General features: G+C 41.0%; 1 protein-coding gene across 9 annotated transcripts; it reads left to right on the plus strand.

The window, feature by feature from the left end:
- Positions 1-31,484: 31,484 nt before the first annotated feature.
- On the plus strand, positions 31,485-212,760 carry LOC126456778 (zinc finger protein OZF-like). 9 transcript variants are annotated; one of them, XM_050092557.1, is made up of 10 exons: positions 31,485-31,636; positions 71,400-71,624; positions 72,464-72,612; positions 74,806-74,888; positions 84,330-84,392; positions 104,122-104,175; positions 108,278-108,516; positions 113,203-113,325; positions 121,690-121,743; positions 150,825-155,966. In XM_050092557.1, the coding sequence occupies exons 7-10, from the start codon at positions 108,465-108,467 to the stop codon at positions 151,949-151,951; spliced, it is 1,356 nt and encodes a 451-aa protein (XP_049948514.1). In that variant the 5' UTR covers positions 31,485-31,636; positions 71,400-71,624; positions 72,464-72,612; positions 74,806-74,888; positions 84,330-84,392; positions 104,122-104,175; positions 108,278-108,464; the 3' UTR covers positions 151,952-155,966. The 9 variants fall into 9 exon arrangements, with proteins under 9 accessions (XP_049948514.1, XP_049948513.1, XP_049948511.1 ...); XM_050092554.1 differs by lacking the exon at positions 108,278-108,516 and having other exon boundaries at positions 31,487-31,636; XM_050092549.1 differs by lacking the exons at positions 72,464-72,612; positions 108,278-108,516; positions 150,825-155,966 and adding an exon at positions 209,541-212,760 and having other exon boundaries at positions 31,487-31,636.
- The last annotated feature ends 75,598 nt before the right edge of the window (positions 212,761-288,358 follow it).

The following is a 288,358-nucleotide window of genomic DNA, read 5'->3' on the forward strand; positions in this document are numbered from 1 at the left end:
TTATAATTTAACAGCTAGTGGTTCAAAGCATTTAAATATTGGTATAGAAGCCTCAGTGGGCGCTGAGTGGCGTGTTGTTTTAGAGACTGAAAATGCATTGAGAAATATTAAAGTGCAGTCTACAGAGCTGGAGTGGGATGAACTATGTCGTGCAGAACATTACATCAATGAACAAATGACCCCTGAGTATGCTCCATTTCCGTACATTTACTGTTCAGGTCTGACAGTTCCTATAACATCACTGTATGATGGCACAACACTCATGGTGAGATCAGGAGATCGAAGCATTTATCTGCAACACTCCACCGTTACAAACTTGTTTGGTCTATGGACAGCACTATACCTTGTACTAGAAAGACTGAACCATGGGCTGCCTTGTGTTCAAACTGTGTATAAAGACATCGTGAACTATATCCGTATGTATAGTGTGCATGCAAATGATATAGAACAGCACATCAATATATTGTTAAAAGAAGACGCTAAAGAAACTCCCTATCAGTTTGAGAGAAATACATGTGGAATTTACTGCATACAGGAACAGTTATTTGGGAAACACTATAAAAAATGAATCAGTTGTTTTTGTTGCTGTTGTTGATATAATGCAGCCTGTGTATCATTGCTGAAAAGTAAATATTTCTGTTTCGGTCGTTCAAAATGGTTCACATGGCTCTGAGCACTATGGGACTTAACATCTGAGGTCATCAGTCCCCTAGAACTTAGAACTACTTAAACCTAACTAACCTAAGGACATCACACACATCCACGCCCGAGGCAGGAGCCGAACCTGCGCCGTAGCGGTCGCGCGGTTCCAGACTGAAGCGCCTAGAACCGCTCGGCCACAACGGCTAGCATTTCGGTCGTCATATGGGTACTGATGTATTTTACCTAAGCCAAATATATTCCAGAATCCCGAAACAGTTGATTAGGGATAATGCAAACCTCATTATAGTCTTCAGACAAGACATCTGAATTTAAAATACATTTACCAAGAACATGTAGGAACTGACATGTCGTTCAATGATTTTGTAAAGATACGTGCCAATTTCTGGAATCATCCGCAGTGTGGGTTTCTCGTTATTGATAAAACAAGAAAACTGAATGATCATAGGTACAGGCGAAACTTCCAAGAGTTTCAGTATATGTAGTCCAGTAAGAGAAGTGAATACATCAGTATACGATGCACCATGAAGAAATTCGCGCGCATGTCTAGGCTTCAACCCGAGAGAATGGGTGTATATAGATAGAACATTCGCCTATACATGGATGCAAAAATTCAGGCGATCGTGCATAAAGTTTGAGGTATGCGCAGAGATCTAGAGATGTACACTACTGGCCATTAAAAGTGCTACACCAAGAAGAAATGCAAATGATAAACGAGTATTCACTGGACAAATATATTACACTGTAACTGACATGTGATTACATTTTCACGCAATTTGGGTGCATAGATCCTGAGAAATCAGTACCCAGAACAACCACCTCTGGCCGTAATAACGGCCTGGATACACATGGGCATTGAGTCAAACAGAGCTTGGATGGCGTGTACAGGTACAGCTGCCCATGCAGCTTCAACACGATATCACAGTTCATCAAGAGTAGTGACTGGCGTAGTGTAACGAGCCAGTTGCTCGGCCACGATTTACCAGACGTTTTCAATTGGTGAGAGGCCTGGGTAATGTGCTGGCCAGGGCAGCAGTCGAACATTTTCTGTATCCAGAAAGACCTGTACAGGACCTGCAACATGCGGTCGTGCGTTATCCTGCTGAAATTTAAGGTTTGACAGGGATCGAATGAAGAGTAGAGCCACGGGTCGTAATACATCTGAAATGTAACGTCCACTATTCAAAGTACCGTCAATGCGAACAAGAGGTGACCGAGACGTGCAACCAATGGCACCCTATACCATCACGCCGGGTGATACGCCAGTATGGCGATGACGAATACACGCTTCCAAAGTGCGTTCACCGCGATGTCGCCAAACACAGATGCGACCATCATGATGCTGTACACAGAACCTGGATGCATCCGAAAAAATGACGTTCTGCCATTAGTGCACCCAGGTTCGTCGTTAAGTACACCATTGCAGTCGCTCTTGTCTGTGATGCAACGTCAAGGGTAACCGCAGCAATGGTCCCCGAGCTGATAGTCCATGCTGCTGCAAACGTCGTCGAACTGTTCGTCCAGATGGTTTTTGTCTTGCAAACGTATCCATCTGTTGACTCAGTGATCGAGAAGTGGCTGCACGATCCGTTACAGCCATACGGATAAGATGGCTCTCATCTCGACTGCTAGTGATACGAGGCCGTTGGGATCCAGCACGGCGTTCCGTATTACCCTCCTGAACCCACCGATTCCATATTCTGCTAACAGTCATTGGATCTCGACCAACGCGAGCAGCAATGTCGCGATACGATAAACCGCAATCGCGATAGGCTACAATCCGACCTTTATCAAAGTCGGAAACGTGGTGGTACGCATTTCTCCTCCTTACACGGGGCATCACAACAACGTTACACCAGGCAACGCCGGCCAACTGCTGTTTGTGTATGAGAAATCAGTTGGAAACTTTCCTCATGCCAGCACGTTGTAGGTGTCGCCACCGGCGCCAACCTTATGTGAATGCTCTGAAAAGCTAATCATTTGCATATCACGGCTTCTTCTTCCTGTCGGTTAAATTTCGCGTCTGTAGCACGTCATCTTCATGGTGTAGCAATTTTAATGGCCAGTAGTGTAATTCAGCCCGCATATCAATATTGCTTCGGCAGAACTTGTAGCCTCTGGTTCAACGTCCGGAATTTGCCCATCTTCGGTATTTAATTCCGAATCGTGTACATTCTGCTCGTTCTCAACTGTAGTATTCTTTCCTATTTTCCCCATATCCATGAGTTATAGAGACCAAAACCGTAAACGCAAAGAATGCACTTTCCTACAAACACAAATACTATATGCGAAAATCACTTTTAGATGTAATAATTAATAACAAACCTACACAATCTAACCAAGCGTAACCACTACGCGAATCAAATGGGTCTAAGCACTATGGGACCTAACATCTGAGGTCATCAGTCCCCTAGACTTAGAACTACTTAAACCTAACTAACCCAAGGACATCACACACATCCATACTCGAGGCAGGATTCTAACCTGCGGTCGTAGCAGCAGTGCGGTTCCGGACTGAAGCGCCAAAAAACGCTCGGTCACATCAGACGGGCATTGCCCGAATCCACTAATAAATGCCGCGCCTTGTGGCGCGTAACTTTCATACATGAATACCCAGTGGCGGATTTACATATAGACCCACTAGGCACGGGCCTAGGGGCGGCATCTTAAAGAGGGGCGCCATTCTTTGCACTATACTCATTTAAACCTTTTACGTTTTAAAATAACTACGCTTCCTAACGACAAATTTTTTTAATATTGTTAAACAACTTGCTAGTTTAAATAAGCCTTAAGAAGGAAATTCGACTATACAAGCTTGGAAATATACACTCCTGGAAATTGAAATAAGAACACCGTGAATTCATTGTCCCAGGAAGGGGAAACTTTATTGACACATTCCTGGGGTCAGATACATCACATGATCACACTGACAGAACCACAGGCACATAGACACAGGCAACAGAGCATGCACAATGTCGGCACTAGTACAGTGTATATCCACCTTTCACAGCAATGCAGGCTGCTATTCTCCCATGGAGACGATCGTAGATATGCTGGATGTAGTCCTGTGGAACGGCTTGCCATGCCATTTCCACCTGGCGCCTCAGTTGGACCAGCGTTCGTGCTGGACGTGCAGACCGCGTGAGACGACGCTTCATCCAGTCCCAAACATGCTCAATGGGGGACAGATCCGGAGATCTTGCTGGCCAGGGTAGTTGACTTACACCTTCTAGAGCACGTTGGGTGGCACTGGATACATGCGGACGTGCATTGTCCTGTTGGAACAGCAAGTTCCCTTGCCGGTCTAGGAATGGTAGAACGATGGGTTCGATGACGGTTTGGATGTACCGTGCACTATTCAGTGTCCCCTCGACGATCACCAGTGGTGTACGGCCAGTGTAGGAGATCGCTCCCCACACCATGATGCCGGGTGTTGGCCCTGTGTGCCTCGGTCGTATGCAGTCCTCATTGTGGCGCTCACCTGCACGGCGCCAAACACGCATACGACCATCATTGGCACCAAGGCAGAAGCGACTCTCATCGCTGAAGACGACACGTCTCCATTCGTCCCTCCATTCACGCCTGTCGCGACACCACTGGAGGCGGGCTGCACGATGTTGGGGCGTGAGCGGAAGACGGCCTAACGGTGTGCGGGACCGTAGCCCAGCTTCATGGAGACGGTTGCGAATGGTCCTCGCCGATACTCCAGGAGCAACAGTGTCCCTAATTTGCTGGGAAGAGGCGGTGCGGTCCCCTACGGCACTGCGTAGGATCCTACGGTCTTGGCGTGCATCCGTGCGTCGCTGCGGTCCGGTCCCAGGTCGACGGGCACGTGCACCTTCCGCCGACCACTGGCGACAACATCGATGTACTGTGGAGACCTCACGCCCCACGTGTTGAGCAATTCGGCGGTACGTCCACCCGGCCTCCCGCATGCCCACTATACGCCCTCGCTCAAAGTCCGTCAACTGCACATACGGTTCACGTCCACGCTGTCGCGGCATGCTACCAGTGTTAAAGACTGCGCTGGAGCTTCGTATGTCACGGCAAACTGGCTGACATTGACGGCGGCGGAGCACAAATGCTGCGCAGCTAGCGCCATTCGACGGCCAACACCGCGGTTCCTGGTGTGTCCGCTGTGCCGTGCGTGTGATCATTGCTTGTACAGCCCTCTCGCAGTATCCGGAGCAAGTATGGTGGGTCTGACACACCGGTGTCAATGTGTTCTTTTTTCCATTTCCAGGAGTGTATATAGTTTACTTGGTGAGTGAATGGACATTTAACATTGGGTTTCTGTCTGGTATCATCTTCATTATTGTTCAAAATATTTCCAAGTTAGCTGTCAGGACGACAATCTACAATACATTGTTTGAAACGTTGTTATTTCGAGAACGTCGGCTTCTACTTAATCCTACCATATATTCCCTGCGAAAATGCCGGGACCCCTGAAAAGCTGTGATAAACTAATCAGTAGTTTCATAAATACTGTAACATGTGCGGGCTTCAGTATGTAAAATCCGACTCTACTTAAATGTCTTGCAGAAATTATGGGGGAAGTATCAAGCCAACCCTCCATTACTGTAATTAATGTGAAAGCTCTGTGGTCTTCAATATCTGAGCTTAGATTTAATGACACCCATTTAACAAAACATGTTGATAGGCCTACTGGGAATATTTTACATTTTTAAACACATGTTTATACGAAAAGAACATTAGCAGAATATCTAACAATGTGTGAAATACACAATAGTTTAAAAACTTTGTGTTTTACTTAGTTACTTTTTTTTTACTTAGTTACTTTTTTGGCGAAAAAAGAAGAAGAAACCAACTTTCTTTTGTCTCATTTATTGTGCTGCAGTCTGCACGATAAAAGGTCCCATTCTGTGCAATCGAATGGTACGTGGCATTGCAAATTTTATATTAAACTTCTTAAGTACGGTTTTTCTTCGAGGAAAGGTTATTTTTATTTTATGTTGGAACAAAAGGTGTCTTTCCGTGTAGACATAACAGCAGTGTTCACACAAATGACAACACACTACCTCAACTGCCACCAAAACTACTTAAACTTTGTTATCTGTCTTCTCTACCCACAGAAACCGCTAAAATGTTATAAGAATAAGTGGGATAAGAGTCGATCCAGCACACCTCACAGCAAAAAATTTCAAAAATTATTTGCTTTTTAAATTAGAAAGACAGTGTCAAGAATATTCAGATCCTTCGACCATAGATATTGGTAGACTGGTCATGACGTATATTTAGTGGCACCAACATCTCTACTGCTATACCACGTGACTATTGGCAAAACAATGGTGGTATCCTGTTGTGCTTATGGTTGTACCGAGCGTTTTGTGAAGGGAAGTAACATTAAATTTCACGTGTAAGTATTATTAGTTTAATTTAGCGGCATTTCTTGAATACTGATAAGCTATTGTGTGTATCATATCCTTACCCAGAACGCCACAGTTACGTAAATTGGCGGTTTGAAGTGCTGTGTGTGTTTCCAGGCGCACATTGCAATCGTATATATTTCTTGAAATGGTAAGCTACAAAGCTGCTTTTTCTCTTTCGTATAGGTTTCCAAAGGATGAAGGGCGCAGGCAGATGTGGATACAGGCAGTGAAACGAAAAGATTTCAAGCCTACTGCGCACACACGCATCTGTTCGAAGCACTTTGAAGAATATATATATATATATATATATATATATATATATATATATATATATTGTGTGTGTGTGTGTGTGTGTGTGTGTGTGTGTGTGTGTGTGAGAGAGAGAGAGAGAGAGAGAGAGAGATTTATTACCAATAACCCTTCCCACTCCAAAAGCAATGGCAATCTGCATTGCTACTACATAAGAAGAAGGATGATTTTTACTATCCTGGATTAAATCTGACTTTGGTACAAAAAGGGGTGAATTATGCTGGTATTATTTTAAAGAACAATTTGCAAAAACATGTTAGGGGTTTGATTTCTCATCAGGGTTTAGTTTTATTTTGTACTTCCCAGTTACAAAACATACGAATATCAGAAACAGATACTGAATACCATTTGCAAAAAGGTAGTTGTATGGCCTATGTTAGTTTCCAGATAATAAGCTGTAATGTTTGGGATAAATAATATGCTGCTACAAAAATCTTTGGTCATTTACCAAAAAGCATTAAAAGCCTGACAGATAGCCAACCAGCATTTAAAATCAAACTAAAATAATCTATGAATGACAGCTCCTACTCAGTAGACGATTTTTTAGGTATAAATAAGTGATTGGAAGAATTATCATGTAATGATACGTCTACCTTTCATTAAACTGACACATCATTGCGAAGTATCGTATTCATGATCTGTGGAACAAGTATTCATGTAAGTAGGTACTGATTTTGTAGATATCTTATTTGATACATCTACGAAACAAACTGTTTAAACCAAAAAAGAGCTTTCAAATGAAACTGCTTTACGTTTTGTGGGTGAACGACACAATTGAGTTCGTTACATTCGATGTGAACACGTGTGTTTACGTTACAGGTTTCGTTGTTTATGCCGATTTATGAAGTCTATAACACTTTCTACAACCACGGCACTAAAACACACACACGCAATATTTACATTTTATGCAGTGCATAACGCGTATTGTTAGTAGAGAATGCATCTCATAATTGGTAACACTGAAATATTCGCGGCGAATATATTGCCGAACATCGAAAGTGTTTCAACAGTTCACAAAGTTCATTGTGAAGTAATGGCTGTAAAACTAAATTTGTACAGTGGTTACGCAATAATTTATCACTTCTAGCTGTGCTTACATAAGCTACATTTAATGTGGTGAAGTTAGCAGGAAATCCACTGAGAAATACTGGAAGTGAAATCAGGAATCAGAATGCTGCCTTGAACTCCCGCCAACGTTCTGCCAACAGTCACGTGATTCTATGTTGCAGCCACGGCAGATGTATAGCCGCTGCACTGCTTGCCCAGTCTATCAGTATCTATGGTCGAAGTTCAGATCCTATTTTTCGACCCAGCTAACGGCGACGAGGGAAACAAAAGTTAAAAAAGGCACTGTCCCGTTTTCTTAACGAGACGAATTCCAGTCGGCAGGTGTGCTTCTACTATTCACTGACAACAGAGAAAAAGGCGACAATGAAATTAAATTATTCTGCATTGTCGTTCTTTCATAGCAGAGTTACGTCGACTAACCCGAATTGGACAGTACATCGCTCCGTGTTTAATGGAAAAACCTTTGTGTTCGTGTGCCGTGTTTAAAGTAAGAAGCTTTGTGCTCATGTGTGGTGTGGTACGATAGGAACTGGATACAGTCTTTCTTTCTTTCCTTTTACAATTTTTTTTTGTTTTGTTTTGACTGTTGGTTGACAATTTTGTAAGTGCCTCAACATGAATAATAGTAAAAAAAGCAAATGTGCAAAATTAAGTGAGGCAGCATTTCGGAAATTATCGAAGGAAAGGCGAGAAAGAGAAACCAATGCAGAAAAACTCCAAGCGTCATATGACAGATTTAGAGCCTTCCTTCCCTATTGAATGGCCGGCCGGAGTGGCCGAGCGGTTCTAGGCGCTACAGTCTGGAGCCGCGCGACCGCTACGGTCGCAGGTTCGATCCTGCCTCGGGCATGGATGTGTGTGATGTCCTTAGGTTAGTCAGGTTTAAGTAGTTCTAAGTTCTAGGGGACTAATGACCTCAGAAGTTAAGTCCAATAGTGCTCAGAGCCATTTTTGAACCTATTGAATGTGTACATTTTGAGGAAATATTGAAATCTTCTGAGATTAGTGATATACCAGTCGAAATGAGTAAATTTTTACGAAAAGAGCGGTTACAGTCCGTGTTTCCGAATGCTGACGTAACTCTTAAAATATTTCTATGAATGGCACTTACAAATTGCTTAGCAGAATTGTCTATGTCTGGGGAGTTTGGTGACCAGTGGAAGTGTTTAAAGTCAGAAGAGTGTTCCTGGAGTCACTATGTAACAATTCTGGCCGTGTGGGACGTCGTATTGTCCTGCTGGAATTTCCCAAGTCCGTCAGAACGCACAATGGACATTAATGGATGCAGGTGATCAGACATGGTGCTTACGTACATGTCACCTGTCAGAGTTGTAAAGGCCTACCTCCACTAGAAAATGGCGCCAAATTCAAATTCCAACACGATAATGTCTCGAAAACTGTACTTCTATTTATTATTATCATTTATTATTTATTCAAGATGTCCGATTTCCTCGGCGAGAAAGTCATTTTCCTTACATCCACAACAAAAATCTATCACAAGTTCAAATCCCAACACCATAATTGATCACACGTACAAGCTTTTTCCGTTACTTATCTTTCTTCACTGGTAGCCTATCATAATCGTGTCAAATAATAAACTGCACTTACAGTAACGTAAGTCACGTCCTTTGATTTTGCAGGGGGAAAGGGACTGAAGACTTTATTTCAAGCAGTACGGTCATCACTTGTTCTCCAACACAGTCAGCACACACATCTTTGATATCGCAGTGCAGTCACCACGATGTTCCCACTCCAGCTAAATTAGTTCAAATCCTCGCCACCCCCTGGCCAGCGCACGGAGACACTGCTGACGCCTGTCACGTGAGGCAGCCGGCCACTCGCTCTGGGGGCGAGCCCAGCGATGGCTCCCACGTCGTAAACATGTTTTCGCTGGACACACTGGAACTTGCTGAGTTTGACGTCACAGTGGCCCCTTGTCCCACGTGTATTCGTCGCCTCCGCACGTTTCCCGCCAAAATTGTTTGCCTCAGAGCTGAATCACACAATGGTCGGTCGTTCCCTGCCACACTTTTGGCGCCAAAGTTGTTTTCCTGGGCACGTTCAAACCTGTCGATGCCGATCGCTCACCGTCCACCAAGTGTCCTTGTGGGACCAAGAACGCAGTGCTACACTTTTGGCGGCAAAGTTTGTTCGACAGTGGAATCTGCCATGACTATATAACGCGCTGCGCCGCCGCCCCGCTTACGTCACACACCCTCCATACATGCGACGAACATAGTCTTCTGTAAATACCTAAGTACTTAATTCCATTTCGACTTTAATCATATTAAATAATTCAATTTACAATTTCATATATGTATGCAAAGGTGTTCAACTACCTAATTTCAACTACTTTTCGAGGACCAGACAGCCACCTCTTCGTAGGAACCAGCGCCGAGTTTGAATTCTGGCAGTAAAGAAAGGGCATTTGTACCAACCTCCTAGGAACCAGCGCCAAGTTTGAAATCTGTCAGTAAACAAAGCTCACTTACGCTCCCGCCACCAACCTAAGAAAATTGTTGCAAACAAAGCTCATCACCACTAAACTAAGCCAACAGCACTCGACCTCTTCCTACATGTTTCGCAAGTAGACAGTGCTTTAAACCACATACCAAACACGTAGCCGCATACGACTAGAACGCTGGCTATATCACGTGACTATAGCATCCAAATAGAATACTGGGGGAAAAAAATCTATCTTCAGCAACTTGTACTTCTCTAGAATAAATGAGTCAACGTTTGAATCGTACCTAGTTGCAGCTCTGTTTCAGTCGATCATCCCGTACACCCTCTGTTATCATTTAACACAGATGTAAGTTTAGACGAGAATGATTCTCTATCCTCCTGAAAAGCATCAAATACAGTATTCAACTCGCGTGCATCACTGCTACCTCAGTGGACATACACTATAATACGAACTCAACGAGAAGAAATTGATTGCCTTCCTTATTCCGCTCGCTTCGATGTCATCATTTTCCTGCATTCCTCTTGTTGCCGCATACTTGACTCCATGTACAAATTGCCCCCTGCGAACCAGAAGATAAGCAAATACATTCTCATTTTCACCGCATTTCGGTGTATATTAGGTTTGTTTATATCTATGCGCTAATCAGTTTTCGCATTTCTTTCGATTTTACGTCAGATCCGTCCATGCGAGCGTGACATAAGTTGTCGTTTTGTGTTCTAAAATTGCCTCTAAATGTAACCAAGGTGCATCCAGTCACCTCCACATTCGGAGAACGCTTGCTGTGTTTTCTGTATCTCTATGTATATGTACACCTTGCGGAGAAGAGGGGATGAGAATGGTAAATTGATTGATGGGCATGGTTTGTGGGGTGATATACGAGTGTCAAGATAGGGTTGAGGACGTTTGCGTATGTTGATTGTGGGACGGGTGTGAGGTTAGGTGCGGTGGGAGGTGAAAATTAGATCCTTTTTTTTTTTTTTTTTTTTTTTTTTTTTTTTTTTTTTTTTTTTTTTTTTTTTAATGTTGTAAAGTAGGGATAATATTGAGAAGGTTTTAGATGACTGGTTACACGACGTGGCGAGAGCAGGGATGTGTAGTTATGTTTAGTTAAAGGGCCGTGTAATGTCGTGTGAGGAGGAATGCGCAGTGTGCTACAGGGCCGTAGGAGGTAAAGACATGTGCTGCTATGATGTATCTAGCGTGTGGAGGCTGCGCTTTGATAATTATGCTACGTTGAAATAAAGTTGACTTTCACCCGCGTTCGGTGGTAGTGGCTGGGGGTTGTGATGGATTGCGGTCCTGGACGGACGTATGTGTGTGCTTTGACCGCTGACGAGCGCGTTGACCGCGCTAACTCACGCTTGCGGAAGCCGAGCAGGGGCTGTGCGAGGTCTGAAGAATGGGTGACTTCACGATCCCGTGTGCAGGGTGCGGAGTGCGGAGGTACCTGCGCACGTCTGCTGAGTTATTTTTCGAGAGGATCTGCAGGCTCCGCAATGCGTTATTAGGATAGATTACGAGTACTGAGCGTAGCTACACATATGCGTGAGGTGAGGTATTATTTAGTAGCAGTTTGCTGTAGAGTGTACTGAAATTATGATTGGGTGCGTGTCTGTGGGCTGTGCAACATGGCACAGGGCACATCTGGGTGGGTGTTTTGTGATAGCGTGATAGATATACTGTATGGTTAAATAAGTTGTTCGAAAAAATAAATAGAGTGTTGTCAATCGTCACACTGCAGCGGCGTTATTCGTGTGTGTCGACGAGCTACGCACTATTCTGACAATAGACTTGAACGCAGGTCCAGACCTGAGACGCCTGTGGTAAACATGAGAAGAACAATGCAGCTTTCACGTGTGTCAGATGAGAGTGCCCTTTCTGGTCGGCTGGCTCGAGCGAGCGCTGGGAAGCTGAACTCGAGTGAAGGCTCTGAAACGCCCTCCTCCGCCGACCGCACGCGCGCGCCCTGGGCCTGTCTGGGAGCGTAAGCTAAGGCGCATGGGCGGTATCAATTTCTCCGGTGTCAGGCGCGAATGCGACTGTGCTGAGGTCATGTTTGGGGGAGGCCGAGCAGGGACTTTTTGGTCGGTTTAGCAGCTGTGGGTGTTTGGGCGCGTCTGTTGGACTATTTTTTTTTGCGAGCGTGTCTGTGTACTGTGCTGTGCTTTATTTGGAGAGTTTAAGAGTACAGAACTCGTCTGCTGATATTGTGTACTACATTATTTAAGAGCTGTTTGCTATTGTGTGGTGAAATTAGGAACTGTTTACATGTTTGTGGCCTGTGTCAGATGACTACAGTCGGATCAGTGGGGGTGTTTTGTGACAAATATACTCCACAGCTAAATAAAAGGGCTTGAAATAAATAGAGTGCAGTCCTTCCTTACTTCCCCGAGCAGCACAGCGCAGTTTGAGCTGTTTTTTTTGCCGGGTGCGATGGTCTCGCGGTTCTAGGCGCTCAGTTCGGAGCCGCGCGACTGCTACGGTCGCAGGTTTGAATCCTGCCTCGGGCACGGATGTGTGTGATGTCCTTAGGTTAGTTAGGTTTAATTAGTTCTAAGTTCTAGGGGACTGATGACCACAGATGTTAAGTCCCATAGTGCTCAGAGCCATTTGAACCATTTTGAGCTGTTTTTGCGCAATAACGGCAATCTAGTCAGATGGTGAGTGAGTCGACAAATAACTGGACAAATTTATCTGTAGAGGAGTTACAGGTCTGTATTGGAATGAATATCTTGATGGGTGTGGTTGTGTTGCCAAGTGTAGTGCGCTACTGGAGTTCAGAACATGCCTTAGGTCAGCCTTACATATCGAAACCTATAAGAAGCAAAAGTTTCAAAAAAATATATTGCAATAAATAAAGTACACTCGTTCCTCCTTCCATCAGCCTATGCACTGAAATTACTGCAGAAAATTAGCAGTTGTTTGGCTATTTGGACGTAAATGTTTTGCATTATTTACGAGTGGTTCGCATGTCTGTAGGCTGTGCTATGAGTTATTTTTAACTGTTTACAATTAGCAAGCGTGTGTCTAGAGCATTATAAATTAATTATGTAGACGTGTTTTGCAGGTCTGAATAGTGTGGAACATGTCGGTGTGATACATACACTCCATTCCTAAATAAAGTAAATTGGTTCCTCCATCCATGGGCCTAGTGCGGGGTGAGTCCTTTTAGCCAAAACGTGTAGGAAGAGGTTGAATGCTGGTGGCTTAGTTTAGTGGTGATGAGCTTCGTTTGCAACAATTTTCTTAGGTTGGTGGCGGGAGTGCAAGTGAGCTTTGTTTACTGACAGATTTCAAACTTGGCGCTGGTTCCTAGGAGGTTGATACAAATGCCCTTTCTTTACTGCCAGAATTCAAACTCGGCGCTGGTTCCTACGAAGAGGTGGCTGTCTGGTCCTCGAAAAGTAGTTGAAATTAGGTAGTTGAACACCTTTGCATACATATATGAAATTGTAAATTGAATTATTTAATATGATTAAAGTCGAAATGGAACTAAGTACTTAGGTATTTACAGAAGACTATGTCCGTCGCGTTTTCGAAAATATAGGAAAACATTGGACATTGTCATAGTTTATGAAACATTATGAAAAAACTTCCCGTACAAGGTAGCGATTTTCAATTGGAATGTCTTCCAGTCCTCCTCTGTATATGAATTACATAATGCAGAAGCAGAAACAGCGTCATACGGAAGTTTGGGTCTGGCCATGAGTTGTTCATGGATAACCAGAGAGGATAAGGCGACTGCTTCCATAAAGCAGGGTATGCAGGTTAGAGTTCCTGTTCAGCACAAATTTCATTGTCCTCATTCCCTTATATGGCTGATGGTTGCTCATAATCGCTACTGTTAAGTCATTTCATGTATTTCATAACGGCTGTAGTTGCTGCAGTGCTTATTCCTTCAGACAAGCATGCTTATCTGAAGGCATGTTAAGAATATTTATCTAGAGAAAGCTGAAAAAATATAAATATATCAGTCTTTACACAGTGAACACATTCATGGCATGGAACTAACTAACTGTAGTTCAGTAAAAATATACTATTTATTACTGAGATCCCTGATGATACAGTAAATACTGTCCATAAAAATGTACAGTACACCCCTTACATTTACATTGTAATCAAATTATACTCAACATTGCTCAAAATTTTACAAATTTGTCCCTTCTCAAGGATTTAGTGAAAATGTCTGCTACATTGCTTTCGGAATCTACTTTACAAATGTCTATAATTCTGTTCATATATAGCATTCATTTACTAAATGGCAGTGTATTTCAATATACTTATAATTTTTAGTAAGGTTACCATATCAAGCAATACTGACTGCCTGTGATTTGTCTTCATATACTTTAATAGGCTAGTCAGACTTTGTATAAAAAATATTCCGAATATCTAAAATTAGCTTAATCTCAGTAACAGTTTCTGACAATGCTATAATCAGTAAAAGGAGAAGATTTAGTAACACTTCCTTGTTTATTAGGTTTCCAAAGTATTAAATTTTCAGATAATCCAGTTACATAGCCTAACATGGACTTATGGTCTACAAATCACTCACCCAATCTGCAACTACAAAACAACCTAAGAATCCAATATTTGCAGCCATTTATATGTTAACTTCTTTGGCTTTGTTTCTGAGCTAATGTACAGGTGAGTACCTATCAAGTTCCTGCACTTAATATCATGACTTTCACTGTGAGCTACTTCCAGCTTCAAATTTGCTTCCATTGGAGTACTGTAGAACTTTGAATGCTCAATCTGATATTTCTTAGGTACAGATTCAACATAATTTTCCTAATGCAAAGTCATTATTTTCTTTGCATAATTATAATTAATATTTAGTACAATACAATACTTTATTTCATCTAAGTCTTTCACCAGAAATTTCTTGGATAACAAATTTTTGGTTTCTTGTATTTTTTTCATTACTTTTACAACAAATTTCTAAAACATAAACAAACACAGTAGTATATATCACGTAGTTTTTAGTCATCAATATTGTAGTCATTCGAGAATTTATGTGTAAATTCTAGAACCACTCCCCCTTCTACCGTCTCAAACACACGATATTCTAAATATGAGTGTGGGATGGTAAAATCCTACCTACTGCACGCCACATGTTTCTGTGTGCAGGTTTAAATCAGTCCCAAGAAGAATGTAGATGCGGTGGTCAAACGGCACCGATAAGTACCTGTCGGAAAATCCATAGAGGTTTTAGTGCATGTGTAAGGGAGAACCATGGAGTTTTTATGCCGCTCTGTGCTTATTGTGTCATTGTCTACTGTTATGTGAAACAAGAACAGTTGAAAAAGTAGTATTATAGACTGCTGACTCAGCCTTGGTAGAGGAAAGACGTATTTTGTGATTCGACCATATGAGATACTTACAGAAAGTTACATATGTATGTTGAAAGTGTGAATCATATTGCGTATGAAAGCCAAAAACATCGCTAACTTACAAAAGGGAAATTTTGTATGTCTACTTCCACACTTTAAGTCGTTGAAACGTTAGAAGGGGGCGACCTGTATGAAAGGACCGAAAAAACAGGAATTTTCAGTCAAAAACGAGAAAAGAAGCTGTTGTGTGTTGGCATAGCAACGAAACATAATATTACAAAGGATTTACTCCGAGACACTGGCACATGTTCAAGTATCCAATGGAGCAAAATTTGAATGAAAAACGGTGAAGACATGAAAAATTCACAACATTAAAAACAGCAAAGAAGATTTCGACGATTTGTCTAAGAAGAAATACGCATAGAACGCTTCAAACAACAAGGTCCAGTGTGGGGAGTGTACAGCTCTCACACACATCGTGGAGACGCAGACACGGAAACCAACCTACACCCGACGCCGCTGGCACCAGATGCTGTTCACCGGTGCTGACCTACCTCCACATCCGCTCACCTACGCTACGAGAATTCCACACAGGGTAGGCGTGAAACAAAACTTCATTATTTTAGTACGAAGTGATACGGGATACTGTTGAGTGAAGTTTTATTGTGCAGTCATCATATTTAAAGTTAGTTTTAAATGCTTACTAGGGCTAAAGCATATAAAAGTATGGATAATATACAACAAGTTGGGGACACTCAAGAACTGGCTATGCCCATGAAATTTAGCAAAGAATTGCCTGACTAGGCTGAGTTGGTAAATTTAATCGAAGCTCACAGTGCCACTCTAAGTCAATTAAATACCCAGAGTGAAGCTTTAAATGCTCAAAGCGAGACTCTAAGTAAAGAACTAGGTTTGGTTAATTCTCAATTAAATGTTCAGAGGGAAACTCTAAATATTCAAACGACAAATTTGGGTTTGATAAGTGCCAAGGTCGAATCTCATGGCGACGAATTTAGTAACCTGCGCGAAGACGTGGGCGCTTTGAAGACTGAGTTTGACGCTATAAGTACTAAAGCAGAGATTTTAAAAGTAGATCTAAAATGTGTAACACCCCACCTGTTGCTTGTCTGGATTTTGCGTGTGTTCGCCCCTGGCAAACAAGTTACAGAGAAATTGGGAGTGGAAATGTACACAAGAATGGATAACGCTAGATTTAAATGGCGCCCTGTCACCCCTAATTAATCTTCTGTGGTAGAGTTAACGATAAATCACACCTATTTATAATTTCAAACATGAACCATAACGCACACAGTTTGGGAGTTCGATGATATCAGACAATTACACAGAAATAAAATAAACAAAGGGGTCAATTCAGGATCAAATTACTGAAAGGAAAAACTCTACTGAATCACAATAAATGTCTTATCAACTTCAGACCAATTCTGAATAACAGAAAAATAAATGAACAATTTACAAATTACTCTCCTTGCTGGGATTGGCAGTGAACTGTGTCAAAATCGATAGAAAACGCTATCTCTTATAAATTGGCTGACCGACTGACATCGACACAAAACGTAAAATAAGAAGAATCACTACACCCCAAAGTATCGTGAAACCTCAGTGGAAACAGCAATTGCAAGTGATCCAGCTATTTAACGCTACTCCTAACGCAGGCCGAAGCGGGAGCGATCTTACCATTAATACTGCTGCTGTGGGTTCGATCTCTGGCGGGCGACGGCTCGGCCGTGGAGTCCGGGTGCGGCGCCTCGGAAATTACACTCCTACAGTACTTGGACAACAGACTGCAGTCCATAAACTACTCAAATTGCGACAATCTTCCTTCAGCAAAAAGCTGACACGACTCACGTCCTCTCAGAACGAAAGTCCAAGATGGAAGACCTGTACAGGGTGTCGAGCAAGATCGCTCTTAGCCTCTGTTTTCCCCACCAAACCTTAACTGAGCCAATAACATCCCTAGAAACGCTCAGAATAGCCATTTTCCCAGTGCCGACCAACGTACGGCCTGGGAATCGAACTATTTTCCACAATTCTTCCCTTTCTACCAAATTTCACGAGTAAACTCCGCCCAAACTACCTGGGAAGATCCACAGCTGTGGGCAACAACAAATTTTCCGGAATTGTTTTTTCTAAAGATCCACTTCAAATTTCCCAGCAAAATTTCCCATCGGAGCAAACACAGACTCCTGCTTTTGTAAACACTAGAGGCTACACATCTGGAGACCTGCATGCTTGAGGGGATAGCGACCGTCACTGAGATGTGGCTGAGCAGATTACAGGGCTTCCCAGCCCGTTCATTTCATAGCGTCCAGCTGCAGCCTCCAGACCTGCAGCCTCCGGCCGCTGGCCGAGCTCTGTCCCCCGTGCCCCGCATACAATGCATTTACGCAAAATCAGATAGTTACAAAATCGCGTAATTCTTCGTGTATTACATAGCCAGTGTGCCGATGCGTTTCCACGAACATTTCATAAACCATAATCGAGAGTATTACTCAAACAAACAACAACTTATTATCTACAAAGCGACTGCGCCGCTGTCAGTCGTTTTTATTGACCTAAAGTGCTCGCAAAGTGATTATAGTCACGTTAAATGGACTCATGTAAGGGGCAAGACCGTTGCCACCAATCAAATGAGTTGACAAATTCTTTAACCATTCATATAAACCATATGTTTACTGACCTTAGTCAGAAACAGAATGAGACTTTTAAAAAGTTATCAAACAGGCTAGAACTTAACATTGAGAACAAATGTAATAATGTAGAAACCGAACTTTTTGAAAAGTTAGAATATTTTTAAAACGTGTACAATATTAAGTATAATGATGTAAGACATGGGTTGTATACTTTGCAAAAGAGTCTAGATAAAAAGAATGAGTTAATACGTCATTCAGTCACAAATTACAAGTGTCAGTACACGAGTAGATAATGTAGAACGGAATTTCAAAGACAAAATAACCAACTCTGATATTATAAATGTAATTAGTTTGGAGGAACAATTTGGGGAAATTATAGATCGAAAAGTTGCCCAGAGAATAACATTTGGGACTGTATCGCCTGATCCTTCTTCTGAACTTAATGATACCAGGAAGGATATCTTCGACTAACGTTGTATTAACTAGTGAAGCTGTGACTGATTTACAATGGGGAGCTAATTCATGGTTATGTAGACAATTCCCTGAGTTTAAGTTGGACGGAGATGTACATCTGATACATTTCTTAAAAAGGGTTAACCAAGCATTACCAAAAAATTGGGAAGATTCTAAGGAGATCGAATTTGCTGTGGGGTACTTTCAAGGGAAGCATCAGAATGGGGTACAGAAATATTGAGAATTTTTCCTCTTGGGAAGACTTTCATAAAAATAAAGAAAATTACTGGTTCGCCAGTGCACAAGAAAAGTTAATATCAGATTCATGGGACCCAGGCGGATTCATCTATCCCCCAGGGACATTAACATTCTGAGTTAATGGGTGGAGTGAGGACCATCAGATCCTGAGTTGTTTTTGGTGATTCTTCCAAAATAGCTTTCTTGCACTGAATTCCTTTAAAATCTTAAACTATTCTGTTATCTATCCTCCAGGGACGTTAACGTTCTGAGTTAACGGATGGAGTGACGTCCATCGGATCCCGAGTTGTTTTCGGTGTTTCTTCCAAAATAGTTTTTATGCACCAAATTCCTTTAAAATCTTAAACTATCCTATAATCTTATTGCTTAAAAAAAGAGTGAATATGACCATTAAATAGAGACCAACTTAAGAGAATCACAGAAAAAAGTGATATCTAGTCGAAATAAACTGATGTAGTGTATTTGTAGAGAATGTAGTATGATGTGACTAATCGAACAATTGTTACACCGAAGTATATAGCTTTTCTATTTAGTATAGAGTATTTTATACCTTTTATGAGATATGATGTAGATAGAAGGGTTTGTATAAATTCTGAAAGGGGTGGGTATTGTAGCTAGAAGCTTGATTTACAAGAACAGATAAATTATGACTAACACAAAACACACATCATCACGCCTTTCAAAAAACTATCATAAACAAGTGTGCCTGATTCTTCTTCATTTGCCGTTTCTATAGGGTTGCTAGGATTTCCTTTGGGGACCTCAAAGGGTGAAGGTGGGACAAGTCCATTCTATAGGAGACGATTTAACACCAAACCTCCTCTGGTGTCTCACTCAAGTACCTGAGAGGTAGGGATCCAGGGGAAGGGGGGTGGGAAGGGTTTCCTGTCTTTGGAGCTATCTTCTTCCCCTTCTTCAATCCTGGCAACCACATATGTTTTTTCCTTTCTTACTTCTCATCTTGAGGACCTGTCTATCTTTTCCCTCTTTCTATATTCATAAACTTCTATCACTGAAGTCCTTCCTTATTTCCATGGTTACTAATAACCTACATCTTATCTTCAGATAAGAGGGCCGAAGAATCAGACTACACCAACACACATCCACATATACACAAATATACACTTCTGCGCAAACATGAAATTATATAAGACAAAGTCTGTCATGATGTGAGAACCGTCAGGTGTTGTAGAGGGAAAAGGTGTATACATAGGGACTTATGTGCACATATATAGGGAGTTATGACGGTCCTACATCAAATATACATAAGAAGATGTGCCCATACATAACTAACAACTATAAAATAGTAATGAGTAATGGATAAATAAGAAAAAGGCGTGAGCAACGTCAGTTCAATAAAAACTCTGATGAACTGAAGGATAGGGGGACGTAAGTAGTATATATAGACATAATATCTATTGAAAGTACAGAAGTTGATAAGTAGAGGAGGACTCTAGGGAGTGAATGATATATTAAAGAATTAATGCGAAGTTTAAAATAGATTTATAGCTTTACCAGAAGATACATAATTATGGTATACATAGAAATGTATATTAAGGTAATGAACCATGAGGCCTACTCAGAAAGGATAAGAGGGGCGTACTCAGCATTCACTAAGTATAAAGGGCAGACATAACTACTTGGAGATAGGACTATCTGTGGCCTAAAAAAAGGAGATCTTTTGTAAGGGGCGTAGCTACCAGAATGGAGGAAGTGCTCTCATAAGGACAACCCACAAGCAAGGAATAGGTGCTGATCCTAGGAGAAGGGGACAGTACCGTAACAAAAGTCACAAAATTTATAGGAATTATTCTGGAAAGTGTAAATTCTATAAACGAATAGCATTATTATGTTTCGTGGAAGTAAATGAGTGTAAAAAGAACAATTTCATTTCGCCCGGAGTTCCTCCAAGCTACAACTAATGAAAATAGTACATACTAGGAAAGAGGTAAAACTAAAATATGTAAATAGAAAATATGTTACTCATGTGTCATAAACACCTGAAGTTTTCGATTGTAAAAGGAAAAAAAGAGTGTCCTCACAATTCCTAAATATTAGTAAAGCTGACTAGAACCACTAGTAAATGCTCATGTCTTAATAACAAAGTGAAATAAGGAAAGAATAGAGAAACAATAAGTGAAAGATTGTTCCAGAGAAAACAGAGAATTGTTATGGAAAGGAGAGATATGTATATAACCAAATGTAAAAAATATATACTGTTAAGAAATGAAAAGTTACTATGAGTGATATTACTTGCATAATTATTATCCATAAAATATCGTGTGTTCGATCTGAGGGGGGGGGGGGGATATGTAGTGATTCAAGAATTTCTGTGTAAATTCTAGAACGACTCAGTCTTCTACAGTCTCGAACACACGATATTCTAAATAAGAGTGTGAGATGATAAAATTGCACCTACTGCACATCACATGTTTGTGTGTGCAGGTTTAAAATCAATCATGGGAAGAATGTAGATGCGGCAGTCGAACGGCACTGACAAGTACCTGTTGGGCAATCCATAAAGGTTTTAGTGCATGTGTAAGTAAGAACCATGGAGTTTTTATGCCACTCTGTGCTTATTGTGTCATTGTCTATTGTTATGTGTATCAAGAACAGTTGAAAAAGTACTCTTATAGACTCTTGACTCAGCGTTGGTAGAGGCAAGATGTATTTTGTGATTTATTTTAAGGAAGTCATGGTAGTCAAGCCAACTTTCTTTTAACTGTAACTCATTTTGTTTCTAATGTTCGACAATATGAGGTACTTACAGAAAGTTGCATACGTATGTTGAAAGTGTGAATTACATTGTGCATTAAAGTCAAAAACATCGTTAACTGACGAAAAGGCAAGTTCGTATGTCTACTCATTTTATAAATAGGAAGAGGCTTAAAAGTTCCTGTATCTAGCGCTATTCGACGGAGAAGAAGTCAAGAGATTTTCCAGCAGCCAATTATCCCATAAAGAAGAGGGGCTGCAAAAATTCCAAGTAAATCACCTCATAAAGAAGTTGAATGTGATTTGGGGAAATAGATCAGTATGATCCACACCCACACTCACACTTTAAGTCGTCAGAACATTAGAATACATATAAGCAATAATCATTAAAATGTCGGCCTTTTAAAAACACATCCCAACAATCATACCATTCTCTAGAACTTTCTCTCAAGCCATATAATGCCTTAAATAACTAACAAACTCTATCTGTTCCATCCTTGTATCCAGGAGGTTGCTTCACATAAGTTTCTGAGAAAATTTTACCATTAAGCAATGCATCCTGTATTTCCATTTGTTCTACAATTAAATCCTGTTGATAATGGAATGACAACAGAACCTTCAATGTTTGCATCATTTCAACTGGCGAATAAATGTCATCCACAAATTTGTTCAAAGCGCCCTACAACTAACCTTTCTTTATAAGTGTGGTCGGATTTTCTTGTAAAAACAAACTTTATATTAAGAATATTTAGAGTCACTGGTTTGGTTACTAGTGTCCTAATTTTATTGCTATTATAATTTCGATTTCCTTATCCTTTGCTGTCCCAAATTTTGGACTCCTTACTGTTCATTGCCTTCTCAAAATTTTCTGGACTAGCAGCACTGCAGAAGTTTGCACAACTGAAGTTACTCGTGACAATAATCATTAAATCTATCAGGTGTTCTACATTCTATAGTTCCCCTTCTCAACTCTTGTTTCTGTTTTTATTTATGACTGCTTGGACATTGTTAAATACACATTTCTTCCATTTTCTCATTTACTGATTCAGTTTCTATGCTTTTGCACTCAGAATCACTAAAATGTTCACACTCTGAATTAGACTCCTGATGTCATCTTCCACAGTGTCAACATGTGTGGCAAGATAAGTTTGTTGTTAATCAACATTCTGTACCCAACTTCACTGTACTCTATTAAAATTTCCAAGTTTGCTTTAGAGTCCCACTTTGACTTTCTCAGCTGTTCTGGCACATGTATAAAAACCATACTTCCACACAATTTTAAATGTCGATTGTTAGGTTTCTTCTCAAACGATGTCTCATAAGGGGTTTTCCCTTCAATACTTTGAGATAAAGTTTTGTTTTTAAGGTATGCAGCAGCACAAGCTACTTCAGGCCAAAGTCTCCTACCTACTCTCGCTACAGATATCAGGTACCTCAACATATATGTAACTGACCTGTTCTGTCTTTCAGCTGTACCATGTAATTCATGTATGTAGGGAGGACATGCTTTTAAAATGTTGCCTTTCTGTCTTATAAATTCATACACATGTGAATTTAAATATTCTCTCCAATTGTCACATCTCAGTTTCTTAATACTTTTAATGAGCTACAGCTTCAGTTTCATTAACATATTCCCCAAAATTATCATAAACTTGATTTTTAGGTTTGACAGTGTAAACTCTAGCTGCTTTACTATCATCTTCAATAAAAGTAGGAAAATATCCATCCTCAGTCAAACCATGAGTTGAGTGAGGGCCATTCAAGTCAATATGAATAATCCCTAATGTTTCTTTTCTTTGCTGCTATTGTTTTAAGAATGTAAAATGTACATTTTGTTTTCAATACAGACTTAACACTTCATAAATTCTGATTCCAAATTTGTTGGGAAACCGTCTGTTAATTGATGATTACACAACGTATTCCAATCGACAAAATTTACATTTCCAAGTGTACAATGCTATATCTCCTTCAGCGGCATGTTATCCTTACAACTGATACTAATTACATTAATCTCTTTCTCCTAAATTTGACGTGTTATTGTATGCAGCCTACCTTCTTCTAAAGCAATCAGAAGTAAGTTACTGCCTTACCAAAAAGCTTTGAGATATTGCCTACAGAAATAGTTTTATGTTTTTCTGTTACTTTAGCACAGCTGATCAAATTTCTGATCGTACCTTTGTCGTAGAACACATTTTTCATTTCGATTGGAATGGTGTCATCATAAACTGTAAAATAACTAGTTATAGTTCCTACTTTTTTAGTTTGCAAAACTTTAGAATCCGCAGTTTTTACATTCACGGGCTCTTTTGAGGTTACGTACTCAGAAAAATAATTTTCATTATTAACAACATGGTCTGAGCAACCACTGTACAATAACCAGCCAGTCTGAACGTGTTACCTAAGTCAACATTATTACACACCAATGTAGGTTGTAGCAGCATTACAAAACTGATCATACCAGTTCTGTTCTGTTGACATGCTTGGGATCCTGGGTGATGACTGCCTCTTGAACCACAATGTTTGCTCCAACCATATGACCAGATATTGTTGTCCTCACTGCACTGATCGCTTTGTCCATGTCGCCAACTGCTGCACCTGCCTCCTCAATGATGTCTGCCATATGTCCACAAGTATCTGCTTGTTCCTGATCATGCGGCAGACCTTCTTGAAATGGCCTAGTTTTGCCACCTCTGTAACACAACTGCTCCTGGTAGCACAAACCGGTTTTCTTTTCAGTGTGACATGAATTGGATTTTACACTTTCACTTCTATCCTTGTCTTTTAAACCCATCATCTGAACTTTACTTTTAACATATTCAACGGTCTTATCTTCTTCTTTCAAAACATCGATCAGGTCACTGATATAGCTCAAAGATTCTGGGAAGGTTCTCAACATGTAGTTTGGCTTCTCCTTTTCCATCACTTTCACACCTGCTAATTTTAATTCATTCACAGTTTTTTTCAAAAGTACTGAATAATGTTTTCCCTTAGTTTGTCCAACTTGTTTCTGTACACAATTTGTAGTGCTGTTGATCTTTGGAGTACAATTCGTCGATTTTTTTCGTTATTTCAAATGCAGTTTCCTTATCACCCACGAATTCTAGTTGCTTGTTCAAGATGGCAAGAGTCAATCGAGGAGCAACACCTCGGAAGATGTCCAGCACTGTTCTGTGCAAAACGTTAGGAACAGAAGAGTGTAATGGACCACGACGTTAAACCCCAAAAGATCTACCAGCAGCAATTCATACGGTTGTGAAAGGCTTCATTGTTCGAGATTGCACTATATATGCAGTTCGATGCACTCAGATTTTCTTCATTCCAAGTATCTGCCTTGTCCATGCTCGTATAGCATTTCTTCATTTTCAGTTACATTTCCATTCGCCATTTTCTGTTCCCATAGTCTTCTTCCTCAAACACTGGTATCTTAATGTCAGCCACATGCAATTTCACAAAGCACATTTTAAAAATCGTCTCTTTAGTTCGCAATCCATCACTTCTTTTCTCAGTTTACAGCTGCAGACTTCTATCATTTTAAGGATATTTATTTAGAAAAAAGCAAGTACAAATACATACATCTGTCTTTACACAGTAAACACATTCAAGGCTTGGAACTAACCAACTAACTGTTGAGCAGTGAAAATATAATACCCATCGTTGAGATCCCTGTCTACAAAGTCAATATTATCGATATCAATGTACCACATTCCGACATTCTTAACAACATAGGCATTACATAATCGTATTTATCAACCAGTACTGGGCAGCGACTTTCAGTTAAAATGTCCTGCCCTGTACAGGAATTATATAACATGTGTCTGAGTACAGGTTGTGACGCAGGAATGAGAATATGTGGGAATTTGGGTGTGGCAGTGAGCTGTGCATTGATAGCCAAAGCGGTTAAGGTGAGCACTTGCCTAAAGTTAGAAATCCAAGTAAGAGCCCTGGTCCACTGAATACATTTCGTGTTTGCATGTCCGAAGGAACAAAGGAACATTGCATCATTCTCCTTAACAACACAGGCAGTGCAATATCGTATTTATCTGTCGATACCAGGCAGTTACTTTCAATTAAAATGTCATTCCCTGTACAGGAATTACATCACCCTGTCTACATGGAACTCCCAAAACCGGATTTCGTAAACCGATATCCTAATACCACTTCTGGGTGGTAATCACTACGTTTACATACAACACATCTACCAGAAGACAAAAGCGGAATTTCGGAAACCGGTTTTTAGTGTTGCATTTACACGTGAAGGCCTGAAGTGGAATTGCTTGTCCAGTAAAATATGGCACCTGGAAAACAGCTGTTTCAGTTTGTGATTTAGTCAGCACAATTGCTATTTATCTTCAATTAGACGAGGTGTAAAAAGCTTCATTCTACTATTTCTACTTATCCTTCACTCTACAAAAAGCCACTCTGTCCATATTACCCGAAAATTTGTAAAAACAAGAAGAAATCTGACAGCCCAAAATCACGTTCCAAAACTGGTTGTGTTTTCATGGGGGCGAAAATCGATTTCGGAAATGGAGAACCGACAACTAGAAGCGAATTTCCAGAATTAATTGTGAAGTGTTTACATAACCACCCAGGAGCAGTATTGGCGGTTTACGGAATCCGGCTTTGGGAGCCCCATGTAAACGGGATACATGTAAACACTTCAAAATTTATTCTGGAAATCCACTTCTAGTTGCCGGTTTTCCAATTCCGAAATCGATTTTCGCTCCACGTAAAAGCAAATGGTTTTGAAACGTGCTTGAACTGTCAGGTTTCCTCTTGTTTTTACAAATTTTCAGCTAATGTGGGTGGAGTCGCTTTTTGTGCAATGAAGGATAAACAGAAATATTAGCCTGAAGCTGTTTGCACCTCATCTGATTTGAGAGAAATAGCGATTGTGCTGACTAAATCATAAAAGGTATCTGCTGTTTCCCATGCGCCACACTTAACTGGGGTAGCAAATCCACTTCAGACCTTAACATCTAAACAACACAGCGAAAAACGGTTACTGTAATTCGGTTTTCGTATTCCAGAAGACTTGTGACATGTAAAGGTAGTGAATGTGTGAACGAGTACAGGTTGTGATGCAGGAACGACGATGTATAGAAGTCCGGGTCTGGCCGTGAGTCGTACATGGATAACCAAAGCGGTTAAAGCAACGACTTGCGTAAAGCGGGAATAACGGGTTTGAGTCTCGGTCCAGCTGAAATTTTCATTGTCGGCATTCCCTTATATAGCTGCTCATAATCACAACTGTGAATATATTTCATAAGATTTCAAATGGCAATTAAGTTTGTAAGAAGTAGAACATGGAGCAAAAATACAACATGTAGAACAACATCCAGGAAACATGTAAGTAGAACTTTAAACCATTACTACGTTACAGAAAAGCAACCTGCCAGAACATATATTTACAATGTCCTAAATGTAAACATGTTAGTACAAAAAAAAGTACAGTACACATACCAAGCTATTGAAGAGGCCTGGCAAAAAATACAGGCGAAACACTTATGGCACAAAAACTGTATTCCATTCAGTTTTAGTTAGACAGTCCAAAAATAAAAATTATCAACACACCATAATGTTATATGCAACTAAAACGCCAGGGCTATAAAAGTTGAATGACAGTCTCTTCTCCACATGCATTAACAAATGACACTTGGATTTCACAAAAAAACGTGATGACTTTGATCCATTGTGAGTGCACTCCACTTTGATTACATGACGTGGCAGTGGTGAAAACTATTTCGTCATGATGGCAAAAATCATCAGTGCATTCTAGCCATAGAGGTTAAACTAAGGAGAGAGGGCATTATCTGTGCTGAGTATAAGCATTGACTCAAGCCGCAGGGAGGTGGCAGACTGCCATGTTTTTGTGCCCAAAACAAGACTTTCTTAAAACTATGTGTGAATCTTGCCTTTTCTGCTTAAAGCTCTCAAATCGGCAGTTGTATCAGAGAGTATGTACTTAGATACAACATACTTTCATGGACGAATACTCATAACCACAGTAAAAACATAACCTGTTGATGTGAAGTTTCATTTGTTAAGCATACCTACATTGTGGCAAAACAGCCAATGCTTTTAATTTAACTCTCATTATTATCTATATTGTTCACAAAAGAAGAGTCTTTAGATCATTTTACTAGATGTATCCACCAAAATGAACGATTCTCAGATTGTCTTTGCTTGAATGAAAGTTTCACTTAGATCGAAGCATGGTACAAAAATAGTTTCAGGTTAGCCACATTTAAGCATACTCACTAAAACGAAAATTGTACACTTAATGTCAGGCAAAGCCTTTCCTTCTCTCACATAATATTGCCTTCACGAAACTTGTTTACAAAGTTATTTACGACAAGGAACTGATCTATGGGTTGTTTTTGAACCTTTCCAAACTGTTTGATCTTATAAATCATAATCTACAGCTGTTAAAACTGTATAATTATGGTGTCTGTGGTATTTCCTATGAGTGATTCAAGTCATATTTAACTGATAGGAAACAAAGAGTACAGATTTCTCAGGATGGAAATGCATACCATTCTGAATATAAAAGCTTAATTATGGCGTGCCCCAGCGCTCGGTATAGGGACCATTGTTATTCTTGATTTTTATTAATGACCTGCCTTAACAGTTTTCAACAGTTTATACCATTCTGGAAACATCCCCCAGGCTGTGGCTAAGCCATGTCTCCGCAATATTCTTTCTTTCAGGAGTTCTGCAAGGTTCGCAGGAGAGTTTCTGATTCAATAGTAGAGCACATGTCAACATAGCCAAAGTATTTATGGCCATCAAGTACAACATTCTGCCTTATTGCAATGTCATCCATTATCGGACTACAAAAAACAGGGTAGTTTGAGCTAGTTGAGGCAGTTTTCACTCTCAAAAGTTCAAATGTCTCACTTGTGAAACCAGGTGCCCCATCCACATTATGATACCACTTGCTTACTGTTCGAGGAAGTGGCACACAAGTACCAAATGTGGCCCTGATGTAATCATAAGCCCTCAGTGAATAAAAGTTAAGTGTTAAAGCAAAAGACATAAAAGCTGCATCATATTTTCTAGGAATAAAGGAACCTGTAGTCTTTGCAAACTACTTTCACTTATTCCTGATACACTTTCCAGCAGTGAAACACTTTCTTCATCCATATAGTTCTTCTTTTGCAGTGCCTTTATTACAATTTTTAAATTAGTATTTTGCTTCTTGAGGCAGCAGTTCTTTTGCTGAAGAAGCTTTATCTTCTTATGGTACTGCTTCTTTTCTCCACACACTATTTTCAATTTTCTCTTTACATGAGCAGTAGGGTCATCATGTGGTATGTGTATGTATTCATGGGATCATCTTCTGGCAACACTAGAAAACAAACAGATTCATGAAATTTCAAAGGTATCAGGAAATTTTACAAAATTTTTAGTTCCATAAATTATCATTTCTGGAATATTGGTGTCCAATATCTATTCTGTGCTTGATGGATTGGTTGTTTGTTTTCTGGGATTAAAAGGGATGAATCCTTGTGGTCATCAGTCCCTTTGCTTCATAGATCCATAAGTATTCTGCATACACCCCTGCTACCACCCAATCACCTTTATTGCCACTACAATAACATAAACTAAAAACTGTATCTCATATACCTCTCCTCCTTTATCATAAATCTTACATATGAGGAGCAGTTAAGGTGTAAGGCAGGCTAAAGAGGCTCTGTCGTATAAATTTATTCACCCAAAGAGATCCACAGGAGAAAAAAGTTGGAAACCACTGCACAAGATGTTTTATGTTCACTGTAAAACATAGGCTCTTGATAACCTGTTGACTGTTCATTCACCTCTTCGTAACGTTTTGCAGACAGGATATCTCCTGCAATGGTTTCTGCAAAACATGTTTCTGGTTTGGAACATGTAACATTTGCTCAAGTATACAGCATGTATTCAGCAGGCTATACTCGAGTCCTATGGCCTAAAACTGTCGTAATTTTGGCATACAATACAACTGTGCTATTTATAAGACTACCAGTAGGCATCAATGTGACACCAAAAATTGTTCACTGTCTGGTTGGAAGACTAGCAATTCATATAGGGTCTGGTTGGCAGTTGTATAATTATTACGAACCGCTACTTGTAACTACTACAACACTACATTAACACATACACTTGTTTTATATAGGCTTAAATCTCAAACTATACACCCTAATGGTCTAATAGAGATAACAGGGTGTGGTAGAAATTTGCTTTACCAGGCAATTTCTGAAGGCATTAGCGCATATCGTTGTGTATCATACGAAATTAAGTATTAAATGAAGTAAAACTTATAATTTCATCGGATTTATGTTGCTGTATATGAGGCTTGGCTGCACTGTAGTCCGATCCACGAACGATGGCGGTTGGCGCATATTCGCGTACACGCGTGCTTTCCGCTTGAAGAAAGCATATATCCTGCAAATTACGTCTCTCGCTTGCTTATACAGAATTTAACACTTACCACCACAATCAGCGATGACAACTCGCAACAAACGGAATCAAAATTCACTAAACAAGTCTCTACAATCACGTTTAATGCTCGCATTAGCTACAGCATTCACAGCAGAGCGCTCAGAACATGCAGAACTCTCATTGGCTGTCGGAGAATACGTTACGTAGTTGCGCAGATCCAGTCTATACTCGGCCACCATCATTCGTGACTCCAACTATAGTTATCTCATCACAACGGGAATAAGAAAACAGCAATAGAAATATGTTTGCTCAGCTTCACGGAGTCTACACACATTAGAAGATACCAATCTATACTCAGCAGAAATCAGTTTTAAAATAGACATCTAGTTAATTTCACGATCATGCAAACAGTTTACAAGCAATCACTGCATGCATAGGTTTTACAAGCAACAGAGAAACTTTCTAACACAAAAATTGGCATAGTGCACAGAAAAGTCATAGACTATGTTATAAATTTCAAATAAATGATCGCTTCTTGGTAACACAATTCACTCAATGGATAGTATCAAATGCAAACAATGAAATAAAATTACACATGGCACGCCAGTACCATATGGAACCACACTGTCAGCAAATTGTGTCATACAAATACGTATAATGCAATTAAGAATTACAATCGTGTTTGAAACATGTAGTGCAAGTTATACTCTGCAGGTTCTAAGGAAACGATGAGAAAATGCATTGCATGGCGCCGCGTTTGAGGCAAAGATTTGATAGTGCAACAAGCCACTTCTTTTAACGCTATTTATGTATTTAAATAGCCCCGTTAGTGGTTTCTAACCGACAGTTTCATCGTCAGACGGCTTGTTCGCGTTGAGATATATTTTACATTAACTTTTGTTTTCTCAAATGATGTAATTTCCTTGGGGTAAATCATTGTGCGGTACAACTACAGTTAGATAGACGGCACGACCATCCCAAGGAAATTTTATGATTTGGGAGAACCAAAAGTGGAAGCTAATGTAAAATTACGGCGCTATTTAAATAAATAAATAGTATTGTAAAATGTGACTGGTTACCGTTATATTTTCTGTGTTTTGACTGTGCCGTGAGCTCAGAATGTCAGTTTTCGACAAAATAGCATATTCTACTATATTTTGTTGGTGCCCAGTCTTTTCATCGCAGTACCTTGACCCACAAACTTTTCTTTGCAGTGTCCTTTGAGAAGAAACAGTGCACTGTAAACATAAAAGTTTGAGGGTAATTAGTGAAATCACTGAAGTACACAGTCCTTTTTAAACTGGAATTATTTCTTTAGCTACTGTGGAAGGTGACCGGTGACTTTCCGTTTCTGTTTGTGCATCCGTAGGCGATACAGGTAACCATTTTTACGTTATTATTTATTTCGATAAACAACACGCCAATGGGCACTCACTACCCACAATGTTTTGGCCTCAAACAACGAGTTAAAAAAATTTTAACTCGTTGGCATCAAAGAAATGGTTAAGTCGCTGGTTTCACTTTCCCGACATGTGGGCATCTCTATAGGTCCAAATCTCCTTGCCGGGAGCAGTCTGTAGTGATATCTATCGATTCGTGCCAAGGAGGTTAGAATTTTATAACCTCATGATTCGTGCTACGCCGAAGCTACCATTGACCATTCATATGACGTCATGAATGTTAACCATTCACCGACCCCCATGCCCCGAAAGGCAATTGTTCTGCTCTCCCCACCCTTCTGGTCTAAAGTAAACGCAACTGTGCTTACCTTCTCCGCCCCCACCCATTCGACGCCACGCGCCTCCAAATACGTGTTGTGTTGATAGCAAATATCCACTTATCAGTTTGCCTTTTCCCTGTAACAGCTGTAATACTCCGAGAACAAATAGCTGGTGATGGTTGTACGCATGTGTATGTTTAATTCTTGTGGATAGTGAATTTTTTTATCTGTAGTAAAAGTGTAAGTGTATTCTATTACGTAAATATTTGTGTTGAAATGAGTGATGAAGCAGTTCTTGGTCCATCGCAGGCTCGAGGGAAAAGGTTGTTTATTTGGTAACTACTCGGTACAAAATACATCTTTGGCTGGGGACGAGACGCTGTTTTCGCTCTGCCGTATAGTTAAGTTATGAATCAGGGTTTAACAGTTAACTTCGTCTATATTACACAATAATGCCTGCTCCATTTCATTTTTCCAGTCGTTATTATTCATTAAAGTTGAAAAATTCGTAAGAAGAGAAACCGCGCACTCAGGTTAATAGTTTTGTTGTACACGATGTGTTTGCGTATTTGTTTAGCCTACTTTAAAACGTTAAATATCGTGATATTTCCATAGAGGAATGAATACATGTTCGATTTGTACGTTTGTATACGATAAAGGCCGTTTATGTGCGACGCCCCATCCGCACATCACATCGTCTTAGAGATTATTCAGTCCGTCATTCTTTGCCCATGGATTCTAGCTAATAATCGTCAGCTGAGAGTATAAGGTGCGTCATGCAATTATATTTGTACAGTGAAGAAAACGGGAATACATTTTACTGGCACATATGTGGTTATAACATTTCTTTCTACAATATTACAGCTAAAATTTAATGTGAAATTTAGTACTCATTCGACCGTATAGAAATTTCTCTGTAAGGTATAATTTTAAGCGATTTTTAAATGAGTTTAATTTCCTTTCTTCCCTAACAAAATTGGTTGAGGTAGCATGTTTGAAAACCCATTGGGAGCACCCATTGTTATTTTGAAATTTTCCTAACACTAATAATCCATTTCCTTTTGTTGCGTTTTGTGGAGGTGTTTTATCATTTACTCTACTACCATATCTCTCTCTCTCTCTCTCTCTCTCTCTCTCTCTCTCTCTCTCTCTCTCTCTCTCACACACACACACACACACACACACACACACATACGTGGAGAGAGAGAGAGAGAGAGGACATACAATGTCAAAAGCTTGTCTTTTAGTTTGTCTGGATGGTATTTTTGCTATAGGTATACACCTACTCTTTTATGGATACCTGTCTTTAGCACTTCCCCATATATAATTGAGCATGTCAGATGTGGGAACAAAGGTGCATATTATATTGTCCTGAGAACTTTTATCTTCCGCCCCTTTTGCTGTTTGTGGCATGAGGAAACTCTGGATGCTTGTCATTTTACATATATCTTTGTGCTCTCTCTCTCCTCCCGGTCAGATGTTATCTTCAATAGTTCCTAAAAATTATGTGCTGCTTACTTCTTTAAATGCCTCTCTATTTAATTTAATATTTTCATTGTACATTTCACTCTAGTTTGGAACACTAGTTCATTTGTTTTAGATTGATTTTATAAAAAGATTGTTTTGACTAGATATTTGTTTGCAGCTTCAGTATTCAGGAGTGCATCCCTTACAGGCTCTTCCTTTGTGTCAGCTGCACATATAATTAGTATAGTGTAATGGGCATACATTGTAAGTTTCTGTTTTATACAGAGTGGTTCAGGTGGAATGTCACATAATTTTTGAGGTGATTCTAAGTATAAAAATAAACTGAAAAAGTCGTATGAGCATGTGTACAATTTTTGATCATTTCGGAACTGGATCGGGTTGAAGGCTACACATAGCGATGAATGGATATGATGACAAGTGCAAACATTACTTACCTAAATGCTGTGTAGGCACTGTGATGGTCAGAATAATTGTGGGACAGATGACTGATCCATCCTGCAAGAGCTGTGGGGATTCTCCAACAGATGGCAGGACTGTGATGTCACACTGAACCAACAGCCGCAAGTGTATCCAATTTGCAATCAGTGGTTTGATCAGTGAGCAGTCATTAGACCATGTGCTTGTCACACTTTAGTGTTGTTTAATTGGGCAAGTGCATTGTGTCTGCGAATACCAACATGCCACATACAGGTACATGGAAGTGCCCGTACGGTTATGAAAGAATACCAGAGATGTTTCCCTGATCGACAAACCCCTATGCCATGGTATTTCCCAGGGTTTTTCAAACATAATATGAATCCAGAACACTACCCCATGGACACGTAATATCAGAATGTGAAGCCATCCAGTCAGATGGGGAAAGAGAAGACATTATTGCAATGGTGCAATTGCGTCCCACCACCAGTACACGGTGCATTAGCCATCAGCTCGATATTCCACAGGTGCGAGTGTGGCATGTTACTTTCTCAGGGCTTCTATCCGTTCCATTTGCAGGCTGTGCATCATCTGTATCCAAGTGGCCCGGTTAGCAGACAAAATTGTTTGTGAATGGTTGACTGTGCACAGAAACGTCATGGCATAGTCCAGATCAATTCAGGCACGCTGGGGACAAGTCTTACCTTCATAGTCTCAGATGTTATTGAATTTAGAGTATGTTAAAATGAAGGATTAAGTAAGGAACATGTATTTTTTTGTTTTCTTAAAACAAAAAAAATCTGCCCGACAAGATACAGCCCTCCAAAAATAACTCTGCGCATACCATTTTGAAGATGCAAATTTTAGAAAAAATTTTAAAACAGTTATAGATATTTTATTGGTTTTTTTCTTCTTTTATTTGAAAGATAATTGCTTTATTATTACAAAGAAATCCTCCATTTGTACTTATCTGTTAAAGTTGTTTTACTGTAGTGTTCTTAATTTTTTATAATTTATGGTAAAAACAATTTTTTTTTCAAAAATACCAATCCATAAAATTTTGATTTTCTTTCTGCTGATTAGTACCATTTAGTTCTACATTCCCTGAAAAGGAGAGCTTCCACTTTTAGAGTGAACTGGTTTTATAAACTCTTGAAATTTTTGCCATACATAAAACTTGTTTTATTACGACATTATCACATAACAGGCTCATAGAAATCAAAACCTAGCCTTATTTAACATAACTTTAGTTTTGAAAGATGAATAAGATACTCATTTTTCAAGCATTTTAATGTTGTTGTGGTCTTCAGTCCAGAGACTGGTTTGATACAGCTCTCCATGCTACCCTATCCTGTGCAAGCTTCTTCATCTTCCAGTACCTACTGCAACCTACTTCCTTCTGACTCTGCTTAGTGTATTCATCTCTTGGTCTCCCTCTATGATTTTTACCCTCCACACCGCCCTCCAATATTAAATTGGTGATCCCTTGGTGCCTCAGAACATGTCCTACCAACTGATCCCTTCTTCTAGTCAAGTTGTGCCACAAACTCCTCTTCTCTCCAATTCTATTCAGTACCTCCTCCGTTATGTGATCTGCCCATCTAATCTTCAGCATTCTTCTGTAGCACCACATTTCGAAAGCTTCTGTTCTCTTCTTGTCCAAACTATTTATCATCCATGTTTCACTTCCATACTGGCTACAATCCATACAAATACTTTCAGAAACCACTTCTGTCACTTAAATCTATATTCGATGTTAACAAATTTCTCCTCTTCAGAAACGCTTTCCTTGCCATTGCCAGTCTACATTTTATATCCTCTCTACTTCGATCAGTTATTTTGCTCCTCAAATAGCCAAACTCCTTTACTACTTTAAGTGTCTCATTTCCTAATCTAATTCCCTCAGCATTGCCCAACTTAGTTTGACTAGATTCCATTATCCTTGTTTTGCTTTTGTTGATGGTCATCATATATCCTCCTTTCAAGACACTGTCCATTCCGTTCAGCTGCTCTTCCAGGTCCTTTGCTGTCTCTGACAGAATAACAATGTCATCGGTGACCCTCAAAGTTTTTATTTCTTCTCCATGGATTTTAATACCTACTCTGAATTTTTCTTTTGTTTCTTTTACTGCATGCTCAATATACAGTTTGAATAACATTGGGGAGAGGCTACAACATTGTCTCACTCCCTTCTGAACCACTGCCTCCCTTTCATGCCCCTCGACTCATAACTGCCATCTGGTTTCTGTACAAATTGTAAATAGCCTTTTGCTCCCTGTATTTTACCCCTGCCACCTTCATAATTTGAAAGAGAGTATTCCAGTCAACATTGTCAAAAGCTTTCTCTAAGTCTACAAATGCTAGAAATGTAGGTTTGCCTTTCCTTAATCTTTCTTCTACGACAAGTCGTAGGGTCAGCATTGCCTCACGTGTTCCAATATTTATACGGAATCCAGACTGATCTTCACCGAGGTCGGCTTCTACCGGTTTTTCCATTCTACTGTAAAGAATTTGCGTTAGTATTTTGCAGCCGTGACTTATTAAACTGATAGTTCGGTAATTTTCACATCTGTCAACACCTGTTATCTTTGGGATTGGAATTATTATATTCTTCATGCAGTCTGAGGGTATTTCGCCTGTCTCATATATCTTGCTCACCAGATGCATTTTAAATGGCTCCAAAATGTATGTGACAGCTCCAAAGACTTAAAGATTTCAATTTATACGACTTCTGTGCACTCTGTTGTGTACTGAAGTTAGCCAGCTGATGAACTAAAAATGTGTTCCAGTGCTTCATTTTCTTCCTTTGATATAGAGTAATGCCTTCCTGTTGAACCGATTTTCAGAAAAATCACAGTGAAGCACTAAACACGGTTCTTCAGCCTGTACACACCCTTTCACTTCTGCAATGTATTGTTGTTGCAATTTCTTCAGGTGCTGCTGTGTTACTGCTTTCACTGACCATTTACCAAGTTCATCAATGAAACTGTCAAAGGCAACAGTTTTCTTACATTAGTTTATTTTCCTCCCAAGTCGCCTATGTAATTTCTACAGAGTTACATGCTACGTCTTTCAGGCCAAGTGTCTGTAAAGACAGTCCTCCCTCTCCAGGGCAGTTACCACATTCTTGAAACAAACAAGTCTCTCGCTTTATGTCACAGACTACTAATGACTTCACACGCCCAACCAAGGTGTCGTATGTCACATGCTCCAGTATGTTCTTCAAAATTCGCACAGCACACACATTAACAGACATATCTAGGTGAGTTTGTAATTACCCACTTAGGTCGTAGTGCATAAAATTTTGATCTTCCAATATGTGAAGTTGTATAGTTGCTTATATAAATTGCAAAAGTTTCTTTAATACGGCAAGTCATGTACACTGAAGTTAGCCAGCTGATGAACTAAAAATGTGTTCCAGTGCTTCATTTCCTTCCTTTGATATAGAGTAATGCCTTCCTGTTGAACCAGTTTCAGAAAAATCTCAGTGAAGCACTAAACACAGTTCTTCAGCCTGTACACACCATTTCACTTCTGCAAGTCATGTACACCTTCCCTTTCACAACTTTTAGACTTTCAGCTGTTACAGTTGTAGTGTCTCGTTTGTTGGCGCTCTGGTGAGAACAGTCCCATTTATCTTTCAGATAAAATGACTGCATTATGTGAACTTGAGCTGCTTGTACAGGATGACCATAATAGGGATCTGGTCTTCCAAAGACTCCTTTTACAGACCTCACATTCCTTATTTTGTCTACCATATACATTGATACTGATGGAACATGGTTCAAAATTGTTTTCTTTAAAATGTCTCTGGAATAATACTTAAAACCTGTGCACCTTTTTCAGATACTACCATTGTTCTGCACAGCTGTGACTCCTGCAATGGCGGAGCGTGCGAACACACTCGTTCGAGATGATCGACGGATCACCATCAAACAACTCAGTGCTCAACTTGACATCTCTGTTGGTAGTGCTGTCAAAACATTTAGAATACAAAAAGTCATCACTGGAAACACCTTCAATTTGAAACAGAGTTTTCAAATGGAACATTTATTCCCAATCTGAACAAAGTCTGTTTTTTTGTTTGTCTTATATATCATTATTTTATGGATATGCAAACAGTCAGCACACTTCACTCTCCTGTGGGCCCATTTAGGAAACATTTCAAACAGTCCTTTTCATAAGACACACTGCAACTGTGTCAACTGGCAAACTCCTAGCGAAAACACAGAACTCACTGGATGGTTTCAGATTTCTCAGAAGCCTCTTCGGTAAACAAATTAGCACAGAACAACTACAATACAGACACCTGCAACGAACAATCATGACAAAGAAACTGACAAGAAACTACGAGGGCAGTTCAATAAATAATGCAACACATTTTTTTTCTCGGCCAATTTTGGTTGAAAAAACCGGAAATTCCTTGTGGAATATTTTCAAACATTCCCGCTTCGTCTCGTATAGTTTCATTGACTTCCGACAGATGGCAGCGCTGTACGGAGCTGTTAAAATGGCGTCTGCAACGGATGTGCGTTGCAAACAACGGGCAGTGATCGAGTTTCTTTTGGCGGAAAACCAGGGCATCTCAGATATTCATAGGCGCTTGCAGAATGTCTACGGTGATCTGGCAGTGGACAAAAGCACGGTGAGTCGTTAGGCAAAGCGTGTGTCATCATCGCCGCAAGGTCAAGCGAGACTGTCTGATCTCCCGCGTGCGGACCGGCCGTGCACAGCTGTGACTCCTGCAATGGCGGAGCGTGCGAACACACTCGTTCGAGATGATCGACGGATCACCATCAAACAACTCAGTGCTCAACTTGACATCTCTGTTGGTAGTGCTGTCACAATTGTTCACCAGTTGGGATATTCAAAGGTTTGTTCCCGCTGGGTCCCTCGTTGTCTAACCGAACACCATAAAGAGCAAAGGAGAACCATCTGTGCGGAATTGCTTGCTCGTCATGTGGCTGAGGGTTACAATTTCTTGTCAAAGATTGTTACAGGCGATGAAACATGGGTTCATCACTTCGAACCTGAAACAAAACGGCAATCAATGGAGTGGCGCCACACCCACTCCCCTACTAAGAAAAAGTTTAAAGCCATACCCTCAGCCAGTAAAGTCATGGTTACAGTCTTCTGGTACGCTGAAGGGGTTATTCTGTTCGATGTCCTTCCCCATGGTCAAACGATCAACTCTGAAGTGTATTGTGCTACTCTTCAGAAATTGAAGAAACAACTTCAGCGTGTTCGTAGGCACAAAAATCTGAACGAACTTCTCCTTCTTCATGACAACGCAAGACCTCACACAAGTCTTCGCACCCGAGAGGAGCTCACAAAACTTCAGTGCCCCCCAGGGGATCCACAACTCTTTTGTGGATACGTGCGTAGCGAGCACGGGGCCCCGAGCTAATGTGGCCTTCCTTCCTTTCCGGGCTGCATACCTTCCCTTTCCGCATTCTTCCCCATCCCCTGTCTTCGCCCCCCCCCCCCCCCCCCCGCCCCCCCCTCCTCACCTCTGGCTCTTTCCTTCACTTTCTCCCCCTCTGGGAGTATGGTTTGCGCCTACGTCCGGAGACGGACGCTTGTAAATGTACCGCATTCTTCTTCTTCCTTGCTTGTATGTCTTCTTCCTTCCTTTGTCCTTCTCTTTTCCTTACCTCTTCTCTTTACCCTTTTCTCCGCTGCGGCGTTTGAGACCCCCCCTCTTCTTTCCTTTCCCTTTCTCTTTCTTCCTCCCTGTGCGTGTCTGAAGGCCGACCCACGCACTTCCATGCGTAGCCGGTGACGGGGTAACGCGTAATTCCCCGCCCCGGGTAGACAGGTAGGACACGTACGTACCCCCTGGTAACGGCCAGGCCCAGGGAGGGGTGATTACCCGAGCTGATACCTTCCGAAAGTGCCGATTGGTCCCTCCGTCCGTTTGTCGGGAGGTGTGACCTGAGGTGTGAACAATCACCTAAGGCGGGAGTGCCCTCAGAGAGGGCCCCCACAAGGGAGGAGCGCGCCATCGGAGACGCCGGTAATCATGGGGGATTCTTCCGCAATGGTTTCCCCACCTTCCACTTTGTCTGCTCACAAACGTAAGTTCACTGAGTCTCAGCCACAGTCAGTTCTTCCATCATTGCCACAGTTCCTTGTTGTTTCTCGGTCTGACGAAGGTCACGACTTCTCCACGGTCAACCCTTTCATTATTCAGAAAGGTGTTGACGCAATTGCAGGTCCTGTAAAGTCTTGTTCCAGATTACGGAATGGCACCCTGTTGTTAGAAACAGTCAGTGCCCTCCAGGCACAAAAATTGCTGCGTACCTCACTACTACACACCTTCCCTGTCCGGGTGGAACCGCACCGTACTTTAAATTCCTCGTGTGGAGTCGTTTATACACGCTCCCTCGATGGCTTGTCTGACGAAGAAATTCAGCACTACCTGTCTGACCAGGGCGTAACGGCTGTTCGTAGGGCTATGAAGAGGGTTGACACAAACATCATTCCAACCCGCACTGTCTTCTTGACATTTGACAGAGTTCAACTCCCATCAAAGATCAAGGCAGGCTATGAGATAATTTCCGTTCGCCCTTACGTCCCAAACCCTACGCGTTGCTATCGGTGTCAGCGGTTCAATCAAACCAGCCAGTCCTGTTCCAATCCGGCCAAATGTGTTACGTGTGGCAGGGATGCCCATGAGGGTGCTTGTCCACCTCCATCCCCTCGCTGCATCAATTGTATGGGTGACCACGCTGCTTCCTCTCGAGATTGTCCCATTTTCAAGGACGAAAAGCTCATCCAGGAGATCAGAGTAAAGGAAAAGGTGTCGACCTTTGCTGCTCGAAAATTATTCGCCAGTCGACAGCCCACCGTGCCTCAGAAAGGAAAATACAGCACTGTCCTTGCTTCTCCTCGGCCAACAAAGGAGGCGGCCACGCAGACTTGCGACCTCACTTTTAGTGCCACGGTCGTCAGATCGGCCAGTGCAAAGATCGCCCGTTCAACCTCCCCGCTTTCGCCTGCCCAGTCTATGGCTCACCCTTCGTCGGGTTCTGCTAAATCTCGAGCCCACAAGTCAGACATGAAGTCTTCGAAAATAGAGCATACTCGTGAAGAGTTTTTACGTACCGCAACTTCACAACCATCGGTTCCTCCTTCATCTAAACATCATACTTCCAAGAAGGCTACAAAGAAACCCAGTTCCTCTCCTTCTCCGCCAAGGCGTGTCCCATCTACAGCACCACCTGGCGGAAATCGCCCTCGGCCGTCCTCTGTGTCGCCGAGGCGCACTGCTGGTGGCCGGTCAACCGGCCGATCGCTGGTGGCAGGAGCTGCTCCTGACCAACCTATGGATCAGGATCTTCTGCCTTCGGCTGAATGCCATTCCATGCTGTCGGTCGCAAGCTCTGAGCAGTCGTTGAGTTGACAGCGACCTTGGTCACAGTCCTCAATTTTCTGTTCACCCTATGTCCATTATCCACTGGAATATCCGCGGCATTCGAGCCAATCATGATGAATTGTCGATCCTCTTACGATCCTACTCGCCGGTCATCTTCTGTCTTCAGGAAACAAAGCTGCGTCCCCATGACCGCTTTGTTCTCCCTCATTTTCAGTCCGTCCGATATGACCTCCCCTCTGTTGAAGGCACCCCAGCACATGGAGGACTCATGATTCTTCTCCATGAAACTCTCCATTATCACCCAATCCCCTTAAACAGTTCCTTCCAAGCTGTCGCCGTCCGTCTTTCTCTTTCTGGATACACGTTCTCTCTTTGTACTGTATACATTCCATCGTCCACACCAATGGCACGAGCTGATCTCCTTCATCTTCTTGGTCAGCTTCCACCCCCCTATTTGCTGGTTGGGGACTTCAATGCCCACCACCCGCTTTGGGGATCTCCACATCCTTGTCCACGTGGCTCCCTATTGCTAGACGTCTTCCACCAAGCGGATCTAGTTTGCCTCAACACTGGGGCCCCCACATTTTTGTCTGCCTCCACGACACATTTATCTCATTTGGACCTTGCGGTCGGTACTGTTCCGCTAGCTCAGCGCTTCGAATGGTTCGCCCTTGATGATACACACTCGAGTGACCACTTTCCATGTGTCCTTAGACTGCAGCCTCAACTGCCATATATGCGCCCGCGACGCTGGAAGTTTGCCCAAGCCGATTGGACACTTTTTTCGTCTCTAGCGACATTCGATGACCGTCGCTTTCCCAGCGTCGACGATGTCACACATATTACCACTGTTATTCTTACAGCTGCGGAACATTCAATACCACGCACCTCCGAATTGCCCCGGCGCCCCCCAGTTCCTTGGTGGAATGAGGCATGCCGTGACACAATACGTGAGCGGCGACGTGCTCTTCGCATTTTCCGTCACCATCCTACTTTGGCCAACTGTATCCGCTATAAGCAGCTCCGTGCGCGATGCCGTCGCGTCATCCGCGATAGCAAGAAGGCAAGCTGGAAATTCTTTATTAGCTCATTTAACACCTTCACTCCCTCCTCGGAAGTTTGGAGTCGGCTTCGACGGTTCTCAGGCGCGCCTAGTTTCTCCCCGGTCTCTGGGCTCACTGTCGCGCATGATACCTTAGTGGACCCCGTCGCAATTTCTAACTCATTGGGTCAGCACTTTGCTGAGATTTCGAGCTCTTCCAATTACCCGCCAGCATTTCTCCCGAAGAAACGTGCAGCGGAAGTGCGACATCTTGCTTTCTCCTCTCAAAATCACGAAAACTACAATACTGTTTTCTCCATGCGGGAACTCCAACATGCCCTCTCTTCTTCTCGCTCCTCCGCCCCAGGACCGGATGGTATCCATGTCCAAATGTTGCTGCATTTATCCACCCATAGTCTGCGTTTCCTCCTTCGCCTTTATAATCGAATTTGGACCGACAGTACTTTTCCCAGACAATGGCGGGAAGCTATCGTCGTTCCCGTTCCGAAACCTGGAAAGGACAAACATCTCCCCTCTAGCTATCGCCCCATTTCTCTCACGAGTAGTGTCTGTAAGGTTTTAGAGCGTATGGTGAATTACCGTTTAGCCTGGTGGCTGGAATCCCGCAGTCTTTTAACACCTGCCCAATGCGGATTCCGAAAGCATCGTTCTGCAGTTGACCATCTTGTTGCTCTCTCCACTTATATCATGAACAATTTTCTCCGGAAATGCCAAACGGTAGCAATATTTTTTGATCTGGAGAGAGCATACGATACCTGTTGGAGGACAGGCATCCTCCGCACACTGTTCTCTTGGGGCTTTCGAGGCCGGCTGCCACTTTTTCTTCGCGAATTTATGGCAGAGCGCACATTTAGGGTGCGGGTGAACACTACTCTCTCCCGTACTTTCTCCCAAGAAAACGGGGTACCCCAGGGCTCCGTGCTAAGTGTTGTACTTTTTGCCATCGCCATAAATCGAATTATGGATTGTCTCCTTCCTGATGTCTCGGGCTCCCTCTTTGTGGACGATTTTGCGATCTACTACAGCTCTCAACGGACAAGCCTTATTGAACGACGTCTTCAAGGATGTCTCGATCGCCTCCACTCGTGGAGCATCGAAACCGGCTTCCGTTTCTCACCCAGTAAGACCGTTTGTGTTAATTTTTGGCGACGTAAGGAGTTTCTTTCGCCCTCCTTACATCTAGGTCCTGTCAACCTTCCGTTTTCCGACGTCGCTAAATTCTTGGGTCTTATGTTTGACAGAAAACTGTGCTGGTCCTCCCACGTTTCCTATCTTTCGGCTCGCTGTCTGCGTTCCCTTAACACCCTCCGTGTCCTGAATGGTACCTCCTGGGGGGCGGACCGAGTGGTCCTTCTCCGCCTCTATCGCGCCTTAGTGCGCTCGAAATTGGATTATGGAAGCATAGTCTACTCCTCTGCTCGGCCGTCTATTCTTCGGTGTCTCGACTCTATCCACCACCGTGGATTACGTTTAGTGTCTGGAGCTTTTTACACCAGCCCTGTGGAAAGCCTTTATGCTGAGACTGCTGAACCTCCGCTGTCCAATCGGCGGGCAGTCCTTCTGAGTCGTTATGCTAGCCATCTGTCTTCCATGCCTGCTAATCCAGCCCATGACCTTTTTTTCGACGCCTCCTTTGATGTAGGGTATGCAGGCCGCTCCTCCTCCCTACTACCCCCGGGAGTCCGCTTCCGTCAACTGCTCCATTCTCTTTCCTTCCGCTTTCCTAAAACCTTCTTGACAACTTGGGGTACAGCACCGCCTTGGCTCCGTCCCCGGATCTGCTTGCTCCGTGACCTATGTCAATTTCCCAAGGATGGTACCCCTACACTTGTTTACCGTCGGGCATTTGCTGATCTATGTGCACAAATGACTGACGCCACATTTATTTACACCGACGGCTCGAAAACATCGTTAGGTGTAGGGAGTGCCTATATTGTTGGCGACACCCCAAATCACTTTCGGCTTCCCGACCAGTGTTCGGTTTATACTGCGGAGCTTTACGCTGTTCTCCAGGCTGTCCACTACGTCCGCCGCCATCAGCGGATACAGTACGTAATCTGCTCAGATTCTCTCAGCTCTCTCCTCAGTCTCCAAGCTCTTTACCCTGTGCACCCTCTGGTCCACCGGATTCAGGACTGTCTGCGCTTGCTCCACCTGGGGGGCGTCTCGGTGGCGTTCCTCTGGCTCCCGGGACACGCTGCTATCTGTGGGAATGAGGCGGCCGATATAGCGGCCAAGGCTGCAGTCTCTCTTCCTCGGCCAGCTATTCAGTCGCTTCCCATTACCGATCTACGGAGCGGTTTATGTCGCCAAGTTGCTCATTTATGGCATGCGCATTGGTCAACACTTCCCCATAATAAATTGCGGGAAGTGAAAGCCCTTCCTTGCGCATGGACCTCTTCCTCCCGAACGCGTCGTCGGGAGGAGGTAATTTTAGCTAGACTCCGGATAGGGCACTGTCTTTTTAGCCATCGACATCTTTTAAGCGGCGATCCTCCCCCACTCTGTCCCCACTGCTCTCAGCTGTGGACGGTCAGACACCTTTTAATTGAATGCCCCTATTTTAATCAGTTACGCTCCCGTCTACAGCTATCGCCTGATCTATCGTCGATTTTAGCAGATGACACGCGCTCAGCCGACCGCGTTCTCCAGTTTATTAGTGACAGTGAAATGACTTCAGTTATTTGAAGCTTTTTTTGGGGACAACCAACCCCTTTCTGTAGTGGATTTTTAAGCATTCCTTCTGCTTTTAGTTTCTCAAATTTTATGACTTTGTTCCCATTGCAGCTGGTTTTAAATTTCGGTTTTTTCCTGTTTCCTAAGTCACGGGCTGGGCGCTAATGACCATAGAAGTTTTGCGCCCTAAAACCACAAACAGAAAAAAAAAAAAAACAACTTTAGTGGACTGTTCTTCCTCATGCACCCTACAGCCCCGATCTCGCACCGTCGGATTTCCATATGTTTGGCCCAATGAAGGACGCAATCCGTGGGAGGCACTACGCGGATGATGAAGAAGTTATTGATGCAGTACGACGTTGGCTCCGACATCGACCAGTGGAATGGTATCGTGCAGGCATACAGGCCCTCATTTCAAGGTGGCGTAAGGCCGTAACATTGAATGGAGATTACGTTGAAAAATAGTGTTGTGTAGCTAAAAGATTGGGGAATAACCTGGTGTATTTCAATGCTGAATAAAACAACCCCTGTTTCAGAAAAAAAATGTGTTGCATTACTTATTGAACTGCCCTCGTACATCAAACTGTAAGAAATATCTGCAACAATGAAAGTGAAAAGAAATAACTGCAACAAAGAAAGTAATAAGAAATAACTGCAACAAAGACAATAGAAGTAAACATTGTAACAAAGAAATTAATAAGAAACAACTTCAGTAAAGACATACATTAGCTTTGAAAGTTAAAAACAAAAAAAAAAAAAAACAAAAAAAAAAAAAAAAAAATGATGATATTTTAAAATAAAACCTGTCGGACTTAGAAGTGAAAGCTCTCCATTACAGAGAATATAGTGCCACATGGTACTAATCAACAGAAAAAGAAGTAACTTTTCTGGATTGGGATTTTTGAAAAAAAAAATTTTTTTCTCTAAATTATAAAAAAAATTCAAATGGTGACAGTAATAGAACTTTGACAGATAAGTCCAAACGGAGGATACCATTGTAACCATAAAACAATTCTCTTTCAGATAAAAAAGCTCTAACAAAATATTTAGAACTGTTACACAGATACAGCATTTTAAAATTTTTTCCAAAAAGCGAACCTTCAAAATGGTGTTCACAGTGTCATCTTTGGAGGCCTGCATCTCGGGGCAGGAATTTTTTTGGAGAAAACAAAAAAAAAATGTGTTTCTTGCTTACTCCTGAATTTTAACATATGCTAAATTCAATATTATCAGAGACTATGAAGGTAACTCCCCCCCCCTGCCTCTGAAGCGATACGGATTATGCCTCTGTTGTGACTCGCCGATCTTTCAAAGTGCTGCAGCGCAGTTAAGTTACGCGCGTCCTTTACATGCGGCGCTGTCTGCCAGCCATGCAGCAGCAGCACCACCTAAGCGGCCAGCCAGCGACTGCTAGACTTGGACTCAGTTATGATTTGACTGTTAAAGTGTGCACATGTCTTACTCTGTTTACTTGATCTATGACTTTCATCTATTACGTCTTCCTAGAAATATATTTGTTCAACTTGAAGTTATTACAGTTGGCGATGAGGTAGTGATTTTTCTTTTCCATCGTTGACCCACATGTTTCCATGGCTACTTTAAAGCAACTATTGCAAGGTCTCATAAAACAGCTAACGCTTCTCACAAATTTGATTCGTGATTTCGTCGTGGCATCAAATGCGGGGCATCTCTCATCGTTGTCTCTACCTACTTTTCCTCCTTACGACGAGACGGCGGAATACTGGTCTGATTACGAAAAATGTCTTCGATAGCACTTCTTGGAATTTCATGTCGCGGACGAACAAACATGTAAGTCTCTGTTCCTTTCAAAGATTTCACCTCAAATGTATCGGTTGTTGTCGCAATTGGCTCCTTTGAAAGATCCTGCGTCTTTGTCCTTTGCTGAAATGTGCTCCCATCTGTCCATCTGTTTTCAAAAGCAAACGCCTCTCGTGTTGCCTTTTATCGTTGTCAAAAACAACCGAATCAATCCTATCGCACTTGGGCTGCTGAACTTCATGGCCTCAGTAGAAAGTGTCAATTTGTTACTGAAGTTCACAAAGAATCCTATGCATATTCCGTGGTATGGGATGCTATTATCCGATCGGCGCCCGATAAAGAAGTTAGGCAACGTGCCCTTCAGTTGGCAAATCCGACTCTAGATGAAGTCCTATCCATCGCTCAGTCTTTTGAAATTTCTCGCGACGCTGGAGCGCAAATAGAGGCATGGGGCGACGTCGGTGAAATACAACCTCTGTGCGATGTTGACAAAGCGTGTGGCATGTCCCCGCCGGCCGACGTGGCTGCAGTACGCTCCCAAGTGCAGCCTCGGCCTAACCATAAACAAACCTCTAAGAAACTGCAGCAAAACCCACGGCAACTTCCTTCATGTCCGCGGTGTTTTACGAAACATTCACGTGAAGATTGTTCACAATGTTGGGCCGTGTGTCACAAATGCAAAAAAAAAGGGTCATGTGTCATCCGTTTGCAAATCCGACCGCATACATGATGTTCATGAACATGACGCTGATTCTGATTCTGTGTTGTCTGTCAATTGTACTTCTTCCCTTTCAGGGAAGTTATTCCTCAGTGTCCAAATACTTGGTCGAGATGTTCACATGCAGGTGGATACTGGTTCTGCTACCACTATCATCAGTTCTCAGGCGTATCTTCAGTTGGGTCCTCCAATCCTGTCACCTGTCACTAGGCAATTATGGACTTAAAATAAACAGAAGATTTCTCTCTTGGGACAATTTGATGCTGAGGTATCTTACAAATCTGTCGTTCACACTGTTCCCTTATTTGTGGTCGACCATAGTAATGTGGAGAATCTTTTTGGTTTCGATGCCTTTCACGTTTTTGGGTTCTCCGTAGATGACTCTGTCAATATCATCTCTTATGCTATTCCTTATGCTCAATTGGATTCCTTGTCGCCAACATTTTCATCCCTCTTTTCTCCTGGGTTAGGCCGTGCAAACAACTTTGAAGCTCATATCATGCTCAAACCCACTGCTCGGCCTAAGTTTTTTCGGGCTCGGCCCATTCCTGTGGCCCTTCGTGATCAGGTCAAACAGGAGCTGGATCGTCTCACTGCTTCAGGGGTCTGCTTCCTGTCACTTCCAGTGTGGTCCTCTCCTGTCGTTGCTAAGCCAAATGGTGATATTCGTCTCTGTGGCGATTTCAAAGTCACTATTAATGCTCAATGCCTTATCGACACTTACCCTATGCATCGACCTGAAGAATCGTTCACTAAACTTGGTGGAGGCCAGTAATTTTCTAAACTTGACCTGTCAGAAGCTTATCATCAACTTCCTCTCGACGCTGCTTCCTGGCAGTTTCTGGTCCTTAACACGCCTTTCGGCCTCTATCAATACCAACAATTGCCATTCGGGGTTGCCAGCACCCCTGCTCTCTCTGCGATTCTTGGAACAATTATTGTCCCTGGGTGTATAAATTATCAGGTCGACATTGTTGTCACTGGCTCCACCACTGACGAACATCTTTAAAATCTCCGCACACTTTTTCATGTCTTACAGACTGCTGGTCTTAAGTGTAATCTTAAGAAATCAAAATTTTTTCAGGCATCTATCACGTACTTTGGGTTTCAACTCTCTCGGGATGGTATTTGTCCGCTTCAGCAAACTGTCGCTGCAATCGATGCCCTTTCTTGCCCTACATCTGTTAAGGCACTGCAGGCCTTCTTGGGGAAAATAGCATACTGTCACAAGTTTTTACCATCTGCTGCTTCGGTGGCTCAGCCGTTGCATCGCCTGTTGCATAAAAACGTGCCTTTTCACTGGTCCGCTTCATGCGATGCAGCTTTCCAGAAATTGAAGACTATGAAACTTCCTGGCAGATTAAAACTGTGTGCCGAACCGAGACTCGAACTTGGGACCTTTGCCTTTCGCGGGCAAGTGCTCTACCAACTGAGCTACCCAAGCACGACTCACGCCCCGTCCTCACAGCTTTACTTCCGCCAGTACCTCGCCTCCTACATTCCAAACTTTACAAAAGCTCTCCTGCGAATCTTGCGGAGACATGGCTTAGCAACAGCCTGGGGGATGTTTCCAGAATGAGATTTTCACTCTGCTGCAGAGTGTGCGCTGATATGAAACTTCCTGGCAGATTAAAACTGTGTGCCAGACCGAGACTCGAACTCGGGACCTTTGCCTTTCGCGGGCAAGTGCTCTACCAACTGAGCACCCAAGCACGACTCACGCCCCATCGTCAGAGCTTTACTTCCGCCAGTACCTCGCCTCCTAGCTTCCAAACTTTCTGGAAATATCCCCCAGGCTGTGGCTAAGCCATGTCTCCGCAATATCTTTTCTTTCAGGAATGCTAGTTCTGCGAGGTTCGCAGGAGAGCTTCTGTGAAATTTGGAACGTAGGAGGCGAGGTACTGGCGGAAGTAAAGCTGTGAGGACTGGGCGTGAGTTGTGCTTGGGTAGCTCAGTTGGTAGAGCACTTGCTCACGAAAGGCGAAGGTCCCGAGTTCGAGTCAGGTCCGACACAGAGTTTTAATCTGCCAGGAAGTTTCATATCAGCGCACACTCTGCTGCAGAGTGAAAATCTCATTGAAGACTGTGCTGAAACAGGCCCTGTGCCTGGCTACTTATCGACCTGGCCAACATCTTGTTCTTGCCACAGTCGCCTCTCAATATGGGGTTGGTGCAGTCCTTGCGCACCATTTTTCTGACGGTTCTGAACAACCCATTGCTTATGCCTCCAAAATGCTCACGGATGCCCAACAAAAGTATTCTCAAATTGAAAAAGAAGCTTTGGCCATTATTTATGCTCTTCATAAGTTTCGTGTTTTTCTCTATGGATCTAAATTTCATCTTGTTATGGATCACAAACCACTTGTTTCCTTGTTTCATCCATCAACGTCACTTCCCGACAAGGCTGCACACCGCCTCCAGCGTTGGGCTCTTTACTTGTCTTGTTTCAATTATGAGATTCATTTCTGGCCGACGGCTCAACATGCAAATGCTGATGCACTGTCTCGCCTTCCCATGGGTCCTGATCTGGCATTCGATTGGGACGAACTTTTGTGTTTCCACCTGGATGTTGCCGGGCAGCGGGTTGTGGACAAGTTCCCCATCGCCGGGGACCGGCTGGCGGCTGCTACAGGTTCTGACCCTACCCTCTCCCGGGTTTTACGCTGTATTCAGAAGGGTTGGCCAGATCATCTGTCCGCTAAGACTTCTGACCCATTGCGGAACTACTACGCTTTGCATTACCGCCTCACGGCTAGGGATGGTGTTATCCTCCTTTCCACCGACAATGCTTCGTCGCATGTTGTGGTACCTGCGTTTTTGCGTGCTTCGGTCTTGCGCGTCCTTCACCAAGGGCTCTGGGCTGTGTCTCGAACAAAATACCTGGTGCGCCGTCATGTGTACTGGCCCGGCATCGACTCTGAAATCGCACACATGGTCGCTGCCTGCAGCCCTTGTGTGTCACAGGCCGCCGCTCCGAAGTCATCTTTGTCACCGTGGCCTTCGCCTGAGAAGCCCTGGGAGCGTATTCATGCTGACTTCACGGGACCTTTTTTAGGTACTTATTGGCTTCTCGTTATTGACGCCTACTCTAACTTTCCTTTCATTGTCCGTTGCACGTCGCCTACCACCGTGGCAACCACCAATGCTCTATCTCGCACTTTCTCTTTGGAAGGTCTTCCCTCTACTCTTGTTACTGATAATGGTCCGCAATTTGCCTCTTCCAATTTTGCGGATTTCTTTGCCCGTCACGGTGTCATGCATGTCATGGCCCCTCCATTCCATCCACAGTAAAACGTTGAGGCTGAACATTTAAGGCTCAGATGAGGAAACTCCTGACTTCTTCTGCTGATGATGCGCTTCTCCAATTTCTGGCTTTTTACCGTTTCACCTCCATGGGTGACCACATCCCGGCTGAGCTCTTACATGGCTGACATCCCCGCATGCTACTTCATCTTTTGCGGCCTTCCACCTCACGGCCACGGGTGCCTTCGCTTGGCCGGTTCACCACTGATGACCTTGTATGGGTATGGGGATATGGCAGGGGCCAAAATGGAATCCTGACCGCATCTTACGACACCGTGGCCAACGCCTGTATGAAATCCAGACAGACACGGGTGTTGCAGTGTGTCATTCGGACCAGCTTCGACCTTGTGTGCCGGCAACGCCTGTTCTGGATGTTACTACACCACCTTCAGCTCTACCTGATGCTTGGGATACTGGAATCTCTTGTTACTCACAACGCAGTCCTCTCACCATCATATCAGTGCCAGCACAAGAACTGACGCCACCAGGAGAAGTGCCCATGCAGGAATCAGATGACCATCATCTGTCGGAGCAAGTCTACTCGCCTCCTTCTCCTATGGATGCGGACACATCGCCCATGTCTCCTGTTATAACAGCTGGACTTGCCGCAATGGGCAGATTGGTGCACGGAGCCCCAGCAGATTCAGCCCCCACGTCTTCTGCTATCTCGACCCGTTATCATCGGGGACACTTCCGTCCGTACGGGAAGCCTCCTCCTCGAGACTTTACGGCCAGTCAAACAACACCTATGGACATTAGCAATCTACAGGCCACCTCCATCGAGACCTGTGCAGAAAATTCAAAAGGGGGGAAAAGTGTTGTGACTCGCTGATCTTTCAAAGTGCCACCGCGCAGTTACTCGCGTCCTCTACATGCGGCACTGTCTGCCAGCCGTGCCGTAGCAGCGCCACCTAAGCGGCCAGCCAGTGGCTGCTAGACTTGGACTCAGTTATGATTTAACTGTTAAAGTGTACACACGTCTTACTCTGTTTACTTGATCTGTGACTTTCATGTATTGTGTCGTCCTTGAAATATATTTGTTCAACTTGAAGTTATTGCAGCCTCATGCAGTATGCTTAATTTACAAATGATGGTACATTTACACACAGTGGTTTCGTGAATACCTGCAGTTCTCATAGATGGCTGATGGAGAATCCACATGACACTAGGGGAACGACATTCCAAATTAGGTTCTCAGTGAATGTCTGGTGTTGTATGATTTATGACCTGGTAATGGGGGCCTGTGTATGTGCCAAATCACATGACAGCCACAGCATATGCACATTTCCTGGTAGATGATCTACCTGCTCTTTTGGGAGATGTTGCAGAGCAATGACAGCAAATGTACCTGCAACGTGATGCTTCACTGATTCATTGTACCACAAAAGTATCCCAGTATATGACTAACACATTTCCTCAGTGGTGGATTGGCTGTAGCAGACCCATTAACTGGACTGCCAGATCACCTGATGTAACCCCATTAGACTTCTATTATGAGGCTAGGCAAAGGGTGATCCTTATACTGTGAAGGCGGATACACATTAAGAAATTGTCGCTCACATCACTGACGCTGTTGCCTACAGTAAAGCTCGCCAAGATGATGATCAGCATGCAACACAACACCCCCTCCAGTGTGTTGACAAGTGCATTGTGAGGGGACTTTTTGAATGCCTCTTGTAGGGTGGATCAGTCATCTGTCTCATGATGGAAAATAAACACACCCTGCACACTGAATCACCAGTGATTCGTTAAGGTGCACTACAGAAGGGTCGATATAACTTTGTGAATGACCCTTTAGTTGCTTCTGGTGACGTAGTGGGGTAAATAGATTGCGGACTCTCCTGCTTGACCTTCAGTTTGCAGATCTACAATGGAGTGAAGTGCCTGACCACAATCCAGGGACTGGCCTTTCTTCACATGTCTACTGTTCACCCTCTTAACTCCTAATCAGTGATGCTGCATACATACAGAAAAGTAACATACAGACAGACAGATCACTCTAAACTGTGCCAGAGAAACTAAGAATCACAAAAGCTCTCACAGGGTTGATAATAACTCAAGTAAATTATTAAACTGAAGTTCTTCACACATATGCAACATATTCAGTTTTATATACAACACATCACTATCACAAGGAATATTACCAGACAAACTGAAATATGCTGTTGTTGGATCCCTTTACAATAAAAATAGGGTGAAGTTCTGTATTCTGCCCTAGATGCCCAATCCAGCTCGACTGGCTACTGTGTCATCCTCAGCCAGTGATATCATTGAATTCGGTATGAAAGAGATGTGGTCAGCACTCTGGTTGCCCAGTTGTTATCAGGTTTCTTGACCTTGGAAGGACCACTAGTCACTTACGTAGCTCCTCAGTTGGTCTCACAAGACTGAGTGCACCCCGTACCATTCCTTATACGAACTTGGGTCCTCTGCGTGGCAGTCAGTTGTGCTGGCCACTCAGTTATGGAGGCAGATTTACAATAAAAGTAGTAAGACAGACATTAACATATACTGACTGGTCTCACTGCTAACTTTCTTTTTGGAGGTACTGGAAATGATTGTGTGTTTAAGAACCATAACTCAACTCTCTCAAAATAAGATCTTTAGCTGTTCACAGTTTGGATTTCAAGAGCATCTCTTGCGATATTATTATTGTGTAGTGTGATTTGTGAATCGAAGAATGGGTTGTTTGTATTTTCTATGACATTCCAAAAACATTTGATTGTGCAGTGCACGGTACTCTTGTAGAGAAGCTGAAATAATACTGTATTAGAGACCTTATTGATAACTGGTTTCTATCATATCTAACTAAAAGGATGCAGAGAGTTGCATTTTGGAGCCCAAGGAGTGTACACAATGAAACATCAACTTCAGAGAGGGGAATAATCATTGTAGGCATACCACAGAGATCAATATTGGGTCAGCTCTTGTTCTGATAATGCAAAAATGATCTGCCATCATATATTCAAGAAGCAGAAATCTTTCTCATTGCTGATATAAGTATTGTAATCAAGCCTAATGTTGGAACTGCAACACTTCAACATGCAAGTAAAATGTTCTTGTAAATTGATAACTGGTTCTCTGAAAATGGATTCCTCAGAGCTTAGATGAAACACTGCACATGCAATTCAGTACTGCACAAGAGCAGACTGCATTACTATAAATAAGGCATGAGGGTTATAACTTAACATACCTGCTGATTGGATGTGGGTAAGAGATGGTTCACAGAGAGAGTACTATTCATAAAAAGCCTGTCCATGTTGCCCAAAATGAAAACGTGTCTCTTTTCATTGCGAAGAATTAGTCGTTCTTCAATTTAAGTAGAAGACACTTAATCCATCTTCAGCAACTGCAATTGTATTTGTTGAAAAGAATCAGCAACCAGTTGCACAAATGAAATTTAGTTTCTCGTTGCAGGTACCTAGTGCCCTTCTTCAGAACCCAATCTTCTAAAGAAGGGTGCCATGTGCCTGGAACCAGTAAAGAAATAAAAATTTCTTTTGTGCAGTTAAGTGAAAGGGTTGCTATAAAAGGATAACGGTTCAGACTATTTACTTTGTTTATTCAGTTTGTATTATACATACTTCCTAACAACAGACTCAGACATGCTGTTTAGCATTTAATTTTGTTCCACTTTTAGAATGAAATTTGCCATGCTGTATTGCCTTTTCAAATGAAACTAACACACTTTAAAAAGTTCATGGCAACAAAAATGACTGTACAAATAACATGGATGCTGCTGGCTAAAGATGACAATACATCCACCTTCTGCTAATAAGCTGAATAATCGCTCACTGTTAACATAGCTAGCTAATGGATGCTGCTGACTAAAGATGACAATACATCCACCCTCTGCTAATAAGATGATTAATCGCTCACTGTTGGCTTACTTTTTGATGGAAAACTTCCAAACCCATATTTCATCATCATCATCAGCAAATTGTTAATATTTTTGGTGCAACTCATCATTTTAATGTCTATAAAAACATCTGATCTGTACACAGGCAACAGTATATATGGCAAGGATAAACAGAATGGCACAACAATGTATAAGGTGTGATCAGTGTTCAAGTTTACTGACTTGTGAGATATCAAGAAATAGGTATAAGTATATATTTGTGTACATGTTGTCAAATAGAAAGAAATATGGTAAGTGTAGTCAGTTTACATCGTAAATTAAGACAAGGTAGGTTTTGATCAGGATGCTGAAAGAAAACAGGAATGCTAGTTCTGCGAGGTTCGCAGGAGAGCTTCTGTGAAGTTTGGAACGTAGGAGGCGAGGTACTGGCGGAAGTAAAGCTGTGCCCTCAGACTGACATTTCTCTTTGCCACACAACACTTCAAACCACTGGCACATGCAGTGACAGATGAGTATAACAGCAGATTCTAATATCTGCTTACAAGTGAGATCGCTTGGGCTAGTGCACATGCTCTGCCTATTGCTGCAGCCATTCCACTGTGACTTGGCGTGTCACCTCCTTGTGATAGCTGGTGCTTATGGAGGTCAGCTGTGCGGGCAGTTCACAACACACACTGCAGGGTTTGAGGCAGGTCTGTAGCATGAACTAAACACTGACATTACAGTATGTCCTCAGAAAATTCCAGCCTGTGTCTTACAATAAAGTGGCTTCTGTTGTCACTGATAACTCATTTTTGAGTACATATGTTTATGAAGTTGCCCTTTTCTATTCATTCATCTGTCTTACTGCCTAGGGTCTTATCCAATAATACAAATTTACATATTTCAAGAAAAGCTCAATAGTTAAAAGAATTGTGTTGCTCCTACATTGAACAGGGGGGAGGGGGCAGGGGGGGGGGGGACTTGTCTCAGTATTTCTGAGATTTTCTTGGGTCCAAAATATTCATAGATAAAGTGTGTGTACACTGTGACTTCACCTATAGCATGTTCAGATATGCACAATTTGCACTCTACTTCGACTGAGTTCATTCTTCTGTACAATACCCCTCATGCTCTTTTCCAGCGCATCCAAGCTTCCTTTTCACAAATGATACACATTTGTCAGCATTTTGTTTGCAGAGTATTTTTTTCAGTGTTCTGCAGACTGTTACTTTATGAGACACACCTTTCATTAGGATTACCCTGCTTTCCATTATCAGTATTTGGGTTTTCCACAGACTTGCTGGCAAGCAAAAGAGCTTGCTGGGCACCAAATACTGTTCTCTTGGTATGTACTGCACCTCATAATCAAATTCTTGCAGAGTTAAAGTCCATCTTGCTAACCTCCCATGTCATATTTTAATTTTGAAAATGACAAAGCCTGGTGGTCAGATGCCACTAGAGATTATCAACTGGCTGGATAACAGCCGACTTTAGTTAATCTGAATAATGTGATTACGTAGGCTTTCCCGGCGTGATAAGTCATGAAAGTCTCTTCGGGTTTGCTGCCGGATCCTAAAATCAACTTGAGTATAAGTTTCACCATCTCCTCCCCGTAGAGGTACTTGATGTGATTACGTAGGCTTTCCCGGCGTAGTAAGTCATGAAAGTCTCTTCGGATTTGCTGCTGGATCCTAAAATCAAGTTGATTTTAGGATCCGGCAGCAAACTCGAAGAGACTTTCATAATCTGAATAATACTGTCAATGTGTCCGTCTCTGTTACTGACTACTGTTGTTCGTAGGTCGTCAACTTTGTGCTCCAGAAAGTGATCGTTAGATGACATGCTACTCTTGTTTTTAGATATGTTACAAATGCATTCCTGTACTGTAGCTGGATCTCTCCCAGACTAAATAAAAGGGTTCATGAAGATTGTGTGGGACGATATTGGCTTGTTGATTAACACTGTTTTAATCTGCTGATATACTTTCTCACAGTCTTTTCTTAAGTAGATAGTCCAAGGATTCGTTGTTTATCACTTGATTGTCTATGAAACTATGATTGAAACTGCACAAGCCATTAAAACCCATAAGTTTTTCCTTGGAATTAGGCTTCAGGAAACTTTGTAATGCCTCTGATTTCTCCTCATCTACTTTTATACCTCCTGGCATAACTACATGCCCCAAGAATTTGGTTTTCTGACCCCCAAACTCTGGTTTTCTAAAGTTCAATTTAGCTCCTGCCATTTCAAATTTCTGGAAAATTTCCTGTAACATTGTCAGATGTTCTCCACATACTGTTTGGCCACCCCATGCGAAGAGGAACAAGCCAGAAGACTGAAACAAAGCAATTTATTCTGTACCTCGTGTATACTAAAACATATGGAGATGAAACCATTATTTTATGTGCAAAAATAGAAGATAAATTTGGAGAAGTGGACTCATTGGCTGAAGTGGAAAATGGATCTCTTTAGTTAAGGTTGACTCTGCTGTACCATCTCCAGCACTTTCAGACTGGGCAACATACAAGTGAATATAATTCCACATAAATCTTTTAATATGGCACAGAATTACCTTTGACAGAGACCTTATGTTATAGACTGACAAGGAGCTACCAGATAATCTAGAATGGGAAGGCATACTTTTGTCTGCTATGGTAAACATCCAAAAGAAAACTGAACAGAGGCAGGTGTTAGCATTTGAAGGGAATGTCCTAGAAAAAGTTGAAGTTATGGTTTATGGGTGTGACGTGGAACCTTGTGTCCCACTGCCCATGAGATGTTTCCAATTCTTACACTTAACACAAATATTAGCCTGTTGCACAACAGACCCAGAATGCAAATACTGTGGAAGATCAGTTCACACGGGTAATCCTTGTGAAGAACTGCCTTGGTCTGTGGATTGTATGTATGTCCAATTTTTTTTTTTTTTTTAAAAAGCCACTATAACTCAGGTGACCACCTGTCATAAATTAAGAGGCAAGTAAAAAATATGAACACATCATCCCATTGACATGATGACAAATTATGCTAAAGTTGCAGCTATCACCCTACCTACCTCAACTTTTTTGAAACCAAATCTACCACCACCCTCTTTTCTTGCAATTCCTGTGGCACCATCTTTGGGAACCACTTCCCAGATTCAGCGGGAGGTGCAGCTTCCTCCTCTGGTGATAGGGCTCCCTCTCAAGATCCCCAGAAAACTGCAGTAGCCAGTGGCAGAAGGAGCCACAGATTGTAGGTCCCAGGGCTGTCCTACACCCACAGTGAATAGTGCTCACAAAAATCGTGACTACCAGAAGTTGTGAAAGAGAAATAGATTTCTCAAGAGATAGCTACTACAGTGACTCCTGAGGCATGAGATCCCCCGATACTGTAGGATTCTGAACAGATGTTCATTGACAGTGGTCCTGGGATGTGACCTGTCCTTCTCGTCCCTTCGCACCCAACCAAGATACTTTCAGTATGATGATCCAGTGGAACTGTAATGGATCTTACTGTCGTGCCTGAACTACAGCAACGAATTTCCTCCTCTTCTGCTATTTGTGTTGTTCTCAAAGAAAAACACTTTACTGATGACCATTCTGCAATGCCATAAGCCCACCATGCGTTCTGTTAGAATTGTACTGACCCCTAGCAGGCATCTTGAGGGGTCTGTATATTGGTTCGCACAGGTGTCAGTGATTCCCCTCTGTACCACATTGGAAGAAATAGTGGTGCAAGTGCAAACAACCCAGTGATCACCATTTGTAATGTTTATTCACCTTGAGATGAACACCTTAATCCAACACTATCCCCTCCCTCGCCAGCCCGAGCTTTTTTCTCCTACTTGGAAATTCAATGTATGGCACACTACGTGGGGAAGTATCACACCATATGTTGGAAAGCTTGTAATTGACCATTCTCTTTCTGATCTTGACGAGTGTTACTGCGCTGATTGTTCTCCTAACCACTTTAGTGCTGCACATGGCCCTTTTTTTGGTATCAACCTTACGATGTCTTCCACCAATCTTGTAGCTTCACTCCAGTGGCTGTGACATGATGACCTTTGTGACAATGACAATTTCTAGTAATCCTGATACAACTGTTTTGTGTAATTATTTCTTGCATGAATAGCAGTGTAATTAGTTTCTTGTGTGTTTAGTACAAATCACCACAGGTTAGTAAATTTTAACTTTTGAAGTGTCATTCAAGAATTTAATATATGAAAAAAATCCACATCTAGAATAATTTTCATCCACTGCTTAAGTTGTTATACAGTATTGATGTACATAAGCAGCTTCACAGACACTGCAAGAATTTCACAGCAGCTTCACACTGATTTAATGTGAACCCTTCAAGAACTGATAAAGAAGTGAGCATGTTTTATATATAACATTAATTCTTTTCAATATAATGGAAGGAAACATTCCACGTGGGAAAAATTATACATAAAAAAAAAGATGAGGTGACTTACCGAACAAAAGCGCTGGCAGGTCGATACACACACAAACAAACACAAACATACACACAAAATTCAAGCTTTCGCAACAAACTGTTGCCTCATCAGGAAAGAGGGAAGGAGAGGGAAAGACGAAAGGATGTGGGTTTTAAGGGAGAGGGTAAGGAGTCATTCCAATCCCGGGAGCGGAAAGACTTACCTTAGGGGGGAAAAAGGACAAGTATACACTCGCACACACGCACATATCCATCCACACATACAGACACAAGCAGACATATTTAAAGACCAAATATGTCTGCTTGTGTCTGTATGTGTGGATGGATATGTGCGTGTGTGCGAGTGTATACCTGTCCTTTTTTCCCCCTAAGGTAAGTCTTTCCGCTCCCGGGATTGGAATGACTCCTTACCCTCTCCCTTAAAACCCACATCCTTTCGTCTTTCCCTCTCCTTCCCTCTTTCCTGATGAGGCAACAGTTTGTTGCGAAAGCTTGAATTTTGTGTGTTTGTTTGTGTGTCTATCGACCTGCCAGCGCTTTTGTTCGGTAAGTCACCTCATCTTTGTTTTTATATATAATTAATTCTTTTCATTTTGACAATATTTGTTGAGATCCTGACAGTGGAATTGTGAGTCTCTCCCAAACACTGTCTATCAGCTGATTTCTTTTAGTGACCTGCACTGCTACACACCACACCTGCTGTTGATCACGGGGCCACGGAGTCAACAGATTGTGTGCTTAACGTGTAACAAAGAGGAAATACACAATTCTGAGTTGCGTATAGGCACAACAAAAAGTCTGTCAAACAAGTAAGCTCTTCATCTGAATTAGACAAAAAATACACACACAAATGCAACTCTCACACATGTTGCTGCTGAGACCAGATGGCAAGCGGAAGTGCATGATGGGTGAAGAAATCTGGATAGTGGAGGTAAGGAGGAGGCTGGGGTGGGGAGGGGGAGGGATAGCTGGATAGGGGTGGGAGATGGTAAAGTGCTGCTTATGGGAGTATGCAGGAACAAAGTGGAGAGAGAGTTATACATCTAGGTGCAGTCACAAGGTTAGACAGCGGATGGCGGGGGGCAGCAAAAAAGGAGAAGTAAAAGTCTGTGGGTGTGTTGATGGAATAGCGGACTATGTAGTTCTGGAGTGGGAACAAGGAAGGAGGTAGGTGAAGGTAGGACAATGACTAATGAAGTTTGAGGCCACGAAGATTATGGAAACATAGGAGATATTGCAGGGAAAGTTCCTGACTGCACAATTCAGGAAAGCTGGTGTCGGTAGGAAGGATCCGGATGGCACGGGCTGTGAAACAATCATTAAAATGATGAATACTGTCTTCGGGAGTGTGCTCAGCTGGGTGATCCAACTGTTTCTTGGCCACAGTTTGTCAGTAACCATTCATGTGGACAGACAGCTTATTGGTTGTCATGACCATGTAGAACACAGCACAGTGCTTGCAGTTTAGCATGTAGATCATGTGACTAGTTTCACAGGTTACCCTTCCTTGGACTGCTCCTTTGTGGCCAGATGGTGGGACTTCAGGAGGTGGTAAGTAACTGAAGGGATAAGGCACGGGATATCTGTTACTGAACAAGTTTAGAAGGGTAATTATGGTCTCTGACAGCATCAGTGAGACCTCTGGTATATATGGAAGGGACTGCTCATTGCTACAGATGCCCCCCTCCCCTCCCAGGGGGCTTGCCACTCTTTGGTGGGTTTGTGCTTGGCTACCATGAGGCTCCAGCCTTTGCAGCACTTTTCCCTTCCATGCTGCATGTCTATCCTCTTGCTATTCTTTTTCCCCTCCTTTGTGGAACATGTCTGGGGTATTACTGGGAATGTTCCGCATTCTGTCACTGGCCTGTGAAGAGTCTCAACTTTGGCACCCTTTTCCTTTCTTTGTTTCCCTTCTCCTCTCGTTCCTCCACTTCGGTGTTTGAGGATACTCTTTTTTTCTTTTTCCTCTCTGTGTGCTCCTGAAAGCCGGCCCACGCATATGATGCATAAAAGGTGACTGGATAACGCATTATTCCCAGGCCCGGGTCACAACAGGTAGAGTTCACACGTACACCCTGGTGCAAGTAAGGCCCATCGAGGGGCGATTGTGTGAGATGTAACCTTCCCAGATTGCCCATTGCTCCCTCCGTAAGGTGTTCGGGAGGTGTGAGCAATCACCTAAGGCGGGTGCATCCCCTTGTGAATGGGGCCCCCAGTTGGAAGGAGCGCGCCATGGAGACGCTGGCAGTCATGGGGGATTTCCTCACAATGAGTCACTCATCCCCTCCATCAACGGTGAGGAAATGCAAACATAATGGGGCTACTGATTCGAAGACCCTTCCCACTGCACTGCGCTTCCTTGTGGTATCACATACTGAAGATGGTCAGTCCTTCGCCATGGTCAATCCGTTTATTGTTCAGAACGGCATTGATGCCACTGCTCTTATTTGCGGAATGGCACTTTGCTTTTGGAGATGGCTTCACATTCTCAAGCACAACTACTATTTGCTGCCTCACTTCTCAACGGATACCCTGTTCGTGTCGTGGCCCATAGAACTCTGAATGTCCGTCTCCTTCTCCGTGCTGTATTAACTGCAGTGGTGGCCACGCCGCCTCCTCCTGGGATTGTCCTGTGTATCAAGATGAGCGAGCTGTTCAAGAGATTCGGGTGAAGGAGTAAGTGCCTTACGCAGTAGCTCGCAAGTTACTGTCTAGTTAAAAATCCTGTGTTCTCCTGTCTGGCACTTATAGTTCAGTTCTTTTGTAAATAATAGATTTCAGCTTCAGTCGTCCTTTGGAATTTTTATTGGGAGGTCTAGATTTCAGATAGCAACTAGCCATTTTCAATGCACTATGGCTAGTTGCTATCTGAAATCTAGACCTCCCAATAAAAATTCCAAAGTACGACTGGTAGATGAAATCTATTATTTACAAATCAAAATCATGGTCACAGTGTGCAACAGCCTCTGAATGGAGGGTAACCTGATGAGTTCAGTTCTTGTTACTCCTCACTCCGTGAAGGAAATGGCTACGCAGACATGCGACCTCAAATTTGGCTCTGAGGTTGTGAAGTCGCCCAGTGTCAAGGTAGCATTGCTGTCCCCCCATCCCGCTGTGCAACGAACTGTCAAACTCTCGCCTAAAGGGCGAAGCTACCCACTACACAACTGGCAGGCAGGAAAGGACAGGAGTACTCCCGAGAAGACTGCCTCCGTCCCTCCAGCCAAACAACACACCAAGTCCTCCTCCAACCAGAAGGGCTCGAAGAAGTCTGCTAAAGACAGACGATCTTCTTCTTCACCAGCTCGAAGATCCTGCTCGACGGTGTTGCCACGTGGTAACTTAGCCTGGCTGGCCTGTGTCTCGCTGGTGCGCACCACCAACCATTTTTCAGCATTGGACTCCACCAACCGACCACACAAGCATGCCGATGCTTCTGTGGACCCCATGGAGCAGGATCCTCCTGCTTCTGTGCCCTGTAATAGTGACTCCACCAGCTGTCCCTCGGTGGCCAGCAAGTTGACATCCCCAAATCTCTTCCTCCTCATGACTGTCCTCCAATGGAACGTTCGTGGCCTTCAGTCCCACAAAGAGGGTTTACGGCTGCTTCTAGCATTGCAGCATCCCCTTGTACTCTGCCTTCAGGAAATGAAATTGCACCCTCAAGACTGCTTTGAGCTTCCACATTACTTACCAATTCGTTTTGACCTTCCCACTGAGGTCGGCATCCCATCTCATGGGGACGTCATGCTGCTTATACGGGATGAGCTTCATAGTCAACAAATCTCCCTGACTATCCATCTTCAAGCTGTTGTCGTACCTTGTCCTTCCCCACCTGACTTCCCTCTGTACCATTTATGGCCCTCCGTCTTTTGATGTCACCAGGACAGACTTCCTTCAGCTTACTGGGCAGCTACCTCCACCGTTTTTGCTACTTGGTGACTTAAATGCACATCATCCCCTTTGCCAGAGAGGTACACTCATGGCTGTCATTCTTAACCAACTCAACCTCTTCTGCTTTAACACTCATGCACCCACTTTCCTATCTGACACCTCACTCGCCTACTCCCAGTTGGACCTATCCTTCTGCACTGCCCATCTTGCCCATCGTCTTGAGTGGTCCGTTCTTTCTGACACCTACTAGAGCGGCCATTTCCTGTATGCTCTCCGTCTGCTGACTTCTACCTCATCCAGATGCATGCCAAATGGCAGCTTACCAAGGCTGACTGGCAGCTTTACTCCTTACGGTGACCTTTACAGAACAAGATTTCCTCAGTTGTGATGACCAGGTGGACTATCTCACCAACGTAATCCTTACTGCTGAAGAACGATCCATTCCTCGCACTTCCTCTTTACCACATGGTGCTCCAGACCCTTGGTGGACTGAGGCATGTCGCGATGCACTTCATGCACAGAGACATGCTCTCCACATTTTTAACTGCCACCCTACACCGGAAAACTGCATTCATTATAAACAGATGTGTGCAAAGTCTCATCGATGTCTTCAGCATAGCAAAAGAGCTAGTTGAATTTCATTCACGCGTTCTTAAAACAGTTCCACCCCTTCCTCTGTTGTGTGGGCCAACCTCCAACGGCACTCTGGAACCAAGATCCATTCTCCCATTTCTGGCCTGACAGTAAGTGCCGATGTCATTGTGGATCCTGTTGCTATCTCCAACACCTTGGGCCGCCATTTTGCGGAAGTTCGAGCTCTTCCCACTATCACCTTGCCTTCATCCATCAGAAACGAGTAGAAAAGGCTTGGGCGATACCCTTCTCTTCTCCAAATCTTGAGTGCTACAGTGCCGCCTTCACTATGAGGGAGCTAGATCATGCTCTCAGTTCATCCTGGTCCTCCACCCCAGGGCCAGATGCCATCCACATTCAGATGTTGCAGCACCTCTCTCTTGTTGGCAAGCACTTTCTGCTTTACACGTACAACCACATCTGGGCTGAGGGCACATTTCCTGCACGCTGGTGTGAAGCCACCGTCATACCCATACCTAAGCCCTGTAAGGACAAAATCCTTCCTTCTAGCTACCACACCATCTCTCTTACCAGCTACGTTTGCAAAATGATGGAACATATGATTCATGCCTGGCAGGTGTGGTGGCTCAAATCTTACCATTTACTCACGAATGCACAGTGTGGATTTCAAGTGCAGCATTCTGCAGTAGACCATCTCATTACTTTGTCCACCCATGTCATGAATGGTTTTCTGTGGAAATCCTAGACTGTGGCCATGTTTTTCAATTTGGAGAACGCAAACGGCAGCTGCTGGAGAACTGGTATCCTCTGTACTCTTTACATGTGGTGCCTCTGTGGGTGCCTGCCCTGTTTTCTTTGGGCATTTCTACAATACCGAGTTTTAAAGGTGCATGTGGGTTCTGCCTTGTCAGACACCTTTATTCAGGAAAATGATATGCCTCAGGCTTCCATCCTGAGTGTCATCCTCTTTGGCATCCCCATTAACCCTATAATGGCCTGTCTTCCGCCGGGTATCTCCAGCTCCCTTTCTGTCAATGATTTTGCCATCTATTGCATTTCTCCATGGACCTGTCTTACTGAGCAGCGTTTTGAGCACTGTCTTGATCGTCTTCACTCCTGGAGCATCACCGATGGCTTTCGCTTTACCACTGACAAAACCGTCAGTATGAATTTTTGGTGGCACAAATGGTTTCTCCCACCTCTCTACATCTTGGGACTGTTGCCCTTCCATCCGTTGATACTATGAAATTCCTGGGGTTCATGCTCGATAGGAAACTCTCTTGGTCCTCCCATGTCTCTTACTTGGCATGCCACTGTACGCAGACCATCATTGTCCTACGTGTCCTCAATGGTACTTCTTGGGGTGCCGATCGAACCACCATCCTCCATTTGTACCGGTCCCTTTTCCGTTCGAAACTCGACTATGGGTGCTTTGCTTATGCATCTGCACGCCTATCCCTTCTACACCATCTCAACACTATCCATCATCATGGCATCCGTTTGGCCATGGGTGCCTTTTACACCAGCCCGGTTGAGTGTCTGTATGCTGAAGCTGCTGAACTATCCCTGTCCTACTGCCGTGACTTTCTCCTCAGCAGGTATACATGCCATTTGTCTACCATCCATGGCCACCCTTCCTACACCTCCTTCTTTGATGATTCCTTAGATCGTCAGTATGGGGCTTGTTCCTTTTCTCCGTTACCTCCTGGAGTCCGCTTTCACCACTTGCTACGGCGACTTAACTTCAGGCTACCTGCAACTTTCCCTATGGGTGTGAACCCTTCACCATCTTGGCTTCGTAAAGTGGTCCATGTTAACCGTGGCCTTCATGTGATTCCTAAGAACACTACTCCAGCACAGGTCTATTGCCTTCAGTTTCACGTGGAACTTAGTACTAGTACCTTTGGATACACTGATGGCTCTCAGACTTACCGTGGGGTCGGGTGTGCCTTCGTCATTGGCACCTGTGTCTTTCAATATCGGCTTCCGGCAATCTCCTCAGTTTTTACAGCCGAGCTCTTCGGCGACACAGCCTTTTCAATTGTGTCCTCTGCTCAGACTCAGTCTGCGCTCTCCAAAGTCTCTGTGTGCTGTGCACTGCTCATCCCTTACTGCATCACTGCTCATCCCTTACTGCATCAGTTCCTGGAAAACTGTCACTTGTTCACTCTTGGTGAAGCCAATGTCATGTTCCTGTGGGTCCCTGGTCATGTTGGTCTGTGAAGAAATGAGATTTCTGATGCTGCTGCCAAGGCTGCAGTCTTTGTGCCTCAGCCCACGAGTACCTCTATTCCCTTCGATTATGTCTGCGTTGCTGTCTGTCAGGAGGTGGTGTCCCATTGGCATCGCCAATGGTCCTTCCTTCACGGGAATAAGCTGTGGCTTATCAAGCCTCCTTGGCACCTTGGACGACCTCCTCTTGGCCCTCCTGCTGGAAGGAGATTTTTTCAACTCGGCTGTGTATTGGGCACAACCTCTTTAGCCATCGTCATTTGCTCAGTGGTGCTGCGCCCAATTTTTAACTGTCCACCACTACCTGCTGGACTGCCCTTTTCTACCAGTTTACGTTCCAACTTGGGTTTGTCGTCTGCTTTATTAGCCGTTTTAGCAAATGACATGCAGGCTGTCACCCACATTTTACTTTTTATCTGGCGAAACAATATGGCGATGGCCATTTAATTTTTAGTTTTGGATCTCCATTTTTGTATGGTGTTGTTTTTTTAGCCCTTTTTTTCCACGTGCCTTGTTTAGCTGTCTCCTATTCTGTCTGCTGGGACTGACACACAGTCATTTCCCTCATCTCTGTGCTTGTGTTCTATAGTTTTGACTTGGGCGCGTATGACCTCAGTTGTTTTTTGCACCCTAAAACAAAACAAAACAAACTACAGATGTGACAGCGATGAGTGACTAGGCTGTATGGAAGGGACTTCATGGTGTGCAATGGGTGGCAGCTGTCGAAGTAGATGTATTGCTGGCGGTTGGTAAGTATGCAGGGTTGCCACAGGTTCTGGAACTCAGGGAATTTCAAAAATTTGAGAGAAATATCAGGGAAATTTGAGAAAAACACTGAGAAGTCTCATTTTTGTCCCAGTAGATGAAATGGTTTGCTTACTGAGGTGTTGTGCAACATCTCTGACTGAGTATGTGTGTTGCTTCTCAACTCCCTCATTACTACTGCTTCTTCCCTTCCTACCACTGCCCCTCAGCTTGTAGTCAGTGCTGCCACCACTTCTTGCCACTAGCCTAGCAGCTGCCGCCATGAGGCTGGGAGGCATGAGGCATGGTTTGTTTGGATCTGATTGACAATGACTGCAGACACTGTGGCCAGAGAAGGTGGTCATGTGTGCATGAGTTGTGTCTGAATGTATGTGTGTATGCTCTCGTTTTCTGAGAAAAGCTATGGCCAAAAATTTAGTTGTGAGAATGTGACTCTGTTTTCTTTGTACCTCTCTGTGGCTTATCAATCATCTGTACAGAGTGTTGCTACCTATCCTCATTATTATTGATTCTCAGAGTATTTGAAAAAATTATCTATTGCATGGATTGATCATTATGGTCTCATTTTATCAACATGCTGTCTGTGACTCCTGAATAGCTGGCCACACCAGCGGATTTCCGTGACAGGCCAAGACCATAGGCCATTTCTGCGGTATCTCTAATGGATTGGGGCTGCCCATCTGAAGCTCTTGTGCAAGCCCTGCCTGTCGGATCTAATCTCACCGATCTGCCTGCAGGCCAGGTCTGTTTGTGTGTGGCATAATGCAGTGGATTTTTATGGTTTATCCATTGACCCAGGACTGTGGTGTTCCTTGGCAGACCAGATGCCACGGGCGATGGATTTCAGGAATTGTGACTGTCTCTCCCCAAGTACATTTTACAGTGTGACATTTTATAGGCATTTTATTTATTTTAGTACATTTTAGCAGTTTGAAAGTAGTTTATATATTAGAAAGTATGGACGATAAGAAGAAGAAAATTGTGTCAGTCGCTGTTGGTTTCTTCACTTTGTACTCATACATTTCTTGAAAGAAAAATCACACAGTACTTATAAAATAATAGATATAACACAGCGAGTAATAACCGACAATAATGAACATAGTAGAATCAACATTTTATTGTCAGTGACCTACAGTATTGGTTTAAATAAGTCTTCCCCCTCTTATACACTTCTTTCAAGAAGCCTGCTTTTTTCTGAGATTATTTTCAAAATCAATGAAGATATGTTAAATCTGTCTTGTGACTCCAAGAAAATATTTATTTTTGTCAGAAAATGTGTTTTGTTTTATTGAAATAAAATAACATTAGTGGTCTGCTTTCTTCATCTAAATAACAGCTCATTACAAAAGATGTTGATGTTAGTACTCATGAGTTTTGCTTACATCAGGAAACACTGTCTGCTTGCAAGTTTTTGTTTACGTATTTCCTCGTTTGCTCTAGTGTTTCTTGTAACATAACTGCAAAGACTGATTGTGAACTCGTGTCTTTACTTACCCTTAGATCTCAAAATTTGTCAAGGAAAAATACTAAAACTTGTGTGGAAATCAGGGAAATATCAGGGAATTTCACTTGGAAAACTTGTGGCAACCCTGGTATGATATGCACTGAGGTACTGATGTAGCCATCTTTGAGGTGTAAGTCAACATTGAGGAAGCTGGCTGGTTGCTTTGAGGAGGACCAGGTGAAATAAAAACGGGTGAAGGTGTTGAGGTTTTGGAGGAATGTGGATAGTGTCCTCATCCTTGATCCAGATCGTAGCGGCTGATGAGTCCATGCTGCTTCAAGTGCATGCCAGAATTCAACCATAATAATGGCTGGTGAGAGTCCTTGATGCGTCAACCTGAAGTTCATTCATCATAGTCACTGATGAGTCCATGGTACTTCTATTCTGTGCTAGAGCTCTTCCATCATAGTTGCTGGTGACTCTGTGCTGCTTCAAGTCTGTGCCAGAGTTCATCCATCATAGTGGCTGGTGAATCCACACTGTGTCAACGCTCTGCCAGAGTTTGTGCGTCTTACTGTCTGGGCAGTGGTGATGTCTCAGTCTCTGGGCAACCCATGACCAGGTGTTTTCATTGTGTGAGAGATATGGAGACTGTGCTGGCCAGGGCAACAGACAAACACCCTTCATGTCAGGGTAGGTCAGGACAGGACAAGTCACATGAAATGTTGCATCATGTTGTGGAATGAGAACATCGTGGAGGTGGTGCGGCACATCAGAAATGTAATCCCTACTGTAAGAGTTACTGGCAATACATACCAGAGGCTGTAGTGTTGTGTACCGAGTAGCAGCATGTGCCAGGCCCTTATGATGATGCTGAATGCAGTCTGTCCCTATTCATTCTTCTTGAATTCTACATACATTGATACAGCTATTGTGAAGCTGTTCACAGAACTGTAATTGTCTGAAATACAACTGCCACTACTTCTGTGCCCCACATTTTCTCTGGGGGCCTTTGTCTGCTGCCACCTTAATAGAAGACAACAGTGGTCATCCTGCTGACAGTCCCTGGCATTCTAGACGTTGTCAGACTGTCCGTGCAGATATTCATTTTGCTGCAAACAAGACCATTTCCTGACTTTAGGCTTGAGACACACCTTAGTAAACAGTCTCCTCTCGAGACTAGTTGCATGTGGCCACAGAGATACTGCACAGTGCTAAATATGGTCCTCCTGAACCTTTTGTTTTTGTATTCACAAAACAGTCAGGCACTGTGGCTGACCCAAGCCACAAAAGATAACCCTCAGTCTCGATAGGCCACAGTCGTGCGCCTGTTGAATTCTGATGAGAGAAACAGTTGTCTCACGACTGACTGACACTCAACTTGTGAATGAGAAATCTGCTGTGTAACTTTTCCACACTTACATAATGTAGATGGCATTGCTCTTGCTTTCTTTGTGTGGTTTGATTAAATGCTAATCATTTGCATATATGAGCACATAGTACGTTTCGTGCAAGTGTGACAATTGTTGCACATATGGTGCCTTGATGGTATTGCAGTTTTAATGGCCAACAGTGTATATTTCAGAATCAAGTCACTCACGTGAGGCTGAAAATACAAAATGGTCAGTGTGTTTCCCAAAGGCAGTATGGCCAGTCTGTGTAAACTACAGTATTTAAAACATTGTCAGTTTTATTTAGGTGACAAGTATATGGAGGTGGAAAGATCAGTACAGGATGGATGGAGAATGCCCTCAAACCATTCAAAACACTCTTGACAAGGAAGGAAGAAAAGAAATGGTCATCCTGGTACTAGTTCTAAAATTGAACATCTCCTGCAAAATCGTGAGCAGATATGTTGTGCTGCAGTAGTAGAGAACCCTTGAGGTGCACGATATTCACCCATGTTGGTTGGGTTGACTGGAGTACTACTCACTCCACATAGCTTGTATGTAGTAATGAATCACCCATTGGCATTAATTCATTCACACATCGTTTCTGTAAATCCTGCTGTGAAGGACAACCTGTAGTGATGTGGAAGGACTAGAGTTACACATTAACAGACTGAAGCAGCCACTGAAAGCCACCACTATAAAGTGTACTAATGACAAATTATGGTTAGAGCTAATCTGCTCTAGCTGATAGTTGTGTAAATTGATTTTTATTTCTATGTGTATACATGCCAGGGAAACAATGCAGCCCCCTATAGTACTGTAGTCAGTGACAACAAGATATGAATGTGGATACTGAGGTACTGTAGTGTTAGTGGTTCATTTGTCACAGTCATCAGCGATCAAATGGCACTCGGGAGGCCTGTCTGAGCATCCTCTGTTCTCTGACTCTACAGCTGTAACTGTGGTGAATTTAGAGGTGAACAGTGTATGCAACATTCATTCTAGGCCCCCATTCTCCTATGATGAGTACATACTGTTGTCGAACAACTTCAGTCATTTGAACAGGATCACATTGTGGTCCTGTGGGAAGCTGGATGGACAGATGTATTGACAGACTGCTGCACATTAGGCATGGGGTATCGGTGGCGTGTTGCTGCTTTAAAAGTGGTCTGTGGAACATTTCCATATGTGTGGACCAGTTTCTGGATGATCGCGTAACACAGACATACATCGAGATTGATGAATTGTGCGATGAGCAGTGGCCGACTGAATGTTGTCTGGGGGTGATATCCAGGCACATGTTGCACCTGCTTTGTCATTAGGGAGCATTGGTTTTGCAGGATTAACATCACGTGTGACTCTGGCCAACGTGCCACTGACACCACCACACTACCAAGCAAAGCTTCTCTAATGGCTTGAAACATTTGACTGGGGGGTGGAATGGCACTTTGTTGTCTTCGGTGATGACAATAGGTTCTATCTGTATGTAGTGATGGACGTACACATGTGTGATGTAGACCTTGTGAGCTGCTTTTCCCAAGGTGTGTTTGCCCATGATACACAAGTACCCAGGATTCACGTGTGGAGGGCTATAAGTTACAGCTTCTGGTCATATTTTGTGTCTCTGCAGGATAAAGTAACCAGTGTCTGCTACATTGCACAGGCTTTTAGTCCCAAACTACTGTCATTTCTTTGACAGGAAGGTGAAATGCTTTCTTGGAAGAACAATGCGTTGATGCTATGGCACAATGTGATCTTCGTGGCATACACCTACTGCCCTGGCCAGCAAGATGACAGATCTCTCGTCAATTGAACACACGAGGGACATGATGAAGCAGGAACTTGCATGTTCCCCAGGGCCCATAAGAACTGTTGCTGAACTGCAACAAAAGGCACAAGATGCTTGAGACAGTCCTATCAAAGAGTACCTTTACGATTGCTTGTGAGACTACACACTTGCATTGCCACCGGAGGAGTGCACTGCGTATTGATGTAACTGTCTGGCACCCTTTACTGTGACGTATGTTTCATTTGGTCTGGATTTTTCATCATATATGTGTACAATGATGAACAGTGTATTGAGAGATAAGATGGCTACTTAAAAAAAAGCTGCTGTCTTTGCCATCTACTATCCTGCTGCTGTTTACATCCAGTTCATCAAACAAAGCATTTATTTAACTTGACACAGACCACATATATAGGCAAAGTTGAGATATCTTTAATGTAAACATTGAAGTTATGTGGAACTTATATTCCTTAGCCCAGGTATAATGGTAAATTGTTGACATCAGTAATGAACTATTCTTTTACTTTGTTTTGGAATATCCGAGTTTGATGACAATCTGTTACAGAGTGTAAAACTAATGTATGGAAATTCTTTTTTGGCTAGTATTATGGCTGTGAGTTTCACATTTCATCCTTGTTACCAATAACAAATACTGTTCAGAAGTGCATGGATTGGCACATAAGTTTACAATTTTTAACAACTTTACACAATACCCCCACTGTGCCCATCAGTAAAATAAATGCTTTTTTGATGTTAGTTGCAGAAGACTGCTGTATGACAGTACTGAGTGAAGATATGCTAACAGTCCCATCTGGAGATCAACACAATGAGAGAGGTTTCTAATTGCATAGCTGGCAGAACTGATTGTATAATGTATTCAGACACTGGTGATGCCTCAGTTTGAGATCCATTTGGATGCTTAGGAACTTCAGATATGGAACCTCATCCAGTGTATGTCCACTGACCTCTGCTTCTTGTATCTGTAAGTAATGTTGATTTCTTTGGAATTGCATAATACGAGTCTTTGTAAGAGTAATGGTTAAACTGTTTGCTGTGAACCATTTGTAAGACTGTTCCATTAGTCTCCTGCCTGGAGGATTTTTAGGCCCTTTATCAATATACTAGTGTCAGCAGCAAACATCACAGGTTTTCAAGAATTTCCCAATATCCTATTTTCTGTGTGCAGAGTGTGATAAAAAAAAGATGCCTACTCGACATAAACAAACATTCAATGTACTCTTGGGACTGGAACAGTAGTTTTGTACAAGATTTTTCGTGAGTGTGCCTGTACTGGGGTTTGAACTGTCTCATATTTTATAGACATTCAGTGCATTGTTTTCACCTGTGAACAAAATTTTTGTATCTCTGAGTTTTTCCTGTAATACTTGTTCAGCAAAAGTAAATGTAGAAAGGAGTACGGGTAAATAAACAGTGTACACTTTCATCACTGCATCAAGAGAATTAAATATGAAGCAGCTAAAATTTAAACTGCAGCTTGATATGCCACCTTCAGTTTTTCAGATGAATCCAGGAACTGTCATCATAGTAGTTGTTGAACATTTCCTCATGGCATCACATATGTTGGCTTTTCCAATCTAGACCCTGGGCTGCTCTACATATCACCCTGTCACAAAAATTTTCATTCCAAGAAATAGAAAAACATATTGAAGCTGTGGTGGCATTAATTTAAGACAGCCTTTCATGACCTAATGTAACCACAAATAACCTGTGAGGAATATCCGCATCGACACTCAAAACCCAGAACCTTTTGTTTTCCCCCCTCTCAGTAGTTTTCTAAAGTTGTTTTACTACTGGTTACAGGTAACGAAGAATTTGCTAACATGCGTTACTGTAGATGAAAAGTGCCCTGGTTAGCACTGCCCTTGTTCTAGACCAATTTGTGTACTTGTCATCACCAAAGAGTTCAACTTTTGAACAGCTTTTGGAGTCATTTCAAGTTCATTGTGCAGGTAAGGAACAGATTTGTACTCAATACTTAGTTTGTGATCCTTTTACATTTTATGTTTCTCCATTATGAGTTTAAATTCATTAGAACCTGAGCTTTTTGGGTACATTCATGTTCATAGTGTTTCCAACCTCAACCTTAAGCTCGTGTTATGTATGTAATTTGTGAAAAGCTACTTCTGTCTCATTTCTGATGTAGGAATTGCTTTAATTAATTAATAATTTAATTAATTAACTTCACAGGCTACATTTCAAAACTTAGATTCTCTCAACTTGTTTCAAAAGCAAGTTACAGTAGCTGTAACTCCAAAATATTAGACTCTTCACATTTTGTGTGGAAGCAATAGCTTCTTCATAAATCAGTCTAATTTCTGCGGCAACAGTGAATCAACCTACGCAGTGATGTATCTTCTTACTAACTTTTAGTGCATTGCTGATGAACAAATGAGACCTCCATGATGATACAAAGCATATGCTTTTCAGTGGCTATAATAGTCTTCTTCATGTAACACTAAAAATGTTGCCTTTCTGGCAGCATCAATTTATACTTTAATAGTAACAAAGCCAGTAGCAAATATGTACTAACATGAAAATCATTGAGAAATGATCAACATATACCATAGACATAACTAGCAGAATGGTGCTATTAAGTAATATATAGTTTGACTCATTTCTGTTTTACTTTATTTTGGACTCTGCTGGAGTTCTTAAATTTTTGTGTGCATATAACCATACATGTTATTCAAATGTCAGTGAATATCTCATTTTGTTAGACTGTAACATGTCCCCATAAATCATGAGGTACTACTTCTATAAATAGATTGGACCTGATTAGGTGACTGAAGCTGACTGTTATCACTGTACATGACAACAACATGGAACTTCCGTATTGTTCTCTTGGTGAGTGCAAGACGGTTCGCCATTGCCTTTCTCTGACCTGTGTGTCAAAATGTGGTATGGTGCTTTGTGAATGTCTGTGTGAGTCCTTGAGCAATATTGTGTTATGTTTGTGTATAAGTGGTTGATGAAGTAAATAAAAGTAAGGTGGACACTGAAATTACACTGTGAGAAACACTCCAACCAGCCACGCTACTAGTTTTGGGCCTGAGCCCATTGTCAGATGGTTGTGTTGACTTCTTTTACATTTGTGTCGTAGCCCTGATCGATGAACTGAACTGAAAGCAAGATGGTGGACAACAATGTATCTGTCATCTTGTTTTTAGATCAGATCATTGACCAGTCTGTATTGGAAAAAAAGTCAAACCTCTGTCCTGTAATATGCAAAGGAGGGCTTTTCAGGATGGAAGTACAATGTATACAGCATATATAAGTGTAAAACTATGTCATCACAAAAAACTGTGTTAAATTTTTGGGCACAAATGTACAGTCTTTTTTAAACAATGCATCACAAAGATATTGTTACATTTTAGGACACAAATGTTACCATTTGACGATGGGCTCGTGCCTGAAATTAGTAATGGTATAACAAAATCATTTCAAGAAAACTTGTGTCTGGTAGCAGTAATTGCTAGAGTGTGATTTATGAAAACAACTGGGGTGTTCTCCAACCAAAATGGATAAAATAAGAGGTTGAAATAATAGTGACTGCACATAACCTACTCTAGTGGAGTCACACCTACAGCATACTGATGGTAATAATTCACATCAACAGTGTCACATGTCCTCTTTTTTTGTGAAACATTGCAGAGAGGTTTGGCATAATCACAGGACCTAGGTGTACAGTCTCTTAGTTAGAAATTTTGTGTTTCGACTTCTGGTTCCCTTGGCAACCGCTTATCGGTGACAAAAATGTTCTCGCCCAGCATTTAAAGTGCCAATCTGTGTGACAAGCACAGCTACTAACATGTGATACTGATGTTGGATGTAGATATATGTACAAACTGAATGTCCTCTGTCAGAAATCATATTTTATTTTTTGTTACTGTACTTGTGCCCCCCCCCCCCCCGCCCCCACTGTGTTCCTTAGCAGCAAAATGCTGTCAAAGAAGTATAGATGCAGAACAGTTTCTTCTTCTTCTGCTATTCATTTTCATCTGACTGTTTTTGTGTGCATGCTATTCTGTGCCATGTGAAAGAACATCAATAGCTTTAGAGTTGTGTTTCTTTTGTTGTCCCCTCTATGTCATTACAACTTATTCTCCTAGAGGATACTAGTTAATTCTTTGTCACACTTGCAGAATGGCTATCGTAACGTCAGAAGCAAGAAGGTCACAGGAAAGAATGATTTTGGAAGACATTTTGAGAAATGGAGAAATTACAGGTAAGCTATTAGCTATTTTGAAGAGATCTGACACTGTGATGCCATGCTGGCAGATGGAAAAGTCTTTGTCTTAGAAATAAGCAATTGTCAAACTCTGTAAGCAGTTGTAGGGTGACTAGTAATCTAATTATTCATATTTGGTGCAATTGTGCCTGAACACGTCCTGTTTTCTTTTCTTGCGGGTCTGTTGCCAGCATTATAAAATGGTGCATAGTCAGTGTAATGTGTTGGACATCGCAAGATTATAGAATGAAATCATGTTATATGTATATGAGAGATACTGATTTTTGCACAAATGCCCCCCCCCCCCTCCTGTGCCCCAAACACTCAAACACCAGCCTACTGGCCAAACAAATTATATTACCAGTAGAATGAACTGAACCAGCATGGACGCAGAGCGCACAGAATCAATGATGACCCAGTCAATATTTCTTGATTGCTCATCTTCCTGGTAAAAACTGGAATACTTTGAGCTGCTAGTATTTTATGCCCATCAACTGTCAGTCTTAATGGCTAAAATACAATGTGTTATAGTGCTGTAGTAGTTACTGTTAAATACAGTATTTACTTTCTCTGTGCTATGTTCTGTATCTGTCACAAACTACATCTTATTTCGTTGAACACCTCTCAGTTCAGTCAAAAATATTAATTTTAGATTCATTTTGTGTTTCCTATACGTCATGAACTGAAAACATTGCACAGTACAAAATACAAACATTTACATATACAGTGAGAAGAAAAATTCGTGCACTTGGATAGTAGTAAATGAATACTAAAGGTTGGCAATCTGGTAAGACTGTACTCACATGTACAGTAACTCCCTCTGACAGCATATGGGAGTAGTGCTCTGGAGTTGGTGCAGTGGATAGCATTTTGGGTTAGCAAGCAGGAGGTCGAGGGGTCAATTTTGGGTTGAGGCATATTTGTTTTTATTTGCCAATTTCATCCTGCTATACAATGTTTCTTAAGCCACATGTATCTGACGTTTGCATAGCACAGTGTTTTGTGATGGTGAACATAACAAAAATGTGGTCAGACAAGTCAGAAATGGACAATTGAAACAAATTAACTCTCATAGGACAGAACAACTACAAAATCAATAACAATTTTGAGATGCTAAAGATGATGGAACCGTTAAATAACTCAAATCTACTAGTCATTAATATTATATGCAGTACATCCACTCAGATGTAACACATTATCAACCAGTGACAATAATAATTTTTGTATTGATGACTGCATGACATTTACAAAAGAATATGAAACTTCCTGGCATATTAAAACTGTGTGCCGGACCGAGACTCGAACTCAGGACCTTTGCCTTTCGCGGGCAAGTGCTCTACCGACTGAGCTACCCAAGCGCGACTCACACCCCGTCCTCACAGCCTTAATTCCGCCAGTGCCTCGTCTCCCACTTTCCAAACTTTACAGAAGCTGGGTCATATGGTTCTTGACTCTTTTCAGCATAACTGCGTCCACAGATACAAGAGCAGCATGAACATGCATTGTGAGTTCTTCCACATGTGGTCGGCGAAGTGAAATACATATGCTCCTTTAAGTGATCGCGTAGGAAGAAAACCAGGGAGTTTAGGTCAGGTGAATGCAAAGGCCATACAACTTGGCCTCTTCATCTGAAACATTGCTTGAAAATGTTCTGCCTAAATACTGTCACACATTAATTACAAAGTGTGGAGATGCAACCTCTGTGAAACATAAGAAGCATTTCTTCCAGTGCATCAGGCAAATAGTTTGAGATGAGTGCATGATATCTTTACGCAGTCCACTAGTAAGGCAAAAAGTAGGGACCCAAAGTTCTTTCTCGCAGTATCCCAGCCAGGACATTGATGCCAAAGCAAACTTGATGTCCACGATCATGGGTGACGTGTGTTAACGTCACACCAATGCTGGGCATTGTGCATCTTGAAGACACCCTCGTGGGTGAACACTGCTTCATCTGATCATATTACAGTTTTTATGAAGTCGTCATTGGCCTCCTGTTGTTGTTGGAATCATGCACAGAATTGCATTCGCAGACGGCAGTCTGCAGGAGCTGCGTTAAAGAATAATGATAGGGGTGCAGCCCAAGCTTGTGCAGCATGTCAACGATCATGTGTTGTGAGACACATGGCTACCTTGCCTTGCTACATGTACTCTGCTGGAGTTCTTGTCGTATAACCTCCAGAATCGCTTCCTCAGTAGCTGGAGTATGGTGAGTCCATGGACGCATGTCTGTCACACAATGGTGGAAGGAGAGAACCTGTCTCTCAAAGGTGAAGCTCCAGATGACAATAAAACATTTTTATCTGGATGACGTCAACCTGGATATCTAGCAGCATATTCACGAGTGGTAACACCAGCCCAGTTATCAGATGCACCAAAGACCAGAACCATATCCATATAATCATTGTTTGTATATGCCGTACATCTGCCATACTGTTTTAGAATAACACAAGAAGAGAAAACAATGTGTGTAGGCGAATGTACATGGAGTCTGTCACATGCATATTACTCCATTGGCAATTAGTACCTGTCCAGTGAACAGCAATTACAGTATAAACACGTGATTAGTCACAGCGGGCTGTTCCACTTAAGGTGCATCACCTCTCTTATGGCTTTTATTCTGTGTGATTCATCTCACCACTGTTTCTTTCTGAATTACACTGTTTCGTAATGGTGATGAATGTGATGTTTCCGTCAATAATAACAATAATAATAATAATAATAATAATAATAATAATAATAATAGTAATGCATGGGGATAGTTACTAAACAGCATGCACTTAACAGACTCAATGGTAAAAGACATAATGCATACAAATGGTAACAAAGTTTGGAAATTATTTGCAAAGCAAGTTGCTAGCCCTACTGTTGATGTAAGGCCCTAACAAAATGTAATGGACCTGAACGTAGCAAGAGTAATAGTTCGTACTAATGAGTGGGACCATTGAGGGAGGCTTTAAGGAAAACAGGTTTGGAATGTAGTAGATGTAGCGGTGTAAAACAATTTGCATCCACGACGTACAAAAGGCTTCTTTAAAAGATGACGAATGAAAACAATTGTACCTCCATTTCTGCGTTTGCAGTAAGTAAGTGCAAACGTTTCGTAGAAGACCACTATAGTTGCTGTTTGACGATTAAGACACCAGATACTGTACCACACAGACTGCATGTAGCAAATAAAAACAAATATGTCTCGACCCAGAAGTGAGCCTTCGACCTCCTGCATGTCAACCCAAAATGCTATCTGCTGCACCAAATGTGCGGCACTACTCCTACCTGATGACAGAGGTAGTTACCACACATGTGATTACAGTGTTGCCAAATTGGCAGTCCTTAACATCCATATGCTGCCGGAAATATGCGCAGATCAAAATTTTGTGAATACTTTTTTGTATTGCTAGTATGTGAGGAATTGCTCTGAGAAGTCCGAGTGTGTGAATTTTTCTTCACCCTGCTTATCAGATGGGCAAATGTTTTCAAATCATGATGTGTACTTATTATGCCAGATCAGTTACATAACAAAAGTCCAAATCACGTAGATAATATGTTTTGTAAGTTCTACACAAATACTTTTAAGGGTTTCTTGAGAAGTTGTAAAGACAAAATTTTGCAACTGATTAATTGTTCATCTTTATTTTACCCTCTGTCAATTTGTATGATGGTCGAATAACCCCGGAAATGGTTGAAAAGTAATGTTTAGAACACAGCTGATAAGTGTTCCTTGAAGTAAGGTGTTGTTCCAGAAACTCTTGAAAGCTGCGGAGCACTGTGGCTCAAAATGATTCCTACATGTATATTCCTCAAGTCAGCACATATGGTGTATCAGAGGATGTGCAGCATAGCATTATCATTTTTCAACAATTCTATTTCATTTGTGCATGGTATCACAGAAGAATGACTGTTGATACTGCTGTTTGTGCCTGAATGCATGCAATGTGACAAAAAAAGTGAAGAACCCAGGTGGGATGGGGAAACAAAGTGAAACTTCACAGGGTGAGATGATATGTGACGTTATTTCGGTGATTACAAAATCGAGTCAAAGAATTTGGCAGTATGACATTGCTATCCTTCTGGCCTGAGTGCATGCCCTGATTTGTTTGGGAAGGGTGTTACACAGCCGCTGTATCCTCTCCTGAGGCAAGTTGGCCCACAACTGTTATAACTCGTCATTGATACGCCAGATACTGGCACTGGGACAAAGTTAACAACCGAGTTGGTCCTCACACGTGTACTTCGTGAACAGATCTGATGAACTTTCTGGGCATAGGAGTACCTCAGCATAGTGCAGACAGTTTGTAGAGAAACGTGCCATGTGTTGACTGGTATTGTTCTGTTTAAGAATGGCACCACTGTACTGTCACATGAAAAGTAGCACATGAGGTCACAAAATGTCTGTGACATACTGCCAGAGTTTGTCAATCCCTACCAGCCGTGACCTGAAATCATACCAGGAGTGACACCACTGTGTCTGTCCAAAACATTGGAAGAGTGGCACCTCTCCCCAGGTCACCACCACATTCACCAGTGATGATTGTATGGGTTAGTGCAGAAACACAAAACCGTCACTGAACGCAATGCGACTCGGTTCGTCAGCAGTCCGTGCTTCCCAGTAATAGCACAGCTCCAAACGCAGCTGTTTTTGTTGAGGTGGTAATGGCAGCCTACATGTGGGATGTTAATTTCCTAGTCTGCATGCTGCTATTCTCTGATCAATTGTGCAGGTTGACACAGAATGTTGCAGGGAGTCCATTATCTGTTCTCGGGTGCCAGGCACATTACAATGTGCTAGGTGCACAATATGGCAATCCTTGTAGTGGCCGGGTACAGTTGACCGAAACCTTGGCGTCAAGTGTGCCAATGCTGAGCCCATGTGTCAGTGGCCCACGTACTCGTAGACATTCCTAATGTGGCTGCTTTGAGGTGGCATCTTAATCTTTCTGACACACTAATCTCTGGTGCTAGCAGGTGACACTAAATTGGCTGACCTGATGATAAGTTTTGCCCATGAAGGTAGTTTCCATTTGTGCCTGTAAGGTAGGGCCTTTTGGCCTCATTGACCACCTGAGGGGTTCATGGAGTACTGCTCTCCTGCTTTTGGCTATACAATTTGTGGATCGTGACCCATTCCTGAGCACAGAGGAAAGGATTGCTTTTTGTGGCATGGAGCAGAAGGACTGAAAGTATGTAACCAAGTAGCCTCTGTTCTATTGGATGTGCCAGTCAAAATAAAAATACATTTATCATGTGCACACTAATAGCCTTCATGAAAGAAAGCAGAAAATTTAATATACTGGTGCATTATTTCCTTATTCATGGAAAGCATTTTAAAGTAACTGTTCAGTGAGTGATAGCATGTGAAACGGTATTTTTGTCAGTATCGGATACTTATAACGGAAGTCCTGTAGAGGTGGAAATAAGGAAACCCAGAAATTGCAACCAGGAAATAAGGAAAGCAGCCACCTTACAAAATTACCACATAGGCAACTAACAAAAGTAAAAGTATTTTCTAAAACTTTGAGGCATTTTTATGTGCCAGAAGGGGGAGAAGTTTTATAGGGACGTTGTTGAAAGTGATAAATAGATTTCCATTTTAGTATTGTTGTAGTCAGTATTTTGTGCTGTAGTTCAATAGTGTTTGTTGTTATATTGCACTCCTAATTATCAAGCATTTGTGGAAAAATATGTCAATAAAGTGTTATACTGAAATATGTTATTGTATTTCTATGCAAAATAAAATAGCTTTCTTTGTAATTAAAAGAATTATTTAAAAAATCAATTTGAATGTGTTAACAAAACTTCTAATTTCCATCTTTGGATTTATCGACTTTTGAAAAAACTTGGAAACTTTGTCCCTCTACTCTGACCACAACAATACAAATAGATACACTGACTGATAAAAAAAGTGATGCACCAGTGAGACACGATCAGATATCTATGTAACTTTGTACATGCACACATCATCATTGTATACGTAAATTATTTGATTTAAATTCTCTGTGAGACATAGAATGCCCACCATAAGGCTTTAGAAGTGTTACATTTATCATTTTTATGAAAATTTTAGAAAAGTCAAATGCACAATCAGAATTTTGCCTACAAAAGCTGTACAAGTGTCAAATTATCTCATTTATGTAATTGGTATTTCAGTGTGATATTTAAAAATTCGTACCCTCAAAAATTTACTTTTTTGTATTTATTAAGTTTTGAAAAAAAATGCTCCTTATATGTGATGCCTTCATGTTGCCTTTTTAAGTTGGTCCACAGCATATGCTTATTCTGATTTCAGGATGTATGATTATGACATTCTGTGCTTATGACTGAAAGCAGCCAACTTGTTTTAGTGCATAGGTGCTTGCTTTCTGTCTTTTGTTATTTTACTTTTTTATCCTTAGATTTTTTGTTTTCATTTTATATGAGGTTTTTATTTCTGTATTTGCTGAGAAGAAATTAATTACTTGCCCCTCCCATTTTGTAATTCTCTTCCATTGTATTTCCTCTGAGTACACCTTCCTCCTTCCACCTTTCAGCCTTCCTGTCTGTTACTGCATAAAGTCAAGTGCTGAAACGTCAGTCAGAAATGAGAGAGCAGAGAGGGCTGTGAAGAAGACATCAGCCAATTGCACGCTGACTGACACCTCTCTAGGATGACAATGCGATGGCAGCGACCTCTATGCAAAGAGGACTCAAAAAATCTCTTCAGTATATCCAATTCTTAAGTCGCTGGTCTTGATGCGCCTAACCTTGATGCTACTGTAGAAGTGGACTGTGACCAGTCATCACAGCGCTTATGTCCTCTTCGCATAGAGGATGCTGCTGTCGCGTTGTCATCCTAGTGAGGGTTTGGTCAGTGTGCAATTGATTGATGTCTTCTTCACATCCCTCTCTGCTCTCTTTTTTGTGACTGTCGTTCCACCACTTTACGCTGTAACAGACAGGAAGAGGAAAGGCTTAAAGGTGGAAGGAGGAAGGTATATTCAGAGGAAATACATTTGAAGTGAATAATACAAAATGGGAAGGGCAAGTAATTAGAGATGAGATGGGAGATATGATACTGTGAGAAGAACTTGGCAGAACACTCAAAGACCTAAGTTGAAATCTGGCATGTGGACTAGGTGACATTCTCCCAGAATTACTAACATCATTGGAATAATGTAAGACAAACCGAGCTGTTCTTCCTTGTGTGTGAGATATGAGATAGGCAAAATACCCTAAGAATTGAGTAATAATGTAAGATTGTAAATTTGTAAACACCACTCACAGATCAGGTCTTAGGCTTATTCTGACTGCGTGACTGCTGCCTATAAGGCAGTGTGAAGAGCGATCTATGATTGTCTGACATCTGATCCACATTTGTTCAATGCCTCCAGCCATTATTGCCACTAGGTACATCCTGATGATGTCGATGGTGCTTCTTTATTGAAGCAGCTCCTCCTTTGGCCTTATGAGGCTCAGTGGAATTTATTCTATACCCTTCTGCCTCAGGAAAAATCTGGAAAGATACTGGAAATTGAACCTGTGTCCTTCTGTGTGCTTCTGTTTGGCTGGGGAAGCAGTCAAATAATGTAATAATGTAGTAATTCTAATACCAAAGGAGTCAGGTGATGACAGATGTGAAAACTGCCAATGTGTCAGTTTAATTGTAATAAAAAGGAACAGTTTAATAATTCATTGTTGCAAAATATTGGCAGGAATTATTTACAAAGAAATGGACAAAGTTTGTGACCACAGGGATCATCAGTTTGGGACCCAGAGAAATGTGGTAACACACCAGGAAATAGTGATTCTATGAATTATTTCAGAAGTTGGCTTGAAGAAAGGCAAACTTATGTTTATAGACTTAAGAGAAAGTTTTGACAATGTTGACTGGAATACACTATTTTCAAGGTGGCAGGGATTGTTATGTACAACTTGTACAGATACCAGTCTACAGTTAGAAGAGTCAAAGAACATGGTTGGGAAGCATTGGTTGAGACAGAGTTGTCGCACATCTATCTGATGTCATTCAGTCTACACATTTAGCAAGTTGTAAAGCATATGAAAGAGAAATTTGGAAAGAGAATGAAAGTTCAGAAAAAGAGCTATAGAAAAAGTTCAGTTTATATAAATTATTTGTTGTGAATAGTTAACTTTCATTTATATTTGACATAAGTGAAATACATAAACTTTGTGTTATCTTTTTAAAATACCAAAACTCTGACTCTCAGATCAGGTATATTACAACCTCACCCACCCTGCCAGTCAAGTATACTACAGGAAGACAACACCTAGTGAAACCAAACATGAATTGTGTGGCATTTCAAAACAAATGCTTTATGACCAAATAAAATATGGCAGCTAATAGTATTGCATGGCACAGCAGGGAGCACTAAATAACATGCCACAATTCCTCTGTATTCTCTATCCTATTGAAAATAACAAATATCTTCTTACAGTTTCAATTATCATAAACAATATATATATAAACAGTGATAGTGATATCTTAGAATATTTTACTCTTTTGTGTTGTGTGTGACATCCTACTGCATTTCTTCCTATTCCACCTCCTCTTCTGCCCTTTTGTCATGCTAATTCTTCTCTGATTAGATAACTGGTTGTAAAAACCTGGCACTGGTCTAAACTATTGATGTTATCAGAGTTTTTCCTCTTTTGGTAAATTATCAAGCCATTGTTGAACTTCATAATACTGGATTATTCAAGTGTACTCAGAAAATTCAAATCTATTCAGATTCATTCAAATTTTGATGGACTGTTTGGTTCATTGCTTGTAATGAATACCAGAATCGTTCCCTTGAAATTCTGTGTCCAGTTCCTTAGCCTGTCTTCCTCCAGCTAAGAGCTTACTTAAGCTCACAATATGTTAAGTTTAGCCTTTGATTTCCTTGTAATATCTCAACTCACTTACATAAGGTCTGACTTGCATAAACTGTATTTGGTTATTAAAATGAAACAGTCTGTTCATGTATCCCCTGATGTTCTACCCATACATGCTATCATAAAAATATTGTATTATTATTTTATCTAACATCAGTGCTCAGTATATAGCTCACCTTGTCAGGCATGACTAAGGGGAAAAGGTCTGATGTTAATGTTGGCATTCAGCACTGGTACAAATGGATAGTGGATTTGACTGCTAAAGTCAGAATGCAGTTAAAGGGTTGACTATAATGTGGACTTTGAATTTTTAGGTTCTGGTTCTGAAATCAAACAGATAATTTTATACTGAGACAAAATAATGCTTGTTTAAACAGAAAGAAGATAAATTTTTAAATGACTGAACAGAAGGCACACCCTCACCCTTGTGCTTTCCTTTTATTTCATATAGTTTTCCTTTGTATGTGCCTCTAAGTGTACAGAAACTGATGTGGTTTTATAGTAGCATTTTACTGTAAGCCCTTTTGTTCTCCATGTTATACAGTATGAACGTATCTGTTCTTTTTTCAGTAAAGGAAGAAGTTCTGATTACCACATCCCTGGTTCCAGTTTTACCCACACACATCATAAATGGTAAAATACTTTGTATTTATAGAATGATTACTCATTAATATAAGGTTGCATTCATGCAGGATAATTAAGTGTAACCTCTAGTAAGTAGCTTTACCAGCCGTTGCTGTATAGAAAAGTTGTTTGCATTGTCATGTGTACTGCAGTGCAGTTCTAGTCTGTGATTTCTGCAGTAGATGAGTTGCTTTTCTTATTAATTCTTTGTTACCATCAACACATTTTCTCTGCGCCCTCAACCTTAATAATGCTTTTTTCCCCGTCACGTCTGCTTATTTAGTATGAATGTGGAGCTACCCATCCTTTCATCAGTATATAAACACGGTTAAGAATGGTAGCCATTGTTAGTGACCTCATTTGTCTCGGATTCTTCAGTGCAGTTCTTGACTTCTCTCAGATTAGTCAGCTGTACTTGCAGTTCTAGGCATTTTTTTTTAAATTTTTTTATTTTGCAAAAGTGGTAACTGTATTCAGGAACTAGGACCTGTGTTGCCCCGTCCACAAGATTTAGGTTGCTATTGAGACTTGCAGCATTGGTGATGACCCATTTGGAATGGTGGCTGTGATAACGTTAAACTTACCTGGATATCTACTGACACTCATTTTTAGCCTTTGTTGTATTCTACGAGATTAATCTTTGGTACTGACAGCTCAGTAGTGTCATTTCATTGCCTAGTGACAGCAGGAGCCAGCCAGAAATGAGAGGTGCTCAAGCAGGCAGCATGAGCTATGTTGGCTTCTTGTGAAACAAACGCATGCACTCGTGTTAAACGTGGTTACTGTGTTTCTTGTGTGTAACTGATGTCATTGTTTCACTTTGTTTAAATAGAAATCTGTGTGTTACTTTATTCCATGTTTGATGTTTTTAGTATTTTTTCACTACTATTTCATCTCAAACTGTGACGATGTGCAATTGGTGCAAGCATGTGAAGTGAAATGGTGGAAGAAAGTGTGCTACAGAGCCTAGACAGTGAATTTCTGTGTTTGGTGTGGGAGTACTTGAATGAAAAGAAGGATGGAGAGCTTATTATTTCCTGTTGCTCATGTCAAAGAAGAATGGAGAGCTTCATTTGCTGTTGCTCAGCTCGTAAAGAGGACTGCAACATTTTTGAAAACCATCAAAAACACTATTATAACAGTAGGAAGAGAACAGATCAGTATAGATTGATGAGACAGTCACAGCTAAGCTGCAGACACCTGGAAAAAATGAGGCTGAGAAGCAGCACATGGTAGCCTTGGAATATTTCCAAGAAGACACCATTTATCATCGTACATATATGTAGCTATTATACGAGAAAGGAATATCTGGCACTTTTGAAACTTTTTGTATTGATACAGAAAGATGATCATTTTGAAGACAGAAATGGGACAGTGATATTTCAAAGAATGTCAAAGAAAGTGAGTCATGATCAGATGCCGACAGTGATATGAGTGCAATTTTACCTTGAAGTACAACACATTCAAGAATTTAAAAGGAGAGGGTGTTGCTGACAGATCATGACACTAGATGTACTTTTTGTCAGATTAATATACTAATACATTCATTTGTTGATAGTTAATAGTGAAAATGTTTAACAATGCAAACAAAGACTGCTGAAGTCTGCAATATTACAAACGTAGTTGCTTGTCATTTGAGAAGTGGCAGCAAATGACTTTAACGGTATTTTAGCATACTACATATTGAATAGTTCCTTGCACCTTTTCAATTTTATTTGTTAGAACTAGTAAATGCTAGTAAATTGATGCATACAGATAGAATCTGTGTGTTGTTGCATATTTCGCTATTGCTGCCAGGTGACACGAGCCATAAAGACTGACATGTCTACACCACATCTGGTAACATTGGTACTTGGTCGACCAACCTGTCTATAACAATAATTTGTCTCACAGATTATATTCTGATTTGGATAATGGTAGTACACAGTGTACTTCCACCAAGAGGTAAATAGATCTGCATTCAGATCATGCAAGGGGCCTTTGTACATATCACAGAAATTGTGAATAATGTATGCAGGAAAGAATAACAACAAAACTCAATAAACAATGAAGTTCATATACGTGTAACGTCCTTGGTTGAACATAAATAATTTAGGGAATAAAGGCAATAACTCACCGAATACCAAATAGTTGAGGCACTGATATATCGAAAAAGTGTGTGCCCCCCTCCCCACACTCCCCCTCCCTGCCACACACACATGCGCACACACAAAGGGAGATTCATCTTTTATCCTTCAATTATTAAATTCATGTGCAGGCAGGATAGAGGAGATTCCCCCTTACTGTTCACAATATTTATTTTAACTTTGTGACTTTCTGTTCAGGGGTGCCCATACCCTGTGGCAGGAGATCCTCCCCTCCCTCCCCCCCCGCCCCCCCTGCCACCACCACCACCACCACCACAGCAGATTTTTAACGGGGTTTGGAATTAAACTTTTTATGGCTATTTCCAAGTAGCCAGTCACCTTCCAAAATATGAAACATATACCATACCACCAGGTCTAACCCCGCCCCCAGCTTAACCGCAACCCCCCTCCCCGCCCCGCCCCGCCCTTCCAAAATATTGTATGGGCACCCATGTTTCTGTTATCTGCATTGTACTCTTATTCGCTGAGTTTGTAAGCAACAATTTGTCAGTAGCAAATCATCAAGTAAATCTCCATTTAATGTGCAGAATGTAAGTAACATATACCACTAGAAGAGGTAGTAACTGTACTCTTCAGTTTTCTGTACTGTTTTCTTTGACATAAAGTAACTAATTTTTCTGTTAGCTAGTGGCTTATGCAAACACGATTAATTGATTTCTTTGTTACGATGTTTCTTTCTTACTAAGTGTATTGTTTTCCTTTGCCATATGTTGCATTAATTTGACTCTGTCTTCAGTGTTTTGGTATAGATGATTGTTATGTGTTTGTAAATAGTCATAAAATGTGTGCAGTTTCAGAAAGTAATATTTAAAGGAAAGTAGGTAGACAAAATCATCAGTTTTGAGGTTAACCATGTGGAAATGTGGAATTTTGTAAACTTTCACAGCTAGAGGCAGTTTATATGTCATTCCTAATTGCAGTGTGTGTTTAGTGCAAAAAGATGCACCAGTATTTTGGCCACTGGTGAAAGTGGTGTTTATCAGGGTGTGTGATACTACTGATGCAACGTCAATTTAAGTCTGGTAGCATCTTATATTGGCCCAAGTTGACAAATCAGAAGAGTTGGTTTCGGGATGTGGTGCTACTCCCTCAGTGTCTGTTGTGGGGTTTAGAATCTGTCAGCATATTGTGTTCCTTCTGTAGGTGTCTGGGATGATGGAATACCCTTGCAAGCACATTATACCTGTGTGCCAGCTATGTTGATAGCCAACATGATCACTTGTGGTTAAGGTTACCAGCTTCAGTTTAGTGGCCTGCTTTCTTTATCTTGATTGCATCCAGTGTCAACCTTTTGGGTGTTAGTGGCTGTCAAGCTAGTGTGCCAGACATTTCAAGCTGTATATGTTAGCCACATTCAGTTTGCTCCTCATCCACGACTGATGTGTGATGCTGTCAGTATTTATGTACCTTCTGTGCACTTTATCTGCATTTTTGCTATTCGTCAGGATGATTATAATTGTATTATTGTTCCATTACTTTGTTTTAATGTCCACTATGTGAATAATTTTCCCAATAGGTCTGTGACTGCCTGCACAACTGGTGGAAGTGGTGTGTGTGGTTGTTCCACCTTATTGTCCCTGTATCATATGTCTCTTTTTGGATACACTTCTCTCTCTCTCCTTTTTTCCCCAGTGTCCTTTAGCTCTGAAGGTGGTACACAGCTTCTGCAATTTTGACTTTATTACGGGTTCCATCCCAGACTTGGTATGCGTCTTGTGGTCAGCATACGTAATAGAAAATTTCCCTGTTGTTGGGGCGGTGGGTCACTGCAAGCAGAGGACTGTAAGAGCTGGTGGTCTTCCTGTGGACTGTGCGCCCAAGTGTACCATCTACTGCTGACTGTACACTTCCTCATGAAGGGCTGCCAGTGGCATTGGAGACACAATGGATCGTGACAGCAAAATCCAGCACTTAGTCTGCATTTGCTTCTGTGAGGAACTTGAAGGAGAACATACAGCTAAGGGTATCAGGAAGATGCAGACTTTCTGTAAATAGAACTTATTTTTGACAGATCCATAGACTAATTCAGCACTTTACAACTTGACCTGAAATTTGTAGAGAGACTTATCCATTAAAACTTTCAATAAACACGTTTAATTTCCCAACATACAGCCTGGTGAAGTACCTAACAAAAAATTTGCAGCACCTGGTGGGCAATAGGCCACAACTGATAAAGAATTCAGCCCACTTCATCACATTCCTAAAGCAACAATCCGTATTGCCCCCGAACCTCACAGTTAGTTTTGACATTATGCTGCTGCTTACTAGTGTTACAGTGGAAGAGATGTGAACGTGTGGCGCTGCTCCTGATGTAAGTAACCTTGAGGGATTCTGTTTATGGGCACGTTTTTTTCAAGCGGAAAGGAAATTTTTTATAAATAGATGGGTAACATAGCGATGGGATCTGAACACACAAGTGCACAGGTCTCCAGTACTGAAAGATACCTGCATGCCATCTCCCATCACCACCATCCACAACAGAGGAACTTGTTATTACAAACTCTGACCAAGAGGGCCTACTGAATTTTTGATACTGGTACCATAAAGTGGAAACTGCAAAAACTGTAAACCACCTTATTGTGATACTGTGAACAAACTACTAAATATATTATGTCCACAAAGAACAAGAGGGGAAGATTCGAGGAGGGGAATAACCGTGCACCAGTGTGTTGCTCCTTTAGTGTTGCATATCCCGGTGAAAGCCACTTGTAGCAGTGGCCAAAGAACAAATATATAATTTTACATGACACAGGTTGTAACTCATAAGCACTTTATGTAAGTTGATGTAGAAGTAGATAGCCTGGAAGAAAGCATTTAAATTAAATTATTTCTGGAAGAAAAGTTGATCTTTGCGTTGACACTTTCTATGCAATACATCTATCAACAGCAATTCACGAAGCTAGGCGATTTGCAACATTTCAGAATGATTATTGGAGGCCCATTCATAAAGTAAACAGCTGTTCATGGTAAAATTTTTGAAACAAGCAACAGAATTATCATAATATTTGCACTTAAAATGGAATTAATTTTTTCACTTATATACCGATGGTGCCTCTCGGATACATTTTTCAGAGGCAGGTAGATGTCCATGTCCTGCGGGTGTGGTCAGATCTCTGTCTTTGGTTACAAGAAGCAATGCTGTGTTGGGGCACCCAAACAAAGAATCTGTGTAGTGCTTGGGCAGGGCTGATGAAATGCCATACCTTGTGCAGCTTGAACTGGTTTAGCAGAAGTGGAGGCTGCTAGCAGCCAAAGTTTCGTGGCTTCACTTACGCTGCAGTCAGCAACCCATTTACGCTGCAGTCAGCAACCCATACACTGGAGATGGTGCACTAGCGGTGGTTAGTGGTGGCAACACAGAGGTTGCTGGGCATACAGTAGATCTGGTAGCTCAATTGGACGATGTGTGACAGCTGTCCAGGTACCTTGCCCACCAACTTGATTCCCTGGTGGTTGGCTGGGCACCTGTTAATAGGCCCTCAGTGACAATAGTTTGGCTGTTGCTGGCTGTAGCATTGCCTGGTCAAGTTGACGCAATGCTGACTCCACATCTTGCCTGTTGATTTGTAGTAAGGTCGACATAATACAGACCATAGTCAGTAATCTGATGAAGTCATCAGCTGTGAAGTAATTCTTGCAATAGTGCCAAAAGTGTGTCATATTGTGGCATAATAAAACAATTCTGTGGTCTAATTGCTTATGCAGTAGGCACAAGGAAAAGCACAATTAGTCAGCTAACAGATCCAGAGTTGATGTAGAATTTAGTATACCTTTTATTTATCATTGTCTGTTAAAGCACACAAAGTTAAATAGCCAAAAATAAGATGAATTGATTCATGGACTGCATAGGCAACATTAGCAAATGTGGCACAACGGACCTGGAGACATCAGAATATTTCAGACGGATTATGTTATGGTGAAACAGATTTAGAAATCAGATTTTAAACTGTAAAACATTTACAGTGTCAGACGTGAACTCTGCCCGTAGTTCATGAATTATGAACTGCAGATTAGAATTGAAGAAATTGCAGAAAGGTGGGAAATTAAGAAGGTGCAGCATCATTCATTAATTTAAAGGAACCACTGGTTGTTCAGAGAGACCACTAGACAACAGTGGATTGAAATAGAGGGATGGGATGCAAAAGGAGGCCAATGGGAAAAATTGTAGAAGTGTATGTGACTATGGGAAAGATGGATACTGCCTCTGAAATCTGAGGAGGTACTGGGAATCAAACCCAGGTCCTTCCGCACTGAAAGCAGTGAAGCTAACAGTTTGGCTGCACACTGTGTTTCTTAGTGATAAAGATAGTCTTTGGTATCCTGGTGCCACATCAAGCATATGAAATAGGTAATTTATTCAGTCTAGCACTCAGTATATACTTATAATAAGCTTGTGCAATTATGTTAATATTTCATAAAACTATCATACACCAATGTCACAGGTGTTAAAACATGAAACTGAAAAGAGTTAATTACAATTCCTAAGCAGCATGCATAAATATTGTTACTAAAGCCTATCTTGTTTTACATACTAACAGAATATTATACAGTACCTATGTACAAACATGTGATAAAGTGTCAGAGAGATGAGTGAGGAGTGTAAAGTGAGCGATTTGATACTTGGTTTGCAGACATTCAAAAATCTACAAATGTAATGTGCCAATAAAATGGATGGGGATGTTAATAATGTGCCAGAGATTCATAGGCAGAGCTTACTGAACAGTAGTGGATTAAATGTTAAAATGTCAGTTTGACAATATTTTTTGACAGAATTTTTTTAGCTTTTAATTGATGGAAGAAAAATGCACACTTTTACTTGCATTTTCAAATAAAATAATTTGTTTTGTTAGGCAGTAAGACAGAATTATTCCTAGATTTCTGGAAAGCATTTGGCACAGTGCCTCACTACAGATTGTTAACAAAGGTAGAAACATATGGAATAGGTTCCCAGATAAATGAGTGGCTCAAAGTAATAAACCCAGTACATTGTTCTAGACGATGAGTGTTCATCAGAGACAATGCTGTAGTCAGGAGTGCTCCAGGAAAGTCTGAGAGAACTGCCTTTATTTTCTATGTACATAAATGATCTGACAGACAGGGTGAGCTGCAACCTGTGGCTGTTTGCTGATGTTGTGGTTCATGGGAAGGTGTTGAAGTTGAGCAACTGGAGGAGGATACTAGAGGACTTAGACAAAATTTCTGATTGGTGTGATGAATGGCAGCTAGCTCTAAATTTAGAAAAATTAATTGGAAAAACAATCCTAGAATGTTTGAATACAGCATTGGTAGTGTGCTGCTTGACATAGTCATGTCAATTAAATATCTATCTATAATGATGCCAAGTGATACAAAATGAAATGAGCATGTAAAGACAGCATTAGGGAAGATGAGTGGCCGACTTTGGTTTAATCGCAGAATTTTAGGGAAATGTGGGTCTTCTGCAAAGGAGACCCTGTATAAATACTAGTGCAAGTCATTCTAGAGAAATGCTCAAGTGTTTCGGATCACCACCAGCTCAGATTAAAGGAAGACGTCGAAGCAATTCAGAGTCAGGCTGCTAGATTTGTTACTAGTAGGCTTGATTAACATGCGAGTATTACACAGATGTTTCATGAACTCATATGGGGATCCTTGGAGGAAAGATGATGATCTTTTCATGACCACAAAGATAAGATCAGAGAAATTAGAGTTTTGTGGAGGCATATAGACAGTCATTTTTCTCTTTCTTTGTTTGCCACAGGAACAAAAGAGGAAATGGCTAGTAGTGATACACGGTATCCTCTGTCATGCAGCATACACTGGCTTCCAGAGTAAATGTGTAAAAGTGGATGGATGAAACGTTGAACAATCTTTTGACTGCTGTTTCCTAATGCCAACATCATTGTTCATAATTTTGTAATTTGTGTGCATAGGCATTGTTTAAATTCTTCAGTCTGGCAGCTATAGAATGGGAGAGCAATCAGAAATGGTGCCAGAGACAGGAATTCATACGACATTATTCCGAATGTCTTGTCTGAAAATTTTTGAGTAGTATTGTGAAAAGGGTAGTTGCTACTCACCATATAGTGGAGATGCTGAGTTGCAGATAGGCACAATGAAAAGACTGTCACAAAATGAGCTTTCAGCCAACAAGGCCTTTGTCAAAAATAGACAACACACACACACACACACACACACACACACACACACACACACACACACAAAACTTATACGCACATGACCACAGTCTCTGGCAGCTGAAACCAAACTATGAGCTGCAGCGCGTGATGGGAAAGGTGGGGGATAAGGTCAAGGCAGGGGCAGGGAGAGGGAGAGATAGCAGCTTAGAGGTGGGGGACAGTAAAATGCTGCTAGTGGGAGCATTTAGGAATGAGGTGGAGACAGGATAGGGCAACTAGGTGCAGGCGGGGGGTTAGATGGAGGGTGTGGGAGAGAGGAGGAGTGGTAGCGGAAGAGGAGGGAAGAGAAAGACTGTGTGCATGGGGGGAACAGAGGGCTGTGTAGTGCTGAAATGGGAATAGGAAAGGGGATAGATGAGTAAGAACAATGGCTAACGAAGTTTGAGGACAGGAAGGTTACAGGAACATAGGATATATGATATATCACAGGGAGAGTTAGCCCCCACCCCCCTCCTTCAGTGCACTTCAGAAAAGCTGATGTTGGTGGGAAGGATCTGGATGTCATAGGGCACTGTTGTAGACCTTATAGCAAGAAACAGACCTGAACTTTTTGAATCAATTAACATAGAGGAGGGCTTTGGTGATCATAATCTGTGATATCATCAATGACTATGGTCATTATAATGGCTATTAGGAAGGGTAGACAAATATTTTTGGCTGCACAGGGTGCCTCGGCGGTCTGAGGCACCTTGCAACAGTTCGCGCAACTCCCCCCCATCGAAGGTTAGGGTCCTCCCTCGAGCATGGGTGTGGGTGTTGTCCTTAGTGTGAGTTGGCGTAACTTATATTGAGTAGTGTGTAAGCCTAGGGACTGATAACCTCAGCAGTTTGGTCCCATAAGAACTTACTACAAATTTCAAAATTTTTTTCAAAAATATTTTTGCTTAATAGCAGTGATAGAATACAAGTTGGAGATTATTTAATTATTCGTCATCAAATATTCGGTGCTGAGGATGAAGCTGGGGAGTACAAATGGATAAAATTCAAAAGCATAGTTCAGTACACGATAAACAAGTGTGCTCCAGACAAGACCCATTGTCATTAAATAAAAAGGTTCAAAGTCAAAACCTATCTGACAAACTAAAACTGAACAAAGTGAAAATGAGCACAAGGAGAGCAATTAGAGAAATGTTCAGTGACTTTGGAACTAAATCTTACTAACTGATCTAACTACAAACTCTAAGAGTTTCGGTCTTACTTAAAACCGGTAAATGAATCAAAATGATCTCTTCAGTCACTCCATACCAAAACGGAAGATGACAAAGAGAAGACTGAAGTATTGAATTTGGTCTTCCAAAACCGTTTCACTTTGGAATAACATAATATAGTCACTCGTGTCAATCACTGGTCGATGGCATACCTGTGAGATTCTACAGAGTGTCTGCGGAAGAACTTGTTTTCCTTCTGGCAGCAGTTTATCGAAGGACACTGGAGCAATCGAGGGTACCTAGTGACAGGAAACAGGTACAGGTCATTCTCATTTTTTGAGAGGAATTGTAGGACCGATGCAGATAATTATAGGCAACTATCACTGACATCAGTCATTTGTAGAATTCTGGAACATGTTTTATGTTCCTGCTTTATGATGTTTTTGAGGAACAAAAATCTTCTCTATAAAAATCAACATGGATTCATCAAACATAAATATTGCAGAACTCAGCTTCTTTTGTTCCTCCATGAGGTCCACTGGGTTTTAGACATCAGCATTCACACTGATGCGTTCCTTGACTTCAGGAAGGCATTTGATATAGTCCTGTACTGTCATTTAGTGAAAATAATACCAGCTTACTGAGTACTGGATCAGATTTTGGACTGTATTCAACATATCCTTACAGATGGAATGCCTTGATTAGAAGACATTGCCTGGTGGCATATTTTGTGACCTGTTGTAAGGCATTCAACTGTGTTGATCATAAGATACTTGTAGAGGAAACATAACGCTATGGAACCTGAGGGCAAAAGTTATCTGGGTAAAATCCTGTCTACAGGACAGACAAGAGAGAGTGTTAGATAGAAGGAATATGCAGCTAGGCACTATAGATTCTGCTTGGGAAATAGTATTTGTGAGGTCCCACAAGGTTTTGCCCTTAGTCTCTGCTATTTCTTATATACAATAGTGACATATCTCTGTCGTCCAATAAAGCAAGTGGCTTCACAATGTTTGGAGATTATGCAAGCGTTGTTATAGACAATGAAACACCCACTGACTTAGAGTTTAATGTCAACCAGTTACTTGCAGATATTCTGAACTGGTTCACAATATACCCTCTAGCAGTAAACCTCAACAAAACAAATTACATTCAATTCCATTTTGATCCCAGTCTACAGAGGTTGTTATTACATGTAAGAGCCAACAGATACAGAGACTGTAATGTTTGAAATTCACAGTGTCCATGGGCATAACTGGCTTAACAGACACCACATCCTCCAAATCCGTAACAATGCTCAGCAACATTTGCCACCAGTTTTTTTTTTCCAAAATTGGAGACATCAGTGTCTCAAAATATTTGTATTTTGGCTACTTTCATTCGCTGTTATGTTAAGGAATCTTCTTCTGGGGCAGTTTTCTGTTACCAAAATAGGTCTTTACTATTTAAAAAAAGATCGCCAGAGTTGTGTGTAGATTGCTTCCAACAACCACATCATATTCTTAGTTATTTATGTCATTATTCATTCACACATGATCTGACAGTGACATAGGATTTGTAATCGCAAGGCAATGAAAATAAATAGCTCAATAGCTGTTTAAGCAATTCTAAACATGTTATCAAAAGGAAAGTTTCTACTCACTATATAGTGGAGATGCTGAGTCGCAGATGGCCGAAAGCTTATATTGTGTCAGTCTTTTTGTTGTGCCTATCTGTGACTCAGCACCTCCCTATATCGTGAGTAGCAACTTTCCTTTTCTTAATATTGTTACATTCTATGCTGGATTTTTCATTGTTTGATTTTTGTTTAAGCAATTTGGGATATTAAGTACTACCTCAAAATATCTCATTTTGATTGCAACATTCATGCTTGACAATCCCCCAATGGGCTCACCACTGTTTGGTGGGTTCGTCCTTGGCTTCCATGGGGCCCCAGCCTTTGTGGCATTTTTTCCCTTCTGTGCTGCATGTCTATCCTCTTGATATTCTTTTTCCTCTCCCTTGGGGAACACGTCTAGGTTGTTATTGGGAATGTTCTGCATTGTCTGTCGCTGACGTAAGAACATTCTCACCTTTGTTTTTTGCTCCCTCCCTTTTCTTCATTTCTCTTCTCCTGTTGTTCCTCCACTTTGATGTTTGAGGTTCCTCTTTTTCTTCTTCCTCCGTGTGCGCCCACGCATTTGACGCATAACAGGTGACTGGGTAACACACAATTCCCAGCCTGGATCGACAGGTAGGGTTCACACATACCACTTGGTATAGGCCAGGCCCAGGGAGGGGTGACTGCCTGAGCTGCAACCTTCCCAAATTGCCGATTGGTCCCTCTGTCAGATGTTTGGGAGGTGTGACCGGAGGTGTGAACAATCACCTAAGGCTTGTGCGCCCCCATGTTGAAGGGAGGCCCCAATTGGAAGGAGCATGCTCTCGGAGATGCTGGCAATCATGGGGGATTTTCTTGCAATGAGTCAATCATCTTCCCAATCAACGTCTACGAAACATAAACGTAATGAGGCTAGTGATTCGAAGACCCTTCCTGCTGCACCACAGTTCCTCATGGTCTCATGTACTGAAGATGGTCAGTTCTTCGCCACAGTAAATTCGTTTATTATTCAGAAAGATGCTGATGCAATTGCTGGCCCTGTGAAATCCTGCTCTTGTTTATGGAATGACACTTTCCTTTTGGATACTGCTTCTGATTCTCAAGCACAACAACTGCTTGCTGCCACACTTCTTAACGGGTACCCTGTTCGTGTCATGGCCCATAGAACTCTGAATTCTTCCCGTGGTGTAATTGACACTAGGCTGCTCGGTGGTCTAACCGAGGCAGAAATTCAATCTTACCTCTTTGATCAGGGTGTCATTGCCACCCATTGTGTAATGAAACAGGTAGATTCCTCCTTAATGCCCACCCGCACTCTTTTCCTCACCTTTGATAGAGTGGTGCTGTCATCCAAGATTAAAGCAGGCTATGAAATTATCACAGTCCGGCTGTACATTCCAAACACAATGCACTGCTACCAATGTCATCATTTCAACCACACTAGAACATCTTGTTGACATCCTGCCAAATGTGTAATCTGTGGTAGGGATGCGCACGAGGGTGATTGTCTGCCTACTTCTCCCCGCTGTATCAACTGCAATGGCGGCCATGCTGCCTCCTCTTGGGATTGTCCCGTGTATCTTGATGAGCGTGCAGCCCATGAGGTTCGCTCCATGAGGGACATGGTCACGCAGACATGTGACCTCAAGTTCAGCTCTGAGGTTGTGAAATTGCCCAGTGTCAAGGTAGAATCACCATCCCCCTGTCCCACTGTGCAACAAACCGTCAAACTCTTGCCTCAAGGGGCGGAGCCATCAGCTACACAACAAGTAGGCAGGAAAGGACAGGAGGAGTACTCCCATGAAGACTTACTCCATCCCTCTAGCCAAACAACACCGTAGTCTTCCTCTAACTGGAAAGGCTCGAAGAACTCCACCAAAGGCAAACAGTCTTTACCTTTGCTAACTCAAAAATCCTGTTCGAAGGTGTCGCCACATGGTACCTTAGCCCAGCCGGCTTCTGTCTCGCCGATGGACACCACCAATTGTTTTTCAGTGCTGGACTCCACGGACTGACCGCACAAGTAAGCCAATGCTTCTGTGGACCCCATGGAGCAGGATCCTCCTGCTTCTGTGCCCCGTAGTAATGACTCTACACTGGCTGTCATTCGGCGGCTGCCGAGTTGACACCCCTACATCTCTTCCTCCTCATGACTGTCCTCCAGTGGAACGTTCGCGGCCTTCAGTCCCACAAAGAGGATTTACAGCTGCTTTTAGCATTGCAGCATCCCCTTGTACTCTGCCTTCAGGAAATGAAATTGCACCCTCATGACAGCTTTGAGCTTTCACATTACTTACCGATGTGTTTTGACCTTCCCCCTGAGGTCAGCATTCCATCTCAAGGGGGCGTCATGCTGCTCATACAGGATGACATTCGTAGTCAATCCATCTCCCTGACTACCTGTCTTCAGGCTATTGCTGTTCACCTATTCTTTCCCCGCCTGACTTTTTCCCTCTGTACCATTTATGTCCCTCTGTGATTTGCTGTCACCAGGGCAGACTTCCTTCAGCTTATTGAGCAGCTACCTCCCCCATTTCTGCTTCTCGGTGACTTCAGTGTGCATCAGCCCCTTTGGGATTTTCCCAGAACCTGTCAGAGAGGTGCCCTCTTGGCTGATCTTCTTAACCAACTTAATCATTTTCTGCCTTAACATGGAGCACCCACTTTCCTTTCCGACTCCTTGCACACCTATTTCCGTTTACACTTATCCTTTTGCACTGCCCAGCTTGCCCATTATCTTGAGTGGACCGTTCTTTCTAACACCTACTCGAGCAACTATTTCCCATGTGCTCTCTGTTTGCTGACTCCTACCCCATCCATGTGCACGCTTAATGGCAGCTTACTAAGACTGACTGGCAGCTTTACTCCTCCCTGGCGACCTTCGAAGAACAAGATTTCCCCAGTTGTGATGACCAGGTGGACTACCTCACCAATGTTATCCTTGCTGCTGCAGAACGTTCCATTCCTCGCACTTCCTCCTTACCACATCATATCCCAGTCCCTTGGTGGACTGAGGCATGCCATGATGCAGTTCGCACATGGAGACATGCTCTCCATGTTTTTAATCGTCATTCTACAATGCCAAACTTCATTCATTATAAACAGATGCATGCAAAGTGTTGTCACTTTCTTCAGGATAGCAAACGAGCTAGCTGGATTTCATTCACTAGTTCTTTTAACAGTTCCACCCCTTCCTCTGTCATGTGGGCCAACCTCTGACGGCTCTGTGGGACGGAGATCCATTCCCCATTTCAGGCCTCATAGTAGCAGATGATGTTATCATGGACCTGTTGCTATCTCCAACACCTTGGGCCACCATTTTGCGGAAGTTTGGAGCTCTTTCCACTATTCCAATGCTTTGGACAACTTAAAGTGGTGAAGTATGTGTGTAAACTCCCACTTCTTTAACAATATGGTGTACTTGAGATTGTCAGCTGACTTTTCTTGCTGGTTAGTTTTCTTGCTGGTTAGCTTGCTGCTGCAACCACCTTTTCTCTTCTTCTCCAAAGTATATTTGCTAGGAACAAGAATTTCTCAAGACTTTCTACTTGTTTAATAATTTTCTACTTATTATTATAATTAAGCAGATATATACAGTCTTTTTTTTTCCTTCACTTAATGATGTACATTTAAACATCAAACTTTTACAGATCTTATTCCTCACATAAACAAACACTGTCAAGTAAGTCTCCTTGCATATCCAGAGGTTAGAAACAAATTTCATTTACACATAAGAGAAAGTTGGCTTAAAAACTGAGTCCATTCTCGTCCTGAATCTGAATACATGTCTTATCCTCTCCAAGTCCAAGATGAGCATTAATTAACAATATTTCAACTGTTCTTTTTTTCACTACTATAGTCAAACCATGAACCATGGACCTTGCCGTTGCTGGGGAGGCTTGCTTGCCTCAACAATACAGATAGCCGTACCGTAGGTGCAACCACAATAGAGGGGTATCTGTTGAGAGGCCAGACAAACATGTGGTTCCTGAAGAGGGGCAGAAGCCTTTTCAGTAGTTGCAGGGGCAACAGTCTGGATGATAGACTGATCTGGCCTTGTAACACTAATCAAAACGGCCTTGCTTTGCTGGTACTGCAAACGGCTGAAAGCAAGGGGAAACTACAGCTGCAATTTTTCTTGAGGGCATGCAGCTTTACTGTATGGTTAAATGATGGTGGCATCCTCTTGGGTAAAATGTTCCGGAGGTAAAATAGTCCCCCATTCAGATCTCCGGGCGGGGACTACTCAGGAGGACGTCGTTATCAGGAGAAAGAAAACTGGCGTTCTGTAGATCAGAGTGTGGAATGTCAGATACTTTAATTTGGCAGGTAGGTTAGAAAATTTGAAAAGGGAAATGGATAGGTTAAAGTTAATATAGTGGGAATTAGTAAAGTTCGGTGGCAGGAAGACTTGTGGACTGGTGAATACAGGGTTATAAATACAAAATCAAATAGGGGTAATGCAGGAGTAGGTTTAATAATGAATAAAAAAACTGGAGTGTGGGTAAGCTACTACAAATAGTATAGTGAACGTGTTATTTTGGCCAAGATAGACACGAAGTCCACGCCTACCACAGTAGTACAAGTTTATGTGCCAACTAGCTCTGCAGATGATGAAGAGATTGATGAAATGTGTGATGAGATAAAAGAAATTACTCAGATAGCAAAGGGAGATGAAAATTTAAGAGTCATGGGTGACTGGAATTCGATAGTAGGAAAAGGAAGAGAAGGAAACACAGAGTAAACATATCAAAGCTAACACTTGGTTCAATAATCAGGAAAGAAGGTTGTATACATGGAAGAGGCCTGGAGATACTGGAAGGTTTCAGATAGATTATATAATGGTAAGACAGAGATTTAGGAACCAGGTTTTAAATTGTAAGACATTTCCAGGGGCAGATGTGGACTCTGAGCACAATCCATTGGTTATGAACTGTAGATTAAAACTGAAGAAACTGCACAAAGGTGGCAATTTGAGAAGATGGTACCTGGATAGATTGAAAGAACCAGAGGTTGTGGAGAGCTTAAGGGAGAGCATTAGGGAACAATTGACAAGAATGGGGGAAGAAAATACAGTAGGAGAAGAATGGGTAGCTTTGAGTGATGAAATAGTGAAGGTAGCAGAGTATCAAGTAGGTAAAATGATGAGGGCTAATAGAAATCCTTGGGTAACAGAAGAGATATTGAATTTAACTGATGAAAGGAGAAAATATAAAAATGCAGCCGAACTCTTCGGCGACACAGCCTTTTCAATTGTGTCCTCTGCTCAGACTCACTCAGTGCACTTCAGAGTCTGTGTGTGTTGGACACTGCCCATCCCTTAGTGCAGCGGGTCCAGGAAAACTGGCAACTGCTCACTCTTGGTGCAGCCAGTGTGATGTTTCTGTGTGTTCCTGGTCATGTTGGTCTGCCAGGAAACGGTGCTGCTGCCAAAGCTGCAGTCCTTGTACCTCAGTCCGCGAGTACCTATATTCTCTCCGTTGATCTCTGTGTTGCTGTCTGTCAGGAGGTGGTGTCCCTTAGGCATCGCCACTTGTCTTCCCTTCACAGGAATAAGCTCTCTCAGTGACTTGGACGACCTCCGCATAGCCCTCCCGCCCAGAGGAGTTTATTTTAACTCGGCTGCATATTAGGCACTGACTTTTTAGTCATCATCATTTGCTAATTAGCGCTACCCCACCAATCAAGTTTTAACTGTCCACCGCTTCCTGATGGAATGTCCATTTTTTAACCTTTTGCATTCTTGTTTGGGTTTGCCGTCTGAGTTATTGGCCATTTTAACAAATGACGTGCGGGCGTTCAACCATGTCTTACTTTTCATTCGCCAAAGCAATGTGGTGACGGCCATTTAATTTTTAGATTTGGACCTCCGTTTCTGTATGGTATCTTTTTTAGCCTTTTTTCCACATACCTGTTTTTAGCTGTCTTCTATTATGCCAATTGGGACTAATGTACAGTCTTTTTTTAACTCCTCTCTGTCTTTGTATTCTATAGTTTTGACTTGGGCGCATATGACTCCAGTTGTTTTTGCACCCTAAAGCAAAACAAAACCAAACAAAACCAAAAATCATGTTTGACAATCCTTCTAAATATGAAATAAATGAGTTATAAAAGAAGAAGGAAATGTGATATACATTGTAACCTGAAGAATTTCTCTCTGGCACAGAAAAGTGTAAAATACATTAGCACGAAACTATGTAACTAGCTAAGTTCCCACCTGTGCAATTCAGAAAGGTGTGATCTCTCCTTGCAATATATTCTTTGTTCCCACAACCACCCTGGCCTCGACCTTCACTAATAATCACTGTCCTTCACCCACCTATCTCCTTCCCTGCTCCCACTCCAGCACTACACAACCTTCTACTCCATCAATGCAGCCACTAGTCTTTTCTCCTCATCTACTTCTCCCTTTTCCATTTCGCTCCCCCCTCCCTCCCCCTTCCCACTCAGATCTCCTCCTGACTCCACCTAGCAGCCCTACCCTCTCCCCACCACGTCCCTGCATTCTCCCACAAGCTGCGCTACACCCTCCGCCACCCATACCCTGCTGTCCCTCGCCCTCCCTGCCACAGCTTCCTCCTCTCACTCCCACCTCCCACGAATTGCTTCTCTCATCAGGTGTAGTTGTTCTCAGTCCAGCCTTGGTGACCAGAGACAGTGGTTTTTGTGTGTGTGTGTGTGTGTGTGTGTGTGTGTGTGTGTGTGTGTGTGTGTGTGTGTGAGAGAGAGAGAGAGAGAGAGAGAGAGAGAGAGAGTGTTGTGCTTGCTTCAGTATGTGTGTATTTTTCTACTTTAGAAGGAGGTCATTTGGCTGAAAGCTTAAATATTGTGCTGCAACTCAGCAGCTCCTCTGTGTGGTGAGTTGTAGCTTATCCTTTTCAGAATACTGTCATTATTATATCCTGTATTTTCCATTGTTAAAATTATTTAATTGGATAGATAAAAAATCTACTTGCTAACCAGCGGCAAAACACACACACATGACGGTTGTAACTGGCAAGCTTTCGGAGCCAATGGCTCCTTCTTGAGGCAGAAGGGTTGAAGGGGAAGGAAGAAGGGTGAAGGAAAAGGACTGGAGAGGCTAGGAAAAGGGGTAGCTTTTGGGAAAATCACCCAGAACCGCAGGTCAGGGGAGATTTAGCGTACGGCATGAGAAGGAAAGACTTTTTATGCGTGTGTTCTGCCGCCACTTGGTAAGTAAATTTTTTTTATCTATCCAATTAAATAATTTTGTCAATAATTGATTGTTTCCATTGTTATATTTTTCATTGTTAGATTTACGTAATATCTGAAATTTGTAATTCATCCATTTTACTGGTTGTTGAGCTCTGTGGCTGTGGATTATATTATTTTAATAAATACAGCAACCAGCCACATTTTTGTGTATTGTTATTAAAGTTAAAATGTGTTTTGCGTTTTCATCTACCTTCATTTAGCATTATAGATATTGGAATCATTAGTCAGTACATCATTACAACATCAACAACAAATTAGTTGTTGCATTTGCGCTGTCCAGAATAACAATTTTGTTTGGCTACTGCACTTCACAAGTTGTACATTTATGTTTCATTGCTGTTACCATGCAATTACTTTCTACTCTGCTTGTTGTTGTTCCAATTTCTGCATTTTTAGGTGTGGCACACAAACACAAATGTTTGAGCCACATCTAAAATCACAAAAATCAGAACAATAAGAAGCAAAATACAAAGTAAGTACACTTTTACAACTTATATTGTAAATATTCAATTCACGGAGTGTTGTACCTAAACAAAATTGTTATTTTGCACAGGGCAGCTGCAGCATCCAGTTTGTTGTTGATTTTGTAATGGTATACCGACTGAAGATTCAAATATATGTAATGTTAACCAAAGATTGGCGAAAGGTCGAAATGCGTATTACCTTAAACAACAGTACATAAAAAGTGGCTGGTTGCTGTAATTCTTAAAATAATCTGAAATTCGTGTTTTTAACCTCTATATGTTTAATGTTGTGCCTCTGGGATAGTGTCAAGTTCGTGGTTCCATTATTTTTCTTCCCATACAATATCTTGAGGGCTGACCCAGTCACCTTTTTTGAGTGCTGCAGCTTTTTGTGTTCTTTGTACTCGCTGGTTAACTCCATCCACACTGTGAACTATTGTTGAACTCATGCTGCTACGTATAGCTGAGTTCGATGCCCGCTACTCCCTTTGGTGCTCTTTTGTTTTTCAGAGCCCATACTGATATTGCTTGGTACGCACATTCTCTTAGTGTTTCCCAGCTGTGGTGGGTGTGATGACTGGTGAGATCTTAATAAACTGAGCACAAGCCCCCAAGTGTTGTAATACACAGCCAGTATTACCATATGGGAGTAATGCAGCACCTTAATTGGAAAGCAGTAATTCATGTGACATTCAAAACATGGTACAAAGCTTTGCCAAAGGAAATCCTAGATTTAATGGTGACGTGGACCATAAATTGTGGTAACTGTTTTGAAACTAACTGTAATGAGTTATGGCTAATGTTACATTCATATAAAATTTATTGAACTGGACTTCATGAACTAATAAAAAGAAAGTGATTCACGAGTGATAAGATTACTTATTCCATTCCAGTATTCACTTCCCATATGTCTCTCTTTTTTATTAACAAACTGTATGGTTCTTTCTGCTCCTCTTTGTTCCAGTGAAGGAAGAACTGGGGACAAGAACACCTCCACCTCCTATCACCAAAACAGAAGGTAAATGTAGATTATACTCTTCTAAAATGTAGGAATAGCATATAACCCATTTATTTATATGGTTATATAATTGATGCAGACTTTGCTTAAATTGTTTGATCTTTCTTACTTTAGAGATCTGTTGTTTTATGTTTTTCCTTGTAACTATATATATGACTTTATTGCTTATGATTTTATTCTTATTTTTTTATGTATTTACATTCTTAATTTTATTAAGTATTGTTGTTGTTATGGTGAACAGTGTAACTAATAAGCTTTAAATCATTTTTCACTTGTGTGCCCTTCAATCAATGTTAGTAGTATATGATAGTTAAAAGTGCTTTCATAGTAAAGTACCACTATGTATTACTTCAGTAAAGAAACGTAGTTCAGACTTATAACCACTGTTAGTCCCATGATGTTCCTATCAGTAAAGAACACTGGGCAAATAAACATTGTGTTCAACTTATTTGTTTCACAGCAAATTTCAAATAAACAATTCATAATTTCTGATTTTGGATCTCTGAATACATTGTCATTCTTAGTTGCTTGTGTGTAGTAATGCAGGGTGGCTGCATACTGCATATGATAGGTAAGTTGGCCATTGACAAAAACAAGCAAGGCACTATGTTGGTCATCCTCCAAATTGCAATCTCTTCTTACTTTTCTTTAAAAATTATGGTTCACTTAATTTGAAAGCAGTTGGACCTTTTGAGGGAAGAAAACTTACAAACAGATTGCACATGACAGAGGAAGAAACTGTGTGTTTACTGCCACTGGCATTTCAGTACTTATCTGTTGCAGACAGTTAATCAGTAGTGATGATAAGGATCCTCAGCAATAAAAAATGATATCCATTGAAATCATTTGTTAATCTTCAAACAGTAGAACAGTGTAAGCGAGAAGAGTATTATTAATACTCTTCTCACTTACACTTATATAACTAGAAAAAATCTAAGGCATCTGTTCCAGAGAAGCTGTGTTTCTCCATATTGGTTCAGTACGAATCTGATTACAAATACAGAAAGGTCAGCTAGAACTAATATTGCATGTCAGTATCTGTGCGAATAGTAGGCATTCACAGGAATCACAAAAGTTGACATTTCAGTCAAGAATACTGTTTTTTGTACTAGAAGAAATACTTAAAATGTATATTATCCTCTCAAAATATCATTTGTTGCTTGCATGTGCATATGATGCAATAAAACTTATGAAGGGACAAAAATCTTAAATGAATACAACATTCATTTACAAAGCTTAGTGTAATTCTGTGATTATCTGTTGTAAGAAAACAGTATAAACTCATCTGAACTTTGCTTTTGATTGTATTCTGAACACTCTCTCCCACTCGAAGAACTTTAGCACAGGTTTCATTGACATGTGAAACTCTGTAGGTAGCGACCCACAGCAGGAATCCCACTGGTCACAGATCGTCAGTTTGCCCCACAGCGTCGACAGGTTGTGGTTGCTGACTCAGTCTGTTTCTGTAAGAATACTGTGATATGGCACGTCACCCATTGAGCGTCCCCTTGAGTGATTGTCTCATCTGTTTAGTTTGCTACCGCAAGTCCACAGGCACAGTTCCCCTGCACTATTGTTCTCAATGTGCAGTGTTAGCAAATGCACAGGAACAGCACTCAGCACGCAGGAAAAGCACTCAGCGCAGCTTCTTGTTTTGCGTGACCACACAGTCACTGCAGTCTGTACGAGGTTTTTATTGGCACACCTACCCTCTGTTGTTGTTGTTGTTGTTGTTGTTGTTGTTGGCGAATACATGCCTGCAGGGATGTTTATTGTACACTGCTAAGTACAGCGTGCATAGCTCAGCCATAGTGGTGGTGGTGCTTGGCTGCTTGCTGCCATCAACTGGAGTCCGGTCGCTGCAGTGCAGTTGCTGCTTCCATGCAGTGATTGCATGGCCCCCATGTGAAACACCAAGTAATGTTACCATCACACACATAGGACTTAACAAACTACTCAGAGTGACCTATTATGCACTGTACAAGTAAAAAAATGTAATCTTTGGTCTACAAGCTCCGTTCTTATCTACCTTACATTGGCACACTGACTCACAAGTGGCGGGTTGACATGTGGGTCACAGATTTTGATCAAGTTTTGCAAGGACACACTATATTCAAGATAGAGAGAGACACGTGTTTCGGCTGTTTACTAGACACTCCCTAGTTGTTGAAAAAATCTAGGTCAAATTTGATGATGGAGACAAACATTTTTACTAACATAACATGGGGTCCAATGTTAACATTGTTCAAGTTATAACTTTTTTTGTGTTTTCACGTTGTAGCTTGATTACTGTCATTCGACATGTCTAATAATAGAATGACTTTTGTGGTTGAGCAATCGAGGTATTAGACTGCTTAACTACCTATCTGTGTTGGATTCTTGATTGTGGCTTTTTCTTAATTCCATATTTTTTTGGTGTCTATGATAATGGGAATATCTTTCTTTCATTTTTTTCAAGTAAAACACTGGGAGGTGTGATTACTGATCAAATAATTACATATAATGCATTGATGATGATGATGATAATGATGATGATGATTGGTGTTTTAGGACGCACAACAATGAGGTTATCAGTGCCATAATGCATTGACAGTTTTCATCATGATACATGACGCTCTTTGATAGGACTTTCGTTGGTGATGATGATCACCCGACTTGCGCTGTGAAAGTGATGCCACCAGAATGTACCGCTCTTTGTCAACCATGTGAGGTTAATGTCCTCAAACAGATAAAGAATTTCACTGCACGACTTCAAAAATAATACATCACAGCAGAGCAGAGAATTATAAGATAGGGCTAATGTTATCAAAATCTGTGCATTGGTCCATAACCTGTTGTCCATATCTGTCTTTCAAGATACGCTTTTATACACTTGGTACACATTTGAATTGGTATGTGACAGATCAGTTTTTAGCAATGTGAATCAGATATGCATCCCATGAACACTGTACCAGAAAACTTGTCGATGTGGGAGATTTCATTTGCGCGTTGTGCATGGTGTGAGAGAGATTACCACAGAAAAAGGATGTCATCACTATGTTTTTGTTGCATAAGTAGTATGTGACCGTTACTCATTTACTCCCTTTTTCTTTACTTGTAGCTTGTTATGAGTATCATAGTACTCGCCTTTGCTTCTTCTTTCTTCTTGCGAGTGACAAATATTTACATTCATCCATTTATACCCTTGTTTCAATTTATTTTATCTCAGGAGTGATTTTTCCTTTTTTCTTCTTATGATGCAGACCTGGGGATCCTCTTTGTATACTTGTCTTGTCATACTCCTGTGGTGTACTATCTTCAAACATTTCTTGTGCCCACATTATGTTTTGCTCTTCCTCTTCTGCCTCCACTTTAACAACATTTATCCCTCTTATTCCTTTCGTCCTGCCTCTCCTGGTGGGTGTGTCAGTTCCCGGTGCCCCAGTGATTGCTTTCTGTATGCCCTTTGTGTGTTCTTTATCTCAATGTTTCAAAGTTTTCAAGTATGCTATTTAAACTGCATTTGGGCATTTGGAGGATCGCTATACAAAAAGTGAAATTTATGTCTTCTTTCTTCATCCTGTCGTACATGGCCTTTCTTGCTGCTACTGAGACGTGAGGTATCTGATGATTTTCTCTGCTAAACTATATTGTTCTTTACCCATCAAGATTTCTTTTGGCACATACCGCTATTCCATGTGGATTTATGTGGCACATTATGTTTCCATTGATACCTTACTTGTAAACTGAGATCCATTATCATTTAATCTTCTGACTGCAGTTGATTTACTTATTTTTCTGTACAAAATAATGGGACATTTTTGTTCGATAATTAGAATACTTCTAAGAATAATGTTGAAGGAATATAACAAGAAAACAAAAAAATTAACTTAGAGTTGATATTTAATTGACATTTAATGTAAATAATGTGGGAAATGTGAAAATTGCTTTGAATGGTACATAAGCAAAATAAAAATACTCATAATTTTTCTGAGTTTTATATATCTTGAAGTAAGGTTCCATTCACAAGCTCTGGAACATGATTACAAAGCTGCTGGCATGAGAAGGTATTTTCATAAGTATGTCAGTGAGACAGGAGACTGTGTAAAATGCATCTCTGCAGGTTTCAGACAGCACTGATGTTCCAGAGCAACAGAAAAAGATTTGATGGGAAAATAGCAGCCTATGATGTTCCAGAGCAACAGGAATGTGTTTCACGGGAAAATTTTGACTTCTGACATGCAAACAGAGCAGAAATTACATCCATCACAATAACAGTGGATCATGCGAAATTATCTGGAAAGAACTGAATGCACAGTTCTGTGTTGCCCATGGCTGAAGGGTTAATATTTCCTTTGGAAGGTAAATGTTTTTGGACTAATCTTTCTCCATTTTGTGTCTCACTATTGTACCATGTTCTTCATCCAAACGGATAGGATCTTACTGATTTAGAAAATATTTCAGTGACTGCCAGTAACTCTTCCTTGTGATGTTGGTGATGGTCCCAGTGATCTATGACAAACATCTCTTTATGTTCTTTTACTATAACTGGGTGCACATAGTCCTTATGTTGTGTGGTCAGTATTTTTGTCATTTGGCATATTTCTCATCTGTGCAATTTATTTCTTACTCGTTGTGTCATGTTATTGAAGATATAGCATATCTGCACACTTTCGTGCCACAAAATCGTGATACTGTAATTTGTATACCAAATTATTTCTTTGACTTTTATGTTCGAGAACACACAGCTTCTAGTCAGTCTATACACAATGCTATTGTGCACCAGACAATTTCTTAATTTTTCCTCTCTAGCACAATAATATTTTGTTTTTATAGTTTTTGAACATTAATCTGCATTCTTCTCCACTTCATATTTTACTCTCAACAACACTTTTGTAATCAAATTTCATCCTTCCTGGTCTGCATTTTCAATCTTCTTTAAGTACATTGGCTTTTGTGACAAAGCACCTGAGTTGATATTCTCTTTGCGTGATCTATTCACAGTTTGAAATTCAAATTCTTGCAGTGCCAAGACACAGCTCAGAAGTCACTAGGCCATAGCTTGGTATTCAGTACAGATGATTGTGGTTTGTGCTTGGTTACTATAGTGGTTTTTCTACCAACTAGATGCCACCTAAATTTAGTGAATCCATACAACAGTTGTGATCCTTAATTGTGAATGCCAATCCAACTATTAGTCAAATATTGATTTTCAAAGTGTTACCTGTGAATCTCGGCTGCTTACATCTATTGAAACAGATTCACTGAACTGAAGTGAATGTAACAGTGGATTTGAAGTCAGTGGAAATCCAACAATTTTCATGAAAATTAGTCCAGCTTCCTGCAGCTGCAACCTAATGAATATGTTGTTACATAGAGTGTTTGAGCTATAGTGGAGCAGGAATCCTTATAGCCTGCTTTTCGCAGGCACTCACATCAGCTATTTTGTTATTGAAATGGGCTTCCAGGCATTCCTGATATGGTTTCCAAACCCTACTATCAGAGGTTCTCCCATAATGTTTGAAGGAATTACACCACTTTGGAGAACAGATTTTGTGAGCACAAGAATTTCATACACTGACCACCGTGAGATTAAATGTTACCTGCAGGCACGTGATATGATAATGAAAGCATGTAAACACATCAGAGGCAAATGATGTATGAATCGAGTGATGATATGGACCACAAATGGGAAAATCAACAGATACAAGTGTCTTTGACAAATAACAGAGTGTTGTGCTCTGATGCCTGGGAATAACATCTCAGAAATGGCCAGGATCTTACCACTGAAATGGGGAACCCAGGCTTGCTGTTATCTAAAGCAGGATAGTTTGTGATGTGTGGCAGATCCAGTGACACAGTACAGTACTGGTGCAGACACAATTGTTTCAAAGCACACCACTCAGCACACATTGTTGAATACTGAGGTCCGCAGCAAGCAACGCTTTGTGTTCTTACATTCACCCAGTGACATCATAAGTTATGATTGCAGTGGATATGGGATGGTCATGACTGGACAGTGAGTCAGTGGAAATGTGTCAACAAGTTGGATGATTCATTTTTGTTATTACACCAGGTCAGTGGTTGTTTCCAGATACATCATCAAACATGCGAATGGCTGCTCAAAAAATATGCTGCACCATGAATGCAAGCCAGTGAAAGCAGTATTATGCTACGGCAAACTTGGGACTTTTATGGGTCTTGCAGCAGTATTCAGAGGCACTGTGATCACTGTGGACTGTGTGCACATTATTGCAGGCAACCAGGGTTACTTCATGCTCAGTAGATTTGCCCACAGCGATGGCATTTTCCAGCTGGATAACTATCCATTTCACAAGGTACGGCGTTGTGCTGTAGTGATTTGACACACATGATAATGAACTTACATTGATCTCTTGGTCACCATATTTGTGTGATCTGAACCCAGTGTACAACATTCTGGATGCTATTGTGTGCCATCTCCATGCCACAAACCACTGGCCTCTAATTTTGGTTGTCACAATGTTTTGTTGTTCACAACATATTCAGATTACATTTCCTTATAAGTATCTATATGAAGTTTAAATCCAGTGAACTGGATTATGACATTATTTTTTAATAACTCATGCACTCATATCCCAATGCCTTTGTACTGAAACCATTCACACAATGTGAAAGTTTCCAACAGTATATCCAGCTTAACTCATCACCTTTGCCAAAAATTGTATATATGGCATGTGATACCAACATATACTTACTAATGAGATTTTATTAATGGTATGTTTCAGAACTACTTGATTATATTCACTCTTTCAAGTCAGTACTATATCTAAGGGGCTTCTAGTAAATGTCCTTAGCAACATTATGTACCATGTACTGCCCACGTGACATCACACATCCTTGTTGCCACATGCAGATGCAGTTTTGGTGGCGAAGTGAGTGGCGGTGGAATGCTTCATCAGCATTCACAGAAGCCACACAGCTTTCACACATACTCATCCACACACATTTTTGGTCTCTCAATCACAGCACAGCCCCAGTATTTTACTTCATAACACATGGCGAAAGACACAACAGGCCATCAAATTAAGTGTCACAATGCTGTTTCCACATTTGAATTGTCTGTTTTATTGTCCTATAACAGTACAAAACATGTTGCTTACTTCATTGACACTAGTGGTGTCACTTACAGCTTAAGATACACTTGACTCTTAGAACATGACTGTGCACTCTCAAATTGAGTATCATATTGTTATTTTCACACCTTAGTTGCCTGAATTATCATTCTACAACAGTACAAAACACTTCATGAAAATAATATGCTAGGTGCACAGACATTGATAGTTGGCAGGCCCAAACAAACAAATAGGCCTTTAAACTCAAATTGAAATTTCCTGGTGGGAATAAGATGCTTGTCTCTCAAAACTATTGAAAGGTTTAGACCACTGCCATTTGAAATAGACTGCAGAACAATTCTGCTATCACCACTGTACATATCCCATAAGGATTGTAATCTTGTTCTCAGCAGATGTGTGTAGACAGAGAGGTGTGGCATGCTTGAATTGCAGACTGATGTCATTAGTGTCACCACTAGCATATTGATTAGCATTCTGCGCAGTGTGAGCAAGCAGTTATTACCCCATGGAAATAGAAAAGTACAGATTAATGGGTCCAAGAATAGCACTCAAATCTGCAAGTATAGGTAGGAGATGCCTGCATAATATGTTTCTCAGAATTCATAGGAATTACATCTCTGGTACTTCCATGCATTAAATTTCAAAGACAACTTCTGAGAATATTTGTTTTGATTATATCCCATGTAGCATTAACAGAACAGAATTTTTCTTTCAAATAGCCTGCTCATGATAGGATACATCTACATGAGATGGCATTTTAAATATTCTTGTCTTCAATTCTTATTATTTTTATTGCACACATGTAGGCTTCAGTTTCTGCAAGATCGATTTGTTGTTGATGGGTCGATGGAAATCTGTGAGATAAATAGCAAGATGCTCTGACATGACAAAAATCATGGGGTGGCAGTATGCATATATACACACCAATATTCCGTGATCCACAGTGTCAAGAGGGTGCCGAGAATGCAAAATTTCAGGCATTTCCTCTCATGATGGACAACAAATGGCTGACAGCCTTCACTTAATGACTGCGAGCAGCAGCGTTTACATAGAGTTGTCAGTGCTAACAGACAAGCAAAACTGCATGAAGTAACTGCAGAAATCAATGTGGGCTGTACGACAAACGTGAGGACAGTGAGGCAATATATGGCATTAATGGGCTATGGCAGCACATTTCCTAACAGTGCAACACCTGCAGCACCTCTCCTGGGCTTGTGAGCATATTGCTTGAACCCTAGATGACTGGTAAACTGTGCCCTGGTCAGATGAGTCCCAATTTCAGTTGGTAAGAGCTGATGGTAGGGTTCGAGTGTGGCACAGACCCCATGAAGCCATTGAGTTAAGTTGTAAGCAAGGCACTGTTCAAGCTGAAAGTGATCCATAATGGTGTGGGCTGTGTTTACATAGAATGGTCTGGATCCTCTGGTCCAACTGAACTGATCATTGGCTGGAAATGATTATTTTCAGCTACTTGGAGACCATTTGCGGCCATTCATGGATTTCGTGTTCCCAAACAATGATGGAATTTTTGTGGATGACAATTCGACTTGTCACCAGGGCACAATTGTTAGTGATTGGTTTGAAGAAAATTCTAGACAGTTCATGTGAATGGTTTCACCACTCAGATCACATGTTGAGTTGCTGCACTATGCCAGGTAAAAGGAGGTCCGACATGTTATTAGGGGGTATCCCATAACTTTTGTCAGCTCAGTGTATGAGCACACATCTCCTGTACTTCTTTCTGTCAAAATATCTCATAACATAAATCATACATTGTTGCTGCGAGCTGTGCGAGGAGGAGAGAAGAATAAACATTGATTGTAAGTGCATTTTTCATTGTAACTTAAGAGTAAAAAGTTTGTTATAATTACATTTGAATTAAGATCAAGTTTGTAAATACAGTGTCTCATGATTTTGTTGTTTTCCTTAACAGTAATAGATCTTGTAGATGAAGAAGATGATGATGATGATGATGGTGGTGGTGATGCTCACAGTCATGATGGAATGGATATAACATCACAGCCACCAGTAGTAGCTGACTTCTTGACTATTGATCGTAAGTTCATATTTCTACTGAAATTTGTTTGACAGGTTGTTATGGATAGTGTTTGAGTTAAGATGATGTTTGTAAATACTGTATTCCAGATGTGATGCACTGTTTTGCAACATCTCCAGTGGTTATACCATAAACATTACGATTAGGCAACACATATTTTGGTCATTATAGACAGAAAAGGGTTTTCTTATAAACCCTGCCATTGGAACTATCCCTAAAACAGAGGAACACAAATAAAAAGATGGCGACCTGTATTGATTCCACAATGTGGGTACCCAAAGGATGACTTCACGAGCTACAAATAACACAGTTCCAAATCAAAAAAAGTCTGTTGTGCAAGGAAATCACATGCAGTGACCAAAAAAACAGGCTCAAAAACCAAAGCAACTGAAACCTGCAAATGTCTGCAGTACTAGTGTTTTTACAATTGCAGTTTAAAAATTCCCATACAAAAATTCTTGTAGCCTAAATGATCCATTACGGTGAAATTAACTGGAACTAAATTAAGCTCAAGCTGCAAGAATTTGAGGAACTGTGTAGGTCTCTGCCCTTTACTCAGTTTGGGGAACCTTTTTAGTGTTACTTTTGATTATTTATGTCTTAATCATATAGTAAATAGCAACTCTCATTCTTCAAGCACTTTTTGCTTTTCTTGGCAAAGGAACAGCATCAATTATGTTTTAATCATTGTGAGTAAATGATACTAACAACTGTACATTCAGAATGGTATGCATGTTCATTGAATGGGGTAGAGTTACACTAACTGCTTGAATCACATTAGTGGTGGTGCACTCACTACCTTAGTAAATATAATATGGGGGTGTTGTTGCTTCTTATGAGCAACAACTGTGATTAAGCTGTACCCACTTCATCATGCTGTGCAAGTTATCATCCCCTAAGCACTGATGTATGAATAGGAACACCTACCCAGAATACATATTTAAACTGTAGTGTAGTCAAACGCATACTGATGGGTCTTAGCTGCAATTTTTCATGAAATACATAATCATTGTAAATAATAGCGCTCAACAACAGTGTGCTTCATACTTTATCTCACCTTTTGTAGAACTGTTTATGCACACATGAATTATTTATGCACCCTTTTTAGAAAATATATTTTTACATAATATATTAGTGCCTGCTACAAACTGAACAATTCATGTCAGGTGCTAATCGGTACTAGACAGCGCCTCCATGCGTCGGCTACTCTAACCATCTGGGGCTTTTGGTCTGAGGATGGTCTTGGAGATTGAAACTAAGCCTCATAACAGAAATGGAAATAAAACGCATTGGCTTATACTTTGGTATTGCTTACTTCAGTGGCCACATGTTAGAGACACAAGCTGTACTACTCACGTGCAAGCCCACTCAAAAAACACATCAGCTGTGTAAATGTGTTCTTCTTGCAGGTGGTATAACTGAAACTTGGTAACAATATGTAACATCTTTGATAAGTCTGTGGTCATTAAGTTATTTGCTGGATGGCATAGAATGATCCTGCTAAATTCACTTGATATTTTCTGGTCATTTCCATTGAATACACAGAGTGATTTGCACGTAAGATGTGACAGTGGGTTGTCAATGTATGGTTTTGAGTCCAGGAAGATTGTTCCATGCAGACACTGCAACTAATCACATTTTTTATGTTTTGCTACGTCAGTCGTAAGCACTGCTGATTCAGTGAGTGAGAGAGATCTGCCACAGCTGTTTGCTAGCTCTGATGTGATGGGTTACACTGTGAAGTGAAGGCTGCAGTAGCTCTCATTTCCAGTCTTGATGGAGGCCACTTTTTTTTACCTACTCAGTGATGGAGCTTCAAACAACCAGTCTGAAAAGCAGCAAGGAAATCTTGCGAAAACTTCTCAATCATAAGTCTCCTTGCCACTTTTGGTGCTCCATAATCAAGGGTTAGAAAACGTTGGTACTACACCCTTTATAATTCATTCTTTTGCTTGTGCTGGCATAGTTTTTGATTTTTGTGAATACACAATTTTATTTAAGACACTGTGGCACTAAATAATTAACTGGTTTCCTTATGTGTCTACTCCAGCTAGCACATTTCCATACTACTTGACTATGACACAGCACAACACTTAAACCCAGACCATTTCAAAGTCCAATGTGCACAATATCTTACTAATTCATACTGATTTAGGTTTGCTTTTGTAGTAGATACTTTGTTTTATTAAAATAGACTTATGTTGTAAGGTTATTGTGGTAGTATTTTGCATATTGTAATAATATTTTTCCATTAGTTTACTGAATACAACAGGAAATGTAACAAAGAAGTTAATCATCAGTTGTATATTCTCTCACATTTAAAATAGAGTGACGATGGTCAGGTAGTGTACCTGTTCCACGTTTGTAGAAACCTACTGGTTTGGAGTTAAAAGATTTCATCGTGCCAGCCAGGTTTGAAGTGCATTTTTGCCCGAAAAGGAATTTTCTTAATGGGTTTTTGGTAAGGAGTAGAAAATGCAAACATTTGAGGGCACAAGATTAGAAGAATAACTGTGTGAGGGAAGATATCTCAAATAAATTCCTGGATAGCTTTTTTTGGGAACCCAACAGAGTGCAGGTGGGCACTATTGTCACTAAATGTAATACAGTGTTATTGATTGTTGTTCTTATGCTGCAACTGACAGGTGTCTTAAGTTGGTGGTAACAAATGTGAACTGTGATTGACACACTCCTGGAGAGCAGTTTGTAGTATAAAGCCATATCTTCCTACGAAATGCAAAATAATATCTGTTAATCCTGCACTTTCATTGAGTAGATGTCTTATGTTAGGGCACAGCTATTAATTTCATCTTAAGAAGTTAACATAAAGAGATCATAACTCACCACCAATAACAGTATTGCATAAGAATGCCCAGTTAGTGAACTGATGATTTTGTTACTTTGAATTAAAACATGTGGTACTCCTATACCCAACTTCTGAATCTTGCCTATTCCATGCAAACATCACATGAAGGTTACATGGTCAGAGTTCATCACATATGTCAATTATTGAAACTTAATAAATGTGGAAAAGTATTCATGCCAAAACTATCTTTCTTAAAACAAGAAAATCCATTTTTGACAGAAATCATCCAATAGCATTTGCCTCACATACAATTCAAAGATTTAGAGTTGCCTACAGTGTCTTCACTCGATTATTAGACCCAAAGTGAACAATACATCACAAATGTTAGCACCTTTTCAACTTGCATCACTGTCTTGTAATATTTTAGCAATATTCATAAAATTGAAGTATCCAAAGCCCAGTTCATAACTGCAGGACAGATATTAAAATTACACATAAAATTGACAAGTGTTAAATACTCTCATAACAACCTGTGTGTGTTATATAACTGCATTTTAATTGCTCAGTTTATTGAAGTTAGTTCAAGTGGAAAAAATCAGACTATGATAATAAACAATTTTATGCTTTCAATGCAAAAGCAGAAACATGCCCTAGGCACTCAACTTCATGATCACCTGATTAGATGGTGGTCGGTGTCCAATAGTCGGTGCCTGCCGTATAGTGAGAAAACTCTCTAGCATAAATTGCTCTAATCTTGATGTTGCCTCTAGCTCTTTGATGAAAATATGTCTGAAAGGTTTTACTGTTACTGGTGAGTTAGGAAGTGATGCACATTGTCTTTGAGATTCTGTCAGACTGATACTGTTAAAGGATAGGTGAGATTTGGTTTAAAGTATGAAGTAGATTTGAACTCTTGACTTTGTGTCTACATTGCACTTTGTTTATCAGTAGACCAAAAGCTGATACAGCTCTGTTACAGCTTGAACAGGAGACAACAGTTCCTCCAAAAACTTTCATTCTTTGATTGTTGCCAGATCATACAGATGGCCAGACTTAGAACTCTTAGGGGCGGCCAGTTTTCTGGTACCTTATGTGAATGACTGAGACTTAGCCTCTGTGGCAGCTGACTTGTGGTCCCACAAGGACCTCAGTGTAATACAGAGATTAATTTTGCATTATGACTTAATGCTGCAGATGGCTGAAGAACTCCACGAACACTAGCAGAGAAGATTGTGTACCTCTGGGCCCACCAGACAATAGGTTTGACAGTGGGACATTCATCCTTGATTTTAAGGAGGACTCTCTTCCAGAGAAGGTTAAAAATTATAGTTTAACCCTGCAGTGTGAAGTCATATTTCCTACTGCTGACTTAGAGCTTTAAATGTTAGTGCTTCTAGCACTTGTCTTCCCATTGTACATACAGTTTTATTGGTGGAGTTAGTGGCCAACCATTTCACAAAACTTTACCATGTGCACTATCACATGTCTGTCTAAAGTGTGCTAACCAAACCAAGAAATACAGTATCTAGTATTCTGGAACTGAAGATCCCCCCACACTTTCTGGCTCCAATGGTCATTGCTTTTGTCCCACCCTCACCATTGACAGACAGTGATCCTGGGGTGTGATCTGCCCTCCTGGTTTCCCCGTTATGACTAGCAAGGACATCTGTGTATGGTGATCCAATGGAACTGCAATAGATATTACTGTCATCTGCCAGAATTACAATTAATTTCCTCTTGCCATGCAGTTTATGTTGCTATCCAAGAAACACACTTCACTGACAACCATTCGGCAGCTTCCCGAGGTACTGTGTAATCTGTCATTATTGCAGTGGCCCCAAAGAGTATTTGGGCTATACCACATTGGAAACAATAGCAGTGTGAGTACAGATGACTCCAGCAACCACCATTTGCGACATTTTTTCCCCTCCAGGCAGTGCACTTACTTATCTTGAGATGGCACCTTTAATCCAACAACTCTCAACCCCTTTCTTGGCGATTTCAGTGCACACACCTGCCATGGGATAGTACTGCTCATCTGTTTGGGGCCTTGTGATTGACTATCTGCTTCTGGATCTTGATCTGTGTCTGTAATGACAGTGATGCTACCCACATTAGTGCTGCCCATGGCACTTTTTCAGCTTTTAATTTTACAATCCCTTCCCACAGTCTTGTGGCTATGCTACAATGCTCCCTGCATGACAGTCTTTGTGACAATGACCACTTCCTGGTGATCCTGTCACTTCCTTGTCGCTGCTGCACACCATGTTGGTCTTTTCGGGGAGCTTTGCTGCCACCGTCATACTCTCTGTCAGATAGCATTGATGAGTTTATGGGAGACTTCTCCAGCTCGATCACACACATTGCTGGATCTGCTATCCCCTTTCTATGCACCCATGCTGCCATTGGAAGTTGTGTTGGTGGACCAAAGACATTGGGACAGCTATTCATAGTCTTTGAAGCACTCTGCAACATCTCAAGTGACATGCTTCACAGACCACCCCAGCCACTTTTAAGCAGCTCTGTGCTAAGGCTTGCTATCTAATTAAATGCTGTAAGAAAGAATGCTGGGAGTGCTACATTGCCTGCTTTGGAACTTGTGCCTCTCTATCCCAGGTATGGGTCTAGCTCTGTAGTATACTGGGCCATCAAAGATCCACAGCTCTGCCAAGTCTTCTCCTTCATATGTGTATTACTATCCACTTTGAGGTAGCATCAGTGTCCTCTTCTTACCAATCTACCTTTCGAATCCTTAAAAGATAAGTGGAAGACATCCTTCTGTTCTTTACCCCCATTACACCCAATTATGCAATGAACCTGTCAGTGGCTGGAAACTACCTCAGGCTCTTGTCTCATTTCATGACACAGCCCCAGGTCCTGATTTGATTCATTATTAGTTGATCAACATTTGAATGTTACTCAAATACTCCATCTACTCAGGGTCTTTGACTGTATTTGGCTAGGAGGTATCTTCCCTTCACAATGGAAAGGTGGTATTATTTTCCCAGTCCTTAACCAGGCAGAAACCAAATATCCATCAACAGCTATTGACTGATTAGCCTCACAAACATACTCAGTCTCACAAATGCACTCAGAAAAATGCTTGAAAGAATGGTAGCCCAATGATTGTGCTGGGTTTTTGAATAGTAGGGCCTTTTACCCTCCTATCTTTGTTCTTTTGGGGAGGGACGATCCACAACTGACAGTCTGGTTAGGTTGGAACTTGGAATCCATCAGGCTGTTTCTAACTGCCAAAATCTCATTGCACTGCAGTCTCTTTTCATCTACAAAGGCATGTGACACTGGGTGTCACCATCACTCTTTTCTTACTCTCAGTGACCGACTGTTCTGAGGCCTCCTACTGATTTTTATTCATCAATTTTTAACTCACCAGTTGTTTTGAGCTGGGGTTGCTACATATCTCAACTCACCAAAGGCCTGAGAAATGGCATCCCACAGGACTCTGTGCTGAGTGTTACACTCTTTCCTGTTGCCAGCAATGGGCTAGTGACTTGTAAATTTGGTGTAGCTGCCCATGTGTAGTCTCGACTGAATGATAGTTCCAAGATGCCATCCAGATGGGCTTCTCTTGGACCGTTTCCCATGACTTCCAGTTCTCTCCCAATAAAAAGTTAGTTGTGTATTTTGCTCATCAGGCTGTGGTCCATCCTATGCCACCGTCATGTGGGCCATACCAGATTAATCCCTAGTTTTATTTTATGCAGCAAGCCACCCCAATTTTGTGACTGCAAAAGTCATAAAGACACTAGCTCACAACCTGGTGGAATGGCCCCTCCTTCTGGCTGTCGCATTGTTTCTCTTTGTGACGTAATAATATTGATGCGGAGAATAGTGTTAATGTTCTGCCACCTTTGGTAGCTTGTGCAAGTTTTACCTTGAATTCTTCTCAGTTATGTTCACCTTCTGATGATTTCTTTGTGATGTCAATTTGATAATGAAGACCACTGGTTACTGTTTGTGGCTCTTAGATGCAGCTGGTATGAAGACTATAAGAAAGTTTTGGATATGTCCAGCAACTACAGAATTATATCTCAAGATTCTCTCTCAAACTGTTGTATTCTAAAACATCTTGAACACTCTTACAATATTCTGTAACAGATATTGAATTTCAAAGTCATTGCATTGATACATATCTACATATATCCATCACATCCTCTGGTGACAAAAATGCAACTTAGTAATGAATGAACAAATCATTTGTCAGTCCTCTTTTGTTTTTAAACTATTGATGGCTCTTCTTCTCTTTGACATCCAAAACACCTCCAAGTATGATAGCATGGCACAATTAAAAGCCTACACAGCAAGTAGGTCTGCTAGGCTATCATTGTGCCTTGTAGACATTCTGTATGTTTCCCATTTCATGGATTTTACCTACAAATTATAACAACCTCAAATAGTGGGATGCTTTCACCTGCTGCTAAGGTACTTATGCTTTTAAACAATCTTCTTCTTTCTAACATTGAGGAATAGATGGAACATGTACCTCTGGGTGAGCACTGGTTACATCTCTCATCCCCCCACTCAGAGAAAAGATGTTGTGTAACATACGTAATTAGACCAAACACTATTAGTGACTTTAAATTCATATCTACAGACATTAAGCACAAACTCAAGCTTCTTTTGCATGTAAAATAATTTCAGTTTTTAGTAGATATAATATACAGCATTTCACTCTTTCCTTCAGTTGATTTTATCTTGTTGGCTATTAAGTATATTTATTACTTTTTAATTAGGTGTCCTTAATACAAAAGGATAGATTGTTTTCTCAAAGTATAGTTTTCATTTGTATAGGTTTGTAATTTAAATTACTGATCCTCACATACAAATAAATACAGGTTCGACATTTTAGATCATACAGTTTCTGTCTTTTACCATACATTTCCTCATAATTTAATGTGACTCATTTCACAATTGCTTAATACTTTTTCTCACATTCAATGCCTCATAGCTCATGATGACACATTTTAAATTAGTTTAAGGAGTTACATGCTGATCTTTGACATTACAGTGTCTTTAACTACTCCGTATCTCAGGTTTGTTACTTTTCAGCATGGACGGAGACAAAGATTGAACAAATCCAACATATGCCCATTTTGACTTCCTCAGAGAACACTTACTTGGGTGACAAATTGTCACACTACTGCTTCCTATCTTTATATGAGCTGCACTTTTATTATATTCTTCAGATAAATACTGAATACCTACATATTAAAGTCTATGATGAGACTGTTCCTAGCAAATTGTAAGACAGACCTGTTCTCCCCACAGATTCACCTGACCTCAGGTGTAGGTTCCCTTTCCATAGGTAAACTTACTCTCTCATTCTCCATACCATTCCTGTCTACATAAAACAAATGCTCTCCATCCCAGAAGCCTTGTAATAGTATGCCCAGTGTCACCTACTATTGAATCTTCTCTTGCTTAAAAATGAAATTTCTTCTCATTGTACAGTGACTGTACCTGGTTACTTACAAGTTTCCTAACTCTTGGGCATCCATATCAAACTGTAAGTATCTTTTTGGTTTTGTTTTTTCCAGTGGAGGAAGAATCAGGTACAGTCACATCCCCACCTACTTCTGACTGCATAGAAGGTAAGCAAAACTTGTACTCTCCTAGAAAAGTAGGCACAGCCTAGGTCACAGTTCTTAGGTTGATGTTAACATCTCATGTCTCACAATATTCTGAATTAAGAAGCAGCACAAGTAAGTGTATAATAAAAACCCTTGGTGAGAAACTCCTTGTGCTCTCGTAAGTGGTTATACCAATCTTAAGTCTGGACTGTGTTCACTATATTGATACTAGGAGTTATATGCCAGTCATTCTGTAACACACCACGCACTACAGATACCATACAATTTTTGTGAAATCTGTCCTGCAATAGGGCGTATAGACATTGTAGCAATTTGCTTCAGACATGGGTTGCTGTTAGATGTGTATAACAGTAGTTTGACCACATACTTCCCACGTCGATCGTCTGCACTTCTCACCAAAGCATTACGTATTACTTTAGATTAAAAAAAAATTGTAATTTCTTCTACATTATGTTAAAGGAACAACTTTCCACACCAGTTTAACATCTGATATATTTACCTACCCTCAAATACATTAACAGCTATAATTAAGCTGTTATGTTAATACTTCAGATTACAGGAGGATTCTCATTCTGAAAACCAAGTGGGAGGACACAGTGGTTAGCACACTGGACTCACATTTGGTGGGAGAATGGTTCAAACCTGCTTCCAGCCATCCTGATTTAGGTTTCCTGTGATTTCCTTAAATCACTTCAGCCAAATGCCGGTAACGTTCCTTTGAAAAGGCATGGCTGACTTCCGTCCCTAACCTTCCCTATTCAGATGAGACTGATGACCTCACTGTTTGGACTGATGACCTCACTGTTCCTCCAAAGCAACCAACCAACCAACCATCATTCTCCAAAGTTTGTCCAGATTCCTGTACATTTCAATATTGTTGATATCTAATTTCTTGAGAAGTCTCTGCATCTCTGGGGCAGGATGGCAATCCATGGGTTTCCCCTCACCAAGCCACTGTGATAACTGTTCTGTGCTGAAGATGCCTATTGTCTCACATTATGGCTCTTCGCATGCACAATAAAATAAGTGAACACCCAGTATAATAATATTTAATCAGAAGTATTATTTTACATTATTATTTTCTTACTATGTAAATTATGTTTCTTAAGAGTATAATTCATCAGTATAAGAAAATAGCCAGTGATTTAAGCAGAAAATATCCAGTGTTTGATCATTTAAAAATTATTCATGCAGCTAAAATTACTTATAGTCTGCCTTTGTGCTTCTTGAAAATATTCACCTAGACTCTGGATGTTTGTTTACATATCATGTTGCAGGAATTAAATTCCAGATTCAGATGCATCGCCATAGAATTTCCTTAGAAAACCGGAATGCTTAGTAACATACAAAAACTGTTTCAGCACAGCAACTGAAGGTGGAGAAGGCGTGGGCAGAGGGGGTGGGGGGGATAGGAGGGGGGGGGGGGGGAGGAGACAAATGAACTCCAAATTTTCTATTAGTTTTTCTCTTACCAGTTGTGTGCCAAAGCTCTTGGAAAGTACAAATTAAAGGAGTAAAGGAGATCACCCACTAAACAGAAGAAGCATTGAGCCTTTGAGCGACTCACATAAAAGAGAAATAAAACTAACTAGTTTCCAGAAGAAATTTCTTGTGACATTAAAGTACACACTCAATCACTCACTCTCCTGTGTCCCGACATTGTGCCTACTAGAACCAAAATGATTTATTCTGCAAGCGAGCAGAATTCCAAAATTTTAAAATCCATACAACTTGGAAACATGGCATTCTGCTTTTGCAGTTTGAATTACCATGCTTTGCAAAGCTGACAACAGCTTTCTTCATGTATTTTTCTGTTTAGGGAAGTGTTGCAATACAATAGACATTCTGTCCATTTCCAGGCCTTCAGATGAAATTCTATAAGCTTGGCTTCCCTGTTTGTTGCTTGCCAATTTCAATCTGGAACTAGAAAATAAATTTGAATCTGTTTTCTTCAGAAAAATTGTCTTGGAGACCACTATTTTTTAGTGGTAATCATTTGAATGTGGTTTTAGCAGCATGTATAGGTGTTTCTTTTCGGCGTATCTCATATACAAAAGATCGCTGGCCATTGTTCAATCTCACAAATTGTTGATGTATTTTTTCATCTTCGGATTATTTAAAAACTAAATTCTGTATCTTTGTATTCAGCAGTTAGCAGTACAAGTGTGTAATCTTCCCTTTTAGTCGTGTGCCTGTTTGTGGCATGTTTTTGAATAAAGCATGTGTTAGTTAGTTAATGGTTGGTTAGTTGGTTGGTTGGTTGGTTGGTTGCGTGTTCCATTGATCAATCGCACGGTACAGTAGGCATTATGATGTGGAACCTGTCAAGTTTACCCCATTCCCTTAGGTGGCACAAAATACATATACTATATTTATAGATTTATTTAGTCCTATTCAAGAATTCATTTGTGGTATAGAAGGGGTTGTCAAAGAGATATGATTTCAATTTATTTCTGAAGCTATTACTGCTGTGTGTCAGACATTTTATTTCATCTGGTAATTTGTCGAAAATTTTTATAGCAGCATATTTTACCCCTTTATGTGCCAAAGATAGGTTGAGTAAAGGATACTGTAAGTCTTTCTTTTTTATGGTATTATAATCATGAATGTCACTGTTGTTTTTAAACTGGTCCATGTTGTTGAGAGCAAATTTCATTAGTGAGTAAATGTACTGTGAGGCTGTTGTAAGAATTCCCAATCTTTCAAAAAGATGCCTACAAGATGTGCGACTATGAACCCCACACATTATTTGAACTACTTTCTTTTGAGCAGTGAACACTTTTTGTCTAAATGTTGAGTTACCCCAAAATATTATTCTGTATGACATCAGAGTGTGAAAGTATGCAAAGTATGTTAACTTACTAATTTCTATATCCTCAAAATTCGCAATTATGCTGATTGCAAAGGTTGCTGAACCCAGCCACTTTAGAAGATCCAAAATATGAATTTTCCAATCAAGATTTTCATCTATATGTACACCCAAAAACTTAGTATGCTCTACCCTGTCTACTGACTTCTGTCGAAAGAACTGTACTTTTTGCAGCATAAAATTGAATGTGCTGTGTTTTTTCAAAGTTTAGAGCAAGCCCATTTGCAGAAAACCAATTAATGATTTTTCCAAAGACCTTATTTGTATCATTTTCAATTGGAGTTCCTTTTAGTGGGTTAATAATAATGCTTGTATCATCAGCAAACAGTGTCAGTTCAGCTTCATATTTCAGATAGGAAGGGAGTTCGTTCACATATGTCAAGATTTGATTTGATTTATTTTGTGTTCCATAGGTCCAACTGTGTTGGATACACAAGGACGTGGAACGAGTCAGTTTTTTACAAATACAATCTGATAATCTTATAGCATATACAGAAATTTGAGTACATAATTATATAAAAATTTATACAGTAAATTCTTTGGGCAGCAATACAGAAAAAGAAAATACATATTTTCTTAGAATCATTAAAACACTACAGAAAACAGATACAGAGCACACACAGATACAGAGCTCAGGTTAAATAAAATTCTTAGTGGCATTATGTCAACTTGTATTATATAATATTAAAATATTACAATTTATTTAGTTAAAAATAGGTCAGGCGTGCACTACACACCAGAAGCGGCTACAAGGGTAGCGGAGTACATGTGGAGTGCACATGTGGGTTTTTTAGGTTAGAGAATTCCCTCCCTAGGCCCGACAAGACGCCTCCTGAGACGCGGCAAGGTAGGAGTAGGCAAAATGCAACAGGGAATAACAATATTAATGTGCTAATAGTAAACTGCAGGAGCGTCTATAGAAAGGTCCCAGAACTGCTCTCATTAATAAACGGTCACAATGCCCATATAGTACTAGGGACAGAAAGTTGGCTGAAACCAGACGTAAACAGTAATGAAATCCTAAACTCAGACTGGAATGTATACCGCAGAGACAGGCTGGACAGTGAAGGGGGAGGCACGTTTATAGTGATTAGAAGTGCAATAGTATTGAAGGAAATTGACGGAGATCCGAAATGTGAAATAATTTGGGTGAGGGTCATGGTTAAAACAGGCTCAGACATGGTAATTGGATGTCTCTATAGGCCCCCTGGCTCAGCAGCTGTTGTGGCTGAGCACCTGAAGGATAATTTGGAAAATATTTCAAGTAGATTTCCCCACCATGTTATAGTTCTGGGTGGAGATTTTAATTTGCCGGATACAGACTGGGAGACTCAAACATTCATAATGGGTGGCAAGGACAAGGAAGCCAGTGAAATTTTTTTAAGTGCTTTATCTGAAAACTACCTTGAGCAGTTAAACAGAGAACTGACTCGTGGCGATAACATATTAGACCTTCTGGTGACAAACAGACCCGAACTATTTGAAACAGTTAACGCAGAACAGGGAATCAGCGATCATAAAGCAGTTACTGCATCGATGATTTCAGCCGTAAATAGAAATATTAAAAAAGGTAGGAAGATTTTTCTGTTTAGCAAAAGTGACAAAAAGCAGATTTCAGAGTACCTGACGGCTCAACACAAAAGTTTTGTTTTAAGTACAGATAGTGTTGAGGGTCAGTGGACAAAGTTCAAAACCATCGTACAATATGCGTTAGATGAGTATGTGCCAAGCAAGATCATAAGAGATGGAAAAGGGCCACTGTGGTACAACAACCGCATTAGAAAACTGCTGCGGAAGCAAAGGGAACTTCACAGCAAACATAAACATAGTCAACGCCTTGCAGACAAACGAAAATTACGTGAAGCGAAATGTAATGTGAGGAGGGCCATGCGAGAGTCATTCAGTGAATTCGAAAGTAAAGTTCTATGTACTGACTCGGCAGAAAATCCTAAGAAATTTTGGTCTTATGTCAAAGCGGTAGGTGGATCAAAACAAAATGTCCAGACACTCTGTGACCAAAATGGTACTGAAACAGAGGGTGACAGACTAAAGGCTGAAATACTAAATGTCTTTTTCCAAAGCTGTTTCACAGAGGAAGACTGCACTGTAGTTCCTTCTCTAGATTGTCGCACAGATGACAAAATGGTAGGTATCGAAATAGACGACAGAGGAATAGAGAAACAATTAAAATTGCTCAAAAGAGGAAAGGCTGCTGGACCTGATGGGATACCAGTTCGATTTTACACAGAGTACGCGAAGGAACTTGCCCCCCTTCTTGCAGCGGTGTACCTTAGGTCTCTAGAAGAGCGTAGCATTCCGAAGGATTGGAAAAGGGCACAGGTCATCCCTGTTTTCAAGAAGGGACGTTGAACAGGTGTGCAGAACTATAGACCTATATCTCTAACGTCTATCAGTTGTAGAATTTTGGAACACATATTATGTTCGAGTGTAATGACTTTTCTGGAGAATAGAAATCTACTCCGTAGGTATCAGCATGGGTTTCGAAAAAGACGGTCGTGTGAAACCCAACTCGCGCTATTCGTCCATGAGACTCAGAGGGCCATAGACACAGGTTCACAAGTAGACGCCGTGTTTCTTGACTTTCGCAATGTGTTCGATACAGTTCCCCACAGTCGTTTAATGAACAAATTAAGAGCATATGGACTATCAGACCAATTGTGTGATTGGATTGAAGAGTTCCTAGATAACGGAACGCAGCATGTCATTCTCAATGGAGAGAAGTCTTCCGAAGTAAGAGTGATTTCAGGTGTGCCGCAGGGGAGTGTCATAGGACCGTTGCTATTCACAATATACATATGTGACCTTGTGGATGACATCGGAAGTTCACTGAGGCTTTTTGCAGATGATGCTGTGGTGTATCGAGAGATTGTAACAATGGAAAATTGTACTGAAATGCAGGAGGATCTGCAGTGAATTGACGCATGGTGCAGGGAATGGCAACTGAATCTCAATGTAGACAAGTGTAATGTGCTGCGAATACATAGAAAGATAGATCCCTTATCATTTATCTACAAAATAGCAGGTCAGCAACTGGAAGCAGTTAATTCCATAAATTATCTGGGAGTACGCATTAGGAGTGATTTAAAATGGAATGATCATATAAAGTTGATCGTCGGTAAAGCAGATGCCAGACTGAGATTCATTGGAAGAATCCTAAGGAAATGCAATCCGAAAACAAAGGAAGTAGGTTACAGTACTCTTGTTCGCCCACCGCTTGAATACTGCTCAGCAGTGTGGGATCCGTACCAGATAGGGTTGATAGAAGAGATAGAGAAAATCCAACGGAGAGCAGCGCGCTTCGTTACAGGATCATTTAGTAATCACAAAAGCATTACGGAGATTATAGATAAACTCCAGTGGAAGACTCTGCAGGAGAGACACTCAGTAGCTCGGTACGGGCTTTTGTTAAAGTTTCGAGAACATACCTTCACCGAAGAGTCAAGCAGTATATTGCTCCCTCCTACGTATATCTCTTGAAGAGACCATGAAGATAAAATCAGAGAGATTAGAGCCCACACAGAAGCATACCGACAATCCTTCTTTCCACAAACAATACAAGACTGGAATAGAAGGGAGAACCGATAGAGGTACTCAAGGTACCATCCGGCACACACCGTCAGGTGGCTTGCGGAGTATGGATGTAGATGTAGATGTAGATGAAGTTGACTTGCCGCTGGTTTTGGATAGCACCATTTTGCCACACACAGTATACTTTAACCATAACGGCACCCAAATAGTTTAAAAACTTAGCTGTTTTGGAAATGCTTCCATCCTTGGCCTGAATGCCAATGGTTATGCAATTATGGGCATCAGATAAATTGTTCTATTTCCACATTACAACAACAGCTGCATTGTTTTCCGTGTTCCGTTGACACACTTTGTATACTGCTAGGTCTACCACCTCTCATGTGTGAGTATTATTGCACATTGATTTCAAATGTAGGTGGTGGTCACATTCATGTGGCTGGTCCATATAGACAACTCCAAAAAAAAAAAAAGGGGGGGGGGGGAGGTTGCTATTAGTATTGTCTGCAAGGTCATTAATGTACAACATGAACAGTATGAGTCCCAACACTCTTCTCGCTCAGAGGCAAATGTTTTTCTGAAATTGAGAAATTCTGCGTCTACTAGACTGACCTGTAAACGGCAGAAAATTTTGTTTTGTTTTCTTTTTGTTTTAATCAGAAGATGCAAACCCCATGAGTAGATCACTGTTACATCTAACTAACTGAAGAACATGTAACTAGAATACTCAAAACACTGTGAGTTTCCATGTAGATGATCAAGCAATATTCAAATACCTCTCTCTCTCTCTCTCTCTCTCTCTCTCTCTCTCTCTCTCTCCTTCCCCCCTCCCTCTCTCCCCCCTCCCTCCCTCCCTCCCCCCCTCCCTCCCCCCCTCCCTCCCTCCCCCCTCTCCCTTTCTCCTCACCCTTTCTCTTAATGAATACATAAAAATGAGAGGTAAAAACAGCCTTTAGCACTTTTAAAACTTTTTCAAAAGTTAATAACCTCCTTTGCTACATAATGCACAGCTAAATCCTGTGATACTCTTGTATACATGGACACTTTGGGACTGAAGAACACAGTTTGACAGTTAAATTCACTTGAAAATGATCTTTATCTTTTGCTATCGATATTTTGTCCTTTCTCACAATCTATGATAGCTGTCATCATGTTGGGTAACTTACACCAATAAACTACTATTAATCTGTGTAGTGCACTTCATGTGTATACAGCAATATTCTTCTAACCGTGTATAACTTTCTAACAGCTGTGAGAAAATTATATAAGTACCTTGAAATCTTTATGTTTCAAGCAGCAACACTTAATATAAAAATTACAGTAACAAAAAAATTGAAAGGAGTGCAAACAATGTGTCCCCATGCAGTAGTTAATGTTTCATGGAAGGGAGAAAACATGCCAATTAATTTACCATCTCCCATGACTATGAAGTATTAACTAATTGGTTCATGAAATAAATGGGTAGAGACTGAAGTGATGAGTGAAAATTTGTACCAAGGCCAGGAATCGAACCCAGGTCTCCTGCGTACTAGGCAGGTGCGTTAGCCACGAAGACACCTTGACACAGTGGTTTACGCAACTGCACAGATTACCCAATCACGGCTTCCTTCTCGATTCAAATTCTCACTGCTGTCCCAGCGTACTTTAGATTCCCCCTTACATATGAACAGAATTGCCAAGGTTCTCCATGTTCTGGAATAACACCTCAGCATCGAACGAAAGTGGGAGATCCAGCCTGACACCCAGGTACAGGTATCTATACAATGTTTAAGTACCTGTACCTGACTTTCAGGCTGGATCCCCCCATGTTCCCTTGTTTTGTTTGTAATGAACTACAACTAATAGTTGAGTGGCAAGTGAAGTGTGATACAGTGGTTGAACTGTGGTTTGTGTAGGTCTGTATATGCTGTGCTTGTTAGAAACATATTTCATTTGCCAGACACAATTTAATTTTACCTATTAACTTATAACAATATTCATATATATGAAGAAGATTCTGTCACCAGTCTTTCTTGTCATAGGCTGTCCAATAAAGGCAACTGCAACGATGTGTTAAGAGTTAATATTTGTACATTCAGCTGACAGTGTCCATAGATTTGTGTTTTAATGCGGAAAGGCTTTCTCAATGTGACGTGATGTGTTTTCATTAGGCTCTATTACAAATGTCATAAACTCTTACAATGTCCAATGGCAGCCAGCGCATCTCAGGCAGTTGGTAAAGGAAAAGATGAGCTGGAAGAGAAAATATAGATAAAAAATTAAAATTTTCATAGGATAAATTTTTCAGCTTAAAGACAATATTGATAAAATGACCCATGCACAAATGCAGAAGCAGACATAAATCAGTGTAAGCCTTCGGTAGGTGAAGATGTTCTTCTGTCACAGGATGAAGTGGACATAGTGTGCAAGCTATCTAATGAATGTGAAATTGTTCTATTCCACCCTAGTAACTGCACATCTAACACTCAAATTAGAAGTTATGTAGTTGATTCGTATCCCCCCCCCCCTCCCAAAAAAAAAAATTGTTAGGACAACCACCGTCCTCTACAACAAATAACTGAATTTGATACCTGTCCTAAAGATGAGTTTCATCGTTTATTTACTTCTAAAAATTACAATTTCAATTTGTGTAATGGTGAAATTGTTCAGAGAAGATGGTTAGCTTATTCAAAAGGTGCAAATGTTGTTTTTTTTGTTTGTGCTGCAAAGTCTTTTCTAACATTAAAGTATTACACATTCCAGGTGGTTACGGTAACTGGTGTCAAAATGTCCACAAGATTAAAATCTGTCAATGAAAAAACTCTGCAAATATTTTGCTACTTTTCCTTTAAGAGGAAATTCAGACAACTGTTCACTCACAACAATGGGAACTTCTTAAAGTTGCTCAAATTATTTGGAAAATTTGGTTCAGTTGTAGGAGAATGTACAAGGAGAACAACTTTTGGGAAAAACATACAAAATGAACTAATTTACATTCTCCTTCAAAAATTAAAAACAAAATGTTGTCTTCACTGAGAGCTGTTAAATATTATACACTGATCAGCCAGAACATTATCAGCACCTACCTAATTGCTTGTGTGTCCACCATTGGATAACACCTGCGCCATATCATGGCATGGAAGCAATGACACATTGATAGGATGCTACAGGGAGGTGGCAGTACATTTGCACACATGAGTCACCTAATTCCTTAAATTCTGGTGAGGGGAGCGATGACTTCTGATACCATGTTCATTCACATCCCAGATGTATTCTGCGGGTTCGGATCTGGTGAGTTGGGGGCCAGGTCACCAATTGGAACTAATCACTGTGTTCCTCGAACCACTGCATCACACTTGTCGCCTTGTGACACTGCACATTATCTTGTTGAAAAATGCCGCTGCCATCTGGAAACATGGTCGTCATGGAGGGGTGTACTTGTCTCTGCAACCAGTGTATGGTATTCCTTGGCCATCAATATGCCTTGCATGAGCTCCACCAGACCCATGGATGCCCATGTGAATGTTTCCCAGAGCCTACTGGAACTGCCACCAGGCTATCTCTGTCCTGCAGCACAAGTGTCAAGGAGCTGTTCCCATGGAAAGTGATGGATTCAGGCATTACAATCAGCATGATGAAGAAGGTATCGGGATTCAGCAGGCTATGCAACACTCTGCACAGTGCCAATGGTCAGTGCCAGTGATCACCTGCCCATTTCAGTTATAGTTGCCGATGTCATGGTGTTAACAGTGGCACAAGCATGGGTTGTCGGCTGTGGAGGCTCGTTAGGAGTGTTCGGTGCATTTCACACACATTTGTACTCTGCCCAGAATTAAAGTCTGATGTTAGTTTCACCACAGTTTGCTACCTGTCCTGTTTTACCAGTCTGCCAAGCCTACAGTGTCCAACTTCTGTGATGAGGGGTGGCTGCCCAACCCTACAACATCTGGATGTGGTTTCACCTTGGTTCCGCCACATGTTGAAGACTCTCGCCACAACACTCTTCGAACACCCAACAAGTTGTGCTGTTTCCAAAATTCACATGCCAAGCCTCTGGGGCATCACACTCCGCCCTTGGTCAAACTTGGATAGATTGCGCGTCTTCCCCATCCAACACATGGACAGTGTGCTCACTGATACTATATGCACTGTGTGTGTATCTGCCTAGCAGTTGTTCCTTACCAGGTGACACTGTGGTTTGGATGGGTTTATGTCAATAGTAGGTTGGTGGTCATAATGTTCTGACTGATCAATGTAGTATAATTTTGGACAGTACACCAGATATTTCTGGTGCTGAGCAGATGACAGTGATAGTGTGTTTCATTGATGTAAATTCTACTGATGTTGACACTGTGATACAAATAGTAGTGAACATTATCTTGGCTTTGTACCTGTAAGAGATACATCTGTTTCGAGGCTTGCAGGTGGAGTCTTAAAACAGTTAGAGGAAATGAAAATACCCTTGGAGGACATGAGGGGCCAAAGCTCTGAGAATGGTTCTAATATGAAAGGCAAAAACACAGGAATGCAAAAGCGGATTTTAAATATAAATCCAAAGGCATTTTGTGTTCCATGCAGTAGTAATTCCTTAAATCTAGCTGTGAATAGTGCTGCAAAGGCATCAGAAAATTCAGTTTCATTCTTTTGTTTGGTGAGCAAAGTCTTTGACTTATTTTCTACATCTATGCGACACATGGGCATTTTTGAATGGTCATATATCTGCCCTGACATTGAAGCCATTGAGTACAACTAGTTGGGAAAGTGGGAAAGTAGGATTGGTAGGATTGACGCAGTCAACCCCCCCCCCCCCCCCCCCCCTTCAGTACAACATAGCAGAGTTCTGTGATCCACCCATTGAACTAAAGTGAAGACGAAAATATGGGCAGAATGGTTGCATGTGAGGCTGATAGTTTGGCAAACCTTATAAGTGATTTTACGTTCCTTTGTTCAGTGGGGATGTGGTAAGATATGTTACTCCATATTAATATCAAAGATAAATCAAAAGCTATTGACTTACTCAACAAGAATATTTGATAAACTGCAGGGAGGACCTCAGATTCCAAAGTTACATACTGCACTCTAAGGAATTGGCAACTCAAATCGATATGAAAAACCCAACAGTAGATGGTACAACGCAGATACGAAAGAGACAAAATAAGAAACAGTTCCAGTATCAGGGAGAAGATAAGAAAGCGAAGACCCATAAGGGCATTATAAAATAGATTTTTACTTTAAACTACTGCATGTTATAATATGTGCTCTCAGTGAGAGATTTCAACAGCTTAAAAGTATCAGAGAGCTTTTTAACTTTATTAAATGACATTAGTAAAATTAAAGACATATCACCTGATATTCTAAGTGATAAGTGTTTCAAACTGTGCGGCAGTCTTAATCATGGACAAGCTAAGGACATCAAGTTCTCAACTTGCAAGATAAACTAAAATTGGTCTCAAGGTTGGTAAAGCCTGGCAGCACACCTATTGAAGTTCTGGAACTTGTACAAGTGTGTGACATTGCCTCCAATGTTAGGTATAACGTTATGCATTTTGCTAACACAACTGGTGACAGTGGCAAGTGGGGAAAGAAGTTTTTCAAAGCTTGAACTAATTGAAACCTGAGGTCAACAATGGGCCAGGAATGATTGTGTGGGCTGACAATAGTGCTGACTGAACAAGAGCTAGCTGAATGGATTTCAACAAATTTATACTGGACTTTGCTGATGTCAAAACAAGAAAAATATCAGTGTGTAAGGTAAGTGTGTAAACATATGTTTATCATTAATTTTAGTTCTGATTTATTTACATATTATGTATTTAGCGCTTTTGCAATCATCTACTTAATAAAGAATTATTGTAGGATAGGCCTACATAGTTTCGCGTAATGGCCAAATAAGTTGCAAAATGTCACTCGCCTGTGCAAACCTGTTGTTAGAAATCCTGTTTCACATACAATAGTTGTATGCAAGCTGTCGGTGTTTAGTGCTGCAGTGAACAGGTGTGAATTTGTTTCTTACTCTTTGTGATGTGCTATAATGAAAACCTGTCTCTCCCATTCAACATTTACACCACAGCAAATAATCAGTACAAAGTGCAAATGGTTCACATTGAAAGTACTGTGAGAACTCTTATTTGCCTCTACTCCCACTTGTTACTATCCATTTGGTGCTCAAAGTGCTTCCCTCTCTGCACCACACGCTCCCCTCTTCTCAGCGAAGAAGAAAAATTGAACAGTTTTTAGTTATATACTCTGAAAGTGACATAACTTAATATTTTAATATTGGAGTTACAACTCAAAATGTATAACACAGTGAACATTTCATTTCCGTTTCGCCAACTCGTACCCCATACTTGGCTCTCATCTTACAAGATGTGAATACATCAAAAAGATGTACGAGTAAGTTTGATATGTAAAACTAAGATGTCATGGATGAATGACAATGTGAAAGACATTGACTATGTTCGAAAATGCAACAAAGGAGGAAGGGTGAAATTTTTACATCGCGTGGCTCTTCACCTGCCTGCCCCTCTACCCCTGCCTGCCCCTCTACCCCTGCCTGCCCCTCTACCCCTGCCTGCCCCTCTACCCCTGCCTGCCCCTCTACCCCTGCCTGCCCCTCTACCCCTGCCTGCCCCTCTACCCCTGCCTGCCCCTCTACCCCTGCCTGCCCCACTACCCCTGCCTGCCCCTCTTCCCCTGCCTGCCCCTCTTCCCCTGCCTGCCCCTCTTCCCCTGCCTGCCCCTCTTCCCCTGCCTGCCCCCTCTTCCCCTGCCCTGCCCTTCCCTGCCTGCCCCCCTCTTCCCCTGCCCTGCCCTGCCCTGCCTGCCCCCCTCTTCCCCTGCCCTGCCCTGCCCTGCCTGCCCCCTCTTCCCCTGCCCTGCCCCCCTCTTCCCCTGCCCTGCCCTGCCCCCCTCTTCCCCTGCCCTGCCCTGCCCCCCTCTTCCCCTGCCCTGCCCTGCCCTGCCTGCCCCCCTCTTCCACTGCCCTGCCCTGCCCTGCCTGCCCCCCTCTTCCACTGCCCTGCCCTGCCCTGCCTGCCCCCCTCTTCCCCTGCCCTGCCCTGCCCTGCCCCCCTCTTCCCCTGCCCTGCCCTGCCCTGCCCCCCTCTTCCCCTGCCCTGCCCTGCCCTGCCCTGCCCTGCCCTGCCCTGCCTGCCCCCCTCTTCCCCTCTCCTCCCCTGCCCTGCCCTGCCCTGCCCTGCCCTGCCTGCCCCCCTCTTCCCCTGCCCTGCCCTGCCCTGCCCTGCCCTGCCTGCCCCCCTCTTCCCCTGCCCTGCCCTGCCCTGCCCTGCCTGCCCGCCCCCCTCTTCCCCTGCCCTGCCCTGCCCTGCCCTGCCTGCCCCCCTCTTCCCCTGCCCTGCCTGCCCCTCTCTTCCCCTGCCCTGCCCTGCCCTGCCCTGCCTGCCCCCCTCTTCCCCTCCCCTCCCCTGCCCTGCCCTGCCTGCCCCCCTCTTCCCCTGCCCTGCCCTGCCTGCCCCCCTCTTCCCCTGCCCTGCCCTGCCTGCCCCCCTCTTCCCCTGCCTGCCCCCCTCTTCCCCTGCCTGCCCCCCTCTTCCCCTGCCCTGCCCTGCCCTGCCCTGCCCTGCCTGCCCCCCTCTTCCTCTGCCCTGCGCTGCCTGCTCCCCTCTTCCCCTGCCCTGCCTGCCCCCCTCCCTCCTGCCCTGCCTGCCCCCCTCCCTCCCGCCCTGCCTGCCCCCCTCCCTCCTGCCCTGCCTCCCCAGCTCCCTGCTGCCCTGCCTCCCCCACTCCCTCTTGCCCTGCCTCCCCAACTCCCTGCTGCCCTGTCTCCCCCACTCCCTCTTGCCCTGCCTCCATGTGTGTGTCAGGCAATGAGCAGTGGCGAGGCCACGACATGCCCTGCTCCCTAGCAGCATTAGCATTAGGATGACCCTCTTTTTTACTTCAGCATCTCCATTGTTACATTGTTACCAGCCACATTTGTCAATTGAAAGGTATTTTTATTCTCTAGATTGCAAGATTGTCTGTAAAGACAACTAGGGGGGATGGTGAATCTTTCTGAGACCAATGAGATTTGATACATGTAACTGAGCATACGCCAAATCTACTGCCTTCCAGTACCCTATTGTTGTGCCCCATATTCATGTAGCGAGGGAGGCCCAAAGAGAGCATCTTTATAGGTCCATCAGACATGGCAGCATGGGTGTAGAATGGTAGTTGCTGGGCTGCTGCATTTCTCGTTGCCCTCCAAAAATCCTCCAAGGAGAAAAGAAGTACTCTCTGTCAGGTCAGCTCCTGCAGACTTCACAGTGAATGCTGTGATCGTCCACTACTTGAGGAGCTGCAGGAACCCTCCAGTCATCTCTCACTTGAACAACAACTAGTGTCAGCTTAGGTACAGACAGTTTAGTGCCGGGCACTCCATGGGAGCTGCCTCTTCTTGGGCAGTAGGTGGGGTTTCTTGGTGTGTAATCACTGGCTGGTCCCCTATCTCAATGTCGAACAGTGCCTGCAAGCTGTTGGCAGTTCCTATTTCTGGGGCACTGGGCATCCTTTCTGGATGGGCCATGTGATGAGATGGGGCTGTGGTCCAGGCAAGCCCCACAGTGCTAGTTTTGGGGACAATGTGTTTCTTACCACCAGTTGTCAAGCAGTGACTTCCCGCTATTCTTTGGTGTGTTTTTGACACTCGCAGACTGTGTCACGTTTTTACTTATTCTTGTCCAGGCAGAGCAGCTCTGGTGCCATATCTCAACTCTTCCAATATGTATGAATAGTGCCGTGGCACATCAAAAACCCTCTGTGTCACTCACATCTTTCAGCTCCATGTGCATGTCCATGTCCGCAGGCCATGGCAGTGTACATGGTGAGACAAATGGATGTACCAATGGAGCAGGCTCAGCCAGATGGGGATATGTCAAACACATTGCTTGATCTTGTTGCTCTGGTGGCTTCCACATCTCAGCTCACCCAGTGACAACCAAGTAACTAATTCTCCGACGCTGGACCTGCATCTTACATATTCCACAGGAGCAGATCCCATACAGAATGCTTGTGTTGCACTGCTTGCGCAAGTCCTATGAAATGTTGTTTGGCTAGGGCCTCCCATCGGTAGACCTATCGCCTGGTACAAGTCTTTTGAGTTGACACCACTTTGGCGACTTGCGTGTTGATGGGAATGATATTATGATGATGATGATAACGATAACACCCAGTCCCTGAATGGAGAAAATCTCCGACCCAGCCAGGAACCGAACACGGTCCCCTTTGCATGGCATTCCGTCACACTGACCACTCAACTATTGAGGCAGACACAGATCCTATAATGGTCAAGCATTCGCAGTATGAAACAGTGAACCATTCCCTGCTACCCCATTTGTGCAGCTAACCACTCCCAGAATTTTTCCTGTAAAGCATATTATCTGCTTTCTCGTCTGTGCATAAAGTATCATCCTACCTAGTGATTTTACTGACTGCTAAAATTTTGTTTTTGCAACCTCTGTGAGATCCTTCAGAAATTCTTACACCTGGTCTTGTCAATCTGAATGACCTTAAACTGGACACAGATTTCTCATTTTGACTTAATTAAGCACATTAATAATTTTGATGTCCTATTGAAATTTATGGTAGATAGTGATGAATTCTTCTCAGGTTATCAGCCACCACTCGGCTGATAACATGAGAAGAATTCATCAGTGGAGTATGCCGAGAAACACTGAAATCGCATATTATGGTAGATAATCTACAGTGATGTGACAAATAACTCAAAAACTATTATTCCAATTGCAGCCTGGCGCTAATGCTATGAATACAGTGTACTAGCCCCTCGGCTTTGCTCGCATACCTGGTTGACACATTTCTTGCAAACATCTATCTTCCCCTTCTCTGTCCACCCCTTCTTCCCACCATCTGTGTAAGTGATTTACAGTGGTTAATTATTCCAATCTCTAGTGGGCAGTAACATCATGTGACCTGGATTTGTGATGCCCCATTAAGACAATGTCAGTCCATTGGAATGTAGACTGCAGCACAAAAATTATGGACTAATGAAAGTAATATTAAAAATTGGAAGTGGACGTATGTAGGAACATTGTGCATAACAAGAAATGTAGTGCAACACAGTGCACACATTTGAAACTAATATTTATTTACAGCAAGACTTGCTTAAACACACTATTCTTTGTTACATCTCCAGGCACTGTGATGTATAAATTGTGAGCTCATCCTAGAGCAAGCGATCTACAACAGCTAGCAGGAGAAGCCTGGTAGCAACAAATTCACTCCACTGTATTGAACTGTCTGCCCTTGAGACTTATTTACTATAGTTGCAATTAGTACGGGAAATTGCAGATGGAATTAGAGGCCCCCTGGAATGACCTGTATTTGAAGGTTGTTCGCCCTTCCCTTTCCTTGTTAAGGTGGCAGCCTTGATCACATTGTCTGGCATGTTACTAACATACTGCTGTATTCCACTGTAAAGTAGGATCTTCAAATAAGTTCAGAAACTCTTTTGGAACTGCACAGCTTCATCTGCATCCAATGCAGTATCAAAAGATGTGTACTCATTCACATCACCCTCTCACATGCCTTGTAATGTACTGTTTACATTATTGACAGTGTCATTTCAGGTGCAAGAATCACTGTCTCTCACAACCATTGCATAGTGTTGAAGTTATTCCCAATATCCAGCTGGACACCATCTATGAACTCTGCAGTGGAAGGTACAACAATCCAAAGATGTGATTTCAAATGTACACTGCCAGCTGCATCAGTGGCTACTATTCTTTCTCTGATTGCTTGTAACTATTCTGAGAACACTTGTGCTGTGCCATCCTGCAGAGATGCTCTCATATTTTGATTCAACAACACTTCATGCACGTGACCCAACAGAAATAAATATCTCAAACATGGGTTAATTGTGTCAGCAGGTGTAGACTTTGTGATGAAATGCAGTGTTTGATGAAAGTCTGCACACAAGAGTGCCATGATGCCACCCATTGTGTTGTTGTTGTTACCTCTTACACCCCTAAAAGCTACGTCCAGCACCTTGATGAAATTGTTGTGTGCCATGATGTACTCATCCCACACAATTACATTACATGTCCTAACACCTGACCTCTGGCCTTGTTTTTGTTGCATGATGGATATTCTTGTTGTGCTATGTCAGGTGGTAACTTAAGCATGGAATGGGCAGTCCTTCCTTCCTCCCTCCATTAATGTTATCGCAGTGCTTGAAGTGGCGACAAAGAGAGAGGAAACCTCTCACCATACCCTGATTTCGGCCAGAATTAAATTTTCTATGAAGGTTTTTCTTGTGCCTCCAGGTGCATCAAGGAAAATTATGACACCCCATTGTTATGGTATGCAACCTGTGATAATATAATGTGCTTTCTTCTGGTCCTCATTCAGTTGCAAGTTGTCAACGTTGAAGTTCATTTTAGGTATGTACTCCGCCCACAATACAAGTTAAAGCAAATTTTGTTGCTCTTGCCGCAGGCGTTTGTCCTCAAGGAAAATCAACACTCTGTTGAAAACATCCAACCCAAACATAATGGCCACAATTGGATTTTGCCAGGTATGTCCTCACAGCTACAGTTGGAGTGTGGCAAGTACGACCTTACTCATTGCCTTCTTATATTTCTCCAAGTATGTTTGGATTACAGTGGCTGCTTCTCATTAATATTATATCAAAAAGGTTCATTATGTGCTGGGACAGGGAGACCAGTTGGATTTGGCGTCCTTCATTGGGTTACCCCAGTGCTTGGCTCTTTCAAGTAACCCCAACTTGTGACATGCCTCAATAAGTGTTGTGCACACATTGCCATTTACTGTTCGCAACTCCATGGAGGTATGTGGTCTGCGAACCACATAAAGAAAAAGTCTGAGGAAGTAGCATTTTGTGTTATTTGGGTGCAGTGTGAACATCCTAGCCAATGCATCTCTTCCAACAGCTTAATGTCTAGGCTCACATTGGCCTACTTTTCTCATGTCAAATCTTTCCCTGATGTGTGCCACTTGTATACTTAGGCACACCTAGATACAGCAAAGTTCTCACAAATGGATCCCCCTGACATAATTAAAAGAACGTTGGCTACAGTGGAGTCATTGTCTTTGTTGAAGTACACTGTTTGGTCATTTTCCAAATGCATGTTGAGATGTGTGATGGCAGGGTGCCATTTGTGAATTGGAAATCTGGTGATGTGCCAAATTGTGTCATTGCAGCTGGTGAACCTCCCCAACTGGTATTGCATTGTTTTGTCTGCATTTTGTTCATTGCAAATGTCAAACACTGCCCAGTCTCTCCCCTTGTTGACATATCTGCATATGTATTTAATTGACTTTAAGCTGGTACAGTACTCCACATTGATGTGTGCACACAGAATTTTCATTAATAGTGCTGTGTATGGCACAGTCCATTTGTTATTCAGGTTCCAGTTGTAAGTGGCCACCAGTAAGTGTTATTGTGAACCGTATATTTTCTGGTCATTGACATCTGTATGCTGGATATCCGTCATTTCCAGTTTGCATTTTGTTGACAATTGTTCACAGACAGTTCTTGATGCAGATGCTATTCCTCATACATGGGGATTGTGGACTGATATTGCTGGATGGATCATGGATCATATGCTTTGTTATCAATTCGAAAAGTTCGTGATCTTGTACAGTGTCCAGCAGCTCTGAGCATATGATGGCACTGATGTCCATATGCTGCAGTTTGTTTACTAAATGCAAGAAATTATGTGTGTGTGTTAGTCCTTGCATCTGCCACTCAGTTGTGTACATCCAACAATGGACCAGTCCAGATACACAACCGTTTTCTAATACACCAATTAGTTTCACCTGCCTGTACATGAATACTCTTGCAACTATGTTATGCAACTCACTGGGCACTTGATTGTTGGTGAGTATCCTCTTGATCTCTAGCATCTGCAGATTACATATGAAAGTGATGAATAAATCGTTTTTCCCATATTTCCTCGTGTGTGTCATCACATCTTGGGTGCATTTGCGCATTTGTCTAGGACTGCATGTGAACATCACCAGTAGTATCACTAATGCAATGAGATTTTCTATATTCCTGTTGTCTGCAACAACATCTCTGAGGTTCACATATTCCTCAACACACAAATTATTTGATTGACACGGATGTATGGAAATAGCTTGTTCTCAATTTTAGCATACATATCGACCATGTATTGATGAAACAGTTGCCGACAGTTTACTTAGGGGTTGTGCTCATTCTCTCAGACCATAAGTCAGTACATGGAAAACTCCATAGTAGATGCCATCTTATTGTGGATGCACCAGTTGGTGGTATCACCTGTCTTACATTTAAATGGTACCCATCCTTACCAAGAGGGGAACAGCATGAGGTATTCTAGGCTGTCGTACAAATGAAATGTGCACCAATTCATTGTACCACCAGTGAAGTATGATGTCATGGTGGTCAGAACTGTCTGTTTGTGATAACTGCCACCACTTCACGTTCATGTGGCACACTGAAGCACCATTCATATTCACCTGGTGACCATTGATCTTCCCTTATGATGAATTTTGTAATCATCCATCAGCATATGTTCTGAACAGGTTGATGCAACTGTTGTGTTGACAGCACTTTTTGTAACATCAACACAATTTTACGCCTTGTTCCTGGAATGTAAGCACACATAGTGTCCATTTCCATTTCTTCACTGCCCATGAAGTATTGTTGAAGGAATTTTGGGTGGATGGTCACACGATGGCATCGAGGAACTGAATTTGTGGTAACTCTGCCCCTGCACCATAAATTTTGTAGGAAATGTGGCCTGCTCAGAAACTGCCTTCAATTGATAAGCAGGTATGTGCACTGCATTATCGTGTAACTGTGTCTTGCATCGCTTGCAGTCACATCTCATGCTGTTATACTGCCTCTGATGTGCTGGATTCAGCTGAGCATTGTTTCATGTTTTGTAACTGGGTGTCATACCATTGGACCATCTTTGAGGCTATGCTTGTGGAAGCTGTGTTGCTCAGTGTTCCAGTCATGTGTTCTTTTCCTGGGTAATTCCCTGTCTGCTCTTATGCTTACATTCTTGGCACAGGGGCCACAATACTGATTGCTGTATGTTTCCTTTTTAAAGTTTTGCTGGTCGCACTAGTATAACGCTTCAGAAGGAAGCATGTGGCATTACCTTGTGAGTAGGTCCACAGGTGTGGTGGCATGGTGAGATGCTAGATAGGAGTTGTGGCCATGCCTCCCATACATACCTGATGTGACATTGTCCACATCTCTGTGAAGTTACCATATGCAGCTGTGGGGTGCAGTCATGTAAGTGCAGAACTTCAATTGTGGATCCAGAAAGAGGGAGCGGGAAGGGGGGGGGGGGGGGGGAGACGTGTGCAGCACGTTAGTCAAGCATCTTCTGACAGTTCACTGGAGCAATTTCAACCAAATTTGGCATGCATACTGCTTGCCCACAAGAGTCACTGCTGTGGGGATTAGATCCCATAGGATGGAAGATATGGGCAATCTACAGTACAGGGGCTGGAACACACTGTTTTCCTCATGTCTCCAATCCTATGGTATCTATGAGGTTACGACTCTTGTGGGGCAGGCAGTACGCATATCAAATTTGGTTGAAATTGATCCAGTGGTTTGGGGAGAGATGCTGAACATACATACATACATACATCCTGTTACATCTTTAAACACATCTGGTGTTCGTTGTTTCGGTCTACAGTAGATCTCAGTTTCAAACAGATAGCAGTAGACTGATGATAACTCGTGAACTATAACTCACAAAAGCACAAAACGGCAGCTCCGTGGCCGTTTATAAATCCTGAAAACTCTTCTGTAATCAAAATAGTAGGTGCTCATAGAATGCACTTTCAATAATAAAAACATTTTAACAACAGTGGATCACAACTCACAAGTAACTGCTCACTGCTCATCTGTGGCAGTTGGACAGTTTATACTGATCATCAAACAGATCTTGTATGCTAACACTGTGTAAGTTTGAAACTTTTGCTTCATTAGTTATCACATTGTATTTATTCTGTACCTCAGTCATTTGGAATCACTTATCCTGGGAAAAAAAGTGGCAAAGACATTAGAAATGCTGGGATTTAATGGTTCATTGTTGATAAGATTGAATGCTTCTTGCAGCTAATCACACAAACAGCTAGTTACCAGAATCATACAGATACAAACTGTACAGTGTTTAAAGAAGTTGAGTAAAGGACAGTACAGTAGTCACATCTGTAAGTTCATGCTATTCATAAGTAAATGATTCTCCAAGCTGGGCATTTAACTTGTTTAATTGAACGCAAAACAACAATGGAAATTCCTGGAAGGGAAAACACATAAAATAAGGAAAATGCAGTCACTGACCTATAGTGGACTGATGCATCACACACAAATACACAAATAATGGTATTCACAGTAGCTTTTGAGCTCTTGCTCTTTCTCTGGTAAAAGTACACACATTCATACACCCACAACACACACTCCCACTGTTGTGCTGAGGCAGATTAGTGGTTATCTGTCATTGAGAACATTGACCTCAGCAGATGGAGGTTGGGGGGGGGGGGGGGCGGGGTTTGACAGGAAAGGATGCAAGAATGCAAGAGGTTGGGGGGGGCTAGCCGTATGACTCAGCAGGTGCACAGCAAGACAAATGCAGTTCAGAGGGCAGAGATAAAGACAGTGATTGGGAGGTGTGTGAGAGAGGAGAGGACAGGAGGGCAGAGGGAAGGATGGTGGAGAGGGAGAATGGGACAGGAGAGAGAAAGGGAGAGTGGTGAAAAAGGGAGAGGGTCAGAGAGAGAGGTGGGGAGGAAGAGTTGTGGGAGAAGACAGTACAGCTCCTAGATGGGGAAGGAATGGTGTGGACAGAAGAGAGAAGAGAAAAAAATAAGCTGAGGCGTGGGAAAGCAAAGGATTAAGCCAGGGGAGTCCTGAGTGTGCTGCCATAAGCTGGTGCCAGCATACTAGGTGGCATAGAGGTTGTGAGAAGATTGATAAAGGCCAAAGACAATTGCAAGATACACACAGGAAACATGCCACCAACACCCCCTCGGCCGCATGTATTTAGTTGCCGCCATGCTCCGTGTTCCAGTCTGTTATCCAGCGAGCCATCGAGTCAGAGTCGCAGTCACAGCCTCTAGCTCTGAATCAGACAGCACATAGTGATCAGAATAATGTACACTGAGAGTGCCAGATATGCTGGAGAAAGAATTCCCACTTGTTTATTTCATAGAAACTTGTGCTGGAAGGGAGTATCCAAATGACCTGTGTAGTGAAGCGACTGTGGTGATGTGGTGCACAGCATGTTCAGTAACTGGATGGTAAGGTTTGTCATTTGCCACAGTTTTAAGGTGGCCATTCATATGTGTAGGCAGTTAATTATTTTTCATGCCCACATGGATTGCTATACAGTAATTGCAGCACAGCTGATATATAACATGGCTGCTTTCACAGATGGCCCAATTTTTTTATTGAGTAGGAGATGCCTGTGGCTAGATTGGGATAGGAGGGGGTGGTTGGGCAGATGGGACAGGTCTTTTACCTGGTTCGACTACAGGGAAATGATCCATCGAGCAGGATTGGAATAGGAATATATAAGGATATGCTGTTGGTTGGGTGAGCGGTGGATCACTTTGGGTGATGTTGGAAGGATTTTGGTTAGACTATCCCTCATCTCAGGTTCTCTCAGAGTAGTATTAGAGATAGTCGAAGCCCTGATGCAGAATGTTGTTGAGCTTATCAAGGCCAGGGTGATACAGAATGATCAGAGAAGTGCTGGTCAGTGGCTAGTTAACAGTAACATGTCTCCTGGTGTCAGTGGAAGAAAGAGAGAGACTGCTGTAGGGGGAGGAGGTGGGGAGGGGGGGGGGGGGGCATGAGCTGCATAGGATATTGTCTGTCAGAGTAAAGGTTCTTGCGAGATTATTGGTATATTTAGATAACTCTTGCGTTCCACTGTTAGTGCAGTGTCCATGGATGGTGAGGCTATAAGGAGGAGACTTTTTGACTTGGAGTGCGTGACAGCTGTCAAGATGGAGGTACTGTTGGTTGTTCCTGTGCTTGGTATGAACACGCGTTGAAAGAGCCATCTGAGAGGTGGTGGTCAACACACAGTACCAATGAATTGTTTATAGACATGGCCTTTAAATGTGAAGTAACTGTGGGTCAGGATGTGGTTGGCTAGAAGGCTTAGGAAAGACGTGGTGGGTATGATATCAGGAAGAAGTTTGGAAAGGTGGTGTTCCATAGCTGCAAGGCCGTGGTCATGGGGGATGTTGGATGCATAAGGATAGCACACCCACAGTGACCAATAAGGAGTGTGGTGGTAATGGCACAGGAAATGTGAAAAGGCAGTAGAGGAAGAGAGTGGTGTCTTTAATGTGGAGTGGAGGGTCACAGAAAATAGTTTGGAGCTGTTGGTCAACAAAGGCAGAGGTTCATTCTGTGGGAGCATTGTACCCAGCCATAATGGAACAATCAGTGGGGAACACCTATGGGATTGGGTTTGTGGAATTTGGGGAATAGGGAAAAGGTGGGAGTGTGGGTGTTGCTGGTATGAGCAGTTAGATGGATTCAGATGTCTCGTTTGAAGTAGAGCTAAGGCCTTGAGGAACAGGTGGATCTCCTGTTGGACTTCTGGGATGGGATCATGGTCGTAAGGGTTGCATACAGAGGTATTGGAAACTTGGTGGAGACCTTGAGGCACATTGACACTATAATTTGTGATGACTGGGAGGAGACTGTCTGCAGGAAGGATGATAAGGTCTGGATTGGTTTTCAGGCTATGGATAGCATTGTGTTCCATAGGAGTGATGTTGAACCCAGTGGGAAAGGATTTAGGAAGGGAAGGGGAGTCCAGGTTAGAAGTGAGGAATTTTTGAAAGACAACCAGGGGATGACTGGGTGGCAGGGGAGAAGAATCATGGTTCAAGGGAGATCGGAAATGTTTTAAACGAAGTTCTGTGTAAGGTTTTTATTGCCTGTTTTTAGGGTTGTGCAGTGAAGAAGTGTTTCCCCTGTAGAGAATGAGTACAGGAAAGAAGGTCCTTTAAAAGTCCAGCAGGGCTGAAGTTGTGTTTCGGGCTAAAGGTTAACTCTTTAGAAAATACTGAGACTTCTGTAGGGGTCAGAGTTTTGTCAGAAAGGTTGGCAACAATGTTCCAAGATGCCTATTCAAAAAGTATTTGGGAATATGGAAGGTGGAGTAAGTTAGCAAGGCAAGGCCCAGAGAGCTATGAGCGGTTGAGAGCGAGAGATTATATCAGAATGGTAATCTCTTCTTTGTCTACATAATCCCATGCTGTCATAAGACAAGTGTATCTGTGACAGCTTCCTCAGATGGCGCTGGGAATTTTGTTCCAACTGCTGAAGGGAAGTGTTTCTGTTGCAGTGATAGCATGAAAGAAGTTGTGATCGCAGGATAAAAGGATTTTGTGAAGGGAGTAGAGGTTGTCAAGTATGCTCTGAGCTTGGACTGTATGATTATGAATGTACAGATTAGTGAGGGTGAGGTACTAATGAACTGGAAAAGGTTAAGGCTCTTGCAGTAGGATGGGTGACAGCCTGAGATGTATCCATCAGGCTGGATACATTTCCCAGACAAGATGTCAGAAAGAGGATGTGTGCTTGGAGTTTTGCTAGAGCAAAGGTGAGTTTTCTGAATTGGCAAATGTCTAATAGCCAGGGACTCATGATTGAGTGGTCAGAGGACAAAAGAAGTGACTGAAAAAAATAGGTAAAAAATATTGATAGTAAGAAGGTGCAAATTTATGGTTGTAGTGTTATAAATAGTGGGTCTGTTTAGAGAGATATGTTAGAGGGAAGATTAGAAAATGGAAGTAGTAGACACACTCATAAATATGTATGTTTGTTATCAACTTTACACATGCAACAGTAGATAAACATGTGTGACAGTACAATGCAATCATAAATAAATACACATGATGACCTAAAACTCAAGTTAGTCAGCATGAGTTGGCAGTGGAGAAGAGGTTAGAAACTCCATTGGGATTAAATATTTGAAGAGGCTGTCACTGTGAGAGCAAGGAGTTGCAGTACAGAACTTATTACTATGGTGGCAGTTGTAACAGCAGATGTTCAAATTGTCCAATGCAGGATGACAAGTTGTTTTTTTGAAGGCAGGACTGTAGAGGAGAAGAAAATGTAGACATATTAAGGGATAAATATTGGATGAATGAGTTATATATAAGAAAATTGTTTGATAGCGCAGGAAATGTATTCGGAGTTACAAATAGGGGCAGCCTCCAACTGTAGAATGAGATGACAACATTGAAAATTTTTTCTGGACTTGGACTCAAACCTAAAATTCGCACTTGTTGTGGATGGACACCTTAACTGTTTTGGCTATCTGTTGACACTTCACAGCTAGACCAAAACTTCATTGTCTGTGTGTCATTAACCTACACTTGCACACTTAGTGTAGCACCCTTACTGGGGAGACGTTTAAGTGGAAGTCGCTAGCCTGGTATCAGTGGATAAATACAGTATTGCTATGCTTGTGAAAGTGATGGAGAAGAGGGCACCCCCACCATCCTGGGTGCCTGGAAGACAGGACTGTCAATGACATGAAGGCCATTTTGATGTCGGCCTCCACAACGAAGGGTGTCAGCTTGGGGAGTAATGAACTGGTGAAGAGAGGAGCTGGAGGTGGGGACCTGACTACAATCCCTGCTGCTGGCATTCAGGCTTAGTGCAGAGGGAGGGGCTGGCACTGGCTATGAGAAGCAATTCCAGAGAACAGGAGACTGGTGGTGCTGATCTGATGGTATCAGATGAACAGGTGGCGCCATTTGAACAGGAGATGCCAGGCGAAAAGCCAGTGTCAGGGCCCCAGCTCACAGAGTTGGCCCATTGCCCACCCTGGAATGTAAAGGGTTCTAGTGGTGCACCAGGAGCTGATGCTCAGTGCAAGCCATGAAGAAATGGTTGTTGTGCTGGCTGTGTATGATGGTGTGATCCAGTGGTGGCACCGCCCAAAAACCATGCTCCAGAGCAGATGTGCCAGGCACAGACTTTGACGAAACTGGCACTACTGGAGGCAACCACCTGGCAGCAAGAGTTGAGCAGCATCCACTGTTGACGATCATGCAGGAGCTTTGCGGGATTCTTAGCCCTAATTGATGTCATTCTGTAGGAGCTTAGTAAAACAAAAGAACCTCTTCAAAGGGAAAATATGCTACGTACTTGTATATTTGTGTCTTACAATTCCAGACAAGGTGTTCTGCCTCTCTGTTCAGCTGCAGATGGAAAGTAGGTGCCATGATATGGCAAATGGCATTGTGGGTACAAAAGTCCTGAAAGATTGAGCCAAAAACTGAAGACTTTGTTCAAAACAAAAATGCAAGACCAGCCTTCGATGGATGATATCTTCAACAGTACTTTGATAGTTCTGCCTGTGCTCATAGGCAGACAGTGAATGACATAAGGAAAATGAAACAAGGGACTAAATCCTTTATTGGCTGCCGGATAACCAAGTTCACTCACCACACAAAAATGCAATTTAAGAAATTAGTAGAAGCTGATGAACATTTCAGTCATACACACATTGACCTCATTGGGCCTATGCATCCTTCTAATGGCATGACTTACTGCTTGACTGGTATCAGTCACTTCACATCTTGGATGGGAGTCACACCACACGAAGACATTACAGCTGAAAAAATACCAAAGGCTTTCTATCTGCAATGGATGGCAAGATTTGGCATTCCATCACAGGTAATCACTGACCAAGGAAAACAGTTTAGATCACAGTTGTTTAATAGTTTGGAAATGCATGTGAAATGAAAATTCAACAAACTATGCCATATCATCTTCATTGCAGTACCAAGGTTGAATGACTAAATAGAACCTTGAAATCTGCAATCACGGCCCATAACACTTCTAATTGGACAGAAACTATACCTACTGTTCTACTGGGGTTCCACTCTGCTGTACGAGACACATCGAGCCATAAAGTTGCACAGATGGTATGTGGAAAGACTATAAGACTTCGTGGTGATTTTTTTGAACACCCAACTATGAAGACTGACCCTGATTCGTTTGCATCTGATTTGCAAACGCAAATGTTATGTATGAAATCTAGTTGTTCCAAGAGACGTGCAGACATTTTCTCATGTCTTCTTGAGATGTAACAGGGTTAGGAAACCATTAGAACATACATATGATGGTCCTTTCCTTGTCATAGCAAGGCAAGAAAAATATTTCTCTATCGAGAGGACATGCGAAAACATACATGTATCAGTGGACAGACTTAAACCAGTCTCTCTCTTACAGGGGAAAAAGGGAATTAGAAAAGGATCTTCAAAAATTTTCCAAGGACATCCAATCACATTATTCCCCAGAGAAATCACCACCTAATGTCAGAGGATCAATTGTTTGAGCAGGTTGTCTCTGTGGATAAATAATGAACTATCACATCAGACACTGTAAAAAGTTTCTTGTAATTATGATGTAAAATTTTTTTGTCATTCTAATGTACTTTATATTTGTTTTGGTTTAATGTTGTGTTGACCTTTTGTAGGAAATTGTTTTCAGAACTGTGTATTAATTCATATCTACATTACTGGTGGGGGAGTAGTGTAGAGATCACAGTGATTATGGGAGAAATTTTTGAACAGCTATTCATTGTAGCAACAGGAAAAATAATTGAGGGTTCACTGTTATTCACATGCTGTTTCAAGATACCCTGAATTTTTTTTATTTTTATAAATGCTTTGTGTTATTTGTTTTGGAAAAAATTAAGTGATATTGTGTAATTAGCATTGTTTGTTGGAAGCTGTTAAATAAAAATTGTTAAGCAACATTTTTGAGCTCCAGTAAATATATCATGCTACATCAATTATAATACAAGACTATTGCATTTCAGATACTAACACAAAAGAAATAAGTGATACAAAAGGAAGTTAAATAAATTATTTCATCTAAAAGCTGTATAATTAGAAAGTGCCAAAAGTACAGGAACTACTTTATTAGGAGAAGTTTCGATGTGTTTTTGGATTCCCAAAGTTTGGCATGAATTTTCAAGAAAATGACATATTCTAGTTGAAATAATTAACAGTCTGATGGTTTATTTAAGTAACAGTAAAAATTTTGTGGTTGTAGAAATGTAGGGGCTACAAAATTGAAACACTGGCATCTTTAGTTCAGGTGTTTCTGGAACACGAAAATTTTGAATTCAAACAAGTATTGAACTATTAAATTTTTAGAAAAATTAAAATGTTTGCCTGAAAGTAGAGAATGAGGGCTTTCAACTAAACTAAGTCAATCTGAAAACAAACATTTTATAACAGAGTGGAATGTTGACAAGCACTTGTTTTACAGGTATGGTAAATTATGAATACATCTTTACAGAAATTCTTTCCAAATGAACTATTTACATTATCATCATCAGCAAAACTGCAAATTCAAGTGTGCATAAAAAAATTAGTGAAATATGGCATATAATTTTGCGTAATCATAGTATTCCCATTATTCATGAGAAAGGATCATAAAAGAAAAATATTACTGGGATCAGGAGTGCTATAAGAACAAATTAGATAATCCCAGCCTGCTTTGTTCATGTCTCCTTCGTTGCTTACACACACTGTTTGCATAATCGTATAAATGTATTATGTATAGGCTGCACAGATTCTTGTCTCAAATTATATGTGAAGCACTGTATTACTAGGACAGTGAACCTATGTTGTAATAATAATCTTTGTCTTACAGGTAATGCAGCACCACAACGTTCCGCCGTGAAGCAACTAGATGCTCCACACTCAGTTATGTGTAACGCAAGTGTACCCTCTTCCTTGAGACCCATAGAAACAAACAGTGAAGACAGTCTTGCTCACGAACTAAAATGTTCTGAGCCTATTCGGAGAGATCCTCTCTCAAAATCAAGTCAGACAAGCAATGACTCCAACACTGCACTAGAACCCCAATGCTTGGGTCCATTTGAAGAGTCATCATGTGTCAAGTGTCCTAAGTGCTCAGTGGTATTGACTGGGTATTTTCAAATTCTCAGTCATCGTTGTGTTTGCATATACCTTTGCAGTGAGACAGTGAAAAAAAAAATTAAATGCTTCTTTTGTGTGAAGGAGTATAGTACTGTGAGATCTTTGAAAAAGCATATTAAAACATATGTTCAAAAGACATACGTAAAGTGTAGCATTTGTGGTCTACGCCTTACCAGTGAATCTTCTTTCAGAACACATGCACTGACACATACAAATCAGTGGCCATATCGCTGTGACATCTGCGGTCAGGGTTCTGTATCAGAGTATCAGTTGGAGAATCATAAAGCCACTCACGCAAAGGAGAAGTCTTGGATGTGTGATGTCTGTGGAGCCATGTTTCACAATCATGCAAGACTAAGGAGTCACAAAATGGTTCACTCAGAAAGGAAACATGAATGTGACTTGTGTTACGCAAAGTTCAGAGAACGTTATCAACTCAATGAACATAAGAGGAAGGTACACTCTGCAGTGAAAATTAAGTTTCAGTGTGAACACTGCAGTTCAGCTTTTACATCTAAACACCAATTGAAGTACCATATAGAAATGAAACATGATGATAATGTAGGTGGAGAAAGCTTCATTTGCTCTGTGTGTAATAAAGAATTCAAACATAGATTTGCTTTCAATAGGCACATGTATAAGCATAAATATCAGAATGAAAATGTAATTTACACATGTGATATGTGTAAGCGGAATTTTGCACAAAAATCCTCTCTGACTAGGCACATTTTAGAACACAATGGGAAACAATTCAGTTGTACTCACTGTGGAATGTTATTTACACAACGAAGTAGTGTAAAAAGGCATATGTTAAAATCGCATTTCAGTGACAGATGACGCTTATGTTTATGTGGGAGAGACAAAAGGAAAACAGGATTTTGTGACCTCTGTGACTGATAGGAAAATCTTGTGAACTGTTGGACTTATCATATTGCTCTCCAAAATTATTAAATACTTGATGTTTTGATCTCTCGTGTGGGATCTTCTTCAGGGTTGACAGACAAATGGACATGTCAAAAGAAAGTGTATGTTCACACACAAAAGACTGTTTCTTCTCACTTTTTCAGAGTAGTGCAGTTTTTGGATAAAAAAGTTTTGAAGCTGCTAATGGTAAATACTGATAACTGATAAGGAAATAGGAAGGAGGATACATTATTATAATATCATTGTTTTCTTGCCACTGAGGTGGCTTCCTGATAACATTTACTTGCTTGATGGCAGGTAGCCATGAAGCCAAAATTTCTTAATGCGTGATTTTAAAAATCCTTTACAAAAATGGTGGGTCGCATCTGAACTTGCAGTATTCAGGTTCTGGAAACAGTTGTTCTGATCTGACAGACAAGGTCATAGGGAAAAATTAAGAAATGTATTATACCATAGGTTAGAAAGCGTAAATTTCTGATGCCCCAAATATCTGTTTTTCCCAGAATATATGGTCTCCCATAGGTAGACAAAGAGGGATGTTCAGGGTTAACTTTCCAGTGTACTTTTTAGTTTGTCGTTTATCACAGAAACTGAAACATCTGGTTGGGAAAATGAACACTTTCTTGAGGGATTCCGAACATTCATTATAAATGTTGTGAAGGATTTCAAAAATTTGTTGTAAGGAGTACACACAGTGAAGATATCCAGAAATGACATTCTGGTGAGTTTCAATGTGCCTTTTTTAAAGACATCCCAGTAATAGATGCTATGTAGTTTGTCGGAGGCAAAATTGCTATAAATATATGTGAACTGGTCAAAATCTGCACGTGGTTAAGTTGTTTTGAATATAAACAATAAATATTTGAGCATCCTGATGATAATGCTGTGTGGTCACTTTTGTTGTCAGTAGAAGCTGACATTTTTGGGAGCATTCCCAGGAACTGGCATTAACTAATGCAGAACTAAAACTATGCTGGTTCCACAATGTCAGTGTTTCCGAGCTTGGGGTAATTACACCTTGAGAGGTAAAATAGAATTTTAGGGATAAAAACAGAAAGGGTTCAGTATTCACTACCTAATTAGACTCGTAAGTTTTAGATAAGCACTAATTCTAACATTTTTAAATTTGATTGTTAACACATGATAGACATGGCAGAGGTTACAGCGGATGTATTTATGACACTGTTTGAAATTTACACACTGTCAGTGATGACAGTTAGCTGCAGCTCACCACTTCCTTAGAGCAGCATATCCATTGCTGGCTCCACCGAGATACCAGCTTGCTCATCGTTCTTCTTTTGTTAGTCAGTCATTTTCTTGCCAAATGCTAGTAAATCATCGGACACGTGAAGTGAATGCACAATTGTTGCCTCCGATTTCACTACACAGATTGTTAGATGAGAAACAAAGGAAGGTGAGCGGAAGTTTTCCTATTCCAGAGCCAACTAGTAGCTGAGAAATTGTTAATTTACAGCATTGCATTGGTAGGTGTTTGTACTCATGGAACACCTTCCATGTTGTGCGTTTGCTCTGGATTGCACACATTGGTGAAAAGAGTTGCTCCAAATGCAACCTTCAGCCACTGCATTATACATTGCTATGCTCTGGCAGTGAAAGCACTTCCTCCTAATTTGTTGAATGTACTCACTTAGGCAGCAAAGATTGTAAACTGCATCTGAGGTACTGCAACAAACACAAAGAATTGTGGAAAGAGGTAGGAAATGAATTTGATGTTCACTTCTTCCTCACAGAAGTGTGATGGCTATCACATGGCAAGATGTTGCATAGAGTGCTCAAGCTTTGACAAGAAATAGTTTTTTTTTTCCTAGAAATGGTAAAGGTGGAAAAGGAGATAGACATAACATACCAAAATAACAGATAATATATTTATTTCCAAAGTGGCATATCTTTGAGATATCATTGTAGAAATAAATATATATATAACCTCAGATTTCCTTGAAATATGGTGACTATTTTGACAGCACAAGATGACACTGCCAGTTTTCCTCACAGCTTTGAGCTTTAGCAATTCACAGTTGAAGTTCAATATTTTGCTTCTCCAAGAACTGATAGAGATGTACAATGCGAATAGAGAAAAACGGTTATTGACACATGGAATAAGTCAGCACTTATCATCAGTAAAAAATTCTATCAGCATCAACTTTCCTGAAATGGAGAATAAACAAGACTGGGATTTAAGACTGTTTTCCATTAATGAAGGAATATTTTCAGAAAGTAAAGTTCAAGCCAAAGCAGAATTTTTTAGTGAAGACAACGCACTGAAAATAGATTTATCTTAAACAGAACTAGCAACATTTTGGTGAAAGATTAGTGATGAGTATTCTTTATTATAAGAAAAAGCCTGATTCCGTTTGCCACACCTTACAGAGTTGAAAGCAGATTTGCAAATGGGGTGGCAATGAAAACAAAAGTGAGGAACCAATTGAATTTGGAAGATGATTTACAATGTGCATTGGCCGACACCAAACTGAATCTGAAGAAGATTGTGAAAAATAAATATTAGCAAAAATGTTACTGACATTCATTATTTCTTGGCTTAATATAATGCCTAGAAAAATATTTCATTTGTTGAACTTTAATGAAATATGCATTTCCGTGTAGTTTTAAAAATAGGGATGTTCAAAAAATCTAAACTTCCCTGAGGTACTGAACTCATGAGGGCATTGATCTCTATATGATCTCGTTCAAGGGTAAAGGTCCAAGAAAAATTTGGAACCAGTGCAGTATGTGATGACATATTTGTTGTATGATCACGCAAAGAAGAGCTATATAAATTACACAGTTTCCTAAATAACATTCCCCTTGGAGATAGTGAGGCTGACCTCCTGCTCCGAGATGTGTTGATCTATAGAAGACTGATCAAAGCAAGATTTCTTCAGGAAAAAATTGTTGGTTAATGGATACAATGATTTTTACATTAATAGAGCCTTCAGACGAAGTCAATAATAATAATGCAAACAAGGTGAATGAGGAACCTAACTCAAATTCTGTTACCATTTATCACTAGAGTAATCAACTATGTAGGAAAAATCGTTCGGAAGAATGGCATAAGGATCACGTTTTTTCAGTCAACACAAAATTAGACTTTTTTTCTATCTAGAATGGATGTGATTGAGATTGATTGACTCTACACTGCAGAAATTGAAGTGATATGTGGTTGTGACAAAGAATATACTGGCAAGACTGGGAACACAATAAAGTAATATGTTAAAGAGCATGAATGCCACACACATTTACGACAAAGGGTATAATCTGCAGCACTGGAGCACCAAGGTGAACATGACAAAGTTATAGATTTTAATAACATGAGAGTTCTAGCTAAAAAAAGTAATACTTGTAAAAGGAAACTCTGTGTGGCAGTTGAAACGTAGAAGAATGAGCTAATGACTGATAGAGATGATGATGGCTACAGGCTTGTGGACTTCATGGCTACCTGCCACAAAAGGAAGTAAAAATGTAGCCATAGCATGCGAGGAACGTAAATGACTATCAGGAAACACACTCAGTAATTTGATAAAGTTCCCACACTTCTTTTAGCATGTACCCAATGACAATGGTCCACCAATAGCAGTGTAAGATTTTTGCACAAATACTCCATTTCTCTGAAAAAACTTGGGAAAACAGCATTTTCATAAGAAAATACGCCATTGTTTTTCAACAGTGGTGAGCCACCAGAGGACACCTAAAATGAGTGAATGAACTGTCCTGTAAAAGATTGTTGCCGAGGGATTGAAGCAGCAAGTATTTTAGTGAAGAGTAATTTAATGCAGCCTAAAAGCCTGAAAACTTTTATCTGTAAATGGAAAGCAATGATGGACAAAATGCATATGTGAATTTCTGTGTGGCTATTTTATAAGAAATTATTGACCATTATATTGTAAGTTATCTATACTTCTTTTTTATAACTTTTTTTCCACTTGAATTTTAAACCAACAGAAGACAACTACCTTGTTATTTTCTTTCTTGCTCACAGGTGTCATAAAATGTAATAATATTTCAGTCATAAGACAGTTTGAACAATGAAAATGGATGGCTTTTGCTGAGATGACAACCCTCCTTCCTTACCCCATGTCTTGACAGGATTGGCATGTTAATCAGGATTCAGCATTTTTGGTGGTAGAGGATGGTAGGATGTCTTTCCTGTTGCCACCTAGTCCCCCTCCGCAACCATGATGGAATTTATGTATCCCATCTGTCAGCATTTAGTGTTATTTCATGTGAAAGTCTGTAAACTTTTTTGAACTGTTTGCAAGTCGTGAAACTGAGGTAGGGCATGGGTACCAGCCTGGCATGCAACAAGTCAGGTTGGGAAACCACCTAAAAATCACATCCACGCTGCCCGGCACATTGTCCATCATCGTTAATCCATTGGGTAAATTTGATCTGAGGTGTTAAGATATCATCTAGCAATGTAAAATTGAAACTCGACCTCTTACTCAAACATGAATGACACACGAGACAGACATGTCGATGCAACTGACCATCACACTGCTGCCAACAGAAAGTCTGGCTTAACTTTTACTTCTCAAACTAAAAGGTTCATCATGCAGTTTGAATTCATAATAATCAACCTTATACACTGTACTGATCTGACTTTCAACTGATTTGATGACTCCACTGCAGTCTGTGTTATTGTATCAAAACCACTGAAACTTGGCCATTAATTAATTAAGCATGTAAGTACTAGAAATCCTCATGGGGAAGTGATTTGATGTGATCAGAGACACAAAACATCATCAGAATTAACTCCCTGTTACTCACACTATCACTAAGTTTATTGTGTTGTGGAGTATCTCTCCCTGCCATTCTTGTAATGTCAGTCAGTGTTCTTGAAGAATTATAGGAGTACCTTTACTAGGTATTTGTTAGACGCAATCTCATCTGGAATTACTGACCCAAATAATTTTTGTCATACGGCCTCCAGTACTTCACAGTGGAAGGTTAAAATTGGTGTGGTTTCATCCACCTTGCTACATAGTGGCCAGGGATTCTCAGCTAGTTTACCCTGCTGATTTCTTCTAGCCTCATGGAGAAATTCCTGGCATTCCGTGACAATCTTTGATCTCATTCCAGGGGCTAATAAAGATTTCAGCTAGCAGTCTGAATAAATGTAAATGTTATGATCCTTGTAGCACCTCTGCGCACACTCTAATAACAAATAACTACACCAGGAACACTGTCGCTTGACTTTCCTCACTAGTATAGGCTGTACCCTGCATACCCTTCATCTGTTTTCGACTGGTCAGTAAACCAGACTATGTTACCTGAACGCTATTGTGGTTCATTTTTCCACTGATACCTACTTACAGTTATTATGTTGAAATGTGTATTGAAGCAGCTGGAATCTATTGTGTATTCAGCCGGCATTTCCTCAAATTATTTGCATTCTATGACCAGAAGGAAGACGTCCCACGTCCCACTTTCTCACTCCAGAATAGGTGATTAGATGTCTTGTCTCTTCCACAACTGCATGTAATGTCTTCTCATACTCCCATGAGACTAAATTTGTTCTGCACCTTGAAAATCCTATTCTTAATCTGTTAAGAGTTCTCCAAGTAGTGTAGGGTTGGTGATAACTGCAGTTAATTTCTTCCCTTTGGGTGAAGCCCTCTTGCTTAGAAGTACTTTCTTGCCACAGAATTATACATCTAATATCTGTTTTGATGGATAATGGTAACTTTTGCTGCAAAAACCTTTTCCCAGCAAAGCGATGTGCTGTGGGTGTATAATTGTACATCAGTTGTTCAGGGTTTTCAATCTGCTTCTCCCATTCTGCTTTTCCTGGCACTCTGCTTGTTATTGTTTGGGGTGCTGTGCTGGCCAAGGGGCAGTTCTTCAGGGCTGGGGTTGGTGTAACTATGCAGATTGACTTGTTTTAAGTCCATGTTATCATGCCTGGCATGGACCGGTGCTCCCCAAACTGGTACTCCGTACTCTCACACAGGGAAACAGAATCCCCAGTTGATCTGAGAAGTTTGGGATATCCTCCACATGTAGACCCTGTCAGCTTTTGCAAGATGTTCTTTCTTCATATTTTTCCTTTCAAACCTATAAAGTGTTTTCTAAAACATAGAGTGCAGTCCAGTGTAGTTCCCAGATATTTTGGGGTGTCACAATGCTCAATTTCCAACCCTCACTACATGGTATTCAGTTTCCCTTTAGCGCCTCTGTTTTTTAACATGTGTGTGTGTGTGTTTCCTGTATTCAGCTTGAAACAGTTGAGATCGTAATACTCTCCCAACCTTGCAGAACTACATAGAATCTTCCACTTTGGAGCGAACCTCTGATTACATTTGTCAGTTTTGTTATCTCGTATAGCTTTTAGATAAGCATTTTAATGATTCACAGTGTCATATGCAGCACAGAGGGCTATAAAAGCTGTACCTGTCATTAACTTTTTCCTCACACCCATCATTTATGTGTTGACTAAGGTTAAAGACCTTGCCAGAGTCTGACATCCCTGGTGTAAAGCTAGCTTGCTCTGAAGTGGTCTTTCCATCCAAACTTGATGTAGTCGTAGTCAGTATGATTCTCTCAAAGACTTTATACAGGTGGCACAAAAGTGAGATGTTACAAATATTCTTTGGCTCTTTAGATTATTTCCCCAACTTGAGGACAGAAACAATGTGTGCTTTTCTGCAGCCGAGTTCTATATTTACAACATTCATTATATTTGTGTGGGACTGAATATCCTAGAGATTTCTTGTTTCTAATCTGTTGACCCTGATTCTGCCTCCATTGTTACCCAAAGATGCAATGGGAACATGCCCAGATGGTCTCCATAGCAGAAGTGGATGTGCTGTTAATTCCACCTGTTACGGATAGGCAGACCAATCTTTGCAACTTCCTGAGCTCATTAGCAGCCACTTTCTATTCTACTTTATTCCACTATAATGGAGCCCTATAAGTTGTTATAGGGCTTATCACAGAGTTGTGTATCTAGTACATGCCCCTAGGACTTGGATCCCAGTTTTTTCCATGTGTCCTTCCAGCATATATGAGTGCACATTTTGCCTTGGAATTTACAACCTGTTAAGTAAGAGTGTGGTCGACATTACACACAGATGGTAAAAGATGTCGCATTAATTATTTCATAGCCCATTAGAGGGAACTTTCATCCCTCATGCAGTGTCCATGAAGCACTAGTTTACTTTGAATCCTTTACTGAAATACACAAGAATACACATGAGTGCAGAGGATTATCAAAGTCACCCACATTATTACCAATTTATAGTGTGTTACCCACTTTTGTATAAATGACTTTAATTTCCCCGTGTATCTAGATGCTGCAGCATGACTCATTTTCGGACCTTTGGGGTGGCTACAAACTCAGCCTCAAAACGCGACGTGTTAGCTGCACTTATGTCTCTTCCTCTGTATCTCACTTAAAAGTTCAGAGTAAATTAATGCATTATAGACATTGCATAAAGGACACATTTTCCCGCTATTGGACTGTGAAAGAACTAAGATGATATCTTTTACCACCTGTGCATAATGATGACCACACTCTTACTACACAGACTGTATGTTGTTTATGTGAGGGGTCCAAGTTAGTTTCACATCCAGGGTTATCCTTAAATACTTCGCTACACCATCTACTGGTAATATATCATCAAACAGATGAATTGTAGAGAGCATGGCCCAGATATGCTTCCTTGTGTGCAGTACAAGAACAGTTTTCCTGGGACTGACCTTTAGATCCTGTTTCTTACACCAGTTTCGTGCAGTGTTCAGACTGCAGTGTACCATTGTTCTAATGGTACTTGAAAATTTCGCATATATTATTATGAGTAAGTCATGTGTGTATCCTTGGCAAAACTCAGTACCTTTAATAAGTTCATTCACCACCAGGTTCCACAACAGTGGGATTAAGACCTCATGCAATGATCATGCGTCATTGTGGCTTCTATGTTTCATCTACTCAGTCTGGTCTTAATCCATCTACACACAGTGGTTTTAATGCCATAGTCTTCTGCAGCTCAAACTGTGGATTCAAGGATTGTATTGCTAAAAGCCCCTTCAGTATACAGGAAGATGCAGAAAGTAATTTTCTAAAGTGGAAAGTTCTTTCTACTTTCCAAACAAGTCCTCTTCAGAAGAATGGAGGACATAGTGATTGGTTTCATATCCTTGTCATTGGTGTGGTCAGTTCTTCCTGGCTTTAGATTGAAAACTATATTTAAGTGGATTAAGACTGTGTTGCACAGAAGAAAAGTGGAAGCCACCACGATGAATGAGAAAATTGTGATCAGCACAACCTAAGGATGGCTACAAGGTGGGTTTTGTTCCCACTACTGTGGAACCTAGCGGTGATTGAACTCATTGAAGAGCTAAATACAAGAGGCTACTTTTGCCAAGAATATGGAGATGACTTAGTCATAGTAATACTTGGCAAATTTGCTAGTACTATTAGAACAATGGTACAATGTGCATTGAACATTGTGCAAAACTGGTGCAGGAAACAGTGTCCAAAGGGCAGCTCAAAGAAAACTTTTGTAATACAATTTATGAGGAAGCACATGGAATGCATGTGTTGGAATCTTAAGCTTCACAATCAAACTCTAGCTGTAGAGGCAATAGTGAAGTATCTAGGGGTACCTCTAAAGCCTCTTCATGAACCCCTGCAACAAGATCAAATATCATTCCAGAATGCCTAAAAGGGGAAGTCGAGAGGTGAATCTGCTGTGGGTCCCTGGTCATACAGGAGTCATTGGCAGTGAACAAACTGGAACGGGAACTTCTGTCTAGGAAAGAAGTGATGACTCCATTTATTGCACCATAAGCTGTCACTAAGGCGCTGATTAAGTCAAAACTTTGAAACTGGGCCAGGACTATGAACCAAAAACAAAAACATGGTGTGGCAAGCTAATTATGCCATGTTTTAACAAAAGTTCTGCAATTCTGAGCTTGAACAGGAGACAGGTTAAACCCATGGGAGGACTAATGGGAACTTCAAGAAAAACCTACGTGTGATGGGTATAGAGAAATGAGCCTATAACTGTGGACTGTGTGGTGAAGAGAAGAAACTGCACCACCCACACTCTTCCAATGGAGGTCAAAGTCCTGAAGAAATTGTGTCTAATAAGGGACTAGTAAAGGGTCTCCTGCTACTCTTCAAGGGTACTCGTTGGCTTTCTTAGAATCACATTGAGTGAAACCATAGAATAAATCCTGTTTTGGTGTGGGCAAGAGGGGACAAGACCTGTCATTGTTTTTATCTCCCTGTTCAAATCAAATCAGCCCTCCAAGCATTAGGAACAACTCCTGCAGCTAGACTGACTCTAAATAGTCTGCACAGGAGTCTGACTGATCTCATTCCTGCTTGTTAAATAGAGTGAAATTCCACCTGGGCCTGGTGACTTGAACGGCTGAAACATTTCCACTATCCATTGGAGTTCTTTGAAGTCAACACATTCTCTGGAAGATTTGCAGATCTCCCACTGGTTACTGTAAATCAGTATTTCACTGAGACTGAATCTTTGCCTGTATTATTATCAAAGTGCATTGAGGGAAGTAAGCATGAGGAGCACATCCAGTGTCTTGTGAGCTTCCCTTGTATTCATCCCATCCTCCTCCATTAGTGTACCTCCTGGATTTTTTTGGTTTTCTTGTGAGAATTTTGTGACGTCTGGCCCTGACAGCTGTACATTCTACCTCCTCACACAATACCTCCCAGGATGATTGTTTGCTTGCTTAATAGCAAGACTGTACACTGTATAGCAAGATTCTCCTGATATTTTTCCCATTATCCTTCCATTCTTACAAAGTCTTCTTACCTCCTTACATTGCCATTCGAGGTTCTTGTTCAGCAATGGATTTTTGTTCGTGTATTTCCTGCTGATTCGACAGCTGTCTAAGTGTGATGTCATGAAGGCAGACAGTACTTTATCTGCCAAATATTTTTAATCCACTGGATTTCTTACCACAGTTGTAAATTCAGACGAGTATGAGTTTAGATCTTTCCTATATTTGTGTACAAGTCCCAGTCTCTTTTCCTATGGTTCCTATAGGTCTTGGTCAGTTTAACACCCTTTCAACCCCAAACTTAATATTGGGAGTGTTAAATAACTCATAAATGGCACCATAACCTGTCTGTTGATAAATGAAATTGTGTGACTAGTACTTACATTTCAGACTGTCTTTTCTCAAATATGATGTATTCCAGATTTCAAACTACACTTTCAAGAATTTGTGTCATTTATCACTATGGATACAATCTGAAGAAAACTCATTAGCATTAGGTAACAGAAATTAATAACTTGTCATTCACCAAAATATTGCAAACAGTAAGTTTTTACATATACAGGTATATTACACTAATCTTTGATGGGCAATGTGGACTGGCTTCTGTGAGCTTGGGATCTACCAAATTTTCGTTGGTCTTTGAACTGTTCCCTTAACAATTTGTAATATAAATGAGTAAATCATTAAATCCATGACCATTGTGGGTAGCATACGTATGTTCTGCTATTTAGCTTCATTGTCTTGTGTTAAGGTGCAGGTCCTTGGGTTTTCAGGTTTTGAGTTTTGATTCATTATATGGTCAGTGATAAAATTCTTTGCATAGTGAAACGCATCTTTTTATCACTGCAGAATGAAATTGTACACACGCACTGACACTGTCAGACAATTCCCGTATCGGTACAATCAGTGTTGCCACTCTTAAGATCTCGGTTACACATCCACACATAGCATCTGCCCATGAAACACTCAAACTGTCTCTACCTTCAACCACCAAACCTTGGTTGTCGTTCAAAGTAAACTATACATCACAATGCCGACATGACTCTTAACCTTATTAGTTCTTAATTAATGTTGGATGCAAATTTACTGTGTAATGTAGTGATTCCTAATATAACAGGAAGCCCATTCCTTGTTCATTGAAATAAAATTTAAAATATGATTGATCCGATATGATGTGAGGATGGTAACTGTAGACGCACAAAACAACAAAATTGGCCATAATATTACTGAAATAAATATCCATCAGTATCCGTAGATCTGAGGAATATGGATCTGGAATTGTATTTTGTAGAACATGCGTATGAAAAGTAATCAGTGTTTTCATATTACTGATTAAATTATGTCACATTAATTAAAACTCTGTTCTTTTTCAGAAGATTAGCTGAAGTATTGTGATCTTCTGATTCGGTTAAGATACTCAGTCATTTTGGAATGCTGTTTATCAAAACTATCTAAAACAAATATGTGCTGTGCTTTCATGTCAAAGATATGAAAAATTTGCCAACATGTAAGATAAAGGAATTACATTATAGGTGGAAGCTGAGAAATGATATTGTTACTGAGCTGTTGGGAATGGCCTTCTGATTAAGCACACACATATAAATGACTCAAATTTATTGATACAGGTCATAACTGTCTTATATAATGATCAATACTGGTAACGTTTTGTGCTGATGAAGTAAAGAAAAAAGAAAATAATCTTAAGGCAAACAACTGTACATAAGTGAGGCATTTGCTTGAATGTTTTGACATTAAGATCTTTAATGCTTTAATGATTTTTTTTTTTGGGGGGGGGGGGGGAGGGGGGGGGAGTAAATCAAGAGGATATGCCATAAATTTTTAATTTTTCTTTACTTTTGCACCTGTGGATAGAAAGAGAGAGCTACCATTAACTCACTGGTAGGAACCGCATCTCCTTGTAATGCACGAACTTTTCTGCTTAGGGAATCAGTGTGGCTTAGGGAATCAGTATGTTGATGCATTTCTCTAGGCATGTGGGGAACCATATATTCGTATCTGCTCATCCTTAAAGTCCATCATGCCAACCAACTTGGGTCTTTTAAATTTAAGAGCCATAGTATGGCAGTATAATCAGTGACTGCTGTGAAATGTCTACTATACAGGAAGCCCATCAACTCTTCCTCAGCTGTATTATAATTAATTTCTTCTTCATTGATCTGGTGGGATGCGTAACCACCTGATTTCTTTTCACTGTCACCGATGGCATAATCACTGTCGTTGCAGGATAAAAGAACAGTTTTTTTTCAAAATATGAATGAATGATAGAAGTGATTTGGTCAGAATATCTTGAATTTGATTCATTGTTGAATGATATTCTGTGGCCCAGTTGATTGGTATTCCTTTTTTCAGTAATTTTGTTAAAGGCATCTTGACAGTGGTGTAATCTTGTACAAATTAGTGAGACCAAGGAATGACAGCAGTTCTTTCACATCTTTGGGTGAAAGAAATTATTGACAGCTTCCATGAAACGCGGATCTGTTTTTACTCCAGTATAACTGATAATATGGTCCTGATATTTCTCCTGAAACACTAGAAAAAAGCCCTACGCCAACTTTAAACTTAAATTGTCAATTTGTAAATGCAGTAATATGCTTCTCAGATGCTCTTGTCTATCATCCTCGAAAAGACACTCATATCATCAAGATATATTAAACACATGGTGGGTTTCAACACATACAGTAAAAAGTCTGCAAACTGCTGAAAAGTGGTGGATGCATTTCTCAAACTATACATTCTAAGAAACTCACATAGTCTAGAATATGTGACAAATGTCATTTTAAGTCTGTCTTGAAGTGCATTTAGAATTTAATGATAGTCTGATTTCATAACTAAGGTGGTAAAATATTTGCAGTTTCCTGATCAGCCAAGTGTTTCACGAATACAAGGCTCTGGATGTGTGTTGGGGGTAGTTACCCAATTCACTGCTTGCATATCAACACAAAGGCAGTAAGGTTTCTCACCATTAATGCATTTCTTGTGCACAGGAATTACAAACAGTGCTGAGGGGCTAGAGGGAAGACGTAATATTCTGGCCTCTAACTACTGTTGTTTGTTATCGTCCACAGCCGGTTGTAAATGACAAAGGATGTAATAAGGCTTTTCAGCTATTAACCATACATTCTGTGTCAGAATTTCATACAGTGCTAAACTTGTGGCTGGTAAATACTGCTTTTTTTTTTTTTTTCAAACAGTCACATGACTTCGTCCAACACCAGGCAGAACGAGTTTCTGTTCAGATTGGATAAATGAATTAATTTATCTTTTAACTAGATTCTGAGGGATGGCATGATTGCATACACTTCTTAGATGAGCAACAATGTTTCTTTATTTTAAACTTCTGATGCTGCTTTCTCTTGTGTACAGTCAGCATTGTTGCACATAAAACCACAACATCTCCCTCTCCAAAATTATCTAAAGAAAAGAGGATATAAAATACATTGTTTATATTTTTGGGTTTGCAAAGACTTCTTTTTATGTGAACCTAGACGTGGTCGAAAACTTCATTCTGCTTGAGTCTTTGGAAGCCTGGTACGCCTCGGTAGTGGCACAGGAAATCATTCCCTAGAATGGCATCTAAATCCTGCTGTCTTTTTCTGAGCTTCTCATATCAAAATCATATTTTCATCTACCCATCTCTATCTCAACATGACAAGTTTCTAAAGGATTGTTAATCTCTGCCCCCAGTTCACTAATGTGACAGCAAGGTGGCTTCAGTACCTGCTTATCCCAAGGGAGTAGAAGTAGTAAGCTCACATGAGAGTCCTTGCCTACCACAACCATGACAAATTTGCCTTTAATGTTGCCTACAACATTCACATTTTCCACCTCCAATAACCTGCAAAAAATAATTGGATTGACTGATTTTAATTGGAGCTTGATTTGGTGACCACATTGGCCCCCATGGCATTCCCTGACGTGAACTTCATTACTTTTAAAACTTTGAAATCTTTTCTTGTCTTGGTTTTGTCTGTTTTGTGATCAGTTGCAGTCAGCACTTAGGTGCTACATCTCTCTACAACAAGTACAACAAGGGGTACCACAATTATTGGGAATATGCCCTAAGCACCTGCAACACACACAGTTTGTCTCACCTCATTTGAGACGAGGATGACACCCCCAATCTGTGGGTAAATGAAATGATCATGTGGCATTGATGGCTGGAGGGCCCGTCTGAGAAAGTTTGGCCACCAGGTTGCAAGTCTTATTTCAGGTGATGCCACATTGGGTGACTTCCGTGTTGGTGATGATGATGGTGATGGTGGTGGTGATGATGATGATGATGATGATGATGATGATGATAACACGAAACCCAGTCCTTGAGCACCCCACCAAGAAGCGAACCCAGGTCCGCTGCATGGTACGTTGCCACTCAGCTAACCAGGTGGACTAATATGTGGGTTATCCGCATAATGAATACATGTATTACTCACTTCCTCATATAGGGAGTCATTCCTCACTTGGCCTGAGCTCAGGCTATAATATGACACAAGCATGAGATTGTGCATATCAGGTCGGCAAAATTTCAAAATCCTCTCCTGCCTGTTGTCAAAGGATGAATAACTTATTGCTGGAGAAGCTTACACCTCTTTCATCAGTATACCATTCTGTCAGCCCCATAACACATTGAAACTCCTGGCATTTTGCAAGGATTAGACTGATTCAATGTACGTTCGAGCGTCTACTAACAACTTCACACACACAACATTCAACTGAAATTTGTCGAGTCCTGAACACACATGGCCTAAATCACACACATGCTACTGAACTGCGGCCACATTTTCAGAGGCCCTTCCCAAAAGAAAGGAATGGAAGTATTGGCAAGAAAACTGTTTACTAGACTGGCCTACATTGCAGAAGAGGGGCTGACAACATGCCATGCATAATCATCCAATGTTGCCTGAACATCTTAATGTCCCTTTCAAGCAGTTGGAGGCACTTGTGTTGGCTGCAACTGCTCTTGCAGTTCTAAATTTCTAAGAGAACAGGCTGCTACTTGTTCTCGCAAAGCTTTGAGTGAGTCACTACTGCTCACTTCTGCACTACCCACCAACTGCATGCATAAAATGGGTGTGTTGTTCATCCGTGGCTACACCATTCTTGGAAAGCAGCACACAAAAGAAAAATACATTTATCTTTTTAAAAGCTCTAGGTGTTCCGGAAGTTTCCATCAGGAGGAGAGGGAGGGGGGAGGTTAGTAGCTCCACCATGTTCCTTTAGTGGCACTTAAATCAGATGATGACATGACGGGTATGATCCCAAGGATGAATACAAGACCCTCAGGCAGGGAGTAGTGGTGCTACAGCAGGCTGTAGGGAGGTGAAGAAACACGTGGACAGGCACCAGGTGGTCGATGGGCAGCACAGTTTGGCTAGTTGTGCCACACTGGTGGCATGAACTCCAGAATATAACAGGGCTGACTGGCAATCCATTGTAGTGTGACCAGCTGGACTTTGCCTGACACGAGCGGTGAAATACACCAACCTAGCTCTGGGTAGCCAGCAAGGCCCTGGGGAGGTTGTGTTGATGGTGCACCTCAGGGCATGTCCAGGTAGTAGTGGCCCCAGCAAGTACTGACATCTGTTTCATAGCAAAGCAAGGCCCTGGGGAGGTTGTGTTGATGGTGCACCTCAGGGCATGTCCAGGTAGTAGTGGCCCCAGCAAGTACTGACATCTGTTTCATAGCAAAGCTCGGCACAAAATAAATGTGACCTTTTTTGTGGACCAAAATGTGGGCTAGCCCACTGATTACAGTTTGTAGATGTGTGGAGCAGTCTCCAAAGGAGTGGGCATCCAATGGAGATAAAAGTGAGTCAAAAGGTATAACAGGTAAAACTTGGATATAAAGTCAAGTACAGATTACAGTGGAGCCACCCTGGAGTTACAGACCAAACCACTGGCCATCAGATGTCTTATCAGTAGTGGAGCAAAATCTGAGAACCATTAGAAGGGAAAGATCTCAAGCTTTGCTGAAAATTCAAGCCTTGCACAGATGTAGTGTGAGGAAACTTCATCTGTCAGGATTTTTGTGGAACAGACATCATTTGTACTGAGATAATGAATTTCCCTGGCCTGTAGGTCACAAGAGCTAGTACTGGAGTGTTAGAAGTAAAAGTTTTAAGTAGAAAAAAATTTAAAATCAGCACTAAAATAGCCCTGGTATCCCCCCCTAGAATGGCAGCAGCATGCGCTGGCAAATACACATGGAAGGCGCGCACCTCCCCCCCTTTGAGGGGTCACCCGCACTGCCTCCGCCAGTTGGCCTGCATACTATTTGTTTGTTTCTTTCACCAGTTGACTCGGCTGAATCAAATTATCGAGTAATCGTACTTTCCTATATAGCACACGAATCCGTGTCATCGTATTTTATAAGTTTCTTTCTGGCACATAGATAGCTAAAACATACCTACGAGAAAAGTCGTGGCTATTCTAGTGCTCTCAATACGTTATTCTGTCTGGCATTTGTTCAAGAAAAGTCACGAATATTCTACTGTTTTGTGACTAAAAAGAGACTAATGGGAGTGATTCTTCAATACAAGCAAACGAGCATAAACACTCGTAATGATTGTGATTCTATTATGCAAGTGTTGTCTGTTTGTCCTAGATCTGACTATCCTACTTTGTACAAAATATTTGCTTGTCTACCTGTACCTTTTGCTACAGTAGAAAGAAGTTTTTCATTATTGCAGCATGCAAAGATATAGCTGAGGTCAACAATGGAAGAATTTGCTTAGCTCTGTTGAACACTCACCCTAACTTTGATTGCTGTATTGATGATTTAAATAACCAATTTGCCAGGAAGAATAGGCACATAGAATTCATCATTTAAGGAAGAGCACCACAATTGTAACTTTTTACATCATAAGATGGCATGTCTTGTATATGTTTATAATAAGTTTAAATAAAACTTTCTTAAACTTTGCATGTGACTTGATTTTTTTAATTGTGATAAAAGTAAAGGTAGCTCAAGATATCTTTAGTGCCCCCTCCTTGAGGTTTTTCTGTATCTGTCACTGGCAACATGCTCAGCTGAGAGAATTTGCATATCATGGAATGTCAGTGCAGGCTTTGAAAAACAAAAGAGCATCAAATGCTGAATTCAGAACCAAACTCAGTTATAAATAGTCGCCTGACAACAACAACAGTTCACAGTCTGATTGGACACCTGGCACCAAGTACATATAACAGGAAGACATACCACTGTATGAACATTGTTGGGTCAGTTGTTGAAATATTGTGCATAAAACAAAAACAAGAAGTTAGCAGTTCATCTGGAAGCACACCATTAATCAACCATACTGAGATAACTTGAGAGATCATGTCTCAGATTGTGGTTTAAATCATATAATTGGTGCCAAACCAGTGGCCGATGATCAGTTTTGGGACTGGAGACAGATAATGCTCTTCCAGCCCATGTGAGAGGCTAGCCATCTTCACCATTTCAACCACTCACCTACAGAATCCTAGGATGGCATGTGAACCCATGAAGCAGATGTCATCTGTGGCAACAAGTTCCACAATTTGTAAATGGCTGCACACCCAGTGAGCTCCATAGCAATAGGCAGAGTCTCTTGGACCCTTCGATATCAGTTCGTGTGGACAGCGGCATTTTGTCCCAAGCTGCTGCCGATGACTAGCAGAACTACTCTCTGTGCTTGATCAGTCTTTCATAACAAATGAGGTGTCCTGTATTAGTTCAGTTATACTCTCAGCGCAGAAGCAGCCCTCAAATCTGTTCTTGAGGTGTAAGTGGATGTCTGTGCTGGGAGTACCCACTTTCAGCTTCATTCCAAAGATTAGGGTATATTGATAATTTTCACTTTTGGACTGTCTATACAAGGGCGATGTACTTGAGGACAATATTACGGAAATGGAAGAGAATGTATATGAAGATGAAATAGGAGATACGATACTGTGTGAAGAGTTTGACAGAGCACTGAAAGACCTAAGTCGAAACAAGGCCCCGGGAGTAGGTAACATTCCATTAGAACTACTGACCGCCTTGGGAGAGCCAGTCCTGACAAAACTCTACCATCTGGTGAGCAAGATATATGAGACAGGCAAAATACCCTCAGACTTCAAGAAGAATATAATAATTCCAACCCCAAAGAAAGCAGGTGTTGACAGATGTGAAAATTACAGAACTATCAATTAATAAGTCACAGCTGCAAAATACTAACACGAATTCTTTACAAACGAATGGAAAAACTGGTAGAAGCCGACCTCGGGGAAGATCAGTTTGGATTCCGTAGAAATACTGGAACACGTGAGGCAATACCGACCTTACGACTTATCTTAGAAGAAAGATTTAGGAAAGGCAAACCTACGTTTCTAGCATTTGTAGACTTAGAGGAAGCTTTTGACAATGTTGACTGGAATACTCTCTTTCAAATTCTAAAGGTGGTAAGGGTAAAATACAGGGAGCAAAATGCTATTTACAATTTGTACAGAAACCAGATGGCAGTTATAAGAGTCGAGGGGCATGAAAGGGAAGCAGTGGTTGGGAAGGGAATGAGACAGGGTTGTAGCCTCTCCCCAATGTTATTCAATCTGTATATTGAGTAAGCAGTAAAGGAAACAAAAGAAAAATTCGGAGTAGGTATTAAAATCCATGGAGAAGAAATAAAAACTTTGAGGTTCGCCGATGACATTGTAATTCTGTCAGAGACAGCAAAGGACTTGGAAGAGCAGTTGAATGGAATGGACAGTGTCTTGAAAGGAGGATATAAGATGAACATCAACAAAAGAAAAACGAGGATAATGGAATGTAGTCGAATTAAGTCGGGCGATGCTGAGGGAATTAGATTAGGAAATGAGACACTTAAACTAGTAAATTAGTTTTGCTATTTGAGGCGCAAAATAACTGATGATGGTCAAGTAGAGAAGATATAAAATGTAGACTGGCAATGGCAAGGAAAGTGTTTCTGAAGAAGAGAAATTTGTTAACATCGAATATAGATTTAAGTGTCAGGAAGTTGTTTCTGAAAGTATTTGTATGGAGTGTAGCCATGTATGAAAGTGAAACATGGACGATAAATAGTTTGGACAGGAAGAGAATAGAAGCTTTCGAAATGTGGTGCTACAGAAGAATGCTGAAGATTAGATGGCTAGATCACATAACTAATGAGGAGGTATTGAATAGAATTGGGGAGAAGAGGAGTTTGTGGCACAATTTGATGAGAAGAAGGGACCGGTTGGTAGGACATGTTCGAGGCATCAAGGGATCACAAGTTTAGCATTGGAGGGCAGCATGGGGCGTAAAAATCGTAGAGGGAGACAAAGAAATGAATACACTAAGCAGATTCACAATCAAGTAGGTTGCAGTAGGTACTGGGAGATTAAGAAACTTGCACAGGATAGGGTAGCATGGAGAGCTGCATCAAACCTGGCTCAGGACTGAAGACCACAACAACAACAACTACAACTGAATGAAACACAATTTTTGTGCCATACGCGTTTTGCATTTATTCTTTGCAAGGCAACTAAAGTGGCCTGGAATATCTACAGATTTTTACTATTTCGTTTACATTTTGGAGTAATGTACCTATCGGTTATAAGCTGTTCTGGTGGTTGGTTTTTGCTTTGATGTAGTAATATTTTAAATTTTACTTACAGGTTGCAGTGAGAATTTTATACATATTATGTTTCTGTTTGGTTTTTGGTGCTGTTCCTCTTGTTATTATTGCCACATGGGGTTTTTGTTTTCCACATTTCACAGCACTAGGAACTGAACACTTGTTTTGATGCAATGTTTTGGTTTGTATTCCTGACTGTTGGATGTTATTGCCAGCTTTTGAGTGTAATTGAGTGTAATTTTTTAGATGTGTGTGATCCGTTTGTGTGTGTGTGTGTGTGTGTGAAATAGTATTTGTTTTGGTGAGCTTTCTTTTCTTTTATCAAGTGTAGTAGGGAGTCTATACTGATGTATGTGTGCACATTTATCACATGTTTGTTTTCAGCAATGGCTTTCTGAATGTGGAAGTTTTCTTGTATTTGTGTAAGGTATTTGTAATGGTGGTTTATTTTCATTTCTCGTTTCATGTTTGTAGGCTGGTGGTAATGGTATTCTAAATGTTTTGCAAATGTGGAATGGTTTGTTTCGTACTTGTGACACCTCATATGTTCTTTGTAACGTGTTTTAAAATTCCTGCATGTCATGCCTATGTACACTGCATCACAACTTTGATATTCAAGTTTATATTTTCCTGATCCCTGGAATTTATCCCTCTTGGTAGTAGGTGTGATTGGAGGATTTCCCCAGTCTTATATGCTATTTGAAAGCCCTGTCTCTTTAGTATGTTTGCCACTCTGTGTGTTAATTTATGTGTGTAAGTAATAGTGTACCATCTGCTTTATTCTGTGTGATGCTGTCATTGTTTGTGATTGTTGAGTGTGTTTGTGAGTTTGTAGATTGTATCCTAGAAGTGTTCTGTTTGTTTTGTATTTGTGTTTATATTTTTTTATCGAGTCTGTCTACTACATGTGTGTATTACCCATTGTTCCTAGCTATTTGTTTGATTGTACTCATTTCTTTTTCATAGTTTTTCTTGCTGAGAGGGATCGTGTTTAATCTATATAATGTATGTCTTAGTGCTGCAAGCTTATGATTGTGGGGATGATAAGATATGGAATGTAGTATTGTATCTGTGGCTGTTGATTTTCTAAAGATCTTAAATTATGTTTGCCGTTTTGTTTCGTTATTGTTATGTCAAGAAAATTTATTTGATTGACTTTTTCTTTTTAAAGTGTGAATTTTGTGTTCTGATGTGCTTCGTTGATTTCCAAGTGGAGTTCATCTATTTTTTCATTTGGCTCATCTGCCAGACAAATAATGACGTGCACATATCTCTACCAATATATGATTTTAAAACTTTCATTAGTGGTTATCTTTTTAAATATCTGATTTTCGAGATGACTGATGAAAGTTTTTGCTAATGTTCCTGATATTGATTCTTGAACTGAAAGTAGTTTTGTTCAGTTGTCAGTCTGAGCGTATTTGTTATTTCTTGGCAACACAGACCAAAACATCACATCAAAACAAGTGTTCAGTTCCTGGTGCTGTGAAATATGGAAAACAAAACCCCAAGTGGCAATTATAAGAAGAGGAACAGCACTGAAAATGCAACAGAAACACAATATGTAGAAAACTGTCCACGCAACCTATAACTAGAATTCAAAATGTTACTACGTCATAGCAAAAATCAATTGCCAGAACTGTTTGTAACCAATAGGTACATTGCCCCAAAATGTAAACTAAGTAGTTATAATGTGTACATATTCCGGGCAAATGAAGATGCCTTTCAGAGAATACATTTGAAATACATGTTGTTGTGGTCTTCAGTCCAGAGACTGGTTTGATGCAGCTCTCCATGCTACCCTATCCTGTGCAAGCTTCTTCATCTCCCAGTACCCACTGCAACCTACATCCTTCTGAATCTGTTGAGTGTGTTCATTTCTTGGTCTCCCTCTACGATTTTTACCCTCCACGCTGCCCTCCAATACTAAATTGGTGATCCCTTGATGCCTCAGAATATTCCCTACCAGCCGATCCCTTCTTCTAGTCAAGTTGTGCCACAAATTTCTCTTCTCTCTAATTCTATTCAGTAACTCCTCATTAGTTATGTGATCTGCCCATCTAATCTTCAGCATTCTTCTGTAGCACCACATTTCGAAAGTTTCTATTCTCTTCTTGTCCAAACTATTTATTGTCCATGTTTCACTTCCATACATGGCTACACTCCATACAAATACTTTGAGAAACAACTTCCTGTCACTTAAATCTATACTCGATGTTAACAAATTTCTCTTCTTCAGAAATGCTTTCCTTGCCATTGCCAGTCTACATTTTATATCCTCTCTACTTCGACCATCATCAGTTATTTTGCTCCCCAAATAGCAAAACTCATTTACTAGTTTAAGTGTCTCATTTCCTGATCTAATTCACTCAGCATCACTCGACTTAATTCGACTACATTCCATTATCCTCATTTTTCTTTTGTTGATGTTCGTCTTATATCCTCTCAAGACACTGTCCATTCCGTTCAACTGCTCTTCCAAGTCCTTTGCTGTCTCTGACAGAATTACAATGTCATCGGTGAACCTCAAAGTTTTTATTTCTTCTCCATGGATTTTAATACCTACTCCTAATTTTTCTTTTGTTTCCTTTACTGCTTGTTCAATATACAGATTGAATAACATTGGGGAGAGGCTATACCCCTGCCTCACTTCCTTCCCAACCACTGCTTCCCCTTTCATGCCCCTCAACTCTTATAACTGCCATCTGGTTTCTGTACAAATTGTAAATAGCCTTTAGCTCCCTGTATTTTATCCCTGCCGCCTTCAGAATTCGAAAGAGTGTATTCCAGTCAGCATTGTCAAAAGGTTTCTCCAAGTCTACAAATGCTAGAAACGTAGGTTTGACTTTTCTTAATCTAGCTTCTAAGATAAGTCGTAGGGTCAGTATTGCCTCACATGTTCCAACATTTCTCCAAAATCCAAACTGATCTTCCCCGAGCCCAGCTTCTACCAGTTTTTCCATTCGTCTGTAAATAATTCGTGTTAATATTTTGCAGCCATGGCTTATTAAACTGATAGTTCTGTAATTTTCACATCTGTCAACACCTGCTTTCTTTGGGATTGGAATTATTATATTCTTCTTGAAGTCTGAAGGTATTTCACCTATCTCACACATCTTGCTCACTAGATGCTAGAGTTTTGTTAGGCCTGGCTCTCCCAAGGCTATCAGTAGTTCTAAAGGAATGTTGTCTACCACCGGGGCCTTGTTTTGACTTGGGCCTTTCAGTGCTCTGTCAAACTCTTCATCTACATTCTCTTCCATTTCTATAATATTGTCCTCAAGAACATCGCCCTTGTGTAGACCCTCTGTATACTCCTTCCACCTTTCTTCTTTACCTTCTTTGCTTAGAACTGGGTTTCCATCAGAGCTCTTGATATTCCTGCAAGTGGTTCTCTTTTCTCCAAAGGTCTCTTTAATTTTCCTGTAGGCAGTATATGTCTTACCCCTAGTGAGATATGCATCTAAATCCTTGCATTTGTCCTCTAACCATCCCTGCTTAGCCATTTTGCACTCCCAGTCGATCTCATTTTTGAGATGTTTGTATTCCTTTTTGCCTGCTTCATTTACTGCATTTTTGTATTTACTCCTTTCATCAATTAAATTCAATATCTCTTCTGTTACCCAAGGATTTCTATTAGCCATCATCTTTTTACCTACTTGATACTCTGCTACCTTCACTATTTCATCTCTCAAAACTACCCATCCTTCTTCTACTGTATTTTCTTCCCTCATTCTTGTCAATTGTTCCCTAATGCTCTCCCTTAAGCTCTCAAAAACCTCTGGTTCTTTCAATCGATCCAGGTCCCATCTTCTCAAATTCCCACCTTTTTGCAGTTTCTTCAGTTTTAATCTACAGTTCATAACCAATAGACTGTGCTCAGAGTCCACATCTGCCCCTGGAAATGTCTTACAATTTATAACCTGGTTCCTAAATCTCTGTCTTACCATTATATAACCTAACTGATACCTTCTAGTATCTCCAGACTTCCTCTTTCATTTCTTCCCCCCAATCCATATTCACCTACTATGTTTCCTTCTCTCCCATTTCCTACTATCAAATTCCAGTCACCCACGACTATTAAATTTTCGTCTCCCTTCACTATCTGAATTATTTTGTTTTATCTCATCATACATTTCATCTATCTCTTCATCATCTGCAGATCTAGTTGGCATATAAACTTGTACTACTGTAGTAGGTGTGGGCTTTGTGTCTTTCTTGGCCACAATAATGCATTCACTATGCTGTTTGTAGTAGCTTACCTGCACTCCTATTTTTTTATTCATTATTAAACCTACTCCTGCATTACACATATTTGATTTTGTATTTATAACCCTGTAGTCACCTGACCAGAAGTCTTGTTCCTCCTGCCACCGAACTTCACTAATTCCCACTATATCTAACTTTAACCTATCCATTTCCCTTTTTAAATTTTCTAACCTACCTGCCCGATTAAGGGATCTGACATTCCACGCTCCGATCTAGAGAACGCCAGTTTTCTTTCTCCTGATAACAATGTCCTCCTGAGTAGTCCTCGCCCGGAGATCCAAATGGGGGACTATTTTAACTCTGGGATATTTTATCCAAGAGGACGCCTTCATCATTTAACTATACAGTGAACCTGCATGCCCTCAGGAAAAATGACACCTGTAGTTTCCCATTGCTTTCAGCCGTTCGCAGTACCAGCACAGCAAGGCTGTTTTGGTTAGTTTTACAAGGCGAGATCAGTCATCATCCAGACTGTTGCCCCTGCAACTCCTGAAAAGGCTGCCGCCCCTCTTCAGGAACCGTGTGTTTGTCTGGCCTCTCAACAGACACCCCTCCGTTGTGGTTGCACCTATGGTACGGCTATCTGTATTGCTGAGGCACGCAAGCCTCCCCACCAACGGCAAGGAGGTCCATGGTTCATGGAAAGGGGGGGGGGGGGTGAAACACATACAGCACGAAAATTGTGTTTCATTCAGTTGTAATTAGATGGTCCAAAAGTAAGAATTATCAATATACTGTAATTTTACATACAACTGAGGAAGCCAGGACTACAAAAGTTGAAGATGTTCATTCCAAAGATTCTCAATGCCAGCAATCTTTACTACTCATTATCAGGTGAGTGTGAAATGGTGAGTTAAAAGTCTCTGCATCAAGGATCTCAGGCACTGCTGAGGGGAACAGAGGTTCTGCAACTGCCTCGACACTACTGCATCTCAAGGTTCCAACCTCAAGTCTCAGCTATGGCCAATATAGTTTCCAATGGTTTTTGGGCAGTGGTCAGTTCTGCTTGCATCAGTACACAGGACATACAGTTCCTGCCATCATCCCTGCATTGTGCTAATGACACTAACCACCCAGGCAGTCACTAGATGCAACAAAATACTGTGATGACATTGCACCTAGCTACTCTTGTTTAATAGTGTGTTGGTCTATCTTCAGAATGCAGTACACCAGCGGTTCTGCATGTCATGGGTGTCACATGTTCTTGGTAGATTTTTGGAGATATTTAGCACCAGGTGTCTAATCGCAGCTTCTGAAATTCCTATAAATAATTGGCCAGTGATTTTTTGTTGTGGAGCTGACACCTGATGAGGTCCCTGATGTGTTCCACTGAGTTCAGATCAACATCAACATGAGCTCACTATCATGCTTCTCAGATGACTGTATCACATTTCTTGTTCTTTGATACACATAGTTGCTATGGCAAAAGATGCCATCGCTGTTGGGGAAGACATCAAAATCGAAGCAATGCACTATTTCCACAGTAATGTTCACATAGGCACAGCCTTCATGATGCTTTTGATTACTGCCACAGGTACCATGGAAGCTGGGATGAACATCCCCCATAGCATAATACTGCTCCCCCCCCCCCCCTCCCCCCACTGGCCCTCATCAATGGAACTGTGCATATTTTGAATGGCTACTTGTGTGGTTGACAGTGTATCCACTCAAAACCATTGGTGTGGAGTAACAAAAAACACGCTTCATGTGAGAAGTTGACATGTTTCAATTAATCCACAGTCCAGTGTGGATTACTGTGACCCATTGCAGTTGTAATTGACTATATCATTGGGTCAACATGGAAATACAAAGGAATACATTGCACAGCCCCATGTTGGACAATGTGAGCTGAACGATGTGCTCCAAAATGCTTGTGCCACACCACAATAGTACTCCATAGTCATATCAGGCATAGATCACCACTTTTACAAAGCATGCAAATCTTCGGCTTCCACATTGAGTGATGAGGCAAAGAAGTCTAATACTTTCTTATGTGCGTGTAGTTTTACTATTCTTCAACCACTTTCCTCAGATTCCCAATGGCAGTAACATCTGGACAACCAACCAGCTTATCCATTTGCAATGTGCCCATTTTGAGGTTGCTGGGCCATAACAATCTATTATTTGTCAAAGATGCTGATGTCAGTGGATTTCCCCATTTCAGCCAATATCACCACCAGAATGATACCATATTCATCTCTGTACTACTGAAACACTTTTTGTACTGCATCAGAAGCCAGAAATACCACCATGCAACATTCAGTTTTGAGTTGGCCAGTGGCCATAATAGTTTTGGTCCATCACTGTATAATAAACACTTCTCAAATCAGATGAATAGATAGATAATGTTCATTTTTCTGCAGACAGCCAAACTAAATGCTGTAATTTAAGTAGACAGATAAAAAGTCTACTTACCAGGTGGTGGCATGAGAGAACTCGTATAAAGCTTAAGAAAAAGTGCAAGCTTTCAGAGTCAGTGGCTTCTTATTCTAGCAGAACAGTCAAAGGGCAGTTAGAGGGATGAAGCAAAATGATTAGCGTGGTTTAGGAATTGAGAAGAGTTCGTGAAAGTTGCCCCAAACAATGAGCGAGGGGAGACTTACCAGTTGGGATGAGAAGGGAAAGACTTGAAATTGCATTTAACTATACCCTTGAAGCTTCCTTTGCAGTCATTATTATGCTGTCATTAATTATGTTCATGAGGGAAATGCTGATCTGACATGCTACAGAATGACCTAAAGATAGTGGGAGCTACTGCCTAAGGTACCAAAGTTCACAGAAAATGGAAGCTACTGTGCAACCAAGCTGATCCTGCTGTAAGTCGAACGGACACTGTGAGGGATCCGTAGAATAAAGTGCGATATCTTCTGGCCCTGGAGAACTCTCATCCTTCTTATTCTGCAGAACCTATCTATATGTGTATTGCACAATCTTACTTCAGTGAGTAGTCATATGCTTAAGAGTAAGAGTTTGATTCATTACCATATTTAAATATTCCTACAATAGTCCTGTCCAATGTCAAGGATCTTACATGACTTACCTCAGAATAATATCAGCTGACATTCCTTTTTATACAACATTTGTTCAAGGCAGGCTACTGCTTGAAGTATCCTGTGGAGTGATGTACGATGCTGAAGTGTGTGTGCTACATCTGTACTGACATCAGAGCATTGGTTACTCCACCCACAACACTGCCTGAAGCACAACAATCACCTCAAACAGAAATTACAAAATACAGACGGAAACTTAGTCTAGTATATGTTCCTAATTGAAATCTTACTTAATGCTATCTAGTGACATTTCAATACAGAAATATAGCATATTTAGTCATTCATAATTAACACTGAGACTACAGAAATTTTAACAATGAAAAAACAATTCTTGAGGATCACCCAAACTACAACCCCAAAATATCTGACTACACAAAGTAGAAAAAGATTTTATATACAGGGTGATTATAATTAAAGTTAAGCTTTCAAAGTGCTGGAGAAATAACACCAGTGGTCAGAATGACATCCAATTGCAACAGAATATTATTGGAGAAGGGGGAAACATATGGCAGAAGAAAAGAAATTGTATGAAAATTGATCTGTAGATGGTGCTGGATATGTCAGAATATGTAAATAAAAACATCTGTCATGCGCACAACCCACTGAAGTTGGTATAAAAACGCTGGGTACACGGCTTTTCCTCCTTTCGTGTCTGCGACGCTCGCGAAGACTGTCTTAATGCAGGATCGTGCTCTGCTTGTAAAGCTGAATTATAAAAATGATGACTGTGCACATGTTGCTCTGCAGAAGTTCTCGACACTGAAGGGTTTGAAAAAAGGCGTTGGTCCGATGACTGCCATGGGTCTGGAGAAAATCATTCAGAAATTCGAGAAAGCGGGTTATTTTGGTGTGCAACCTGGGAGAGGGAGGAAACGAATTGATTTGATGTCATTGGTAGCAATGGCCGCAGCAATGCAGGAGGAGATGAGTGGTGGTGTGCAAACATGTAGTGCACGGAGAATTGCCCGAACATTGGACATACCCGTGAGAAGGATTGTAAAATCCTATGAAACATCCTTCTTTTCTATCCATTCCAAAGTACCCATGTGCATGAGTTGCTTCCTGTTGACCTGTCAGCAAGAGAGACTTTTGCTTTAGAATTTCTTGCCCGCATAGAAGTGGACAATGATTGGCCATTGAAGATTTTGTGGACAGACTAAGCTCACTTCCATCTGACAGGATATGTCAATACACAGAATTGTTAAATATGGGCAACAAAACACATGCAACTCAACTAGTAACACTTGATCCTGAAAAGGTCACTGTGTGGTGCAGGTTTACGGCATCACTTATCATAGGCCCATACTTTTTCGAAGAGACGGTTGCTTCCGGTCCTGTTACCTGTACCATCATTGGTAAGTGCTATGAGTGTCTTTTGTCCAACTACGTCATTTCAGATCTCCAACAGCGTGGATGTGATCACTTTATGCAAGATGGCACACCTCCGGACATGGCAAATCCAATTAAGCAGCTGCCGAAGTGTCATTTCGGAAATGCTAGAATTATCACTTTCCATTTCCCTACAGCCTGGTTGTCTCGATTACCTGATCTTAATCGGTGGGGCTGTCTGAAAGATGTGTTCAGTGTTCCGATTGCAAACTTAGCTGCACTGAAGGCACGCATTGCACAACAGATTCTGAACGTGACCCCAGAAACACTTCAATCAGTTATGGAGCATGCTGTTTCTCGATTTCAACTTGTTGCAGAAAACGGTGGACAGCATATTTATGATGTTTTTCGCAAGTTACATGGAAATTAATAATCCCATTTGATTTTGACTGATCCTTTTTGTTTGGTTTTTGGCCTCAGGACAATTGAAAACCAATGTGATTGATGCTTTTTATGCGGTTTTTGGCATCAGGACATTTAAAACCCGATGTGATTGATGCTTTTTATGTGATTTTTGGCCCATGGAGAATTAAAAACCGATGTGAGTGATGCATTTCCTGTGGTTTTTGGCCTCAGGACAGTTAAAAACTGATTTTTCCTATCCGATGTGATATGACATTGCCGTGTTGGGTGGGCTTACTAGCAGTACCGCATCTGTACACCCATGCACACTGAGTAGTACAGTTTGTTTAACATCAAATGTACACATTAGGCATTGTTGGGTGATTCATTTATCATTTGTAGTTGACCACAATTAAATTACGATGCTTACAGCACCATCTATTGCTACATTTTGTAACTATTTATTTTTCTTCCGCCTTACATTTTCCCCGCTCTCTGATAATATTCTGTTGCAGTTTGATGTCATTCTGACCAGTGGTTTGAAAGTTTAATTATAATCATCCTGCACGTCATATTGTAATTTTATTGGAGATAAAACCTTAGTACCACACAACCCTTTTTGCCATTTTGAGAAACCTGGGGGTGTGTGCATAATATTTGCCATTCTGGAGCTTCTGTTTGATTTAAATCTGCCACTGTAATAAGCTACTGTAAACAAAATACTGAACACATTATCATAGCCATGATGAACACAAAACTCTCTCACTCCATAGTAGTGCAAATATGCATGCCTGCCAATTCTGGAGATGAGAGAATAAATGATAAGATAAATATCCTATATCATATTGTTAAAGGAGACAAGAATTTGTGATGAGGAAGTGGAATTTAGTAGTAGGTAAAGAAAGGGAAGGGAAACATAGATCTGTAGGAGTGTAGCGTATTGACTGTATTTGCTCAAAAAATATGCCAGAGTGGAAATAAATTGCAACAGAGCCAGCCACAGGTGCGTGAGAGTGTTATGCATTGCAAAGCAAAACACAGCTGACAGTCATTGCAAAGAGAGCCTAGTTGGGTACGGAATAACAACAGCCGATGCTGCAATATGCTAGTGGAAGGATGGTAGCCTTTCCCCATTTTCCACCATTGAAGTGATGAGAGTGCGTGCCTTAAGCCCTAAACAAACATAGTGTGGAGCGTATAAGTACTCAGCCACTCGTGTACTAAATTATTCTTGTCTCAGTATCACAGCCTACTCCATGAGCCTGTAACGTCTTGGAGCGACATCCTGGATAGCAGTACAGTGTCCGCTGTTCAATTATGGGACAGGACAGCCTGTTCTGAGTCATGAGATAGCCACCACCAGAGAAGGTGGCTGCTCCTTGCTGGACAGAGTTCATGGGCGTAGTCAGCTGCACTGTTGTCCTGTCATCATGGTCACTAATAGACTCTTCACTGACAGAGGCATTCGAGTGACACCATGATTGACCCCTTGTCAGTGTCTATTGTTTCACTTGAGAGGCAACTGGATGCCTCTGCCAAACTGTTCCTGATGCACTATGCCGGAGGGTCAGAATAAAGAAATTAATTGAACAAATCTACTGTCGTCCGAACATGTCATTTCACTCGCCGTGGGTGACAATCTGAGAGTCATCTAATGTGTGTCAGGTCATTGACATCACTGCCTTAGAGCAATGTCTGAACCTACAGCCTACGGTACAGTGAGTCCAAAAGAAACTTAATTTTTTTTTTTTTTTTTTTGTCATGGAGAAGCGGTTTGATGGCATGCATTTTGTAAAGTAGATTGTATTGTGAGTAGAGAACCAGTGGATTTGTCTAGTTTTAGAGGTAATGAAAGCTACAATTGGTTAGTGTCTGTTAGATGTCCACAGTATAACCTTGATGGTCACTCAGTGCCATGTATGAAATTAGTTCCAGTAAACTTTTATACATGTAATCATTGGGGGCATATGGCTAGGCAATGCCAGGGGTCAAAATGGCTCATGATCAGATGTACGAATTAAGTTAATGCATTTTGTTTTCTTGTCCTGCAAGTGTTAGTGCTAAAAATGAGTGTTGTCAAGGACAAAGCTTTGACAGAACCAGAGGTGACAGGTGTGCCAGAACCGGGAGCAGTATGGATATTGTTGAAAAAGGCTGCACAATTAACAGCAGATAATACACAACTGCATTGGTAGGTGGAATTCCGATCATCACAACGGGGTATAGTTTTGTCAATAAAAAGTTTGATAGCTCATTTTTCAGGTAAGGCAACCAAGGATGTGCAGGTCTTTGTGAGAGACCTTTGAAATCTGGTTCAGATGGAAGGTTGGTCTGATAAGGAATTACTGAGTGTTACAAAATTGACACTAACAGGGAAAGTAAAAAATTATGTAGGGTATACAGAAGCTATAAGGGAGCCACAACATTTGAAGAATTTAAAGAAGAGTTAATTCAGAGACTCATGAAACAAAATAGTACCAGACACTGTAGGAACAATTAGGGCTAATAACTAAGCAAAATATGGAAACTGTGGAAAAATTTGTGGATAAGATAAGGAAAATTAATGAATGTACATACGAATTAGGACATGATGCTGCAGTCAATGAAATTATTTTGCAAGAATCTGAGCAGAGGGAGTACAATCCTTTTTTAAGAGGGTTGCATGCGGAAATATCAAGATGTATGCAGACAGGGGGTCCAATGGATTTGCGAGCAGCAGTGTGGTTAGCTACAGAGTGTGAGAAGGTTGATTTGTTGAATGGCATGCAGGGTAAACAGACACTTTTTTGCAGTAATACAAAATGCTTCAGGTGTGAACAAAAGGGGTATGTAAGGAGACAGTGTTGCCAGCCTCACAGTGATGTGAACCAAGTGATGTGATACATATCACATAAATTTTCTCAGCATGTTATAGTCTTATACTGCCCGCATTGAGGCTGATCCCTCACCTGTGGTAGAGTGGGAGGTCGTTTCAAGGTGTGGCAGGGGGCGAAAGACATTCCGGAGGGCTGAACGGAAAGCCTCTCCAGTTTGTCTGACGAACCGGTTTCAGGCTCTGTCTCAGGCTGATACTGATCTTCGGCCTGACATGGCTGCTTGTCCTGTTCCAGAGGTTGCCCCTCAGTCTGCAAGATCCGGGCAGTCGCAGAGGGTGGGCTTACTGGTAGTTGGGAGCTCCAACGTCAGGCGCGTAATGGGGCCCCTTAGGGAAATGGCAGCAAGAGAGGGGAAGAAAACCAATGTGCACTCCGTGTGCATACCGGGGGGAGTCATTCCAGATGTGGAAAGGGTCCTTCCGGATGCCATGGAGGGTACAGGGTGCACCCATCTGCAGGTGGTCGCTCATGTCGGCACCAATGATGTGTGTCGCTATGGATCGGAGGAAATCCTCTCTGGCTTCCGGCGGCTATCTGATTTGGTGAAGACTGCCAGTCTCGCTAGCGGGATGAAAGCAGAGCTCACCATCTGCAGCATCGTCGACAGGACTGACTGCGGACCTTTGGTACAGAGCCGAGTGGAGGGTCTGAATCAGAGGCTGAGACGGTTCTGCGACCGTGTGGGCTGCAGATTCCTCGACTTGCGCCATAGGGTGGTGGGGTTTCGGGTTCCGCTGGATAGGTCAGGAGTCCACTACACGCAACAAGCGGCTACACGGGTAGCAGGGGTTGTGTGGCGTGGGCTGGGCGGTTTTTTAGGTTAGATGGCCTTGGGCAAGTACAGAAAGGGCAACAGCCTCAACGGGTGTGGGGCAAAGTCAGGACATGCGGGGACCAAGCAGCAATCGGTATTGTAATTGTCAACTGTCGAAGCTGCGTTGGTAAAGTACCGGAACTTCAAGCGCTGATAGAAAGCACCGAAGCTGAAATCGTTATAGGTACAGAAAGTTGGCTTAAGCCAGAGATAAATTCTGCCAAAATTTTTACAAAGGTACAGACGGTGTTTAGAAAGGATAGATTGCATGCAACCGGTGGTGGAGTGTTCGTCGCTGTTAGTAGTAGTTTATCCTGTAGTGAAGTAGAAGTGGATAGTTCCTGTGAATTATTATGGGTGGAGGTTACACTAAACAACCGAACTAGGCTAATAATTGGCTCCTTTTACCGACCTCCCGACTCAGCAGCATTAGTGGCAGAACAACTGAGAGAAAATTTGGAATACATATCACATAAATTTTCTCAGCATGTTATAGTCTTAGGTGGAGATTTCAATTTACCAGATATAGACTGGGACACTCAGATGTTTAGGACGGGTGGTAGGGACAGAGCATCGAGTGACATTATACTGAGTGCACTATCCGAAAATTACCTCGAGCAATTAAACAGAGAACCGACTCGTGGAGATAACATCTTGGACCTACTGATAACAAACAGACCCGAACTTTTCGACTCTGTATGTACAGAACAGGGAATCAGTGATCATAAGGCCGTTGCAGCATCCCTGAATATGGAAGTTAATAGGAATATAAAAAAAGGGAGGAAGGTTTATCTGTTTAGCAAGAGTAATAGAAGGCAGATTTCAGACTACCTAACAGATCAAAACGAAAATTTCTGTTCCGACACTGACAATGTTGAGTGTTTATGGAAAAAGTTCAAGGCAATCGTAAAATGCGTTTTAGACAGGTACGTGCCGAGTAAAACTGTGAGGGACGGGGAAAACCCACCGTGGTACAACAACAAAGTTAGGAAACTACTGCGAAAGCAAAGAGAGCTCCACTCCAAGTTTAAACGCAGCCAAAACCTCTCAGACAAACAGAAGCTAAACGATGTCAAAGTTAGCGTAAGGAGGGCTATGCGTGAAGCGTTCATTGAATTCGAAAGTAAAATTCTATGTACCGACTTGACAGAAAATCCTAGGAAGTTCTGGTCTTACGTTAAATCAGTAAGTGGCTCGAAACAGCATATCCACACACTACGGGATGATGATGGCACTGAAACAGAGGATGACACGCGTAAAGCTGAAATACTAAACACCTTTTTCCAAAGCTGTTTCACAGAGGAAGACCGCACTGCAGTTCCTTCTCTAAATCCTCGCACAAACGAAAAAATGGCTGACATCGAAATAAGTGTCCAAGGAATAGAAAAGCAACTGGAATCACTCAATAGAGGAAAGTCCACTGGACCTGACGGGATACCAATTCGATTCTACACAGAGTACGCGAAAGAACTTGCCCCCCTTCTAACAGCCGTGTACCGCAAGTCTCTAGAGGAACGGAGGGTTCCAAATGATTGGAAAAGAGCACAGATAGTCCCAGTCTTCAAGAAGGGTCGTCGAGCAGATGCGCAAAACTATAGACCTATATCTCTTACGTCGATCTCTTGTAGAATTTTAGAACATGTTTTTTGCTCGCGTATCATGTCATTTCTGGAAACCCAGAATCTACTATGTAGGAATCAACATGGATTCCGGAAACAGCGATCGTGTGAGACCCAACTCGCCTTATTTGTTCATGAGACCCAGAAAATATTAGATACAGGCTCCCAGGTAGATGCTATTTTTCTTGACTTCCGGAAGGCGTTCGATACAGTTCCGCACTGTCGCCTGATAAACAAAGTAAGAGCCTACGGAATATCAGACCAGCTGTGTGGCTGGATTGAAGAGTTTTTAGCAAACAGAACACAGCATGTTGTTATCAATGGAGAGACGTCTACAGACGTTAAAGTAACCTCTGGCGTGCCACAGGGGAGTGTTATGGGACCATTGCTTTTCACAATATATATAAATGACTTAGTAGATAGTGTCGGAAGTTCCATGCGGCTTTTCGCGGATGATGCTGTAGTATACAGAGAAGTTGCTGCATTAGAAAATTGTAGCGAAATACAGGAAGATCTGCAGCGGATAGGCACTTGGTGCAGGGAGTGGCAACTGACCCTTAACATAGACAAATGTAATGTATTGCGAATACATAGAAAGAAGGATCCTTTATTGTATGATTATATGATAGCGGAACAAACACTGGTAGCAGTTACTTCTGTAAAATATCTGGGAGTATGCGTACGGAACGATTTGAAGTGGAATGATCATATAAAATTAATTGTTGGTAAGGCGGGTACCAGGTTGAGATTCATTGGGAGAGTGCTTAGAAAATGTAGTCCATCAACAAAGGAGGTGGCTTACAAAACTCTCGTTCGACCTATACTTGAGTATTGCTCATCAGTGTGGGATCCGTACCAGGTCGGGTTGACGGAGGAGATAGAAAAGATCCAAAGAAGAGCGGCGCGTTTCGTCACCGGGTTATTTGGTAACCGTGATAGCGTTACGGAGATGTTTAATAAACTCAAGTGGCAGACTCTGCAAGAGAGGCGCTCTGCATCGCGGTGTAGCTTGCTGTCCAGGTTTTGAGAGGGTGCGTTTCTGGATGAGGTATCGAATATATTGCTTCCCCCTACTTATACCTCCCAAGGAGATCACGAATGTAAAATTAGAGAGATTCGAGCGCGCACGGAGGCTTTCAGACAGTCGTTCTTCCCGCGAACCATACGCGACTGGAACAGGAAAGGGAGGTAATGACAGTGGCACGTAAAGTGCCCTCCGCCACACACCGTTGGGTGGCTTGCGGAGTATCAATGTAGATGTAGATTTAGAGTAAGAGTAAGGAATATTTTTAGAAGTAGAGGACTAGGGAAGCACAAGGTGTTAAACACAAATGAGAACCTCGGGTCCACCTATGGTATTTCCCAATAAGATTGGGTGTGCTACAAAATCATATGCAGAGGTGGACTGTGCAGTAAGAGAAATACTAGGAAAAAGGGTCACAGGATATTATTGGACACAGGAATGCAGGTGTCAGTCACCAGTAGTGATCTGATGAAAAATAAGCAATGGAGCCCACAACGGTACAGGTTGTGTACAGTGGGGGTATAAAGATGTCACACCATTAGCATCGATAGACATAGACTTTTGCCTGGATATGGTTCAATTTAAACAATGTGTAGAAATTGTGCCACAAGTGAGTGAGGGCTACGACATGATTCTGCGATTAGATTTCTTATATTAGCAATGTGCCATAATTGATCTTTGGCAACCAAGGGTAAAACTTGATGAGAAAATGTTTCAGTTATATGAGCCATTGCCAGTGTAGCAATGTTACGAGAGGAGTCTGTCACGAAAGATGAATCTATTAAACTGAGAACGACCACACTATGACTTGATTTGCATGACTGTGTACATAAGGGTACTGGGAAATCACTTTGGGTCAGTGTTGAGTCTAGCTTGACAGTGGGAATGTTGTGTGTGGTGGAACCGTTAGAAGAAAATGAAGTATTAGATCAGGCAGGTTGCTTAGTTAAAAAGAGGTACTGTACTCATACAAGAAATAAAGGGTGAAAAGGAGGTATCTGTTTCTATAGATAATTTTAGCACAGAGGATGTAGGATCAACAAAGGGATTGTTAATTGCTAATATGGATATGATGCAGGAAGAAGACTGGGACATGAGGGATGTCAGTCACAGACAGTCACTGGATGCCATTGAAACTGCATTGCAAGAAAAAGTGAAGCATATAGACGGAAACAATAGGGAATGGGTGAAAAATTTACTTTTGGAATTTAAGGATTTATTTTTTCCAAAAGGGCTATTACGAGCTACGCACATTATGCGGCACCACATACCAACGGGAAACGAATCACCAGTCTACCACAAATCAAATCAAAACAAACCATACAGGATATCTAGGTACTTGCAGCCAATTTTGGAGGAATCTATTGATCAACAGCAGAAAAAAGTAATAGATCATGGGGGGCAGAAATAGTCATTATGCCAAAAAAAAATCAATGGTTGGAACACGAAATTGTAGGTTTCATTGTGATTATAGACAAATAAATGCAAAAACCATAATGGACATGTACACTTTGCCATATATTAAAGAAACCTTGGATCATGTAAGGCAATTCAAATATTTTTCAACAATTGATTTGAAGAGTGATTATCGCCAGATAGACGATGCACTGCAAGATTGACTCAAAACAGCATTTTCGGCACCCTGGTGATACTACCAATACAGAAGAATGCCATTTGGATTAAAAAATGCACCTGCAACATTTCAGAGATTGTTGGGCAGAGTACTCAGAGGTTTAAGACCATGGCAATGCTTAGTGCATCTTGTTGACATAATTGTCTCTGGGAGTGATATGGAACAGTGTAGGCGGTGATTAAGGGAAGTATTTCTAAGGTAAAAGCAACAGAGTTAACATTGAATATGGAAAAGTGTAATTTTATGATGTAGGAGATAGCATATCTAGGTCATATCATAAGTAAAGATGGGGGTTAAGACAGACCCAAGATTAATTAGAGCTGTACATGAATTTCCTGTACCAGAATCTGCAAAGGAGTTGCAATCATTCTTGGGACTCATGAACTATTACTGCTGCTTCATAAAAGGATATGCGGATATTGCCAAACCATTCAGGCAGTTGTTAAAGAAATATACTAAATTTATGTGGGCAGAAGAGCTTTAACTTTTGAGGAGCTAAAAGAAACTTTAATTTCAAGGCCAATATTGGTATTTCTGTATTTTAAGAGAGAATTTGTTCTATCATGTAATGCATCAGAGCATCCACTTGGCTGTGTGTTGTCACAAGAGGTAGAAGGCATAGAACATCTGGTAGGTTATGCATCAAGACAACTAAATTCTGCAGAAAGAGGAGTGGCAGATTAGTGTTTAACAACCCGTCGACAGTGGGGTTGTTAGAGACAGAGCACAAGCTCAGAGTAGGCAAGGATAGAGAAGGAATGCAGCCGTGGCCTCTTGATGGAACCATCCCAGCATTTGCTTTAAGCAATGTAGAGAAATCATGGAAAACCTCAATCAGGATGGTCGGACACGGGTTTGAACCATCATTGTCCTGAATGCAAGTCCAGTGTGCTAACCACTGCGCTATCCTACTCAGTATTCTGCAGAAAGAAATTATTCCACATTGGAGAAAGAGATGTTAAGCCTTATTTATGGAATCACATACTTCAAATGTTATGTACATAGGAAAAAGTTCAAAGTAATAACAGATCAATCATTATTAAAACACTTGTTGTGGTTGAGGGGTCCTTCCAGTAGGTCGACACAATTTGCAGTAAGATTAAGTGTGCTGGCCGGTGTGGCCGTGCGGTTCTAGGCGCTTCAGTCTGGAACCGCGTGACCGCTACGGTCGCAGGTTCGAATCCTGCCTCGGGCATGGATGTGTGTGATGTCCTTAGGTTAGTTAGGTTTAAGTAGTTCTAAGTTCTAGAGGACTGATGACCACAGATGTTAAGTCCTATAGTGCTCAGAGCCATTTGAACCATTTTTGAAGATTAAGTGAATTTGATTTTGAAGTTATCCATAGACCTGCGAAGAAGGACAAAATTGTGTACAGCATAAGTAGAAAAGTAGTAAGATTACTTACTGGGGATACTGAGCATAAGGAATGGCCAGCTGCACATAAAGTGGATGACGAATCTAAACAAAGCAATAACAGTTTCGTATGCAGGATGGATTGCTATACAGAGAAACCAAGTTGGGACTGCAGGTAGTTGTACTAGTGAAGCAAAGATTGTAGATCTACCAACAGAAGAGTAGGAGAAAGGTATTGGTGGAAAATAGGCAGATGGACATAAACCAGTACATGCAGAATTACATCAGTGCACACAGAGAGCGGTTTTATGTTGAACAGGAGTACCATTTCAGAGGTTACCTGAAGCATCAACGCCATTCAAATAGCTGGGAATTGATGTTTTAGGTCCATTCAATAAATCACTTGCAGGGAAAAAGTACATACACACAATCTTCTTTTTCTTCTTCTTCTGCTAGCACCTTTGTCCCACATCTTTGCACAGGGTCGGCACAGTTAAATCGGATCTGGCAAGCTAGTTTTAAGGGGTGGCCGGATGCCCTTCCTGCTGCTACCCCATACCCCCTGGGACGGAATTAGGGTGCCCCAACTGTCTGCGAGATGTGTAACTGGGGCGGGATGTGGGGACCAGCCCGGTATTGACCTAGAGGGATGTGGATAACCACCTAAAAACCACATCCAGGCTGGCCAGCACACTGGCTCTCATCATTAATCCGCCGGGTGGATTCAATGTGGGGGTCAGCGTGCCTACCCGAGTCTAGGAAGTAGCGCATTAGTGCTCTCGGCTATCCTGGCAGGTCAAAAATACAGTCACACAATCATAGATAATTTTTCAGGGAACGTGGAAATAGTTGTGATGCCAAACCAGCAGGCAGCAGCAGTGGCATAAGCACTTGTGAATAATTGGATACTGAAGTTTGGAGTGCCTGAAACAATAGTAAAAGACCAGGGAACAAACTTAATTTCAGATCTGTTCATGGAATTGTGTAAGTTACTAAGTGTAAAGAAGGATAAGTCCTTGCCATCCACAAGCTAAAGCAAGAACTGAAAGAGTGCATGGGACAATCGGGAAGATGTTTGAATACTATGTTGACTAACATCACACCAACTGGGATGGCTATTTGAAGTATGTCGTCTCTGCCCAAAACTCAAAGCAGCGTACAAAAACAGGATTATCACTGTATGAAGTAGTATATGGTCGTAGAATGCCATCACCATTCAACATATTGAAATTGAAGAAAGAGAAGACTGGAGAGCCTGTTAAGGAATTATCCAAAGTGGTTGGGAAATTTGGAATAGAGTATGGAGGGCAAATAACATGAGCACAGGAGAAACAGAAAGAAGCAATGGGCCATACAGCAAGAATGCCACAGTATAAGGTTGGTCAGTGGGTGATGGTATCAGCACACTGAAGGGAAAGACAGAAAAGTTTTTTACAAAGTATCAGGGGCCTAACAAGTGGTAGAGACTGTGTTGCTAGAAAATGTCAAGATTCATTTGCCGACAAGAAGGGCAATTGTGCATGTAAGGTGGGTGAAACATTCTCAGTGGAGTCCAGAAGTTATTCCAGGCATAGATGTGGGCCAGGAAGGGAGAGTGAGGAGAAAGGTATCAGAATATAAACAAGAGGCTGTGAATGAAACGGTAATAAGGACACATTTTCGAATTAAGTCCAAAGAGATGGTAATTTAATTTTTTTTGGGTTAAGTATTGATTTAATGTGCCCATAGGTGAGGTGCAGAGAAGGCAAGGTGATGCAGTTCATAGCAGAAATACTGATCTTTGGCAGGGTGGAAGCATTATGGAATGAGCAGCTGGAAAGGAGAGTGCTGTTCGTCAAGCAGGAACATGTAGTGATCCCCAGTCATTGCTGTGTGATACAGGTGGTATTCAACACATGGAAGATGCATAATGAGGTGAGAAGATTGGAAAAAGCATTCAACAAATCCTGTCAGGGAAAAGAAAGGCATGGGATACTCAAAGGAAGTGCCAGAGTATGTGAGAGAATACACACAGCGTACGAGAAATTAAGGAGTGAGATGGTTCAGGTATTGGGGATTATTCTACACACATGAAGATAGAAGGGGTTGGACCAATACTGGAGGTAAACTTATGAAAACAATATTTGGCACTGATGATGAGGAAGACATTCGAAGGGTGAATGACACTGTATAAGAGGTAAAGCAGTGGGCAAAAGGGAATGAAGCAGTGAGTGATTGGCACACCACACCGATTGCAAGTTTAGAGATGGAGGTATTGAATAACACACGACTATTACGACAACTGACTGGAGAAGTAATGTGGTATGCCAGGAGTGCCAAAGAGGCAGTTACTCAGAATGTTGGGGAACTACAAACTGAAAGTAGAAGTCTTAGATGGGGAAATAGTAATGACAAAATGGTTGCAGTCCATAGAAAGTAGTGTTTGGGAAGCACAGGGGAAAGTAATGGAACTACAAGAGGCCATGCAGCAGGCTGTAAGAGGTCAGATAGGGGTGAAGTTGCTGTTGCCAGAGCAGTTTTTAGAGGATGTGAGGAAAGTATAGAAGGAACTATTGCCGGAGTCGAGGTTGGTCTTAGAACTCGAGCACAAAATCTTACCCTTTTATTTTAAGATAGCCACAGTGACGGTGAGAACAGTTGGAGTGAAAGTTTACATTTCCGTCTCTGTACCAGAAGCAGGAAAACAAGCACATTACGAGTGCTACATAGTTCATGCGTATCCTCTCAAGTGGGGGATATTGAAGAAATTTGTAAGACTAAATATGCAGTGACTATTATTAATTGAAAAAGACAAGGGAAGGTATGTAGAAATGGTGGAAGGAAAGTTACAAAAGGCTCACCGATGGGAAATCACAGTCTGTCTGAATATGGTGATAAGAGAGGGGCAGGTTTCCTATGCAGTGAAATTGCTACTGGGACAAAAGGAGGGAAGCGAATGCAATAAAGAAGTGATCAAGCTGGAATTGTACTGTCAGTAGGTTGAGGCACATTGGTTGTCCTCTACCTTTGACAAGATGGTGGTAGTGGGCAGTTGTTTTGAGCAGGGGAAGCATACATCAGCAAAGAGGCTAGAATTAAACATGAGTGGTTTGTTATTAAATGGAACAGCATGCGAGATAATGGGGCCTACTTTCTGGCTGCCCCCCATGGTTTATGGGGTAATTCCCATTGTGATTTTAGGGATAACTGACCTAAATATTTCGCAACCTCATTTGTATTGTCCAGAAGAGCCCATGGAAGTGTTACCTACTGCAAATCTAACCAGCTAGGGTCAGAATTAATACAGTCTATAATCACACTTCTGAACCCACAGGAGGGACGAGCTTTCCTGGAAACCTTTTTGGAGCGTGCAAATTCATATCAGGTAAATTATTACCAGAAAGAGAGAACATTGACAATTGTCATACCAGGCAAAGGACAAGACTGAACTCTGACCTAAACGTTGTTCAGATTCCAGTGGATTCGACATCCTGGACATAAAAGCAGCAGAAGGAAGCTGGACACTCAGTGGGGTAGTATTAAGGATAACTGATTCATTTCTGCCTGTAAGTTAGGAATAGAAAGTTAGAAGTTATTTTGCAAGAAGCCTAGTAATAAGTTCCATGGTGTTTGAGTTAAGAAGCAGGGCAAGGGTCCCTGTAGAAATGTGTAAGATTAAGTGATGGGGTTAATAAAAGCAGTTGTTAAATTAATTCTTAAGAGGCAAAACTGGGCCAGAAGGGCCGGTCGCCAGGAACTCTAGTGTAAAGGATAATCTAGTTTGGTCAATCCGAGGGACCAGGTCTTGATAAAAGGAAGGGCAATCAATGTAGGGTTTCGACTGTAGTCAGTTAAAAAATATGCTAGAATGGAAATGAGTTTCAACAGAGACAGCTGAATGCAGGTGAGGGTTTTGTGCGTTGCAAAGCAAAACATAGCCGACAGGGGTTGTGAAGCAGATCCAGCTGGCATGGTATAGCAACAGCCGATGCTGCACTGTGATAATGGAAGGATGGAAGCCTTTCCTCACTTGCCACCTCAGAAGCATTTAGAGTACGTGCCTTAAGCTCTATACGAACATAGTCTGGAGTGTTTAAGTACTCAGCCATTCATGTACTAAATTATTCTCATCTCAGTATCACAGCGTACACCACAAGCCTGTGACACTTGGAGCGACATCCTGGAATGAAGTACGGGATCCGCTGTTCAACCACAAGACAGGACAGGCTGTCCTGGATCACGAGAGAGCCATCGCAGGAGCAGGGAGCCACCCACTCACTGGAGGGATTTCACAGCCATCATCAGCTGCACCACCTCACTGTCATCATGGTCATGGCTGGAGATGTCGGTGACAATGGCATTCAAGTTTTTACACAGCCCCTGTCTTTGCACACTGTCAGCAATGCTGGGCGTCTATTGATCCACTTGAGAGGCAACTGGACACCTTGCTGTTCCTGATGTACTACAGCTGAGAGCAAAAATAAAGAAATTCATTGAACAGTGCTACTGTCATCCTGATGTCTCATTTCACTCTCCATGGATGACAATCAAAGAATCATCTTACAAGAGGAGTGGAGGCAGCAATAAAAGGGGAACCTGCGAGTCCCTTTTAGAATGCCCCCAAATGGTCGTAAACTGTTTAAAAATTTTGTATGACCATGGTCTGCAGTTTTCTGTCTGTTCTTTGGCTCCAGGTCAGAGTGTCATAATGTGTAATAGCACTGTAAAAAATAATGAATTTGAATTTCAGCTTTATTTACTTTTTTGTGTGCAGCTTTAACAAGCAGCATGAAAAGAAACCACTTTGCCAGTGAAATTGTTCTACTTCAATTTCATATTCCTTTTACCACCAATGTGCAATGTGAAGGAGGTGTTAATCATGTTATGTATTTGCTAATGAAGTCATTGTATGCTGCTTTTACAAGATAGAAATTCTGGTCACTGCCACAATCTAATTTTTCTCATTATTGTATTTAATTTTTCTTTACCTTACTTTTTTTGAAATATCTGCAAGTGCATCTAACTCTTGGAGCCCCAGCCAGAGCCATGCATTGTGGCACATGTACCCACCCGAGTACGGCTGTCGCTGACCAATCTGTCCCATTGCCACATTGTGGTTACTCAAGCTCAGGTGTAGCGGCAATGGATTGCGCGATCTGTGATGCACCCTCAAAGTGAGCGGCTCATTCAGGTACCCGACTGAGTCCGAGTGCCAACAGGGATTGGTACAACAAGGAAACAGGCAGCACTGCAAAGGCAGGAATATCTGGCCACCGGAATTGCTTTCTGAATTGTCTGCACTCCTTTGAGAATCATGAAGGTTTGATATGGTGGGAACAGGGCATGCTTGATCCTTTACAGAGAATAATAGTGCATAATGTAAAATAATGATTATAACACAAAAAAGTATCTACTGTAACATGGAAGTAATTGAATTCAATGCAAATGGTTTAATAGCCCTAATGCTTTTATAAGGCTTTACATTTCACCTGTACCGCATAAAATGAGTTTATGAAGCTTTTGCACAAGGGATAGGCCTAGTGCACAGTATTAAAGGCTTTTATAATTTTCTGTTACTCTACAAGTTTTAATTATGGAATTATCTGGCTTAACTCTTCCTCAAAATTGATTGAGAAGGATTGGCCTGCTTTGCAATCACAGAAGGTAAAGACAGTCTCATATTAATTTCACTGTGAAGTTTGTTCCTGGATGTATCTTTTATATACATGTAAGCAGGAAAAGCCTTTTCGCACAGATATGTGGACAAGATGTGTAATAAATTTGTTACCACTTTATTTGATAGCATTGGAAACTCTACCTTTAAGTTTAACCAGAAACTTATCAGTGACAAGGATTTATTTTCTGTATCTTAGCCACTGGAAGTTTCGAGTAGCTGCTCGTTTCAATTCAAACTTCATGCGTACTCCAAAATTATTGTCTTTTTGAAGCGACTGTGATTCCAGTTGTTATTACTGGACAGAGTGGGGGAAATAGTCTCTGAAAATTTTCCAAATGTTCCATAATTTTATTCTTGGCATTTTCATCCAATATAAGATGAATGTCTCTTAGGAAATCGTGAAGAGTATTGAAGCACTCAGATTGATTGGAATTTAGTCAGTGTTCCATGAAGTAATAAATTTAAAATTATGATTTTTAGCAGAATTTGTGTCAAATAAGCCATAGTCAGAAGCTAGACTTTGCATAGGGAAAGGTGTATTTGGTGAGAGAAAGATAAACGTCATACAATATGAGAACAGTTGTGCCATAATATAACCATTTTTCTTCCGTGTGAGTCAATAACGGCTTTTAAATACATAGGTTAGTATTACAAAAATTCACTAACTAATAGGATAAACATTAATAAAATTGCCCATATTTGCTGCGTTGTAAGGTACAGAGGGTTTTCACATGCACATAACAACAAGTTGATGTAACAATTACAAGCAATAGTGGATGTTTAGATAACCATCTCATTGCTGATGTTAGAGCCACCAGTTACTTTAATGTAAGACTGGAGTTGAAGTGCTGTGCTGGTAAATACTGTGCAAAGTAAAAAACTGCTTGCATATGGGCCACACAGATTCCATTCAGCACTCATAATAATGTGATACCTGGCAGGCACATGACTTGAAGAGCACCCGAGCGGTATTGGTGCACTGGTGGACTCGAGCCCTAGTGGGGCACCACTCAGCCTGATGGGCCTTAGTGCAGCTCCACCGGCTGCCCAGGCAGCACAAGTTGAGGCTCACCCGGCAGTCAAGGCCAACACATTTCCATTGATCGATGGTAGACACCCAACGGTCCTGTGCCCACTGCAATCATAATTAATGATGTCATTGGGTCAACATGTGAACATGTAGGGGAGATCTGCTGTGGAGCTCCATGTTCAACAATGTACGATGAATGGTGTGCTCTGCAACATTTTTGCATGCGCCAAAAATTTTGCTCTTTCAGGGCATATGCCAAAGATCACCATCTGTCCTACTTTACGGAGCAGACAAGCCTCTAAACCCTGTGGTCAGTGACGAATTGTGGACATCCAACCTCACTGTCCTACCTCTTTCCATAGATGCTCACAACAGTAGCATATGAACATTTGAACAGCTTTGCCAGTTTTGAGATAGTCATTCACAGGCTTTGCGTAATAATAATCTGCCCTTTGTCAAAGTTGCTGATCTCAATGGATTTCCCCATTTGCAGACCATATCTTCACCAGGGTGACCCCGATCCATGTCTGCTTAGCTTACTTGTGGTAAGATATCACGAGCCTGTAATGCCACCAGCCAGCATCCAATGTTGTCATGGACAATGGTCATAATGTTTTGACTTGTCAGTGCTCTTACGTTTGCCATCAGTGATCTCCTCAGCATGGACACTATAAAAAAAATTGCGTGTCACAATCTCTTACAATCACATAGCACAATCTCTACTCCGGCTGTTACTTTGAACACTGTGAGTCACTGCCAAAATGCACTACATTCATAGCATTACCTCAGTGTGCCACTAGATGTCTGCATCTTGCAACAGCATTGGTAATTTCATGATAAAAGCGCTGGTACTTGAAAAGAAAAATTAATAAATTTGTGTTTTCAGGCAGAAACTGCTAGTACTCAAATGATTAAAGAAAAAATGAATTCTAGAAGCATAATTTCTACTCAGTTTTCTCTACCACAAATGTGGATAACAGACATTATGAAACAGAAGTATATTCCATATAAGACAATACTGCCAAAAATGCTTTTGTATTTTTCTTCAAGACACAATAAAAGTGAACATTAACATACCTCCTTTTATAATTCACATGAGAGAGAGTTACAGAAAGGAAATATTTCCTTTTACATTAAGCATTATTCTACATCCTACATCAACAAAATACCCCATATACTCTGTATCCATTATTTTATAAAATGTCTTTTCCTTTTCTTCAAAGATTCAAGCTCACTACTATATTATTCTTTGTGTTGTCTGGTGTTCTTTTGACCTCTTACTATTTATATTCCTGCTGTACGTTGCAAGTCCGATACTGGTATCTGTCAGCCACTGAATACACTTAGACTCTCAAGCTTCCTGCCACACTTAAAATCCTTTCCAACTAAAGATGCCAGCAGTAAATATCAAATAAATTAAAATAAAATAATTATGATTGGACTATACTGGTCCCTCACAAACCTGGCTGGTACAATTTTGCACTGAACTCGACATGATATTTGCAGACATTTCATTCAAGAATTGTGAACGAAGGTTGTGTACTTGGAAGAGACCTGGAGAAGCCATTGAAAAGCTTGTAATAGACAATGAAAAGGTAGTTCTAAGAGATGAAGTAGCATAGGTAGCAGAGGAACAGGTGTGCTAAAACTCCAGTCCCAGTAGAAATCCTTGGATGACAAAAAACGTTGAATTTAATTGAAGGAATCAGAAACTATAAAAATACAGCGAATGAAGCAAGCAAAAGGGAATACAGACATTTAAAACTGCAATAGACAGGAAGTCCAGAAGGGCAAAGCAGAAATGGTTAGAGGAGAAGCTGTATAAACACACAACTATGGGAAAAATAGACAAAACTGAAGAGACCTTTGGAGAAAAAAGAAACTACTATACGAATATTAAGAGTCCAGATACTGTAGAAAGAGAAGAGGAGGTAGATGAAGATGAGATTGAATATAGGATACTTAAAGAAGAATTTTACAAGTCACTGAAAGATCTAAATTGAAAGATAACCACTGAAGTACTTCTACATCTACGTGATTACTCTACTATTTGCAATAAAGTGCCTGGCAGAGGGTTTAATGAACCACCTTCAAGCTGTTTCTCTACCGGCCCACTCTCAAACAACGCACAGGAAAAACGAGCACTTAAATTTTTCTGCACAAGCCCTGATTTCTCTTATTTTATCATGATGATCATTTCTCCCTATGTCGGTGGGTGCCAACAGAATGTTTTCACAATCAGAGAAGAAAACTGGTGATGGAAATTTCATGAGAAGATCCCGTTGCAACGAAAAATGCCTTTGTTTTAATGATTGCCACTCCAATTCACGTATCATGTCTGTGGCACTATCTCCCTCACTTAGTGATAATACAAAATGAGCTGCCCTTCTTTGCATTTTTTCGATGTCATCTGACAGTCCCATCTGATGCAGATCCCACACTGCACAGCAATACTTCAGAATGGGCCGGATGAGTGTGGTGTAAGCTGTCTCTTTATTAGAACTGTTGCACCTTCTATGTGTTCTGCCAGTGAATCACTGTCTTTGGTTGGCTCTACCCACAACATTATCTATGTGATCATTCCAATTTAGGGTATTTGTGATTGTAATCCCTAAGTATTTAGTTAAATTTACAGCCTTCAGATTTGTGTGACTTATCATGTAATAGAAATTTAGTGGATTTCTTTTAGTACTCATGTGAATAACTTCACACTTTTCTTTATTCAGGGTCAATTGACACCTTTCGAACCATACAGATATCTTATCTAAATGATTTTGCAATTCATTTTGGTCACCTGATGACTTTACAAGACGGTAAATTACAGCATCATCTGCAAACAATCTAAGATGGCTACTGAGATTTTCTCCTGTGTTGTTAATATAAATCAGGAACAACAGAGGGCCTATAACACTTCCTTGGGGAACAATGGATATTATTTCTGTTTTACTTGATGACTTTCCATCTATTACTACAAACTGTGAGCTTTCTGACAGGAAATCACAAATCCAGTCACACAACTGAGGCGATATTCCATAGGCACGCAGTATCGTTAGAAGATGCTTGCGAGGAATGGTGTCAAAAGCCTTCTGGAAATCTAAAAATATGGAATCAATTTGACATCCTCTGTCAATAGCACTCATTAATTCACAAGTATAAAGAGCTAGTTGTGTTTCGCAAGAAAGATATTTTCTGAATCTGTGCTGACTACATGTCAATAAATCATTTCCTTCGAGGTTCTTCATAATATTTGAATGCAGTATATGTTCCAAAACCATATTGCAAATTCAACGGATTACTCCTATGGATTACCTCACATTCCCTCAGAATTATTTAGTACAGTGCAAATAACAAATAATAATAGTTACCTTTGTATTGGAAGAATATAAGCCTATTTAAACTGAGCATTATCAAACAATTGCAACTTCAGATTGGCATATCAACTATATAAGGAAAAGATAAATTGCTATGTACCGTAAAGAAGACCCATTATGTTGCAGACAGGCACAATTAGAGCACACTTACACATCAGCTTTCAGCCACAGCCTTCATCAGAAAAAGAAAAAAACCCCTTTATGCCCTTCCCCCTTGTGCCCAGCCCACACCAAACCCCTTCCCCATCTCGGCAGCCTCCTGACGTGTGCCTGTTGGCAGTCCAGTGCCTGCTCATTCCACCAGACAGCAATCTTCTCTCTCCCCACCCCCCACCCCCCACCCATACACTGCTATCCCGGCCCCTTCTCTGCACCCTCCAAACTGCATCTTCCATTCTATGAGACAATTACATTCTAAGCCAAGCTGCTGGAGATGGCAGTCATGTGCATGAGCTCTGCTTGCTTGTATAAATGAATGTGTGTGTGTGTGTGTGTTTCTTTTTGTGACAAAGGCTATGGCTGAAAGTTAGTGTGTATGTGTCTTTCAATTGAGCCCATCTGCAACTTAATTTGTCATCTTTACAGTCAGTAGCAATGTATCCGTATGTTACATTGTTAAAATGTGTATTAGAACATCTGAAAAAAAAAAAGAATTTTCAGTACTTGAATCTTGGTAATAGGAGGAGTGACTAATAAGACAGGTTTGTAAATTTCTGTTGAATTTTCAGATGTTCCCTAAGTTGTGCGTTGTATGCAGACCTGTTAAAGATCTTAGTATCAAAATACAATACTGCATTCTGAAATGCAGACAAGGATACAGTTTGTGAAAAATTATCTTTGCTCTTGATCTGCGGGTGTGTAAATTACTGTGCATGCAGAACTTATTTTAAGCACTGTCTAAAAAACACCATTGCGCAGTAAATAAACTGTTAAGCAGATATCTTTAGGTACATGGTTGTCTGCAATATACAATGTTAACATTTCTCACTTCTGCTGAATAAATACACTCCTGGAAATTGAAATAAGAACACCGTGAATTCATTGTCCCAGGAAGGGGAAACTTTATTGACACATTCCTGGGGTCAGATACATCACATGATCACACTGACAGAACCACAGGCACATAGACACAGGCAACAGAGCATGCACAATGTCGGCACTAGTACAGTGTATATCCACCTTTCGCAGCAATGCAGGCTGCTATTCTCCCATGGAGACGATCGTAGAGATGCTGGATGTAGTCCTGTGGAACGGCTTGCCATGCCATTTCCACCTGGCGCCTCAGTTGGACCAGCGTTCGTGCTGGACGTGCAGACCGCGTGAGACGACGCTTCATCCAGTCCCAAACATGCTCAATGGGGGGCAGATCCGGAGATCTTGCTGGCCAGGGTAGTTGACTTACACCTTCTAGAGCACGTTGGGTGGCACGGGATACATGCGGACGTGCATTGTTCTGTTGGAACAGCAAGTCCCCTTGCCGGTCTAGGAATGGTAGGACGATGGGTTCGATGACGGTTTGGATGTACCGTGCACTATTCAGTGTCCCCTCGACGATCACCAGTGGTGTACGGCCAGTGTAGGAGATCGCTCCCCACACCATGATGCCGGGTGTTGGCCCTGTGTGCCTCGGTCGTATGCAGTCCTGATTGTGGCGCTCACCTGCACGGCGCCAAACACGCATACGACCATCATTGGCACCAAGGGAGAAGCGACTCTCATCGCTGAAGACGACACGTCTCCATTCGTCCCTCCATTCACGCCTGTCGCGACACCACTGGAGGCGGGCTGCACGATGTTGGGGCGTGAGCGGAAGACGGCCTAACGGTGTGCGGGACCGTAGCCCAGCTTCATGGAGACGGTTGCGAATGGTCCTCGCCGATACCCCAGGAGCAACAGTGTCCCTAATTTGCTGGGAAGTGGCGGTGCGGTCCCCTACGGCACTGCGTAGGATCCTACGGTCTTGGCGTGCATCCGTGCGTCGCTGCGGTCCGGTCCCAGGTCGACGGGCATGTGCACCTTCTGCCGACCACTGGCGACAACATCGATGTACTGTGGAGACCTCACGCCCCACGTGTTGAGCAATTCGGCGGTACGTCCACCCGGCCTCCCGCATGCCCACTATACGCCCTCGCTCAAAGTCCGTCAACTGCACATACGGTTCACGTCCACGCTGTCGCGGCATGCTACCAGTGTTAAAAACTGCGATGGAGCTCAGTATGCCACGGCAAACTGGCTGACACTGACGGCGGCGGTGCACAAATGCTGCGCAGCTAGCGCCATTCGACGGCCAACACCGCGGTTCCTGGTGTGTCCGCTGTGCCGTGCGCGTGATCATTGCTTGTACAGCCCTCTCGCAGTGTCCGGAGCAAGTATGGTGGGTCTGACACACCGGTGTCAATGTGTTCTTTTTTCCATTTCCAGGAGTGTATGTTATTGACATTACCTTAAAAATTAGTCTGTAACAAAACAGATCCATAACCTGTGGAAAATAATCTGTCATTGAGTACAGTGAAAGATACTGCTGCATACTTAAACTTGTTGGGGACTATGCAATGAGTCACTGACTGAGTACAGAGACAGCACAATGGAATTCCTATTAAGTCAAATTAGATTCTAATTCTGTACCAGAAATTCTGTTATAGGAAGAGGAATTAATGGTTGTCTATGATGATATTTTCACTTTGCAGCGGAGTGTGCGCTGATATGAAACTTCCTGGCAGATTAAAACTGTGTGCCCGACCGAGACTCGAACTCGGGACCTTTGCCTTTCGCGGGCAAGTGCTCTACCATCTGAGCTACCGAAGCACAACTCACGCCCGATCCTCGCAGCTTTCCTTCTGCCAGTATCTCGTCTCCTACCTTCCAAACTTTACACCGAGCGAGGTGGCGCAGTGGTTAGACACTGGACTCGCATTCGGGAGGACGACGGTTCAATCCCGCGTCCGGCCATCCTGATTTAGGTTTTCCGTGATTTCCCTAAATCATTCCAGGCAAATGCCAGGATGGTTCCTCTGAAAGGGCACGGCCGACTTCCTTCCCCATCCTACCCTAATCCGATGAGACTGATGACCACGCTGCCTGGTCTCCTTCCCCAAACAACCAACCAACCAACCAAACTTTACAGAAGCTCTCCTGCGAACCTAGCAGAACTAGCACTCCTGAAAGAAAGGATACTGCGGAGACATGGTTTAGCCAATGTGGAATGTTGGCTAAGCCATGTCTCCGCAGTATCCTTTCTTTCAGGAGTGCTAGTTCTGCTAGGTTCGCAGGAGAGCTTCTGTAAAGTTTGGAAGGTAGGAGACGAGATACTGGCAGAAGGAAAGCTGTGAGCATGGGGCGTGAGTTGTGCTTCGGTAGCTCAGATGGTAGAGCACTTGCCCACGACAGGCAAAGGTCCTGAGTTCGAGTCTCGGTCGGGCACACAGTTTTAATCTGCCAGGAAGTTTCGTTGTCTGTGATGTTTATAATTTTGTCAATAGTTTTAGGCTTAAAACCAATGTCTTTAAGTTGTGTAAAGTTTCTTTTAGATAAAATGTAGCCTATATTCCTGCATCAGCTGGTTTATTTTGAGGTAAGTTGTTATACTGTATTCTTTTGTTTATTAACTGAGTAGAATGTTTTATTGTTAACGTTAGATAGTTTTTGCCAGCCCGGCCATTTGTTATTGCTTGTTCATTGCAGTCAGTGAAAGTACTCTAGTATAACAGTGTTTCCAATAGCTGTGGCACCCTGTCTGTCTTCACTTGTTGGGAAATTTTCTGTGTGAAATAATCCATAGTCTGTCAACAAGCCCAGCTGATCCCATTTAGTACTGTCTGACAGAAAATAAGCATTCAGGTCTCCACTAACAAGTTTCTAATTGGTTTTGCGTGGTGTGTTGCTGACTGTTTTGATAGATTATTGAAACTGAATGTGTTTCTCTCTGAGGACATGTACCTGTTCATTGACTGTGCTAGCAGCTTAAGTATTTACGTATCCATTATTATTGGATATACTCTCAACAGCTGTTCAATGTAATCATCACTGAAATCTTATTGCCTGAAAGGCCACTTTTCATTTGTAATGACGCTCACGAGGAAAAAAAAGAGGGTCATTCACTTAAAAGAGTGCACTGTTAACTTTGGACAGGTGTGTAAGATGTAGAACTGGTAGCAGTCAGTCATGTGTCCCTCCGCTGCTGACCTAAGTCATGGAAGTGAAGTGATGTGCATTTTCCAGTCAATTCTATGTAATCAACACATTAAGATGGTCAACATAATGATGTTACAAAAGGCAGGAAGGAATGTCCCACATGGATGTGTCAGTGACAATCAGTTTTCTAACTCATCAACAATTACCACTACCATTGAATGAATGTCCATCTAAACCAGTTTCCAAGTGAATGTTGCAAAGGGAAGTGCCTGCAATGGAAATTTGTAGTTTAGTATCTGGGGACAACCATTAGCTCAAAAAGTGATATTTTTAGTGGATTGTAATGAGTGATGAACAATAAGGAGCAAGCAGTTTGTGATGTGATGTAGAGTGATTATGTTTCTCCTATCACAGGGGAGGACAGACTGTGAAAGAACTGCACCAATTTAGTGTGGCACAACCCTTCGATCTTATTAACTTCACTGATGAAACTGGTCAAGCTACATTGGTGCAAGACTGCTTTGCGTCCCTGATCCTGATTTTCATGTGAATTTTCATTCTTCCTGTAATTATTGATACTGGAGAACTGTTATTAAATAGTGTGTACAACAGTGTAAAACTAATAATATTAGGAAAAGGATAGATTGCTGTTTCTGAGCTGTGGAGATGGGAGGTATCCTTCCAAAACATTCTCCGCTCCCGAAATTATTCCAGTAGCCTACTGTCCCCACACCCTCCACCCAACAATTTCTGTTCCCTCTATGCTATCACCACCTCCCAATTTGTGTCCCATCATCCTCATTGTGTACTGCCCTCTACCAATGCACCCACCTGTCCTTCCCCTTACCTGTTTCTCTCCTTTTCCACTCCCCCTCAACCACCACCATTCTGCCCCACAACCTCCCAACACTGCATCTGGCAGGATTCACAAGCCTCCATCTAGTCCCTGCATGTTCCACGAGATAATGCATTTCTCTCCCCACACTTATACCCTGTTATCCCTCTCCCTTCCATATCCCACACCAAATTACAGATCAGTGTGACAGTTGCATTATGGTCTGAGCTGCTGGAGATGGCAGTCGTGTGCTTGAGGTGTGCTTGCTTGTGTGACTGTGTTTTTTTTATTTCCTGGAGAAGGCTTTGGTTGAAAGCTAAATATGTAACAGTCTCTGCATTCTGCCTATCTGCAACTCAACTTGTCACCTTTACAGTGAATAGCAATCTATCCATTTCCTAATTTTGTTAATATCCCAACCTGGAGTTTCCGTTGTTTGACACTGTATAAGTAGCTTTTCATTTCTCTTCACATTTATTTGTATTAAGTTTGTTTTTGATGATCTGATTTTTACAATAAATGAGTATCTGAATCTCAGTACTTAATATCTGGAGCAAATTGTTTATAAATCAAAGAATGTAGTACTGTAGGGACCAACCAAGTGAGGCAGTGGAGCTGTTAAGACACTCCTGTCATTTTTAGAAGGACAGAGTGTGCTCTATCTGGACATCCAAATTTAGGTTTCCTATGGTTTTCCTAAATCTTTCCATGCAAATTATATCCTCATAGAAGTACGCTAATACACACATCAAAAAAAAGTTTAGCATTACCTCGGTTCCAAGAGTTCCGGAACCTGTACAGAAAATTGGAATAGAGATCAGCATAAACATAATTTCTGCCCTTTTTATTACTCATGAAAACCACACATTGCATGTTGTACCACCATACAGCAAGACCTTTAGAGGTGGTGATCCAGATTGCTGTACCCAGCGGTACCTCTAATACCCAGTAGTGTGTCCTCTTGCATTGATGCATGCCTGCATTCGTCGTGGCATACTATTCACAAGTTTATCAAGGCACTGTTGGTCTGCCTCCAAACATGTCTCCGGTGGTTGTGTGGTTGAAGGCATATGCGACACTCATCGGTGAAGAGAATGTGATGCCGATCCTAAGAAGTCCATTCGGCATGTTTTTGGGCCCATCTGTAATGCGCTGCATGGTGTCGTGGTTGCAAAGATGGACCTTGCCATGGATGTCGGGAGTGAAGTTGTGCATCATGCAGCCCATTGCACATAGTTTGAGTCGTAACACAATGTCCTGTGGCTGCACGAAAAGCATTATTCAACATGGTGTCATTTCTGTCAAGGTTCCTCCAGGCCATAATCCGTAGGCAGTGGTCATTCACCGCAGTAGTAGCCCTTGGGTGGCCTAAGCAAGGCATGTCATTGACAGTTTCTGTCTCTCTGTACCATCACCTTGTCTGAACAAAATTGCTTTGGTTCACTCTGAGACACCTGGACACTTCCCTTGTTGAGAGCCCTTCCTGGCACATAGTAACAATGCAGACATGATTGAACTGCGGTATTGACTGTCTAGACGAGGTTGAACTACAGACAACCAAGTCGGGTACTGCCTTCCTGGTGGAATGACTGCAAATGATTGGCTGTCGGAACCCTTCTGTCTAATAGGCACTGCTCATGCATGGTTGTTTACACCTTTGGGCAAGTTTAGTGACATCTGTGAACAGTCAAAGGGACTGTGTCTGTGATACAATATCCACATTCAATGTCTATCTTCAGTAGTTCTGGAACTGGAGAGATGCAAAACTTTTTTTGATGTGTGTGTTCACATTTGTAAGCTATGTATTTTCATTGTATGAGTGTCATTCAATAATTAAAGAGACAAATTGGTCTTGCGAAAAATCTTTTAGTAGGGCAAGTTTGGTACTTTTATGGCTTTAAGTTGGCATCACTGAGGTGAGCCCTGATCAGCTACTTGCACTCGAGAGGACGACAGTTCAATCCCACTTGTGGGCATCCTGATTTAGGTTTTCTGTGATTTCCCTAAATCGCTCCAGGCAAATGCCGGGATGGTGCCTTTGAAAAGGCACGTCCAACTTCCTTCCCTAATCCGATGAGACCGATGACCTCGCTGTCTGGTCTCCTCCCCAACAACAACCCAACCTGATCGGCTGATGTATCTACATTGTTTTGTTTATAACCTCAAAAATACTTTTCAAGATGGTGAGTCCACTTGAAATGGCCACATTAGTTGAACAACAGTTTGTTATTAATTTTTTACATGGTGAAGGTGAGAAACCAGTGAATATATACTGTAGAATGTCTTAAGTTTGTGCTGAAGATTGTATGAATCGTGCAAATTTTTACAAATGGGTAGAGCAGTTCAAAAGTGTTCAATACTCAGTCACTGACGAACACCATTCTGGCTGACCAGTTGCAGTTTCAACTCCCTCACTTGAAAGTCGAATTTATGACATTATTCATACTGACCGCTGCGTGATTGTGGAAATGATAGTTGATAACGTTCAAGTTAATACTGGTACAGTTCATAACATTATCTGTAACAAGCTGAAGAACCACAAAACATGTGCAAGATGGGTCCCAAAGGATTTGATGTGGCTACAAAAGGAAACAAGGTTGAGAGTGTGCACAGAGCTAAAGGAACATTATGAAAGAGAAAGTGAGCACTTCCTCAACAAAATTTTAACTTGTGATGAAACTTGGGTTCAAAAAGACAAAGCATGGAGTGGAAGTACACCAACTGACATGTTAAGAAAAAATTTGAAACCCAATCATCAGCAGGGAAAGTCATGTTGATGGTGTTTTGGGATGCTAAAGGTCCAGTTTTTTGTGATTATTTCAAAGAGCAGCATACAATGAACAGCTAATACTACTTGGATTTGTTTTTAAACTAGGTGAAGCCAGCCATGAGTGAGAGGCATTGTGGATCTCAGAGGAGAGGTGTGATTCTCCAACAAGACAATGTACGTCCTCATATTGCTCAATTAACCCATGAAACTATCAACAAATTTGGCTGGGAAGTATTGCGTCATCCCCTGTACTGTCATGATTTAGCACCTAGTGATTTCCTTTTGTTTGGTGCCGGCCGCGGTGGTCTCGCGGTTCTAGGCGCGCAGTCCGGAACCGTGCGACTGCTACGGTCGCAGGTTCGAATCCTGCCTCGGGCATGGATGTGTGTGATGTCCTTAGGTTAGTTAGGTTTCAGTAGTTCTAAGTTCTAGGGGGCTGATAACCACAGCAGTTGAGTCCCATAGTGCTCAGAGCCATTTTTTTTTTTTTTGTTTGGTGCACTGAAGGAGGCTTTACGTGGGAAGAGGTTCCAGGACAATGAGGACATGAAAAAGTATGTGAGAAATTTGTTCGAACATCAAGATAAAGAGTTCTTTGCAGCCAGAATAAAAAAGCTTATAGCCTGTTGGAACAAGTGCATAAATGTTCAAGAGGATTATGTTGAACAGTAAAAAAAGTATTGTTTTGTAAAAATAAACGCTTTTTCCTCCAGACCAATTTGTCTCTTATTAATTTAATTAATTTAATTATTTAATTTTATTTAATTTAATTATTGAATGACCCTCGTATTAAGATGACAAATCTCATTTAATTGCAAGATGATCCCTCTTTGAATAAATAAATAAAAAGAAATAAATCTTTTCTTCGTCTTCTTCTTCATCTTCTTCGTCTCCTCATGCCATTACAACCCTGCATGTGTCTTAGCTTGTTCACCAAGTTGCCTCCATTCTTCCCGCTCCAGGGCAGTTCTCCGCCATCCTCTAACTCTGAGAGACTTTATATCTTCTCCGACATTGCCTGTCCACCACTTTTGTAGCCTTCCTTTCTGTATTCCTGTCTGTTCACTTTCATTCAAAAACCGTTTTACTTGTTCATCCAGTATCCATCCTAAAGCAATGTCCACTTCAGGCTATTCTCATACTTTTAATTGTTCTTACAATGTCAGCTTCATTTACGAATCAATCCAGCTCAGTGTTCATACTGTATATCCAGAAATAATTGTTATGCTGAACTGCCCCGTAGTTCTTGTGCAGAACCCTGAATTCAAATATCCCTAGCTGCTGCTCATCACTACTTGTTAGTGTCTGTGTTTCACATCCACAGGTTAGAACTGACCTGATAATGACCTTGTAAATTCAGTTTCAGCTGTCTATTTATATTTAATAACCGAGAGACCAACAATTTCTTAAAAGTGTGGAAGCATCTTAGGATGTGCTGTTTTATTTCAGTTGACATGAAATTTGTCCTATTAATATTAGATCTCAGATAGTCAAATCTCTGCACATGCCCAAAGTTGAAACCAGCCCCTGACAGTTAATCCAAATTATTATTTTCTTTCTGCTCTGTCCATCTTCATCACCAGATCATGGTGTTTGCTGAGCATCTTCTTAATTCGGCCCACTTCTGGTTTCCAAGCCTTGTTGAGATTATAACCACAGTCTTCATTGATAAGATTATCCCTGGTACAAATTTCAATGGCTTCTCTAACAACACTGGCCCAGTATTTGGAAGTCTGTGCTAAAATTCTAGTATGGCTGTATTCTATCACATGATAATAAAAGAAAAATAATACTGGTATAAGAACAGATCACATAATCCCACCTTGCTTTGTTCATTGCCTCTTTCATTGCTTCTACATGTTTTTGCATAATCATATAAAAGTGTTACGTAAGACTGCACAATTCTTGTCTCCATTTATGTATAAAGCAATGTCTTAATAGGACAGTGGACTTGGGTTGTAATAATAATCTTTGTCTTACAGGTAATGCAGAACCACAACATTCCACCCTGAAGCAACCAAATGCTCCAAACTCAGTTATGTATAATGCAAGTGTACACCCATCCTTGAGACCAGCAGAAACAAACAATGAAGCCAACCTTGCTCGAGGACCAGAATATTATGAGTCTATGCAGGTAGATCCTCACTTGAAGCCAAGTCAGATAAATAGTGACTCCAACTCTGAACAAGAGCCACAATGCTTGGGTCCTTTTGTAGAATTGTCAAGCATCAAGTGTCCTAAATGCTTTGTGGTACTGACAGAGTATTATCAACTTATCAGTCATTCTTGTATTGATGAACACATTTGGAGTGAGGCAAGTAAAACAAAACTTAAATGCTGCTTTTGTGAGAAGGAGTATAGTACTGTGTCTGCTTTGAAAAGACATATTAAAACATATGTTCGAAAGACATACGTGAAGTGTAGCATTTGTGGACTGCGCCTTACCAATGAATTTTCTTTCAAAACACATGCACTAACACATACAAATCAGTGGCCATATCGCTGTGATATCTGTGGTCAAGGGTCCGTATCAGAATATCACTTGGGACTCCATAAAACGATTCACACAAATGAAAAGCCTTGGATGTGTGATGTCTGTGGAGCTATGTTTCCAAATCAAGCAAGATTAAATGGTCACAAAATATTTCACTCGGAAAAGAGATATGAATGTGACTTGTGTTTCGCAAAGTTTAGAGGAAATTATCAAGTTAAAGAACATAAGAAGAAGGTGCACTCTGCCAGGAAAAAGAATTTTAAGTGTGAACACTGCAGCTCAGCTTTTACGTCTAAATATTTTATGAAGTTGCACAAAGAAATGAAACATGGTGATAATTCAGGTGGAGAAAGCTTCTTTTGTTCTGTATGTAACAGAGAATTTAAACATAGATTTGCTTTCAATAGACACATGTATAAGCATAAACTTCGGAATGAAAATGTAATATACACATGTGACATGTGTAAGAGGAATTTTGCAACAAAATCCTCTCTGACTAGGCACATTTTAGAACACAGTGGAAAACAGTTCAGTTGTACTCATTGTGGAATGTTATTTACACAACAAAGTAGTGTAAAAAGGCATATGCTTAAACTGCATTCCAGTGATGGATGATACTTTGATACTTTTGATTATGTGGAAAAGACAAAGAAAAAGCATACAAGTCTACAGGATTTTGTGGCCATTGTCACTGTTAAAATCTTATGAGTAGTTGGATGCACTATACTCCTCTTCAAAATTCTTAAATACTCAACTTTTTCATCCCTCTTGTGGATGTCCCCAGATGGCAGAACATGTCAAAAGGCAGTGTCATGTTCACTTATAAAAGGCTGTTTTCTTGCACTTCTTCAAAGAATTCGTGTTATTGGATACAAAAATCTTAAGGCTGCTAATGATGAGCAGTCATCATTGGGCAAATACTGATACAGATAAGGAAAGGAGGAGGGGGCAGAGATGTTAAAAAAAATTAAATTGTTTTCATCCAACCAAACTAGCTTGCTGGTAATATTTACTTCCTTGATGACAGGTAGCCATGAAGCCAGAATTCCTTTATACCTGTTGTTGTAAATGCTCTATAAAAATGCCTGATGGACATTTGAGCTCACGATACACAGGCTCTGTAAACAGTTTATGAACAAGCAAGGTCATAAGAAAATTGAAAAATGTGTTATGACTAGACTTATTAGTAAGCACTCTTATCAAGTTCCTAATGCCCTGAATATCTGTCACTCCCAAAATATTTGGGTTACCAAAGGTAGACAAAGAAGGGTGTCCACTGAGATCTATTGTGAACAGGATTAACTCTCCAACGTGCTTTCTAGCAGGTCAGTTATCAGAGAAATAAATCATCTTGTCAGAAAAAAGTGAACACTTTTGTGAGGGATTATGAACATTTGTTATTAATATTGCGAAGGATTCCAACCATGTGTTATAAACAGTACGCATAGTTAGGGTATCCACAACTGTCATCCTGCTGAGCTTCGATGTGAAAGCCCTTTCTTCTGACATTCCAGTAGCAGATACTGTGAAGTTCACTGGAGGCAAAATTGCTATGGATATATGTGAGCTGGTCAAAATCTGCAAGTGATTCAGCTTATTTTAAACATAAATGAAAGTTTTGTTAACACTGTCACGATGTTGCTCACTTTTGTTGTCATTAGCAGCTGGCATTTCCATACAACATTCTGAGGATTAGCCATAAACAAGATGAATGAAGAAGCTTCCTCACATTCTGTAAAGTTACAAGTTGTTAATAGAGTAATCAACCGGTTAGGGACAATCCTCTATAAGAATGGCATAAGGGTTAGTTTTTCAGTCAGTACAAAATAAAAGATTTTCTCATATTTAGAATGTATAACAGTAATTGCTCCAACATCACAGGAGTGGAGGAAATGATATGTGATCGCGTTACAGAATATATAGGCGAAACTGGGTAGATATTTAAGTAACATGTTAAAGAGCATGAATGCCCCGCACATTTACAACAAAGGTTAAAGTCTGCAGTACAGGAGCACCAAGACAAGTGTGGCACCAAGACGAGTGTGACAGTTATAGGTTTTAATAACATAAGAGTTATAGCTAAAGAAAGTAATACATGTAAAAGGAAACTCTGAGTGGCAGTTGAAACCTAGAAGAATGAGTGAATTATTGATAGAAATGATGGCTACAGGCTTGTGGCCGTTGTGGGTATCTGCTACCAAGGAAGTAAATATGTAGGCTATGCTGTGCGAGGAATATAAACAACAGTCAGGACAAATACTCAGTAACATTTTTATAAAAATCGCCAGCTCCTATTAGTATTCACCTGGGCACCAATGGCAGGAGAAGATTTTTCGCCAATTACTCCACTTTTCCGAAAAAGTGTGGGAAAACAGCCTTTTTTATAAGTGAACATACCATTGTTTTCCAAGTGTTGAACATTCAGGGTACACCAGAACCATCCTGTAAAAGATCCCTGAAGAGGGATTGAAACATAAAGTATTTTAGCGAAGAAGAATGTGATGCGGTGTAACAGCACAAAACTTTTTACTGTAAATGGGAAGCAGCCATGAACAGAAATCATCATGCATACACAAATTTCTGTGTAACAATTTTATAAGAAATTATTGTCCATTATAACGTAAGTGTTCTTTTCTTCTTTCAAATGATGTCATTGGAATTTTGAACCAACACAAGAAACTATATTGTGATGTTCTTTGTTGTATATATGTGCCATAAAATGTAATATAATTTCGATCATAAAGATAGTTTAAACAATGAAAATGGATGGCTTTTTTCAAATATTATCTCTTCTTCCTTATTTTGCTGGTCTCATCCCATTTCTTGACAGGATTGACATGTTAATCGTGATTTGACATTTTTGGAGATGAGAGTAGTCAGATTCCCTTCCTGTTGCCACATGGTCCTCCTCCCCTCCCATGATGGAATTTTTGTACCCCATCTATCAGTGTTTAGTGTTATTCCATATGAAAGTGTGTAAACATTTTTGAACTGTTTGTGAGTCTTGTAACTGAGGTAACATATGTACTAGCCTGGTATTCACCTAATCGGGTTGGGAAACCACCTAAAAACCACATCTAGGCTGTCCAACATACTGTCCCTCCTCATTAATCCACTGGGTGAATTTGATCTGAGGTGTTAAGATATTATCTAGCTATATAAAATTGAAAATTGGCCTATTATTCAAACTTGAATGAAGGTACCAGACAGACATTGTTGGTACAGCTGACCGTCATATTGTCACCAACAGAAATTCAGACTTAACTTTCAGTTCGAAGACTATAAGGTAACCATGCAATTTGAGTTCATAATGATCAGCCTTGCACATTATACTGATCTGATTTTTCAAGTGATTCAATGACACCACTGCAGTCTGTGCCATTGTATCAGAACCACTGAAACCTGGTCATTAATTGAGCAAGCTTGCAAGTACCAGAGGTCCATGTGGGGAATTGATTTTATTTGATTAGGGAGTCAAAACAGCATCAAATTTAGCTCCCTGTTGCTCACAACAACACAAGGTTACTGTTTGTGCAGTATCTTTTCCTTCCATTCTTGTAATGTCAGTCAGTATCCTTGAAGAATTATAGGAGTCCCTTTACTAGATCTTTGTTAGACACAATCTCATCAGGAATTACACACCCAAATATTTTTTTAAGCGGCAGCAGGAGAACACACACACACAAAAAGATTTAACTTATGCAAGCTTTCGGAGCCAGTGGCTCCTTCTTCCAGCAGAAGAGTTGAAGGGGAATGAAGAGGGTGAAGGAAAAGGACTGGAGAGGGTAATGGAAAGAGGTACCTTAACTAAGCGTCTCCCTGGAGACTGACCAGATGGGATGAGAGGGAAGATTGATTGTTAGGGACTGCACCGGACGAGATTTGAAAACCTGAGAGCTTAAAAGTGGAGGACGAGGTAAAATGCAAGACATAGGTTACTGCTATAGTATCGCGCACAAGTTAATAAGAGCGAAAAGCTAAGTGCATTGTATGTAACAGAGGTGGGAGGGGGGATGGCAAGAAATAGACAGGTTAGAAAATGAAAGATGTAGAAAACTAAAATAGAGTGAAGAAAGGAATAGTTACTATGAAGAAATGCTGAGATGGAAGAAATTAACATAAATTAAGGCCAGGTGGGTGGCGAGAACCAAATACGTATGAATCCAATCACATTATATCGTCCAAAACTGATTATTTTCATTGTTACATTAGCCCATGTGGCCATCAATTCTTCTTATGTAACCCTCTTGTCATTATTTGTTGTTGTTTGTCTTATTCGAACTGTTGTCTGTTTCCTGCCTTATGTGCTAGTAGTTTGATCATTTATTTTCTGTACCACCCAGATTAATGAACACTTTGCCCCTACATCTTTTGTAGTACTGATTTCCATGCACATATATGGGCCCATTGTTATTTGCAAATTTCCATACAACAATTCCACTTTTATTTACGAATTTCCAGAATGAGACTTTCACTCTGCAGCTAAGTGTGCTCTGATATGAAAGTTCCTGGCAGATTAAAACTGTGTGCCGGACTGAGACTTGAACTCCGGACCTTTACCTGGGTGGCTCAGATGGTAGAGCACTTGCCTGCTAAAGGCAAAGGTCCAGCACACAGTTTTAATCTGCCAGACACTTTCATTTACAAATTTTCCTGTAACAATTTGCGTAAAGTTCACTACACTGCACGGCCTTCTCCCAATTGTTTGTTGCCTATTTATTTGCAAATTTGACAGCTATTTTCTTTCTCGCCCTTCCCTTATCTTGTTTATATGCAATACTTTCACTTTTTTGTGTGTTTGTTTTTTGTCAAACCACTGTGATCGACTTTTACTGCCACCTCCTCCTTAATTTATTTGCCTAGCAAGGCAGTTTACATAAATCCTATGATTTTCTCCTTCTGGTTGCCCAGTTTTTAAAATTTTATCTCCTTTCATGACTTTCGCTATAGATTTTATCTTTTTCAATCATTCTTTCATATTGTAAGACCACTCTTCTGGTGAGAAATTCACACCCACTCATTGCCTCTTGTTAACTATTGTATGTTTTCATGATTTTCATACAAAATATTCTGATTTTTCCGAATTTTTTCCTTGCTTTTCTTCCATTTTTCTATCTTTTTCCACCCTCTGCCTCTCGTTTTTGCACCTCCCACAATTTCTAACACTCCAAACTGTACTCTGTTGCCATGATGACTTCCAACAGATTATACATACGTTCTTTTCGAAAACATGCTTTTGCACTATCATAGTTAAAGTCCCACATTCTGTTTCTTGAAAGTGCTAGTCGCTTGGAGTTACTTCCAAAGGCCTAACACTGAAAGTCCCTGTTTCTGGATGTAATACTACTCAACACCAGGGTCCTTTACAGTTTCAAATACTGCAATCTCTTGCACTTACCCAACTAATCTGTGACCTATATGCCTCATCTGCCACTTTCCACTCCACCAGACTTCTCTCCTTCTACAAAATTCTGCCGTTATCTGCCCTTCATGTTTTCTTTGATGGTATCATTCACCAAACCAACTTCAGACTGCAACAACATGCCAGATTTCACCTCAAAAATCTGTCCCACCTGCTCCTAAACTGCCTGAACAGTGGTGTTTCCCTTCCTGTCCCTCCGCAGCTCCCCAAGCAGCCACACCATCGGCCACCACACCTCTTCCACAAACTGAACTTGACCAAATTTCTTAACATCCCACAGCCTTCACCACTGTCTGTCAGACCAATAACAACTCATAATCAAAAGAACATAAAAAGTAAAGTTGGATATTTTCCAAACAGCCCTCGTATATGATTGTATCCTCTTTGCTACTGAATGTGTTTTAAACAGATTTTGGGACCCACAACAAAATAAACATGTCTGTAGCCACAACACAAGAAACATCAATAATACCCATGTCTCAGTCAAGAGCAGTATTATACCAGAAAAGTCTTTCATAGATATCAGTTAAATTATCAACAAAACATCTTTCATGAATTTAATCTGTTATCATGGATAATTTCTACCATTTAGGTTGTGGTGTCTGTTACTTTAATTCATGAACTGAAATTTGTCTCTTTCCCCTCCCCCCTGCCCCCAATTTTGGCTTTCCCTATATTCAGTACATGACTTAAGTGTGTAACAGTTCAGAAAGAACCAATAAATCATGATTATGAATGTCCTCAGATGCATACAGACTGTATTATCTTATGTCTTGAGATGGATACATTTCTCTGTTGTTAATAATAATAATAATAATAAACAATGACAACAATTTTATGTTTTTATTTAAACACAATAAGAAAGTAGTATCATGGAAAATACCAGTAGCAGGGGAAAAAAATCATGGCTAAAGCACTCACAAATTGATGTAGAACATTAGATCAATTCTTGTGTATACTCCCAAAGAACATAAGAAAATTAGAAAGAAAACAAAAAAAGAAAGTTAAGTTCACAGTACACAAGTGAGAAACATTGTTCGAGTATTTGACAATTGCAAGGAGGCTGCTGTCAGACAGAGCACATGAAAAAAGCACACATATACCGAACCACTTGTGGAGCAACGTCAGTTCTACTGTGCAGATCCCCAGATAATATTCCACTCCAAATGATTTGGGACTGCATACTGGTCTCAAAGTTACTCTCAACTCTTTGTGATTTGTGTACTTCTTCCACCTCTTGTCTATAAACTCCACAATCTCGAACCCAACCTCTTCACCTTTCAGAAGGAAAAAAACCTTGTTATGTTTTTATTTAATATTACTGACTTTTTGCTGGAAACAAGACAGCTATTACAATTGCTTGGTAAGGTGAGTGATGATATTTAAATTTTAAGTGTACAGCTGTTTTACACATATGAAAAATTACAAATATCAGTATTTAATATGACAGATTTATGTGCACTTCTTCCAGGTAATATACCATTAAATAGTTATCTTAAGGTTGTCCTCGCTTATTAGTGCTTCAGTATATGTTGTCAAGAGAATTTTCATTTTTTGAGGTTTTTTTATGCCAAGCCCATTTAGAAATCCCAAAATGATATGGTATGCACCTCCCTGGTCTTCTGGATGTCCACTGTATGTGGGAGAGTCTCATCATTCCAATCTATAGAGGTCTGCAGGGAAACATACATGTTTCAGCCTTACTCCAAGAACTGAATAACTGATATGCTGGGAAGATTCTTCAGGTTATTGAAAAGAGCTTTTTTTCATGCAATATTTGCCACTGCTACTCAAATGCTTTTATGCATCATTTTGAATTGCGCAGAAAGTTAGAATATGGAAGCTGTGTAAAAAGTGGGTCCCCATTGTTGATGCAGTCTTTTGCAAAAGCATCTGCTGCTTAATTTGTGTCAAATACCTGAGTGCCTATTTAACCACATTAGATGAATAGTTCAATTTCTTTGTTGGCTTTCATTGTTAATTCCATCATAAATACAGGTGTTACCAGATTTCCACTTTCAGTGCTCTGATAGCTCTGAAGCTTTTCTTCTGTTCGTTAGAATTAGTGTTTTGTTCCCTTTTTCAGGTCCAAACATTGGTGCTTCTTTAATTGCCGTTACATCTGCAGTATAAAATGTTACTTAAGTGTGATAATGAAAACTCTTTTGCTATCTGCAGTGCAAGGCAACTTCCTCATGTGTTTTGAATCTGTCAGAAAATCAGAAAAGATATGCAGAAAATCTGGCCATCCACTTTTTGAGTAATTTATTACATCACTGTTAATGCTAAGGTTTTGACCTATTCTGAATGCTAAGTAAAAGAGTTCAGGTGACAGACTGTTGCTCCATATTCTTTACTTCTGTGTCAGAGAAAACATGAATCTGAGACACTGGAAGCCTTGGTTGGTGTTTGTTTTCTTTCTTCTGGTTATCCTCTTTCTGCCAAACACTTGTGTTAACCATGGCAGGATGAATAATTATCACTGATCTCTGAAGCAGAAACCTTTTAGCTAGTAGTTCTCTGTGGATGTCAATTGACATTTATTTCACTCCTATGAGAAAGGCGTTAGTTAGTGACAAATGTTATTGCTCGTAGGCACCCCCTAACAATTTGAAACTGAATTATAGTTAGTTTTTACAGTACACATTGTTGGCCATTTCCAAATAGAAAACTTCTGTAGTCCATTACAGAGCATATTAGTCTATAGTATAAGATGATGTAGAAGTCTAGTTGGGTTTTCCACCCACAAGATTTACACCAGGTAAGACATTCAGAGCTCTAGTTTTGTAACAATAAGATTAACATGTTTGGTCCTGGATAGTCTGTTGTCGACAAGAATTTGCAATACCTTTGCTGATGTTGATCCATTAAATCTAAAAGGTCCCAGACTTATCATATGCATTGGGTACATGCAGGATTTTTGAGTGAAGAAAACCACAGAATATTTTAAAGGCGGTAGATTGAGGCCATTCCTCAGGGACCATTCACATATGCATATGCTGCTGAAGGGTCTTTATTGGGCTTTAATGCAGGTACTATTATTTGTATGGTCTATTCATGAGGAATCTTGCTTTCTGCTCATATTGAATTACAGACCTGCAAAAGTATTCTTTTGCTATCAGTAAGTTGAATATCATAGGGTAATTTATTTAATTAATTCCAGAAGCCGTATCAATAAAATATTTAAGCACCATTTCTGATTCCAGGGCACATGGTTATGGAAATAATTCAGTAGATGCCTGCAGTTCTTTGGGAATGCTATCTTCAAACTCTAATGTTTCTCTTTCTCCTGATGGAGATGCAGTAATGTCTGCAAAGTCTTCAGTTGTTTATGGATTTTGGTGGTAAGGGTTTATGGCTGATTTATCTTATCAGTGGCCAGACTGCAGAGAGAGGGATATTTCTTGCAATCCTTGAACAGTATTTTTTCCAGGAAGATTTCTCTTGGAGTTTAAGTAATCGTTTACCTGTGGAATCAACTTTCTTATAGTTGCAAAAATTTTTCCACATGCAGTAGAACATGTACAGTGTAAATGATAGTTTACATTGAGAGACTAAGCATGAACACTCAAGAGTTCCTCATGGCACAGACTGAAATTTCGAATTTCTTGTCACCTTCTAAGGGATAGAAGGTGATGTGGTTGCACTGGTAATAGCTACTACAGCATCCTTCTGACACATCAAATGTAGCACGTTCTATCTCTAAGAGCCTTTGGCAACTAGACCAATTTGCTTTCATTACATTCTGTTTCTATTTTGGTTCATGTATAACATCAATTGATGACAACTAATATTTCAGTTGGAATGTCATTGGAGCCTTCCCCCACAAATTAAATCAATAAATGACCTGGCAAATTTCAAGTCAACTGCTAAGGCTTATTTGACTTGTCACTACTTCTATAGCCTCCACAAGTTCCTTCAGAAAGTCCACTAACGATTTGTGTCTTTGCCTTAGTGATGTTACTAGAACTTTAATGATTTACCATGTAAATGTTACTGTAATATAAATATTAATCTGCCAGTACAGTATATGCTCTTTCTGCTTTAAAATATCTGCTCTTTATTTTTGTACAATATTTGCTCTGTATATTGTAACTCAGTGATCATTTAATGTAGAAATAATGACATTAATGCAAATTTAATATTATAGTTTGTTATACATTGACTTGGCGTACATCTTAATGTACTATTTGTGTACTAGATGATTACCAGGACCAATAAAACTCTACTTTACTCTACTCTACTCTACCTATTGGATATGTGTTTACTTTCCATTCAGATGTATAAATTGACAGCTGATTTTCTCCACTGTGGGTAGTAAGAAATGCCAGAGACCTGTTATTTAATATAAATAAATTAAATTCATTGACTGCATCTAAAATGGCTTCTTCATAGCCATTTTGGAATTCACAGTCCTATGAAGAATTATGAACATTAAAGTCCCCACATTTTAAAAGTAATGGATCTAACTGATCAAACAATGAATACCTTTCTCAGGTTGTTATTTTAGATCCCGACAGACAAAACATTGAGATTATAGTTGCAACTTCTAAAGATAAATGTTCTTTTGCTGCTCTTATGTAGGTTGGAAAAATCTGTGCCTCCTTTTCTGTATTGTCTGTCTTTGTGGAGAACATTACACTCCTTAAACTTAGTATTTAATTCTGGTTTGAACAACGTTTCACAGATTGCAACGATCACAACATTTCGTAGAGAAGATCATGCTCTAAAATGCTCGTTTCAGATAGCTGAGCAAAAGTTCCACTGTACAATTTTCATTAAAGAAGTTTTTCCTCCTCTCTTTGTTAAGGTAAAATAGCTATTAAGATAAAAAAAACTAGTAATTTCCTATTATATATCTAATGTGTCTGTTGAGTACATGTCTGGTAATTCGGTCTGTCTTGTAAGTCTAGTGACAATTTTTTTAACAATTTGTGTCTTGCTTCGAACATTTGAAGATCAAAAACTGCCTGTTACATTGTGCATCAGAAATATTATGTTCTGAGCAATCAAATGTTACGTCCTCGCTGCTAACAATAAATTGATGGAATGCAGCCACAGTATCTGTCACTGTAGGATTCTGGACTGGCAAGCAAAAGATTATTTGACAAAAATGCAGTTTAAATAAATATATTGTACTTAACCCGTGAGTGAGAAAATGCTACATTTTTGATAACTTGTGGCAGCCAAAGCTAGCTAATTGCAGAGGCCAGACATGTATAGGCATCTAAGTACACTTAATGTTTGTTGGTAGATCTATCAGAAACACAGTGTAATGTTCAACACCACTAGGTTGTTTTGAGCTAGCAGACTGGTGCCCAGGTGATCACCACTTACAATACTGCAGTGGTGGTCTTCATTGGTGGCGATGTTCAAAGTGCCGCTAGCGGCATCCAAGGAAATCTTCAAGGAGCAGGCTCCTGCAGTATCGATAAACTACTATACTACATTGCCTGTGTTTATTTCCTTATGACTTATGGGCAGTGTGGAGTTGCTGCAGTGTGACCCAGACAGTTTGTTTTCACAGTGAATGTCAGGGAATCTTGATTCAGTAGAAGGTACTGGAGGTTTTGTTGTGAGCCTGTGATATGGTTGAAGAAGACTGGCGTAAGCTTACTCATCTTGTATCAACTGCTGAGCCATCACAATTTCCGCATATCATTTGTAAGTTACTAGATTATTGGCTTCAGTTGTATCGAATGCCAAGCTCGGCAGAAGTTTGCTTCTCATACTCTGGGCACATCTTACGCACTGAGTTACGATTCCCTTTACAATTAACACAGATGAGATTCGGTTTTGAGCACTCTGTGATGAAGCAAGCTAGGATATTTTTACTTCCCCTCTTCTTTTGCCATCTGCTTCCTTAAATTTGTTTTTTCACTTTTAACTAATTACCATTAACTGATGCGAGTATAATCTGTATTTGTATAAAAGAGAAAGGTTGGCCCTCAGTTTTAAAGAATATAACATCAGATCTAATTTTGTGCTTAGTTTTAGGTGTGTAATTAATTTTCTAATTTATTTTGACTATTCCTAGTTAGTATCTTTTCTTATAGGGTGAAATCAGTAATTGTTTCATAACTTAAATTCTGTTGTTGACTAATAAACAAATATAAATTCTGTACAAATTATAAGCATTTGGAGGAACAACTAATTGTATTCTTAAAGGATCTATTTGGCTCTATTCAAAAACATGTTAGCAAAGCCAGCCCCTAATTAATTCCAAAGTAATTAACAGTTTTGTCAAAAGTATAGTTTGCATAACTGTATATGTTAATTACATCATTTAAACAAATAATTTGGCCTAAACCTTGTAGTAGAAGAAACTGTTAAAAGGAACGAATTTTTCAATTTATTCAGTTATTTTAATGACATAAGTTTTAATTGTAATTTGTGTAAATTTAACTTCAAACAATGTGTAGTTTCAGCGCCTATTATTGTCATTGCCACTTTGTCACTGATGTACACTAGGAGATGTATGCCAACCAAATGATTCATGATGCAATCATTCAGTTGGCCCCTGATTGTGAGGTCTGTGAGCAGGCCCTTCAATGTGAAAACACATCCCTCTCTGACATTCTGAATATTGTACAATTGTTTTGAGGGCTGTGGGCACTCAAACTGAATCATGGAGTGGGGTTGCAGAAGTTTACTCCACTTTCCCCTGCTTTTTGTTGGAAATTTCACAGGAAGATGAGATGGTGGCAGCAGTCCGTTCATGAGGAAAACTTCTCAGCAGCCGACCCAGCTCACTCCGGCAGTCACAGCCATGGTAACAGCACAGCAACCCCAGTAAAGAACAATAATGCAAGTGCTCCTTGCTTCCCTCTTGTCTGTCATGTTTAGTCACTCACGATAGAACTGATTGTCCTAAGCAGTGGGCTGTTTGCTGCCAGTGCAACAAAACGGATCACATTGCTCCTGCTTGTAACACAAAATCCCAACAGCTTATTGCAGACACTAAAATGGATTTCAGTTGTGTATCAACACTCTCTGTTGCACCCTATAATCTTTTTATTGATGTCAAGGTTTATCAGAAGATTTTGCACATGCAAGTTGACATTGGTGCTGCCATGTCATTACTCAATTTGCAAATGTCCATGGACTTACATTCTCCCTCTTTAGCTCCAATGCCACCAACAATAAACAAAGCGTTCCAATATTAAGTAGTTTCTAGGCCCCGTTCACATATAAATCTGTGGTTTGTCAGTGACTTTTCTGGTGGTGTACAACGCGTGCACCAAAAATTTGTTTGGTTTGGATGCCTTTAACTTTTTTTGGTTTACTATTTCCCATGAAGATAATCTCATCTCTGATCAAGTGCTGTATTCACAACTAGACTCTTTACACTCTGAATTTTCTGCCCTGTTTTTTTGTGGGTTTTGGTTGTGCCAATAATTTCGAAGCTGACAGCACCATGAAACCTTTGGCCAGATCCCATTTCCTTTGGGCTCACCCGGTGCCAAAGGCACTCCATGACCAAGTCAAGTGGGAGCTGGACTACTTCACTGCCTCCAGGATCATCCAGCTGATTACATCCAACAAATGGGCTACCCGCTTAGTCAATATGAAGAAGCAGTTGGCATAACTATGCTTTTGTGGTGTTTCAAAAAATTGAAATTTGTGGTAAGGTTCTATGGGACCAAACTGCTGAGGTCATCAATCCCTAGGCTTACACAATAATTAATGTAACTTAAACTAACTTACGCTAAGGACAACACATACACCCATGCCCAAGGGAGGACCCGAACCTCCAACGGGGGAAGCCGTGCGAATCGTGACAAGGCACCCTGTACCACACAGCTACTCCACATGGTGTGATTTCAAAGATTCTGTCAAGACCCAGTATATTGTTGACATGTATCCCTTACCACACCCTGACGAATCTTTTGCTTAGCTCATTGGTGGTAAGTATTTTTTCTAGATTGACCTCTCTGATGCTTATTTGAAGCTTCCTGCAGAGCTGACACCCTCAATGGCTCTTGGTCATTAACCTTTTCACTTGTATCAACACTTGCAGTTACCATTTGGTGTGGCCAATGACCCGAGGGTTTTTCGATGGTTTCTCAAACAGTTCACAATGTCTGTGCCTGTCATTAGCCCACCATCATGTTTTTGGCCTGGTTTTGATGGCAACGCACTTATTTGGTTACGGCATGTTCTCAATGAGCATTGCAGTGAGCTGCCCGACAAGCAATGTTGCCTCTGTGGCTAACCTTTGCAGGCCTTGGACCATATGCACATTGATTTTGCTGGCCCTTTTCTTAATGCATCTGACTAACAGTTATTGATGCATTCTCTTGGTTCCCATATGTTGCTCATTGCCTGTCAACTTTGACCTCTGGCACTGTGGTAGTGCTGTCAAAAAAATTTTAACATTGAAGGACTTCTGGTAACATTGGTCTCTGATAATGGCCCTCCGTTTTTGCCACAGGAGTTTGCTTCCTTCTGTAACGCCCGCAGGATTCACCACATTTTCACCCTCCCCTTCCACCCGCAGGCAAACCGTGAGGCCAAAAAGTTAGTTAGAACATTCAAACTGCAAACCTGCTGTCCAATGGTAAGGCCAAAAGGTTAGTTAGAACATTCAAACTGCAAATGAAAAAGTGCGTGACTTGATCCCCATCTGACATTTGCCATAGATCAATTTCTGTCTTTTTATCAGCTCATGCCATTCGGCAACAACAGCCCTGCTGAACTGCTCCACTGGCATCAACCATGGATGCTCCAGCACCTCCTGTGGGGATGCCAACCTGTTCAGTTTTCATCCTGTTTCCAGCCTGAGGTGGCTGTCTGGGCATGCGGGTTTGCTCACTGTCAAAAATGGATTCCTGCCATTATCTCCTGATGCCACAGCTGCCATCTATACGATGCCTGTACAGAGAAGGGCCTCTATGCACAGCATTACAACCAGTTGCACCTGAGTGTGGATGATTGGGCAATCCCAACCGGGACACCAATGTTGCCGTGACAGTCTGCTTCACTTGATGGATCACCTGATGCGGCTAGGTCCCTGCCATGACATACGAGGGGTCCCCTGTCACTGGGGGATGAACCTGTCACAGCTTCTCCAATACCGCTGTGAGTACTGATGCAGCCGCCATCCACACTGGAGGTGTCAACACTGCCTCATCTGCCAACTACAGTCACAGCACCACCAGCACCAGGCCCTGGACCTGATGTGGACATGGAGCTCTTGCCAACATCACCCATACTACAGCATGGGCTGGCAAGAGAAGGCGGGCAGTGACGCTGCCTGCACCCCATGTACTTCTGACCACACACCCCACTATCAGCACATCATTTCAGTCAGAGCCTCATGGAGGAAGATGCCATGGACATCTCATGAATCTGATCTGTTCCCCAAGGGAAGAGAGATGAAGTAATGCATGCACACTGGAAAGTGGTGTGCATTAGCAGTGTGTTGTCGTCCTCAAGAGTGAGCCGCGAAAGAGCAATATTGTGAACTTCTGATAGAACATGCCATAGGCGAGTGCCCATTTAAACCCTGGTGCACTATACTTGCGTTCAGTTATTGTGTTATTACATTTGCGTACATTTGGCTTATTTTATTGTGTTCAGTGTATGTTATTGCGATTGGTGTACATTCCACAGTCTAATAAAGTTGTGCTAATATTCTTGGTTGTGTTGTGAGTCCCAGTTACAACAGTTTCAACCAGTTTAAATATGGTGTGCCTGAAGGATCAGTACTGGGTTGAGAGCTTTTTATTCTTTACATAAATGATATGTGCACACCAGAGGGTGCAAATGTCATCATATATGCTAATGACACATGTCTTCTAGCTTGTAGTAGCACTGAGAATGAATTAGAGAAAAGCCTTGCTCTGAATGTAAAAAATTTCAACCCACTATTTTAGTAGTAAAAACTCACACATAAATAGGTAAAAAACAACGTAGATGTAGGTCCATGCCAGCATAAATGTTCATACTGAAAGTCTCTGACTTAAAGCTGGGAACACAGGCCTACATGAGACAATCAGTTAGAATTTCTTGGGTGGTGTATTGTATAAATATTTGTCTTGGAAAAATCACACAGATAATATAGGTTTGAAATGTAGCTCAAACATATTTCTAATGAAGAAGAAATCTTGCATGTTAAATAGTGACACATTATGACACATTACTAAAGATGTGCTATGATCTTGTATGAGTATTGTGTATGTGAAGGAACATTGCTCCATTCTTTTTTTTTTTTTTTTTTTTTTTTTTTTTTTTTAAAAAAAAAAAAGATATGCTCACACATAATACCAGAAACAGGAATTATTACTGTATGAGAATTAAAAGTCTGACATTAACAGAAGAGAAAGCTTGGAACCAGGCTGTATCTTTTACAATAACCTCCTACATGATATAGGAAGCTTAAAAGTATTGTCAGCATTCAAACACAAACTAAAATGTAACACGACTATGACATGTCCCTACAGTATGCCAGAATATCTACAGAAATATCATAACAACAAAATGCAAACACTGTGTGCCTATGGGTAAATGTGACTAAAACAAACACATGTATAACTATCCACAGAATTAAGTTCTTGACTTACATAGCTACAATTAGTGTGTATATGTCTATCAATTCATTTAAAAAAAGATCACCTATAGCAGACCAATGTGTAGAGCACTTAAACACATAACAGGAAACAGCATTCACACTAGCTGTTCAGCTCTTGCTCTTTTTATAACAGAAGTACACACATTCATGAATAGAACCACATAGACAACCAAAAGAGCAATCCTATAGCCATGCTGAGCATTTGTTTGGGTCTCTCTCTCTCTCTCTCTCTCTCTCTCTCTCTCTCTCTCTCTCTCTCTCTCTCTCTGTGTGTGTGTGGGGGGAGGGGGGGGGGGGGGGGGGGCAGGGTGTACTTTTGTTAGAAAAGATCAAAAAAAGCAAATATGGATGTTGTTCCCCGTTACATGTTTTTGTGCTTCAGGCGTCGGTCTGCTACAAGTGAATGGCTGCCTTTCCCTCATTTTATATATTGGTCCATCCATTTCTACACTCCTGGAAATTGAAATAAGAACACCGTGAATTCATTGTCCCAGGAAGGGGAAACTTTATTGACACATTCCTGGGGTCAGATACATCACATGATCACACTGACAGAACCACAGGCACATAGACACAGGCAACAGAGCATGCACAATGTCGGCACTAGTACAGTGTATATCCACCTTTCGCAGCAATGCAGGCTGCTATTCTCCCATGGAGATGATCGTAGAGATGCTGGATGTAGTCCTGTGGAACGGCTTGCCATGCCATTTCCACCTGGCGCCTCAGTTGGACCAGCGTTCGTGCTGGACGTGCAGACCGCGTGAGACGACGCTTCATCCAGTCCCAAACATGCTCAATGGGGGACAGATCCGGAGATCTTGCTGGCCAGGGTAGTTGACTTACACCTTCTAGAGCACGTTGGGTGGCACGGGATACATGCGGACGTGCATTGTCCTGTTGGAACAGCAAGTTCCCTTGCCGGTCTAGGAATGGTAGAACGATGGGTTCGATGACGGTTTGGATGTACAGTGCACTATTCAGTGTCCCCTCGACGATCACCAGTGGTGTACGGCCAGTGTAGGAGATCGCTCCCCACACCATGATGCCGGGTGTTGGCCCTGTGTGCCTCAGTCGTATGCAGTCCTGATTGTGGCGCTCACCTGCACGGTGCCAAACACGCATACGACCATCATTGGCACCAAGGCAGAAGCGACTCTCATCGCTGAAGACGACACGTCTCCATTCGTCCCTCCATTCACGCCTGTCGCGACACCACTGGAGGCGGGCTGCACGATGTTGGGGCGTGAGCGGAAGACGGCCTAACGGTGTGCGGGACCGTAGCCCAGCTTCATGGAGACGGTTGCGAATGGTCCTCGCCGATACCCCAGGAGCAACAGTGTCCCTAATATGCTGGGAAGTGGCGGTGCGGTCCCCTACGGCACTGCGCAGGATCCTACGGTCTTGGCGTGCATCCGTGCGTCGCTGCGGTCCGGTCCCAGGTCGACGGGCACGTGCACCTTCCGCCGACCACTGGCGACAACATCGATGTACTGTGGAGACCTCACGCCCCACGTGTTGAGCAATTCGGTGGTACGTCCACCCGGCCTCCCGCATGCCCACTATATGCCCTCGCTCAAAGTCCGTCAACTGCACATACGGTTCACGTCCACGCTGTCGCGGCATGCTACCAGTGTTAAAGACTGCGATGGAGCTCCGTATGCCACGGCAAACTGGCTGACACTGACGGCAGCGGTGCACAAATGCTGCGCAGCTAGCGCCATTCGACGGCCAACACCGTGGTTCCTGGTGTGTCCGCTGTGCCGTGCGTGTGATCATTGCTTGTACAGCCCTCTCGCAGTGTCCGGAGCAAGTATGGTGGGTCTGACACACCGGTGTCAATGTGTTCTTTTTTCCATTTCCAGGAGTATATTATCATTATGTTTCATGAATTTCTTATGTTTATCCTGATTTTTTTCCATTTTTTATTCTGTATTTCTGATATAAATACTGAATATATGTACACATAATGACATCGTCTACAGATAGAAATCAGAAAAGAAAACACACCCACTTTCATTCACACAGGCAAGCACACCTCGTGCACATGTGGCTGCCATCTCCAGCAGCTCAGTCTATGGACCCATTTTTGTGCTAAAGACAACTTTAATGTGGAGTAATGAATGTCATTTTTCCTTGTGGTGTTGTAATTATGTACCATAGGTCATTGTTCTTTTTGAACTGCAGTGGATTATTTACAACAAATTTTGAGAGAGAATAAATAAACCGTGAATCGGTAGTCAGAATGCCCAACTCTTGGGGATGTCTACAAGATGATTAAGGGTGTCCACCACATTATTCTTACAGCACATTTTTGGACAATGAAGACTTTTTTTCCTTAAAGATGAATTATCCCAAACATTATTCCATATGACATTACTGAATGAAAATATGCAGAAATATGTGAACTTACGGATTTGTCTCTCCCCAAGATTTGCACTGATTCCTAGTGCAAATGTGGGTGAACTAAGTTGTTTTAGGAGTTCCGAATGTACTTTTTCCAATTTAAATTCTCATCAGTTTTAACACCTAAGAATTCTGGTTTCCACCCTATTTATTATTTCCTTACCATGTGTTACAAGTATAACTGGTGTAGTACCCCAAGATGTGCAGGATTGAATATGTTGTATCTTTATAAAATTGAGGATGAGACCATTCGCTGAAAACCAGTCAATTATACTTCTGTTATTGTTATTATTCAATGATACTTTTAAGTTTCTGTTTCTGTTTGTATCCTTGGATTGATTTCAACATCTGTAAAAAGATCTAATTCTCCTTGTATTATATTAGGTGGAAGATCATTTACATATATGAGGTACAACAGTGGACCTAAGATTGAGCCTTGAGGAACCCCTTACACGATCTATCCCCAGATTACATTGATCGAATTACTAAGTGCAACTTTCTCCATTATTTTGGTTATATATGACATAATTCACTGGTTGGTTATGCCATCAATAAAATGTCAATTTATCTAGGAGAATATTGTGATCCACACAATCAAATGCCTTAGACAAGTCGCATAAAACACCATCTGGAATTATTTCATTATTTGCTGCTTTTAAAATTTGTTGAGCAAACATGTAAATGACTGGTCTAGAATTCAAATATACTGATGCTGTCTCTGTGATTCAGACTGAATCAGATCACAAGATATGACCACAAGATATGTTAAGATCATTTTGACATCAGTTTTGGAGTACTTTTCATTAGCACAGCAGCATGACCTGTATCTGGTTCCACAGAGAGTTCCAAATTATTGTAATATGACATCTGCTGAGCTACCTTGAGAGTTGTATTCAGTAATTCTTTTGCGTTCGCTTGTTGTGTATTTATCTTTGCAATTGTCTCACCAGGTAACTGCTGTACAGCCTGTGGAGTTAACATCAAAGGCTTGATGTCTTCATTCTGGGTTAACTACGGCCGAGGCTTTACTTACATTTGCATACCATGGCACCTTTGTTTTCAGTTCTTCAGTGTTTGCTAAAGGATGTGTTTTCTGTTCATCTGTGTTCAGCTTTATGTTGGAAAGGCTACCTTCACTCTACAGTCACAATATACCGAATGATGTGACCAAGCAGCTCTACTTTTGTAGCAAGGTCAGAGATGAACCTTGTTATTATGAAGATACAGAATGGCCAAGTTAGACAAGTGAGTGTCTAGACAGGAGGAGGATTTAGTGGGAATAAGAATGCATACTTAACACATAAGTGGTTTAATAGGGGAGGGGTACCACAGCACTACCTGCAGGGGGAACGGGTGGGGAGCATAATGGAATACTTTAGTCTTTCGGATGTCAGGATTTAAGATTGGTACATTGTGGGTTGAGGCCACAAACAGAGAAAGTGAGAAGCCTACATCTACATCTACATTTATATTCTGCAAGCCACCCAACCGTGTGTGGCGGAGGGCACTTTATGTGCCACTGTCATTACCTCCCTTTTCTGTTCCAGTCGCGTATGGTTCGCGGGAAAAATGACTGTCTGAAAGCCTCCATGCACACTCGAATCTCTCTAATTTTACATTCGTGATCTCCTCGGGAGGTATAAGTAGGGGGAAGCAATATATTCGATACCTCATCCAGAAACACACCCTCTCGAAACCTGGCGAGCAAGCTACACCGCGATGCAGAGCGCCTCTCCTGCAGAGTCTGTCACTTGAGTTTGCTAAACATATCCGTAACGCTATCATGGTTACCAAATAACCCTGTGATGAAACGCGCCGCTCTTCTTTGGATCTTCTCTATCTCCTCCGTCAACCCGATCTGGTACGGATCCCACACTGATGAGCAATACTCAAGTATAGGTCGAACGAGTGTTTTGTAAGCCACCTCCTTTGTTGATGGACTACATTTTCTAAGGACTCTCCCAATGAATCTCAGCTCTTACGTGATTTGACAGGGACGAGTTGATTACCACTATGTGGTGTTGCATTATCAGTATTGCTGTGTTGACACTGTAGCATCAGCAGTGGTGGCATGGGATGTGCACCTCCACTTGTCTGCCTTGGCCTGTGTGAAGGAATCTCAGAAGGTATTGAGACTGTTTCTACTTTTTTAAAAAATAATGGTTGTACAGTGTATATTCTTCTCCCCACACAAAAGTCCATGTAACGTGATGATTGTGCTCTGATTGGGTGCTTATAACTACAGAAGGGAGGATAAAAGAAAACAAAAAAGTTTTGTTGTGTTACATTTGAGTGCAATATACAGCTGCCAGAGGCTGCAGTCGTGTGTGTGAGTTGCATTTGTGCACGCTTGTGTGTGTGTGTGTGTGTGTGTGTGTGTGTGTGTGTGTGTGTGTGTGTTGTCTATTTTCGACAAAGGCATTATTGGCAGAAAGCTTATATTGTGACCGTCTTTTTGTTATCTGCAACTCAGCAGCTCCGCTAAATGGTGAGTAGCAACTTTTCATAATATTGTTACATTCCATCCTGTATTTTCCATTGTTTAATTCATCATCATGTGACAGACAGGTCACCTAATTAGCATCATATACCAACTCTCTTATTAGGCTCAAAATGGACTACTGCAAACTAGACCAGAAAATAAGTAGGAACTTCACTAATCCCTTTACATATCTAAGACTGGGTTAAGCATAGAAAAATGATCACTTTTATCTGTATGACTTAACAGGTAAAAAGGAAGAAAGCTTTCCTACTACAGAGAACATAATACTGAGATAGTATTCTCATCTAGTGACAAACACATTCAAGTTTTAATCTGCCAGGAAGTTTCATATTAGTGCACACTTCGCTGTAGAGTGAAAAATTTCATTCTGCATTCAAGTTTATTACATAATCAGAGGCAACACACAAGAAATCAATCATGAATGTGGAATTTAATAAGAAATAAATAGAAACGGTCTCTTTAGCAATGAGGTGTTGTAGGATAGCACATGGATGTGGAAATAAGTCTTCAGTCAGACCAACATTAATTGTATATGAAAAAAATGAATACTTCTAGAGGCCTGTATTTAAGTTTTACATGCATTCAGCACCCCAAAAGGTAAATGTACAAGGAACACCAAATCACATTAGTAAGGCAGTGTAAGGAGAAGTAGATAATAATATGAAGCTAACAAGAAAAGGAAAAGAATAGTTTTCTACTCGCCATAAAGATGACATTTTGATTTGCAGACAGGCACAACAGAAAGGCTGTTACACTTTTAGCTTTCAGCCAAAACTTTCGTCAGGAAATAAGGCACACAAATTCACACAAGCAAGCACACCTCTTGTACGCATCACTGGTATCTCCAGCAGCGCCAATGGGAACTGCTCACAAGAAGGCGAGCTGTCAGAGACAGCATTCATATGTGTGTGTGTGTGTGTGTGTGTGTGTGTGTGTGTGTGCAAACAACCCTTTTCCTAATATTGCTGATATTCCAACCTGGAGATTCTTTTATTTAATAGAATGCTTATACCATGTGGAAATTGACTGCCGTGAGGTCACTGGTGGTGCAGCAGAGCCACCGGCTGTGGCTGCTGGCAGCCACTCAGCAGTCAACATGTTAAGTATACCCATCTCTCAAAAATGAATGCGAAGCAGGTGGTACAAGAAAAATCAAAAGTACTGCAACACAGTGTGTTCCTTAACAGAGAAAACTGTACATTGGGGAATAAAGTGTCAAAATCAACTATTCAGAGAAAATATATCTCTCAAGTGTGACAACTCACATGCATGATACAAATTGGAATGTGATGCCACACTTTACAAATCTCATGCTGTAATAAACATAACAACCATAAACAATATTGGATTAATCATTTACAGCTAAGTGCTGGTATCTGCCCATCTGTGGGGACTGTCAGTAGCTTCAGTCAGAGGATTGGATATGGCAGCAGCCCTTTGCTCAGAAATAAATCTGCAAATAAAATACTGGAAGGTTGGTGTTGCATTACGTAATCCAAAGGCGTTATCAAATATTCATAGTGCCCAGATAGTACCACAATTGCAGTTATCTCATGATTTTGTAGGGTGAATGGCCTCCACTTGCAACCCTAATGCTTTTCTGAAGTTGGCAGTTACATAAATGGTCTAATGTTTTGTCTATTCTTGGGAGTGAATAAGTGCTCATTGTGATTACTTTGTTCAAAGCTCTCATGTTAGTGAAAATTATTTATGGCATTTCTCCATCTCATGTCCATCTTTTCGGGAGAGTGGAGGTCCCTCCCCTGATGTAGAAATACATACTCGTGAGTTGCAGGGAGGCAGAAGCTCACGTAAGTTTGAGTGTGGAGGTAGACCAAATGTTAAGACTGGTGTCAAAGTGTACGCTGGACCAAAATGAAAGGCAGAGGGAGAAGACAAACAAATGAGGTACCAAACCAGACATCACTCAACCCAGATATGACACACTTATTCCTTAAACAAACAGAGAAGTTCTATTTCCCGATCATACATGATAGCTCTGCCATCGGAGATTAATTCAGTCAGAGTGCAAGGATTGAGAGAAGCACAAATCACTCAGAGAGAAATTTAGATTCCTCAAAATATGTCTACTATCTATGATGAAAATAAAACCAATAGATGTGAGGATAATGGTGGTGATCCTTTCTATGTGTTTGTCAAGAAAATTAGTGGTAATACTTGGAAATACCATCTCATGGCTTTGGGAAACTTATTATTCACTTCAGACACTGTATTTAAAAATACAATTGTGAATAATAATTTAAAAAAAGGTTGCTTGTTTACTAAATCACAGAATTCGCCACCAGGGAGTTGTAAGAAATGTAGACAGAGTCTGCAATCCCCGTGACTTGTGTATGCAGAATGTTCAAAAGAATAAATCACTTTGGTACAGTGAGCAATGTCCATCGTCAAAAATGTACTATCACATTCTCATCACAGTTCTTACCTGAATATATTACAATCTATGGCATGCAATGTTCAGTTACGCCTTATTCCTCTAGTTAAGCAATGCATCCCTTGTCTGAGGTACAGCCATTTAAGGATTGGTGTCAGTCAGAGAGACAGTGTAATAAATGTGGAGGTAACCATGAGGAGTCAACATGCTCAAGTCAAACTACATGCTGTGTATATTGCAAAGGCAATTACAAGTCAAGAGACAAATCTTGTCTAATGTTTCTAAAACAGCAGGACATTAAAAAAGCTTCAGCCTCAGCATTTCTCTCAAAATCTGAAAAATATATTAATGGCAGACCATATGCATCAAAGGCAAGAAACGATGGTAAAAGTAAACTGGACTGGAAGAAGAAATTTCCTCTCCCACAAAATACACAGCACAGATTCACAACAACCACCCACCTAACAGACATAAGCCTACAATATCTGTGCTGTTTCCTACTCCCCTCTTTGCTAACATAACTTTATCTGCATCCCGTCGTCACACTGGTCCTCCCGAGCTACCAGACTTGTGGACAACTTCTAGGAGGGGTGGAAAGAACTCTGCATTTACTGATAAACTAGTATATGGAATATTAAATTTAATAACTCAGTTAACCTCTTCCAATACAGACAATGTAGAGCAAGCAGAAATTTACAATATTGTTTCCTCAATTTAATCCAAGAAATAAAATATGGTTCAGAACCAGAAAGAAGCTTCTTCTCACTTCAGGATGGCTCTTAATATATTACTATGGAATACTAGGTCAGCAATTTTGAATAAGGAAATACTGAAAAAAGAACGAGATAAACAAAATATCTCCATGGTAGCTCTACACATAATGTGGTTCAAACCACAGATACCAGTTCATTTCAAAGGATACAATGCATTAAGGTCAGATAGATCAAATGGCAAACAAGGAGCAGCATTATTAATTAGGTACATCATTAGTTACAATGTGATACACAACATTAATAATTTAATATTTCAACTAGCAACTGCAGAAATAGAAACACTGGATGGTAACTTCTGTGTTAGTTGCATACATAAAGCTCCCAGGACTATAATATCCAGCAACAAGTGTTTGCTCAGCTTCATCCACCATTCCATATCTATGGGGATTTCAACACTCATCACAGCACTTGTGGTCATGCTGCCAATGATCCAGGTGGTTGTCACCTCTGCTGTACAATTGAGATCTAGATTTGGCATTTTTAATGATGGATCTCCAATAATGCTCCTTTCCCTTATAGATCTACAGTGGACTTGAGTCTTCTGTCATCAGATTTTCACAAGATTACTAAGTGGAGACCTTAAGGTATTGTAAAGGATCAGACTATTATCCCATTAAAATAGTACTGGTCTCGATATAAGTTTGAGAAGGAGATATTACTCAAACAGACCATGGAAAATAAAGGATGCTTCCTGGAAAACATATCAACAAACTATACAGGAAGTAATCAGGAAACTGCATCCAGCATAACACAGCTCTTATGACAGCCATTAATCTAGCAGGTTGCAATGCAATTCTCCAGTACAAAACATAATTGTCTTCTGGTAAACTACGTGTTTTTTGGAGAGATAATGAATATTCCAAAGCCATGGCTAAAAGTAAATTAATATTAAATAAATATCGTATGGAACAGATACTGCATAGATTCCTGGAGTTCGAAAGAACAGATGAAACACCAGAAGATTCTTGAAGAAAAAGGAAAAGGTGGCTTGGAGCAACTACTGTAATGTAATGGATAAGAACTCTAACATATCACAACTGTGGAAGGCAATTCACTCTCTAAAACATATTCATACAGTTGGATCTTCACTGGTGGACTCTATGGTTTGAAGCTTTGTGTTAAAATTAGCTCCTCCTCCTTGTTCTGAAGCCCTCATGGCTATTCCACAGGAAACAGATCTCAATCTCCCTCTATTAGCTCCATTCTCCAGACATGAGCTGGAGATGGCTTTGAAAAATTCTACAAATACTGCTCCAGGAATTGGTTATTTTCGTTATGGGATGATGATAAATCTTCGAATGGGGGTATTAGATCTTCTTCTTTGGATATTCAATGAAATATGGGAAAGAGGGGAGCTTATGGAGGAATGGACTATGCATATGACTATGCCTACATTGAACCCTGGTAAACATCCCAAAAATCACACCTCTTACAGACCAACTGCCTTGTCTTCTTGAGTGGGGAAAACTCTTGAAAGACTTTGGATTATTTCTCTTGATCCCAGTTTGGCTTCATCAAGCCTAGAAAAATGGTGGACAACTTGACAATGTTGTGCAGTGACATTATGTCTGATTTTAACAAAAAGTTGTTTTTAATATCATTATTCCTAGACATGATTATGTCCAGGTCTCCATTCTGTTGGAAAAGTTGAAATGAATGGGTTTTCCTATCATTTGGATATATGGCATTAATACTTTCCTTGAGAAGAGATCAGTCTATGTAAAATATCAAAACCATTTTTTGGGACCTATGATTCTTTTCAGAGGCTTAACTCAGGAAGCTATCCTTACCCCTCTGTTTTAAATTGTTTACTCTGGGGACTTAGTAAACATTATTCCTCCTAATGTTTATTTTCTGCAGTATGCAGATGATATATCCCTACATTCATCTGTATCTGTGGAGGATTCTGCAGTCAGCAGTGTGACAGAGGCAGTTTTAAAAGTGGATGATCGATTACACACTAATGGCCTTGAAATCTCTTCTTCAGAGTCCTCAGTTATTATACTTTCCAGATGCCAAGGCAACTATAATTAAATTCATGCAAGGAGCTACAAATTTCATGTTAAACCCTCAGCCAAATTTTTGGGAATGTGGTTTGATTCCAGAAGTCCATTATTGATACTTGCCTTCCAGTCATGAACATCAACAGATCTTCAACTAGAGTATAGTTCTGTTAACCTTATATTGAGCTTTAATTGGGAGTAGGATTGTGTATGGTTGCAAAGTATATGGGAATGGTAGTGTCAAGTATCTCCGTAAGCTAGAGTTGATTGAATATAGCTGCATCCGGACTTGTACCAATATGCAGTTAGTAGAAGCACTGGAAATGCCTTTACTTCTTAAGTGCCAATGGCTTGCTAACAAGTATATAATGGAAATGTTGGTGCATGCATTTCACTCAGTAATCAATAAACATAATAAGCTACACCACTATTTGGAACTAAGAGTCTTATACCATCCATTGTCCACGAATCACAGCAGAAGATAAGGTTGGGTGTGCTACCTTTGTCCACAAATGGGTCACTATGAACAGTACAAGCTTCATAGACATAGCCCACAAAATAACACTATGCTATCGATGTAACTAGTATATTTTTCTCCTGCGGATTAAAGCTCATAAGAGTACTTTATACAATGAATCTGTGGACCAACTGACAAAGGAAGCTGCAATCTCTGGAACCTTATTAAATATTCAGTTACCTTATGTGGATCTTTTGCATCACACAAAAATGGAAATCAGATCCTAGGAAATCAGATCCTAGTGGGAGGATTGGCAAGTATTATAAATGAATACAACCCCATCCTCCAAGTTTACCTTGGTTTCACAATGTGCCTGTACACAGAAGAGCAACCTCTACAATTACAAGAATAAGACTCAATTAAGGAAGCTTTCCTGCTCATTTATTCCACCTTCATTTCAGAACATCAGACAACTGTGGCTGTAACGTTCAGATATGGAGGGTATTAATCATCTGATCTTTGCTTGCCAAAACTATGATCAACAATTCCTCTTTGAGCTGGGACATCTTTGGAATCCATACCCCTTAAATATTATTAGCATAGACCACATATAACATAGATCACACATGTCCCTATCTCTGCTGTGTTAGGTATTGAAACCAACATGTAAGTCACATGTCTAGGGACAGAAAGCCAAGTTCCTGACAGTTACAGTTTTTCTCATTTATAGCTGAAACAAAGCTCCAATTTTGACACTTCAGTGAACAGTAGTACTACTGCTGCACCTGTAGTAGTGAAATTAACCTAGTTTCTCCAAAATTCCTCATAATAAAGCAGTGTTTTGCACTGTGAATACTTGCATTTCACCGCTTCCATAGTAGTGGGAGGCAAAAAACAATTTCACATGCAGCATTAGTTTTCTAACGATTCCACAAGGATATGCATGAAATGTTTTTGTAAGAAAGAAATTCGTTTATGTGCATAATGTCAGGTATTCGCACCAAATAACCATGTATATTTTCTGAATTTAGCATAATCAAGTACAGATACCAAAACAATATCCAGGTAGGAAGCATCATATACTGATTATGCTTGTGTAGTGAGCTACATATTAACAATATGTAGTCTCAAAATCTTAGTCATGTATCAAGTTTGGCCAGCTGGTGTGGCCGAGTGGTTCTAGGCGCTTCAGTCTGGAACCGCGCGACCAGTACGGTCGCAGGTTCGAATCCTGCCTTGGGCATGGATGTGTGTGATGTCCTTAGGTTAGTTAGGTTTAAGTAGTTCTAAGTTGTAGGGGACTGATGACCTCAGATGTTAGGTCACATAGTGCTCAGAGCCATTTTTTTGTATCAAGTTTTACATCCAAGGACCAACATCCATCCTAACTTTCATCTCATGGAAGTACTCCTGCAAGGATTTTGAAACAGTTCCCTTTCACAACTGAGATTTTCATTCATTTGTGAAATGTGTAGGGTCAAAGAAGACTTCTCTGGACATATATGAAGGTCATTAATTATGCTGCTAATACAAAGCATGAGAGTTGATCTCCAACAAAATTACACTATAGATGGAGAACAATCAGAGATGTGCAATGAGACAAGATCTACAGTAACAACAAGCAATGTGCCAATCTTTATACTGAATAGTTATATTCATACCCACAGCAACTAATTAATTAAAGAAAAAGAAAGTTGCTACTTTGAAAAAAAGCTGCTGCATCCACAGTTACACTAAATATTTGTTGTTTGCCTCCCACTGGTAGCTTAATACTAACTTGATTACAACTGAATTTTGCAAACAAAATGGTTATTTATACCTGCAAAAACTGAGTCTTGCTTGCAGTGCATTACTATTTGCTATATAGCTTTACATCACACATTCGTACCTACTATGTAACCAATAAAACTTTTTAATTATTGACTCTAGACTTCAAATAACTAAAAGAGTAGATAGTTTTCTTTTGAATTAGTAGAAATTCTCAACTTCGTGCTTGATGTTAGATGGGAGCTTGGTGAATACCATACCTTTGCAGCAGAATCCATTACTTTTCTCCAAACACTGGACAAGACTGCTAAGTGCACATAAAAATGATTACGGTTGCCTTGTATTGTGTTAAGTACATCATAGTTCAGCTGACACTTTTTTTTTTTTTTTTTTTGTCAGTAAGAAAAACCGTTAAGGAGTACAGGTATTGGGTAGTAAGAATTCCAAGAGCCTTAAAAGCATTCTGCACAATGTGTGGTTATCTGCTTTACACAATAATCTTGCTGCACACTTCTGGTGAATAGACACTATTTACTACACAGACAAAACACTTTATTTATGTAAAATGTCTTGCCCCAGAGGATTCATTTACAGCTGAGTGAAAATATGCCATCACTAATGTCCAAAAAAAAAAACACGCACACACATATCAAGAAAACATGATTTACATGGACAGCAATGTACACCCTAAACACTTATATAGATATTAATCAAGCTTGATACCACTGTGTTTGCCTTCATATCTTATAGGTGAACTGCTCTTTTGAAAGAATAAGGTAAACAGCCTTTTTTAAGAGGATTGTTATCAGTGTCATAACCGATATGCAATAGGCTAATAAAGTGTTGTGATGACAACATTTTAAGTTCACGACCTGTTGCGAAAAAGTTGAAGAAAATTCTAAAATCAACAGTTAACACAAAAGAAAAATGAAAGTACTGATGGTAATAATACAAGATCTTAATTTATTACAGAAAAACTTATGCATACCTTATATCCTTGTATTGTGGAAATTTAGTACTGTATCACTAAACACAAATATTTTACAATCAGCTTTATTTAATTCAATTTTTGCTGCAGTGGAAACTCCATATTAAGGGGGAAGAAAAAAATTGTTCAATTATCTTAAATATTAGAATGATGAAACAGTTTTATAGCGTAGAAATTTGGAAACTGATATTTTGAATTACACACTGAAAAAAAATATAAGGCATTAATTTCTCATTTGTCAGCAACAGAGTTTAAGAAAAATGCAGGGACTCAAATTCATTAATTTATTTCACACAAACAAACTACAGTTCAGCTGCACGTGACCTGACTTTTGCAGCTGTAGGTGCCACCATATGTGTATGCAATTCTATTTTCAAAACAATTACAAAATCTCTCATTATCAAATAAAAGTATTTTTGTGTGGACACCTCTAATCAGAGAATGGTGAGACTCCTTGCTGTGGAGTCTCACTTCATCATGTAGCCTTATTTCACAATGCTCAATAAGTACAGCTTTTTTTTCAGTTGATGGATGTGGTTATCAAGGGGATGACTGTTTGAAACATGTTTATTCAGCTGAAGGAAAACATCACCCCCTATGTCCTGCAAAGCTAAGGTAACTAATTTTTTAAAAAGGGTTTGCCACATTAAAAATGGACATTTGTCTAATACTTTCTGGCCTTTTTGCACAGATAAACACGATCATTGGGTATAACAGATAAGCCACCTCTGCTTTTCTGTTCAAGACACCAGTACTAGAAATTTTAGAACATGGTGAAATTTGCCAAATGGGGCACTCCGGTTTTTTGTTCAGTTTTGCAGCCAAACTGGTTGAGGTATATAAACATAGTTGTTACTTATTAAATTGGCAGGGTAGTCAGTACTAGTAGATGCACCAATCTGAATGTGTACCAAAATTGTCTCGGAAGCAGCTTCTGACTGCTGAACTGATATGGTGCCCCTCCACGACTTATCAGTAGTTCCTGAGTCGTGCTTGGGTAGCTCAGTTGGTAGAGCACTTGCCTGTGAAAGGCGAAGGTCCCGAGTTTGAGTCTCAGTCTGGCACACCGTTTTAATCTGCCAGGAAGTTTCATATCAGCACACACTCTGCTGCAGAGTGAAAGTACAATTCTGGAAATTCGTAAATAACAGTAGAATTGTTGTATGCAAATTTGCAAATAACAATGGGCCCATATATGTGCATGGAAATCAGTACTACAAAAGATGTGTATTGGGTTCATCTGAGCTTTGGTGTTGGCAGAGTGCAGTTTTTGGGTGTGCCTGTGACTGAAGAATTCAAATTGGTTTCAGTGAGTTATCAATTAGGCCTAAATAGATATTTTTTGTTTGTTTATGTGATTGCATTGTTGATAGGTGTTACTGGTTTGTTGTTTGTGGTGCGGTAAGATGTTTAATTTATTGTGTGGTTTCTTTTGTTAGGTATGGATATAACTCTGAAATACAATAGCATGATGTTGTGTGTACAGATAGGCAAGGTCATTATGTCTTTGATCCCGTTTCTCCATATGTTCAGACTGTTAGCAGAGATTGTGAAATGTAGTGTGTGTAGGGAAGACATGAGTTTGCCGAGAGTTCCGGCATCTCAGACCAGAGGGATTGTATTGTCATATTGGCAATGTTGAAAGGATAACCTTTGGCGCTCCATCAGACACGGCACCTGGTTCGAGAAATCTAGGTCGGCTGTGAGAGAAGTTGTTTTGATGACTTACTATTTTTGTTATAGGTGCTCTATCCCTATTTGTGCGCATCAGACTGGAGTGAGTGAGAGGATGGTTTTTTTTTTTTTTTTGGGAGGGGGGGCGATAATCGTGGTCGAGATAGACATAGACGAATCTCAGTTTGGGAAGAGAAAGTATGGGAGGGGTAAGTCTCTGTTTGGTTTATGGGTGTAGGAGGCTGTTATTTGGGGGGGGGGGGGGGGCTTATGCAGATTTCATTTTCAGGGTTTTGGGGTTTTGGAGGGGTATACTAAGAGGGAATTGGTGGGGTTAATTGAAGAGTATATAGAGGAGGGGAGTACTGTAGTATTGTGAGATGTGTTTTCATCATATAGGGGTTATTTATGATCATCTGGTTGTAAACCGTGTTTTAGAGTTAAAAAATTACGAAACTGGGACATGTACTAATACAATAGTGGGTTTTTGTGGAGCGGTTAAATCAGTCATAGAGAGGGGAAGAGGCGCTCTTATAACCTGCAATCTCACTTAGATCAGTATTGCTGGTGGAAGAGTGTACCTGGGGAGTATTGTATTTTTTGCGTTTTTTTTTAGGGCAGTTATTAAGATGTACAGGCCAAGGGTGGTTAGTTGGGGGTTTTGTATGTGGTGGGGGAGGGGGGGAGGTGGGTTGTGGGTAATGGTTGTGGATTTTAGTGGGTTGGGGGGGCGGGATGTTTTAGGATTTTGTTGTAGAGGATCTGTTTTGTTGCTGTTGTTTTTGAGTTGTAATGTGTAACTGAGTTGCATTTATTTTGTGTGTTTTTTTTTTTTTTTTTTTTTTTTTTGTTTGCTGGCGGACTTTTGTTTTTTTTGTGGGGGCGGGTGAAGTTGTGGGGGAGGGGGGGGGGGTGTTGGTAGGTTGTGTTTTTGTTTGTTTTTGTGTGTGTGTGTGTGTGTGTGTGTGTGTGTGTGTGTGTGTTTGATTGGGATGGCTAACCTAGCGTGTAAAGCCGGAATTTGTTTGTAGTAAGTAGTCGTTTTTTGTTCGCAAGTCGTGATGTTGTGTGGGGTTTTGATGTGCTGTGGGTTTGATTTAATTTGTCGCAGATGTAGGTTTTTGTTTTTTGGTATCGTCAGCTGTGGTTGTCCTATACACGTGAAGAGACGTGTCTGATTCCATTTTTTGTCGTCTTGGTCTTTGGTATTAGCAGCGATTGTTGACCTATATAGGTCAAAGGAAATGTTTGATTCCAATGTGTGTCGTAGCTGTATGTGTCTCGGTATCGTCTATTGTAATTGACCTATATAGGGCAAGGGACATGTTCGATTCCAATTCGTGTCGTCGTAGCTGTGTTTTGGATTCGTTGTGGTTGACCTATATAGGTCAATGGAAGTGTCAGATTCCAATTTTTGTTGTTTTAGGTGTTTTTATTGTGTTATCGATAGTTGTGGTCCGATTCTAATTTCTGTATTTGTAGGTTTTTTATTCTGCGGTATCGACAATTGTGGTTGAGCTATGTATGTGAAGGGAAGTGACCGATTCCCGTGGAATTTGTGGGTGTAGCGAAATATGAGAATTTTGTGTTGTTTTTCTACGTTTTTTGTTGTCGTTTTGTGTGGTTTGGGATTGTGATGTGCTTTCTTATATGTTTATATTTAGCTTGTCCCCACTCTAAAAACCACCAATTTCCCACACTTGTCCCATTAGATTATATTTTTGGAGGGAGATGTTATTGTCGTATTTATATGTATTTTCGTGTTTGTTGTCGTTTTTATGTATTGACGCTGAGAATGGTCATTTCCGCCATACTTGATGACGTCATGGGTCAAAGCAGACAGTTGGAATCGGAGGCTTCTATAATCCACAGAGTCACTGATTGGCAGAGTCATAAAATATGAACGCTTCTTTTGCGTAAAAACCGGACCTTATCGTTATAAAAGGATTCCTCTTTTTTTTTTTTTTTTTTTTTGGTCATCAGTCTACTGACTGGTTTGATGCGGCCCGCCACGAATTCCTTTCCTGTGATAACCTCTTCATCTCAGAGTAGCACTTGCAACCTACGTCCTCAATTATTTGCTTGACGTATTCCAATCTCTGTCTTCCTCTACAGTTTTTGCCCTCTACAGCTCCCTCTAGTACCATGGAAGTCATTCCCTAATGTCTTAGCAGATGTCCTATCATCCTGTCCCTTCTCCTTATCAGTGTTTTCCACATATTCCTTTCCTCTCCGATTCTGCGTAGAACCTCCTCATTCCTTACCTTATCTGTCCACCTAATTTTCAACATTCGTCTATAGCACCACATCTCAAATGCTATGATTCTCTTCTGTTCCGGTTTTCCCACAGTCCATGTTTCACTACCATACAATGCTGTACTCCAGACGTACATCCTCAGAAATTTCTTCCTCAAATTAAGGCCGGTATTTGATATTAGCAGACTTCTCTTGGCCAGAAATGCCTTTTTTGCCATAGTGAGTCTGCTTTTGATGTCCTCCTTGCTCCGTCCGTCATTGGTTATTTTACTGCCTAGGTAGCAGAATTCCCTAACTTCATTGACATCGTGATCATCAATCCTGATGTTAAGTTTCTCGCTGTTCTTATTTCTACTACTTCTCATTACCTTCGTCTTTCTCCGATTTGCTCTCAAACCATACTGTGTACTCATTAGACTGTTCATTCCGTTCTGCAGATCATTTAATTCTTCTTCACTTTCACTCAGGATAGCAATGTCATCAGCGAATCGTATCATTGATATCCTTTCACCTTGTATTTTAATTCCACTCCTGAACCTTTCTTTTATTTCCATCATTGCTTCCTCGATGTACAGATTGAAGAGTAGGGGCGAAAGGCTACAGCCTTGTCTTACACCCTTCTTAGTACGAGCACTTCGTTCATGATCGTCCACTCTTATTATTCCCTCTTGGTTGTTGTACATATTGTATATGACCCGTCTCTCCCTATAGCTTACCCCTACTTTTTTCAGAATCTCGACCAGCTTGCACCATTTTATATTGTCGAACGCTTTTTCCAGGTCGACAAATCCTATGAAAGTGTCTTGATTTTTCTTTAGTCTTGCTTCCATTATTAGCCATAACGTCAGAATTGCCTCTCTCGTCCCTTTACTTTTCCTAAAGCCAAACTGATCGTCACCTAGCGCATTCTCAATTTTCTTTTCCATTCTTCTGTATATTATTCCTGTAAGCAGCTTCGATGCATGAGCTGTTAAGCTGATTGTGCGATAATTCTTGCACTTGTCAGCTCTTGCCGTCTTCGGAATTGTGTGGATGATGCTTTTCCGAAAGTCAGATGGTATATCGTCAGACTCATATATTCTACACACCAACGTGAATAGTCGTTTTGTTGCCACTTCCCCCAATGATTTTAGAAATTCTGATGGAATGTTATCTATCCCTTCTGCCTTATTTGACCGTAAGTCCTCCAAAGCTCTTTTAAATTCCGATTCTAATACTGGATCCCCTATCTCTTCTAAATCGACTCCTGTTTCTTCTTCTATCCATTCAGACAAATCTTCCCCCTCATAGAGGCTTTCAATGTATTCTTTCCACCTATCTGCTCTCTCCTCTGCATTTAACAGTGGAATTCCCGTTGCACTCTTAATGTTACCACCGTTCCTTTTAATGTCACCAAAAGTTGTTTTGACTTTCCTGTATGCTGAGTCTGTCCTTCCGACAATCATATCTTTTTCGATGTCTTCACATTTTTCCTGCAGCCATTTCGTCTTAGATTCGCTGCACTTCCTATTTATTTCATTCCTCAGCGACTTGTATTTCTGTATTCCTGATTTTCCCGGAACATGTTTGTACTTCCTCCTTTCATCAATCAACTGAAGTATTTCTTCTGTTACCCATGGTTTCTTCGCAGCTACCTTCTTTGTACCTATGTTTTCCTTCCCAACTTCTGTGATGGCCCTTTTTAGAGATGTCCATTCCTCTTCAACTGTACTGCCTACTGCGCTATTCCTTATTGCTGTATCTATAGCGTTAGAGAAATTCAAACGTATCTCGTCATTCCTTAGTACTTCCGTGTCCCACTTCTTTGCGTATTGTTTCTTCCTGACTAATGTCTTGAGCTTCAGCCTACTCTTCATCATTACTATATTGTGATCTGAGTCTATATCTGCTCCTGGGTATGCCTTACAATCCAGTATCTGATTTCGGAATCTCTGTCTGACCATGATGTAATCTAATTGAAATCTTCCCGTATCTCCCGGCCTTTTCCAAGTATACCTCCTCCTCTTGTGATTCTTGAACAGGGTATTTGCTATTACTAGCTGAAACTTGTTACAGAACTCAATTAGTCTTTTTCCTCTTTCATCCCTTGTCCCAAGCCCATATTCTCCTGTAACCTTTTCTTCTACTCCTTCCCCTACAACTGCATTCCAGTCGCCCATGACTATTAGATTTTCGTCCCCCTTTACATACTGCATTACCCTTTCAATATCCTCATACACTTTCTCTATCTGTTCATCTTCAGCTTGCGACGTCGGCATGTATACCTGAACTATTGTTGTCGGTGTTGGTCTGCTGTCTGATTAGAACAACCTGGTCACTGAACTGTTCACAGTAACACAGCCTCTGCCCTGCCTTCCTATTCATAACGAATCCTACACCTGTTATACCATTTTCTGCTGCTGTTGATATTACACGATACTCATCTGACCAGAAATCCTTGTCTTCCTTCCACTTCACTTCACTGACCCCTACTATATCTAGATTGAGCCTTTGCATTTCCCTTTCCAGATTTTCTAGTTTCCCTACCACGTTCAAGCTTCTGACATTCCACGCCCCGACTCGTAGAACATTATCCTTTCGTTGATTATTCAATCTTTTTCTCATGGTAACCTCCCCCTTGGCAGTCCCCTCCCGGAGATCCGAATGGGGGACTATTCCGGAATCTTTTGCCAATGGAGAGATCATCATGACACTTCTTCAATTACAGGCCACATGTCCTGTGGATACACGTTACGTGGCTTTAATGCAGTGGTTTCCATTGCCTTCTGCATCCTCATGTCGTTGATCATTTCTGATTCTTCCGCCTTTAGGGGCAATTTCCCACCCCTAGGACAAGAGAGTGCCCTGAACCTCTATCCGCTCCTCAGCCCTCTTTGACAAGGCCGTTGGCAGAATGAGGCTGACTTCTTATGCCGGAAGTCTTCGGCCGCCAATGCCGATTATTTATCAAAATTTAGGCAGTGGCGGGGATCGAACGCGGGACCGAAGACGTTTTTGATTATGAATCAAAGACGCTACCCCTAGACCGCGGGTACAAAAGCATAACCGAGTATTTACACGTTTTGGTGAGGAATGGTGAGAAAAGTAATGTTTCATGCCTAACTGATATTTTGCGTTCCACTCCTGTGGAAATGTTGTACTTAACAGCTCACAAAAACAAGTATTCACCAAAGAACTGTAACTTTGTTCATTGTAAACAGAACTGCTGTGTGCTGGTATTACTAAGGAATTGGATGCACCCTATTGGCTTTGACCTACGACGTCAGAAGTTACCAGAGATGATGTATTGCACAGATTTAACAGCAAAGACCAATGTTAAGCAACAGAGGAAAGCAGGGCAAAGAAAACATATGAAATATTTCGAAAATAATGTTAAGTATATCGCTTCTTTGAGTCCTAGTATCCCATTCTCCAGTTGACTTAGATATCTGAACTGAACAATGGTGTACTAGTACAAAAAAGAAGAAAGAAAAGGGACAGAAGTAATGTTAACATGGAATACATCAGTTGGCGTATTAGTCTAGGTTAACTGCTGTACTGAATACAAATTTAATGTATGACGACTTTTTCGCCTTTGCTAGCACTAGTATCCTATTCTTCAGTTGACCAATGTAGATCAATTAAAGAACGGGATCTACTACTAGCATCCTCTTCTTCAGCTGATACTAGTACTAGCAAAGGTGAAAACACAGACATACGTAAAATTTATACCTCATACTTCAGCTGACCTACATAGGACAACTTAACCATAGGATACTAGTGCTAGTTCAGGCGAAAAATAGCGATGTACATAAGATGTTTATCCTGTACTTCAGTTGACCTAAATAGTTCTATACCAATAAACGAAAGCTGTGTTTACTAAGAAAATTTCAAAAAGCACAAACCGAAATGATGGTAGGAGACAGTGGCTCACTAAGGGAATAAAAACTTAATGTAGAAAAAAAGAGAATGCGTTATGTTTCACTCAGAAATTCTGATAAACTTCAGGATAGGGAACACTACAGATTGTACTGTAACATCCTAAGGAATGTTATTAAAAAATCTGAGAGTATGTTTATCAAATCTGAAATTGACAGATCAAAAATTTGCAGTTGCTAAGCCACTCTTCTGAAAGGGTGCTAAACCAGAAGTTTCTAACTACCGCCCAATTTCATTGTTAACAAGTCTTTCAAAAATCCTTGAGAAACTTATATACAATAGAATCAAGGCTCACCTTAATAAACATAACATCCTTAATAAAAATCAGTTTGGATTCCAAAAGGGTGTTTCAACTGAACAAGCCATTTTCTCAGTTGTCAGCCAACTCCTTGAATCAGTAAAGAAGAAAATGTAACCAGTTGGAATCTTTAGTGACCTGTTAAAAGCATTTGACTGTGTAGATCACAAGATTCTACTAAGAAAGACTGAGCATTATGGCTTAAAAGATAAAGCAGGGAAGTGGCTTGAGTGTATCTATATGACAGAAATTAGAAGGTAGTATTAAACAATTGTGCAAAGGCGCCTGCCAGCTCTGATTGGGGTACATTAAAATGTGGAGTGCTGCAGGGCTCGGTGCTTGGTCCCTTACTTTTCTTAATCTTTGTAAATGACCTCCCACGGTGTGTGACCCAAGAAGAACACTTCACCCTATTTGCAGATGACACAACCATTATGTCTGACAAGGTACCCAACTGCAGTCTAGAGAACACTGCAACCACTATATTCCAAAAGTTCTAGATTGGATCACTGCAAATGGTCTGTCCCTCAATGTAAATAAGACTCATTTCATTCAATTTCAAACGGTAAACAAAAAATTGGAAAATGTTGAAATAAAATGTGGAGACAAAGAAATAGTGAAAGTTGTATCTTCCAGATTTCTGGGTGTACATATTGATAACAAACTAAACTGGTCTGTCCACATCACTGACCTACACTCCTGGAAATTGAAATAAGAACACCGTGAATTCATTGTCCCAGGAAGGGGAAACTTTATTGACACATTCCTGGGGTCAGATACATCACATGATCACACTGACAGAACCACAGGCACATAGACACAGGCAACAGAGCATGCACAATGTCGGCACTAGTACAGTGTATATCCACCTTTCGCAGCAATGCAGGCTGCTATTCTCCCATGGAGACGATCGTAGAGATGCTGGATGTAGTCCTGTGGAACGGCTTGCCATGCCATTTCCACCTGGCGCCTCAGTTGGACCAGCGTTCGTGCTGGACGTGCAGACCGCGTGAGACGACGCTTCATCCAGTCCCAAACATGCTCAATGGAGGACAGATCTGGAGATCTTGCTGGCCAGGGTAGTTGACTTACACCTTCTAGAGCACGTTGGTTGGCATGGGATACATGCGGACGTGCATTGTCCTGTTGAAACAGCAAGTTCCCTTGCCGGTCTAGGAATGGTAGAACGATGGGTTCGATGACGGTTTGGATGTACCGTGCACTATTCAGTGTCCCCTCGACGATCACCAGTGGTGTACGGCCAGTGTAGGAGGTCGCTCCCCACACCATGATGCCGGGTGTTGGCCCTGTGTGCCTCAGTCGTATGCAGTCCTGATTGTGGCGCTCACCTGCACGGCGCCAAACACGCATACGACCATCATTGGCACCAAGGCAGAAGCGACTCTCATCGCTGAAGACGACACGTCTCCATTCGTCCCTCCATTCACGCCTGTCGCGACACCACTGGAGGCGGGCTGCACGATGTTGGGGCGTGAGCGGAAGACGGCCTAACGGTGTGCGGGACCATAGCCCAGCTTCATGGAGACGGTTGCGAATGGTCCTCGCCGATACCCCAGGGGCAACAGTGTCCCTAATTTGCTGGGAAGTGGCGGTGCGGTCCCCTACGGCACTGCGTAGGATCCTACGGTCTTGGCGTGCATCCGTGCGTCGCTGCGGTCCGGTCCCAGGTCGACGGGCACGTGCACCTTCCGCCGACCACTGGCGACAACATCGATGTACTGTGGAGACCTCACGCCCCATGTGTTGAGCAATTCGGCAGTACGTCCACCCGGCCTCCCGCATGCCCACTATACGCCCTCGCTCAAAGTCCGTCAACTGCACATACGGTTCACGTCCACGCTGTCGCGGCATGCTACCAGTGTTAAAGACTGCAATGGAGCTCCGTATGCCACGGCAAACCGGCTGACACTGACGGCGGCGGTGCACAAATGCTGCACAGTTAGCGCCATTCGACGGCCAACACCGCGGTTCCTGGTGTGTCCGCTGTGCCGTGCGTGTGATCATTGCTTGTACAGCCCTCTCGCAGTGTCCGGAGCAAGTATGCTGGGTCTGACACACCGGTGTCAATGTGTTCTTTTCTCCATTTCCAGGAGTGTATGTCAAAAATGCATATGTTGGTTATTTCCATTCACTTATGACATATGGCATCATATTCTGCGGGAATCAACCACAGGCAAATAAAGTCTTTGTTTCACAGAAGAGAGTTATCAGGATTATGAGTAGAGTGCATCCTAGATCATCTTGCAGAAATTTATTCAAACAGCTGGGGATCCTCACCATGCCTTGTCAATACACCTTGTCATTAATGTGCTTTGTGAACAAAAATTATGTAATTTACAAAATGAATAATGCATACCATGACCACGTTACAAGAAAAAAACATGATATTCACAAGCATTTAAAAAATCTCATCATGGTACAGAAAGGAGTTCATTATTCAAGTATAAAAGTGGGGATCTTACTAAATCCAAAACAGATCTGAAACTTTATCTTTTGGATAATTCTTTCTATTCTTTACAGGAATTCTTTGATAATGTGTGATACTTCTTGAATTTGTGTTTAATTTCATGCATTTCTAACAGAACTGATTATGTAGTTTAGCATATCAGTTGTTGACAAAATATTTTTAGATGAATTACTTTTAATTTGTTTATGTAAACATCTACGTCATTACTGCACTATTATTTATGCAATCACCCATGTCATTACTGTATTATTATCTGTGTTGTTATCTGAATTTTTGTGTGTAATTGTTTGACATGTGGATATCCGTTTTCATGTATCTGCTTATACAGGGTGTTAGAAAAAGGTACTGCCAAACCTTCAGGAAACATTCCTCACACACAAAGAAAGAAAATATGTTATGTGGACATGTGTCCAGAAACGCTTACTTTCCATGTTAGAGCTCATTTTATTACTTCTCTTCAAATCACATTAATCATGGAATGGAAACACACAGGAACAGAATGTACCAGCGTGACTTCAAACACTTTATTACAGGAAATGTTCAAAATGTCCTCCGTTAGCGAGGATACATGCATCCACCCTCCGTCGCATGGAATCCCTGATGCGCTGATGCAGTCCTGGAGAATGTCGTATTGTATCACAGCTGTCCACAATACGAGCACGAAGAGTCTCTACATTTGGTACTGGGGTTGCATAGACAAGAGCTTTCAAATGCCCCCATAAATGAAAGTCAGGAGGTTTGAGGTCAGGAGAGTGTGGAGGCCATGGAATTGGTCCGCCTCTACCAATCCATCGGTGACCAAACCTGTTGTTGAGAAGCGTACAAACACTTCAACTGAAATGTGCAGGAGCTCCATCGTGAATGAACCACATGTTGTGTCGTACTTGTAAAGGGACATGTTCTAGCAGCACAGGTAGAGTATCCCATATGAAATCATGATAACTTGCTCCATTGAGCGTAGGTGGAAGAACATGGGGGCCAATCAAGACATCACCAACAACGCCTGCCCAAACGTTCACAGAAAACCTGTGTTGATGACGTGATTGCACAATTGCGTGCGGATTCTCGTCAGCCCACACATGTTGATTGTGAAAATTTACGATTTGATCACGTTGGAATGAAGCCTCATTCGTAAAGAGAACATTTGCACTGAAATGAGGATTGACACATTGTTGGATGAACCATTCACAGAAGTGTACCCGTGGAGGCCAATCAGCTGCTGATAGTGCCTGCACACGTTGTACATGGTACGGAAACAACTGGTTCTCCCGTAGCACTCTCCATACAGTGACGTGGTCTACGTTACCCTGTACAGCAGCAACTTCTCTGACGCTGTACATGGTACGGAAACAACTGGTTCTCCTGTAGCACTCTCAATACAGTGATGTGGTCTACGTTACCTTGTACAGCAGCAACTTCTCTGATGCTGTACATGGTACGGAAACAACTGGTTCTCCCTTAGCACTCTCCATACAGTGACGTGGTCTACGTTACCTTGTACAGCAGCAATTTCTCTGACGCTGACATTAGGGTTATCGTCAACTGCACGAAGAATTGCCTCGTCCATTGCAGGTGTCCTCGTCGTTCTAGGTCTTCCCCAGTAGCGAATCATAGGCTGGAATGTTCCTCCCTAAGACGCCGATCAACTGCTTCGAACGTCTTCCTGTCGGGACACCTTTGTTCTGGAAACCTGTTTCGATGCAAACGTACGGCGCGATGGCTATTGCCCCGTGCTAATCCATACATCAAATGGGCATCTGCCAACTCCGCATTTGTAAACATTGCACTGACTGCAAAACCACGTTTGTGATGAACACTAACCTGTTGATGTCACGTACTGAAATGCTTGATACTAGTAATGTAGAGCAATGAGTCACATGTCAACACAAGCACCGAAGTCAACGTTACCTTCCTTCAATTGGGCCAACTGGCGGTGAATCGAGGAAGTACAGTACATACTGACGAAACTAAAATGAGCTCTAACATGGAAATTAAGCGTTTCCGGACACATGTCCACGTAACATCTTTGCTTTATTTGTGTGTGAGGAATGTTTCCTGAAAGTTTGGCCGTACCTTTTTGTAACACCCTGTATATGTTAAATTGGTTGCCTCTTGATCATCTACATGTGGCTATTACTGTAATAACCTGACACATTCTACATCCTAGCGATACATTCGTGTCAAGGACCCAAGGAACTCGAAAATAAATAAAAGAAAATCAAAAGATCAAAATTGTGCAGAATAAAAAACATTTCTTCCAAAATATCTCAAACTGACTAAGAATGAAAATAAGTACTGAATGAATAGGAACAAACAAATGGTTCAAATTAATATAAGCAACAAAAATCGTACAAAATATCTAGTGCTGTCTTTTAAAAACACATTTATTTATTTCAATTTACAATGACGGCGCCTTGGCATAGAAATTAATCACTTTATTATTACCTATGGTTCGAAATTAAAGACATTGATATCAATGAGTAAATCATGACGATATTGGTAAAAGCCGACAGCTTGTATCCTATTCTTCAGTTGGCTCGAACTGCTCAGTGCATTTCACCTGGCGACATGTAAAAACGATAATCACCGCACTGATATTAGGAATTTCGGAGAAATCAGGTGTTCTGGACAGTAGTATATGTGTAATAGCAATAAGAAAAATTGTTTTCTTCTTAAAGTAAATACTTGATTTCAGATATAAAGGAGAAAAACTGTAACTGCCAACTTCACACAGTGCGTGATAACAGAAACTGTGCATTCTGCTCCTAGTCACGTGACTTAGAAGTTGGTTTCAGTGTAATGAAGTCATGCGCAGTATATTGTTATCTATAGTCTATGATTACACTGGTTAACAGTGATTTTGTTACCAATTAATTGGCACTGAATTGGGGTAACTTTATGGCCTTGAATTCGAATCAGTCACTCGTTTTGCTGGATTTGATCTATTTATTTTGGTAACATACAATATGTAGATAAACAAACGAATAGGAATTCAAAATATAAGATACGTTGTATACACAGTCAAATGAAAATGAGAAAAACATATGAAGTGGATCACAAAAATGCAGTTTCATTGTTGATTCAGCATGTGATAGAAGAAGAAAGGAAAAAACAACCAGTCTTTTAAAAACATAACAATTACCATATGGAAAAACTCCGCCTGTATGATTTTCTCTTGTGTTCATCGTCAGGACAGTCACGCTGAAGACATCAACAGTAGTCTGCCATCATGTGCTTGTCCCATCTACCTTGATATCGTTTTTCCATCACCTGAAAATCTTGATGGAATCTTTCACCTTGTTCCTCGATGTAGTCACCAAGATTGTCCGGAAATCTACAAGATGGCTGTGAAGGTAATGAATCTTAATGCTCATGTACCCCTAGCTTTTCAAGTTTCTGAGCATATTTTGCACCAGTTCCTCATAATTATGTGCTTTGTGGCTACCCAAGAAATTGTTGACAACAGAGACAAAACTGCTCCAGGCAAATGCTACAATGCAATTCATAACTTTAACGAATTCCAAATCATGTATAAGCTTCCGAATTGGGGACCATAAAATAAATATACCAACTTTTAATTTTATATATATATACAGGGTGCTCCATTGATAGTGGCCGGGCCAAATATCTCACGAAATAAGCATCAAACGAAAAAACTACAAGGAACGGAACTCGTCTAGCTTGAAGGGGGAAATCAGATGGCGCTGTGGTTGGCCCACTAGATGGTGCTGCCATAGGTCAAATGGATATCAACTGCGTTTTTTAAATAGGAACCCCCATTTTTTATTACATATTCGTGTAGTACATACGGAAATATGGATGTTACAGTTGGACCACTTTTTTCGCTTTATGGTAGATGTCGCTGTAATAGTCATAAATTTATAAGTACATGGTATCACGTAACATTTCGCCAGTGTGGACAATATTTGCTTCGTGATAGATTACTAGAGTTAAAATGGACAGTTTACCAATTGCGGAAAAGGTCGATATCGTGTTGATGTATGGCTATTGTGATCAAAATGCCCAACGAGCGTGTGCTATATATGCTGCTTGGTATCCTGGACGACATCATCCAAGTGCCTGGACCATTCGCCGGATAGTTATGTTATTTAAGGAAACACAAAGTGTTCAGTCACATGTGAAACGTCAACCACGACCTGCAACAAATGATGATGCCCAGTAGGTGTTTTAGCTGCTGTCGCGGCTAATCCGCACATCAGTAGCAGACAAATTGCGCGAAAATCAGGAATCTCAAAAACGTCGGTGTTGAGAACATCGATTGCGCCCGTACCACGTCGTGTACAGTTCTTCCACTGGGCACAAGAGAAATTACGGGACAATGACAGTTTTTTTGCACACCTTCTATTTAGCGTCGAAGCTTCATTCACCAACAGCGGTAACGTAAATCGGCAGAATATGCACTATTGGGCAACGGAAAATCCACGATGGCTGCGACAAGTGGAACATCAGCGACCTTGGCGGGTTAATGTATGGTGCAGCATTATGGGTGGAAGGATAATTGGCCTCCATTTTATCGATCGCAATCTAAATGGTGCAATGTATACTGATTTCCTATGTAATGTTCTACTGACATTACTACAAGATGTTTCACTGCATGACAGAATGGCGATGTACTTTCAACATGATGGATGCCCGGCACATAGCTTGCGTTCGGTTGAAACGGTATTGAATAGCATATTTCATGACAGGTGGATTGATCGTCGAAGCACCATACCACGGCCCGCACGTTCACCGGATCTGACGTCCCCGGATTTCTTTCTGTTTGGAAAGTTAAAGGATATTTGCTCTCGTGATCCACCAACAACGCCTGACAACATGCGGCAGCGCATTGTCAATGCATGTGCGAACATTACGGAAGGCGAACTACTCGCTGTTGAGAGGAATGTCGCTACACATATTGCCAAATGCATTGAGGCTGACGGACATCATTTTGAGCATTCATTGCATTAATGTGGTATTTACAGGTAATCACGCTGTAACAGCATGCGTTCTCAGAATTTTTTTTTAATATATGTGAAATCTTATGGGACTTAACTGGCGAGGTCATCAGTCCCTAAGCTTACACACTACTTAACCTAAATTATCCTAAGGACAAACAAACACACCCATACCCGAGGGAGGACTCGAACCTCCGCCGTGACCAGCCGCACAGTCCATGACTGCAGCGCCCCAGACCGCTCGGCTAATCCCGCGCGGCTCGTTCTCAGAATTGATAAGTTCACAAAGGTACATGCATCACATTGGAACAACCGAAATAAAATGCTCAAACGTACCTACGTTCTGCATTTTAATTTAAAAAACCTGCCTGTTACCAATTGTTCGTCTAAAACTGTGAGCCAAAGCGAAAAAAGTGGTCCAACTAAAACATTCATATTTCTTTACGTACTACACGAATATGTAATAAAAAATGGGGGTTCCTATTAAAAAAAACGCAGTTGATATCCGTTTGACCTATGGAAATGCCATCTAGTGGGCCAACCATAGCGCCGTCTGGTTTCCCCCTTCAAGCTAGACAAGTTTCGTTCTTTGTAGTTTTTTCGTTTGGCGCTAATTTCGTCAGATATTTGGCTCGGTCACGATCAATGGACCACCCTATATATATATATATATATATATATATATATATATATATATATATATATATATATATGTGTGTGTGTGTGTGTGTGTGTGTGCTTTCACAAAGTGCTTCTTTAGACCAAGCTTGATACGAAGTGGTGGAAGAATGATTTAGTCCTTTTCAACTAGTGGCTGTTTTAGGATATTAGCTGCTTATGCAGAAAAGCTACCTCTTGATGACATGAACCTCTTTCACAGTGATCATGCTTTGCACTGCTGTCGCAAATGCAGATAAAGCAAGAGGATTTTGTGTATCCACTTTGCTGTCCAAGCAAAAACTTTACCTTTTTAAATCAACACGGATAGGCCATTGGTGTTTACTATACCGAAGTTTCTGGAGAATCATCTGGATACTTTTGCATTCCTCACGAAGTTTCATCGAGTGGTCAATTGGAATGGATGCATAGCAGCTACCATTATGCAACAACACACATTATAGGCTTCCCGTTTAGTAGTCGATAAAAAGCCTTCAGTCTTGAGGTTGATATTTTGGTAGTTCCACTTTTAGTAGTAAACCAGGGATGTCGCTGTAGTATACAAGTGCATCATCTTCAGTGGAATATGGAAGTAGATCTTCTTCTCTTGTCCAGTAAGCTGTTATTTTAATTCCTGGTTGTAGACAATTCTTCTCATTTAGTCTAGATGCCAAGAGTTCAGAGGACTGTTTAGAAAGATTGTGGTCTCTTATCAAATCGTTAAGCTCTTCCTGACTGAAGACCTAATGTCTTCTGGAACTTCCTTCGTATTCAGATTCACTACTACTTGTGTTCAAGTCCTGTAAATCATCATCTGAAGAAGTAGTTTTGCAGAGTGGTGAACACTGGTACAGGAATGTCATCGCTATTTGGCACAGGTCGCTTTGCTGATTCTAAATGGGGATATTCCCACTTATGCTACTTGTAGCTATTGAAGCCTTTTACATTGACAATGCTAAAATAACAATCATTATGGTGGGTTTTTGGCTCTCGCCACACCCTTGGCATTCCAAAGTTTAAAGTTTAAACATTGTATAATAAACTTTGGCTAACTAAAGGAATAAGAATATCTTGCAACCGTAAAAGAGAACTGTATCTAACAGCAAGAGGGAGTACTGACCCCGAAATTGTTCAATATTATAAAAACTATTGTGCGGTACTAAGAAAAGTTATTAAAAAGTCCAGACGCATGTGTATCATGTCTGAGATCATTAACTCTGATAATGAAATTAAAGCAATTTGGAATATTATTGAAAGGGAAACAGGGCAACCAAGAGCACAGGAAGACTTTAGTGCCATAAAACTGAATGACAAGTGTACTAACAAACAATCAGAAATTGAAAATATTTTCAATAATCATTTTTTAAATGTTGTAGAGAAAATAGGATCTAGATCTTCACTAGAAGAGGCAAGGCTACTAATAGAAGAGGCCATACCTGTGCAGTTTGAAACAACTTTAATTCCACCAACATCTCCCTCTGAAATCAGTAAAATAATAAACTCACTGAAAAGTAAAAGCTCTTATGGAATTGATGGCATTTCCAGCAAGGTACTTAAAGCTTGTTCCCCACAGATAAATAGGATTCTAAGCCACGTATGTAATAGCTCGTTGGAGCAGGGTGTTTTCCCCGATAGACTGAAATATGCCATTGTAAAACCATTGCATAAAAAGGGGGATACGTCGGATGTCAACAACTACCACCCAATCTCTCTTCTGACAGCTATCAAAAAATTTTGAGAAAGTAATGTATTCAAGAGTAGCCTCCCATATTTGTAAAAATAAAGTACTAAAAAAATGTGAGTTTGGTTTTCAGAAAGGTTTTTCAACATAAAATGCTATATACGCTTTCACTGATCAAATATTAAATGCTCTGAATAACCGGACATCACCAATTGGTATTTTTTGTGATCTCTCAAAGGCCTTTGATTGTGTAAATCATGGAATTCTTTTAGATAAGCTAAATCATTGTGGTTTGAGTGGGGCAGTGCACAAATGGTTTAATTCATACTTAACTGGAAGAATGCAGAAAGTTGAAATAAGTGGTTCATGTAATGTTAAAACAACAGCTGATTCCTCAAACTGTGGGGGGCTATCAAGTATGGGGTCCCACAGGGTTCGGTCTTAGGTCCTTTACTGTTCTTGATACACACTAATGACTTACCATTCCACATTGATGAATGTTAGTTATTTTTGCTGATGACACAAGGATAGTAATAACATCCAAAAACCAAGAACTAAGTGATGTAATTGTAAATGATGTTTTTCACTAAATTATTAAGTGGTTCTCAGCAAACGGACTCTCTTTAAATTTTGATAAAACACAGTATATACAGTTCTGTACAGTAAATGGCACAACTCCAGTAATAAATATAGACTTTGAACAGAAGTCTGTAGCTAAGGTAGAATTTTCAAAATTTTTAGGTGTGTGTCCATTGATGAGAGGTTAAACTGGAAGCAACACATTGATGGTCTGCTGAAGCGTCTGAGTTCAGCTACGTATGCTATTAGGGTTATTGCGAATTTTGGTGATAAGAATCTCAGTAAATTAGATTACTATGCCTACTTTCATTCACTGCTTTCGTAAGGCATCATATTCAGGGGTAATTCATTGTTGAGTAGAAAAGTATTCATTGCTCAAAAACGTGTAATAGAATAATTGCTGGAGCCCACCCACTGTCATCCTGGAGACATCTATTTAAGGATCTGGGCATCCTCACAGTAACCTCACAGTATATATATTCACTTACGAAATTTGTTGTTAATAATCCAACCTAGTTCAAAAGTAAAGCAGTGTGCATAGCTATAGCACCAGGAGAAAGGATGATCTTCACTATGCAGGGTTAAATCTGACTTTGGCACAGAAAGGGGTAAATTATGCTGCCCCAAAAGTCTTTGGTCGCCTACCAAACAGCATCAAAAGCCTGACAGATAGCCAACTAACATTTAAAAATAAATTAAAAGAATTTCCACATGACAACTCCTTCTACTCATTGGCTGAATTTTTAGATATAAATTAACAGGAAAAAAACAACAACAACATGAACATTAGTGTCCTGCAATATTTTGTGTAATGTAATATTTTGTACAGACATCTTTTCATTCCAATTAATCCACAGTGAGGAGGTCCTCCAGTACAGTCCAGTCCAGAACATGTCAGAAAAACAACAATACATGACAAATATTTACTACTCAAACAAATAAGCTAATGTTCCATTCCACAGGTCCCAAGTGGAATGATCGTCATTTTTAATGAACACTATATGAAAGAATCATTTTACAAATACTAAAGCACTGAATTTAAAATAAAAAAAGTTTATTTATTTATTTATAATGTAATAAACGTGTAATACAACGACTATAATACTTATTTACACTGAACACATTACTGCACTGAAGTGGTGCAGAAGTTAGATTTTACTTACATACCCAAGCTCACACACACACACACACACACACACACACACACACACACACACACACACACGCACACACATACATACACACTTATTTACAATGAACACATTACTGTACTGAAATTGTGCAGAAGTTATATTGTACTTATATATATATATATATATATATATATATATATATATATACACACAAATCAATTGGTTCTACTGAGAAATTCATCAATGGAGTAGAAGGAGTTGGCCACCAGTAAATCCTTTAGGCTTCTGTTAAACTGAATTTCATTGGTTGTTAAGCTTTTTATGGATGCTGGCAAGTTATTGAAAATGTGTGTTCCTGAATAATGCACACCTTTTTTTACAAGACTAAGTGACTTTAAACCCTTTAAATATGATACGGTGGAACTAATGAGGCAATATATATTACAATATTATCTGTAACTTAAATTTAACTAACAGTAATGTAATAACTAATCGGGGCATACCTTTTTCTTGATGCAATGAACGAGAAATTCGTCATTATCAAAAACTTTTAACAGCTATTACACAAATCGTGTCCTCTCCCACGCTTGATCGACTGCCGCTCTGAGCACAAACAAGACATAATGTTAGCAACAGCCCAGGAATCGCCAGCGACAGCCCTCAACATGGAACAAGTCCCACTTATTCAACCCCCACCACACCTATCCCTTATGCTAACCAGAACCATGGAGATAAAACTCCATGACCGGAACAATCGAGGGTAAAGTCTGTGGTCCAAGCCATGTGCGCATATCGCATGGTCTTTGGCTGTCGTCACTGCGCAGTTGCGCACGGACTTTGGTCGTCGTCACTGTGTGGGGAATCTGTTTTAATTAAGTTAACTTTACTGCAAGAGCATTTATTCATTGCTCGCTTTTTTTAGTGATTTGCAAAGTGACCGTTTGCTTGTCTGCCATGTTTTACAGCGTGAGCGTTTGTTCGTCGCCTTTTTCAGTGTGTTGCAGTGAGAGAATTTGCTTTTTCCTCCCCTTTTTGTAGTCCAAGTTTTTTACCGCAGTTGCTTGTAATAGCAGTGTCATGTGGTTAAAAGTATTTAAAATAAGTGCATTTAAGTGCGAATTTTGTGGAAACGAATATATTTACCTTAAGACTTTGAGGCGGCATATTTACAAAGTGCACCCACAGCAGCTGAACGAAATAGTACCTCATGTTACAAATATTGAACCTTCATGTTCCTACCAGTGCTACAAAAGCGAGAAGAGTTGCTTGCAAAAGAAGTTTAAAACGCCACAAGCAAAATATTCATGGCGTAATGCAGCAGGTTGAAGTGTGTGATGTGTACATTTGAAGCTGAGTCTAAGGTGCCTTTATAACTATGTGGTGACTCATGTTGAAGACAATTTAGACTTAAGTCATTAGAATCTTATATCACAAGTACTTGAGAGCATAGCTGCAGACATTGCTATAGGATGTGTCATGATGATCTGTTTTGTTTTTAGAAAATGGCTTCCTCTGTGGCCCAAGTTTTCTCTTGTGACTGCTTTTTGGGCTAGTGGAAGAACTGCTGTTATGGGTTCAAGCAGTATCTACTTTTGCCATCGATGATGTCACCATTTTTTGGGTAGGCGACATTCCAGCAGCATTAAAATAATCTTTTTTCTTCTCATCTGATAGTGCTTCTTGGGTACTGGAGTTAGCATTTACAGTTACTCAGTCTAAAGTTGCAACCCTCTCATTAATCACAGATACATATCCGGCACTGTTAACACATGCTTCTGACAGTTCATGATTTTGTAATGGGTTATCACCTCTGCTCCCCCTCCCCCATGAACCACGGACCATGCCGTTGGTGGGGAGGCTTACATGCCTCAGCAATACAGATAGCCATACCGTAGGTGCAACCACAACGGAGGGGTATCTGTTGAGAGGCTAGACAAATGTGTGGTTCCTGAAGAGGGGCAGCAGGCTTTTCAGTAGTTGCAGGGGCAACAGTCTGGATGATTGACTGATCTGGCCTTGTAACACTAACCAAAACGACCTTGCTGTGCTGGTACTGCGAATGGCTGAAAGCAAGCGGAAACTACAGCCATAATTTTTCCTGAGGGCATGCAGCTTTACTGTATGGTTAAATGATGATGGCGTCCTCTTGTATAAAATATTCTGGAAGTAAAATAGTCCCCATTCAGATCTCCAGGTGGGGACTATTCAGGAAGACGTTGTTATAAGGAGAAAGAAAACTGGCGTTCTACGGATCAGAGCGTGCAATATCAGATCCCTTAATTGAGGAGGTAGGTTAGAAAATTTAAAAAGGGAAATGGATAGGTTAAAGTTAGATATAGTTGGAATTAGTGAAGTTCGGTGGCAGGAGGAACAAGACTTGTGGTCAGGTGAATACAGGGTTATAAATACAAAATCAAATAGGGGAAATGCAGGAGTAGGTTTAATAATGAATAAAAAAATAAGAGTGCAGGTAAGCTACTACAAACTGCATAGTGAACGCATTATTGAGGCCAAGAAAGACACGAAGCCCACGTCTACTGTAGTAGTACAAATTTATATGCCAACTAGATCTGCAGATGACGAAGAGATAGATGAAATGTATGATGAGATAAAAGAAATTATTCAGATAGTGAAGGGGGACAAAAATTTAATAGTCATGGGTGACTGGAGCTCGATAGTAGGAAAAAGAAGAGAAGGAAACGTAGTAGATGAATATGGAATGGGAGTAAGGAATGAAAGAGGAAGCCGCCTGGTAGAATTTTGCACAGAGCATAACTTAATCATAGCTAACACTTGGTTCAAGAATCATAAAAGAAGATTGTATACATGGAAGAAGCCTGGAGATACTGGAAGGTCTCAAATAGTTTATATAATGGTAACACAGACATTCAGGAACCAGGTTTTAAATTGTAAGACATTTCCAGGGACAGATATGGTCTCTGACCACAATCTATTGGTTATGAACTGTAGATTAAAACTGAAGAACCATCAAAAAGGTGGGAATTTGAGGAGATGGGACCTGGATAAAGTGAAAGCACCTGAGGTTGTAGAGAGCTTCAGGGAGAGCATTAGGGAACGGTTGACAAGGATGGGGGAAAGAAATACAGTAGAAGAAGAGTGGGTAGCTTTGAGAGATGAAATAGTGACAGTAGTTGAGGATCAAGTAGGTAAAGAGATGATGGATTATAAAAATCCTTGGATAACAAAAGAGATATTGAATGTAATTGATGAAAGGAGAAAATATAAAAATTCTGTAAATGAAGCAGGCAAAAAGGGATACAAACGTATCGAAAATGATATCGACAGGAAGTGCAAAATGGCTAAGCAGGGATGGCTAGAGGACAAATGTAAGGATGTAAAGGCGCATGTCACTAGGGGTAAGATTGATACTGCTTACACGAAAATTAAAGAGACCTTTGGAGAAAAGAGAACCACTTGCATGAATATCAAGAGCTCAGATGGAAATCCAGTTCTAAGCAAAGAAGAGAAAGCAGAAAGCTGGAAGGAGTACGTAGAGGGTCTATACAATGGCGATGTTCTTGAGGACAATACTATAGAAATGGAAGAGAATGTAGATGAAGATGAAATGTGAGATACGATACTGCGTGAAGAGTTTGACAGAGCACTGCAAGACCTAAGTCGAAACAAGGCCCCAGGAGTAGACAACATTCCATTAGAACTACTGACAGCCTTGGGAGTTCCAGGCCTAACAAAATTCTACCATTCAGTGAGCAAGATGTATGAGGCAGGCGAAATACCCTCAGACTTCAAGAAGTATATAATAATTCCAATCACAAAGAAAGCAGGTGTTGACAGATGTGAAAATTACCGAACTATCAGTTTAATAAGTCACGGCTGCGAAATACTAATACAAATTCCTTACAGACGAATGGAAAAACTGGTAGAAGTCGACCTCGGGGAAGATCAGTTTGGATTTCGTGGAAATGTTGGAACACGTGAGGCAATAATGACCCTACAACCTATCTTATAAAATATATTAAGGAAAGGCAAACCTACATTTGTAGCATTTGTGGACTTACAGAAAGCTTTTGACAATTTTAAGTGGAAAACTCTCTTTCAAATTCTGAAGGTGGCAAGGGTAAAATACAGGGAGCGAAAGCCTATTTACAGTTTGTACAGAAACCAGATGGCAGTTATAAGAGTCGAGGGGCATGAAAGGGAAGCAGTGGTTGGGAAGGGAGCGAGACAGGGTTGTAGCCTACCCCGATGTTATTCAATCTGTATATTGATCAAGCAGTAAAGGAAACAAAAGGAATATTTGGAGTAGGATTTAAAATCCATGGAGAAGAAATAAAAACTTTGATTTTCGCCAGCAAAGAACCTGGAAGAGCAGCTGAACGGAATGGACAGTGTCTTGGAAAGAGGATATAAGATGAACATCAACAAAAGCAAAACGAGGGTAATGGAATGTAGTCGAATTAAGTCGGTTGATGCCGAGGGAATTAGATTAGAAAATGAGACGCTTAAATTAGTAAATGAGTTTTGCAATTTGGGGAGCAAAATAACTGATGATGGTCGAAGTAGAGAGGATATAAAATGTAGACTGGCAATTGCAAGGAAAGCGTTTCTGAAGAAGAGAAATTTGTTAACATCGATTATAGATTTAAGTGTCAAGAATTCGTTTCTGAAAGTATTTGTATGGAGTGTAGCCATGTATGAAAGTGAAACGTGGACGATGAATAGTTTAGACAAGAAGACAATAGAAGCTTTCGAAATGTGGTGCTACAGAAGAATGCTGAAGATTAGATGGATAGATCACATAACTAATGAGGAGGTATTGAACAGAATTGGGGAGAAGAGAAATTTGTGGCACAACTTGACTGGAAGAAGGGATCGGTTGGTAGGACATATTCTGAGGCATCAAGGGATCAACAATTTAGTATTGGAGGGCAGTGTGGAGGGTAAAAATCATAGAGGGAGACCAAGAGATGAATACACTAAACAGATTCAGAAGGATGTAGGTTGCAGTAGGTACTGGGAGATGAAGGAGCTTGGACAGGATAGAGTAGCATGGAGAGCTGCATCCAACCAGTCTCTGGACTGAAGACCACAACAACAACAACAATACCTCTGCTCTTCTTTTCCATTTGGCAAACAATATGAACGTTAAACTTTCTCCAACTCGGGATCTTTGTCTTTCGTGGCCAATTGCTCTACCAACTTAGCTACCCAAGCACAACTTATGACATGACCTCACAATATGAATTCTTCCAGTATCTTGTCTCCTACCTTACAAACTTCCAGGCAAAGGCAAAGGTCCCGAGTTCGAGTCTCGGTCTGGCACACAGTTTTAATCTGCCAGAAACTTTCATATCAGCACACACTCCGCTGCAGTGAAAATATCATTCTGGAATATGAATTTTGTTACGCATATTTAATACCGTAATCAATGCATGTGCAAGAATATCAGTGAATGCATACTTCACATTTACTGCACACTAATCTACACTTACAGTAGGCATTATTGTCTTTTACAAGATAAACTACAAATATTCCAGAAGCAAGTACTTTCCAACGACTGTCTACATTAATAATGAAGTTGTCCATTAAAACAGACTTCTGAATAAAGCAAGCATCTTCTACTTCACTAGTTATCGTTCCTTTCATTATCACAATAAGCGTTCAAACAGCTTCACTGTTACGAACATCAATGCAGATATAACTTTGTCCAGTCATACTCTCTAGGTGCATGTTTGTGTTGAGTGCAGATTGCATTCTGTGACAATCTGCCCAACACTTCGCATTTTGTTCATAGTTGGTCTTGGAATAATGATCAAATTCAGGTGTATATGGATCACTACAGAGCTTCTGGAGTGCTTTTTGCATCGATTTTTCAAACATAGCAACTTCTCTTATCTGCATTAATATCTTAACTAGCTTGAACACCTCATTTCTGTTGTCCTTGTGCAGAATTTTACTCTTGGTGTTGTTCCACTATGCTCTATTCACATGCCAGGTACAGAAAAGTCTCATTTTAAGAGCCCCTATTGTTCTGTTCCAAGTAATACTGTGGGACTGGGACAGATCTGACATGAATACCTCGTGACAAAACTATCCAACCTGTGACTATGTATAGTTGAAAAATACAGCCAAGACATCAGACAAAGTGCATGGAAATTCTTGCCTCATATCACCAAGTACTGAAATGAAATGTCGTGTGGCTAGGGCTTTCCGTCGGGGAGACTGGTCGCTGGGTGCAAGAGTTTTTAGACTTGCCCATCGATAAGGATGACGATGAAGACAACACAACATCCAGTCCCTGATTGGAGAAAATGTCCTGCCCACCTGAGAATCGAACCCAGGCCCCTTCGTATGGGTGGTATTCCGTCGTGCTGACCACTCAGCTATTGAGGCAGGCTTCCAGTACTAGTATCATGGTAAATTCAAAATAATAGCCATTTAGACTGAGAGTCCCATCAACACAAATATAATCATTTCTGTATTTTTTGCTAATAATTCACCATGTGCATTATTAATTATTACTAACATGAAATCTGCACTTCTCAATTCCAGGTGCAGGTAATATGAAAACTTTGCTTCTTAATTCCATGTACAGGTTACAATGGCTAATAAAAGCAGTACGTATGGATTATCGCTTTGCTTAACTTTGTGTACCTAAGCTTTGATGGTAATTGCATCATTCATGTGTAAATGAATATGAGGCCAAATTACAAGAAGCTGCAACGTTATGCAAGCCCAGCAGCATTGTGAGATGCAATCTCTCCAAATTTGAATCCTGCATTGTTGATCATATTTTGTCAATAACAATAAGAAACAGGCGTCCTACAGCATAGTGTGCAACAATGCTCTCTGGTTCTTGGGGTATCAGATTATGATAGTTAAGTTTAGATCATGTCCAACATGATGCAGCACGCAAGTATTGTGGTTTAATTGCGTGTTGTACAGTTTCAGCAAGATTACAATAAAACTAGTTATCAATGTAACATGAGGTTTTATTTAAACACCGCTTTTCCTGGGTAATGATCGTTATTTTGTTAAAGAAATCTCCACCTGAGGATGTGTAGCAATGTTGTCTGTCTAGCAGTGTAAATGACACAAAGTTGCAGATCGTTTATCGAATTTAATGTACTGTTATTCGAGGTGGCAGCACTTTTCTTTAGGCAAAATGAACAGTTTTGTCACACAATACCACACGCACACAACACTAATGTCCATTATAATTATCCGGGCTGTTATGCCGTGGTCGGTTGATGAATTCTGTGTCGATTCCCAACGTTTCGTCTCCGACTGCGGGAGACATCTTCAAGGGGGTCCGTAGCTCAATGGAAGGTCCAACACACCCACTGGCTCGCTACTGACTGCCGCTAAATTCAGTGTCCGTGCTCTCCCACGCCGCGGCGTGACGTCACGTGTTTTGAAAACGTCAGTGCAATTGGCCGCTGTCCGTCGCCGTTGATCGCCGTTGCCATCACCCAGTAGTGGACGAGTGGTACACATCTTCTTTAACACCGGCATCCATATACCGTTTAATTTCACACCCTCCTCCTTTCGGTTGAAATTATTTGGGTGTTTAGCGACTTCGATAATATCCGCTTGTGGCCGCTAGTACTTGCGTCTCCTCGAAACGAATATTGTGGTTCCCTGGCTGGAAAGCATGCTCCGCAACAACTGATCGTTCCGTTTCTCCTCTTCTACAATTTCCCTTATGCTCTTCCAAACGTTTAGAAACAGTTCTTTTAGTGGTACCCACATAAACATCACCACAGCTGCATGGGATCCTATACACTCCAGCTTTTTCCAGTGGTTTGCGAGCGTCCTTGGCAGGCTTAAGGTATTCCTGTAACGCAAGAGAAGAGAGTGCAGCTTTTGTGTTATACCGAAGTTTCTGAAGATAAAGCGACTGTTCTATTCGGGAAAGGCACAACGCATTTTCAAACGGACTGAGGAGGCCTTACTATGTGAGCGCATTCAGCAAACCCGACGGGACTTGGCAAGCACAAACTGTAAGTTAATGTCTCTCCATATTACGATCAGTAATAAACTGTGCAGCAGTGACTGGGATAAAATTGATAGACTACTGCAAGATACCATGGAGAAGCGTATGTTGGCGTCTAGTAGACAGAAGAAGAAGTTTGATAATTTGTTACCTAATCAGACTGTTCGGCATTTAGACGTTTCCCGGACCATTATCAATTTGTCCAAATGTTCGTTATCTGACGATGAGACATCTGTGCTTGCCAAGGGAGGAAATTTTGTTGTTAGTCCGCGTTTTGTGCCCACGGAAGAAATTATAGCCAGTGTAGAAGCAGGAATTCGCAGTGTGGATTCTGTAACAGCTGAAGAAATCCGTATAGAAACAGTAAGAATATTAGCCAATGCAAAACCGCCGAAAAGTAATATAACTGTGGGTGAGAGAAGAGCTTTAAAACTCCTGAATGACGACGATAGTATTTTGGCTCTCCCAGCTGACAAAGGAAGCGCAACGGTGGTTATGGATGTGGCAGACTATCGGAGTAAAATTACTGATCTACTGGATCCGCAAGCATATAGGAAGCTGAATAAGGACCCCACTAACAGCGTTCTCAGAACTGTGTCGCGGTTAATAAAAAAGTCCTCCACTGAAGAGAGTGTACAGAAAGGCCTCTGCAATTCGGTTGCGCTACCACCGAGGCTTTATGGATTGCCCAAAATTCATAAAGAAAATGTGCCGTTAAGACCGATACTAAGTGCCATTGGTTCACCCACCTACCCGTTAGCCAAGTTTTTGTCTACACTGCTAAAACCACATGTGGGCCGTTCGGACTCTTATATAAAGAATTCGACACATTTCATCAGCAGATTGAATGGCATAGTGGTCCAGCCGGAGGACATATTGGTCAGCTTCGATGTGGTATCGCTGTTTACCATGGTTCCACTTAATGATGTATTGGAACAGCTGGGTCGAATTTCTCCTGCCGATATTTCAGAACTGTTTAAGTGTTGTTTGACGACCACATACTTCAAGTGGAATGAACAGTTTTATGAGCAAACGGGTGGAGTGGCTATGGGAAGCCCCCTAAGTCCCGTAATTGCAAACTTCTTTATGGAGAAATTCGAAGAACAGGCCTTAGGTACTGCCAGCAAAAAACCAAATGTATGGTTCCGATATGCGGATGACACGTTTGTGCTGTGGAGACATGGTAGGGAGGAACTAAGCCGGTTCCACGAACATCTGAACAGTATAAACTCGAGAATTCAGTTTACAATGGAGGTGGAGGTAGACGGCAAGTTACATTTCCTCGATGTGCTTGTTTTTAGAAACGAAAATGGTAGTTTGGGCCATTCAGTATACCGCAAACCCACGCACACGGACCGTTATTTGCACCGGGATTCGAACCACCACCCACAACAGAAGCGAGGTGTTATCAAGACGTTAGCAGACAGAGCTAGAAATATTTGTGAACCTGAGTTGCTTGTCGCTGAGCTGGAACATCTCCACAATGCACTAATGAAGAACGGATATTCGTCCGCCGAAATAAAACGTGCGTTGAGGCTGCCATGCAGAAATCATACTGACGTACAGGCTACTGCAAAATCTAAGGTTTTCCTGCCGTTTGTTAAATATACACTCCTGGAAATTGAAATAAGAACACCGTGAATTCATTGTCCCAGGAAGGGGAAACTTTATTGACACATTCCTGGGGTCAGATACATCACATGATCACACTGACAGAACCACAGGCACATAGACCCAGGCAACAGAGCATGCACAATGTCGGCACTAGTACAGTGTATATCCACCTTTCGCAGCAATGCAGGCTGCTATTCTCCCATGGAGACGATCGTAGAGATGCTGGATGTAGTCCTGTGGAACGGCTTGCCATGCCATTTCCACCTGGCGCCTCAGTTGGACCAGCGTTCGTGCTGGACGTGCAGACCGCGTGAGACGACGCTTCATCCAGTCCCAAACATGCTCAATGGGGGACAGATCCGGAGATCTTGCTGGCCAGGGTAGTTGACTTACACCTTCTAGAGCACGTTGGTTGGCACGGGATACATGCGGACGTGCATTGTCCTGTTGGAACAGCAAGTTCCCTTGCCGGTTTAGGAATGGTAGAACGATGGGTTCGATGACGGTTTGGATGTACCGTGCACTATTCAGTGTCCCTCGACGATCACCAGTGGTGTACGGCCAGTGTAGGAGATCGCTCCCCTCACCATGATGCCGGGTGTTGGCCCTGTGTGCCTCGGTCGTATGCAGTCCTGATTGTGGCGCTCACCTGCACGGCGCCAAACACGCATACGACCATCATTGGCACCAAGGCAGAAGCGACTCTCATCGCTGAAGACGACACGTCTCCATTCGTCCCTCCATTCACGCCTGTCGCGACACCACTGGAGGCGGGCTGCACGATGTTGGGGCGTGAGCGGAAGACGGCCTAACGGTGTGCGGGACCGTAGCCCAGCTTCATGGAGACGGTTGCGAATGGTCCTCGCCGATACCCCAGGAGCAACAGTGTCCCTAATTTGCTGGGAAGTGGCGGTGCGGTCCCCTACGGCACTGCGTAGGATCCTACGGTCTTGGCGTGCATCCGTGCTTTCTGCGGTCCGGTCCCTGGTCGACGGGCACGTGCACCTTCCGCCGACCACTGGCGACAACATCGATGTACTGTGGAGACCTCACGCCCCACGTGTTGAGCAATTCGGCGGTACGTCCACCCGGCCTCCCGCATGCCCACTATACGCCCTCGCTCAAAGTCCGTCAACTGCACATACGGTTCACGTCCACGCTGTCGCGGCATGCTACCAGTGTTAAAGACTGAGATGGAGCTCCGTATGCCACGGCAAACTGGCTGACACTGACGGCAGCGGTGCACAAATGCTGCGCAGCTAGCGCCATTCGACGGCCAACACCGCGGTTCCTGGTGTGTCCGCTGTGCCGTGCGTGTGATCATTGCTTGTACAGCCCTCTCGCAGTGTGCGGAGCAAGTATGGTGTGTCTGACACACCGGTGTCAATGTGTTCTTTTTTCCATTTCCAGGAGTGTATAATGGAAAGAATAGGGAGGATCTTGACGAAGCGGAATAATACCGTAATTTACAAGCCCACCAGGAAGATACAGGAATACCTTAAGCCTGCCAAGGACGCTCGCAAACCACTGGAAAAAGCTGGAGTGTATAGGATCCCATGCAGCTGTGGTGATGTTTATGTGGGTACCACTAAAAGAACTGTTTCTAAACGTTTGGAAGAGCATAAGGGAAATTGTAGAAGAGGAGAAACGGAACGATCAGTTGTTGCGGAGCATGCTTTCCAGCCAGGGAACCACAATATTCGTTTCGAGGAGACGCAAGTACTAGCGGCCACAAGCGGATATTATCGAAGTCGCTAAACACCCAAATAATTTCAACCGAAAGGAGGAGGGTGTGAAATTAAACGGTATATGGATGCCGGTGTTAAAGAAGATGTGTACCACTCGTCCACTACTGGGTGATGGCAACGGCGATCAACGGCGACGGACAGCGGCCAATTGCACTGACGTTTTCAAAACACGTGACGTCACGCCGTGGCGTGGGAGCACGCGGACACTGAATTTAGCGGCAGTCAGTAGCGAGCCAGTGGGTGTGTTGGACCTTCCATTGAGCTATGGACCCCCTTGAAGATGTCTCCCGCAGTCGGAGACGAAACGTTGGGAATCGACACAGAATTCATCAATCGACCGCGGCATAACAGCCCGGATAATTATAATGGACATGATATTTCCGGCCGTGAAAGTCTACGTTTTAGTATCACAACACTAATGTATTTTTCCTGTCAAAATATTTCATAGAAGTTGTTACGAAATAACCAGGCTTCATACATCAGAGTTAACAATTTATATCACATAAGATGCTGTTTGCACTTTAAAGATTATTCACAATCCAAGTGGAATTTATTTCCTCATAGTGTGTTCTGGGCCACCAATACACAATTATTATCGCAATTATGACCAACAACATTTATATCTATATAGAAAATCAATTTAAAACTGCCACGGCAATATTTCACTAAGTTGGCGGCTAACATAAGACAATCAACTATCGAATCTGGTTCAGGCGTTGTTTTGTTCTCAACAAATAATATATGTTAAATCTTTCCTGTACCTTATCTATGTGCATTAACGTTTAAAAGTATTTCTCCATGTTAACCACTGATTATTCAGCATTTTACTAATAATTCCCGCTGTAGATCAATAGCACTAATGGATGCAGTCCATTGTAGTTGTACAGAAAACTTAACATTTATATAGGGCGAGAATCATATTAAAATAAAAATTCAAACACATGTATAGATTTCAATGACACGGAATCTCTGTTTTTCAAATATTATGTAACACCATAATACCGACCTCAGTGCCACAAGACATCAAGACATCAGCCACCTCCGATCGTTGCAGCAGTTCGAAAAAGAAGAAGGATTCTAGAAGAATCATAGATAACAAAACATGAAGATTTCATTATCTTTTTCCATGAGTATTGTCTGAAATATAATTTTCACAGTAAATTAAATTAAGTGACTGACAATAATTCCACACACAATGCTGTCGTGAATATTGTTCTGAATAAAATATAGTCATGGATAGTACAATGGGCTGAGAAAAAAATTAGTTTACGTATTTTTTTATCAGACTACCATACCCACGTTGGTTATTGTTCACTTTCACATGATTAACATACTTTTTTCATCACACAAATGTTCAGATATAACATTGAGTAATGCATGACACAGTTAGTGTTGACATGACTGAGTAAATGGCTTCAGTAACTGTACAATCTTGGAATATGCGGCGGAGACTTCCTGGATTAACTTATTCTCCCCCCCCCCTCCCCATTTTTGTTCATTGGATTCTGAAAACACGAAAATTTATATTTCTGTTTAGTCGCATCAGAGGTCAAGAGAGTCTTTTACGGAGGTTTAACGTGAAAATTAAAGGTTTATGTAACTCAAATAACAAATTTCATTTAACGATTCCCTGACGACGTGGCGTAGCCGCCTCCGTGTCGAGCCTCTGGATCGCAGGAAGATAAAGACCACTGTTGGAACGTCCCCGACTGCATGGATGGAGCGTCGGCTACCGTCGGGCGCATCTTGGTCTGGATCTGTTGCTGTCTGGAAGTATTACCGCAGCGGGTCCTGCTTCTCTCTTTCCACGTCCCTCTCGTACAAGGTGGGTACATGAAATGTCGAAAAGAGGGGTAACTGTAACAAGATAATTTTTATATTTATCTTGTGGAAGAAGTTTTAGTCTCAAATTCTCTTTCATTCACACGGATTCATACAGTTTGTTTTTGGCCGATGTCCTGCATGTTGACACTACTCATTTGAATGTAGTGATTCTTAGTCAACTTTAATTCACTATGCACTTTACGGCACTGCACCTTTTTTCATTCTGGTGTCCATCGTGTGCTTTGTTTATCTCCTGCGGTAAGCAAACATTTCCGTGAGTCACTGTGTAGCCAGCGTTGCATTATATTGTTGCCGCACGGTTGGCTGTACAGTATGTGTCACAGCATTTGGCAGGCGAAGATGACTCGTAACACCTTTGAGGACTACAGTTTTACATCAATTTTAATAATGTTAACAGTTTTTTAATGTCCATGTCGTTGCTGCTAACATTAACACTCTATGGGCGTTCATTTGTTCTATAATCACTGTTCATCACTTTTATTAAAAGAAAACAGTTTTAACGTGTCCACTAGACTTTCATAATTCTTGTGAGACATGCTTCACTGTACGGATTGCTGCTAGTGTTTCATAAACCACACAACAGACAATCTTCTATACAAATGGCACATAACAAAATAATGCATTTTTTATCCATGTGCACATTGTTCCATACTGTAATAACATGATAACAAAGATCATACACTGTCAAAAAAAGTATGAAACAAGATGACTGCTAGAATCTTCTACACTGTTCTGGCCATAAGATCTTCACTGAACTGTGTAACCCGGCCGGGGTGGCCGAGCGGTTCTAGGCGCTACAGTCTGGAACCGCGCGACCGCTATGGTCGCAGGTTCGAATCCTGCCTCAGGCATGGATGTGTGTGATGTCCTTAGGTTAGTTAGGTTTAAGTAGTTCCAAGTTCTAGGGGACTGATGACCTCAGAAGTTAAGTCCCATAGTGCTCAGAGCCATTTGAACTGTGTAAATACCAGTACATTTTCATATTTCATGACATACATTTTATTTCTGTTCATTTATACTCATTCATTCAAATTTTTGTTAGGATTACTACCAGATTATGGGACAGATGTCCATGATTGGTTCACCTAACAAGGAAAAAGCTCACAAGAGCAAACAGCAAATATAATTGTGTAAAGAAAAAGTACCTAAAACAGTAGATAACAGGAAAACGTTCCCTCAGTAGTGAATGCGGATGCAGACAGACACACAACTCAGACACAATTAACATTCATTACAAGTGTGCGTTTACATAGGTGAGGTTCACATAAACATTCTTGACTCATTTACCCTCGTACATGAATAGACATTATCTGTCCATATACATATTTATATTGGAAATTTCTATATCCTATATAGAAAAGATAAAAAAACTTACTTTTACTGAGATAGGGTTTTCAGTAGCTTGTATCAAGTAAATGACCTTCTCAGATTAATTAAAATTTTTATCATAAAAAATTCTTCCCTATTGGGATTTATACTTCATGAATACTATAGTGTAACTACCGGCATGTAATCTTACAGACCAGTACATGTTAATTCATGAAATTACTTTTGATAACATTTTCACTATGACTACTATTTACATATTTACAATTGTGCTATTGTGCATTAGCACTAGACATATTATTTTCTTTACATAGGAATTAAAAGTGGGTTCCTACTGCAAATATTTCTTAATGTCTCTATGACAATACAGTCCTTTTAGGTTCCCTGAACTCACATCTTCTAGTAAATAACATCAAACATGTCGGATTGAGGTTATTTTAAATGGTTCTTCGTTTAATAATTGCCATTTTCTACTCTTCGTTCTGATTAGTGATTCCTTGGGATGCATTCTTAGCAATACGAATTCATCGACACAGTATTGCTGTTTGTTAATAAGTTTTTTTATCAAATTTTGCCTTGCAGAGCTCTGCTTGACGACTTATATTCTATAATGCTACATGCAGTTTCTCCTGATGCGTTATTTTTTCCTCTTGGATCTTTGGTATGGGATTAGCCCATTCATTTACTTCGTTCTTCTGTCCATTCATGAGTTCCATGGTGTAAAATTGGTTGATATGTGCGGTAAATTGTTGTAGGTTTCCATAAAACTATTTAGGTATTCTACCCACTTAGTGTGTTTATTGTGGGCATGAGCTCATATGAACCAATTTAGCTCTCTAAAAGTTCTCCCGACCAGATTACTGCTGGGAGAAAACTGTGAAATCAAGACATTTTTAATATTATGTTCTTCCATAAGGTCCTTCCACCTCTCTCCAGTAAAATATGTAGCATTATCAGTTATTACAGTAGATGGGCATCGGACAAACTTGATATACTCATTTTTTAACCTTTTCCCAATACTGCTGGCAGTTGACGTTCGAAGTGCATACATTTTTATACAGGGTGTTACAAAAAGGTAAATTAAACTTTCAGGAAACATTACTCACACACAAAGAAAGAAAATATGTTATGTGGACATGTGTCCGGAAACGCTTACTTTCCATGTTAGAGCTCATTTTATTACTTCTCTTCAAATCACATTAATAGTGGAATGAAAACACACAGCAACAGAATGTACCAGCGTGACTTCAAACACTTTGTTACAGGAAATGTTCAAAATGTCCTCCATTAGCGAGGATACAAGCATCCACCCCCCGTCACATGGAATCCCTGATGCGCTGATGCAACCCTGGAGAATGGCGTATTGTATCACAGCTGTCCACAATACGAGCACGAAGAGTCTCTACATTTGGTACCGGGGTTGTGTAGACAAGAGCTTTCAAATGCCCCCATAAATGAAAGTCAAGAGGGTTGAGGTCAGGAGAGTGTGGAGGCCATGGAATTGGTCCGCCTCTACCAATCCATCGGTCACCAAATCTGTTGTTGAGAAGCGTACGAACACTTCGACTGAAATGTGCAGGAGCTCCATCGTGCATGAACCACATGTTGTGTCGTATTTGTAAAGGCAAATGTTCTAACAGCACAGGTAGAGTATCCCATATGAAATCATGGCGGTGAATCGAGGAAGCACAGTACATACTGACGAAACTAAAATGAGCTCTAACCTGGAAATTAAGTGTTTCCGGTCACATGTCCACATAAAATCTTTTCTTTATTTGTGTGTGAGGAATGTTTCCTGAAAGTTTGGCCGTACCTTTTTGTAACACCCTGTATATTTAGTAAACAAATCATACATTACTAGGAGATATATTTCAACTCCCCTCTAGCAGTTGATAGGGGTCCTGCAATGTCGATAGCTGCACTCCGCCATGGAGATTGTGCAATAATGGGATGTAATTCAGTGTACCTGCATACATTGCTTGGTTTCACTTTCTGGCATATTTTACATGTTCTTGTAAGTTCTTGTATTTTTCTTTTTAAATTCAGATAGTAACAATACTGACCTATCTTCATTGTGCATTTGATAATGCCGAAATGCCCACATGCTCGATGTGTTAGCCAAATTAGGTCTTCAAGCTGCCAGTTACTGTTTGGATTGTCTGATTTGTAAAACAGCATATCGTTGCTTAACCGATAATACTGGTGGAAAGCACTGTCAGTTTGCTGACGCAATATGTCTTTGATGTTCTTCCACATTGGATCATTTTCTTGGCATTGCTTCAATTTTTTTGCACATCGCTAGATATTCTTTTGCATTAGCTTTGTCTTTTACCAGCAAGATCTTATAGTCTGTGGAGCTTTCAAATAAGGCTGAAAACACTGGTAAACCTTGCGGCAGCCTGGGTAATGCGTCAGCAACTACATTATCCATGAACATGCCTGATTCCAAAGTCATATTCTTGTAGAGCTAGAGTCCACCGAGCTAAACGTCCATGCAGTAACTTGCAAGTTAACATAAAACTCAAAGCCTGATGATCATTCAGGACGTTAACATGCTTCCCATATACATAGTACCTGAATTTTTTGAAAGCAAATACTACAGTGAGTGCCTCAAGTTTGGTCACTGTGTAGGGGCGTTCACATTTGGTTAGTTTCTACTGGCAAATCCGATCATTTTGACGTCCATATTATCATTTATCTGTTTAGTATGCCCTGATTCCATAATTTGAGGCGTCTGATGTAATAAAGAAATCCTTTGATATATCCGGCTGATAGAGAATCGGTGCATTAATGAGCGCCTACTTGATATTCTCATAGTCTTCCCTGAACTGTGCTGTCCAGCACCATTGTGCATTTATATTTAACAGGCTCAGTAATGCTTCGCTGTTAAGCTGCTGACTCATCAGAAATCTTCGAAAAAAGGATGCCAACCCAATGAAACTTTTGAGTTATTTCTTAGCCCGTGGGTATGGAAAATTCTCAATTGCTTCCGTTTTGCTTGGATCTGATCTTATTCCTTGAGTCGATATTATGTGACCTAAGAATTTTATTTCTTGTCGAGTATAGTTGGATTTTTTTTTAAATTTACCATTACTCTTCTTGCTAGAAACTTGTCTAGCACATTCTGTATTAGTTCAAGGTGTTCTTCTCAGGTATCTGTCGCTAGCAAAAGGTCATCCACATATGCTGTGACCTGATCTAATAGCTGGGGTCCTAGTATGTTACCTAACGCTGCTATGAAAACACCAGCACTAATATTCAACCCAAAGGGAAGAACACAGAATTGGTAGCTCTGGCCCACAAACACAAAAGCAGTATATTGTCTAGATTCATTAGATAATAGGATCTGCTAGAATGAAGAACACAAATCAAGTGAAGTCAGATATTTTTTACCAAAAAATTTCTGAATTTGTTCATCGAAGTTTCCAGGTCTCTTTTGCACTGGCACTATAATCTTGTTGATGTCTCGTACATCGAGAACTAAATGTATACTTTTATCTGCTTTGGCTATGGCCAAAAAAGGGCTACTTATGGTGAGATTGATGTTTCAATAATTGCCCAGTACAGCATTTCTCGGATTTTCTTCATTACTACATTTTTCTTTGTCCAGGGGACCAAGTATGAAGCTCTACAATAGGTCTTACGGGGATAAACTTTCATATCATAAATATAATCTTTTATGATACCTGGTCGATCAATAAATACTTCATGATATCTGGATAACAATTTTATTAATTATCCAGCCTGTGAAACGTCAATGCAAGTTGCCTCTTTCACTTTCTCCTCTATTGCTGCTCTGATGTCACTCATGATTGGGTGCATCATTGTTTCAGTTAATATGATACTTTTGCGGGTAATCATATTCTAACACCAACAATTTTTGTTTCCTGACAGATACATCTAATTCTCTTGTCAGCGGAAGGCACACACCAAACTCCTGATTTAGCTTCAATTTATTGGTTGCGGCTGGTATTTAAGTACACATGTTCTGCGGACAAGATCTATTACAGCCTCCCTGTCCTGTAAAAACTCAAGGCCCAGTAACACCGGTATTGATAAGTTTTCCATCAATGGGAACATGTGTATAACGCTATTACTTCCAAAGGAAACTTCAACCTGTGTCTGGTACTTTATAATTTGTGCCTTGTTTCGCAGCACTCCTATAACTTTGCAATTTGTATCAGGCAAAATCGGCATGTCTTTTTATTTGCGGTACCTTCTTAAAAAATTATGTGTTCATCATTGATACACTCACACCCGTGTCAAGGAGGATAATGGTTGCTACACCATTGATGGTTCCATTGACACTTCCCTGAATACTTGCTTTTTCTTCTCTATCACCGATGGCAGATTCTTGATATAGTTCATCTCCAATTTTCTTACCATTTAGATAGTGAATCCTATCAACATTCTCTCACATAGACCTATTGCTTTCATTCTTAATCTCGGTCTCCTGGCAAAGGCCTACAGGGACCGAGATTAGCTCATTGACTTTGGTATATTTTGTTTCGGCTCCCAGGATACCTCCACTATTTTCGCATTTTGTGATTCTACAGTCGCAGGTGGTCTACTTGGGTCCCATAATTGTGGATACTGCTTATTTGACATAAGTATAGGCTGTACAAAATTTACTGGCTAACCCAGATTCAGAAAGTTTTGTTGCGGCTGCCAATGAATTGGCCCTGGTTGTCGCCAATATTCACTGTCACCACACATATGTTTTGGTTTATTCTTATATGAACTGTCTGATGTATTTTCATTTCGTCTTGTATGATTACAATTATTATTATTGGCATTTGCATTACTACAGTGCCTTTGATTACCATTCGGATGCTAGGGGTAGTCATTGGTTTCCTGGTAATTATTATTATTACAGAAATAATCAGATTTTTATTTGTAAAGATTTTTACTGTTACTGTACTTTCAATTGCCATGGCTTTTGTTTTTGTTTTTCTTGGGACTGCCTTCGCTCCTATTTCCATTATCTCCGTTCCAGGAACCTTTTCTGTTTGAACAGTTGGCACTATTTGTTGCATCAGAATTATTTCTGGGGTCTTCTTGGACACACTCTAATGAATCTATCACAGATAAAAATTCCTTAAGATCAGTATCTGTGACGTTAAACAGTTTCTCCCTAATATCTATTGGCAATCTGCCCTTCAATACTTGTAATAAGTCCCGTGTGGTTACTGGTTCATTCCCAGTACTGTGTCATATTAATGTATTTTTCAAAGTATTTTCTCAAAGAGCCTGTCTTTAGGTTATGTATTTCTGTGGTATATACAATCTTTCTTAGTCGTATTTGAGTCGATGCTGACCAGAAATGGTCGAGACACGCCTTCTCAAATTTGTTAAATGTTTTGCATGTTTCTCATATTTTCAACTCCCAGACAATGAATCTCAGAAAATGTGTGAAACCACAAACTGGATTTTCTGTTCCTCCGTCCATGAATTAGAAAGAACACTTCTAAAGTTCCAAATAAAAACTATGGAATGAATATTCTATTTTACTCTCCTCATTGAATACATGGAATTGTCGCTGTTTAATTAAGCTCTCTTCGTCCATTAAGGTACTTAAGTGCATGGAGTTGTTGTCATTAGCAGGTGGCGTACTGACTTTATTACAAGTACACTCTAATTTTAATTCGTGTTTCTTGGTGAAACTAATGGCTGTGCTCCATTGTAGCTGAACAGAAAACTTAACATTAAATAGGGCGAGAATCATATTAGAATAAAAATTGAAACACACATATTGATTTCAGTGACACAGAAACTCTTTAATGACCTCAGTGCTGCAAGACATCCGCCATGTGCTATAATTACAAAAGTTTGAACAAGAAGAAGGATTATTCTAGAAGAATCATAGATAACAAAAGATGAAGATTTCTATTATCTTTTTCTATGAGTATTGTCTGAAATATAATTTTCACAGGAAATTAAACTATGTGTCTGACAATAATTATTTATTATTATTTTAGTATCGATAAAGTACTTTTTTTATTAACATCACATGAATGTTTGTTCAAATTCCACAAAAAGGGCTGTCATGAATATTGTTCTGAATAAAATATAGTTGTGGATATTACAATGAGTCAACCAAAAATAAACAAGGAACTTTCCTTTCTTATAGAAGACATGCATGCCTGCAGGACACTTTCCATTGATTTTGTTGATTCCTACCATTTTTGTTGTCTTATTGCTCCACCTTGATCTGAACAAAGGAAACATACTTAAAAGTTGGCCAATCGTCAACAAATTTAGTGGCACAGTGTTTGACGAATTTAGGTTATGTAGTGCATTCCATTTCCTTTCCAAAAATTTTTAGAATCCACTAAAAATATATACATCATATAGTTTACTGTTTTATGTTGCATTATGCCATGTGTGTTTCGTTGGTGGCGTTTTACTTTCTTTTACAAATAAAATTCTTGTTGAATATGAAGCACTGGTAGAAACCTGAAGGTTCATTATTTGTAACATGAGTTTTGATTTCGTTCAGCTGCTGAGGGTGCACTTTGGAAATATGCTGCTCCAGAGTCTTGCTATAATTGTAGTAGTTTCCACAAATGTCACACTTAGAAGTGCTCATTTTAAATACTTTTAGCTACACAAAACGGCTAAGAAGCACATAGTGGTGTTTCTTCTGGAAAACCTGGAAAATCTCAGCGAAAGTCACAAATTTTATAAAATTTTGGCGCATTCTGCATTTTAGTTTAGCAATGAAATTGAATTTTATAAATTGCATATTTCAAAATACTTAATGTTTCTGAGTGTTTTAATTATATAAATATTTTTCCATATAAATTAATGATATTTAAAAACTGTGTTTAAATTAGTGCTTATGGTTGGTATACAGTGCAATTGAGATAAAAGAAAAGCCATTATTGTAGTATTTCCCTTTTCCCCTCTTGCCATTGAAATGTCTCTGTGGAGTCATTTCACAGACGATTGTCTTACTGAATTCTGTGCATCATATTCTGTCCACCACCTGATTGTGGTTTAATTTATTAACTCTCCCAGAAAGACTGAGCAATCAAAGTAAAGCTTATTAAATGATATTAGGTTTGATTTTTTTTTTGTTCCATAGGAAATCATGTCCTTTATTTATTACATTTTTCCCTTCACCCTACCCTATGTGTGTGTGAATGAGACTGAATGAGTGTTTTTATGAGTGGTTGATATATGACATAGAATGCTGTTCATCTTGTTAGTGTCTTTAAAAAATTGCATTCCTATTATTAAATTCTTAATTTAATTGAACTGATCATTTCTAGTTTGGTGTTTTCTTAATTGTTAGGAAGGGCTTGGGCTGGTGGCGTCCCTGTATTTTTTTAATTTATAATTGTCCTTGTGAGGTGGCTTAACAAGAAATTGCACAATAAGTGTTACATTTCCATTATTCTTGGTATGTAATGTATGTCGAGCCTTGTCTAGGATCTGTTTACAGTTCTACACACATGCTTTACATATGGCCAACCCTGACCTAGGATACGCTATATCTGCGAAATTCTGATATACAAGTTAGATCTAGCAGTGTCTTAACTATATGCAGTGAGAAAGAGTGTGGCTCAGTGTTGTCAACAGTGTTGCTTGTTGTCTATTGTATTTATAAAAATGTTCTGTTTTTTAAATTTGTGTGTGGTTTTGATATGTTATTGGATTTTTGTGTCTGACAAAATTGAGTACAGGCTGCATTTCACATTGTATTTTTGCACAGTAAAATAATCGTCTGTTGTCGTGGTCAGTAGAAGTGTAAATTATTTTTTTATCATGTGGATTTTGAATTTTAAACTTATGGATACGCGGAGCCGTGCGAAAGACAACAGTCGTGATTATCAGGACGATAGTATCGGGCCGAATGTAAATAATGAACCTTTAGAACACATAGAAAACGTGATGTTGAACTCAGGTGAGCAAACTGAAGAAGTAGAAAATCGTACAGATCTGGATTGTCAGAAATTACAAGACACAGAGGGTCTTGATAGGGAACGTAATAACAGTGTGCTGTTACACATGGATGCACTATTGCAAAGTATGATGGGGCAATGAAGGAAAATCGACAAGGTACATAAATCCACGAAGGAAACTGAAAAGCGATTGGAGGCGACAGAAAAGCGATTCGATATACTAGGGAATAACATAGTAAATAATCTGAGAGAATTTCAGACCTCATTACGAGAAAAAATAGCTATATAAATAGGGAAAGCTGTCAGTGTTGTGGAGCAACGTCCCAGCCACGTTGAAAACGAACAGTCAAAACTTAACAAGGTGGTCGAACAACAGCCATGCATAATGACCGAGATATTCCAGGCTTTGGAAAAGGTGCAGGTAGCGAGCGTGCAGTGTCTGGAGGCTATTAAGATCCAAGTGGACCCGAACAGTGGCGCAATTAGTTCTCTCCAACAAGAGCTGAAGCCAAACAAACAAGAAAATGCTTCTGAAACCCAAGACCTGAGAAATGAGCTTGCGAAGATCGTCGAAATGGTAGGCAACAGTTCGGGGGCAGGTATTTGTGAGAATACTGAAGAGGTGCGGTTTTTGCTGAAGTTTCAGCAAGGGCAATACCTAATCAGCCGACAGCAAGCAGGGGTAACCCGCGATTTGAATGAACGAATGGGGAACCTCGAAACACGTATAGAACATGGTCGAGGGGTGGCCGGAAGAAATAAAGCACATGGAAGTGCTGAGATAGACTCTGGGCATGAGGACGGATGGGACTCTAGCGATAACGATCCTGCCAGAAATACATGGGGGCGAACAAGAAACTCATGCAAACGATCTCCGCGAAGAGAAATGCAGGAAGTCGATTTCAAGCACTTTCTTTCGCTGAGAAAATTCTTGTGATGGAATCCATCCTGTCGCTTGGATAGAGCAGTCTGAGTTGCAGTATGAGCAATATGAGTGGCCCAGCACTCATAAAAGGGAGTTCATGTGTAGTTTCCTAGTGGGGGAACCTGCCGCGCGAATGAAAACTGTAGCGCGCAGTTGTGGCACGATGTGTGAGTTTAAACAAGCTTGTCTTTCAGTCTACTGGTCGGAAGCCACGCAGGACAGGATAAAGCATAAGATATTTTTGATACCCTCCCTGAGAAACTCAGGTTTCACGAGCATGGCTCGTCTATTCGATCACATGGTGCAGGCAAATCAATACTTGTACGACCCATTTAGACCAGCAGAGCTGATCCGGATATGTCTAACAGAACAGCCGGCACATATGCGGCACATCGTCCTTGCTGCAAGGTGCAAAGATGAAGTGGAAGCTTTCAAAGGAATACTGCAAGAACTAAAAGATGACTCAGAGGCGTATGTGTCTAATTATGCTGGCGAACCCCGTGGTGCGGAAGCGCAAGATTCCAGTAGGGGGCGCAGCAGAAGACGCGAGCAAGAAAGGTCGAGAGGACTCGACCGAAATCGATCACGGGGCCATGATCGACAAAATGGGAATAGTAATAATGGGTGGCATAACTGTGGCAATAACTGGAGCAATAGATTCAATAGGAACTGTCATTTTGGAAATGAGAGGGCGCATGCAAATTATGAGACAAACCCTGGAAACGGTGTAAATCGAGATCAGGAGGTCAGAAACGAGTTACATAGAAAATGTAACGAGGATAGAAATGCAGATGCGCGACCACCACCTGCAGTGGAAATTAGGACTGCAAACCCCCGACAGAATCTTCGTATCGAAAATGAGCGGTAAGAACTTTGACTGTTGGACGGCGCGGAAAGGAACAAAATTGCAAGTAAGACTAACATGAGTATTATGTGCATGGAAAACAATGATATACGGGAAGACTTACTACGAGAGACTCCAGGCAGTGAAGTGCCAGTTATTACACCCATTGTCGCGATCTCAATCAGAGAGTTGCAATTAAAGTGAATTTTGGACACAGGTAGTCCATATTCAATTATTGGTGAGTGCACATCCAGGCAGTGTATGGGAAGTGCAGACTTCTGGTGCGATTTACGGGAAAAGCGTGAAGATCAAATGGTGAGCTAGGATTAACTTCAAATGTCAAGGCTATGAATTTGAGTTTAATTTTTATATAGTACCCCCGATGCAGGTGGCGGTCATACTGTGGACCTACTTTATGTATGCACACAATGCAGTAATCAACGTTTGTGGAGGTTTTATGACAGTGGAGGTTCAAGGTAACCCCGTCAGTTTAATTTTTGATGAGCGCATGCTCCACAATGAAATTGAAGTGAGTTGCCTGAGATTTCCCACTTGCACCGAATTGCAACCTGAACCTGAGTTCAACGTTATCCTGGTGGATGGATCGGTTTCGATGTCTACTGAGCGGTTTGAGAAGGTTTTTTTTTCCAGTATTCGGAAAGAGAGGATTTCCTCTCCCGGAAATGTGGATGGAGACTGGCAAGCATTGCGTCGGATAATCATAAACCACACAAGCCTGTTAGTAGAAGCACCAGGCACAGTAAACGTTTTCAGTTACAGGTTCAGGATACGTGAGCACAAACCGTTTTTTGTGGAGCCATTCCCTATCCCACTTGCGTACAATGCGAGTGTAGGAGAGGAATGAAAAAAGATGCTAGATTAAGGTATTATTGACAGGACATGAAACTCATACAATTCGCCCTTACTGGTGGTGTCAAAGTGGGATAATTCTGTCCATTTAGTGTTAGACTCCAGTCAAATAAGTACTGTAATAATGCCGGAAATGGACAGACCAGAAAGCCTGGACGAGATTCTCCAATGCTTCCATGGTGTTAAAATATTATCATTGATTGATCCCTGTGACACATATTCCACATCCGAATGTTGTGGAAATAGAAGGACTACGCACCCGAAAATCAAAAGGGTTGCTCCACATATCGAATGTGAAACCGCTTTTGGAATAGAGGTATTCGAGAATGAGTTATTGTCGCTTAATGAAGAGGTGTTTTCTTTGAATAGACATAATAACGGACTTGCATTAAGCAATCTTTAGCAGTAGGATATTTGTATATTATTTCAGTTGTGTTGTGTCAAGCACTTACGTATAAAGAGGTATTGCGTACAAAATGTAACTGGATCTATAATTTGTTGTTTTGATCTGAAGTATATGTTAAAGGTAGTCTCCTGCAAGCAGGTTATGTGGCAGCAAATAATTCTGCATGTACTAAGAAAAGAGGATCATGGTGACATGAAGTATAGAATTTAAATTTATTTTTTGTTTGTATGCTAATCAGCAGTTAATCGTAAATTAGTAAATGAATGAAGTAGCTCTGAAAAAATATTAATGAGTTTAATATAATTGTAATAAGAATGATTTTTTTCAGACATGTTGTTTTGTGTATGTAATCCTATCAGTGAAATAATACATGACATTTATGTATGTTGAAGAGGGTGCCAGTCAATGATTTCAGTCGATATCATGAACTAGTGTTACCGACTCCAGAGAGAGGGACACCACACCACAAACCTGGGTAGTGGTGGTATTCTGTATCATGCATGTAGTGCACATGCCTTAAATTAGCAGACGAGTTCCGTTGTGATAACAAGTAGATTTTGCATTTGATTCTATGTGGAATGCAGTTAAAAGTAGCTAACAGGTGTTGGAAAGTAACTAACCTATTTTCCTTGTGTTGTCTTTATTCCTACTCCAAAAATGTGATCACAATCCCTTTTCAAGGAGCTCGAATAATCTTTCTGGTATCATAATTTAAACTGAATTAAGTAATCGTTACCTTTAAAAGTGTAATTGAAGGAGTAAATCCACAAGATTCTGAGATAACAGTTGTAATTTTAATTATTATTCACAGATTATTGATTTCTTTTAAATAGTTTGTATTTGTTGAATTAGCCAAATAAGTTTTCTTTAATGTATGAGCACAACGCCCCTATATAATTTACATTGAGTAATTCACTTTGTTCTTGTGACATAGTAATGCTTAAAAAAGATCAGTGCATCAAACACTAGACACAGTTTTGCACAGTGATTACTGAATATCTGTTTAAGAAAATTGTTTGAAGATAAAAAATTTATACTGTTCTATTTTTTTAATTTCTTGCCTTTGGTGCAGGTAAGCATTAAGGATTTAGTCAGAGTTCTATGTCATTCTATTTTATTTTCGATAAATTGGCAATTATGGTTGAAATTTTTAGTCCAAAATGCCTTTATTTTATGAAATCTTGATGGACCAATTAAGTTTTATCCTTTTAACCATGCATTTAAGAAAGAATGCAAGATGGTGGATTCTGAAATGGAAATTGTTTACTGTATTTTCAATTTGTCAGTTCAGAATCGTTTGGGTGGAGCACACTGATGAACGGTGTGGCCAGTTAACAGAGGAAATCTCGGAATGGGAGATAGCAGTGCTCAGAAAACACTATCGCTTGGGCGAGCTGACGGGACACTGCCGCAGCAGAAGGAAGGGTTGGCAGCTGCCACTACCTTCCCCTCCCTCACGCCACACAGGCCGATGGGCCTGCAACATGCGGTCTCTGTGTCTGCGGCAGCCGCTAATGGGACCAACCAGCTGGGTCTGGAGGCCGTACACGAACAACAGAGGACAGGTGCTGGTGAGACGGATGAAACTAGGGATAGAGAAGGTCTGGCCAGATGTCAAACCATAACCACGTGGGCATCTGGGCTGACTATGTTTCTAACCTGGTGCGGAGAGGGCGTGCCTGAGAAACTGACAGTCGCACGGGCAAGCTGTGTTACTGAAGGATGGAGCAAATGTGGAATGGTCGATGTTCTCTGCTGCCTAGGATGGTGCACAGAAGAGCCAATTAGCGCAATCCTTGCGCGAGGAAATCCTAACAACCACGAATACTCGCTCAACCACAAAAACGAGCGTGACAAGAAGGGTTGGATCCGCAGTTTCGCGTGGCATTGTGGGATGCTGCTGATGTGCCATCCCACTATGATGTCACCTGATACAGATTGTGAGCAGTTGCTGGTAGACAATTGTGGTGGCACTACATATTGGTCGATGCTCTATGTTGCAGAGGGTGGCACAAAGAAGAGCCAGTCAGTGCCGCTCTCGCGCCAGCATATCCACATGACCAAAACAGCATCAAGTCATGAGGATGGAAGAAAAGATTTAGGCAACTTTTTCTGGAATGGGCTGTTCCACGTCGCTGAGACGGCAGTAGGGACAAGAGATTTTTTTGGCATTCTGAGTACTGAGGACGATATAATCGTCGCAAGTGCAAGTTGCGTCGACAAATTGCCCCATGACGTTTAGATGGGCGAGTTCTCACTGATGTTTTTGAGTTCATAAAACAATAAAATCGTGGGCAAAATGAACAGTTGGATACCCCAGTGCGAATCTCTACGTAAATGTGAATATTTGGAAGTGATTGTGCAATGCAATTTTCAGTGTGCCAAGTGATGTTTTCGTAAACGAATGTGCAAAGGTTTTAGAATTTTTTTGTCATGTTCATCATTCTCGTAAGGCCAAATCAAAGAAAGACAGAGTGCCTTTATAAATGATTGGATGTATATTTTTAGGATCTAGATTTCAAATGATGAATTTTGTAATGTTATATGTCTTTGATTTTTAATATCTTAATGATTGGATTAATTAACTCGTCAACATATTTGTGTAGCTGCAAAGTATTTTTTTGATATATAGATATAACTTGTTTAGTCGACATACCTTGTTTCCCTTTTTTTGTAACATGGTATGTCAATGGTCCTGTAGCGTTCAAAGGAATCATTTTATTGTTCACATTTTTCTTAGTGGCGTTTTATGTCTGATGATTTGATCCATACTATTCTTGAGTTTCTCCCGGCGTATTTGATAATCAAAATATCCACGGGTATGCTGCCAGTCTATAGTGTCCAACGGGCATAATATTTCGGCGATCAAACATGTCGCCATCATCAGGTGAACTGACGGACTGAGCTCCTGTGAACGTGCCGGCACGGAGATCCGTACGCTATGGCTGCTCAGCGGGAACTGGGTTCGGTCGCGGCGGCGGCCGATTTAAATACCCTCCGCCCGCGGCGCGCTCCCTCCGCCGTCCGCGCCGAGCGCCACGGTCGCGCGGTGGAACAGATTGCGACGGCGTCTGAGATGACGTCGGTGTGATGGCTCTGTCCGCCGTGGTCGTCACAACTATACGTCTGCTCGATTTACTCTTGATTAACCCGATCGCTGGTTCCCAAGCCTTGCTAAGATTATAGCCACAGTCACGGTTTATGAGGTCGTCATTGGTGCGAATTTCGATGGCCTCTCTAACAACGCTGTCCCAGTATCTCGACGTCTGTACCAGAATCCTCGTGCGGTCATACTCCATGGCGTGATTTTCCGACAAACAATGTTCAGCGACCGCCGACTTGCTCGGATACATCAGTCGAGTGTGCCTCTGGTGTTCACGGCATCGATCCTCGACGGTACGCATCGTCTGACCAATATACGACTTGCCGCACTGACACGGAATCTGGTACACGCCGGCCTTCCTCAAACCGAGGTCATCTTTGGCGCTCCCCACCAGTGCACGAGTTTTATTTGGAGGACAAAACACAGTTCCGACCCGGTGTTTCTTCAGAATGCGGGCGATTTTCCCCGAGAGTGCGCCTGTGTATGGAATAAATGCAGTGCCTACCTCCTCCCTCGTGACTTCATCCATCTCAACAGGTTGTGCTGCAGTGGTTGGGCGGAGAGCACGTTGAATCTGCCACTCTGAGTACCCATTTTTTCGAAATACAGTTCTCAGATGTTCCAATTCCTGGGGTAGACTCTCTGCGTCAGAGATAGTGCGCGCCCTATGTACTAGAGTTTTAAGTACCCCATTCCTCTGTGAAGGGTGGTGGCAGCTGTCTGCATGCAAATACAGATCAGTGTGCGTAGCTTTCCGATACACCCCATGACCTAGGGTGCCGTCAGCCCTTCTCTTGACCAAGACGTCAAG

This window comes from Schistocerca serialis, chromosome 2 (genome assembly GCF_023864345.2).
Source record: "Schistocerca serialis cubense isolate TAMUIC-IGC-003099 chromosome 2, iqSchSeri2.2, whole genome shotgun sequence".
In the NCBI taxonomy this organism is placed as follows: Eukaryota; Metazoa; Arthropoda; class Insecta; order Orthoptera; family Acrididae; genus Schistocerca; species Schistocerca serialis.

Coding starts and splice junctions, on each gene's coding strand:
- LOC126456778 (XM_050092549.1), top strand. CDS start 71,596: ATGTCCACTGACCTCTGCTTCTTGTATCT. Junction 71,625..74,805: donor GACCTCTGCTTCTTGTATCT/GTAAGTAATGTT, acceptor TCACACTTGCAG/AATGGCTATCGTAACGTCAG. Junction 121,744..209,540: donor TACTTCTGACTGCATAGAAG/GTAAGCAAAACT, acceptor TTTGTCTTACAG/GTAATGCAGAACCACAACAT.